The 288,358-nt window shown below is 38.8% G+C and overlaps 3 protein-coding genes across 6 annotated transcripts in view; 2 read left to right on the top strand and 1 right to left on the bottom strand.

The window, feature by feature from the left end:
- Positions 1–87,867, bottom strand: part of cadm2b (cell adhesion molecule 2b) — a 184,894-nt gene extending 97,027 nt beyond the window's left edge. For all 3 annotated transcript variants that reach the window (XM_053646612.1, XM_053646611.1, XM_053646613.1), the window contains exon 1: positions 86,458–87,867. In XM_053646612.1, coding sequence (XP_053502587.1) covers positions 86,458–86,518 — 61 coding nt within the window. In that variant the 5' untranslated portion in view covers positions 86,519–87,867. The remainder of the gene's footprint in view (positions 1–86,457) is intronic.
- A 34,361-nt stretch (positions 87,868–122,228) lies between these two features.
- On the top strand, positions 122,229–256,892 carry gbe1b (glucan (1,4-alpha-), branching enzyme 1b). Its single transcript, XM_053646610.1, has 16 exons — positions 122,229–122,732; positions 137,441–137,610; positions 139,305–139,420; positions 142,227–142,352; positions 149,222–149,357; positions 151,755–151,845; positions 155,558–155,767; positions 178,925–179,040; positions 179,351–179,478; positions 184,556–184,654; positions 197,522–197,632; positions 201,099–201,270; positions 213,642–213,826; positions 228,328–228,458; positions 238,658–238,775; positions 254,983–256,892. Exons 1-16 carry the CDS (start codon positions 122,635–122,637, stop codon positions 255,043–255,045), a joined length of 2,070 nt encoding a protein of 689 aa, XP_053502585.1. The 5' UTR covers positions 122,229–122,634; the 3' UTR covers positions 255,046–256,892.
- A 15,241-nt stretch (positions 256,893–272,133) lies between these two features.
- Positions 272,134–288,358, top strand: part of slc7a1b (solute carrier family 7 member 1b) — a 17,859-nt gene continuing 1,634 nt past the window's right edge. Inside the window, exons 1-12 of one of the 2 annotated variants that reach the window (XM_053646738.1) lie at positions 272,134–272,791; positions 274,778–274,849; positions 279,547–279,983; positions 281,619–281,777; positions 284,198–284,363; positions 284,454–284,587; positions 284,848–285,070; positions 285,856–285,995; positions 286,923–287,025; positions 287,169–287,377; positions 287,684–287,835; positions 288,024–288,132. In XM_053646738.1, the coding sequence (XP_053502713.1) occupies positions 279,614–279,983; positions 281,619–281,777; positions 284,198–284,363; positions 284,454–284,587; positions 284,848–285,070; positions 285,856–285,995; positions 286,923–287,025; positions 287,169–287,377; positions 287,684–287,835; positions 288,024–288,132 (1,765 nt within the window). In that variant the 5' untranslated portion in view covers positions 272,134–272,791; positions 274,778–274,849; positions 279,547–279,613. The remainder of the gene's footprint in view (positions 272,792–274,777; positions 274,850–279,546; positions 279,984–281,618; positions 281,778–284,197; positions 284,364–284,453; positions 284,588–284,847; positions 285,071–285,855; positions 285,996–286,922; positions 287,026–287,168; positions 287,378–287,683; positions 287,836–288,023; positions 288,133–288,358) is intronic. The other variant, XM_053646739.1, reaches the window with a different exon arrangement.

The following is a 288,358-nucleotide window of genomic DNA, read 5'->3' as shown; positions in this document are numbered from 1 at the left end:
CCCTGTCATTTCTGCTGTTCTCGTAGGCTGGCTATGCTGCTCTCCATGTGCAATTATTCCACTGATTTATTCATTACTTGCTTTTATTTAATGACTCAGATTTAATAAACCCTCACACAGATGGCTGTAAATATGATAATGGTAGAATACATATACAGTGCTGTGAAAAAGTATTTGCCCACATTCCGATTTCTTCTGTTTTTGTGTATATCTATACTAAATTGTTTCAGAAATTAAAATAAAATCTAAGATAAAACAAAGGCAACCTGAGTAAACACAATATACAGTTTTTAAATGATAATGTTATTTATGGAAGCAAAAACGTTATTCAGTACCAACTGGGCCTGTGTGAAAATGTATTTGCCCCCATAGTTACTAATTCCCCAAATCTATGAATCACACTATGCCAAAATTCTGCTCCCTACCAGAAAATCCTAAAGGAGAATGTCCGGGCTTCATCCCATAAGTTGAAACTCAAGCACAACTGGATTCTGTAGCAAGACAATGATCCAAAGCATAGGAGTAAATCCTAGAAGTAAGTGAAAGACTGATTTCCAGTTATCAGAAGCATTTGGCTACAGTTATTGCTGCTAAAGGTGGCACAACCAGGTTTTAAATTTACAGGGGCAATTAGTTTTTCACATTAGTGATAGGGGTTGGATAACGTTTTTTTTTTTTTTTTTGGTTTAATAGAAATTTTTTTAAATATAAACTATATTGTGTGTTTACTCAGGTTGCCTTTGTTTTATATTGTATTTCGTTTGAAGATCTACAACTATTTAGTATGAGATATACACAAAAACAGAAGAAATTAGGATGGGCAAAAACTTTTTTACAGCACTGTAGTCATCATTTCAATAATATGACCATATTTGCAAGAGTCCTCTTAAAACATAAAACTTAACTTAAAAGAGAGAAGGATTTCTTTCACTTCTGAGACTGATTGTCTATTTGAGTTGGCCATTGAAATATTAAGCATAATAGTTTTTATACAATACCTGAAAAGATCGTTGTAAGGCATTAGGCTGACATGTACACAAGTACACCTTTCAAAATAAATAAAAACTCCGAGCTTTAGAGGGAATAATCCTCCAAGAAATTTTCACTAACACCACATCTGACTACTGATTTGACATTCGAATCCATTTTTAGATTGTTTTTATCTTTTAATGTGGATTCTAACACTAATCTGAATAGGCAATGCTCCTAAACATGACGAAAAGTTAATATACTTGTTCATTATCTGATAAACAGTTAGCATAACTATCTAGCTAGCCTCATAACATTAACATAACAACTGCTTGAATAGCTGCTAATGCCACCATTTTTAACTGTTTCATCACCCTAACATTGTTTCTTTTCATTTTCAACTTTGAACTAGCAAACATTTCACATGAAATGCTAGTCACAAAAGGAGTTTTTTTCCCTAAGCTAACAATTACTGACTCCAGTCAATTTATAGAGATTTGAAAATTAAGACAAACAATGATTTTGATTAACATTAAGTCTGCGTTCACTTTTCAGGTTGATTTCAGATTCATCAGATTTTACACTTCAGAACCTGAAAGTGAAAATATCAGACTTTAGCTGTACCACTATAATAGTCTGCCTCACATACGTGGAAAAAAAAAAACCACACTTTTTCCTGCAGCGTGAACATAGCTGGTGTGTAGTTAGGTATACTGTATTGTATTTTTCGTATAGAACTGTTAAGTTTAGAAAAATAAATAGGAGAATAAAGTAAATAGAAGGATAAAAATGAGGACAAGTCTATTTTCATCAGAATCGATATCCTTTCAATAAACACTTATAAACACAAGGTAATATACTTTATTTTACGCAGTAGTATGTCTATTATTGTATTTTATATATGTATAATTCAGACTAGTCTTTAGTTCGAATTTTCATTTTCAAGTATTCTTCATAGGCAAAGTCCTATCCAACACATTTGGTATTTGCCTAAAACTAACCTGTCTCTGTCTCTAGTGGTCATTGGAGACATAAATAATGAGCAGATTGAGCATCTTGTTTAAGCTATACACACCCCATGCTGCAGCTACAGCAGAAAAGACGAATACACTTCATACATGAAGCAGAATCATCAACAGCTGAATCCCAATACAATCTCAATGCTCACCTGCAGTGCTTAAAAGTGCTTAAAAGCAGTCATAAGCTGACCATGTGCTATAATGGTCTATAATGCAGTTTATAATTGCTTTTATAATTTATAATTGCTAAACAGTGCTTTTATAATTTAAAAACAGTATTATAATTGCTTTTATAAATGATCATTGCTTTAACGGAGTAGTTAATAATCACACCTTTCATTTCTGCAGTCACTACTTACTGTGTGAGGGGTTCAGCATAAATTTGGATATATACAAATTTACAAAACAGTATATTTGATCATATGGTAAAGTGTTCTGTAAGGAACTAACTTGTCCTACAGACATTCCACAAAATTAAATGCAAACAGTCAAAAGCAATGCATCATTCATTAATTCATTTTTTTTTTTTTAATTGTCAAGTTGCTGTGGTATAAAAGGAAGTAAACAGACTGTTAAAGGAAATTAATGTATTCAGGGAGTACCAGTAACTCTGCTTTGCATCAAATCACATCACAACAACCTGCCATTGATTACTTCCTTTAACAGCATGCCCCATCATGTTAGGAATAAAACATGATACAAACAATACTTATTTTCTATTCTGATAAAAACTCAACAGCTGTTAATCAGGGACTCTGTGGCCTAACATGTGTATGAGCTAATAGATAGCTATGCTTGGTTAGCGCCACTCTAATTGGCTGAAGAGACAGAAATTCATACAAGTATTTGTACTGTCTAGTTATAATGTAGTTTGAAGATCATAACGTAATTGTTTTTAGCAAAATGTTTTTGGTGACATGAAATATACAGTGCACTATGAAGCTTTGTGCATTGAGGAGCTTAAGTGAAGGTTTGTGCATATGTTTTTATTTTCTAATGTAATGTAGTCAGCAGCCATAGTCTTTCTAGGGTTTTGGTCATCACTGCTTTGTCAATCATTAGATCATTGCTCCTTTGGTGATCAGGACTCTACAAATTAGTTTACTAATTAATGACTGGCTGAAATCTAGGATACTGTATATAGACTTTTGAGGATCAAAATAAATCATTCACTAAAAGAGAGCACCTTGTTCTACAAAACCAAAAGAAACCATAAATTCATAAAACTGTCTACCAGGTGTCCACTGCTCTTTATAATCTTTCTCCAAGCTTGGAATGTCATTATCCCAATCAAACATGGCATTTAAATTTTTACAATGTACAACAAAGAAGTTAGGTTACTTCCAGCCTGGTAAACACTATTTATCTTTCAAGAGGAAATACTGGGCCACTGTGTCTGCTGTGGTGATTAAAAAGAATAATTATACTGAATTATTCCAATGGCACTCCATAAGTTCAGAAAGAGCTGATTTGTTGACATGCTAAGCAACCATTCTAATCCAGGCTACCATTACCAACAGGCCTATTATATTTGATGATTATTTTCCATTTAGGAAATGGTAGGAGATTACTGTATATGAGTTAGGTAATAAGTAATAAGCAAAATAGCCCAAAGCAAACCTTACTTTTATAACATGGCTGATAGCTCCAAGACTGAAAATCTGTTTACTATGTCCTAGTTATACATGCAGTAAACAGGCTAGAACAGTCTCATTTGAAAGTGTTAAGTACAGGTACATGTACGCACTAAATGGGCATTACTTCCATTAAGCTTATATTACACCCCAAGTTCTGCCTTGCAATAAATCACTTGGAAATAGCTAGAAATACATGCCTCTTCTTCCCTTTCAAGTTTAGCTAACTCAAAAGCTTCTATCTATTTTCAGCTCAGACTTGGGGAGGATAATGTTCTCTAATAGCCTCGAAATATACAATTTCATCTACTGCTCAATAATCCTTCTTTCCCTAACATCTTTCCAAGTACCGGCTGCTTATTTGTACTAAATGAAAAAAAAAAGTGCAGTTTAAACTTCCCCAAACTCTGGGTATAGTTGGCAGGGCAGTATGCATAATGTCAAATTAGTCTTGACAACAGGAACGGCGCAAAACAATTTGTGTTCTTGGCTGTGGCAGACAGCAAGCACATCAGACACTGACAGGGGGGCACACCAAAATTATGGGTCCCATGGGAAACATGGACTATGTAGTTCATTATTCTGCTTGCGGTCCAAAGCGGGGAAAAATGCACTCTATGCACTTCTTTTTTCCTTGCACATACACCCACTATTATTTCTGACACCGCTGGGCTGACTAAAAGGCACCTCTGCAAACCAGATGACTGCTTGTGCATGCATACTGCAAAGAAAAGTAAGGAACATCACACCAACTCAGAGGAACTTTTTTATTAAAAAGGTGTGGGTGTTCGAAGGCTGTGGTATACGCTTTTTTCAAGGCTTGTAAGAAGACAATGTGTTAAAATCAGCCGCACATCCATTCCATCTAAATGTCGCAGCAACACGTGCAAAGTAAAAGAAAGTATTATTTGGGTGCATTTAGGGGATATTGGGGCTAAAAAAGCAGAATGTTCCTTGGATCTATTTTCATACTACGAACAAAGTAGTGTTTAATCTGACATGTTGAGTCATTCAATAAAACACCATTTATTTTTAACCTTCTCTTTGCTGATGGTTCAGGAAGACAGAACAAAATGTCATTTCCAGAATAGTTTTTAAGACCACTGTGAACAGGAAATTGGCTTACCTATGAACAGAGAAAAAAGGCAAATGGCTATAAAACAACAGCCAGGCCATGTGACAAATAACAAAATGAATTATATAAGAAATTAAATATGGTATCGGTTAAGTAAACAAACTAACATGTTAATATTAATTATAATTTTACTTTCATGTTTAGTAGCACTTTATAGGATCTAGTAAATTGTAACTTATTTTCATAAGACATCCTGAGGACAAGGCATTTGGAGACAAAGATAATGAATCTAGTATTAGTATGTTAATATTAATTACTGTTTTACTGTTATGTTTAATAACACGTCATAATAACAAGCCTCGACAGATAACATCTATTCAGCATAAAAATAAGCATAGCAACCTTTATGACAACAAACATTAAGAAAGTGCTCAGGGTTGCTACTGTATGTCTTTTTTCCAATAAACAGGAAATGTGATTAACTGCAGACGCTTTCCAAAAGCACCAATTCTGCAATCTGCGACACCTAAAATTGCAATTTGTTCATTTACCTCAAACTGCCTTTGATTTAAATCTTAAATTACTTCTTGATTGGAAGAGTGCAAAACAAGCCTTGCTCTTTAGCAAATTTATTGAGCTAGCAGTCATATCTCACCATGGCTTGCAGTCCCAAAACAGCTAAACCTGATTTCAAGTCATTTCTGCATTTCAACCCAAATGGAAAACCTTTACATTTCTGTGAATAAAATTGCCTGTGGTGACAGTTTGTTAGAGAATCATGTAAAATATGATGTTCTGTGTGCCAACTGAGTGAACAGACATTTCAGTGATACGAAAAGCTGATGATGAATTCTGTTACGTTTCCCACAGTAATGTGTAAGGTACATTTGTAGTACATTCGTAGTAGGAGACCTTGTCATTTTAGGACAAACATGATATACTATTGTACTTTTGTAAGTACTTTCTTAACACAATTTCATAACTCTTGACATGACAGTGAAGTCAAATCTGAGTTTTCACTTAATTAATCCACATATGGAGAAAAAACTTTTACAACAGCAGACAGATGTAGCTAACATTGAAAATTCCAAATAACACCACTAATGCTGACAAGAACGAGAGATTATTGTGTCTTGTGATGGAATGTGTGTTACATTTGGACACCAATATGTCTGCAAATTTTGGGTTTGGAGACACCTTATCCATATGGCATCTGCAATTATGATGAATATACACAACCAAATATGCTGTCTTAAAGCATCGCACTAATTAAGGCTTTACAATATGGACAAAATGTTATAGAAAGAATAAAACACACCATGGTTCGCTGTTATAGGAAATTAATCAACGATGGAGGCCTGACACAAAGTGATCATTGATTCCTGACACAAAGCGATGTGTAATCTCTTATACCCCAGAAATTTGCCAACATGTTTACATCAAACTTTATTATTCAGTTTAATGTTGTGGAATGTCCATGAAACAAGTTAGTTCTTGGTATCACTTGCATTGTAGCAGAAGCAGTTGTTCCATCACCAGCATCTTTTTTCCCTCTCTTTTGAAGTTAATAATACATCTTGTCATGCCACTGAGAAACCAGAAATCACAAAATCCTTTGTCCTCCTCACGTGTCTGTTACAAAGCACTGACACCTGAATCGCCTTCCATAAAATTTTAAATAAATGTTTAATTATAGCAAGCTTCTCTATAAATGATTATGTTGTTCTTTGTTAAATAATAACATGTTTTTGAAAATCTAGTTCATGTGGAGCTGTGAATGTGTTGTTACTATAAAAATTTTTCATATTAGAATGAGCAGGTTAATATAAATCTGTGATTACAGCTGGCCTGTATTAAAGCTGGCACTGTTGTAGGAGCTGCTATTATAGAACAATTAATCAACACCTTCTGACCAATCAGAATCAACAGTGCGTGGTATAAATTAAAATCATATAATAATATAATGTATAACATAATGTAATTGAGCTATGTCCTTTGCGAACCTTTGCTTTGATGTGGTTTAGGATTAGCTTGTGTTTAGTCCAAATGCCTTTATGCTTGTGTAATTATGTGAATGATGTGTTTCATCAAAACACCTACAGAAACAGAAACTTCGAGGACATAGCATTTAATCTTTTGTAACAGGACATTTGCATATTGTAACTTTCTGTGATATCAGCATTTCAAAGGCTGATTGCAAAAATAATTAACCAATGAATTATCGTGCAGTATTAATGCTAACACACACCATGTGCATGCACAATACTATGCAAAAGTGTACATTATGTTTATGTATTTGTGCGAGATCTGTGCCAGAATGACGAACGTAAACTTGCGGTGCGTAAATGAAAAGTTTGAAAGTGCAACGAAAACTCTGGCAGCGCATTCATAAACCATGATTAGCAAAAACGAAGCGTAGAAAACTGTGGTAAAAAATAGTAAACGCTTAAAGACAAACTGATATAGGATACTAATCCACTTTGGAATGGTAATGGATCACATCACCCTGTGGTAAGTGGTTAAAAAAGTAACATATTAAGTAACAGACCACTTTTAAGAGGAATAAAAATTGCATTATCAAGACTATCTACTGTAGGACCTGCAGAGACCAAAGCCAGTGAGGACCAAAGTCTCAAGCAGAACTGTGGCAGGTTCTCCAGGATGCTTTGAAAAACCTACCAGTAGATTTCCTCATAAAACTGAAGTGATGAGGTTTTAAAAGCAAAGGGTGGTCATAGCACATATCGATTACATAATATATTTTTTAAGGTTTACTGCCCTTTATAGTTTTTGACTTTTCATTAATTTTTTTTTTTAAAAGCACCTTTGCTTCACAGAATATCTTGACATGTGGTTAAAACCTTTGTACAGTGCTGCAGAAACACATGTATTAAAAAAAAATAAGAGAACCAAGATAATCGGATAACCTGTACACTTTAAATGAACTCTGAAGTATTATTCTATAATAGATGCCTAGAGATAATAAAGATGAGAACAAAAATGAAACTGCACTAAAAGTGCCTTTGAACTCAGTACTGTAGGTTTTCACCCTGTGACTTGATTACACACCTAAATCACATTTAATTAAGGCAATTATAGGATGGGCAGGGAAATTTTTGATCATACTGTGATCATTTGAATGTTGTTTTGAAAAGTACAGCCTTAAATAGAGTTCACTGAAAGGCTGAAATGACTCATTCATAAGTTAATGAAGCTTACCTTGTGCATCGAGTTCAATGGGCACTGGGAAAGCAGTGGGGTGAAACCCATTAGAACTGCCTCTTGCGCTCCAAACCTCAAGTTCTGACTCAAATAGTAGTAATCTGAGATTGCAGAGAGTGTGTGGTGCTTTATAATATGGGGGTAACAAACCACACTTTTGAATTACCTGGTCTACTGAAGGCCCAATTATCAAACATTGACCTGTGAAGGATGGGGATTATATTATGAGTGATTGCAGTGAAAGTGTAGTTTCTTAGTTTTGACAGTGTGTGGAAGTTAATTTGGCCTCTGTGTCTTTGGTTTCATTCTTTCTGTGAGAAGTCATGCGTCCACCGCTGGAGCTGATCCATGCCTGCTAGTGCCACATGCTAGCCCTGAAGACAGAGCCATTGTATGTATGGTAGAAGAGCTATGGAGTGAATAGTACAGAAGTATTGTGGGCACAAGTGCATGTGGATCAATCTGGGAAATTACAAAAGCAGAGAAACTAACAAGTGAACTAGAATAATGAGGTAATTCATCATAGCTTGTCACAGCCTTGCACTAAGGGATGGAAGGAAGGACACAGGAAAAGGAGACGCACTGAAGGGGGGAAACACTGTTTTCTCTTTTTCCTTTTCCTGCTACTATTCATGTACACCATGGGGAATAGATTGACTAGCAGGGGATTGGTGTTAAGTGAGGCAGGGAGATATAAAGTTAGGATTATTTATTTATTTTACATATGATCTTATAGGAAATGAACACAAAACAGTGAACTCAGTGGCAAAAACGTAACATGGTCTTCAAATAAACAGAACTCTTCGTTAACAGTTTCTAAGCTTACTTTTCACTAATCATGGTTTATGAATGCACTGCCAGAGTTTTTGTTTACATTTTCAAACTTTCAGTTTATGCTCCGCAAGTTTAAGTTTGCCATTCTGGCACAAACCTCTCGTGTGTGCAGGCTTAACAGCAATTTATTCTCATTGACTAGTGAGATTTGGTTCGACAGCTTGAGTGTCCGGATGAGGAGGAGGATGATGATGATGATGATGATGATGATGACGATGATGACGATGATCACAACGCTCCGTGCCGTCATATGGGTCTACCCAAACCTCAAATATTAATTACGAATTAATATACTGACTAAGTTAGGAAGTAATTTCCACTACAAAGTACAAACACTATAACTATACAGAGAACCATATCCAGAACGCTCTCCAAAATTGACGTCACTGAAGTCTCTACTTCCAGGTCAGGGAGCTGTCAATCCAAATCTCACTAGCCACTGACAGTAAATCACTGTTAGGCCCACCCACATGTGAGATCTGTGCCAGAATGGTGAGCGTAAATTTGCAGAGCAAATACAGTAAATGAAAACTCTGGAATTCATAAACCATGATTAGCGAAAAGAAATATGCAGATAGGAAAATAATCCACTTTGGGGTGGTAAAGGATCACACCACCCTGTCATGGATTATTTTCCTATAACAGCATGTTCCGTCATGTTTTCTGCTTTACTTTGGAAAGAGGTTTTCTTCCAGCTAATAAAATTGATTACCTAAGAGCTGCATGTAATCTTACATAACCTATCGATAACATATAGGTGTCCAGACAAATTCACACAAAAAATAAGATGTAGTTCACCCTCATGGCTGAATCACAAGAAAAACACACACTAGCTCAGCCTACGTTCCTCCTACATTTCTCATATCCTCTGACCTTATGAAGAGCTGGTTCAAATCTCCAGAGCCCTTTGCACGTCTTCATTATTAGTGTAGAAACACTTCCCGTCTCAGACAAAGCACTGGTCAGACAAAGCTTAGAGATTAACTCCAGACAAGTAAAGCATCCGTCTTCATAGAATGTTTTAGTATCTCTCCACGGACAGCTGCTTTATAAGTTGTGTTAAATGTTTCTTCATATAATGACCACACTAGAAATACATATAATCATCTTCATCTCTTCAAACGCTTTTGTAAATCCAGCATGCTATGAAGTAATCATGCTATGTTCGGTTTGTCTAGAGTCCCATGATCCACATCACTGTGATGTATCTGTAACTTTCAGAGGTGAGAAGTGGCACATGACATCTGTCTGTATGTCAATGAAACCAAACCTCCTGCTGCTGTAATGTCTCAGGCCCAGTGGCAATCTGCAGGTCATGAAGTCTAGCTGAAGAATGAGTTGCTATTAAAGCTATTGCCAACAGCCTGAAGCTTAATTGCACATTATTTTATTCTATTGTACAACATAACTCAGACTATACTCATTAAACTCAACCGTTCATGTGGTGTGGGGGTTCAGACGTTCTTTACTTTCATAAGGGCTTACCTTTTAATTTAGTTTCACTGTAGTTACTCAGCCATATGCGTTAAGAGGAATAACTGAATAATAATTCTTTAAAGGAGTTGAATGGAATTATATTGATTATCTGTTTGGTTGGGATGTAATGGATTTTCTTATGAAAGATTCTACATCAATGCATAAAATGTCAGAATCAAAGGAATATTTTGCCCAAATGGCTTCACATTCACTATAAATGCATTGGATATAATAAACTATGTAATGCACTATGCAATAGAAGTTTAAAGATAGAAACATAGAAACATTATCTCTGATAATGCATGAATTTGTTCTACACTACTGTAGTGTCGTGGACACAAATATTTTTTAAGCTTCATAATTATTTTAAACATATACTTAAAAATATATATAAATCTAAATAATGCACTGCACTGTGCACTGCGGCACAGAGGGTTGTGACAGATCCTGTATTCCCGTTTCCATCCTGAGCTCGGGTTATTATCTATGTGAAGTTTCATTTCCTCCTCATGTTCATGTGGGTTTCCTTTGGATTTGTGCCAACTCCCCCAAAAAAACATGCTGGTAGGTGGACTGGCAATATTAAAATCCCCATAGGTGTGAATGAGTGTGTGAATGTGTGTACTGTATGGTGCTCTGCAATAGACTGCTGTCCCATCCAGTCTGTATTCCTGCCATGCACAGTGGTCCCAGGATAGGGTCCCTGAACAGAAAAAACTGATGAATGAATTAAAAAATAAAATATTTGATAAATTATGTGCATATATATATATATATATATATATATATATATATATATATATATATATATATATATATATATACATGAAACCTTTATTTATTTATTTATTTACATCACACAACACTAAATTTAGTAGGCAGTAGTGAAATATAGAATATAAAATACACAATGTTTAGGTCATACTAAACAATGTGTACATTTACTTATCTGAGGAGATGCACTGAGAAACCCATTAAGCAACGGATTCCAATTATTAACTCTAGTCTCTGTGTCAGAGCACTTAATAAACAACAATTGCAAGCTCAGTCTGCTGTTTTAAATCTGCCACATTGTAATGTTCAGTCTTGTCAGTTATTTGACTGCCAGAGCTACCCAACATGACAAACATGACAGCACCACTGTCATTATCCTGAAAGCACTGGAGCCTCCTAAACCCAAAAAGGCAATAATGCTCCTCTGACTCAGAGCACTCCCTCTCCTCAGCTCATTCCACAGCAGAACTGTTGGTGTTCTTGAGCCTCATTGACCTTGTGCCTTCTGCATGGCTTCCTACTTTTAAAGCTCACCTCTGGCTGGCCTTGGCACACATAGATATCTGTCACTGTTCACTTCACTGATATCTAGAGTGAAGGAGAGAGACATGCATGACTGATGGAATCAGACGGTGGGCCATGAGGAGAGACAGGTGCCTTATGTTCATCCTTATATTGATATGGGCCAAGCTTTTGACACCATCTAACCTCACACTGCCAAATCAGTGAATGATAGAATTTTTACAAATGAATTTTTACTAGAATTTATAATGAACTATGTTGTAAAAACAACAACAACAACAAAAATAAATACTTTGGTCTTATGTATATAATGTCTACATATACATTAAGTATATGTAATTCTGAGAAACGTAACTCTGTTGGTTAAATAAATGTTACAAATAAATGTGAATATCACAAGAGTTTTGGTTGGTCAAATTTAAGTGGAGAATGTAATAACACTGTAGAATGTAATAAATCTTTAAGCCATTTTATTTTCTTCTCAAATATGTTCATGCATATTTTTTGTTTGAATTAATAAATAAATAAATTGAAGCTTTGCAATAACATCATTGCTTGGAAGTGTGTTTGAAATTATAATAGACTTGGACCCGAAGTCTAAAAGAATAAATGACTCATTAATTTGTTCATTAATTTATGCATTCATTCATTACTTTTTCCAATTTATTTGCCAACTTTGTCCAGTAAGACACTAATAGCACATACACACTAGAGATATAAAGAAAGAAAGAAAGAAAGAAAGAACAAACGAACGAACAAAAGAAAGAAAGAAAGAAAGAATCCTCCCAGTTTAGGCCACACTCACTTTGGGTTTAACTCCAAATATGGATACAAATACAAATACTAGGAGCACTAAACAGATACAGATACCAAATACACACAGTTTTCAGTGCTAAAATTGCAAATACAGAATTTCCCAAACCTACAATATTTTACTTTTAAGGACTACAGTGATACTCTTAGTCTCATATAGGAGAAATAACTTTAAGATAGATGACTTTAAAGTTTCTTTGCTAGTCTACAGGAATGGGGCCCCGGTGCCACCAGCTCTGTGAGTGATTTTTAATCAGGGAGTATGACAAATGCTAAACTCGACCCTCTTCTCCTCAGTCACCGATGGCTTGCAGGCTGCCTCATTTCCCCCCGGTGAGCCTCTGTAAAGGAGAGAAGCAGAGCCATTACAGCAAGCTCTGCAGCAGTCTTATCAACTCCCCTCAACTTCTTCTGCGTCTCTAACTCACCCACAGAGGGGCTACGTTATACAAAGCCTCTAGCCCAGAGAGAGAGTATATTAAAAAAAAAAAAAAAAAAAAAGCCATCTACTAGCTGTCTGAGCTGTCATCCGTCTTTATCATGGAAAGATCAGCAACTGACAGAGAGTGCTAATCTGTAGGAATGCCACTTTTTCAGCTTTTCTTGTTATGAACATTAATCAGTTATGCTACATTCATGGTGTCTTGTGAGTGGTAATTCTCAAGTTGTAATAAAGTTATTTCCCACCTCAGGATCATTCACATTGATGTGCGAAATGAAAAAACAAACAAACATGGATGCCTCCACAAAAGTGTCTTTTGTTTGCTCTGTTCATTTAAAAGTAGACTTTACACCATTAACAGTGTGCATGGCCATATAGATTTAGCATCACTCCATAAGCAGAGATGGAACTGGTGGTTGAAAAAAATAAAACACCAAGTTGAGGACTTGTGTGGCTTTTCTGGGGCTTTTACCTGTTGTAGTCAGGGAATTACAAGTTCACTTTGAATGCAGCATTAGTTAGTAAATGTTGCAGGAATATGTGTTTTTTCCCCCCCTAATAGCTCCATATCTGACTTGTTTATGAAATTAGAGAAGGTGAGATGTTGAAAAGAAATGGATGAAATCTTCCTCTATAATCCACCTTGTTGTTAGAACAGTGTTTGCTTTTTTAATGTACGGATCGTGGGAGGAGGAGGAGGGGGGGTATTACAATTGATTAAAATGTTGAACAGTTAGATTTATTTGCACACGGTGAAGGTCATGACCGTTCTTTTCCTCTCATAGCTTTCATTTTAGAGAATAAAATCTCTCTGTTCTTATTTCTGCATACTTTACTACATATGAATAAAGGTCTGATCCAAGCCATTCATGCAAATTCACAATTGCTTGTCCTAATACTCTGTGACAGCAAACTGAATAGTGGAGACACAGATGGCCCTAATCATTACTTGCCAAAATTGTGATGTGTTATTGTTAATGGACCATTACACTTTGTTGAGCAAAAAAAGAAATCAAATGCCATTCTCCATTAGAGCTTAATGGCCACCTTTTCATCTTGGCAATAGCAGGCATCTAAATACCGCAGGCTGTTCACTCCGAGGGTGTCAGGAGCAGCGGCGACTCTGTGAACTGCACAAAGCTAATGTCTTATGCATTTTTAAAGCCAGGCAAATGCAAGGGAAATAGATTATTTTTATGTACGCTGCCCAATCGCACTCAGTCAGTGCTAATGTTAAAAGCAGAACGTGAATGCAAATTATTCAGTAGAAGGAGCAGCATGTGTATGTGGGTATACTGCGAAGTGCAGCATTGCACAGGCAATAACTCAACCTCTATACAATCATGTCTCAGAGCCAAACTACGTGCTAATTTGCTAAGTTTCTCTAACTGTGAAGTCAGTTAAATCTAGCCAGGGATATCACAAGCTCCAGGGCAGCACTGGGACACTACTTGCCATATCTCTCCATAGGCTCGCTCTTTCTCACTTCACACCAAACATCATTATCTTATGCAGCCTACTGACATGACACAATTACAAGGAGAATAAGGTGTCCAATATTTCCCATTGCCCTTTGCTCCTAATTTCTCCTTTTGCACGGCTCTCTCCCTCTGCAAGTTTATACATACCAACTTGCCTCATGGGCACATTTAAACTTCTACTTCGAACGGTGAATTGAAAAAGCCTCCAGGTCAAAGGGGTTAGAACAGAAAGTAATTTATTTAATATTGGTTTGATATAGTGCAGGCATAACTTTTCAAATGTTCCACTTTATTATTCATATACGTGTATATACTACACTATATTTACTCAGAAATATCATGAGGAATAAATAGAACACGAATAGGTGTGGTGAGCTTCATGATTTAACCGCATGAACTTCTGATAATAATGAACTTCTGCTACCTTTACACAATATTCTTTTCAGTAACGTGTTAATGTGAACAAACTGACCTTGTCTGTGTGCAAGGGTGACTCACAAATACAAATATAGATGCTTAATATAAGACAGAACACATAAAAGTTGAACTTTATAACTCTTGTATTGTGCAGCTGAGTGCAAAGGTTTGTAACCCCCACAGTTTTTGAATGGAAAAGAAAGGAAATCATTCCTCTATTGTACAGTTTATCTACAATAATACTAATACTAATACTAATACTCATTATTCAACAGATTTTCCCCCATTTTTTATCCCTAATTTGGTCACCTGACAATTACCACCCACTAGCCAACTCTCCCCATCTTACAACAGCCACCAACTGGAGAGGGTGAAAGTTAACTCGTGCTTCCTCCGAGACACTTGAAGCCAGCCAACCACATCTTTATGAAATGCTGCTCACGCTTGATCACACGGCAGTGTATGACCTTTGGAGAAAGCTCTATCTGCCCTCTTCTGCATGCGTGAGCTCACAGATGCCAACGATTGGCTAGTGCTGCTGTGACTGGCAGTGGAGATAGAGTCTTACATCCCTCCCACCCAGAGAGCATGGCCAGTTTTCCTGCATTTTGCATAGAAGCTCCACATTTTAACACTGGAGTGTACTGCTACAATTCATCCCTCAAAAATACATCAAAAGAGTCTTCTACCCACACCCCACCAATAAAAACTCTTTCAACACTTATTTGTCCAAAAGATAGGCCTAGAACAAAGTGTCAAATCTAACACTACACATTTTTTTAATGATAAAGATATTTAGAAAGTTGTTTGCTCTCCTGTGCCAGTCAGTGCAGATGGGTTGAAAAACCAAACATGGTAAAAACCACTAGGTTTTTGATGTGTCGATCTAGACAACAGAAATGTTTACTTTCTGCATACTTTCTTATTAATTGCTGTATGTCTTTGTCCTAGAATAAGAAGAAAGTATGTCTACATTAATGGTTGGAAGGTCGGGGGTTCAAACCCCAGCGCTGCTAAGCTGCCACTATTGGGCTCTTGAGCAAGGCCCTTAACCCTCTCTGCCCCAGGGGAGCTGTATCATGGCTAACCCTGCGCTCTGACACCAAATTCCTGACATGCTGGGGTATGCCGAGAAAATAATTTCATTGCGCTGTAATGTATATGTGATTAATAAAGAAACACCTTTCTAGTGTTTATATCATAACTAGGGGGGCATGGGGGTATGGAGGCTTAGTGGTTAGCATGTTCATCTCGCACCTCTGGGGTTGGTGATTTGAATCCCACCTCCACCCTGTGTATGTGAAGTTTGCATGTTCTCCCCATGGGGGTTTCCTCCCCACTCCAAAGATATGCGTTGTAAGCTGACTGGCATTTCCAAATTGTCCATAGTGTGTGAATGTGTGTTCGATTGTCCCCTGCGATGGGTTGGCACCTCGTCCAGGGTGTCCCCTGCCTTGTGCCTCGAGTTCCCAGGGATAGGCTCCAGGCTCCCAGTGACCCTGTGTAGATAAGTGGTATGGAAAATGGATGGATGGATAGATATCACAGTTAAAACAGATGAGTTTCAGCTTTTTCCCCATTAAGGTGGTTACCTTAAAACCCTGTGTATATGCACACTGCACTTTCTACTCAGTGATCTGCGAAAGGACTGTACCTGCCCAACCCCTCTATTACAATCAGAAAGGGAGATGTAAACTTTTGAATTTATCTCATTCTGAATTTTTCACCAGTAATATCTTACTATACAGTATATACACTATTTGATCATTTTTGTAACAAAGACAGAACGTTTTTGGAATCCAACATATTAAATGTGATTTGGATATCAATGAAATGGCTTTGTCTTCACTTCAGTCTTCAAGCAGTCTAAGGAGTTTGAGTGTGACTAGTTTACATTCTATAATATGAAAATATACAGAACATAAAGTAAGCCATTTTAAATAAACAACCACTACTGTAAATATGCATGGCATGCTGTGTGCCCCATGTAATAATTTTCAGCATGTAAATAAATTCTAAAATCATATTCTGTCTTTCATTATGGACAAAGCATTAAGCACTTGTTAAAAGTCATGTGTGAAAATGAATGCAGTTTAATGACGGGTGGAAGGTTGAGTAGACAGAGCGAGCTGTGTGTGGTCATTCTTTCATGCTGAGGACAGAGTCTGTTCCCAGTCTAACGCTAATGTGTGGTTCGCTCAGTACTGCTGTTAATCTTCTATCCCTCTGATGTAGGCTGGCACCCCTGCCTGTGTCTTCATTTCCACCAGATTATGCTGTACCTTCTCTGCAGCATCCAGTGTTCACTTCTAAACTACAGTAATCATCATGCGGCCAAATGGGGCATTCAGAGAACTAATACACAGATTTCTGCCTACCCATCACCTCAGAGGTGTGTGTGTGTGTGTGTGTGTGTCTGTGTGCGTCTGTGTGCGTCTGTGTGTGTGTGTGTGTGTGTGTGTGTGTGTGTAGATGCACTTCTATCAGATCTCTACAACCTTTAGTGTCTTACCGTGCTGTATATTCTTGCTGAATCAGTCTTTCAAAGGAAAACAAAGCAGGTAACTTGCTGAACCTGAGATTGTAATCATTGCTTGAGAAAAAGAATTGAGTGAAGAAAAAAAAAATCAATTCCAAATCTTTGTGTCTTCAAATGTGGATGGTGTCTGAATATAATTGAAGCCAGTGTTTCTTGTCAGCTTCACCATGACTAAGACTGTGACTTATCAGCTAGCTGAAGTTAGTGGTAGAATTCTGAAGTGAACATCCCACTTTATATAATGGGAGTCTAACCCGACTGCAGAGAAAGCAACAGCCAGCACAGTGACCTTCACATCTCCTTCCACGCTACAGGCAGAGGGATGTGTTTGGCTAAGCTAATTGCTCATGGAAGATAAAGTCACCTAGTCAAAGCCCACATGCTCTGAACATGCTCAACGCCTTGGCTGCTCCGAGAATTGTGTGATCATCTCCTTTCACTTAATAACAGCACACAGTTATGTCTGTATACAAATGGTATATAATTCTTTTTTTTTTTTTTGATCATGCAACAATCTGCCTCATTATAAGGAACATTCTGCCTCATCATATTTAAAATTTATAGTACTTAATTAAGCTGTATAACATACACTCATGCAGCACATACACAAACCGGGTGTTAAGGGTGTTTTTTAAAAAAATGTAGTTTGCAATAAGCAATAAAATTCCCATAAACACCATTCATGTTTATCATTCAATGCAGTAAAAAAAAATCTATATATGACAGCAGGAAGCATTCATCAGACAACTAATTATACAGAAGGATTGTCTACACACTGCAATCTTCTCTACTTGCTCCCAAAAGAAAGCGACTGACCAATTTCGCTGTTGCGAATGTAGAGGAGTTAATTAGCCTCCTCTCACTAAATAGACATAGCATATTAAATAACGCATAAGACCAATCAACTCCTCCAGCATTTGTGCGGACTGAAAAACCTTTCTGATGTGACAAATCACCCTGATGATGAGTTTAAGGAGGTCAATTGGGAGGCAGTAGACTGCCTTACTTTCCGAGCATCAAATCATCCATATCTCCAAGGATCGTAGATGAAAAGCTCACTTTAATAAAGCAGTAACACATTCAAAGCTGCTATAGAAAAATAAAATGGCAATGATTGCATGCAATGCACTGGTTATGGATATTCAATGCTAGGCTTTTCAGGGTAGCTCAAAATACTCTTATGCACTACTGCAGTGGTTTCAAACTGCCATCTTGGAAACCAAGAAGATGAAGGACTTGTAGAGGGGACACACAACAAATGGATCAAATTCATACGTTTTATAAAATAGACATACATTTGCAATTAAAGCATTAAATTAAGAATTTCTATGAATTGCTCAGGCTGAATGTTTTCATTGTCAAGCTATTGATATATATTAGATTTTGACCCCTTTCATGTAATATCATTAGTAGTCAGCACTGATTGAAATATTTACTTGGAAACTAACCAGGAAACCCTGTGTTACTACATGCATGCATGCATTCATTCATTCATTCATTCATCTTCAGTAATCTTGGGACACTGTGTATAAGGTAGGAATATACCCTGGGTGCTTCATCAGTCCTTCGCACATTTGTACACATTTGTACACTCATCCACACCTAGGGGCAAATTAGCATAGCTAATCCACCTACCAGCATGTTTTTGGGAGGTGACAGGAAACCAGAGAACCTTGAGGAAACCCATGCAGACATGGGGAAAACATGCAGAGAAACTCCACACAGACAATAACCCAAGGTCAGGATTGAGCGCTAAAGGTTAGTTCACACTACACAACTTTCAAGGTTGGCAGATCGCTGTGCTGTTCACACTAAACGACTTGCTGTCTTGTAATCGGGAGTCTTGAAGTCATTGTGGTGTTCACACTATGTGATTGCTCGGTGACAGTGGGTCACACACTACACGATCTGACAATGACTCTGTCACCCAACAACTCTATATGGTGTCCAAACTACGTTTTGTCACGAAAACACACATAAGAAGTGACACGGATATATGAAAACAAAACCAAATGTGAAACAGGAGTTGTTTATTTGAAGATAGACGTAGGACGGAAACAAGCGGCGCGAGCTGTTTGCGCGATGATTTCTGCTGAAGAAACCCCAAAAAGGAAAAGACAAAGAAAGTGGGTGAAAGAATGGATTAGCATATGTGGGCAGCAGGGATTGTGTGTGCTACAGAGAGAGTTGGAGGTGAGTAAAAAATGTTTGTATAGCTTCTCCTATTTATGCTTCTGCCATGGTTTCGTGGGTTTCCGTTCCTCACGGTGGACTCACTCCATGCCTTGCTCTCTCATTGGCTGTAGCTTGTCGCCGCAATCACGGTCAGTGACGACAGTTTTCACACCACAGGATGTGGAGTCGCAGCTCCCGATATTTAGCATGCCAAATATCTGTCTGGCGTCGGTGATGCCTCTTTGATGCGTCATTGAGTAGTTCACAGATAACAATCGACTTCCCATTGGCGAGCGCCGATTGCTCGCCGATTTGCCTCCGATCAAAGGGGTTTTTTTTGGTGATCTCGGCGACTTGCAAATCAGGCTTAAAATCGTGTAGTGTGAACTAGGCTTAAGGTGGCAACTGTACAGTGTGTTACTACAGTTCTGCAAAAAGCAATAAAGTCTTACTGACCTGAAGAAGTAACGAAACTTTCCTGGGAGAATAATATATGCACATTTTCCACAAAAATAAATGTGAGTGGAGTCCTAGCACCCGCAGGGCTTCCTGAGATCCATAAATTGAATGTAGCACAAAGTAGTGCACAGCCAGTGACAGGCTTTCCCATAACTTGCTTGTGGAGCACTGAAGTATGTTGGGGAGCTGGAGAAAAGTTTGTGCTGAAAAAGCATATTTTGGCAGTTCCTGTCTCTGCAATGCAATATCTACCATCATCCAGTGATGTACTAGAATATCTGACACCATTTTTGGTGGGAAAGTTTAATTGTGTCTGTCATGGACTAGTGGAAAATGCCATCAAATTTAAATTTTGACTTTTAATGTATGACAGTTGCAGCTCAGTCTGGGTTTTACAGATTATGAATGAGTCGTTAGTAGTTATATTGGAAACAGAAGTGGTGTAGTAGAACTAGTGCTTCTACAAACTGTAGAAGTCTTTTGCTATGTAAAAATAGACCATGGTTTCTAATCTAATCGTGCAGGCTTTTTTGTGAAAACCCGAATCTGAGCATCAGGAATGTAATCTTACCAAAGTGCCCAACAAATCCTACAATCCTCTTTACACGTTCATGACCAAAGCCCGTTGCTGCATATCAAGTGGCTGATCTTGTGCCGGGTGACAGGGTAATAAGAGAGTTATGATGCAGCAGATGTGAAACATAGTCTAGAGAGATGGACATTTTAGTGGTGCATTGAACCATAAAAATGAACGCTGATTCTATAGACAGACAGAGCTTCGTTTTATTTTACTGCACTTTTCCAGTGCTCAGCTTGGCAACTAAATGTGGATGCACTGTACTGAAGAAAACATTCCTATATCAGGGAAGTGATCATTTAATCCATATATCACTAGCTTGGTTAGGGTCTGATTCTCCAATTCCCTATTCTCCAAGGAAGCTGACATTACAAGGAGCTATCTGCAGCTAGAAAGAAAGCTCTAATGAGTTATCAAAAAACAGTTACAAAGCTTCAATGAGATCAAGATTCCCTATTGGCCCAACGTACTGTTTAGTCAGGGGGCCATCGGGAGCTCTAATCCTGTCAGATTGATCTTTCTTCAGGTCTTAAGTTATTCCATCTCTTTAAGACTAAGTGACAAACAGGATATTATCATAATGACACACTGAAATCAACCCGACCCTGTGACGGTGGGATCAAAGTGACACTTTTCATAGTTCAGAAAGCTGTCACATAAGCTTCAAGACACATGACATTTAAGAAAAAAAAAGACATCTTAGCAAGTGAAAATATCTTGAATATAATGTATACAATAATCTAAAAACAAGGTTATTAAAGCTATTTCTAGAGAGAAGCACACTCATCTGCTAATAAGAAAATGTAAAGCTTTAAATGTGTAAAAGCATCAATAAACAGGCTGGGTAATGTTATATTTGATTTATTAGAATCTCATAATAAAAAATATTAGATAGATTTGCCAATATTTAAAGTATTTTCATTTGCTAATATATAATTGTTTGCACTGAATTGTCAAAATGATATTTCTGGTGTTTGCATGGCTGTTGTTTATTTCTGTCTACTTGTACTTTTTGTACTGAGCTATTTGTGTTATAATTTCCTTGCTGATTAGAAGCCAATTTATGTTAAGCTGTTCATTCCTAGTGACAGAACCAATGAATACTGTATGTGCAGTAAGCTACACAATTTAGTAAATGTCATGCTTCCTATCTACGTATGTCAAAACACACCTCAGGATATTTTGACAGGTAGATATAATTGACTATTATTGTTATCCTTCCATCCTGGCACCATAAACTCCTACTATCCATCAGCAGGTCCACATATATATTATATTCCTCACTCTTGTAACTGCATAGCTTAGTTGCACTGTACATTGTAGTTACTCAATGATATGCTCTAACATGAATTTTTTTTTTATAATAATAAGCTTTGAGATTATATGTATATGCATTGTATATATACAGGGATTTTTCAGCCAAAAACACCAAATAGCTGGACTTATTCATATATAACAGGTTCACCTAAATTGAAACTAAAACACCACTGTTTTTTTTTGTTTGCTTGTTTGTTGTTAATACACTTCAGTTTCAGTAAGTCTGTACCCAATGGAGTCTCAGATTCCTGTTTTTTTGTTTGTTTGTTTGTTTGTTTGTTTGTTGTTAATACAGTCCAGTCTCAGTAAGTCTGTACCCAATGTAGTCTCAGATTCCTGTTTTTTTGACTGACAGGTGGGGAACCTGATATGGTCTTCTTCTGTTGTAGCGCATGTGCCTCAAGGTTTGACATGTTGTGCATTTTGAGATGCTGTTCTGCTCACCATGCTTGTAAAGAGTACACATATAAGTTACTGTAGCCTTCCTGTGAGCTCTAACCAGTCTGGCCATTCTCCTCTGGTCTCTCTTACCAACAAGGTATTTCTGCTTGAGGAACTGCAGCTCACTGGGCGTTTTTTTTCACCATTCTGTGTAAACGCTATAGATTGTTGTATGTGCAAATCCTAGAGGGTCAGCAATTTCTGAAATACTCAAACATCTGGTACCAACAACCAGAGTTGGTTGTTGACTGTAGACCAGTCAAAGACTGTAACATGGTTTTCGGTATCATCTGAGACCATTGAGATTATACCTTTTCCTTATTATGATGTTTGGAGTGAACATTACCTGCAGCTCCTGGCCTGTATTTACATAACTATATTGCATACAGTGCTGCTGCCACATGATTGGCTGATTGGATAATTGCATGAATGTGCAGGTATACATGTTTTCCTAATAAAGTGGACGGTGAGTGAATATCAAGTCTTCTGCCTATTTAGGCTGCTTACACACTAGGACATTTATCAACAGTAAAAGTCTTGGCCTGGGCTCCTGTTTGTGCTGAAAAGCAGCAGCTCACTAACAAGAGTAATTCTACTAGCACTGTCCTCCATCTTGTTTTTTTCTCACTTACAGTACCCTCTGAGCTGCAACCTGATTGGTCAGGTAATGAAAAAGCTCTTGATGTTACTTTTTGAAGCATTCAGCTGTGAGAGAGAAAGAAAAAAAATGCAGACAACAGCATCTTTTAAAAACGGCTACATTCTATCTGCCATACGGTCACTTCCCACACAATTTAAAAAAACACTGGAGGTTGAGGGAAAAATGTCTAGTGTGAACTCAGTCTTAATCATGTCACAGGCATTTTAATGATAACTGACTGTGTATTAAAACACTCTATTAAATGAACTAACATGCTATAGTCATTGCTAATTTGCTTTGTTGTATTACAATAACAGTGTGCTTTGCAGTTTTCAATTCCATTACATAGTATAAATTTGATGTGCGAATAGCATGAATGACATGAATGTGAGTATCCATTTTCTGGATTTATTAAAAAAAGACACAATCTGTGTAAGCAAAAATATTATCTCATTTGACCCTATTTCTTTGATTGACAGGGTTAATGTTTTGCTGTGTGCTTAATACAGAAATATATTAACTTCAGTAGATTGGTGTGGGAGGGAGCAAACAAAAAAGTACCATCCGCCCCTCATGGCTATGAACACAGCCTCCGAGACTGAGAAGATTATTAATTAACACCCACACTACAGATATACCGAATAAAACGAAAAATCCACTTCAGCTTTTCTTTGAGTGTGCCTCCCACACACAAACACAGACGCACATACACATGGTTTTCTTACTACTGTATCCTTCTGAGGACTTTCTATTCAGGGCTGACTATATAATACTGAAATTGCGATACTGTTCTGTGATATTGCACAAATTGTGATCATTTTTTCAAAAAAAATTTTATAATTTCAAACTGAATGGAGATGATCTGATGGTAACATTTGTTCTGAATCTTTAAAATGTTAAAACTGTTACAGAAAATTTTTTTTTTGTTATTTTCACTGTTAAATTATTTACTTTTGCAGACATTACATAAATGTAGCATTTTTAAACAACACTACCGTTTTGCTGGAAGTTTATTAGCAAACACACACACACACACACACACGAAAACACACACACAGATATATATATATATATATATATATATATATATATATATATATATATATATATATATATATATATATTTTCATATGTATATATAAAATTACATTTACCCCTAACCTTATCATCAGTAACAAAAAAGGCACTTGCTCTTTTAGTGGTGTAAATAAAACCTGCGGTTTTTTTGTTTGTTTGTTTGTTTGTTTCTTTGTTTTTAAGCAGTTTTCCATATGGGGTCCAGCCAAATGTTATTCCGCAAGGTCAAAACCACCAAATATTCCTATCATTGTGGTGATATTTGGTCCCCTCCAAAATATCTTATTTCTCATCACTTCCTTATTCCTTAATCAGTATGTTTGGTTATGCTGCATAGTATTTTATTAAACAGGATTTCTCTGTTTAAATACAAATTAAAAAGCAATACATATTTCTCCATTAAATTAAAATCCTTCTCTAACTTTAGCTCTAGAAATGAGGTCCAACTCTGTAGCAACAGATGCTGGTAAATTTGCACTCAGTAAAACATGCACATTCAACACACACTCTCCCTGTGAGAAAACAGATGTTTTCCTGTTTCTGACTGTAACTTAGAGCCAGAGAAATATTTAGTATGAAACCACATCTTTCATTATTAATAGAAGTTATAAAGGCATAGTAAAAAGAGATTGTAACACAGACTATATATCAAAGTGTATAACTGCAAGTTTAAAAAAAAAAGGCAATGCTGAAATCTCAGGATCTGTCGAGTATTCTAAAAATTCTGTATAATTACATTCCTCAGTTGAGGAAGACTCCCTAATCTACAACATTTGGAGAACTCATGGTTGTAGCAGTGAAAGTGAGTAAGAAACAGCAATAAAACCTTACAGTATTTCATATGTGTCACAACTCTGAAAGTTTCAGAGTCCAACTGCTTCTGATCAGTGGCGAGGGTTTTTACATATTTCTTATGCCAGTTTATGTATGGAAAGCCACATAGACTACCATAGAGAAAAAGAGCATTTTGCTTCCATACATCTGGTCCAAAAGCATTCAGCGTGGATTACCATGCTCTGTACATAAGCACTCTAGGTTCCTCTCTCTATTTCTCCAACTGGAATTTCAGCCTTCGCAAAATATGTTCTTTCACACATAATTATTCAGAAAGCTGGCAACTGTACGATTGTGTTTGTCTAAACAGCAAAGTTTAAAGCCATGGTCTTATGTGAGCATTCAGAAAATCAGACAAGCATTGGCTGCAGCCCCAGAACAAGCATCTGTCAAAACAAATGGCCCTCATTTGGAAATAAATAAATAAATGTACTTAGTAATCCATGGACAATCATATCCATAAAGATAATTCACACAAAAAAGGCAGCGGTGAGGCCAAGATGAAAGTTATTCTCAATTTCATCTCTGAATTAATGTCTGGTGCCTGCATCATTTAATTTACAGCCGAGACGTGGAATAAAACAGTATGGATAGACGTGCAATTGTGTCAAATTTCAAACAGCTTCAAATCACTGCTGCCCACTTTTAATTCATGAGTGCATGCACGATGTGTCACTTCCCTTTCTGCAAGCTAATTTTTTTTATAATTATTTTTTTTGTTGGTGGACTTCTTGAATTGTTTATCAAAACACTGTAATGATACCACATTTAGTTTATCACATTTATTTTATTTTTTATTTTAAACTGAATTTTTTTTGGAATTTTGAAATATTTAAATCAAAGAAACTCACAGTAACCACTCTTTACAATCATCATTAAAAAAAAACACATCTCATAACGCACAAGACAACAATCCTTGAGGTGTATGGGCTACAACAGCAGAACACAACATCAGGTTCCACTCCTGTCAGCCAAGAACAGAAATCTAATTCTACACTGGGCACAGACTCGTAGAAACTGGACAGCTGAAGATTGGAAAAAGACCAGGAAAAGTTTTTTCTAGTTTTCAACATCTGTATTTATATACAAGTCTCTACTTCGTTCAGTACTGATGCACAGTATCTCTTATGCAAAATAGTATCATTTTGTTATATAAGATAGTAAAATACAGTCTTAAATTATCACCCAACTTCCTTTCATCTGCCAACCGTCCTACTTTTATATAAATTGGCAAATTATATGAAGTCCATTTTCCCTTAACACTTCATATTGGCAGTACTTACAATTTCCAACAACTGTTCAGCCTGACTTTGGCAATAAAGAAGGATACTGTCCCTTAATGCAGTTATTGTGCCTAACCGAACACTAACAATTGTAATTTGTTCATCTCTCACTCCTCACTGGCCTGAATTGAGCTAATTAGGTCACTTTCTCCATTAGAAACCTTGTTTGGAGATTGAAGAGCCCAGCCCATCTGGCTAATGAGTTGATAAGGTCTCAACTCCTATTAAAATATCCACCACTGAGGAGAATAAAATATATTGAATTCTATTATTGTCTCATTTAATCCAATTTACTTCAAATACCCAGATCAGGCTCTTCTGAGGGAGATTTTTTTTTATAAAGAAGGACTAATGCTTTCATTATTAACTACACCTCTCCTGCTATATTCACACAAACAGTTAACTGTAAAATGTTTGTATACACTTATGATAAAAAAAATAATGAAAACAGGGGGAATTATTTTGATGTGTTAGGTTTCACAGATTTTCACTCGTTATCACAAGTAACACAATTATGCAAATAGTGTATTAGTGTAAATAGTGCATTCTAAATTATTCAGAATCTATAACTCTACCAGATGTGCACATACACTACGTCTTCAAATCACATCTGCAAAGTGAGAGGGTAATGACAAAACCTTGACTAGTGCTTTTAGTTCTTCTTAGTACTGTTTTAGAGTTATATATTTTAGCCACAGCCTGTTTTCATGTTTTATGGTAAATGGTCTGCACTTATATAGCGCTTTTATCCAAATCGCTTTACACTGTGTCTCATTCACCCATTCACACACACACTCACACACCAATGTGTGCCATGCAAGGCGCTAGCTTGCCATCGGGAGCAGCTTGGGGTTCAGTGTCTTGCCCAAGGACACTTTGGCATGTGGAGTCATGTGGGCTGGGAATCGAACCGCCAACCCTACGATTAGTGGACAACCCGCTCTACCACCTGAGACACAGCCGCCCCACTTTTTTAGAATTACTCTTTTAATTGTAATTAAATTATTAAAGAGAGTTATTTTCCTCTTATTATTTCCTCTTTTCCTTTTATTCTTAAACCACAGGTTTTGCACTCATTTAAGTATGAACTTCCAGTTCAATTTATGTATGCAAAATAGGATCTCTTTTACTTGAAATAACAGACTTCTCTCTTCATTCCCAGACATGAAACTTTGCTGTTCACTAATGTCATAAACACATAAAGCTTTTTTCCATTCATGGATATATCAGAGACTGAAGTTCCCACTCAAGGTAAGACTAGCATCCTGACATGCAGTCCCTAATAACTTGTCCTTCTGAATTTGTTCACCTTTCAGTTTCAGCTGATAGAAATCTAGCGCTCCACCTCCTCTGAGTTGAAGCTGTCTGAACTAAATTGCCAGAGACCTTATCATTCTCTGTACGTGTGCCAGCACTGCACTAAGATGATTTTAGGTGAATGTGAAAGGCTTAATACAGACAAGTCTACAGGCCTCCGGGACTATCAATGCAGGTAGGAGGTTTACCAGAGCCATCTGTGATTGGCGAACAGGTCATATTCACATCGAGAGTCAAGAGCTTCACAGCTTTGAGTTTTTTTTTTGCTAAACTAACCTCACTGTTTCCTTAATTTATTAATTTATTTAATTGATTTCACATGTTGGGATGGTCCTTATAGCTTTGTATGAAAGCATATCAATAACATTCAGACAGCAATGACTAAGGTTGGCTAAAGGTCCCTCACCTGAACCTTAACCACAATGTAGATTTAAAATGACTCTGATCTGAGCAGTATGTTCTAGATATCTAGAAACACAAATGTATGAAAGCTTGCCTGTAGTAAAGGTGTGAGCTAAACCAAAAGAATCCAAGTGTAGTCATAACTTTGTCAGATGACAAATTAAAACAAAAACAAAACAAGTCACTTCCTGCGGCATTCATTCAGGCATGTTTGTGTGCTACAATGCCATTATGTTGTAACTCATATTGTGAACATATGCATATTGAATAATGTTACAGTCTACTTGGTAAGCAAACAAAGTGAATAGGATGAAGGTGGCTTTAACATGGTTTACAGATGGAAAAAAGGTGAAAAAAGAAAGAGATCATTAAAAAAAAATACAGTGGGTAAATATATAATTGTGTTTATCAACCATTAAATTGGATGACAAAATTCTGATATTGTGTCCTAAGACCTTCTGATCCAGAACATTTGAAAAGAGAAAGAAACTGTTACAAATAAATGTGCCAGAGAAGGATTTTGAGAGCAATGCCACAGAATAACAATTTTTTTTTTATTTCTTAAAGATTATTTCAGTTCATCTGTCTTTACCCATATTTTGCTGCTCCCATTCCAATGTTACCCCACAATAAACACCACAGTGATCTTTTTTATATGGCAACACTATGATGATGCTTTTCTGATTCCTTTGTAACAGTGATGTTCTGTATTGTTGCACAGATTATATCTGGCTGGCTTGTATTTATTTATTTATTTATTTGTTTGTTTATTTATTTATTAAATTTGACCAATCAATAACCTGCACTACCTATTGCCCTGACCATTGGGAACAAGCAAACAAACAGCGTGGCGGACAAGCTAACATAAATGCCAAGTTCAGCCATGAAACTATATCCATACACCGATTGGCTCCCTCGATGCCAGTACAGCAGCCTATCAGCCATGCTTCTCTGTCTACATAACATTTTATTACCCCAACTAACTCGCCGGCTATGCCCTCTGTGCATACTATGAGATTTCGCTTCCTACTCTCTTTCTCTCCAGCACTATCATATAGAGCTGCTTCTCTAGTTCTCTATGTCTGTACATGTCTATCAGAACATGTATTCACTATTTTGCTGCTCTACGTCTCTATGGCTGTACATAGAGCAAGTATTCGTACTGACTCTGCAGCAGCAGCAGCAACGTAGCAGATCTAAACCTATATATATATATATATATATATATATATATATATATATATATATATATATATATATATGTATATATATATATGTGTGTGTGTGTGTGTGTATACACACACATCCCTAAACCAGTGGGTAAAAATGTAAGAAAAATATCTGTCCCTCGTCCCCTACCTTTCTATGCAGTGGGCAGTATTTAAACAATACCGTAAGAGACTAAAGCTAGTAAATCAAAAAGCTCAGTTGGTTTGGCTTGGTCAGACAAAACTTCCTGTCTCCACTCTAGTGCTTTCTCTCACTACAGCATTTATAGGCTGACCAGTGATGATGCGCTATGCACAGCACCAGAGAAATAGAAACAAAAAATACAATGAAACCATATGAGCCCAGGGAGCTTTGGGACAGATGGTTGTAACACTGTTGATCAGCTTCAGATCAGACAGCATTAAGTCTATTCTTAACAATAACAAGCACTCTGGATAAATGAAAAAGAACATTGAGAATTTGACCAAATCTTTGTCTTCTTTGTCTTCTTTACTGAGTCCTTCTGTCACTTCCTCCTCTTGACTTCTCTCTCCTATTTTGCCTGTGGGCATTCCATAGTCTTTTAGTGTCTGTTTCTCTCAACCTACACCTCCAATGATGATGTACGATTCATATAGTATCCGCCGCACATAACACAGGCAACCTTTTAGAGAGCAGCACTCACAATGCATCGTGAAGAATGCATTGCTCACATGTAATGAGGGACAACAGCGAACAGAGCCTGTGCACTTCCTTTCCACTTACACCTACACACAAAACCCCTGAAGCTCTACAATGACAGTATGCATAGCTACACATCCTTCACACATCCGGAGACACCATGAGGATGCTTAACTGTATGTCTGCACGGCTAAATATAATATCCTTTACACTGTCTTGGTGCAGAGAAAGATCATAGCAGACTCGATGTCGGTAGTTCAAAGAACAGCAAATTGAGTCCTCCTCTAACATTGGCTTCCAATACTGCCATCTGCCCCATCTCGGCATCACACACACACACACACACACACACACACACATACGCACGCATGCACGCAGATCCTTTTGACAGTCTGAATTATGCCATCAGGGTTGATGGAGGCGGACTGACCAAATTGACCAGTAATTGTGATTGCTGATGGTTCAATCACCCTCACTCTAATTTCAGAGGTGGATTTCTCAGCAGAATATTATACTCCATATTGACCAGTTCCTGATCCACCATGTTACACATTCACAAATTACTAAATTGTACCAAATAGCAATTTTTGTGCAATTCTGTAATCTGTAAATTTGACTCAGTAACTCTTTAAATAGACACTAACTCCCTTTTTTTCCTTTTAAAAGCAAAAATAGACATATAGACAAGGACATCTGTCACCGAGGACTTCAAATGCTTTTATTCCTTTATTCTGAAGCTGCTCAGTGGATGAGCTGAAACATAAATGTGGCGTGGGTGTGTGTTCTTCTCATTACCTACCCAGGTTTTCTTATACCCACTGCACAGAGCTGGTCTATGAGAACACACTTAAAAAGCACACTTTTGCTTTAATACTGATCAAAATCAGATACTGTTAAATGATTCTCAGACGAGCGTAACATAAACATAAAGCAGCAGACTGCCAGTACTATGTGTTGTGTTACTCAGACTTGCTCAATCCATCCCTCCATTTTCCATACCACTTATCCGACACAGGGTCATAGGTGAGCCTGGACCCTATCCCAGGGAACCCGGGGTACAAGGCAGGGGACAGCCTGGAAGGGTTGCCAACCCATCGCAGGGCACAATTAACACACTATGGACAATTTGGAAATGCCGATCAGCATACAACGCATATCTTTGGACTGGGGGAGGAAACCCCCACGGGGAGAACATGCAAATTTCAGATACACAGGATGGAGGCGGGATTCAAATCACCAACCCCAGAGGTGTGAGGTGAACATGCTAACCACTAAGACTCCACACCCAGCCTACAGCGAATGTCTTTGGATTGGGATAGGAAATCTGTGGAAACCCCCAAAGCACAGGGAGAACATGCAAACTCCGCACACACAGAACGGAGGTTGGATTAGAACCCCCAACCCCGGTAGCATTTCTGCTACATGTATGTGAATTGCGAATTTAAAATACAAAATACTATTTTGTAACTTGTATTTAATTGTAGAAAGAAACCGGCATATAATTTGGACGAAATTCTTTTGTGTTCTGTATTTGGATATTTTCTAAATACAGAAAAGACTTTTTGTAGTAATATCATTCAAACTGACTGTCCTCATTGTGGGGAATTTTAGAGCACACACACACACACACACACACACACACCAAAGCTGCTGCTCTACTGCTAGAAATTCTCTCCAGTGCCAAAGACTTATTAAAGTCTAGCACCTTTGCCTAGTTTGTGAATCACAGAACAGCATCTTCCAAATGCCTGACTAACTCATAAGGAAGGAAATGGAGACTATTGACATGTTGACTGACTTGTTTCTTTCCAGCATAGAAAACTATTGTTACTGCATGTTTAATAATCATTAAAAGCTTTCAAATAATCTTTAATACCCTTTATTATTGATTATACTATATAATACCAAATATATACTATATAAATAAAAATGCATTTCCTTGTTAATTATTAGTCTTGGTTAACACCTTCATAACATGTTACAATGTATTTATAAGGCATCAGGCACATTTCTATATTTGCATATGGAAATCCAGCATCTTTATTACGCATTGTGAATTCTTAATATATAGCATTAAAAGTATAACATTATACCCCATTTGTAACACATTATATCACCAATACCAAACAAGGCTCACTATGTATAGTGTATTACATTTAATCATAGGAACTGTTCCCTGCATCCACATTTTATAAGCCAATCAAATCTGATGAATAAGACCAAAATCCCACCTACCTAAATATGTCACTTCATTCACAACTAACACCATGTTATACAAATACATCATGTTGTGGAAGAAAAAAAAAGTGTTTGAATTAGCATTTCATATTGTCTTTAGTTCTATGTTTTGCATGTATAGCAGCAGGTTAACATTCATTCTCTAGTAATATTTCAGAAACAATTTATTGACTTTTCATTATTTAGTGCAGCCCACTAGTTTGGTTTCTGAAGGATACCTAGTGTAAGCGTTATCATTGTTAAAATTGCCATTTTCAACCGAAGTGGCACTAAATATCTCATGTTCCTCTTGCTACATGTATATATAAAATATTACTTTTGGAATATGATTTCTGTACCAGTATTTTATAATCAAGGATGTTTAGCATTATGTTTTAAGATACATCACAATGTGGGAGGAAATAAGTATTTAGACATTATTGTTTTTATTATTTAACAAAGATTTTTGACTTCATACTTATACATATGAACAAAACGTAAGTATTCATAAGCATAAAAAAGATATGTTTAAAAAAGCTGATCTAAAAGCACTCTGACACTATATTAAATATATATGCAAAGGTTACGTAAAAATAAATTGGGTTCTAGCTATAAATGCTGAAAAAAAACTGTTCTTGGGCAAACTGAAATAGGTGTCATTATAAAAGATGTTGCTATTGGTTGTGAAGATTTAAATTTCAATAAAGTAGCAATCGTGGTGAAAGTGAAGGAGATTCCTAAAGTTCTCAGAGACAACATTATTAAACAACACTTGAATGGAAGGTACAGAACCATAGAAAAAAAACTGAAACATCTCTTTCAGTACTACTGGTTTGATCATATGCAGGTGGAAAGTTCACGAAATCACAACTAATCGTCTGGACAGGTGCACCATGCAAGAGTTATAACTGTTGTAAGATCAAAAGTTACACAGAGAACAAAATGCAATAAACTGTACTGCAATCATCTCCATTCCTACACCCCTCACAAAGTCCTCTGCTAAAAACATCTAGAAGTATTTAGATAAATCAGAACACTTTTCAGGTAAAACAGTGGTGGCTCAAACCACTTTAACAGTAGTTAAAGCTCTGGGTTAGTGCCCAGAAGGTTGGGGGTTCAAGCCCCAGCACCGCCAAGCTGCCACTGTTGGGCCCTTGAGCAATATCATGCCTGACCCTGACCCTGTACTCTGACCCTTACTTCCTAACAAGCTGGGATATGCAAAGAAAATTATTTCACTGTGCTGTAATGTATGTGTGACTTCTGCTTCTAGAAATAGAACGCGTCAACCATAATTCAGCTCGTCATGTTTGGAGAAAGAAGGGTTGCATGTATGATCCCAACAACACCATACTCACAGTGATGTACAGATGTGGGATCATCATGGTATGGGGCAGTTTCTCTGCAAATGGTTCTGGGGAATTACACATCCTTGAAGAAAACATGAATGGAGCTTAATCTCACTGGCCAAGAAACTGACCTTGGGGAGAGGGGTTTGTTGTCTTGTTGTTTCAACAAGACAATGACCGCAAAACATACAGCCAAATAGCTCAATAGGGGTTTTCATGGAATGGAACTTGAATCCCATTGAAAATTTATGAAAGATTCGGAAATTGCGAGAATTGAAAACGATTTGCCAAGATGAATGGGTTAAAAGCAAACCACGATGCTGCAAAAAGTGAATTACCATAGATGTCTTGAAGCTGTAATGGCCAAAAAAAGCTTTGCAGCAAAGTACTAATATTGTTAATTTCTGGTGCACAAATATTCTTTCCCTGTCATAAAAGATCTTTGTTTATGCTTATGAATACATGCTTTTGTTCATAGTTATAAGTGCAAAGTGCAAAGACATTATGTGTGTAAAATTGAAGTTCATATATTGTATGCACTGGAAGTATATAATATAACAAAAACAAAAGTGTCTAAATACTTATTTCCCCTCACTGTATTTTTGCCTCATAACTCCATCCTGAGCTCTGTCTGTGTTGAGTTTCGCATCATCTCACTGTGTCAGTTTGGGTTTCCATTGGGTTCTCTGGTGGACTAGCAATGCTTCACTGCTGCTAAATATGAGTGAGTGTGTGAATATGTGTGAATGACTGATTGCTATGTTCAGTGTGGGTTAACAAACCTTAAATAACCATTTAGGAAGTAGGAAAAAAAAAAGTATTTACACATTTCTTTAAAGAAAAAACCCCAGAACCATTGATAACCACCCTTTCTAGTGAACTGAAGGAAAACATCCTGGTGCTACATCCATGCTAAATTGGCTCAAATAGCATTACAGGTCCTCGCCAAGTAATCGGCAATCCAAAGGAGGAAATAGGAAATGGGCTCGGCCATTACCTGAGCCTGTAAATGAGTGAGCCTCATCAGTCTGGCGCATCCTGACACAGCCGTCTCTCATGCTCTCCCAGCCCTGCTCTGCCTCTAATGATAAACACCATTAGCCACTGTGCGTGACGCTAATGCGCCTATCTGGGGAGAGCAGGCCGCCACCAGGATAAACCTGACTGCCTCGCTAATCACACGACTTGTTCTTTCTCACCGCCATGGCACATACAGAGGATGTACACGGAGCAAAAGAGAGAAGGAGAGAGGCTGTTATGTGGGGTAGACAGGTAAGAGGTCATCATCATTTAAGTGAAGAGGAGACGCTAGGACATTGAATAACACTAAATGTTGTACAGACCTAAAACTTCTGTTTTTCAGTATGAAAACCACCACAAAAAAAACAAGATCCCAGTGACACACTCACCTGTTTTATAATATACGTTATCCAACCTTATGTGTTTAGATACTTAGTGGACAAGATACATAGTCATTATGCAGGGAATTATAATGGTGCCATTATGTTCTAACAATGTCAATGTTTTCTAATCCAAACTCCCATGGGCCTGTTTTAGAAAAAAAAATAAAAAATCAAATGGATTTGTCAAATGGATTTACAACTTATCAGCAACACACAGCACTGCTGGAACTCATAACTGCTGTAATGTTGTTTTGTTACCCTGGATAGAGTCATAAATCATTACAGCTCGCATAGGAGGCTTTTCAGACAATGCCATCCAGTCGCAAAAAATAAAAAGGACAACAAATCCTGTAATTTATCTGTTTTGTGCATACACTCATAAGTGAGGTCAAAAATAGAAAGCATACGGAACGTAAACAAGTCTCCAACTAATCAATAAACACAAATTTTGCGTAAATGGATCACATTAGTTGACTTAATGAGGATGAAGAGCAGCTCACAAATTACAGAGTAAATAACGGGCATTAAGCACTTGGTATTTCTCCACATTAACACAATATCTCTCATGAAATAACTACCGCTTCACCCGTTCTCACTCTTAAAACAGATCACATTTTGCATGTGTGTCTGGTTTTAAGCAAAGCAGTGTGAGTGATGTTACAAGACTAGCTAACATCTCACTCCATCTTTCCTTATCAGTCTGTCTGTGTGCCTCCCAAGCCTATCCATCGCTTCGTTCCACTGCTCGTCTTCCTCCTCATCATTTCCCCGCTTCCTCCTGAGCTTCCCTGCCGATTTCTGGAGCTCTGCCGGGTTGCTTCACAGGAAGCCACATAATCAGAATCAAGTCTTCTGTGAAGGAGACATTTGTCTTCGTTGAACCTCGCTCTCCGCCATAAGCTAATGTGCACTCATTGAAAAATTACTGGTATTTAGATTGTGCCAATCAAGGTAGATGAACGACAAGCTGCAGTATAAGGCATGGCAGTAAAGGGAGGATCTGGGTCTGTCTGCATGAAGTGTCGTGTGTTGTACTGGTTCCATAGTTTGCAGTGCGGACTATAGTGTTAAAGGTAAAGTTCTGAAAGGAAGCTGCATGTAACAAAAGCCGAGAATCAATATTACAGACTTGCTTATGAGTCAAGAGAATGATGAAATACATACTCTGAGTCTTTCACACACCACTCAATAGAGTTTTATAACAACCTTGGAAATCTCAGTCTATAGAAAAAGTAAACTAAAAGCTATAAACCAAAAACTGCTTAAAGCTTTTTATTTATTTATTTATTTATTATTTATTTATTTTACATTTCTTACACAGAGGGAAAGGGATTATTGTTCACAGTGTGACTTTCAAATCATTACATTTTAAAATAATGTACAGCAGAATCTCTCAGTATTTCAGTGGGTATCAAGATCTGCACAAAAACTTAAAAAATAAATAAATAAATAAATAAATAAATAAAAAACCGGTCCTGTATTCTGCATTGGGCTTGATCCCCGGTTCAATCCCCGGTTCAATCTGAACTTGCTGTATTTAAGTTGTATTTTGGAAGATTTGTACTTTCCTGAAGTATGAAATTGAATACTTGCACTCTTACTCACGTAAATTTCCAAAAGAAAAAAAGCATGCATTTTACTCCTTACATTTTCATTTTGACCTTTAAATTACTGTTTGCAAATTCCAAATGCCATAATGTATTTCTTTTTTAGTGAGATGTCTTGTGATCGAGTTACCAGCAAAAGACTTTCAGAATAAGATGTCTCATTTTCCTCAAATGTAAAAATGAAATAATGGACTTGAACAATTTACCATTAAATTTAAAGAAGTATGTTGGGTTAAGTTAAGTTTAAGTTTGTTAAATTAGCTAGTTAAGTTCTGTAATTTAACTAGTTAAATTAGCTAGCTATTTAATGTCACATCAGTGCTGGTTATGGTGACAAACTCTGATTCCCCAAATGCATCAAAGCCTCACAATTAGCTAGCTAGTCCGAAGAGGACTCCATTTCCCGTCAGACACATTCATTTCAACATTCAAGGTTACCAGACTTCTAATCACACACAGCTGTTCACAATCACACACACATACACACACACACACACACACACACACGTGCGGGCGCGCGGGCACGCGCACACACACGTGCACACCAGACATATTTTTTTACTCTATGCTACATGTTTAATTCGCTTCTAGTTTTGCTCTGTTTGCCCTGTTGGTAGATCAACTTAACTAGCTTATTATGTTTCTGGCTTTGGATTGTGTGCCTGTTGTGAATAAAGTTCATCTGTGCATGCATCCATTTCTGCCTCCTGACAGTTAAGTTTTATAAATTAGCTAGCTAGTTAAAATTTTAAATAAGCAAGTTAAATAAGCTATATACTTATGTAAATGAGCTTGCTAATTAGCTTTTTTATTTTTGCTGCTAACGCACCTTAGCATTCATTTCAGTGGGGTTATTAAACTTTAGCTAACCAGCAAGCTGAAGTCTAGCTTTGTCTGATTTAACATATTTTCCTTATGACTAGTAAATTAGCTAATCGCATATATAGAGATACACGATTTGAAATACTTGTTTAACAATTTTTAACTCCCTTAGACTTTCACATCAGTAGATTTTTGCCTCCATACTTTTAATTGACAATGTTTCAACTCAGTACAATTTTACTGTACTTTTTCCTCCCGTCTGGAGCGTGTACTCATAAACAACATGTCAGTAGGTGAGTATGTGAATGTGTGTGTGCATGGTGCTCTGCAATGGACTGGTGTCCCATTCCAAATGTGTTCCTGCCTCATACACTTCCGGGATAGCTTCCGGGTCCACCGCAACCCTGACCAGGATATAGTGGTTACTAAAGTCATTTTCATATAGCCAGTGAACATCTTGTCATAATTGACTGCAGATGAGATGGGCTTGGGACTGGTGATAATATTAATGGCAGTCAGTGCCAAAATCTTAGTCACTTTAAATACAAAACACAACACTAAAAAGATATTGTGTTATATAATAAGCATCCTGATCCAAGTCAGCTAAATGAACCATGCTAATAATGTGATTTGAATGATTGTATTTCATATTGCTAAGTAGTTACAGCTGTCAGTTAGCTCAAATATGCTTAAATTCACACTCTAATAAGTCAATACTCTAGTCAGTATTTCCTACCCTACCATACATTCTTTGGGACAAGATGTGCTCAATGTTTCAAAGCAAGCTGTTGAAATTGCAGCTTAGACAAGTGTGCCCTAAATTGACTGCACAATTTGCCTTCATTTGTTTACCAAGCACACAAAGGAGGGCAAAAAACACAAGAAGTCAGCAGTAATCAGCAGTAAACATGCCCACATGTTGTGATGGTGAGGCAGTTTGTGTTTGACAACTGTTTATTTGTGTGCTTGAGAGGCAACTGGTACATTTATCCGTGTGCTGAGAGAGCACCAGTATGATGGATGTGGCTCGTCTCGGTATGTCGCTTCTCCCACTCGGAGCAGCCTGCACTCCTGCGGTTTGGCCACGGAACAAATGTGTGTGTCTCCTAGCACTGCACACACACGCTGTTCTGAGTGTGGTCTAGCCCCGGGTTAACACAGCATTGGTGCGAGCTTAGCCGTGTCTCACCCCTCCGGACTGGCGTCGCCAGAGCAGGTGCTAATGCGTGTGACAGAAGGATACACACATCGTCCAGACTTCCTCAGCTGCGAGGCAGTGAAGAGATCTAATTGAGCCACGGGTTTCCATGGAGAGCAATATGTTCCCATGCTCTGCCTTGGATTTTCTGATTCACTGTGAACTCTGGTTAACCTCCGGACTTGATTTGGTAATTTCTTCGTTTTCTGCAGAACGTAATAAAAAGAGGAGTACCTGAGGCGCTAAGTGCAGAGGTCATGGACAGGAAATGTTTGCCAGCACCCACACGATGTATTTAGATGCATTAACGGTGTTTAAGTACGTTTCAGAGTTTAAATTAAAGGTGTGTGTCACGGGAAACGCAAATGGCATATTGCAGAGTAAATGAAAACTAGAATTAGTCATGTTGGAAGATTTCCTATAACTGAAGTCAGACTAGACATTTGAGATTATATAACATGAGGATTCAGCTAAAATTTGAGGGCCATTTTTATAAAAGTTGGTGACCTCTGATTTATAGGATTTAGACATCACTTCGTTATGTAGTGATAGAATTAGGTATGCATCAATAGAGTTTTTTTTTTATTATTGTTTGTTTGTTTTCCAGACCAAGTACATGCTTTTTGGTACTCAGAATGAAACCAATACTGATACTGAAATGAGTAACCAACTAAGTAACTGTTACTAAGTAACAATCAGAGGAATCATGGAACATTTTATTTAGTTTTGTGTATGTTTTCCTTGTTGAGTAGTCATTACTTGTGCAAACAATATGTGCATGTTCATGTACTTTAGACCACTAGGCTCATTCTTTAGCTTCTTTAAATTCTTTAAATGATGTGCATTAGCTAGCTAAATTAATTATGGTACACTTGTAAGTAAAATATATGATATATTTCATTGTTTTCATTGCTTGTTGTCAATGACCATCTGTAACAATATACAGACTCACCTTGTGATGTCTGTAGACATTTTTCTCACCTACAGTGTGCTGCTAACAATAAATTCATCATGCTGAATTTTTTCTTTTTATTTAATGTTTATGATGTTTTGTAGGAATATGTTGTAGTTCCTCCTCTTGATATTTTTGCAGAGCACAGTTTGCGGTTTGCTTTGCTTTGATTGCCATCATTAATAGTGAAATACTTCCAGATGGCACCCATTTTGTCAGTTCATTAGCATGACATTAGACTTGTGTCACATAGTATCACATGGTCTCACATGGTACACCCCATGGAAATTGTTGGTTTTTTTGACATATTTGGACAAGCAAACATTTGATCCTCTTTGAAACAGTGCCTATTAATAAAGTTTATACACACTATCAAATGACACATAAACCTGACATTTTGTAGTAATTTTCACAATTTAAATGAACAAAAAACAGATCAGTCGCAAGGAAAACGTAAGTACACCCCTACATTTATCACATCTTCAAATCCATAAAATTAGAATCGGGTGTTCAAAATTGGGTTCCAGTGATTAGAACCTGCTTAGGGAGTGCAGGTGGAACCTGTCTTATTTACTGTATATCCCTCTCATATCTCGTGTCTGGTGTTCCCTTTGCTATCGAGTTGCATGGTGTCATCATGCCAAGATCTAAAGAATTCTATAAGGCCTTCAGAAAAAAGGTTGCGGATGCCTGTGAGTCTGGCAAGGGATTTAAAAAGATCTCCAAATTATTTGAAATACATCATTCCACTGTAAGGAAAATAATCTACAAATGGTGTGGATTTGAAGATAAATGACTGCCAATTTGTCCAGGACTGGCCATTCGAGCAAATTCAGCCCAAGAGCAGACCATCTGATGCAAAAAAAGTCAGTCTTGCAACTGTTGGTGTCAAAGTGCATGCTTCTACAAACAGAAAGAGGTTGCACAAATTTTACATGGATGGGAGACGTGCCAGGAAAAAGCCTTTGCAAGACTACAGTTTTCCAATGAGCATAGAGGCAAGGAACAGGCCTTTTAGAATAATGTGCTCTGGACAGATGAATCAAAGATAGAGTTGTTTGGCCACAGTAACAGCAGACATGTTTGGTGCATGCCAAAGACAGCTTTTCAGGAGATGCACCTCATACTAACTGTGAAGCACAGTGGTGGAAATGTTATGGTTTGGGGTTGCTTCGCTCCCTCAGGGACTGGACAGCTTGCATACATTTATTCAACTATGAATTCTGCATCATATCAAAGAGTGCTTGGTGATAATGTGAGGCCATCTGACAGAAAGTTGAAAATGAACCAGAAGTGGACCTTTCAACAGGATAATGATTCTAAGCACTGTAGCAATTTCACCAAGGAATGTCTCAAAATTAAGAAATGGGGGGTTATGGAATGGCCTAGTCAAAGCCCAGATTTGAATCCCATTTGAATGTTGTGGGGGATTTGCAAGAAAAGTATATGCAAGTAAACTCTTGCATCAAAAACTCAAAAACATCAAAAATTCCAACAAGCCTGGGGACAATTATGCAAAATACCTACAAGAAGTTATTTCTGCTAAAGGGGGCAATACTAGCTTCTGAGGCCAAGGGTGTTCTTACTTTTACCACAGAAGAATATCACATCTATTGATATTTCTGTTGAATAAATGATCGAAAAAGCTAATTTTCCTTGTGGTTTTGTTCAAGTATATCAACTTTATTAATAGGCACTGTTTCAAAGAGGATCTTATGTTTGCTTGTCCAAATATGTCAAAAAAGCCAACAATTTCCATGGGGTGTACATGGGGTGTACAATTTCCATGGGGTGTTTTTTTTTATGACTGTAGACTATCTGTATCTATCTATCTATCTATCTATCTATCTATCTATATATATATATATATATATATATATATATATATATATATATATATATATATATATATATATATAAAATGTATCTACTTAGTGCTCCAAATATCTGTTTCTGTATATTGATTTAAATCTGAAGTGGGTGTAGCTTAAACCAGAAGGATTTTTCACCACTTTCCCTTAAATGCTGCAAAATACTGGAAAACCCCAGAGTTTCTGAACCTCATGTGACGCAAGAGATGTCCTGTGAACCTTTCTTTCAAACGTTCTAATAATAATAATAATAATAATAATAATAATAAAAGAACACATTATCCATACAAATAATGTATTCAGATTTGCGTACAGCCCTACAGTATTGGTATTGATGCAGCCCTAATCAGAAACAAGCACCTTCATGAAGCATATTCATTTAATGTCTGCAGCCAGTGTCTATGTGTATATACTCATCAAATCACTGCACTGGAGTCATGACAACTTGAGTGATCATCTCATTTCATGATCCTGTTAATGTGCCTGTCGATTAGTAGACGTCCCCTCCGGCAACATACCAATTTTCTCTTTCCTATCCTACCTGAACTTGTTAGAATGCCCTGAATACCACATTAATTTTTTATGACCTTCAAAGCATCTCCATATCCCCCAAAACACTCAAAAAGCTAAAAGTTTGACTGATACCTTGAAAAGCAGCTAAATCAGCACTAAGTTCCTCACAGAAGGCTTCCATTAGCCTTTTATTATTCTCCCATATATTTTGCTTTATTTATTTATTTTGCTTGCATGTTGACTGGAAGCTTTTTCTCTTTCTCACTTTCTCTGTTCTCTCTATCTCTCTGTCTGTGCAAGCCACAGGGTCTACAGTAATCAATGGTGATGAATGGAGGGGAAGGCTCTCTTTATTCTGCTCCTCACTGAATAGAAAGTTTCCATTATCTCTCACAATGTATTCACTCTATCAAAGTGACAGGGTTGAGGCGAGCCACACTCCATTGCCCTCCCCTTGTGCCCTACCTGCCTACGTAGGCCTGCTTCAAAAGCAAGAGAGAAGACCGAGGGGAGGTTTAAAGCAGAACGCCACTGAGTTTGGTGCTATGATCTTTAAGTCCAACCCAATTACAAACAATCATTCACAGCATTTCTTTTCATAAAGGATTTTCCAAAAATACAGTGTAATGAATCTATTTTTCTGTCAGTGACTGATATGAGAAACTCCAGAAGATGACGCAACATGATTAAAGGGTTCCCATTAAACAATTCCCATTAAACAAACAGCAAGGCAAGCAGGAAATGTAGTGAAACATTGCATATGGTTCAGTGCTGGTTCAGATATAGTTTAAACCACAGCTTAGGGTTGATTTTTTTATTTTATTTATTTATTTATTTTGTCTGCAGTTGAATATTGGGTATTTTTGCCTATATTACATTACATTACATAAATTATATCTAATAATATTCTCATGTGCTGTACATTACTGTATAATGTATTTCAATTCAATTTTATTTGTATAGCGCTTTTTACAATAGACATTGTCTCAAAGCAGCTTTACAGAAATATCAACACGGTATATAGATATTAAAGTTGTGAATTTATCCCAACTGAGCAAGCCACTGAGTGGGGACGGTGGCAAGGTATTTGTGTCAGTGAATAATCTACTCATTCACATAATTGTACTTTATTCATGAGTATAACCATATATTTAATAACAATATTTATATAATACAATCATTTTATGACCAGGGTAAATGAACTTGCCATCTGGGGAAATTACATGTTTAAATGCCCTTTAATACTGCTTGTTTTGGACTGTGTTTTTTTTTTTTTTTAAGATCTGGCAACCGTCTCAGTACATAGATACACTAGTTGAAACTAAATATAATTTCTGTTTTGTGTATATTGTAAGCAGCTGTCAGGTGGTGGAGATGGTTGCAGTTGCAGATACAGGCTTTATTATTAAAGCAGGCAGACCAATCCAAATCACCTGATTATACCTGACAGTATCGTGGTCAAAAGCAATACCAGAGTCAGGTTATTAGCAAACAGATTTGACAAGACAAAACCAAAATCTAAAATCCAAAGAGTAATAAACAAGATCATAAACCAGGCAAGCAAACACAAGATACAAGGCTTGGTATGTCAGTCTATGAGAAACACTGGACAACAATTCATCATTATTCTTATTATTACTTTTGTTGTTCTTGTTGTTACAATCATCATTATCATCATCCTTATGTTAAAAACTGCTGTTCAGATGGAGATATGAGGCTAATGGGCCCATCGATCTTTATTTATTTCAAGAAATCAAATCAAATCATTTTATATCCAAGCCAAGCATAAGTTGACTTTTTTGATGAAGTAAAGTCATGTCATGGAGGCCTTGCTGAAAGACATTAAACTGAGCATAAAGTGGTGGTCCTCTGGTAGAGGGGTCATACACTTAGCAGGGCAAAAGTTGACCCAGATCCTCCCTCTAACCGTGAGGGTAGGGAGGGACCCATTTTTCATGGTTGTAGCACTGCTTTCCATTCTATTTGCTATTAAGCAAAGTATAATAATCCCAGACTGCTGATTTTCGCTTCTCTCACCCTCATTACCTTTTAATGCTGTTGATCAAGGAAAATGACTTTGTACTTTCCTATACCTTTTTAATTTGCACCAAGGTCAATTACCCTCACTATTAAAGTTACATTTAGTGTGCTTGGCCTGAGCTGAAAAGAGTACCACCAGGCCGTCTCTAGCAAAAGCTGTGCCTCATAACCACGGTAAAAAATAGTGACAGAGTAGCAAGTAGTACTGATGTAGCTTCACATTCCATATGTTACATTACTTTAGGATAGGGTTATTTCTCGCTTGGCTTACATGCATTAGCTACAGAGTCCATGTCATTCTGCATAAACCTATTACAGAGCTAGACATTGAAAACTACCCATATGTCTACAAGCTTTTTCTCAAGGGTAATACACCCTGAAGGTAATAAGATGGCATAGCATGCAAAATACTGTTCCTGGAACCTAGGAAGGGTGGACTTTCGGATCATCTATTATAATTCTAAAGCATTAACAGCGCAAAATATGCTACCATAAGAATAGTAATAATAATAATAGGAACAGATGTGAAAGCTGGCAAACTGTGATGTAATGAAACAAACAGCCTCAGGATAGTTAATGTTATTATTAATATTAATACATGACCGAAGAGCTCATGAATAGCTTTTCAAATCATCACTTCAATTGAACTGACAAATCCAATCTTGTCCCTTTTTTATTATGTTCATGCTATTAATTAGTCAGAACAGTTCCACTATAGTGAGATCACTCTAACGGTATCAATACGAATGAGTCCTCATTTCTGTGCATTTTAATAGGCATATACGTTTAATTGTAAAAACATTAGTTTGGTATTGCACACGCTGTGTATAATATGGCACATCTGTTCTGCCAGGATAAAACTATCATGAAGGTTAAGATGAATAAGCCTGAAAATGTGAAGTGCACAGCTACAACCTTGGAGCAATTAAATGTTCTGAAGTGCTGCTTTTAGTTGCAAGCATTATGCTACCTGCATTTCACCATAGAAAAAGCTCTTAAACCAACTAAACCTACTGTTCCCTACAGACCACCGTGAGTTACTTGGATATAACTAATAATGAGTTGAAAAATGCCAATTATAGCACAGTGCTGTTGAATGCTTGATTCTGATTGGCCAGAGGGTGCTGATTCATTTTCTATAATAGAGGCTCTGATAATAGTTCCAGCTGCATATTATTGCACTAATACGATATTGGTTCTCTAGTCATTTATACAGGGATGTGTATGGCAGACATTTACACAAATGGATTCAAAAACATGTGCAATCATTGATATGGTGAAGTTTGTTGTAAGAAGACATTTTTGGTCTCTAGTGTAAACACTTTGTAACAGTCAGAGGTGGAGCTGTAACTTTAAGTTTTGCAACACAGGGAAATCTTCGGAGTAGAGGGCTTTGAGGTTTCTTGGTAACACAGTAAAGCTGTATTTTTTGTTTGTTTGTTTGTTTGTTTTATTAACTTCAAGACAGAAAAATATAGAGGCTGGTGAAGGAATGGCTGTTTATAGCTTTTATATGTGATAACAGGAACCTAATCATGATGCATTGTTCTTTAATAAGTAAACAAATGGTCATCTTTGGCAAATTGCTGTGGTAAAAATAGGAATAAAACACTGAAGGATGTGCTGTTATTAGAAAATAATCACTTTGCTTCATCACACCACTCCATCATTGATTTTTTTTTTTTTTTGTATAACAGCATGCCCCATCATGTTTTATTCCTTAGATATCATGGCACCTCTAAAGTGGATCCCATCCTAAGGCCTATGTGCTATACTATTGCCTTTTTCACATTTTACATTCATGGCATTTGGCAGACACCCTTATCCAGAGCGACTTACGTTTTTTTTCTAATTTTTATACAACTGCAGTTGAAAGTTAAGGGCCTTGCTCAAGGGCCCAGCCATGGCAGCTTGGTGGAATTTAAACTCATGACCTTAAAATCAGTAGTCCAATGTCTTAACCAGTGTCTGAGCTACTACTGCCTTTGCAAACAAGTTTCTAAAATACATTATAAAAAAATCAATAACACGGTTATTATCTCAGTATTAATTTGTTTGGAGAGCACAGAACTTGGGCGAGCAGTTTCCTCTCTCTATCATGACATAATAAAAAATAACAGAAAATTGCCTCTGCCTATTCCCTGAAAAAAAATCCAACCTCTGTGTAAATGTTGTATCAGTTTTCATTAGCTGTCTGTTTAGCCTAAGCTTCCTGCAAGCAACAATGAAGAAATAAAAAACAATTTTTTATACACTAATGTTAATCTTAATGTCAATGCTGCAATTTAACTATTCATTTAAATTATACAGAAAGAATGGCTGTATTTATATGTTACAGTGTGTGAAAGTGTAAAAAGGTCATTGCAGTAATGATGGACTGGTGGAAGGGAAACTATAAAGTTGGCTTATCTTTGATTTAAAAACTGTTAAGTGGCCATTGCATAAAAAGTGAGCTAATACGTGCTGAAATGTCCTAAAATCACATGATTCTGCTTTGTCTTGTAGTGTTTCTTTTCCTCCACTTTGTCCATAGTTTCGTGTCATTTTATAAACACTATTTACCTCCATGCGATGCAAAGAATATTTGATTGAGAAAAAAAAATCCCTAACTAAATTCATAAATCATTAACTTTGCACAAAGTACTGCTAAATGAGCACTTTGAGAATTTTATGCTTGATCAGAGATCCTCCACTCTCTCCACATCTCCAACGCAGGACTGAGATCATTGCTTCTAATCTGTGAGTTTTTTTGTAAGCCCCAACCCAGATTCAGATTCCTGCACACCAAGGTTTCTGTTTCAGACTCTTTCATCATAACCTTATCCTCTGCCTGTCTTACTTTCATTTCCCCTTGGATCACGAGGCTCAGATTTATGGGCCCTTCTCTTGTTACGTCTTTAAATAAAATGTGGGTTGGTGTCTTCGAGGTGGTTCCCAGCAGAGACGGTAGACACGAAAGTCTGTTGCCTGGTCCGCCCTCAAAGGCGTGTTCTCACAAACACAATATCAGCCAGCAAGTGTGAGAACAGCCTCAGTGTATTTATTTTAGTACGTCTCTTGTAATTAGACACCAGAACATTAACCTGCTGGATCTCATACTTTTAACACTTGGACCCTGGTGTGGACACAGTTTTTCTTTTTCAGTCGAGAGAGAGCAACAGGGTGGATGGGAAGGAACTGCATGAAGCAGTTATTGCTAGTCCGTTGGTTGAGAAATGAGGGAAGAAAAAGAAATCTACCCAGTTCTATGGAAAGCAATTACTGAGGAAATGAGAGATTTACAAATAAAGAGTGTTATCACCTCTAGCCATACAGACATGAGAACACAGGAACCCAATGGATGATGGAGGTGGCTATGAAGGTGGTCTGAAATAATTAACTAGGCAGAGGTGGATACAATGAAGAGAAGCCAATTGGAGTCGAGACTCAAGGTCACATATATTTAAATGCTAATAGTAAAAAAAAAAAAAGATCAATGTGCAGTTAAATGAACCCATGTAAATGTAACTGTCTGTTCCCAAACAGAGTCAGATAATGTGTAAAAACATTCACAATTATTGCCCAGCCCTAGTCATCATTCTTGAAAGCTGACTGTTCAGAATAGACTTGGAACTGAAACACGATTCGCAATCAACCAAATAGTAAGAGCCCTTATGAACAAGCAATCAGTAATACAGTTCGTAATATAAATGATATGATTAATTTCAATTACAAACAGCTGTTGAAACACACCCGAACTAAAATATAACTCTCAGGCATATTCTGCAGGGTCACGTTTGTCCTTGATACATTTTCGAACATTCCTTCGACATTTTTCTTCATCAGTTGATGGAAATTGTGTTGATAAGAGCGATATTTGTTCAGGCAGCTCAGCACAAGGTAAATTAATTTCACTGAAGCCCTCTCGGTCTGAGAGGATCATTCATTCTGCCAGTCACGTCACTAAACAACTATTAAATCAATTTTTAAAAGATCATGGTTTACACATGAGGACCAAATAACCACACAGTGTTTGCATTCAAGTGTGAATTGCAGGGATTTAATTAGAAGTTAATTTGAGTCATTCTGCTAATACAAACAGTATGGAAATGAGAGGCTGCATCTGTGTCGAGAGACACTTCTTCAGCATGTACTGGGTATGACAGACAGGAGAGGACAAAACTACAGGAGCAGGAACACACACTTGTTCCCCTATTCCCTTATGTAGCATCTATAAAGGCTGTACTCAAGTTAAAGACTGAATAACTGAACTTTGACTAATCAGCAGTGACAGCTGGTGATATTAGATGTGAGATGTGTCTAAAATGTAATATTTATCAGCTTTTTAAAAATGTCATTATTACATTATTATTAGGGGCACACGGTGGCTTAGTGGTTAGCATGTTCGCCTCACACCTCCAGGGTTCAATTCCCACTGTGGCCCTGTGTGTGCGGAGTTTGCATGTTCTCCCCGTGCTGCGGGGGTTTCCTCCGGATACTCCGGTTTCCTCCCCAGTCCAAAGACATGCATGGTAGGCTGATTGGCATGTCTAAAGTGTCCATAGTGTATGAATGGGTGTGTGAGTGTGTATGTATGTGATTGTGCCCTGCGATGGATTGGCACCCTGTCCAGGGTGTACCCCGCCTTGTGCCCGATGCTCCCTGGGATAGGCTCCAGATTTCCCCGTGACCCTGAAAAGGATCAGCGGTGTAGAAGATGGTTGGATGGATGGACATTATTATTAGGGTTTATTATTAAAGCTTCAATTATTAAGTATGAGCAATGCATTATATCGTGAGGATTCATCAATCAGTGGCGTAATAAGAGTAAGAAGAATGCAAACTATTTTACACACTCGCATACACACAGTGAAATATACATAGATGCATTTGTGACTTCTATTTTCTAAGTGTAACTTAGATGCACTTTGTTGGATCCACTTTGTAGGTTCATGAAAGTAGCTCCATTTTCCACAAAGAATTTGTGTTAAAGCTCCTCTAGCCTTTCATCGGTATCAGTTTCTGACTACAGTGACACTGATGTGGTTAAAATCCAAGGAATGCTGTTGTTACCAGTGTAACACCCCCTAACATGGTCAGTATGATCAACCACCTAAATACCATCTGGTCATTGATGGTCATATGATGGATCTTTACCTGTGATGGACAGGGTAATGTGGGACTGACAGTTTAGGCTACAATCAGAAATTGTACATCTACAAAGTGCACTCATGTGGTAGATATACCTGATAAAATGGCTACTCTGTGTCATTTCCAACAGCAACCTAGTGCACACACTCTTAAGCATCACCACCTTTAAATAAGGCTCCTTTTTCTTATATAATTCACACATAAAATGATTTACCATGTGTTCATGCCAAGGTCACAGATATATTTTACTCTAATGAATACGCTTTTGGTAGAGCCATGATGATATTAAGAAAATTTTCTGTTATAGCACGACAACTATAAAATGTACAAAAATGATTTGTACATTTGCATGATATATTGAATGGAGCCTTACATGAAAATCTCCCAGAAAAAAAGGTCCATTTAGATGCATTAAATCAAAATGCAAATGAAAGCTAATTATGTCACGATGCTGAGGTGTGAGCATTCCTGGTGTAATTATGCTGAGAGAGCTCACCTGAAAACTCAGATGACACTAGACTGCTCCACCGTGGAAAGCGGAGCATGTTAATGCTGAAAAGTGGCATGAATTAGATGTTCAAAGACACAAATCATACTGAATGGCAAGTGATGAAAAACATCACCAAAGAGGTGAAATGAATGGTAACTGTAAAAAAATAAATAAATAAATAAATAAATAAAAAATTTTAACAAACAACCTTGTGTTTAACCATTTCGTAGTCCTGATCAAAAACAAACAACAACAACAAAAAACATCATTGAAATGAGCTTGTTTTGTCTATATTTGTATCCTAATATATTCTGTTCTAATTAATGAAGCTGGTGTTATCTAATATATTATTCCCTTTTAAGGTATGGCAAAATATGCCATGCATAACACTAAATAAAATAGCACATATAAGAGGTTTATATATACCGATTAGCCATAACATTAAAACCACCTGCCTAATATTGTGTAGGTTTCCCTTGTGCCACCAAAGCAGCTCTGACCCAATGAGACATGGACTCCACAAGGTGTTCTGTGGTATCTGGCACTAAAAGGTTATCTACAGATCCTTTTAGTCCTGTAAGTTGCGTGATGGGGCCTCCATGGATTGGTCTTGGTTCCCACAGATGCTTGATTGGACTGAGATCTGGGGAATTTGGAGGTCAAGTCAACACCTTGAACTCTTTGTCATGTTCAACCCATTCCTGAACAATTTTAAGCATGAACTTTTTCAGCAATTTGTGCTACAGCAGCTCTTCTATGGGATCAGACCAGCTGGCCAGCCTTTGCTCCCCATGTGCAACACTGAGCCTTGGGCACCCATGACCCTGTCGCTGGTTCACCGGTTGTCCTTCTTTGGACCACTTTTGGTCGGTACTAACTCTACTGCATACCAGAAAATCCCAGGTTTTGGAGATGCTCTGTCCCAGTCGTCTAGCCATCATAATTTGACCCTTGTCAAAGTCAATCAGATCCTTACGCTTACCCATTTTTCCTGCTTCTAGAAGTGACTGTTCATTTGCTGCCTAATATATATCCCACCCCTTGACAGGTGCCATTGTAATGAGATAATGTTATTCACTTCACCTGTTAGCAGTTTTAATCTTTAACTTTATAAACCCCACACTGTCTCATGTCTTGGTAAACACTTTTCTTTCAGTGGTCTTCTGGCTGCCATTAAATGTTTCTGGGGCAGTAAGATCCCTTTATATAGCAATTCCATGTATGGAAAAGAGAGTCAGCAGGGAAACACTGCACACAGGTTATATTGGTGCCAACATATTAGTGTAGGTCAAAAACATCTGTATTAACTTGTTTCAAGTTGGAAAAATGGGGATAAGGCTAAAAGAACCGTTAGAGTGGCTACATTAAAATTCATAATGCACAGGATTAAAGATTTACCCATTACGTGGGATAACTTCAATAAATATTAGGAGCACAGACCAGGCAGCAGTGCGAATTGATTTAAGTAAAGCAGCAATTCAGCAGCACAGGTTAACTATAAGATCTCTTGTGGTCACAAGCTATGCAAAGATCAATTGCCTTTTTCACGAATGAATCCATGCCATCCCTGTAAAAAATGCACACACACACACACACACACACACACACACACACATACACAAGGGTTGAATTACAACTCTAGTGTAATGGGTGTATATATTTTTTTTTATCTGGCGCCAAGCATTTCTGTGAAATAAGGATTTAACTACATAAAATTCTGTCAAATGCAATCACATATTGTGTGTCAAGCTAACCAGTGGTGTGCCCTGAGGGATGCCACCTGTTTTCACTCATCAACTAATGACTAATTATTATCTGAAACTGAAAAATGTTAAACTACGCAGTGCTCTGAATCTCACACATGGAATTAGAGAAGCCTGTGGAATCTGCTGTGGATCGTTATGGAATATTTTAACAGCACACTGCCGTGCATTCATGTGAAGAACAATATGAATGCAAAAGAGGTTAGAGAAATCTCTACAGCCGCAGCATGATAATCTAAATATTCTTAACTTTCAACAAAAATTTTGAGCCATGGCTGCCCTAGCTAATTTCAAGCATGGCAAATAAAATAAAAAAGTTCTAATCAAAACGTTGAGCAAACCCTCCATTTTCATCAATGGACTGTTTCATCTTGTACTGAATACCAATGACATGGCACTGTGCTCCAGTCCCCTTGGGCCAGAAGTGAATGTGAGTCCCTCATACACAACCTCATCTGTATATCTCATTTCTCTTCTATTCTTTTCAATGCACATGTGGCTCTAACCAACACCAACTGTCAGAAAGATTTATTACAAGTTCTTATTGTAGGCATTGTACATGAATTACTGACTCTTTAAATTGATATTAATTTTGTATTTCAAACCTGCAACACAACCTAATTTAAACATGAAGAGCTGGCAGACAATTTGTGTGCTACAAACTACTATCTGATTAAGTAATCGATATATATATATATATGAAGGTCATCTGAATATCAAGTCAATGGCTGTAAGTAGATCTGGTGGTATTTTAAAATTCTTGAAACTGATCAATGTAAAACAATTCCCTGCAAATTTGTTGGCACAATTTATGGAAGGAAAAAAAAATCCCCCTCCCAAAAAAGTATTGGTACCCTTATTCAGTATTGGCACTAAGTCCCTTCCTGTAACATTTAACAAGGTTGGAGACACTTGGAGAGGAATCTTGGTCTGTGTACAACATTTTTTAATTCAGACCATTTAATTCACACACTTTATGGATAAAAGTTTCTGGACACCTGACCTCACACCCATATGTAGGTCTTCCCCAAACTGTATGTTGCAGCATTAAGATTTTCCTTCATTGAAACTAAGAGGCCCAAACCTGTTCCAGCATGACAATGCACCTGTGCACTAAGAGAGGCCCATAAAGACATAGTCTGCCGAGGTTAGGGTGGAAGCACTCAAATGTCCTCTACAGAGCCCTGACCTCAACCCAACTGAACACCTTTGAGATGAACTGGAACGCTGATAGCACGCCAGGCCTTTTTGCCCAAAACCATTGGCTGACCTCACTAATGCTCTTGTGGCTGAATGAACGCACATCCCCACAGCCACACTCCAAAATCTAGTGGAAAGCCTACATTGAAGATTGGAGGTTATTGTAACAGCAAAGGGGGACTAAATCTGGGATGGGAGTTTCATTCCAGATGAACATATGGGTGTGATGATTAAGGGTCCACAAACTTTTGGCCATATAGTGTGCAGTATATGAACACTGGTGTTCTCCTTTTTTGTAAAACACTTTGTTTACATTATTTTTTTTATATATTTATTAGCGGTTTTACATTTGTTTTTGAAAAAATAGTGTTTAGATATAATTAATATCAACTATTTTCTCTTATTATTTGCACATAGTTTTGAATGACAGATGTTTATTTTAAGCAAGCATTTTTGCTCATTTTTATGAAGAGTGGCAATAATTCTGGAGAGCACTGCAAGAAATGTAAGATGCTAGGACAATTATCAAACAGGACTCAAACACTTTTGCATGCTTTTATGCTACTTATAAAATGTTGTAAGTTTTAATGGAAAGATAGTCTAAAAATATATATATTGTTTAAATATGCCACCATTTGCATGAACTGTTTGGGGAAAAGCTAGAAACACGGAAATTCATTTATTTAGTCTTCTTGTACAAACAGTAAAATCATGATAATGATTCAAATGTTTGATGTAAAATACAAACTAACACATGTCTGTGTGTACAAAATTATATTAAAGTAAAAATAAAAAGAATAAATAAAATAATTTTTAAATAATAAATAAAATTAAATAAAATTAAATTAAATTAAATTAAAAACTGTCCACAAGTTTAAGCACAAGAATTAAAAGGTTAAAGAAATCAAATTAAGGCTATCCCATACTAAATTACTTTATATATTTGTTTAATTCTTGCTAATTTCCTGACCAATGATTTGTTGTTAAGACCAAATATGAAGCTAATAAATATTAATATTAAGCTTCATATTATATTAATAATGATAAATAGTGTAAATCAGCAACTTCACTTCAAGTCTAATGAACAGAATTCACCCAACTTCACAACCGTCACAATTGATTTTTGAAAGCAGCCATTTTAAATGAAAATAGTGCTGACATTAAGTGGATTGCTTTACATAAAAGTGTGCTTTGTTTATGTTATCTTAATTCCAGGCGTGCAAGTCTGCTAGCTCTTGAATCACAGCGTGTGGAGCAAAATCAATATTACAGCCTGCACTTGCTTATCAAACTTTGGTGATTTATGCGCCTTTGATTAATTTCTTTTCTTGAAAATGGGAGATATTTGCACAGCATAAATGTCACGTTGAGCAGCTCCCTGATTACTGAAAGAAAGGGCAGTCATTATCATGGAATGGAGACTGTGTCTTTTCATGGACAGTGCACTCTGGGCTTTGCCTACTATTTAATGTAGCTATGTGGAAAATTCTGCCCTTAAGTCCATGCCACTATACATGATAATTAAAGCAGGCATGTCTCTGGACTCTGGTCAAACTCATTTACAGCCTGGCTCCATCGTTTTTATTTGAAAAGTACCTACATTCTACCTTCATAACACATTCATAAGCACTGCATAAATAATTTATAAAGCAGTGTCAGAGGACTTATGTAAGGCTTATGTCAAAACTCATGAGGTGACATTGCAGATTTTATGAAATGTGACAATCTGCCTATAGGCATGTATTGGGAGGTGGGAGGAAAAAAGAGAAACCAGAGGAAACCCACTCAGATACAGGAGAACCCTCGAGCTGTGAGGCAGGAATGCTACCTATTGCACTACCATTCCACCTAATGTGGGAAGACTTCAATTTTGCAAAGCACTTTTTGCTTTAATAATAAAACGTATGGCACTTGAGTGGCACAACAGAAAAGTGTGCACCCTATCAGCAGGAGGTTGTAAGTTTGAATCCTGATGATGAAACACCCATACATGGGTGGGAGTCAAGGGAACAAAATTGTCCATGCATTCTGGGTGAGCTGGTATAGGCATGGCATACTCTCTTTTACAAGTCCTCATGTCCTGTTTTACAGCATGAACAACAACTATAAATATGTGGTTGGCTGGATTTGTATGTCTCAATGGAAGCATTTGTTAGTCTTCACCTCCTCGATTGGAAACATTCATATCACAGGGGAGAGCTAGCAAGTTGTTGGGAATTGGGGAATGACCAAACTGGGAAGAAAATGGGGGGGGGGGGGGGGGGGTATATATGCTAGTGTATTTATATATTACTTAATAAATGCCTAGCAAGCTAGCCATCTAGACTTCACTCAGGAGTCTGATAGGTTTCATGACAAATCATGGCCAAGGACAGACTACTTTTAAAGAAAGGGGTCATCTGTCTGAGATTGAAAACATTTATCTACCACTGTTTCAAACAAAACTCTTGAACACCCGTTACATTCAGGATTTAAAAATAAATCTAAGTCATGTTTATATCATGTAAAAAAAAAAAATGAAACTGATCACTGATCAGAAGTGCACAAAGCCATTCAGATTTCAACCTTCTAGATAATGAAGCCTGTATCCAAAAAAGTTTACAAAATACATCAGAGGCTCCGTAGTCTGTGGCTATGTCTGAGGACGGCATTAAAGGAGCTGACATCTCCTTGAATGAGTGAATACTCAATTTTATCAATTTTCAACTGAAAGCATTTATTATAAAGCAGTGTGAAACCAAATTATTGATCTAAATTATAATTATCTTTGCTTGCCTTTCACATAAGGTGGGTGATGTCCTCCAGGTAAACTTCTATGCATATTTTTCTTGACAAATTTACTATACTATAAACACATTAGCGGATGGAGTGCTGGACAGCAATCCACAAGTGAATTGTTTTCACACACCTCATCAAACACCCTCTTAAACCTGATTTCCATTTGAAGGCACTTTGGCAGTCAAGGCTCTTTTTCACACAGCAAACTTTGTCGCATATGTTTCCCAACTTTTCATCGCTGGCTGTAATTATCTGTAATATATTAGTGTTCACACACAGCAGCCCCATCTGTTCCACTCTTAGACAAGCTATTTCTCATTACTTGACTCACCACCCCCATTGTCAGTGTTGAAGGGTGGGTGACCTCTGGAACTGTATTTCTAACCCGGGAGCCTAATTACCGAAAGGCAAGTCATCCACCACACAATGTAAGCCACAGTTCATTTATTATGTTAATGAGAGCTCTGGCTTTTTAGTGTGCTGCCTGACAGGTGCACCGAAGTGTGCTTCTCAAGGGTTTGTGGAAGGCTCTGCTTCCAGCATGTGCTCATATAAGCCTGTTCTATTTGACAGCGAGAAATCAGACTGACAAGTAATAAGTAACAGGAGAGAAAGAACCTATTGAGTGTCTACCATGATCCACAGTGATGTTAGTGCGTGGCTTTACAAGGATCCTTGAACTTCATTAAAGTGCTGCTGTGTTGCATTTGTTGATTATTTGTGTCTGCAAATTAAACATGGTTTCAGGGTGTGCACGTGTAATGAAATTAGACTAGGATAAATGATATCCAAAGAACTGCTTATTGAATATGAATGCTGAGATACTGCATGATCATTAGTGCTTTCCAGTGTATGCGCTGGGTTAAAACAAGCACTATGCAACAATCTGGGGCTTGCTAAATGGCACAGCAGTGTTACTAAGCAGAAGCACTCTTGAAGCTAAAGCACTTGGGTAGTAAGTCAACATCCCCAGTGTCCACTTTGGATTTCAGCCAGCAACCCGGCAGCTCTACCATGTTCTGTTTGCTGGAATTGAGCCCTAACCCACGAAGCCATTGCCGCCCTTTGAAAAAAACATTGAGTTCATTGGGATGAAAATGTAGACAGGTATGGATTAGCTTGCTACACAATTCCCAGTAGTTTGCAATTTATGGAGCAACAAATCAACAGCTGACATGTAAACTAAACTGACGAAATTTCAAGTAAGGCATTTTAACAGGGTGCAGAATCATTCTTCCACTGATATGAGATGGTGTGAATTACAAGATAAAAATGTTTGGATATAATTTCGCACTCTGGAATTTTGTACTATACCTCATGTTCTAATATGACTCATTTTCTTGCTGATTAAGTGTTATTAGTTTTACACTATATCTCAGTTTTACATTTATTAAATGCACTGGAGTCTACAGTATATCGAGCAGTTGTCTTAAACAAGGATGTTTTGCTGATCTACATCAGTCTACCACTCTCAGCTCACAATCTCATCGCAGGATCTCCAGTCACACAAGCCACTCAATGTCACCTGATTACTAATAAAACTCACCCAACTACTCCACTTTAAATAACCCAGACTCTCAGTCTTACTTTGCGAAATCTTGCTCCAGTGTTGTGTCTGTGATGATTCAAAGCTTTTGTTATCTGCCTTACACAAGAAGGAGCAAAACTTTACACAAGGAGGAACAAAGAATTTACAGTGTTCCTGAATTTATTTTCGTTTGTTGCTTTTTTACCCTCATTTTGTTATTTATAATAGCTTAAAATAACATTAATTTATACTTATACTTTGAATTAAAATTGTACTGTGTGTTCAAAATACTTCTGAAATTAACAGTATTGCCTTCTTATACTGTCAAATATAACATAATGTAAAAGGTAAAATACAAATGTAGTATATATATATATATATATATATATATATATATATATATATATATATATATATAAAAGATTTAATAAGATATAAATATATAATTCAAAGCTCAAAAGCCTCTGTAGAATTTCTTTATGGCATCTCCAGCACATGCTTCAGGAAGCAATTCATTTGTTTCCACACGGGCAGCCCTGTAGGTAACCTGGATGACACGACATCGGAAATGACCACATTGGCTCAGTATGCACAATTATGGCACTGGGCTGATCTTCAAACAAGCTCCGGAGTCTCGGTAGCGATCTGGAACTGCACGGTAATGGAGATGACTGGCTCTGTGAGTCTCACGCTGGCCTCAGTCAGTCCAATGTTTGTAATTGCTGCATGTGTCACAGGGAGAAACGGGACGAGGCCACACGGAAGAAGAGCAAGGACAGATGGCTAGGGGATCAGGCCGATGCAGGAGATATGACAAGGCACAGCTCACCTCACCACAGGTGCCTGACAGTGTAGGAGGCTCCCGCCAAGAGTCCATAATCTCTCTCCGGCACAGTCCGCCAAGCTGCCATCACGAACATGTTCATGTGGTCTTACCCACAGGTTGACTGGTGTGTGTGTGCGTGTGTGTGTGTGTGTGTGTGTGTGCGTGTGTGTGTGTGTGTGTGTGTGCATGTGTGTGTGTGTGTGTGCGTGTGTGTGTGTGTGCTAGAGATGACAGAACAGGAAGTCTGGACATAAAAAGAACCAACTATACTTAACTCAGTGACTCATCGACTACATGGTACGGTGTGAACATTTATGCCATAGCGATAGTAACAACCTATCCCATTGTCTATACTTTATTAACAGTTAATTTCATTAGCTTTCCTGTTGAGTCATATTGCTGTTCTTTTGAGCAGCAGAATATGTATGAACAGTTTTCCTCTGCAAGAGGGTCATTTTAAATACCAGCAATCTAGCACCGGTCCCCTAATGGGTGGGATTCAAACTGGCATTAACATGCAAGTAGCACCAAGGTCTTAGGTCCTGCGCCTTCAGCGTATGGCACTTAGTCGATGCAAAACACTGAATTATTTATAGGAGAAAGAAATAAATTCAAGTCATGAGACACAAAAACCCAAGTGTCATGGCCAGGCTGGAGATTAACCCTGAGGTGACTGGGAAAGTTGATGATTGTTAATGAAGTATGAATCTTCATCAGTGCTCGGCACGTTCAGGCTCAATTACTGACTATCAGTTTTATTTGCAGACAAAATAGTCAGCTGTCAAAATGGTGAAGTATTACTGATTTAGTTTTGTAGAGATTCATTTGCTGTAATATTTGATGTAATTGAAAATATACATATACCAAGCTCATCATGACTCATGATTTTCTTTTATTTCCCCTATCTAACAATGCAATAATTGTTCTTTGTGCAGTTTATCTATATTTTTAAATCATATTTATATCCATGCCAGTTTGTATGGATACCGCAAACAATCATATTTGTCGTTTTTGACTATTAGTAGTAGTCATTCTCTTTACATTGAAGTTACTCTGAAAAAAAGGAGTTAGGGTTACTGTACAAATTCATACAAACAGAGGTGACTACATGTCATTCAAATGTGCCAGGAAAATGTGTGTATGGTACCCCTACCTTTAACCCAAACCTAAATCTTGAGAATTTTTTGTAAAAATAGTCGTATGAATAGTTACAAATTCACATAGTCCATAAAAAACATTTCTAATATTAGTTAATACAATTTACTTTTCACTATTAAATACATTACAGTACATTTAATTGTGGACACTTTTTAATTTTCACTCCCGTATCATTTTGACTAGCCACTTCCACTTTTAATTAAAAATTGGACACAGTACCCACACTTTCATTTAACTATAATTTTTCTACTTTTCCCCACTCCTGTCCATAAATGAGAAAATATTACATTCACTCCAGGTATTAGATATGGCCTTGTCAACTCATATAATAGTATTTCACCTTATGGATGTGTGATGTTATGATTCTTTTTTTTTTCCCCACAGTAGCCCAGCCTTCACATTGATGCATATGAAAGCTGACACATCATTGCTCTTCATGATTCTGATTACAGTATACATTCCGCTCTCCACCTTTCAACATTTATTTTCCATGATGCCACTATACAATACCGTCATTAACGCATTCTTTTTTTAATTATACTGTTTTATGAGTACTGTTAATGAGACTGAGTAAATGAACTCAGAGGATAATCAAATCAACATTCTCATCCTACATTATTGTTATTGTGTTCTGTCTTTACACTGAGAAAAAAAAAAAATCAGTGAACCTATGAACAGCAATGTTCTTGGTTTAAAAATGGTTTTTGCATTAGCTCAAAGCACAAACTCTTCTTGATGTAATTCTAGCTCTAATCCTTCTTAATTCACTCGCTGTAGATTTCTAAATGTCCTCAGAGGTGAACCAGTGTATATGACTATCAGGTCTATCATAATAGTTTGCATAAAAATCTGATGACACATACCTCCTGAGCCCATGAATGCATGAGCTTCTAATAGGATTATACAGGTATTAGGGAGAGATGCAAATACCTAAATCCAAACCAATCCCATTATATTCACTGACTACATTTCCAGATGCTTCTATGTATTGCTTTTCTCAATTACAGTCAATGAATCTGTTTTATGCAATGTTGGTGGTTACAGAGAGTATATTAAAAAACTCTCATATGAAGTATTTTTTGGAGCGCAATAATGACTTCATTAGCAATATAAGCCATTCCCAAGAGAGGGAGGGAAAAAAGGAATGAAAGAAATGGAAAAGAAATAATAAAATAATGGAAAATGGAAAATTAATAATAATAACAACAACAACAATAATAATAATAATAAAAATTGTTGTTGGTACCAGCTGAGCCGGTTTTCAGTAACTGCCAATCTCCTGGGATTCTCAGACACAATAATCTCTAAAGTTTACACAGAATGGTGCGAGACAACAACAACAAAAAAAAAAACAACCAGCGAGCGGCAGTTCTGTGGGTGGAAATGCCTTGTTGATAAGGATGCCAGAGTGCTTTGAGCTGACATGAAGACTATGGTAATTCAAATATCCACTCTTATCAACCATGCTGAGCAGAAAAGCATCCCAGAACACAACATGTCGAACACAGAGGTTCCAACTCCTGTGACAAGAACAGGACACTACTAGGATGTTTCAGTGGATAGCAGCACAGGTGATGTTTTTTTCGAATCTTCAACTGTCTAGTTTCAGTAAATGAGCAGAGATTCAGGTGTTCCTATGGCTGGTGAGCATTTATTCTGCTAAGATAGGCTAAGTTAGTAACAGGTGGCTAAATGCAGAATATTTCTAATACTCTTGTAAGTGTTCTAGTCATGCTAATATCCATGGAGGGTCAGTCTTGCTCATTTTGTACCCTCAATCCAGTTAGTTATAAATAAGCACAATGCTGCTTTAGTGAGTTTATTATTTATTCTCTATCTGACATGATGCTCAGGATGTCAGAAATTTCAAGGTGTTAATGAGAATCAGGTGCCAAGACCACAGAGAGCCAATTTTACTATATTTCAGAATAGGGCAGGAATACTGTTGGTTGGACAAGCTGCTAAAATGACATGTAACAAGCTCAATGAAAACCTCTGGTCCAAGGGGAACTCTGTCATAATATCATTAAACTTGAATGTAATGTGAGACCACACATTTCACACACTCACCAAGCGGTACTGAGAACTGAAAAAAGACTTTCGATATCCACTATTCATAATACTAACGTCACAATCTGTCTTCTTTCATGATTCAAAGCTCATCACAAATCACATCCAGCAAGAAATACTGAGGAAACTGTGAGAATGCACAGCTTATTTAACACTATAATGCATAGACACATAATAAAGCTTTACTCGCTTCGCTGTATGTGCTATTGGTACTATTATAAATGGCTATTAATTTTATACAGTTTTCTCTCAGTTTAGTCGTAACCATGGAGAAAGAAAGCACATGCGTCCTCCATCACAGGGCAGCTGAACACACTTGGAAGGAAATGTTAACTGCTGTATTTTTTTTGTACATGAGCTAACAGATGCCCATGATTGGCTAGCATGGCTCTGATCAACACAGGAGAGAGAAAGGCCATCCGTTCCACCCGAAAGCCAAAAAAAGAGGCTTATTTTGCGCTCTTGGATTAGATGGCTGTGGCGTTGTGGGGTTGTACCATTATGAGGGTCTTCCATCAATATGACTTCTATATCCAATTTTAACTGGGTTACTGTGATTTGGTTCTAGCCACACATTATTTTATTTTCCTCCATTCCTCCAATTTCTGTCAGGTCTCTTCTTAACACGTAATAATTTTTATTGTAAACCTTTTTTTTCTCTCAAAAAGAATGAGTTACTATAAATGCTGAAAGAGATAGAGTCTAGAAATATGTAAGTGAATTGCTATAATTTGCCTTGTATACCTTGCGGTTCGTTTGGTTTTTTTTAATTCCTCATTGAAGTTGCTTTCTAGTGGGATACTATTACACTGACTCAAACCTCAAATAATTTATTTATTAAAATAACTACTTTAGCTGGAGTATGAGTTTTCACTTTACTACTGAACATGTCTCTGCTATGAAGACAGGAGTCTTATTTTGATAGATGGCAGGAGTAAGAGTATAAAAGGTACAATAAAAGTAGTATCTCCTTGTGCTTTGTTTCATTTCAAAACAGCCTTAGACTTATATGTGACATGTATAGCATCACAAGAAGATGAAGTACTAAATGATTCGTGTTCACTCCAGCTCAGATTAGTTCTCCTACCCAGACAGGAAGAAGATACACATAAGACTATACCATGCCAGACAAATCACTGCTAAACATCATCTAATTTCTGAGCATTTAGCAATCTATACTTATTAAGCTCAGTCTGGCCTCTGAAATCTAAGAAAGGTGAGATTTGGGTTCAACATATTTGACTCCATTCCATATCATATGTGTTCTGATCAGTTTGGAAACAAACAAAACATAATTATTAGTGAGCCAATACACTAAGAATGGCCAAGAATGTTTGTGTTCAAACTTTAGATATATATTGTAATATAGAAATGTGTTCACATATTTTTTGTTACAGTATATGCACTATGATAAAAAGAGAGCTCAGGCCAGACAACATGAGCTTACCATTGTTCACTACGGCACTCGTATGTCACTATGTTAAGACATTAAAGGATGAAATGACAATCATGTCAATCATTCTTCATATTTGTAGATAAACTGCACATGCGCAGTATGTCTTCTCTTAAACATTAGTAATAAAAACAATTTTAAAAACAGAAAATGGGATTTAGCGGGATTTAGCATTGTTTTGAACAATGCGGGAACTACGACCCCAATTCTGAAAAAGTTGGGACAGTATGGAAAATACAAAAAAAAAAAAAAAAAAGTCATTTGAAAATTCAATTCACCCTGTACTTTATTAAAAACATGCACTTGTAATCCGGGCAGAATGTGTTTTGGGCACTGACACACCCTCATAGCGTTTGGACCTGACACTGATAACAGCTTGGATGGTCCTTTTCCTACTACCGATTTGTCTTTAGGGAATGTTCTTCTCAAAGTGTAGGATTATTCACTGACACATCTGTTGGTAGATTGGCGAGCCTCGACCTATCCATGCTCTTGGAGGACTAGGTCTATTTTGTAGGCTCCTTATATACTATGATTAGACGATTGCCTCACCTGTTTCACATCACCTTCTTATTTCAACTTGTCACATCGCTATTAGTCCTAAATTGCTCCTGTCCTTTTTTGGAACGTGTTGCATGCATCAATTTCAAAATAAACGTTTACCTTCAAATTAGACAAAACATCAAATAACTTGTCTTTATATGTTTTTTGTTTAAATACAAGTCAAAGTACATTTACAAATCACTCCTCTTTGTTTTTATTTAACATTTTCCATACTGTCCCAACTTTTCGGAATTGGGGTTGTACATGAATATACAACGATAGGATTTGCTGTTTACTTGGTATTCACTTAGAATACACAGGTACAGTGTATGTGTGGCTGAATAAAAAATATTAGTTATTTTCAATTAAAATAGCCAATGCACCAATGTGCAGAGTGTTTGTCTGACATGCAAGCCTACTATTTAAATTCTTTACGAAATGTTTTGACACAAAAATCTAAACAAATTAGGACATCTAACGATCTTCAAATTGCATGAAGCAAAATCCCACCATGGGGATATTTTAGCACCATTTATAAAATCCTTCATTATTTTTATTACATACATTTCTTTCAACAATGTGGCTTTTGGTGAGTTCATTTTCTAAGACCAAAGCATACTGTGAAAATCCAATTTTGTTTCTTCAGCTGATGTTATGAATGGTTATCTTCATCATCATCATCTCACATACAGTAGTTAACATCACTCTGCGTATATAGTATGTGTCAAATGTCAGAAGTATATAAGCAATTCTCCTGGACTGCAGCTGTTCACAGATCCAACATGTCAGGCCAATGCTTTCAGCAAAACGTTGAGGACAATGATATATGGCATATAGTGTGAGCTGTATGAGTCAAACAGAGAGGCTTTCTTGGTAGTCATTAAAAAAGGTATGGCTGTTCAAAGGCAGTTAACAGATGCTTGAAGCAAACTTCTCTTTAGGCATTCTTCTCCCATCTGTTCCTCTCTGGCAGTGCCATTATCAGTAGGGCTATTGGCTCTGCGCTAAAGCACTCCACAGGAAACGGTTTGCCCTGAGCTATGGGGAACTAAAAACGAGACCCCAAGAAGAGCTTTTAATTTTGTTTTCATTAATGAGTTGATGTCTTTATGCTGCATGGAGGATTAGTGCATCTGAAGGTCCAGATTTATCAGTGTCCACTCTAATACATTTTATAATCCCACTTCCGCTGTTTCTACAGATACCATGCACTGTTTGAGGGCAAAATTCCTGTGAAATGGCCCAAAATGAACTGTGATTACATAAGAACCAAATCTAAGAGACCTTTTCTAATCATCTCTAAACACTCAGACACAATTTGTTGTTCTTTGCCTGCAGTGGGATTGTTTACAGCAGCGTGAATATAGACTACTGTGACAGTTTTATGAACACAGCTCAATACTTCTTATGATTGATATTCAAATTCTAGCTCCTTAGCTCATGTTTTTGTTTGTTTATTCATTAGGATGGGAAAGGGATAATAGTTGCAGAAAGAAATGGTTCGATGAAAGCACAGAGCAATGCACTCGACATATTGCACCTATTGACATCACTCATGCACCTGCAGAAATTTAGCTGAAGCCTTCTTGCCTTATATATATGGCTGCATTCAGTTAATACCGAAAATTGCACACATCAGTATTTAGACCTCAGACATAACTACAGACTTGAATGCTATTCAAAACTTTGCACGAGAACTCATGTAAACTCGTGTCAAAGGCAGACTGCAAACAGCTGGAGTACTGTACAATAGCTAATAGTGCTTGCTATTTTGTATTATTTGATAATGTGCCTGTATGTCCATGTGTCTGTTAGTGTGCAGAAAACATTTGGCATACATGCACACACAACATACATAATTCACAGCTCCTTAAGAAACATCAAGAGATACATATAACTTAATATAATAAAATTAAATAATGGAATGATTCGCTGATTCAAACACTGAATGGAAGAGAGGATTCGCTGACTCAAGGGGTGTAGATCAAGTTCAGCATACATGCAGTGGTGTACACGACTTACACAATTCACAGATGTTTCAAAAACACCCACAAATAAACATATAACAAAATACTACATAAAATCTCGGTAACACTTTAGAATACAGGGCCATCATTAATGATTAACTACACAGGAAGAAATGAATAATGCAATATTAACATTCTTTTAACTACTATTAACTAACTAGAAAGTCTGATTAACGAATTAGTAAGTCATTGTGCACAGATGAATGTAGTAGTTCATTATTAGAGTCCAAGGAAGGCCTGCATCAAGACTCTTCTGTGTTCTGGCACCTAGTGGAATGAACGTCCCCTAGATGTCCAACTGGTGGTCTTCAAACCACGTCTAAAGACGTACCTCTTCCTAAAGTACTTAACTTAGCACTTTTCATTTAAAAAACTTGTCTTGATTTTCTTACTATATTTCTCCCCACCAGAATTTTAAGACTGGTGATACTTTTATCCATGACCTAATGAACCAGTATTGAGATGTATTTATTGATAGAGACTTCAAAGCAGTTCTGTAAGTTGCTCTGGATAAGGGTGTCTGCCAAATACCATAAATGTAAATGTACTAAGAAACTATATTAATAACTACTATTTCTTTCATGCCTTCTGGAGAAGTACTAAGAAACTACTATATACAGTTTCATAATTAATGAGAAACCACTACTGTTAACGAATAGACAAGATTGTTTACATAATCAGTAGGTAATAGCAGACTTATGATTTGGGTAAGCTGTTAATAATTAGTACATTTTATCATTCCTCCTAGAGAACTATTTACTAATTATGCATCATTGTAAAGAAATGGCTTGTTAAATGCACATTTCAGGACCTTACTCCTGTGGCCAATTTTCCATCAATTCTTTGAACTTATTTGGAATAACTTTTTCCACATTATTATTAATACTTAAATAAAGAGAAGACAGCTTAAGTCCACACTTCTCACTGAATTACTAGAGAGTCATGGAGACTACTGGAACATTTCAAGTCATCAGCCATATCCTAATTGCCAGACAAATTGTAACCTAGACAGTGATTTATTTATTTAACCTACCCGACAGAAATATATGGTTCTGCGTAAGTCTTCTTCCTCATGGTTCTGTTCAGTCCTCAGTTATTTGAGTTTAGTTCTGTTCAGTTTGTAGCAAATTGAATATGATGTGGCCTGTGTTATCAGGTGACCGCTTTTATAGGCCCAAATATTGATTTTGATTTATTTGTAAATAAATATTTGGATTCATTAAACTCTTTTTTTGGAAACTGTGTCCCTTGTGCCTTGACTGACTTTATCCTTCACAAACAGTTTAAGTCTGCTATCATCTATGGATTATGTAAACAATCTTGTCTATTCGTTAACAGACACTAGGCTTCTCTAATAGCATACTTACATTTGCTTCACATTCAATGTAAGAAAAACTGTTGTAATTTCAGACATTTTGCAATTGCGGCTTATTTTCTAAATTTTATGTTTTAAGAGAAAGAATTAAGAATTCAAGTGAAAGAATGAAAAAGATAGGCCATCCAAAACATGTCTGGATCAAGTTTGTGTATGTATTTTGAGTGAGTAAATCCATCCACATACTTTTTACAACTGTAATTCCTTTCTAGAAGGTAGAACTTTTACATGCTTACTAGGGGGCAGAAAACCTCTGCAATTTATAGTCTGGAATATGCATTAATTTGAATTGTAATCTCATTTGTTTGTTTGTTTGTTTACTATATGATGTTTTCCACCATTGGAAATTGTTGCAACAATTCACCAGGTAACCCCAAAAAAGTTTACCCCCCCCCCCCCAAATATATTCGTATTACTTGAAATAATTCAAGTACAAAAAATCCATATTTTTTATGTAAATAGAATCATTCATGCAGTAGAGGGCTAATAAAGCTGTAGTAATATTTTATAATCAATGCAAAATTTTTCTAGGAGCCTACGGTGGTTCTAGGGACTCTACAATCTGTAGTCTACATTAACCAGAGCTTGTTTATGCACATACTGGAACATCCAAGTGCAAAAGTATACAACATAACAATAACTTATACATCACCATTACTGTATTATACATTTGGCCAATTTTCCTCACTCTATGTTGTAGTTATAGATGTCCATATTCATGAATGTATTTTCTATGTAATGTATGAGGCTGATCTGTCACATACATGTGCATTTTCTCTCTCTACTTCCCGGAGAAGTGTGATTGTGAGTGTGTGTGTGTGTGTGTGTGTGTGTGTGTGTGTGCACGTGTGGTGGTCTCTAACTGATGAAATTAAAGAAAAATGTCACAAATTGAAAACTAATTAATAAGATAGAGCTCAGGGAACACTTGCAACAGGAAAGACTGATTGTTCCATTAGCACTCAAAAAATGATCGTTTAACCTTGTGGCTGAATTTTGCCCCCCTGTAACTCACTTTGGCTGCTAATAAGTCAAAGCTGATGTGAGCTGGTATAGATCAATAAGGCATTACATGGCCCTATACAATTCAGAGGTATTTCCAGGTAAAAGGCTTCAGGTTGAGAATTACATACAGATTAAAAGAAACAGCACAACTGGTCACCCTTGGTTTAGTCTGGAAGTTACTTCAATTTGTACAGGGAAACAATTTATAATGCATGCTGCATCTACAGACATAAAATATAGACAAGAACTTTTATTCATATCACCAGAAGGTTCAGAATGTTAATAACTCATGAAATAGCATAGTCTATTGTTTACCACTGGCTGCACCCATATCTTTAGATGTCAGTTCTATTCATCTGCACCCATCTGAACATAAAATATGGAACAAATCCCCAACCTTGGGGTTAACAGTAAACAAACCATGAAACAGGCTATATGATATAAGTTATGTTTTGTCACAAATCTGTTGTCCCAAACCTTTGGATGCCAGAGATACATCTTGGGGCTCTCACTCATTTTCATTAAAAAATTATAAATGCTAGCATATTAGAGACTCTGTGTACTTTGGTTTGGTGCAAAAATCTTGTATTTTCCTTTCTACCAAGTAAAATGCTGACATAATCTGTGTGAGATACTAGGTCATAGTATAGACTGTTATATATCATCTAGTAAATGATTTTGGCTTAACAAGGTTTATAAAAGCAGCTTGTCAGTTTAAGGAAATTTCTTAAAGTTTGCTATTATATTTGGCTAGTGTGGTGGATAAACAACATGAATTAATCAGATTCATTTCTAATAAAAGCTGCACTTATGAAAGTTATAGTATACTTTAGTGGCACAAACATACAAGGGCACTGTATGGATTTAGTTAAACATTTTTTAACTTAACTTTTAACAAAATACAGGTTTTAATCCAATTAGTAGCATATTTAAATGATTATTTTATGACCCTTGCCCTGGAGAGAATAACAGCACTGAAGGTATATTTTGTTGTTGTTTTTGTTCGAACAAAAACAAATTGTTTTTCCTATTGTTTGAATGTAAAAAAAAAAAGAAAGAAAGAAAGAATGTGTGCAATGTTTATTTTTATCAAATCGGTTTTATTCATTTTTATAAAGGGTGCCAATAATTTTGGTAGCACTATTTTTAAGTTAAATTAATTAATTTAAGCTCATGGCACATGAATCTCTTTTGTAAATACAAATTTAAATGATTGTTACAAATGTAATTTTATTTACATTTGTTTTATTATGTTTATTCTATATAATAGATTAAAACCTAGTCACATAAAAACCTAATAAACTATTTATTTACAAATGTGAACTTAATATTTACACCTGAATATTTAGTATACTCAGAAGTAATCTATAGAAATGTATTAGTAGTAGTAGTAGTAGTAGTAGTAGTAGTAAATCTAAAAGTACACCAATAAGCATCTAGTGTACTTCTCTTCAAGTATACTTACACAGTGAACTGTAAAGATACTTGGCACTTAATGTACTTCTTTATTACACTTGAAGTAAGCTTGTAGTAAGGGACATTAATCTATTAGAGTGGACCATGTTATAAATAACTGAATCAAATAATTTTCATTTGATTTTCAAAATTACATTTTGAAGATGTACATTTAAGGTATTAGATTATTAATGATATATTAATGATGTGAATAAATTCATTAAATGTAATATTGTTAGCACTATATACTCGTTTCTTCTAATATTTTTCATTTTGAATATAATATCACAAGTCAGATTAAAACCATAGGAAGATGTCGATTTTCTAATGACTGATTTTATAGTGAACCACCTCAGCCATTTTCCAAAATTGTTGTAAGTGAATTTCAGGAAGACAGTCACGTACGGCATAAATGTTCTGCAGTATGAACAACATGTTCTGAACAATCTGATGTTACAATTACTTTTCCCATTATAATGAAACAGAAAAAAATAACATGGTAATGACATGTTCCTTTCATTCTAAGAAAGTAAAATGACACGAATCCCTGCAAATGCCAAAGTTCCCAACTATACTTCACTGCCCTTAAACTGTCATCCCCACATTACCTTGGCTTGAGCTTACAGTTAGTGTAAGATGGCATCTGTGAAGCTGTCTTCTACAACAAAGAGAAATGTACTCTCTGGACTTTCTTCCAGTCTGCTGATCACAGAAAATTTTCAATTATTAGAGAACAAAGGCAGATTTAAGGAGTTTGGAAGCCGAAATGAATGGTTGTGTCAGAATGTCGCTTATTCAGGCTCTATTTGAAGCAGTTTAACTTATGCCCTTGAGACACAGTGATGGGAAGCATGGACATTAGATTGATGGTTTAAAAAAAATTGAAATTTAAAAAAAAAAAAATGGAAAGGACCAGGAAAAATGGACAATATAAGATATTAGTAGAATGGTTATCTATATGAAAAACAAAAGATTCTGATGTAATATGGTCCAGGATGGCATGGTGGTGCAGTAGGCAGTGGCTTGTGTGTACATTTAGATCTTGAGCTCAGGTTACTGTCTGGGTGGAGATTCAGATGTTCTCACTCTCTCTGTGTGGGTTTCATCTACATTCTTTGGTTTCGTCCCACCTCACCATAACTTGACACTAAGTGGATTGGCTACTCTCAATTTTCACTAGGTATAATATAGTGTGTGTGTGTGTGTGTGTGTGTGTGTGTGTGTGGTGTCCTACAATGGGCTGTTGTTCCATCTAGTGTGTTTTATCCAGGGATAGGCTCCAGATCCACTATGAGTCTAACAAGGATAAGGGGCTTACTGAAGATGAATGAATGAATGTAATATGTTCCCGTAAAATCAATTCTGTAGCATTTGAAATAAGCAAGAACTCTAAGTCAGATCCTTAAGATTCTAACATTTATTTGAACTTTTATTTCCCTCTCTCGTCCCTTTCTTCTCTACATGCATCTCTTACCCTCTGGGCAATCCTCCATCTGTGAGTACGGACACATTGACACTTCCCTGAACTTCCGACAGAGAAAGTCAAACTGTTAATCCCTGAATCTGATGCTTCAGCATTGCAGACACAATGCAGTCCTGCAGAGAACCTTTGATTTCATTTCTTTCTTTCCACCATCGCTTAGTTTCTCAGGCTTCAATATGTAAGCCCTCTGAAGAAGGTGCTAACTGCCAACTCTGCTCCTCTATCCTCCACGCGACAGCAGGAACAACACATCCATGCTTCAGAATTGCTGTCTTCAGTGAACTTTAACCACAGCAGCACACACTACCAGTGTTCATGCTAGTTCATGGCTGTGATACTTGACTCTTTTCCATCTACAGACTACTGCTGTTCATCCGTTTCCATGGTTCCTGTTCCATTCTGACCAGCTAAGTTAAGTAGTATTAAGAATCTATTTTCTAGTTGTTTTTCATGGTGAAAAAGCAAGCCATGATTATACTTAAACACCTCGACACAGTTGGAATGCACGGACAGGGTGTGGGAAAGTGTTTGTGCATGGGGAGAAATATCTCCAAATGGAAACATGTTTTCTGTTAGTCAGAATAATAACGAAAATGCGGAGTTACAGGAACACTTAGCGTACTATATCAGTATATCAAAGTACATGTATGATTGCTGTATTGTACTGTATATGGTGTTCAGCTACACCAGTGAAATGGAGGTCACAGCTATTGCATAATAGCCTTAACACAATTATTTAAGATCAGAACAGAAGGTTGTGAGTTTGAATCCCAGTATTGCAAAGTTGACCCTGTTGACCCACAATAACTCTGCTTAAACTGAAATTGCTTTGGGGAAAAAAGCATCTGCCAAAATGAGTAATGTAAATGTAATCATGATTAACTGTTATATTCCACAAACATACAGTACGTCTTCATACAAACATATGATGAACCAGATTCATCGATATAATAAAACTGCTGAAGTTTTATATTCACTACACGTTCCCAACTCTGATCCAGCATTTAAATAGGGCCTTTAAAAAAGTTTTTATTCACATTTATAACATAATACACACTCATGTCTACACTCCTTTACTCGTTTATTCATTCATATTGCATTTTGAAGTTTTTCAATGACTCACTGCCTTTAGTCATAATTTTCATGCAGAAATCTCATTTATACACTATTTCCTCCCTCGACTATGCATGTGGCCATATTCAAGTAGTTATTCTTTGTAACTCACCTGCAACATGGCCATTATTTGCGTGGGAAGTTTATCAAATTGTACACCCAAATTAGGACTAATTATTTTGGATGTTAGTAAATCAGGGCCTCCAATTGAGATGTTAATTGGCACAATATTTTAACCTGCAAACTGCAGTAGATACAATACAGGGACTGTTGTTCCTGTGCTTTAGCAATGTCTGTGCACTACAGCTTATAGGAATTACATAATCAAATTCTATGACCTTTTAACATTGACAGTATAGGTTTACCTAAAAACTATTTTAATCAGTGTTGGGTAAGCTACTCAAAAAATGTAATCCACTACAGATTACTAATTAACACTAATTACTGATTATGTTACTGATTACTGCATGTTAAAAGTAATCATATTACTAATTACTTTACCTTCAAGTTATTATCAAAACCTACAAAAATACACTAGAATGTGAAACTCATGGTTCTTTCAGTAGCACGCATGTATAACATGATCAGAAAAGGTTGGATTTATCATAATACTTGCCTCGGGTGTGGTCACTGTTTGTAGGACTACCAGACCGATAAAATATAAAACTTTTCTAAGTAGGCTAGTCTGGTGTCACTAGCCAAGAGGAGGCACAGCTAAGCTATGGGTTTAGCTGTTACAGTACCATGCAAAGTACTTTATCTTTCCTTATGCTCTACTAATATCATGTTCACGTAAACTGGAAATCATATAGATATTTACACACCTTGTTTTCCTGCTCAGAATGAGAGAATGTTACTGTTTCAGTTTCAACCCCTTTACTGGTTTATATATATATATATATATATATATACATATATATATATATATATATATATATATATATATATATATACATACATTTTTTCTCACACTGACTGTGTGCTAGTGTTTGTCAGAACCGAGAGCTGTCAGCCAATAAGACACGAGTATTTCCACCTATTTTCCTGTAACCCTGTCTGATCTCGCCTCTTCTTTTACTGATGTTCAGTTATGTAGTGACAAACCGCTCCAAGTGGAGAATTATTCGGGGCTAAAGAAAAAATCTTCGAGGCTACAGCCCCTAATGCCCAGGCCAGGTTACGCCTAAGCAGCCGCGCAAAATATGAGTTATTTTAAAAATGCATTTTATTTAATATTGTTTATATTGCAAGTAACAATTTTATTGACATCAGTAACTGTAATCAAATTATATACATTTAAAATGTAATGCATTATATTACTGTGTTATCAGTAAAAGTAATTAGAATACTTTTTTATTTGTATAGAATTATTTTGTAATGTGTTATACCCAATTCTGATTCTAATATAGAGTAGCAGGTGTTAAAGGCAGTCTTACCTGCTTTTTAAAACCTAGTTTGAAAGCATGTGCTGTGTCCCAATTTGCCTACCATCCGTCCTAAATAGTATCCAAGATTAGAAATTGTGTGTCCCAAATCGCAGTATGTTGAAATGAGTATCCGACAGATACCCGGATGGTGTACTATTTCTGGTAGATTTTTGAAGTGTTGATCCGTGGACACTTTTTCAGCTAATATTGCCCACAGCTCCTTGAGGAAATAAGGTTCTCTAACATGACATGTTAGTATGTTCCAGTACTTGCAAACTCTTTTTCAACACACTCAAAAGCATGTATTTGTCCTTCACAAAAAGAATACATAGTTTTAGTGCATAGTCTAAATAGGCAAATTGGGATGCAACAGTGGTTTTATCCACTAATGTGCAGCCCAATCCTATACTGAACTTGTTTACAAATACCAACCATCTACAGACCCCAATAATTATCTTTTAGTATTATCCACAAATTATCCCACAATGCACTGTAACGCTTATTCATTTCCATATGAGAACATAAGGACATGCACATTTTCAGAACAAAAGCTGAACAATTTCCAAAATAACTAATAATAAATATACTCTTAGGGGGGAAAAAATCATCAAGCATGCTTAATTGTTCTTTGTTTTGTCACTCTGAGGGGAACCACAAAAGCTGTGCAAAAATGCATTAACCATTCGAGAACCATGTGGAAGTGGAACCCATGCTGTAGCTTAATGCTTTAGCTATATTACATATTTATCACTGTCAGTGTCATTCGCTTGTCTGCTCCCAAATCCAAGTTTAAAGTAAAATACAAACATGAAATTTTAAAACGTCTTGTTGCTACCACACAAAATACTGTATACAGAGTAAAAAGTGTTCTACTGAATATTATTGATGACATAATATTATTGAGTCAAGTTGCAATCATGGACAGATCACACACTCTCTAATTACGTCCCAGTACTTCCATATTAGTTTGAATTAGGCCTATGTTCAAAAGGAAGTGCTCTTTGTATTTGTCTTGTCTTTCGATGTTTTTCTTTTCTGAAAATAACTACAGTAAAACAGGACACTATTGTGAGAGAAACCAACAGTATTAATTAAATAAACAGTATAAATAGACAGAAATAGAAAGGGTTGCTGTATGTCGCTGACTCATTCTCTTGCGTAAAACTGGGACCTGCTTTTCTTTTTTTGTTGCTACATTACATGACTTTCTGGGTTATATAAAATCCACAAAATGCTTTTTAGCTCCAGAAATAAATTTTAAGGTAATAAAGGTATGAAATGTCATCAATGTCAAAAGCTTTTCTTTTTAACAATGAATACCATTGGTTCCTGTGGGAGCTTTATAATCTATACTCTTAATACATTGCATATATTCCTTCAGAACATTCTCAATTCTTCATCTGTCATTTTCTCAGCAATGCTATGATATTGTTCTCATTCTCGCTTTCCTTCCCTTTCTGCCAATCTCTGTCTCACCTTTTCCCACTGTATTTTTTTTTTATGTGTGAAGCGTTACTAGCATACTGGGTATAAAATACAGCTCAAAACATTCAAATGATTCAAATTAACATTGATAGTAACAGAGCTATAAGCGGATGAACACAGAAAAGCTGAATCTCTCTCTTTCTCCCGCTCTCGCTGTCTGACTCTAAGCTTAGTGACTCTGAGGGCATTTTTTTTCCCCTAGCACATCTTGCTCCCTGGCCCAGGGCTTTGCCATCCTCACAATCAGTATGCAGCTTCCGTTCACAGTGCTGATCCGTCTTTACGAGGACATGGAGTTGCTGTGCTTTTATCCCCAGCCTCCACCCGCCCCCGGCTCCTTCACTGACACCTTCACTTGCAAATCCGCCAGCAATCTATCTCTCCTCCCAGGCCTCTCTCGCACCCGTGGGAACCTTTACAAAGATCAAATCAATACCAGGATATAAACATGCATCAACTGAAGTTTGTGTTTCTCATTCTCCAGGCCTTGGTGTGGAAAGTTAGGCTCCCGAACATAATGTTGCAGTTCACAGCATCTGAACGGACACGTGAAAGGACATCGAACGAATGAAAGAAATTTGTTTTTTAACAAATGACATAATACGGTTAAAAATTGGTAGGAATGTGCATAAGGATTACAAATTCACAATAATATATTAATGTGGATGCCAAATCAGTTGTATAGTCAATCACAGAGGAAATCAACACTAAGAAGCTGAATTTTGATTCTTTATTGATTTCAGTGTTTTTTTTTTATTGTTTTGATATATTTTTGTTTTTATATTGTTTTGTTATAAAGAATGATAAAAATCCAAATTATGATTTGACAAACCTATATTGAAGTCTCACCAGGAAAGAGTAAACGCACTGGGTCTCTTCCTGTAATGTGTAACAAGGTTAGAGAGCTCATAGTGGTGCTCATAAGGGCTCATAAGGTTCTCATAGTGGGGTCAGGGTATCCTCAAGGCTCTGTGAAGGAAGTATCTGTGACTTTCTGGGATTTTCTAATTTTGTTACAGTGGTGGAAACCACAACCCACCATTACCAAAGTTATTATGACTATAAATAATGTCAACTGGAACCTATTGACAATTTTAATTTCAGTTCAGAAAGTTTAGAAAGAAGTCGAACTTAATGCAGTGGAGGGATCCCTTTGCCAACAACAAATCTTGTCCTTCTTGTTGCTAATTTGTTTACCAGAGCTACCCTTAAAATACAGTTCAAACATGAAGGAAGCTATTGAAGGAAATTTCAGACTTTTTGACCTTGCTCTGACCTTGACCCTGTTTGGATCAATTCCAAAATCTAATCAGTGTATCTGATGGTTTCCATGATAATTCCATATTCCATACAAACACTGAACCCCTCATTCTGTAGATATCACACTAAAGAGAATCTTGGACCGACAACCAGAAAACTTAACGCCACTCCCACTCATTGGAGGAGGCATAAAAAATAGGCAAAATTCACTTGGGGTCTAAGGGAGACTGTTAATATATACAGTGCCCTCCATTAATATTTGCACCCTTGGTAAATATGAGCAAAAGAAGGCAGTGAAAATTTGTCTTTATTCTTTAACCTTTTGATCTATTGTTAAAAAAATTCACAAAAATGCTAAACACAGGTTTATAAAAATTTATATATATATATTTAAATATAGGTGTGCAACAATTATAGCACCCTTTTAATCTTTACTTTGTGTTACCTCCCTTTGCCAAGATAACAGCTCTCAGTCTTCTCCTATAATGCCTGACGATGTTGGAGAATACATGGCAAGGGATATGAGATCATTCCTCCATACAGAATCTCCCCAGATCCTTTAAATTTCGAGGTCAAATTTCACCCCACATGTGTTCTATGGGGTTTTCTATGGATTTTGTGGTCAGTAAACCATTTTTGTGTTGATTTTGATGCATGTTTTGGATCATTGTCCTGCTGGAAGATCCAACCACGGCCCATTTTAAGCTTTCTAGCAGAGGTAGTCAGGTTTTCATTTAATATCTGTTGATATTTGATAGAGTCCATGATGCCATGTATCCTAACAAAATATCCAGGTCCTCTAGGAGAAAAACAGCCCCAAAACATTAAAGAGCCACCACCATATTTAACCGTGGGCATGAGGTACTTTTCCATATGGCTACCTCTCTGTTTGCCCCAAAACCACCTCTGGTGTTTATTGCCAAAAAGCTCTATTTTGGATTCATCTGGCCATAGAACCCGATCCCATTTGAAGTTCCAGTAGTGTCTGGCAAACTGAAGATGCTTGAGTTTGTTTTTGGATGAGAGTAGAGTACCCTTCCAAACAACTTGTGGTGATGAAAGTGACTTCAGATTGTAGTTTTGGAGATTTTCTGACCCCAAGACGCAACTAACTTCTGCAGTTCTCCAGCTGTGACCTTTGGAAATTTTTTGGCCACTCGAACCATCTTCTTCACATCCTCTTCTCCTATTGTCGTGTGTTGAGACAATATAGACACACGTCCAATTCCAGGTTGATTCATAACATATCAAATTGATTGGAATTTCTTAATTATTGCCCTGATGGTGGAAATGGACATTTCCCATGCTTGTGCTATTTTCTTATAGCCACTTCCCATTTTGTGAAGCTCAACAACCTTTTGCCGCACATCACAGCTATATTCCTTGGTATTACCCATTGTTATGAATGACTAAGGGAATTTAGCCTATGTTTTACCTCATATTTATACCCCTGTGATACAGGAAGTATCATGGTTGAACAATTTCCTGTTCCTAGTCACCCAGGTGTACTAAAAAAAAAAATTAAATATCAATGGCAATATATGTCAAATATATTTTTTTATATTAATTCATAGGGCTGGCAATAATTGTTGTACACCTATATTTAACAAAGCAATTTTTTATAAACATATTCATGAGAGCAGAGTATCTTTGTGAATTTTTTTTTTTTTTTTACAAAAGATCAAAAGGTTAAATAAAGACAATTTTTCATAGCCTTCTTTGCTCATATTTACCAAGAGTGCCAATATAAGGGGATTGTCATCAGACCATTCAAATCAGACTACAGGCTTTCAATAGAGTTCAAATCCAGAGACTGCAAAACATTGATTTTTTGTTCCCAAAATCACTTCTGTGTGATTTTGATAAATGTTTGGTGCCATTATATTGTTTAATGATCTACAACCAATTCTTAACCTCTAACTATAGATATTGGCATGTTCTTGGGAAAAGTTCATGTTCTGAATGTTGTGAGACATTGAATGCTATGCTTGTTTTATGCAACCCTTCTAAACATTGATTTTGAAATAACCCCAGGAATCAACTAAACTCGACAACTTCAACACTGACTTTTTAGGACCCTTATTGTGCTCAATGGTACAGTATTTCACCTGGGTATGAATTTTTATATCAACTACCTGACTTGTACAAGTCAGCAAATATCACCTGTGAGATGGAATATGAGATGTATAACATCACAGTTACACACTATGGAAACAGGGCAAGGACACAGACAACAATGTAATTTCTGGAAATGAATTTCCAGAAAATTAAATTTAATTAATTAAAATAAAACATCATAAATATTTCCAAAGAAAATAAGTGGTTTAATTTATTTAAACTATATCTGCTTTTTTAAGTTTAATGATATCCATATATCGTTCTGAGAGAAAATACTATTATTAAAAATAATAATAATAATTATGAGAATAATTTATTTTACTGGATAAGTAAATGGTTTCTCCACTTATCTGGGTAGAAGATTTTGAGGACTTTGTTTATTGTGTATTTTAAAAACCCATGTGTACCTATTTGTGCCTAGAGTTGACTCTATCCAGCAGGACCCAAAATATAGTACATTTCTATTTTATTTCACGATTATGTCATCAGCAACACCCTTGTAAAGAAGCCTTTGCCACAACCCCCGCTCTCTCCATGATTACATTAAATTGTCTCGGCAGCTGATTTAAGAACAGAAATCAATTACTGCACTCCTCCATGTCTGTATCACAGTAATACACGCTGGATATGAAATGGCCCTCGCCTTTTCCTGTTTAATCTGTGATTACGCCTTCAATTTGTTCCAGTGTTATCTTCCTCCACTTTGTTGCCATACCATCATCATTGAGATGTATCACCTCACACGGTTTATATTACACTCGCTCCAAATCTCTTAATTGCTGTTTGACATAACAGATGAAGTCACAGCAAAATCCCCAGTGCTGAATTAACTTACCGTCTCACAGTGTTCATTCGTGTCCAACCAAGCTTAAATGATCACCGTAGGTGGTAATTCAACATAGTATTAATACAACCCTGGGGATTTTGCTCTGACCGCTAGGCTAGAGCACACATTGGGTCTTATTGGTCTGTTTGGATTATCTTAATGAGGCTATACCAGAAATAGCACTGGAAGAATAATACATTAGATGCACAGATAGGAAACAAATGCTGAGATACAGCAGGTCCATAATTGCCCAGTTGTAATAACTAATAAGAGTTATAATAACTAATACAAAGTCCAAGTCTAGTTCTCTTTTGAGTTGGCAGGATGGTGAAGCCGCTCATCCTTTATCGCGCTACATAACAACAGCTAGACCAGCGTCTGCATATTCGCATTGGCAGATTCAGGTGCTGATGGCTCTGCCGATGGAGAGAGACCACTCAAAGAGACACGTTGCGCTGAGGATGGCACAAAGTAAATGAGATTCATTGTCTGGCCACTGTCTATGCACTGAGAGAGCGCATTCAGCAAGGAGTGAGAGGAGTGAGAAAGACTGTTTAAAGGTCAGGACTGCAGACAGCTGATGAGCCAAGTGCCCAGCTTCATTCTGAGCCAAATATGATATTCTATAGACAAGAAAGAAGAAGAAAGAAACCCAAACACCTGAAAGAGATCCACTGAACTCCTCTTTGGTTACGATAATGCCTCTTGGCTGAGGTAGATGCTGTCCAGAAACATAATATGCACTGGTGTAGTCTCAGTGCGTGATAATCCATCTCTGCTGGCTTAATAATTCACTACAACAAAAAATAAACGCACTACAATGTTCATTCATTCATCTTCAATAACCGCTTTGTCCTGGTCAGAGTCATAGTCTGTACTACAATATATTATCTTTATTCATTCATTCTCACTGAGGTAAATTATTCCTAGATTCCTGAAGTGTTTTATTTATATGCAATGGATATACAGTAATCATTCAGATGTATCATTGTTAAAGGCCTTGTATCTTGCTACTTTACAAACAGCCAATTGATATAGAAAGAAGATTTTGGTGACACAGGAGCAAAGTCAATGGTAAGGCTGTGCACTACCCCTGAAAGTATGTCAATAGTTCAGTTTTGTTTGCCTTAGACAGGCATGTGGCTGGTATTTGTATGAATGACAGAAAATCTTAGAACTTCACTTTCTATAAGCAGTAGGGCTATCATAACATATTTCACTATTCAAACAGTATTTAAATGATAATATTTCACAATAAAAAGGCACAAAATAGTGTTTAAAAATGTGTGCACTCGCATGCCCTGTGAGCATTAAGATGTTTAATTAGTCCATACAGGATTTCACAGAGTTTGTGATTATTGTGGCCAAAAATGCTTGATCTTGCTGTGGCTTTTTTTCAAAATTTACAACGCAATTTGCGGGAAAACTTTTTTGCGGGAAACTACTTGAATTTCAAAGTGATGTTCGTTGGTAAATCACAACTCGCGTTGTGATGATGTCACATGGCGCATTGTGATGACACCACATGAAGCGTCTTGCTCCAGATCTGTGGAAAATCTGCAGTAATTTTTTTTAAATGGCAAGCTCCTGTGAATATTGCAGAGTTTCTGAGATCGCAAAATCACAAAATCCTGGAGGGAATGTTTAATATAAATGCGATGGCTGAGGGGGAGGGGGAGGGGGAGCTGGATTTGCTTGCGGATTTGCTGTCGATGCCATTTTCGAAGAGAGATTTTAATGAGGAATTTCATTAGACATTTTCAATAGTGACTATTCGTGCATGGCTGTTTTACGTCAATGTCCTCTTTTCATTTCAGGCTGGTTGTGTGTTAAGGCTGTGCATTGGATGATGTTCACGCTGTGATTTATTCAGCTGAAAAGGTTTTATTAGGAGAAAATAATAACACACTGCATTGAAGGTGTAGACATTGACGCTATGCGCTCAGAGTGAGAATAATATTCTGAATGTGTCCTTCAATATACACAGGCATGTAACGCATTATAGCATTAGATATGGAATAAATGACTGCCGGCCTTATTGGACAGGAGAATGTAAATAACTATCATGATGATGTAGGTGGTCCAGATGTCCCACATACGCATAAAGCAGATGGGTGTAGGTGTAGCGCCTATTCAAATCCATTTCATGTTTAGACGTCCACTGTTTTAAAGGAAATACTGCACACTTTATTTCTGACTATCAACAGTCTGAACAGCTTTTCATGCATTGAAAGTCTACCAAATGCTGAATGCAAATGGTTAATTGGATAGCTCTCTCTGAATAATCTCTGAACGTGTCTTTAAATACAATTCAGTGAGATACTAAGGAAAAAAGGCAGCACATCTTCTGGTCTGGTGGAGGAAGAGTTAAAAATGATGGTGGGAAGAAGAGTTAAAAATGATGGTGTTGTTCTGTTTACTAAATGAGTAGCAGATTCATAGGCTCACCCCAGTCTTTTTTCCCTGTGCTAACTATCAGATACGAGCGTGCAGCTTTGTGTAAACAGCCAATTAAATCCCTTGATATACCAGCAGACAGGAGAAGTCGTTTTTGTGCTATTTACTTATTTTTTCACCCTTGTTTTTCCCCAACACATTGAAGACTGCACGTTTTTAGAGAATCCCACATGAATGTATAGATAGTTTCCCAGAGCCACATGGATGGATAGACGGACAGACACGTTGAGAGGTAGATGGATACATTGCACGAATAAATGGATTTATAGGTGGATAGGTTTTTGGCCTGGCCTTGCAAAATCCATCTCGAATTCGAATGCATACTACTACACTCGATATTGATGTCCTACTGTGTCACCAAAGAAGGAAAACACTAGATGTGAAATGCTCTGTGGTGTTTACCAGTGACAACGTGTGCTCAAAGACGATACAAGAAACGACAATGACTGATGAGGTCTGCTAAAAGAATTCTGATTAGGATGCTGGTTACACAGCCAAGTTTAAAAATATTCAATAAAAACCCAGAAGAAAAACAGTGGACTATGGCGATGCATCAAATCACAGACTATGTCCTAAATAATGTCCTAAATCAGCCACCAATGTTTTCCCGTAAGTGGAAATGACAAATTGCCGCACAACACGTCATGTCATTTAGCCACAGGTGAACATTTAACAGCCACAGGAACAACTGCCAGTTTTAATATCCAAACTGTCCTCCCTAAACTTTCTGCTCTAAATACATTTTGAGCATCAGCTACTTAATAAAATCTGCAGTGGTATTTGATGGCTCTTTTGCTACATACAGCAAGCTGCAGAAATGGAACAGACACTTGAAGACACCGAACCCAATTCATACCAGTCTTTCTTGCGTGCCAGAAAACGCATAATGGCCTGCCATCACATAAGCATTCAGAATGTCAAACAAAATTAAACCATGACAATTCGGAAGTCTTCGATGAATTTAAGTATTAAACACAGAACAGATATCTGTCAGGTTTAGTGCTCAATGGTTGTTTTTTTTATTAAGTATATTGACCACTGGCATCCAATGCCATGATTGTCATTATTAAAGTGATATTGTGCAATAATAAATCAGAATTGCTATGAGAATGAGTAAACAAGTTCAAAAAGAAATTTAGAGGCACACTGGGTGTTTCCATGGCAATGCGTGAAATCAATGTGAATTATTTTGGGGTATCATTAATATAATATTTGGGCATTTGGCATACAACATACAGTCTGTACAGGATTTCACAGAGTTTTTTTTTTGTGATCGTTGCAGCCAAAAATGCTCGATTTTGCTGCGGCTTTTTTTCAAAATTTGCGACGCAACTTGCAGAGGTTTTCTTTTTGTGCTTTTTTTGCGAAAAGTACTTGAATTTGACAAAATTGCAATTGTCTTTTGCAGTGATGTTTGTTGGTTGGTAAATGAGACCTTTTAGCTTGGCCCAAATCTGTGTAAACTCTGCGGAAATTTGGAAAAACTGCAAGCTATATTGTGGAGTTTTCTTGATTTTGCGTTTTGAACATAATTCTATTGAATGTCAACATTTTGAGTAATAAATACATATAAAGTATGGTGTCACAGTGGGTATTGATGCCGCTGTACACCTCCAGGGACCCCGGTATGATCCTGAGCTCAGGTTACTCTCTGTTTGGAGTTTCATGTTTTCTCACGGTATTCCCGACATAGGCTCCGGATCCACTCAGATCCTGACCAGGTTAAAGCGGCTACTGAAGATATAATGTATGCAAAATGTTCAACCCTCAATTCAGCAGGTAAACCATCCACCTAGCAATACTGCTTGTGTCCCGTGCAGTACTACAGTATATATACCTTGTGCTCAAAGACACACACACAGGGCGATGCATTTCCAGCACATTTAAAGTTTTATACGTTAAACTGTCACTAAAAAAAAGATCTCAAGAGGACAGTCGTTATAAGACATTTAAAAAATAAAAAAAGAACAACCCACGATGAATTTTGAATATGAATATAATGAGCACGTTCTAATTTAAAACAACTCACTCTATCTCAATTAATGCAACAACTTTAATGTTAAACACCAAAAACCCCAAATATAATCGTTATCTCTTTTTCTGTCTTTTCTGTGTCTGCAGGCTTCAACGAGAAGCTAATTATCATGCCTGCATGCCCAGAGGTAGGTGATCTTATTAACTGACTGTGTCACAGAACCATTTATCAGTAGAGTTATTATGGCCTCCTCGAGCAAGCTATATATGTCTTTCATTAAGGAAGTCTTTCAAAGACCCACTACTTTTTCTGAATTTGCTGTGAACAGCCTCATTAAACCTGATGGAGAGAGAGAGAGCGAGAAAGAGAGAAAGAGAGAAAGAGAGAGAGAGAGACAGAGAGATGTCATTCGGGCCTGTGCCACGTAGTTATGTACAGCTGTGATAGCTGCAGCTTTAGCAGATTAATTGTGCTATTTCTAGATTAATCATTAATATAAACAGTAGAGAATGCTCTCGGGTGAGTTTCCAACAGACAGGGTAGACCTCTTGCTGCATCATCAGAATTCCAAGAAAGCATGTACTCATTTATATGTGTATATTCATTTGCAATGGGAATTAATGTAATCATTCAGATTTTCAGTTGTGAGCCAGAGGGAAAGAGAACAAGCTGGGGGCCAGCCATCTTTAGGTGACTGTAAGAGATTGCGATAAAAAATAAAAAAAAAATCCAATGCAAGTAAAATGCAAGCAGTCACAAGAATAAAAACAGACCAAAATGCTAGCTGTCAGCATAACAGCTCACGTCTGCTGCCCAGTGTGCCTCTTGGATGGTGGCATTTTTTTGGCTCTGCTCTCTGACTGATCCGTGTAGATGCAGATCTGTCAGCAAGCACAAAGCAGTGAGGCTCGGTGCCTGCGCACTCCCAGTCTCCTTCCTCCACTGGATTATTTATAGCGTAACTCCATGGCCAGCACTCACAAGCTTAAAGCCCATTCTTCCAGGATAAGCTAACTCTCTGGAGCAGCGGAGGGGGGCATCTTTAAGCGGCAAATAAAAACGCTTCCCTCTGATACACCTCGCACGTCAAAAATCCACCAATAAGCCAAAGCTAGCTGTGGTGGTCTAGTGGCACAGCATCTGTCCACATGTGTAGCTAGGCCCTCTGGTGTCTCTACAGTTATGTTTGAGGGGGATTTTTTTTGTCCCTCTGGTCCAATTTGTGTGTCACATTACATCTCCAGTACAAATGTCTTATTCTATGAGTCACTAACTAAGGTGGGAAAAAGGCTCCTCTTGTGGGGATTAGACAGGGGAGAGCCATAGAAAAGCAGATGAAACCCTGACCTAAATGTCTGGTCCCAAAAGAGATGTCAGGCCCTGAGCTTTTTATAGCAATTACACACAGAAAAGATTTGCAGACATGAAGAGTCCACGGGACAAAAGAGAACTTGCAAAGCAGTGGACATGAGAAATACAGCGGGTAAAATGTGACGCTTTATTAGGTCATTCCCGGAATTTGGTTGTTCTTTTAGCATTAAAGGAGCAGTTTGCTATTTCAGAGCCCTCTGCTGTTTGTGAGGTGAAGTGCAATTTCAGTCAAAACACCCCTTCTAAACAATTTACAACTCTGCCTGAGATCGTACCCTTATTCGGTCATTCACTATTCACTATACAGGCTATTAAACCGTATATGTAGAGTATGTAGAATATACAGGGCAGCAGTAAGGAAGGCCCTAAAAACATACAGAAATATAGCACTTTAGCGCTGTTTTCAAATATGCAACCTGAATCCAAGAACAAACAGAAGTTTTCAAATTAAATTTTCCGTTATAAATACACATAATTATTGTGTGTTACTTGTATTAACAATTGACTGTTGGTTTATACAATGTGTTTTAGCCATTACAGTGCCCTTCATTTAATTTCAAGCTGAAAGTAATTGCTATGCTGTTGTTAATGGTCCAGGGAATGCTATCATACACTGAGAATTCAGACAACACTGCAAAATGGCTGACACACAAAACAATGCACTATATGGTAAACAGGGAACAAATTCAGACATGGCACATATACGCCTCGTGTGTTATCTTGTATGGAAAAGGCACATAGAGCTAATTTCAGGGCCAGAAAAAGGCTGTATATACACAAACTATATATACATTCATATTATATATAACCTCTGATATTATACAAATTACAAATAGCCAAAATATAACTTCAGTGTATAATCTCGTGATTTGATTCAAGGGAAGCATACAAGTAAGCCAGATTTTTAAAATATTTTATAAAATAACATTTGAGCAATATTCCTTCTGTAGACTAAATAATGTAGGAAAGTGTTGCTTCTATGTACCTCTTCACACTATATAAACAGGTAACCATAATAAATAGCTGATTTTCGCACGTTTCCTACTTAGGAACAAAATGTATGTGTGTTGTAATTTTACTGGAGTATATAAAAGTCTGATCCCTATGCACATCCATTTAGTCTTTCTCATGATTGATGTCTAGTGACAGACAGTTCAGTCCATCTATATAGATTTTGAACTGTGAAAGCACCAGGGTTTTTTTATTTATTTATTTTTTAATTTGTGGGAGTTGGCTCAAGTCATTACAACCTTTTATGTATCTGCTGTGATGTTGGAATGCTCTCTATCACAGAGAGCCCATAGCTGGAGATCTACCAACATACTGAGTTTAGTTCCAACACACCTGGTTGTAATATTCAGATGCTACTAAAGCCCTTGATTAACTGGATCAGGTGTGCTAGATTAGACCTGGACTAAACTCTAAATACTAATCAGGAAGTACAGAACTCCAGAAACAGGCGTGTGCAGCTGATCTGTGTTGGGGTTCACTTGGTAATGAACTCAGGTTAATGAAAAAGCACTGATTCAGGGATGAAGAATGAACCGGGGGATAGTGAGCGCCTGCTGGCTCAGAGGTTCAGAGACAGAGAGAGAGGATGGAGGGTTATGTTCATACCTCTGTTTTAAGTTTGGACCTTATGTAGCATGGATTATTTTCTTTAGCTCAATACAGTGGGATTTATTTTTATTTTATTTTATTTATTTTTTTACATTCAAATCACGTACAATCCCATTCTATGAGCAATCCACACTATCCACGGATCCGGATGCATTAAGTCGCAGTTTCTCCTCCTGTCCTGGCCAAGCCCGCTTTATGCATGAAAATCTCTTATGCTTTATACTAGGACGACCCCAAGATGCAGACGGCTGCAAATACCGCAGTCTGAAGGGAGCGCAATACGCTCGCGCACTGACGCCGGAACCGTGTGCTACTACAGTGCGACAAAACAGATATCCATACCTCATGTACAGTAGTGTTCGGACAAACTATTTAAGCATGATAGTATGCGGTTTCTGATCCATCCCAACTTCAAGCACTGGTCCTGAATTAACCGGAGCACACCCGCCACTCCCTACTACTGGACTATGAATTAGACTAGAATTTCAGCTCGCTTATTTCCAAACAAACACATACGGAATGAAATGCCTCTAATACGCTAACTCAGCTTTACTGACAATTAATTATGAGCAAGACTCTTCACCCCACCCCCCAGTGCAATGCTTAGCCAGATCCGTTAATTGACCCTTGTAGTCTATGTATTTCTTTCTGAAAGTAGAAGTTATTAAAACGCATGCACAGCACAGCTCTTTCACCCTTCCTCTGAAGCTCTCCATCATCACTGCAACTTCTCACCCACCGGGGGGTGACGGTCTCAGTGTGGAAGAATGGGCGCTCACAAAACTTCTACCGCACGTTTATTCTCTAAATCTCCTCCTCAGGATAGCACTTGAGTAAGAGTGTGTATTTGCGCAAAGACAGCCAAAGCCAACTCCCTTCACCGCCGCAGGCAATAAACCGGCGCATCCTCGAGCGCTCACCTTTAACGACAGTCCCGCAGACGCTGCAGAGCACGAAGAGCAGGTGCTGCTTCAACATCATAATGGGGGGTTTTGTGGGTTTTTTTTTTTTTTTTTTTGGTGTTGTTGTTTTGTTTTGTTTTCTCTCTCTGTCTCTCTCTCGCTGTTTCCTCTCGGCCAAGTGAGCTGGCGTCCTTGGTGCGTCTTCTTCCCTGCAGATGACGGGCTTATCCGGCTGGGTGCGCACTTTTTTAACAGAGGGAGCACGCGGACTCCACGGATTTGCCGTGATGCGCCCGGAGCGGAGGCTGCGCTGTAGCCGGCCTGCAGAGACGCGCTCCCCGCCACAATGATGAGCAAAGTGCCGCTCCAGCTACCAGAGCCGTCAGCGCTACCGCCGAGCCCTCAGCCCCGCCCATTACAGTGTTGCCAGATTGGAAGAACTGTTTTAACCCGTCCAGGTTTAAAAACTCTCGAAATTTCGATACCAGCCTCAACAGCAACTTTACCACATTACCCGTATGTAGATTGAATCATATGCATATGAAACATATATTAGCATACTTTTTAAGAAAAATAAAAAAAATCAATATTAATGCAACATTAATTCTATAGGCTACCTCAGTGCAATTTTCACATCTCAAAAAAAAAAAATGTTAGACAGGAATACTCGGGATCTGGCAGCCCAGACCGACGCCCGTTTGACAGATAGAGACACCTGACCAGTACCTCAGCCTCCTGCAGTCACTTAAAAACAAGAGTTCATTTCTTCCTTTTCGATCGATAGACAGCATATATTCAGTAACTGATAAACTGATCCATAACCCTAAAAAAAAAAGAAGAAGAAGAAGAAAAAAAAAACACATTCCTAAATACAGTGTGTAGACTCTCAAAAGGAAGAGTTGATTTCTTCCCTCTGTAGTTCTCTATATGAAGACAGCATTCAGGAACTATTCAACTAATCTATAAGCTTTTTGAATTTTCCTTTTTAAAGCAAATTTCAACGTACAATTTGTAGACTGATTCAAACTGTGATAATGTCTCCGCTGTGATTTAGAAAATCTCATCAGAAAATATATTTTTAAATAATTTTTTTTTAAAAAATAAATAAAAACAGGCTTGCACAAGTCTGCTATGATGTTACTGAGTGATTTTAGTAAGTTATTACAAGTGGTCATCAGGTGTTTTGATTACGCCAATCACTCAGCAATAACACCATTGATGCGTATAATCAATGTCCCATTTCACAATCTTTATTTTGATGATGAGCCCTCTATGGTACTGTGTTACATTCTTCTTTTATAGCCCAGTCTGTTTTCTTCATATTCGAATACACCTCCTACCAGCGTTTCTTCAAACAACCACAGACAACTTTGCGTTTTCTGCTTATGACTCAAATTCCATAGCACTTATATACAGTTAATAAGCACTCTTTCAACCAATTACTCTTGTGGGCGTAGGGAAAGCTGATGCCACCTTCAGAACATTCAGAATACCTCTCACTCATAGATGTCGAGAGAAAGATACACATATTCAGACATGTCTTGAAGGTCAAATCCATCATCCTGTTGATGAAATGCTTTAAAGAAATGTCCACGAAAGGGCCTTGTACGGTCGGTTTTAAAGAATAATGAAAAAGTATTTTCTGACAAGAGCACAGCAGAAGCTTTCATGACCTCATTAGTGATGCTAGTGTCATTATGTTTGCTGTGGTTTCAGCCTCATTGAAGCTGATCTTGAGTTCTTATGATATACTATGAGATAAGCGGTTGGAGAATAAGCGAAATTCCCCAAAAATATGTCTTTAAGAATATGACTTTAATTTGCAACATGTCTCTGTATTTGCAACATGTATCTGAAACACAAGTTGTATTTTAAACATGTAATAGATAGATACACTGATCAGCAATAACATTAAACCACCTGCCTAATACGATGAAGGTCCCACTGTAGGCCGTCAAAACAGCTCTGACCCGTCGAGGCATGGACTCCACAAGATCTCTGAAGGTCTGCTGTGATATCAGCCACCAAAACCTTAGCAGCAGATCCTTTAAGTCCTTTAAGTTAAAGTGAGGTGCAAGGTAGGGCTTCCTTGGATCGGACTTGTTTATCCAGCGCATCCCACACATGCTTGATCAGATTGAGATCTGGGTTATTTGGAGGCCAAGTCAACACCTTGAACCCTTTTTCGTGTTCCTCTAACTATTCCTGCACAATTTTTGCAGTGTGGCAGGGCCCATTATGCTGCTCAAAAGGCCACTGCCTTTAGGGAATATATCATTGCCATTAACGGGTGTTCTTGGTCTGTAACAGTGTATAGGTAGGTGGTACATATCAAGGTAACATCCATATGAATGGCAGGTTTCCCAGCAGAACATTGCCCAGATCATCACACTGCCTCTGCCGGCTTGCCTTCTTCCAATAGTGCATCCTGGTGCCATCTCTTCCCCAGGTACGCAACGCACACGTACCTGGCCATCCACATGATGTAAAAGAAAACATGATTCATCAGACCAGGCCACCTTCTTCCACTGATCCATGGTCCAGTTCTGATGCTCACATGCCCATTGTAGGTGCTTCTGGCGGTGGACAGGGGTCAGTATGGGCACTCTGACCAGTCTGCTGCTATACAGCCCCATACCCAGCAAGCTGCGATGCACTGTGTGTTCTGGCTCCTTTCTATCATCGCCAGCATGCATCTTGCAGCCTCTTAAAAAAAAAGTTAATTTCTTCTTTGTAAAGTTATCGAGCTCAAGACAGCATGTTCAGCAACTAATAAACTGATCTAAAAAACCCTAAAATATTCAAATTCCTAAATATAGTGTGTGTACTCTCAATAAGAAGAGTTTATTTGTTTCCTTCATTGGGCAAGTTTTAGTAGGTATTAACCACTGTATACCAGGAACATCCCACAAGACCTGCTTTTTTGGAGATGTGCTGACCTAGTCGTCTAGTCATCACATTTTGACTCTTGTCAAAGACTGTTCATTTGCTGCCTAATATATCCCACCCCTTCACAGGTCCCACCCCTTGTAACAAGATAATCATTGTTATTCACTTCACCTGATTGGTGTAGCTAGATAGTCAAAGCCCCGATTCCTCACAAATTAGTCATTAAGCATAAGCACGTAGGGGATGTATATTCTCTCAATATCATTAAGTCTTTCCAGTGAAATTGGTGATGAATGTTCAAATAAAATGACTTTACAGCAGGATACTGGGTCAGTCTATTATGAGTGAAAAATGGGGCTTGACTTTAAGGACACCTTCAACACATTTAAATTATGTATACCATTAACAGTCATACACATGTTCTTATTTCACCTTCATGTTCTAAGCATTTACTGTGACAAATTAACTCAGCCTTGTTCTGTGTGTTGTACAAATTACAAATTGTTATGCTTTTGGATAAGTGCTGGTGCTGTATGAGAATCTGATCAAAGTGCATATCCACAGATCTCATAAAACACATCTCATGAATATGCAAGACCTCATTTAGATGATGTCGCATAGACAAACTATACTGCTCTCACTCTTTTTCCCTAAACTGAAATATGAGGAATAGTAAAAAAAAAAATATATAAATATATATATATATATATATATATATATATATATATATATATATATATAATAAAATGGTTTGATATGAATAATGAATAAAAACTATGAAACTGTGAATACAAACTATGAATCTTAATAAAATATAATAATCTGATCAACTCTGTGATCAAAGCATGGTAATCAAACCATGGTGATCATTTCATCAGTTAACCAAGCAATAATTCAATACATAGAAATGATGCCTTGTTTCTGATTTTCTCTTCTCTTCTGAACATTCATACTTCGTATTTCAAGTTATTTTGACTTCCATAAATCTTAGATAAATCTGACGTATGAGTCAATAGTAAGACATTCTGCATTTCTGAAATATCAAAATTCATATTCAGTATTCTAATGCTCTTGGGCACATAATTACTTTTGCCTCGTGAGGGTGAAATAACACTCATGTTTTCTGATTTTATATCCCGTGACCTTCGGAATACTTTTAAAATGTAGAATGCTTTTAAAATGCTGCAAGTAATAGGTTCCTGCTTGCAGATGCTGACAGCTGAGATATGCCCTGGACTGTTTCTATAAGAGCAATAAATGGATTCCCAGCTTTGCAGCATCTTCCTGTATGAATAATGATTCTTCGGTTGAAGCAAAGCATTGTGAATATCTTTTTTGATTCCTAAACATACCAAATTTACTTCAGTTCTGACATCAGGGAGGAAAAGATGCCAGTAATGCTGCTATAATGTGGCTTTTTAGAACCACTAAGGAGTAATACATCTGCTTGAGAATCAAGCTTAGCTTCAGTATAAGGGATACATTAAAAAAAATCAGTGCAAGCTGAGATGGGTGGTGAGACAGAGACAGAAAGAAGAATAAGGAGGGGGGCTAAGAAACAGAGAAATCTCGAGGGTTTTTCTGCGGTGAAAAGCTGTACCACGCTGACAACTGTGACAGTGGCTGGCTGAGAGGACGGGGTATAATGTAGCATGTTTGTCAGACACAACCGGACAGTACTCCAACAAACCCCACAGGCATTGCGGATTGACAGCATGCCATGTTTTCAGGCCAATGGAAGAAGGAAAGCTTCACACACTGCTTCCCAAAAGCTGAATTTGGAGAGCATTTGAATAGTTCGGATTTATATATAAATATATATATATATATAGAGAGAGAGAGAGAGAGAGAGAGAGAGAGAGAGAGATAGATAGATATGTATATGTGTATATATAGTGTGTATATATATATATAGAGTGGGTGTCATATGAGAGAAGGCTGAGACAGATGCAATTGCAGTTAAATGTTTTTAATGAAAGGCACGCAGACAAGTCCAAAACGTGAAGCAAATTTCAGGGTCAAACGCAAGCTTAGGTCAGGTGATTAGTAAACAGAGTAAACGGGACAGAGTCAGAACATGAAAACCAGAAAACTAGCGATGACAGAAATAGCAGGCTTGGTAAAGTCAGATGCACAAAACAAACTGAGCATTTACTTTGCAGCGTATGCATGCATGCCCAATATATAGTGCTAGTGGTGATTAGTGACAGGTGTGCATGATTAAAAGTTTGGTTACTGTGAATGTGACATGGTGCGTGTACTATGGGGAGTGTAGTCCAGGGTGGCCATGTTGTGTGTTTTGGGAAATCGAGTTTGCTGACTGAGTTGACCTGACCGTGGTCAGATATAAAACCATTTTCATTAACATGAACATGAACGATGCATTTACAGAGATTATTTCACAGTGTTCACTCATTCATCCTTGGTAACTGCTTAGTCAGGGCCATGTTAGTTTAAATTAGGCTACTAGTTTGTTTATATTTTGAGACAGAATCAACTAAATCAATTATATATATATATATATATATATATATATATATATATATATATATATATATATATATATATATATATATATATATATATGTATGTATATACAGTACTAACTGAACAAAAAAACAGTTACCAGCTGAATTTTTTTTTTTTTAGTTGAGACCAATTATGAACTCAACTGATGTAGCTGAGGTTGAGGAACTGTCAAAGCCAGAATTCATACAGCATGCATACACTACTGGCATGTCTACCCCTGGCTTTCCCAGTGTTTCCAGAAGCATCATAGCATTCATAAAAAAAGACCATGCCCACTTCGGATATAAATCCAAATACAGACATAGATATTTGGAGCATTAAACAGATACAAATGTAGTTGTGTCATTGTGTTACACCTCTATGTGTTTTGTTTGGTATATCTCTATCTTAGCATAGAACTTCTGCAGAAAAAAAAAAGACTATTGCACATATGAAGGATAAGATTCCAGACAGGAAATGGATCTTGTCATATCTGGCTTGGTGTTCTCAGTACAAGATTAAATATGAAGAGCTTTATCTTCACCCTGTTAAAATGAAAAAAAAAATGTTGTGTCATTAGTTAGCACGAACTGCACAGTCTGAATCTCTGAGATACCAACACTTTGAAAAATTTCATTTGAGATGTAGTTCCCTCAAGTGGTTAAATGTATCTAGTGAACTTGTCACCCATGTACTTCAGCATTCAGAGAGGAGTTTTATCTGGCCTCGCATATGAGCTTAAGGGGATTAATTTTACATGTATATCTAAAACTCTGACAGTTTCACTACTGGTTATGAGGTATAATGTGTTATCATATTTGCAATGCTAATCAGACAGATGAAAAAAAAGCATTAAAATAGCAGACAACAATAAAACATGAATTATGTTAATACTTTCAGTGTGAAAAATAGGCTAATCTAAAAAGCCTTCAAGCTTGGGGTGCAATTTTTTTCCTCCTTTTTATCAATACGACAGAAAATGTGAGATAGAGAAACAGACTTGAAGTCAATAGACTGGGACAGAATACAAAATCCAACACCCAGTACTAATTGGCTCCCCTGCCAATGTTCTAATCACACAATTTGAATCTCGAGATCTGCATTATCTGAAACAGAATCTCCCAGAATGCTCCTCAGATGGTCTGCCCTCCCCACTGGGTCAGTGAAAAGAAGGAGTATGGACAAAGTTACTGGCACTTTATGTGTGGAGAGATGATCACTTTGCGTTTGCTAGCATGCACTAGTGATAGCCCATGGCAGCTGGCTTTCTTACAGACCACTGCATGCAAAATGGACCGATTTCCTGATTTAATTATCCACAATGGATTTAATTCTCTCTCTCTGGCGCTCTCTCTCTCTCTCTCTCTCTCTCTCTCTCTCTCTCTCTCTCTCTCTCTCAGTTAGAACTGAACCGAGATAAGAGAAATGACAGAAGCATTGGTCCATACAAACTTTCACATGCATTTATGACTGGGGTCCATGTGCTTAATTTGTGCTGTGTCATTAGCATAGCTAACTATTTGCGTTTTGGAACAAAGACAGCTCATACTTTATCTGCAGCAGTTGTTTCATTTTTCCTTCTGCATTTAAAAAATGATGGCAAAATTTTACAATATGTCTGCATTCATAAACATAACACAGTAGTAAGCCTTATTCTAGTCTATTAACCGCTCACTAATAAAAGTAATGATAACTAACATTATATTCCACATGAATTCATTTTTTTAAAGTATGTGACTTAACTTAGAAACTAAGCACTGTCTAACAACTTACTGATGTATACTATGTTACTTAACAGCTATATGCTGCTAAATTACAGTTGAATACTGTCGCTGACTAAAAACAGTATCTAGCTGTTAATTTCGACATCAATGACACAACGTATTTTTATAGTACAATGTTGGCAACCACAGCTGCCAGTTATTTACTGTTTTTTTCTTTTCTTCTTTCTTTTTACAGTGTACGGATGTCAAACTTAAATTCTCCCAAGGCCACAACTCCATTTTTGTTTCATTATTATCTATTCAATCAACAAAGACTAGCAACCTAGGCTCTGAAAAGGAGTAGACCTGAACATTTCAAGATAAAAAGAAGGGCTAACAGAAACTATTAAATGTTATGCAGTAACATTTATTATAATTACTTATATATATATATATATATATATATATATATATATATATATATATATATATATATATATATATATATATATATATATATATATATATTGAAGATCTTTGTAGATCTTCTATGCTACAAGTCTCATGTGAATCCTAAATATTACTGGTCTAGTGTGAAAATGTTGAGTAGAATACATTATTATTTTTTGCAAGTTTGTTTGGGCCTTGTGTTTGACACCACTGATGTATACAGTACTTATTTGCAAATTGTGTTTATGTTAACTAAAATCTCAATTTACTATTTAGCAAATACTTTAAATACTACTTGGAAATTTGAATAAACAGAAAAAAAATTCTTTTAAATGTTAAAATAATTAAGTAACCATTAACTGGTGAGTTAGTGACATTTATTTTTCAAGTACATGTTTGCATTTTAATTCACCTCTGCCTTTTTCAATATAGGTATGCAACAATGAACCATAAATGTATTGCTAAACCATGATTAATGATGTTCTTTCTGACACAAATTCTTTTTCGGGATAATTTATGATTACTTGAGTGTTTGTCATTATTAGATAACAAGAATGTACTTCACAAAGGTAAGTGTTTATGCAATTAGCCTTTATGCAATTATCATTATATTAGTGTCTAGTAATAGAGTATTTAACCATATATCTACTTTAAGTGTTGCCATTTGTGTCCTTTATTATACAATATATCACAAATAAATGCATACAAATGCATTTGATTAATAAGCATTGTTTAACTACAACTACTTGCTAATTATTTCTGTATGTGATCCTCTTGTGTGATTGTTTTTTTGTATTTATCTTGTATTTATTTAGCATAACCTGTCCACATATATTAACACAACTTTTTACTAAAATATTAATTTTTGCTAGTATTTACTAATGAATAAATTAATGATTTTAGTTAACAGACTGTGAATACAATTTGCAAATAATAAGTTGTTAAACACTGCTTAGTTCTTATTACTTTCATTTTGAAGTCAGATTTAAGTCATACTTAAAAAACTGCCTAGATAGTATGGACAATAATATGTTACTTATCATTACTAGAATTGGCTATCAGTCTATTTATATATTTATTTTTTAACTGTTTAGTACAGCTTAATTCAATATTAATTAATGTGTATTAATGCACCCTAATAAATACATAAAATGCTTAGTAATGCAAAACATAATTGATATCAGCTAATGGTTAATAACCTTAGATAACCATTCCATTTAGTAATGCCAACTAATGTATTAAGTGTGCTCTTATTGCTTTACTAAAAATATTGTGGCACCTTCATTAAAACACATACAGTAATTGCAATCCTTATGCAGGTAATCAAATAGATCTAATGCCCGTTAGAATGTCATTTTATTGTTGCTATGCTCTGTTCAGTAACTGTCACATAAAGACTGGCGTATCTGCTGCAAACATATTTCCCAAATGATTTAGGGAAATGATGAGATGAAGATGAAGTAGATGTTACTATACGGTTCAAGTTACTAAAAGATCCTCTATGTTTGTATGAAATGCTTGGAATAATACATACATGTTTAAGTGTGTACAAACAGAAATCAGGTGCCATATTATACACATGTACACTAGAGTGAAGTGCTCACTGGTCTCGTCTGCCTTTTTATGCCTTTTTAAGGATTATATTTATATGTACATGAATTTGTATTTATTCTTTGTATTGTTTGTCATTACCCTTCTAATGTGGTTTCGGTTTTATCCACTCAGCCTTCTGCTGATGCTGAAGTGACAGCGTTAATGGACAAATGCTGCAACCTGTTTTGTTTTGATGATTAGTCCTATTGCCATCTGTGCTGTTTTAGAGGACTAGCCTTCCACAAGCGTCAGGATGAAATCCTTCATAGGAACAGATTTCTCACTGCAATATGCCACCAGCTAGAAAACTGGATCTCCCACGCTTCCTTACTTTACTGTAGAATTTAGAATTTTAATTGCTTAATTATTTAAAACTACTTGACTTGAAGGCAGATGTTATTAACAAATTTCTCCAATTTTTTAAATATATTATTTATTTATTTTTTTACCTGCATCAGCCTTTCTGAGATATGATGGCCTCACATAACTAACTAAAATGAGGGTTTCTGGCTGTATTAGGAACCAGGTTATTTTTCATTTGCTTCATGAATTTAATGTGAAATTCCTCCACTAAAAACTATTTTACATTCTACATTTTAATGTAATGCTGTTAACACTTATGGGGGGAAAAAAACTAATCTAGAATCGAAAGGGTTTTTTTGTTGTTGCTGTCAGTCTTTACATTTTTTTATGAATTCCTACAACATTTATATAACCATGCTGCTTTTTAAAAAAAAAAAATTAATGCATCTGAACTTTAATCATTAAAAGTTCATATCAGCTCATATTCACCATATTCTATATGAATAGCTAACTCTTGCTGTGGTCAAATTCACAATGTGTGACAATAGGAACCCTTATAGAATTTGTAATGGTTTTAATGGTTATCATGGGAAATGTATTGGTTTTAATGGAAACTGTAATGGTCACTGTGGGTCTCTACAGGTAATGTGTTGCCTTCTGTTGGTGGTATATTATGTCTAGCGGATACCATTAAGGACCAATACCGGTAATGACAATGCTTTTCATTTTTAGCTGATGGTTTGTAATGTTCATTTGTAGTGGAAACCATTAGAATTTCTGTGATAATTTCTATTGGGGGTTTTTTTCAGCAAGAATGGTAGATCAGTTAGCGATTGATGCTGAGTGCAAATACAGTGTATTTTTTTTAGTCTTAGCAATTTACCAACATATTTAGGCTATTGAATTGTCTAAAGACAATTGCAGTATGCCTGATGTTTTTGTCGTGTTTCCACTCTCATTTTGTCTATGCGCTGTTTCTTAAAAACGTGCAAAATGTACATGCTAGCTAAATCATCATTAGCTAATTTTCTTACACTTTAAGGATTTTTAGCCAAAAATGATGATTATTATAATATTTTCTAAATCATTGAATGGTATATCTTCTTTATTAAACTAACATATATACATATACATATACATACATATACATACATACATATATATACATATATATACATATATATATATATGTATATATGTATATATATATACATATATATATATGTATATATGTATATATGTATATATATGTATATATATATATACATATATACATATATATATATGTATATATATGTATATATATATACATATATACATATATATATGTATATATATACATATATATACATATACATATATATATATATATATATATATATATATATATATATATATATATATATATATATATATATATATATATATACACACACACACACACACACACACACACACACACAGTGGCAAGAAAAAGTATGTGAACCTTTTGGAATTTCATGGTTTTCTCCATAAATTTGACATAAAATGTGATCTGATCTTCATCTAAGTCAAGGGTATTGAAAAATATAATGTGTCTAAAATAATAACACAATATAAATTCTGATCCCTCATGTCTTTATTGAACACACTCATTCAACATTCAAAATGGCAGTGGAAAAAGTAAGTGAACCCTTAGAATTAATAAATGGTTGACCCCCTCTTGGCAGCAATAACCTCAACCAGGCGCTGCCTGTAGCTGTGGATCAGACCTGCACATCGTCCAGGAGGAATTTTAGCCCATTCATCCTGGCAGAACTGCTGTAACTCTGTCATGTTCTTTGGACGTCTCATGTGTATGGCCCTCTTCAAGTCATTCCATAGCATCTCTATTGGGTTGAGGTCTGGGCTCTGACTTGGCCACTCCAAAAGGCGGATTGTGTTTTTCTGAAGCCATTCTGCTGTGGACTTGCTCCGGTGTTTTGGGTCATTGTCCTGTTGCATCACCCAACTTCTACACAGTTTCAGCTGACGTACAGACATTCTCACATTATCCTGAAGAATTGTCTGATATACTTGGGAATTCATCTTCAGCTCAATGATTGCAAGCTGGCCAGGCCCTGATGCAGCAAAGCAGGCCCAAATCATGATGTTTCCTCCACCATACTTTACGGTTCGGATGATGTTTTCATGATGATATGCCGTGCCCTTTCTACGCCAGATGTAGTGCTGTGGTTTTTCCCAAATAGTTCAATCTTAGTTTCATCAGTCCACAAAACATTTTGCCAATACCGCTGTGGAGTGTCAATGTGAGAAGAAGTAAGAAGTGGCTTCCTTCGTGGTGTTCTGCCGTAGATACCCTGCTTGTTCAATGTTTTACGTATTGTACACTCATGAACAGAGATGTTAGCCAGTTCCAATGATGCCTTCAAATCTTCAGCTGTCATTCGGGGTTGTTTCTTTACCTCATTGATGAGTCTTTGTTGTGCTCTTGGTGTCATTTTGACTGGGCACCCACTTCTTGATAGAATAGAAACAGTCCCAAAGTGTCTCCATTTGTAAAATGTTTGCCTAACTGTTTCTAAAGTCTTTGAAATCACTTTGTAACCCTTGCCAGCTTTATTTAAATCAACAATTCTTGATCGTAGATCTTCTGAAAGCTCTTTTTTGCAAGGCATGGCTCACATAAGTGTGTGCTTCTTGTGCAGCGCAAACTCCAAAAGTTTGAGGGGTTTTTATGAGTCAAAGTAGCTGTAGTCCACACCTCCAAACTCATTTTCTCAACAAGACTCCAGGTGTGCTAAAACCTGACTCCAATTAACTTTTTTCAGGTCATTAACTCAAGGGTTCACATACTTTTTCCACAAGCACTATGAGGTTTTTTTTGGTTGTTCTCAATAAAGACATGAAAGATCAGAATTTTTTTGTGTTATTATTTTAGACACATTATATTTGTCAATACCCTTTACTTAATTGAAGATCAGATCACATTTTATGACAAATTTATGGGAAAAACCATGAAATTCCAAAAGGTCCACATACTGTTTCTTGCCACTGTGTATATATATAGGAGGTTACCAATGATCAGTGAAGCTTCCTTCAGAATAAATAAGGCTCCTTATAGTTTTTTTTTGTGCGTGTTAGTTTTTTGGTCTTTTTTTTTTTTTTTTGTAAATGTTAAAAAGACCAGCTCCTGTGCTGAATTCAGTGCTGAGCCTCATCAGTCCTCTTCTCTCAGTGCCATTCCTCTGTCCACGTCTCCTCCTCCTGGCCATCTGTTCTCGGCTGCCAATCTTCAGCTGTCCTGCTGTCATGAACCTTCTTTCTGCAGAGGTAGTGACAGAAAGGACACAATTCTCTCCAACCTTAGACATAATAATTCTTCCCAGCATTGGATTACAGCCATCCGTGTTAGTCATGTTTACAGCACACTGCATTTTGAGCCATTAGATGTCAAACACACATCTTTGGTGTATGTTTTATCGGGGTTAAATTAAAGCTAATGGGAGAAATTAGAACTCACGTGCTTATGACTGACAGCTTTGTCCAGTTTCTTCAACTGGATTTGATGAGTCGTTCCTCATCTTGCAACAATTGTGAATAGACCTTGCTCGCTCGTAGACTCTTGCAGCTGCTTGTGTGCATGCTGTTGTGAACACGTCCAGGTGGTCTATTGTGAGCAGATGACAGGCACAGCCTTGAACTGACTGAAGCAGCAACTCTGAAATAAATCCCGGGGAACAAAGCCTGAGAGAACTGGGGCCTTGCATTATGCAGTGAGGTAAACGTGCTTCTTTGTCGAATGACATGCTCTTGTACTGCTGACAATGACTGAGACAGCGTGGTCATGCGGTTTACATCAAAGAGACCATTCAAGGTCTCAAGCTTTCAAAGCCCATAATGTTATGATTTCATTTCCATTTTAATTCTCCATACGCTAATAGAGACACCACACACTCACTGCGTATCTCAGCGGTGCTTCCGTAACATCTTGCATCCTTGCAATACCGCTAGGGTTGTGGTTCAAACTACTGTAAGTCTGTAACCTCGAGTAATTATTTCCTATTTAATGACATGGAAAAAACATGCATTTTTTAAAGTTTCCACTTTCTCAAGAGCTTACACTTTGTTTGGGTTTTGGATTATGCATGATTAAATGTATTATTTATAGATGTGTAAAATTTTAATCAGGGAAATACGACTGTATGAGGTACATGCAATTACAGGCTTTGCTCTCATCAAAGTGAGATAAAATTATTTAAATAAGTAATGAAGAGACAAGTTTGTGGTGTAATGGTGCCCTAAAAAGCAGAAGAAAGAGAGAGAGAAAAAAACATTCTCAAATTGTACAAATTGCATTCCTGGTTATGTAGGAGGAAAAGTAAAAAATAAAATTTAAAAAAAGGCCAATGTCTGTCTTCTACTTTCATCATCTCTTTCAAAAAAAAGTGATTACTGTTTGCATGGGAAGAGTTTGTTTACTCAAATACATTAGTATGTATGTGAGGGTCCCCTGCCTTTCCCGCAGATCTTTAAGGCCAAGAAATCACCTTGTGCTTGATCTGGGAAAGTTACTGAGTCAGCAATTAAAGATAGGCTGCCTGTTTTCAAAGTCAACACCACAGTTTGTTTTATTCTTCTTATCTTGAAGGTTTTACAAGAATACTAAAAGAAGTAGAAGAAGCAGGGCAAAGGTAGTTATGAATTGAAAGTAGCATCTTTCTCCAGTATCTGATTAATAACTTCACCATCTGCATAGACACAATACATATTTTGCTAAATCTGGCCAAATGCCAATCACAGGATTTTTTTTTTTTTTTTTAATTTCAGCACCTAAACACTCAAGCCAGATGTGGTGATAATAAATCATCCTGGGGACATCACACCTTTTCTGTAGAGTGAGACTTTCAGCATGTTGTCCACTTTGGACTTAAAAGAACATGCTGCTCCCCTTAAAGAGTTGTCCCCTTTAGGAGTTGTACTCCCATGCCAGCCCCCCACCCCCCCCACCCCCACACACCACCAGCACTTCCCATCTATGGAGAACTGCCAGGGAACGGACTTGACTTTATATTCACACACACGCACACATGCACACACACACACACACACACACACACACACACACACACACACCCATACATATATTCTCTAATGTTCTGACATGCCTGTGTCATGACCTATCACTACCTGCCATTTTGATTGGTCAGCAGCTGGCACTTGTTATATAAGATGGAACATTATATTTTCTCACAGTTGCTCTGTGATGCAAATTAGTTGTTTGTTTGTTTTTTTTGCACAGCATGACACTTTTAAATTGCTTGTGCAAAGTCTGGTTTATTAATGGACATGTGTTTGGAAGTGTAATGTATAGTGTATAGAGAATCTGTAGCAGGAAGTAATCTCACTGTATAAAAAGTGATGTTCTAACTTAAAAACATGCTTCATTCCCACATAAGAAACTGGTCATTAATGTATTCTCAGCTTTATTGGTTCATCTCTAGCTATTATGTATCACATGAATGTTGTTGAGCATCCATCCATCCATTTTCCATACTGCTTATCCTACTCATTGTCACAGGGAGCCTGGAGCCTATCCCAGGAAACTCGGGGCACAAGGTAGGGGACACCTTGAATGGGGAGCCAACCCATCGGAGGGGACAATCACACACAAGTTCACACACTACAGGCAATTTAGAAATGCCAATCAACCTACAATGCATGTCTTTGGATTGGGGCACCTGGAGGAAACCCCCAAAACCCCCGAAGCAAACCCCTGAAACCCCCTAATCCTAACCCTCACCCTGGGAAACCCCCGAAGTACCCGGAGGAAACCCGAGAAGCAAACCCCCGAAACCCCCTAACCCTAACCCTAGGAAACCCCCGAAGTACCCGTAGGAAACCCCCAGAGGAAATCCCCGAAGGAAGCTCAGTGAATATTGTTGTGATTTCACTAATTAAAAAGTTCTATCAAGTATACCTCAAATTTATCCACATTTACTACAATCATACTAATAGATACTTGGAGAGAAGTGCATAAAGAGTGCAACACAGTGACACTATCTGTATCTTTATCTGTTTAGTACTACAAATATCCAACCAGACACTAAGGATACTATAAATGCAACAATTATGTGTCTTTCTTTGTTAGATAGGGTCCTGGGCTCAGGATACTGTATGTGTGGAGTTTTACATGTTCTTTACATGTAGGAGATTTCTCCTGGTTCTCCTTCTCCATTTCCTCCTCCAAAAACATACAAGTAGTTGGATTTGCTATGCTAAATTTCCCTGGTGTGTGAATGGGTGTGTGAATGTGTGTGAATGGGTGTGAATGGTTCCCTGCATTGGACTGAATTCTCCCGCCTTGTCCTAGTCTTAACTAGATTGCCTCTGCATCCATTGATGAGGCATATAAAGCAGTTAGTGAAGATGAATGAATGATGGATGTTTTTAATATGTGTATTATTAGTCTAAGATTATTTGGAGCGTCTGCCATGCAAGTCCTTGTAAATGAGCTGTTACTATAGAAATGATAACGTATTAGAATGAGCACATTAATATAAACCTGTGATTTGCCCTGCAGTCAGCACTAGTATCCAAGCTGCTGTTATCAGAAATTAATTAAACCCTTTCTGACAAATTGAACTAAAAAATTCATCGGCGCTGCAGTAAAATGAGCGCTTATACTAATCGACTTCAAATATGAGCTAAAGTATAGTATATTTGTGTAAGGTTTAAACTATCACAGTGTCACTTCTTACCACTCATCCTGCTGATGAGATTCAGTAAAACTTTAATGTGTAATTAAGTCTCGACTGATTGGTTGGACAATGCACATAATAAAAGAAACACTTGTCAATCCAGCCTTTAATCCCTCTTATGCTTATTTGACTCGCATAATGAAAATGACTCATTTATATCTGAAACATGTTCACACATCTCAGCCAGTACCATTACATTGTCACTGTCATTCCATGCTATATAATGACCTGGCAATCATGTCTAATCAGTGTCAGCTGTGAGAGTTGTTGATGTTGAATTACATATATAATAGTACATTATTGCCACACTCCGAACACCCACCTCAAGGCCACCAGAGCGGCAAATTACTTAGTAAGTCATTAAAAAAAGCAATGTTTTCAGCCTGTGGCTTATTTTGAACTGTTCCCCTGTAGATAATGTTCCCCATGTAGATAATGCAAGGTCAAACAGGAAGGATGATGCTGTTCTTTCTGGAATCCATTAGCTTTCAGGTCTGTATTGCCTTATTGTTGACAAGAGACATAAAAATGCATCCAAAATAAAACTGATGTCATACAACTCAGTCAACAGAGAGTATGTAGTAAAACTCCTAATAGGTATAAGCAATTTATTTACATAACTTCTTATTTAGTCATGTTTGGGAAATGGAATTTCAGCCATAATGGCTTGTCTCCATCCCAAATATGCAAATCTTGTTTCATTAAATGAAGCCACATACTATTGTTCTCACAGACCCATGATGTGTAGACCAACAAGCCTTTATTGTTGCCATTAGGTGTTGGGCTTAAGACCCTTCAACCAAGTATAACTCACTCTAAGCCCTGACATTTCAGAGATAACTCAGGCAAACCCTCTGCTCCCTGATCCCTCTGCTCCATGAAATACCATACACATTGGGCCATTGTGTCTGCTGGCTGATTGATACTTGCAGATAAAATGTCAGAGGTTAATTTCTGACAGCATCGCTTTCTTCAAGCTTAAAAATATTGGCTCGTAGATCAAAAGGCCGTCTCTCTTTTCGCACCTGCAGAATTTATAAGACCATTAGACAGGTTTGCAGGTTTGTTTCAGAAAGTTCAACAATGACTTTGGGCAGATGATTTAAGGTGAGAGTGGCCATACGAATTAGTTTCTCAACAATCTGCAGGATCTGCGAAGATAACAAAGTTAGGATTTAGGCATCGCTTAATTTTAATTTGAAAAGTTGAAGCTGACTTGGCTTTTCCCCCCAAGTGGCTTTCAGTACGCATTCAACAGCTTATTCAATTTGTAGCACAAGATGAAAACTAGCACTCTGATTAGTTTAATGGCCTCGGTTAGCCTGAGATATTTTTATCACCTCAAACAATGAGATAGATAAACCCCAATCTGATTGTGCCTCAACATCCCATTTTATCTAAGTATCAAAGCATGTCCCATTTTCCTGTGGCATTATCCAATTGAGAATGAATGGAATGTGAACCTCATCAGCAGCTGTAATCTTCTAATAGAGTCAATGTATTCCAGGATGGCTGCCATGCTACAGGATCAGCATCAGCTGGTATCTCTTAATCAGTTCAAAATTAAATCTATAAAATTGATTTTATTTTCTGTGATTGCTCATGTCGACAATAATTATAACCCCTGCCACGAAGCAGCACGCAGCAAACCTACTGACTCAAAGACGCCTCCTCAGATATAACACACTCGCTGTTTGTTGTGCATTACAAAGCCCAGGAGTCTTCAGGGAGTGGATTGGCTCGTCACCATCTGTGCTATGATTCCTAAAAACAAGTTTGTGCAGCGAGCTACTGGGGAAAAGAATGACAGGCCATCACCTTATCTGGAAAATAAACCATGCATAAATAATGTGATGTGTATGTCAAAAAAAAAAACTGGGTTCAGGCCTGTGTATGGACATTTTGGAGGCTAGGGGCACAATGAATAAAGAGAATAATCCCAACCCCTCCTACAGCTCTTACACCACATGCACACCATTGATAATCCTATCCATTATATGGCTTAGTTTCAAAGTTATTCCTTGAATAAAGCAGAGTTTTAACATGCTTCCTCTCAATACAGTCAGCATTCAGTATTCATTTACTAAAACGGGCGAGGGGTATTTCAATTTTAAATAGAATGAAATGTGCAGAATTTTATTATCTGTCAATCTTTTATGTTGTCAGGTCTCTAGGACTTCCCATTTAGTGGAAAATGTCTAGTTTATCACATGCCTGCTGCCAGACTGGTATTGCACCTGACCCCAGCCATTCATCTTACAGATGGTGAACTTGCCATTTTGGTCTACATCTGACCAGATTTTGTGGGTGGCCTGGTCACCAGGTACTCAGTGCAAACACTACCCTGGGCTGTAGGAGTAGGTTGTATAACCACTCATTTGAGCATGGTACACTTAGTCCTCTTTGTACCTTAACACATTGTATCTTATAGTTGGATTGGGAATATTTTGAGATCCTAGTGAGGAGCTGGAATCTGTGGCTTTATATAAAGAAGTCTGGATTGACCTTCTCAGCCTGTTGCCACTATGACCTCCATCAGGAGAAGTGGAAAGAAAATGAATGCAGAATAAATAAATGGAAATGTGTGCACATGTGCCATTATTAATTTGCTCTGACCACATCAATGTTGCCTTCACTGTGGTTGAGATTCATTAGCGTCCGGTCAGCTGCTAGAAAATTGTCAGAAGGAAATGATGCTTCTTCAAGGCCACTGCCATCTAAAGTCCTTTTCTCCAGTAAGTGACGAAGAAGGAAGTAAACTCGTCAGTTCTTTGGAAGAACATCAACTGCTCCATGCCATGCACCTGCTAGTTCACAAGCTGCCTTTTAATCAGAAACATGTCTTGCATTGACCATGATAATATGGTTGATTATGATTTGTTGGTGGAGGACTCATCCATCTGATTGCATGATGCTGTGTTGCGTCACCCATGAGCCAATGTGTGTGAAAAACAGGCAAGTGTGTATTTAGAAATATTAACATGTTGGTGTGTGACCAATCCTGGCATATGAGCTCAGTGGTTAAAGTGCGTCTTTATATGCAGCGTTTAGTCCATTTGAACTGAACCTTGGTGTGTATTTCCTCTTAGAGTAGCTTAGATTGATGAACTAATGTGTTTTGTGAGTGAACTAGTGTGGTTTCTTTGTAGTGAAAAAGTGTGTTTGACCATGAACCAGCACAACTGCAGGACATAAACCACACATGCTGTGTATTTTGGGTTGCAGGAAGCATTTTTGTAGATGACAGCTGCTAAACTGAGCTGTGAGGCACAAAATGAGCCAAAGGACAGAGATGTAATGGTCAATCCAGTAATTTATTGAGCAGTGGCTCTGTGTTCTACATGCTCGGGTGAGTTTTGTGATCTCTTCGCGCACTTGGTTTATTCACTGCAAAATCTGACATCTTAGCAAGTGAAAATATCTCGCACATAGTCACATCTATCTAGTATTTCCTATTATAAGAATGCAATAAACTAAATGTAAAATTAATAAACGTGTTTCAAGACATTTTTACTGATTTTAAGCTTTCAATTTTCCTATTCTATTGGCAGGTAAGTCTGTTCCTTTCTAGAAATAAATGCTTAAAAAGGAACAGTGCTGCCAATAGAACAAGTCTGTTTCAAGAATACATTAGTTTTTTCTTAAAAAGGAAAAAGTATAGAAATAGGTTTAATAAACATATATTTGGTTTACCCGATAAATGTGACTATATTCATGATATTTTCACTTTTTGATTACGATGTAATTTTTTGCAGTATTGTTTGTTTTTAATTGCTGCATTTCTGACCAATTAGTTACTATAAACAGTTTTACGAGTACGTTTTCAGCTCTATGCGCCCATCGATCAACATGTTTTTCCTTTTGGTTTGTTTAACTATGTGCAATGTGAAAGGAATCCAATCCAAATAGCAAACATTGTATTACAATGGTGTAGCATATGGATCTGTTTATGCTGGATATTGCAGCGCCTTTGCTTCCGTAATTAGTTCCAGGAACACGAATACATAGAAACCATTTCACTCATTACAAGCCTAGACTAGCAATTTGAAAAGACCTGTTTTGAAATGCCTGCTTCCTTAACTTTGAGGTATTCGAGAAATACACTACAATTATAGCTGCATGCTGTGGAAATAAAACTACATAGTTGGCCATGAGGTGTTCCACACATACCACCCACCTACACACTCATCTATTAAATGTTTACTATTTAGTATGCACATGCACATCCAGTGTGATGAGGAGTTGTCCATTTTCCAAAGTTTGGTCATTTATGCTGAGGGTATGTTTGGATATTATATTTCAGCAGTGTTCTTATTCGCTTCTTATTCAGCAGTACTTTTAGCTTTCAAGATTCAGCTGTAACCCTGAATGCTAAACTAAATGATGAACCTGTTGGACACTTAAGTGAACCTAACACTCTAGCTATATTTGAGACAGGACTGAGCCAATCATGCTTCGCTAAAGCGGATTTCAGACAATGGCACAGTCGGAATAGAAATCCCTACTCCGGGCGTGCATCATTGCTCTCGGAGCAACCCAGAGGTCATATAAAATACAATTATTACACATGCTGGCTAAAATGGCTACCTTATACAGTCTGAAGGTGACAAGGGTAGAGGACAAAAAAGGTCTTTCTGTGTATGTGCCTGATTGGGTTGTTGGAGTGCAGATATGATCCAAAAAAGGCAATAGTGAGACAGAGAGAGTAAGAGAGAGAGAGAGAGAGAGAGAGAGAGAGAGAGAGAGAGAGAGAGAGGAAAAAAGCAGGGTATGAGAGAGGGAGAATGAGCTCACTGTCACTATGTTTCAGGTTTTGTCTTCCAACTGCATTTTAATGCATCCACTTCTGAGCATTTTCAACAAACCCTTTAATTACTATCTGTAGCAGTGCAACATCACCGCTATGCATTCACCGCAAGACAGGTCATAGCAGGAAGAAGCGGGGCCCTTTTAATTAGTTGGTTTCGTCAACCTATAAATAGTCAGGTGTGTCAATGCTAAACAGAAAGCTTCCTGGGGCTCCATTCTGAGCTTCTCTTTAAGTGCCATTATTCAGAGTGAGGCACTGAAAATTTAAAGCTAAAACAGTTGTCCGGTTGAGCTACATCAGCAAGATGACCTATTTTCTCCTCTTTTGAAACATCTTGACTACTCAGAGTATGGATTGGTATGTAAATACTAATTATAGACGTGCAGATAATAATTTTGCAAAATATAAACCAACTTTGCCCCGATGGTTTTGCTAATAGCATGTAAGTGGCGAGTACACAGTGGTCAGAGAGACGTTGGTTGGTTTAGAAGCAATTTTGAGCTTGTAACTATAATTTACATTGAACCACTGCACTAAAACTAAAACTCTAGTGCACTGATAAGAAAAATAAGGCTCCATATTCAGGATTTGTGATAGTTGATTAGTTGATGAATAATTAATGAAGTGTGTGTTACCAGAAACACTCGTTTGTGTTTGACTGATAAAGCTAAATTGGATTTTTTCAAGCATTTGTTATTACTAATTGAAGACGTCATTAAATGAGTGAATGCCACTTGAGTTAATGTTGTTTAATGACTGTAATGCAATTTGTGTTTCATGCTTTTATTGGCCTGTAACTTTTTTCCACCCTCTTCTAATTCCCTGATGTTATTTACTAACTGTTTTTAGCAGCCTGACCTTCTCTACTATGCCGTCAGATCAGGAGACCTGATACAATGTTTCTCTATACAATACTCAGATTAAAAGCAAAACGAACAATTGAAAAATAAAAATGTGAGTGCGACCACGAAGTGAATGCAGTATTATCTTTTTTTTTCTTTCTTCATAGTGGGAAGTGTATTTTTTTTTTCTCTACCCATGCTGACTCTCATAATAGCCACATGGTATTAACACGTTCTAGCTTTCAGCCTTGACTGTGAGTTAAAGCCGTTCCCTAGAAACCAGTTTTGCCACCTCATCACAGGGTCAAATGTTAACAGTACCGTTTTGCTGTTGCAGCTTACCAGGCTGAAATGTGTAATTGTACAGTATTTTGTGAAAATCTTGCTGTACCTGCAAAAATGTTGTCTGGCACAGGCTGCCTCATTACAATGTTAATGACGCTGAGACTATGCATTAATCGTAGGCTTTACCTCTGAAAACGCAATGTCTTCAGAGTGGAAACAGACATCGTACAGATACAGCTAGCTTCCCCACCAGTGATTAGCTGAGCATTTTGAATGTAGATGTTCCACAAAGCGTACAGTAAGTGTGGCTCATTTTGGATGTTTCCATCCACATATTTGTATGCGAAGTTTGGGATTTTGAATGTTAAAAAAAACACTGCATGGAAACACCAGATGCGAATAAAATGTCCAAAATGCGCTTAAAGGTCTTGTGCGCTCAACTGAAGCAAATAATTATTTTATCTGCTAACAAGACATGCGCATACACTACGATGGAATCACATTCACCGAATAAATTCCTCCATATGCATCAAAAATTTCATGCGACTTTGGCTCAACCGATCATGTGATTGCAATAATTATTGCATGGTGTGATTAGATATTCAGCGCATGTTGCCAACTTATACGGCACAATTGCAATGCATTTTTCTGTTGGTTGCGCAGCATCTCAAATGTTGTTTTGTCATTGTGAAATGCCTGAGCCAAAGTCTGCCATCAAAATGATTTGGTAGAACTATCTCCCAGAACTGTCTCACACGATTCCGTTCCCAAATATCAGGTATCCGCCTCCAATCACAAGATAACATGAGGTTTGTGATAGCGCTTGGCCTGCACACTCCGAAGTGCAAGTCATTTATTATATTGGAAAAAAGAGCTATAGTGGCTTCCCCAGTTGCAACAGCTTCCATTTGTATACAGCTTATATTTGTATAACTACGATTTTGCTCTCTTGAACACATGGGATGGAAATGGTGGTTTAATCGCAAATCTTTTATGCAATATTCCACTTTTTTCACATAAGTTAAATTTGCAATTCGGATGGAAACATGGCTATTGAGACTTATGAGCTTTTTTATATGTATATATATATATATATATATATATAAACATTTTAAAGAGCCTTAAGTCATTTTGTCATTCTTATTGTTGTTCTTGTTGTTGGAGTTGTTGTACTGTAGAATGTCTCTGTTTCAGCACATTCAAATACTGATCTATTAACGTTTCATTCCAGAATTGTGTGCTTCAAGGAAAGCCCATAATATTCTGGTTCCCAGATAGGGCTGTAACAATTTTAAAAACAGCAAAATTATTCAATTATGACACTTTTACTGTTAAACCTCTAACATTCATTGAATACCTCATTGCCATACATTGTGTCTTGCCTTCTTGCGGTGTCTGTAAATTCTTTTCCTGTACGACACTCAAGTGTTTATCTTTTGTCCATAGATAAGTCAGTAAATCCTATTAAAAGCTTTAAACCAAATGATTATTCTACATGAAAGCATCCAAAGTTTGGGGATACTGTGACATTCAGTTGTAGTCTATCTATACAAACATGAATTAGCCTGACAACAGGACTTCCTTCAGTGAGCACCTGAAGAGGAAATATCCTGGAGATCGCCCTAGTAAATCTTAACTAAGTAAAAATACCATTCATATGCAAGGCCTTAATAATGGTCTAAGTAACAAATATTCTTTACTAATACAGTAAAAAGAAAAAACATGCAAATTAAATAAAAATGTCACCGAGTCTTTTTCCAGTCTTCAACTATCCAGAATTAGTGAGTCTGTGCCCAATATAGCTGCATATTCCTGTTCTTGGATGATAGGAGAGTAACCCGATGTGGTCTTCTGCTGTTGTAGCCCATCCACCACAATGTTTGATGTGTTGTGTGTTCTGAGATGATTTTCTGCTCACCATGTTCGGTATGTATGCGTATTTGAGTCACCATAGCCCTGCTCAAACCAGACTGGACATTCTTCTCTGCATTTCCACCTGCAGAATTGCTGCTTGCTGGATGAAATTTTTGTTTGTTTGTTTGTTTGTTTTTTTGCACCATTCTGTGTAAAATCTATTTGACAGAATAGTATTGTGCAGAATGACAGAATTGTTGTAGCCTTGATTCTATTTAATGTAAAAATATCAGTGAGTACAAGAGAAAAATAGAAAACAGTATGTTCACTTAAATGAGTTTGGTGTGATTTTAGAGTGTTACCTAGCTAAATCCTTTGGAGTTGCACTTTACCTCCATGAAATCCAGGAACATCACCTTTCTTCTTGCCAGTTAATGGCTTCTATTAGGTCCTCTACCCGTCCTCTCGTTCGCTCCCATCTGTCCTCGCAAAGCCAACTGTCTCTTCTACTCTTGAAATTGAGGTCTGGAATGAATCTTATCACCTCTCATTAGCCTCGTTCCCATTCTGCTCAGCTCTTTTCATTGCTCAAAGTTAACCTTCTCACATCGCACAAAAATGCTGTCGACTCTTACAAGGGAATTATGGGTAGGCAGTCGTATTTCACCAATGTCAATCCCTGACATCTCATTCCATTCCCAACAGCAGCCAGTTATCTGATGACACGTCCATGGTGTTTTAGCACCGTGAGCGAATTGAGTGTGTGTGGATACACGCCGGACGTTTATGTTTTCCATTATCCCGGCTTTGTAAAACGCTTTTAAAGTACCAGATCAATCAAATGGGTGCTATTATGAGGTTATTTTAATGAGAAAAATGGCAGTAAAAGTTCAGATGGAATTGGCTCCCTCTGAAACATCGGCTTCTTGGATTAAGCAATTATTGGAACGTTTAGTACAAGAGCAGCAGGTTTTGTGGAGTATTTAGAAAAAGTGAAAGGAACTGGGGTGTATTTTTATGGTTTTTCCTACGAGTCAGCCAGACATGCTGTTATAACACATCTAATAGAACCTGTTTTAAGGTCAAGTGACAAAGTGACTTGAGTAAAGCTATAGTTTGTGCTTTGTTACATTCTCTATCATCATGCGTAGGAACTGTCTCCACCTCAGAGCCTGCTAATCCACTCAAGTATTCTAGAAGAGAGGCCTCTTTCCTCCGAACTCACTACGGGCCTCTGTGCAAAGTGAACAGGACTCTGTAATCACAAAACATACCCACAGGTATTGCTACAGAGCCAAAAACCCTTTCACAATCATTCTTATAATGAATGCTCGATTCACCACAGAAAACATGCCTCAGTGCTTTCACCTTGTCTGTACCAGGTGTACATCCCAGGCCTACAGAAAAATGCCTTTGATTATGTGCATGTGATGGGATTCGCAGGCAGTGCTCTGAATGTGCTCGGACTGAAGATGAGCACTCAGCTCAGGCAATGGCAAAATGGAACACTCTGGGTGTGTGTGTGTGTGTGTGTGTGTGTGTGCGTGTGTGTGTGCGCGTGTGTGTATGTGTGCACGTGCATGCCTGGCAAATGAAGCCTACTTGCTTAGAATACTAGAACAATACATTCGGGCACATGGACTGAGCTTGAACCATAAAATCATGAATATGTTCAGGGTCTAGAATTTGATGACGGAAATTTAAAGACATGCTTGACTGATTTTTGGAGGTTAATGCCTGATATGAGTTTTTTTGAAGTGCCTGCCTCCCCCAAAAATTTTAATGCTGTGAAACGGAACAGCAAACAGCCCTTTATGTTCACTAAACCATCTTTGAAATGGGTTGGCTTAAGTTAACACCGTTGAATGCATCATTCGAAATATTGCAATTGTCATGAGAAAATCTTTCATATCAGTGTTTTTCTCTCTTTTTTTTCATTCATTTCCCCCTAGTCTGCGGGGAACTGATGGCTATTATATTCTGATAACCAAACAGGAAGCTTTTTTTTATTTCAAGCAAAAAAGCTTATAGTAGTCAATCCCATCAGGAGCAACAGCGTCTGTTTGAAAAGCTGTTGCTCTATAAAATGTTTTCTGCGTGAATAAACATAACATTTATAATGAGTCAGTCACCAAGATAAATTTGTTTGTGTGCTCATACACATGTTCCTCAGGCAACTAAAAAAACATGCAAACTGTGAAATATGAAGAACATGGTTTAACACCATTAACTCATTCTAGTGGTATGGCTACAGCAAGAGATAAAGAATAAGTCTATGTGTGTGGGGTTATTTGTTAACATGTATACAGTATATGAGTGAGATGTTAAAGAACTTAGAACAGATGCTTCCCTGGAGAGTTTCCCCTGTTTCCCTGGGGCATTTCTACAGCTCTTACATCATGAGAATCATGTGCATGAAACATTTGTCAGCTACCATTTGTCATATACAGTGCCCTCCACTATTATTGGCACCCTTGGTAAATATGAGCAAGGAAGGCTGTGAAAAATGGTCTTTATTGTTAAACCTTTTGAACTTTTGCTAAAAAAAATTCACAAAAATACTCTGCTCTCATGGATATCAAACAATTACAAACAGGTTTATCCAATATATATATATTTGTTAACTATAGGTGTAGAACAATTATTGGCACCTGTTTAGTCAATACTTTGTGCCCAGATGGTGAAATGGACATTTTCAATGCTTATGCTATTTCCTTATAGCCACTTCCCATTGTGTGAAGCTCAACAACCTTTTGCCACACATCATAGCTATATTCCGTGGTCTTACCCATATATATATATATATATATATATATATATATATATATATATAAACCTATGTTTTGTTTGCTATTGTTTGATATTCATGAGAGCAGAGTGTTGTTGTGAATTTTTTTTAACAAGATATCAAAGGTTAAACAATAAAACTATTTTTCACAGCCTTCTTTCCTCATATTTATCAAGGATGCCAATATTATTGGAGGACACTGTAGCTGCTGGGTGGTTAATCAATTATTTATTTAAATAAACATATTTAGCACGTTTATAACACCCAAGGTCACACCACAAATTAACATCAGCTAAATATCAGTTATGATTGGACTGAATCACTAGTTATCTATCTATGTATGTATTATTTGTGTTATATTCTTCTCATTTCTACATGGGTTTCCACATGGTTTAGCTGAGATGAATTGTGAGAATAAGTGTGTGTAGTGTGAATATGTGTGTGAATGATGCCCTGTGATGAACTCGCATCCCATCTGGAATGAATTTCCATCTCACACTCAGTGTAACCCGGGATAGTCTCCTGATCCACCTCAATCTGACCAGGATAAACCGGGTACTGAAAGTGAGTGAGTGACTTGGACCAGGGAGTTACTAAGAATGATGTGTCCTGTGAGCTTCACATCTGATACTTGCCCTTTTTTGTTGCGTCCCATGGGATCTAAGTCCCCAGTCCTGATCTTGTCCTTGTTTTATCTTACATTTTATTTTAATTTCTGAAACAAGTTAGTATGAGATATACACAAAAAAAGAAGAAATCAGGGCAAATACATTTTCACAGCACTGTATGTATGTATGTATGTATGTATGTATGTATGTATGAATGTACACTCACTGGCTAATAGGAACACCTCTACAGCCAATCATGTAGAAGTAGGGCATTGCATAAAATCATGCAAGTGTATGTTTCAGTTAACATACATATCAAACATTAAAATGGTGACAGCATGCGATATCAGTGACTTTGACTGTGGCATGATTGTTGGTGCCAGATTAGCTCGTTTGAGTATTTCAGATACTACAGATTTCCCAGGATTTTCATGTACAACAGTCTCTAGAGTTTACACAGAATTGTGTGTGTAGCAGGGGACATTCAATGAGTGACACGTATGTAGGCAAAAACACCTTGTTGATAGAAGAGGTCACAAAAAAGTGATCAGACTGGTTCGAGTCGACAGGAAGGCTATGCTACCTCAAACAGCCACTCTTTACAACCGTGGTGAGCAGAAGAGCATCTCAGAATGCACAACACATCAAAGCTTGAGGCAGATGAGCTACAACAGCAGAAGACTACATCAGGTTCTACTCCTGTCAGCCAAGAACAGGACTCTGAGGGTAATGTGGGCACAGACTCTCTGAAATTGGACAGTTGAAGATCATCACCTAATTTTTAATAATAACAACAAATATTATTTTAATGTATATTTGCAGCATATATCATTTTGTTTTAAATATTAATTTATTTCATTTTGTCTACTCTGCTCTTCTATACACTATAACATTATATTACAGTATGTTTTAAATTGTATATTTAATGGAAATGACACACAGACTTAACAGTAGAAGGTGAGTTGCTAGGATTACCGATCAATAAAGACTGACTTGTTGCTTTCTTAACCATTCAAATAGAACTGAAGGGTCATACTGCACAGAAGTGAATAGCTTTAACTTGACATCAGGAAGCATCAGCCAACTGATCCTTCACTCGTCTTATCAAAGCAACCTTCTCCAAAGCAAAGTGGATAAAAAAGAGCATAACTGATAAATCCTGTGTCCTTCTCAGCAGCACATCTTTGTCCCTGAGCTCTACAAGTTGTCATGGTTAGTTGGCTAGCAAATGTTGGCATAAATCAGCTAACGAGTCCATGTTAAATTGCTTATCCAGTGTCACAGCTGTTGTCTAGTGGGAGTCTACATGAGGACAGAGAACTGGATTCCTCCTTTTTGCTCACCTATAGCATACGGCCCATATGAATAATGGTTAATTGAATATGAACAGCTGAAGCCAATTTGCTATTTTAAAACTATAGATGTCATGACACTGAAATTAAAAATATAATGCTTTAAGAAATTAGGAGGTCACTGATGCTGGTTAAATCACACACACACATACACACACACACACACACACACACACACAGACAGAAATACAGTTTTACAAAGTCCAATTGCCTGAGGCATTAGATTCATAATGTGCTACAAGCGCTGTCTACTTTACAGTCTCAACAGAAGATTTCAGGTCACTTAGGTCCAATGAGACCCTGACCTTTATAAATCAGTTCCAGGACTAACCCACAGAGGGCCCTGTGTACTGTACCTCTGAACTATGGACACTGTGGGTCACTTTATTTTCTTTAGAGGTTAAAAATATTAAACAGTTCTCTAAATGTGAGGGTTAATGCCCCTTAGATAATTTTTAACCACAGTTCCTGGGTCACTGACATTCAGTCAACTCCAGGCGGCCAGCCAAGGTAATTTCAATAGAAAGTAGCCTTTTTACAAGGCTGTTTTTTCATCCTGTCCTGTCATGAAAATGAAAATCCTGAGTTATTTATTTTTAAGACCTTAGTTAGGGTGAATTCAGGTATATTGGGACAGTTTAACTTAGCAGCATTTATTTTCTATCCCGACAAGTAAAACTCAAAACTTACCAAACACTTGCAATAAAACAGCATGACAGAAAATACATGACTTAATTAATGTAACATCATATAAGGGGGCGTGGTCAGCATCAAACTGGACTATGACCCCAAAATTTTTGAGCTAGGATTGCCATGCTTTGTCTTTTTGTTTATAAGGCCCGGCTGAAGTTGTTGGCGATATCTGTTTCTGTCATTAACAGTTGTTGTTTTCCTTGATCTGTTCAATGTCTGGTTCTTAGTACACCAGTGGCTTCTTTCTTTTTCAGGACATTCCAAATTGTTGTATTGGCTATGCCCAATGATTGTACAATGGCTCTAATCGATTTTCCTTCATTTATCAGCTTCAAAATTGCTTGCTTTTCACCCATAGAGAGCTCTCTGGTATTCATGTTGGTTTATCCTTTTTAACAACAAATGCAGTCTTCACAGGTAAAATCCAGGGATCAGACCAAGATTAGACATTCAGAGCTATAAACTGATTAAACAATCAATCTAACAGGACACACCTGGGCAACAAGAAACACCTGTCAGACCCATGTTCCAATATTTTTGATCACTTGAAAAATGGGTGGGTATATATATATATATATATATATATATATATATATATATATATATATATATATATATATATATATATATATATATATATCCATCTATTTTCTATACCACTTATCCTACAGGGTCGCGGGGAACCTGGAACCTATCTCAGGGAGCATAGGAGGGGTACAGCCTGGACCAATCCATCGCATGGCACAATCACACACACACACCCATTCGTACACTACGGACACTTTGGACATGCCAATCAGCCTATCATTTGGACTGAGGGAGAAACCGGAGTACACGGAGGACACCCCCACAGCACGAGGAGAACAAGGAAACTCTGCACACATGGGGCCATGGCGGGAATCCCCAACCCTGGAGGTGTGAGGCGACACACTTACCACTAAGCCACCGTGCACCTGTTTGTGTGTGTGTGTGTGTGTAAATGCAGAATCTAATATTAGGCCTACTACTGATCCTGCAGAAATTTTTATTTAGGGTACCCAGGTTTTTCATATTATGAAATTATGATTTCAGAAATGTATATAGGATTTCATATCTGGGTATTTTGATTTATTAATGGCATGAAAGCTTAAACAATGTGGAAATTCCAAAACTGTCCCAATATATCTGAATTTGCTCTATTTAATATTTTAAAAAATGTCCTGAGTGTACAGTGCTGTGAAAAAGTATTTGCTGAAAAAGTAGCTGTCTTTCTTTTATCTTCAATGTTGTTTTCATTTCTGAAACTATTTAGTATATGATATACACAGAAACAGAAGGAATAATTTTTCACAGCACTGTATTCTTTAAAAAGTGAACAGACGGTTCAGGTAGAGTTCTTGTGTTTGTCTTGTGAATGTTTTAGTCATGATTCTTGTTCAGGCTCTCAAGACTGGTTATTTACTATTGTTTTAATGAATATGCTACCTAAAGGATTTTCTCTCTACTTTTTACACCTTGCCTATCATTTTGATCATGAAGTCACTTCACTGAACTTCCCTTTGGCCCAACGCAATAAGTCTTTGTTTACACAGACGTTCCCAACAGTTCCTTTATCACCAACTGCAAATTTAGATCTTTTCACTGTGTTCGTCTCTTTAACGTAGAGGATGTAAATGCCTACCCCCGAGAACAATGCACCCCTATATTATCTATTCATTTCTGCCTATCAGTGCTTTTTCAATCAGCAGCAATTAGAGGCAGGCAGAGTTAGGGAAAGTTCCACTGATTAGGCTTAATTAAACAAAACACAAATTGTAATTTGTAAACACAATAATTACCAGAGTGGCTCCCCCCTTTCAAAGTACATCACAATACAATATTCATCACAGTACACCAGTGAAATTTTGGAACTTGGTTAAAGCTTAATCGCTGTTATAGGAAAACAATCAATGACACAGAGTTACTCTTACCACCCTGAAAGTTAATTATTCTATAAAAGCATGTCCAAAAGTGTTTCATTTCTCTAATACCACAGCAATTTGCCACTGATTACAAATTGAAATATACTAATGAATGACACATTGTGCTCTTGGTCTGGATATATATACGTTTAATATTGTAGAACATCCTGGAGACAAGTTAGCTCCTGTTATCACTTACACTATAGTCGCTATAAACAGTTGTCCTCTGTCCTGAGGACAGACTTTCTGGCATGGTGGAAAATATACTGGTATTATAAAACTCTGGTGACTCTTTCCATGAATGTTGAAAAAAAAAATGTCTCCTTATAGAAAACTTCACCAAATCAAAAATTATTCATATTTATTTTTCTGTTATATAGCAATATGGTCAATTTCTTATTAAACTAAGGGTATGTAGTATGTAGCTGCTGTACAAGACCATGTGAATTAACTGTAATAATGTAAACGTGATTTTATTTTATTTTTTTTTATAACTGGCACTATTGTCAGAGCTGCTGTTATAGAAAATTCATCAACACCTTCTGACCAATAAGAATCAAGCATTTTATATTATCATTGTATCAAGCATTTTATATTATCAATGTATTATAATAATATAATAAATTATATTATTATTTATATAGTATATTGTTCCTCTGGGTACTCCAGTTTCCTTCCCCAGTCCAAAGACATGCACTGAAGGCTGATTGCCATTTCCAAATTGTCCATAGTGTGTGAATGGGTGCGAGAGTGTGTGTTAGATTGTGCCCTGCAATGAGTTGCAGTCTCCTGGGATAGGCTCCAGGCTCCCCGTGACCCTGTGTAGGATAAGCGGTACAGAGAATGGATGTATAGATACTGTTATATGCATTAACTATTAGTTGTAATGTCAGCTAAGGCGTTTGTCGACAAATGGTGGCCAATTAGATATTAAAAGTCATAGTGTTCTAGCAACATTTTTAAATGCGTGTATGAAAAACTAATGAGTAAAGAGATGAAACTATTGTATAGCACAAACGTAAGTTATATACTATAAGTTCTCTTTCTCACAGTGCTATTAAAAAGGATTTAAGGCTTGTCATGAATACAGACAGATAAATATTTCACCTCCAAGGCTAGCACATAGCAACAATCTGACAGACATACTGTAAAATAGTTATCGCCATGACCTCTTTTTCTAACCTCTTCCCATTCTATAAATATCTTATTCATCTCACTCATGAATCATACATACAATACCTTCCAAAGCAAATGAGGAATATATGTAGAATATTTAGCTTTTTGTGCACAGCTTTGACCTTCACTTTCCATATTCATGAATATTCCATCGCTAATATTTAAATGATTGCTCCTTTATAGGTCTAGATGACCCCAGCTGGCAATAATCAGACTGGCTTTTGATCACATTACCAGTGAGACATCATACGCTATGTGAGTAATAAATTTTTTATTACGCTGCCATTTCAGTGATTGAAGAAGGAATTTGCCGTTCATTCCATCGAGCTTTCCCAGGGAAGGTGACCGCTTCCATACAAAGCAAATGAATTCGATGAGCTTTTATTCAGCAAAAAGATGTTAAAAAAAAAAAAGTCACATGTCCAGACTTTACTCAATGAGAAACATGGTCAATTTAGAGTTCAGTCATACATTATTGTTAACATAAAGAATATTATACAATGGAATAAAAATACAATACTTTATTGATCTTCAAATGATGTCTGGGCTTGTATTCTCACTACAGGGTGTTCCAAAAGTCTCCACACAGGGGACTATGTACGCCAGCACCACATCGGTTGTGCCTTCGTCAGTGGATGTTTGTCGACTTCCACTTCTAGGTTGGTCCGCAACACCGCACACGTATTTTTGAATTTGTTAATACGTGGTGACAGTGTGGAGTGTGATGTGCTTGCCACGTTTCCTGTTAAAGTCCATCGCGACCTTCCCGATTCAGTCACAAGAATGATTTAAATACTTTCTTCTTTTGTCAAAGGCATTTTCAAAGGTTATCTGAAAAAAATATATATAATAAAAACTAAGTATGAAGAATTTTGGAAGACATTTATCTAAAAAGTGTTAATTTCCCCTATGTGTGGAGACTTTTGGAACACACTGTATTTATACTGTATATTATTCTCTTCACAATCTATTCCACTTGTTTCCAATTTGTTATTCTAAGAGCAGAAATGAGCGGCTTTCTAAAAGTTGACGAATATATATAACAACACATCTGCATATGTTAGATAATCAAATCAACATACTGTATATAGGTCCACCGACAGTCCATAGTGATAATTCTTGTGTAATTGGTATACACCTTCTTGTGATAAACTATGCTGTCTTCATGTAAAATATTTCACAAAATTAGCCAAAAAAGAATGCTAAAAGCATCTGGAATATAAGAAAAGAATACAATGATTTATTTAGTACTTTATTTCAACCTCTGTAGATAACAGCACAAACTGTGACCTGATCAGTGACCAGTGCCAAATGTTCAAAGAGCAATATCCTTATCTGCATATTTGTTCAGCTTTTGGTTGAGGACTGCATTCACATGCTCTCCAGATGTTAGATTTCATCTGGAACATTTTATTTTTCCTTATTCAATGCATATCACATGCCCTTAAAATCTATAGCGACATTTTAATTATGAAAATGTTTATATGATCTAAAGCATCATTCAATTTACACAGTTATTTTCTTTTCCCATTCGTTGCTGCTACTATCACAGGCACTGCGACATAAATAATAGCAGCCTGCTGGGGAAAATATACGCTGCACTGTTTCCCCACAGATAATAAATAATCTGTCTAAATTCTGAAGTAAATGCTTCCGCTGAAAATAACCAAACCATATGTGCTTTCTAAAAAGATTAGAGAAAAGGCTTGCAGGTATCTTACACCCTATTGCCATGGGGAAATCATAGTATGTGATTCAAGATTTGATTTTCGTTTATCATCCACCATACTTTTATGTACTTACAAATCTACCTAATTTTTCTCTTGTGATGTGTAATGATTTATATGGGAATACATTTATTTGAGATATTGAAGATATAATAGTTGAGATATAAGAACGATATACCTGTTGCATTTTGCATCCCATCTGGGATGAATTCTCCAGCTTTGTGCCCAGTGTTCCTGGTATAAGTCCCAGATCCACTGTGACCCTGATTGTGATAAAGCTGTTACAAATAATGAATGAATGAATGAATGAAGGAACAACAATTAACCCACTTAAGCCCATCTGACGCTGGAGGTGCTATAGCCTAATAATTGAATTTCACTGTATATAGATGCTTAAAGCACACTTTATGCACATGACAATAAACTTGAAACTATATACACTCCTATTTTCTATTTCAAATACTACTGCTACTACTACTAATAGTAATAATAATATTATTATAGTCTTAGATAAAATTGAGATAAAACTACAGATTACTACACATTATATATACACATATAAACACACCTTTTAATTTTTTTTACTGAATCTATGATTTGTTAAACATTCTGTTTTTTCTTGTATATTTTTAGATTTTCCATGTTTTCTTATTTTTAGATTTTCTATGTTTACATTAAAAGTAAATGTAAACATAGAAACACTTAAAGGACTGTGTGAAAATGGATGAACCTTTACCTTTGTTCAGAGAGGTCTCTGGGTCATTGGCATGAAAGTTAGCCATCTGATTCCAGCTATCTGCTAACAGAATTTCAACTGCTTAAGGATTTGACTAAAGTTTTTTTCTAACATTAATGAAAGTCCTTAAGCAGTTGGCTCTGACAAACCAACTCAGACTCATTAAATTTAATAAAACATTGTGATGACTTGTATTTTATTATTTCTCAACTATTTCTCATTTTGTAGACACGTTAACATGGGTGTTATTAAAGTTGTGGCATTTTACAGGTGTCTAACTAACCTACTAGTTTTGCAGGCAGATTAATGGCAGTGAGATGCTCGGATTTCAATATGAATGTAGAATAGAATTGTGTTCATGACTGTGTGATTTTTTTTTTTAGAGAATGTAAATCAAAATGTCTTATTATTATTATTATTATTATTATTGTTGTTGTTGTTGTTATTTTAAAGAATAGTTTAATATATACAGTATCTGCAGAATGTTATACGTAAGGTTTAGTATAATATGTAAGAAAGTGTAATGCCTGTTTTGACAAATTTAATATAATGCTTTTATTTATTTACAGAAATATATAACCCTTATGTACATTTTCAAATGATCATGAGTAACACAGCATTTATCGTGATGATTGTTTATTTAAAGCTATTTAACACTGGAAAAAGTATATTTAATGTTTTAAAAAATTAACATTTGACATTAAGTGCTGATTTATTTATTTATTTGGTCACCATTACATGTTAATATGCCAAATTTAGTATTTTTGAAATGCACGGTCACAATCTGATTACAAATGATTTATGCTGTCCCACAGATTAGGGCTTTTAAATCCTTCCAATCTCACTTCCTTAACTTTTGAGTATAATAAATGGCTGGTATAATACATTTTCTTGAGGTTAGTTCATTAAGAGCGATCAAATCCATGTGCAAGACCTGTGTACCTCATCAGCAAGTTTCATGAGAGTAAAAGTTACAAATGTTCATTATTTTTAAGGTACACTATTATCATTTAAGCGGTCTGATTTTTATTTCCTAGCGTCCATTTTATCCCCTATTAGTTGGAGTCACGTGATCCGCAGTTCACCAGAACAGTGATGAGTTCGAATAGCCCCGCCCACTTTGCTGTATCCAGACAGGAGATCAACCGCTCGCGCTGCTGGATCACTCGGCGCTCGATTGCTCTTGCCTGAAGCGAAAATGGCAGATATAGAAACGCAGTTTTCTATTCCCGACTTCAGCACCTATCTACAAATGGACCCTTACCTCAAACCATATGAAAAGGACTTTGAAAGGAGGTAAAGTGTGATTTTAAGCCATGTTTTCATTGCACTATGTATTTGTAACGGCCCTGTAACGGCGCATTCAGACCAGACTAAACGCACAGCAGCTTGTCTTTGACCGCTGGCACTGCCTCCTGTCTGATAGCTACTCCTTCAACATAGGCTTTATCACCCATAATCTAACGCATACGCAGGGAGACACTACTAACCCATTCACTGCTTTGAGGTCTGTAAACTCTGTAGTGGACTTCCTGTTAAGGTCAGTCTGTTGTCGCTTGAGAGTTTGTACATCCATAAGGTTAAATCCCAAATCTCTCCGTATCAGCCATGACACATGAACTATAATCCTATTAGTTCATACCCTATGTAGTGCACTTCAGTGAGGACTAGGGTGAATTTGGGATGTCTCTACTGCACTCACTCGTCTAACCAGGTTACATGTGTTTGAGTTAGTTAGCTAGCTGTGCTAACAGTGCTTCACCTTCAGCTTCACCTTCAGCGTACTACATACACTTAAAGAGAAACCAACATTAGCGTTCAGTCTGCTTACTTTAATCCATTTATAGATTTAGTGAGCTTCTCTCACATGCTGTGCTTCCTTGTAGTTTGATAGGTGTGACGTAACACTCAAGCCATGGCCTGTTTTAAAGGGCCAGCGCCGACGTTATGTGTAGCTCTGAGATTTTTTTTTTTTATCCATACATCCCATCCCTTTCTATCATATCCTATCCCATCCTATCCCATCCCATCATATATCATATCCTACCCCGTCCCATCCTATCCCCTCCTATCATATATCCTATCCTATCCCATCCCATCATATATCACATACTATCCCATCTCATCCTGTCATATCCCATCCCATCATATCCCATCCTATCATATCCCATCCCATCCCATCATATCTCATCCTATCCCATCCTATCCAGAGTCGTGAGGGAGCCAGTGCAGGGGTGTCAACCAGGGGCATTTCTAGAGTGTGATCTCTACTGGGGCACAGGCCCCCCAAAAATTTTACAAAAGTACTTCAAATATTCTAGGGGAAGAATTATTATTATTATTATTATTATCATTATTATTATTATTATTTTTATTTTTAGCAAAGCATTCAATTCTGGTGACTTTGGGAGTAGTATTTAGTTATTTGTTTAGTTAGTTAATTATTTATTTGTTTATTTTCTTTAATCATATTATGTAATGAACATTTAATGTATGTTCTGCAGATCGTTTCATTAGTTCAGTTTTACATTTTAACCTACTGTAAAGGGTTTTGCTAAAATTGCCACATAAGCTTTTTTTTTAGGTATCAAAACTGGTTACTGTTTGTTTGATGACAAGGACAAACTTCATATTTTTATACCATGGAACTCTGTTTTACCATGGTCATTCTTAAACAATTACTAACAACATTAACTTCATCAATTGTTTTTACATTTTATTTGTATACTTGACCATACATAATTCCTATTCAAATACTAAACCAAGGATGAGCAATTTTGGTCCTGGAGGGCTACTACACTGTCCTGCAGAGATTAGCTCCATCTCTAATCAAACACACCTGAAACATCTAACCGACGTCTTCAGGATTACTTGAAAATTACAGGCAGGTGTGTTTTGATTAGCATTTTTGTGAGTAAACTAACTAACTAGCCCTAAATGAACAAATCGCTTCAAAAAGCTTTCATGGATGATGACTAAATCGCATCGTCTGTGGCAGAATGCCAAATTAGAAGAGATAAGCAAGCATTCTTTTAGCAACTGACAAGCTAACTTTATCGATAAATTCTGTGCCAAGAATTTATCGATAAAGATAAATTCAACTGGCGTTACTATCAGCCTTCATGTTTTAAATCATTCATATGATGTAAATGATACCATCTAACGAATAGGAAAGCCTATTTTCAAAGTTATCTACTGTGATCTACCTCACCAGACAATGATTTATCATGAAAATTTTACTGGGGAATAGCAAACTTTTACTGGGGCTCATACCCCATTAAAAAGAGTCTTGCGATGCTCCTGGTGCCAAAACATAACAGGGCACAGTTGCGCACACACTTTCACACACTACGGACAATTTGGAAATGCCATCAGTCTGCGTCACTCGTCTTTAGACTTGGGAGGAAACCAGAGTACCCAGAGGAATCCCCCAAAACACAGGGAGAACATGCAAATCCACACACACAGGGCGGAAGTGGAATTCAAACCGATAAACCTGGAGGTGTGAGCGAAACGTGCTAACCACTAAGCCCCTAAGTCCCCTAAGTTTTCCCAGTGGAGTCTATTTTTACATTTTAATGCTATACTGTAAGAAAAAAACATGCCATACTAGATCTGTGCAACCACTAGTGAGAACAGTTCCTTAACAATATGTGGAACTATTTATTTACTCCCCCTGGAGGGATTGAGTCTAGCGCAGTTGTTTCCCCTGATAAAACACACTTCATTAGCAGGTTTAGTAGGTGTATTAGAGGAGCAAAATCACCAGACTGTCCTACACTCTCTGCTAAATAATGTGTTCAGTCACACTGCAGTGTCGCTGTATATTGTATACAGCGACATATATTGTATATATACTGTCTACAATGTATATACAATGTATATTGTGTATATATACTGTCTACACCCGTGTTCCTCAGAGTGGTGTCTGTGGACCCTTAGGGGTCTGTGAGGCACAGCGAGGGGGTCGGCAATTTATTTAAACTTTGTTACAGTGGTGGAAATCACAACCCACCATTTTCAAAGTTTTATTATGTTTATTAGGGATAGCACAATATCACTTTGTATGATACTTAAAGCAATACCGCAACCTTGACCACCAGCCAACATCAGTACTCATCTGATATTTTCATTCTTTAATAAACCATTTTAAAAACGAACTTAAAAATACAGGGGGAAAATATGTTTCTAAAACAATACTCGCACAAAACCGCAGCTTTTTTGTATTCACTAAAACATTTTCACATAAAAATCAATAGTTTTTTTCTCTGATATCAGAGCCACCCTTTGTTTTTTTTTTTTTTTTTTTTGTTTTTTTTGCTGTTTTCAGTCCAATACTGTGACCTGGGTATTGGATCAGTGACCTCTAATATTTGGTATTGAGTTCTTAATGTTATTAGCCTGTTGGATTGGTCACATAACGAATAGGTTTAATCAAGATGTCTAAAGAATATCAACTTGAATCTAATGACAATCATAACAAAACTGTGTTCTGAAAAAAGAAAGTTCAGGAATAACAAGCTGTATGGCTCCAATAAATAGCCAAGTGTTATTACACATTTAAATAATAAGATTTTGTTGAAAGAAAATCTGTTATGTTCTCAGGGGCCTGTGGAGCTTTTCCCCCTTAATTAATGAATTAATTGACTGATTCATTTTGATTAAAGCGCTACCTAGTTTGGCCCTTACAGAAGAGCCACACACGCATATTACTCAGGATGTAATACATTTTGTTCAGTAGCTCTCAGCATGCAGATTGTTCCACTTGAACCTAATGTACTGCCGTCTTTGAAGTGGTTGTAGATGTATGGACGACCTGTACTCATGGCTTTGCCTGTGAAATGCGGAAGAAAAAAAACACGCCTCTTAATTTTTAGATAAATAAATAAATGCAGAATTTTTATTTAAAAAAATGAGGAATAAATAATGAATAAAGGCTTAGCATTATGATAAATTCAGACAACAGAATACATACAGTGCTCTCTCACGCACCTCTAAAGCATTTCATCTAAGGCACTTCAAATATAATTAAGTGCAAAATAATTCATGTCTTTAATAATTAATATACTCTGTATGAAACAGTGAAGCAGCCATTATAAAATAAATCAGATTTGCTTAAAATTCTAGTACCCAGTGTAAAATGCCTTCCCACATGCCTGCACTGTCGAGCAGTTTTCTGGGGAATTTGTTCAGGTTTTTCCAGCTTTCTTGTAGAACATGTTAGTTAGTCCCAGACTGCTTTGATGATGCAATGATTTATTTATTTTACCAGAAACATAACATAATAATACGTAATAATACTTAATATAGTCAATTCCTTAAATAAATACAAAAATCTCTTTGTAACATTATACTTTATAAAGAAAATTGCATATTAAATGTCTTTTACACATTAAAAGTTCTGTACTGTATTCACAGTACTGTATCTACCCAAAATAAATGGTGCATATATCATTTGATTAATTTATATTTTATTAAGTTACTTCATGATTGAGTCAGTGATTTAATATTAATACTGCATTTACTCATACAAACTTAAAATACTTAAACCATACATGTTCTTATTCAAACAGTACGTATCAGTGCAGAAGGTGACCCACGTCAAAGCAACTACAATTTGCAGAACTCATTTTGACAGTTATAGTTGCAATCAATATTATTCAACTCCCATTGCAAATCAAGTTTATTGTCAAAATTTACAGACTTTCAGCTGTTTGCAATGAACAAATCAAGCAAAGCGATAATAAATGAGGAAATAGTTCAACACAACGAATCCTTCAAGTGGTTTCCCCAAATTCAACTGCAAATGCAACTTATAATGACTTCTCCAGTCTCAAAATTATTCAACCCTTTCATGGCAAGCATCTTTAGTACTTAGTGGAGCACCTTTTTGCTGTTATGACCTGCTGCAAACGAGATGCATAGCCAGACACAAGCTTCTTAGCTTATTCCTCATGAGCAATGGCCTCCAGTTCAGTAATATTCTTGGGTTTGCGTGCTGCAACCACCGCCTTCAAATCCCACCAGAGATTTTCTATGGGGTTCAAGTCAGGTGACTGTGATGGACCAGTAGAATCTTCCAGGACTTCTTCTGCAACCAAGCCTTGGTGGAATTTAAGGCATGCTTGGGATCACTGTCCTGTTGGAAGGACCAATGATGCCCAAGCTTCAGCTTCCTCTCAGATGGAATGACATTTTCTCCTAGGATTTCCTGATGCGTCAATGAATCCATCTTGCCTTCCACACGCTGCAGGTTTCCAGTGGCAGAGGATGCAAAGCAGCCCCAGAGCATCACCGAGCCACCACCACGCTTGACTGTGGACAGAGTGTTCTTTCTTCATTCTTCTTCCTCCAGACATACCACTGATCCATCGTGCCAAAAGGTTCCAGTTTTGTTTCATTGCTCCACAGAACAGAATCCCAAAACTTCTGTGGCTTATTTATATGATGTTGAGTCGACTTTTCTTGTGCTTTTGGGTCAGTAGTGGTGTACGTCTTGGAGTTCTGGCACAGAAATCTTCTGCGTTTAGTACACACCTTACTGTGCTCACTGAAACCTCAGTGCCTGTTGCCACCAAATCTTGCTGCAGGTCTTTTGCAGTCACTCGAGGGTTTTTCACAACCTGCCTTTCAGAAATCTGGTTGCAGCCCTTGATAGCTTCCTTTTTCTGCTCCGTCCAGGTGTTTTATGCATTTTCTACCCCTAGCCAGTTCAGGTATTTCATGTGTTTCAGCTCAAGCACACCTGGTGCAACTAATGAAGCTCTTGATTAGCTGTATCAAGTGTGCTTGAGACAACACCTGTTTTGCATATTTGTGGTGATGTGAGGGATTTTATTTGGGGGGTTTGAATGAATTTGAAATCGGAGAAATCATTATAAGCTGCATTTTCAGTTGACTTTGGGGAAACTACTTGAAGCATTCTTTGGGTTGATCTATTTCATTTGCTTTTGTTTGATTTGTTCATTATAAACAGCTGAAAGTCTAGACATTTTGACAATAAACCCGATTTTTACTGGCGGTTGTATAATTTTGATTGCAACTGTATGTGCAGTATTTTCTATGAGTCATGCCCCTGTGTCGCCTCTTATTATTATGACAACGATGTTGCATAACAGCATTTGACATGACCCGACTGAGTAAAAAACCTTTAATATTCATGGATGACAGAGTTATCGGTAATAATTTCTGAGCCTGTGACTGTTCCGCTGTTATTGCCACAGAGACCTGTGACAAGGTGAAATAGACTTGTTTAATTAACTTTGAAGGATCTAATGTTTCTCAAGGATCTAAAAATATTAAAGGTCATTAATTTCCCTTCTCTCTGGGTAACTGTTTTTAATAAAGCATTCCAAGTGAAATGTGTTTCTGAGGCACTCTAAGGAACATCGTCTTATTTACAGATGATATGCTATTCTTAAATAGGGTGAGTCATATTGGAGACCAGAGTGTGACCGGAGGGTCCCCCCTCCTCAGGTTAAATTGCTCTTCATTGACCTAATGCTAATTATTACTGGTATTACTGTAGCACAGATACAGCAGGCTCATGAGGACATCTGTAGGTCATTGCCCAAGAGCAAAGGCTGCATTTTTAGCCATTTCCCTGAATCTGTAGAATGTGCCGACCTGGCTGGCCAACTGCCAAACAAAACCAAAAGAGGCAAAAACAGTTTTTCCTCAATTGCTCTTTCATGCATATTTAATATAGAGGATTTCACTTGATGGAATAATTAAGGGAATGGAGTGTGAGTCAGGAGACATAATTGAGTGCAGTGTTCTTGTCTTTGCATTAAAATAAGTTAGAGGAAATAAGTAAAAAGATTTTTTTTTTTTTTTTTACACTTCATTATTAGATCTATGGGGGTGGGGAGATGCTGGGGTGGGGGTATGAGCGGTGAATTCTGCAAAACAGAAAAAAATATATTCTTTTATAATTATATTATATTATAATATACTTCTCTGCTTTCAGACAACATAAACATATTTCTGCCAAATAATGTGATGTGCTTAAAGATGTCTAAAATCTTGCAAGCTATGTGTAATTTCGTCACACGCTGAATTCCTTTGAGTCCAGTTGCTGGACATAAGCATAATAGATTTAGTATGTGATCAAAATGTCTACGATGATCCTGCACTGTCAAACTGTCATCGAAGCAGCAGCCTTTATTTTGTCACATATACAATACAGCACAGTGAAAATTATTTTCTTCACATATCCCAGCTTGGTAGGACGCTGGGGTCAGCGCACAGGGTCAGCTATGATACAGTGCCCCTGGAGCAGAGCGGCTTAAGGGCCCGGCTCAAGGGCCCAACAGTTACAGCTTGGTGGTGCTAGGGTTTAAGTGCTTACACATTCTGTTCAGAAGACAACAACGTTTTAAAATGTTTAAATGACCTCATAAAAAGACAAGTAATCCACCAGAACAGAACTCACTAGAGACGACCACGAGGCTCCTGTACAAATGTTAGTTGTGAAAGTTACCCATTGCAGTAAAGTGTACGTTGTTGCTTACGCAATTTCCTTTCCTTTTCCCCCACATTCACTCAAAGAAGCAAGCTTGAATTCGATCATTATGTGCAAACTACATGACTTTTTTTCTAGGCGGAGTAACTGTCTACATTTATTAAGGTGCTTAACCTTTAATTCTTTAACATTTGGTTTTAGATGCAGTTTTGCTAACAGTTGGACACATAGACATTGAGTGAACAGGATAGAAATTACATTTACATTTATTCATTGAGCAGACGCTTTTATCCAAAGTGACTTATAAATGAAAAAATACAAGCAAAGCGATATATCAAGCAGAGAACAATACAAGTAGTGCTACCATACAAGATCCATTAATTGAGTTCCAGAAGAAGCAAAGTGCGCAGAGTAGAGGTGTAAGTGCCAGAGTAAATTTTATTATTTTATTTTTTATGGGTTGGTTAGGTGTTCACGGAAGAGGTGGGTCTTTAGCTGTTTTTTGAAGATGGTGAGAGATTCTGCGGTCCAGATTGAGGTTGGAAGTTCATTCCACCACTGAGGAACAGTTAGTTTGAATGTTCTTGAAAGGGACCTTGAGCCACACTGAGTAGGTACTAAGTGTCGGTCATTGATTGATCGCAGATTGCGTGAGGGAACGTAAGCCTTCAGGAGAGAGTTGAGGAAGGAGGGTGCTGTTCCAGACAAGGTCTTGTAGGTGAGCATCAAGGCCTTGAATTTGATGTGGGCAGCTACAGGAAGCCAGTGGAGGGAGATGAAGAGGGGTGTGACATGGGTTCTCTTGGGCTGGTTGAAGACGAGGCGTGCTGCTGCATTCTGGATGATTTGAAGGGGTTTGATGGAGCTGGCCGGAAGACCCGAGAGTAGTGAGTTGAAGTAGTCCAGTTTTGAGATAACAAGAGCCTGGACTAGTATCAGTGTAGCCTAGTCCAGCTTTAAGGGTTAAAGCAGACTGAAGAGTTGTAGCTAATTCTGATTCGTACATGGTATTATCCAATGTCAACTCCATCCAACTAAACTTCAACAGAAGAGACGAATAGACTTTCAGAAATTGCTTAATTGTAAAGACCAACATCTGTCATTTCTTTCTTTTGCATTCAATAGTGAAGTCGCCACAGAAGCTGTAGATTACTGTAAGAAGCTAAGCATTAAGTAAGGAATAAAACATATAATAAAACAGCGGGGACATATGATGTGACCTAACGCAAAGTTCATAATTATCCAATAATAGCATGTTCTGAAGGGTTGTATTCCTCTTATATATACCACAGCAGTTTAACAATGCTAACTTTTTTTTTTTTTAAATTCAGGAATGACACATACATTTTATCTGTTTGTATCAATAGAGATCTTCAAAACACTGGAGTCTCCTTCCAAAAATAAATGTCTCCTCACAGAAAACATCATATCAACAATTTTTAAATCCATATCAACGTTTTCATTTTTTTAATCCGTTTACGTGAAGCGTCTGCCATACAAGTCCCAGTGTTTGTTGTTACTATAGAATTATTACATATTGCATAGTATCATTGCATATTAGTATGTTCACATAAATACAGGGTGTCCCAAAAGTCTCAATACACAGAGGAATATGTATGCAAGCCCCACATCAGTTGTGCCTTCGTCAGTGGATGTCCATGGACCTCTGCAACACTTGTAGTCTTTTTGAATTTGTTTGGCAAAAGTGTTGTGTGTGATGTGTTTGCCATGTTAAAGTCCATCGCAACCTTGCAACAGCTTCCCGAGCCAGCCATGAGAATGATTTCAGTACATTCTTCTTCTGTCAAAGGCATTATTAAAGGCTCCCCCCCCCTCGATTATATATTTTATATACACACACACACAACTATAAACTAAGTATGAAAAAGTTTAGCTAAAAAGTGTTAATTTCCTCTACATATGGAGACTTTTGGGACGCCAGGTATAATTCGTCCAGCTGTAGCTATTGTCAGAGCTGCTATCATAGAAAATTAATCAACACCTTCTGCCCAATCAGATGATGATGTTGACATTAGGGGGAGGGTCATTGTGGGGAGGGAAATAGGGGGATATAGCTGTTATAGCTTTTCTTATGACATAATATATAAAATTTCTCATTGCCACTCATGATTTTGGTGAGAAAGTGGGTTGTTCTGACCGATTCTGATAACAGCGTATGAAAAGTGGGTCCTGAGGACTACAGCAATAAAAAAAGTAAGTTGTTAATCAAGCCATGTGTGACGGGCCCCCAGAGGACAAGTAGGACTTGCTATTAATGTCAGCATCCTAATCTACATGCATGTGCAGCCAGGATAAGACAAACTCTCTGCAGTACCGAGGGTTCATATGAGCATCTCAAAAATGTTCACTCTTAATAAGTGAGGCGCTGATGAAGCTGTAGATCTGTGGAACAAGTGTCTCTTATCAACTTCCTGCTCAAATGCTGCCTGAAAAGCTTTTCTCCCAGCTGTGTGAATTTCGAGAGCGCAAGGTGTGATGTGCATCTTAAACAAATGGGTTTCACGTTATAGAAATGATGCTTTCTTTAGTCTGGATTTTTTTGACCTAATTGTGTTGCAAGGACTTTGTTTTCTGTCATGATTGTCAACCTAGATACTTTGTTGATGTCTTCCTGGCAACATGTCCTTTATATTTAAGATCGGTTGGCCTTACTGAGATACACTGTTCCTCAGTGTTCTGTCCAAGAACAAAATTGAACACCTCTGCTGTCCTCTAATCCCACCGTGTTGACTGGACTAAAATGTTGGCCGTGTCAGCCTGGCTGTGTTCTCTGTGGTGAGCTCACACTTGCTCCAGCTGTTCTCTTCACTCAGGCTTGCATTGAACACCTGTGCACATTATAGAGAGAAGATGATCTGAATATTTAAAGACTGCTGGCGAACACTCAAGCTTTTTTTTTTTTTCTTTTGCATTTATTCAGCCTGGATTTTGACTAAGTCTTTTCTTTTAACTGGCCACATTCTGAGAAGTTTTCTTCCACATTAACATTTTTTTTCTCTGAGTGTGTTTAGCTGAGACTGGAGATATACACCAGTAATTGCCAATTATCTATAATTCCTATCACTGTCCTGTACATTTTCATGCTTTCCTTGAATGAACACTTCTTATTCAACTCCTAATAAACAGAATAAGAGGCATTACAGTGCCCTCCACTAATATTGGCACCCTTGGTCAATGTGAGGAAAGAAGGCTATGAAAAATTGTCTTTATTGTTTAACCTTTTGATCTTATGTTCAAAAAGTTCAAAAGGTCTTATCTTGGCAAAGGGAGGTAGCACAAAGTATTTACTAAAATTGGCAAAAATGGCAAAAATTGTTGCACACCTATATTTAACAGTTTATATATATATATATATATATATATATATATATATATATATATATATATATATATATATATATATATATATATATATATATAATGTATATGTATATGTATGTATGTATGTATGTATGTATGTATGTGTGTGTGTGTGTGTGTGTGTGTGTGTGTGTGTGTGTGTGTGTGTCGTTTGTAAGTGTTTGATATCCATGAGAGCAGAGTATTTCTGTGAATTTTTTTTTAAACAAATGATCAAAAAGGTTAAACAATAAAGACAATTCTTCACAGCCTTCTTTGCTCATATTTACCAAGGGTGTCAATATTCGTGGAGGGCACTGTATGTTGAATTGTAACATCATTAAGAATCTGCTGGCAACACTAGATTTCAGTAAGGGTCGTATTCATCCAGGTTTCAGCCACAGAATAAAGGGCAAAAAATATATTGTCAGTATTAATTTTGCTCAGTATTGGAATCCTGATTATTAATCATTTCTTGTAGTTAAGTGTGTTTTTCACTTCATCATTTCAAATCTACAGAAAATGCAGTTTTCGTTTGAATCGTACATTATAAGCCTACATTAGTTCACCTTTCACTCATCTATTTTCTACATTATAACACCTTTGCTCGTTGTATATACTTCGGTTCGATCCTAAGCTTGAGTTTCTGTCTGTGTGGAGTTTCACTCAGACCTCGTATCCATCTGGGTTTTCTCTGGATTCTGTGGATTGCTCCACCCTCCCAAAAATATGCATGTAGATAGCTTGACTCAGTTGCCCCTAGGTTCCATCCAGGGTGTATTTCACTCCTCACACAATTGCCCAATATTTAGGGAATTATAAAACCCTGCATGGGAAAAGCAAAAAAGTTAGCAGAGCATAATGCATTCTGTGAAAAATCTAGGTGTTGAAATAACTTTGCCTATAACAAGCATTATAGTTCTTTTGCCTCAGAGAAAAAGTAAGGTAAGCTAATGTTGGTTTAGTTTGTAGGAAGTGACATATACGAAACGCACTGAAGAGGACATCAAGGACAACAACAGTGTATACCAATTGTGCTCTCATTATTACTAATAATAAGGTTGGCCAAGTTTTGATTCTGCAGCAGTTCAGTAATGACTAGGTTGGAAATCAGCTTCCTATGAATTCTCCTTGACAGGCTGATTGAGATGCAGTTTTGGATGTCTTCTCCAGGCTCTAATCAGCTGAGACATGAGCCGGGGTACATGCCAAGAATATCAGCACTTTATTGGGCGCCACTAAGCCAGTCCTCCACCCAATTCACAGCGTCTGGGTTATTATAATAGCAGAGGCTTTCAGGAGCATGAGTTCAGACAGAACTGAAAGGAACAGGTTCATTATTTTCTATACCTTTTCGTGGCTTTCGTGTCACAACAAACATATATCAATTTGGAATAAGCGATATAAAATATTTTTTTATTTTTCTAGCTGCTAATTATAGTAAATTATTAGAGGTAATTCATTACACTTTTAAACCCCTTCTTTCCTTTACAGCCTTTAGTTATGATATTAAAGAGTAAGGAAATGCACTACATCAGCTATATGGATCGATCTGTTTATAATAAAAAAAGCTATTTAATTAATATAAAATGTAAAAGATGTAGTCTTGGTAATAATGCAACCTATAAGACTGTTAAAGAAAGTTTTAAACATAGAAATCGGATTTATAACTGCTGGCACTGGGGATGGAAAGTGTGAGATTTATTTGTGATAGCTTTATTAGTCTATTTAATTATGCATGCACTTCTAAAGTACTGGGAATTAATTAAAAAGACTCCCCATCAATGAATTGAGAGTGTTTGTGGTTGGAAAGCTCCTCCAACATGAAGTTATTCTCCTGTCAGAAATAATTGTACAAAAATATGACGCGGTCTGGAAAAAATGTTGGATGATGCTATGGCTATTTGTTTATATACTCACACACATACAGTGCCCTCCACTAATAATGGCACCCTTGGTAAATTAAACAATAAATAAATAAATAAATAAATATATATATATATATATATATATATATATATATATATATATATATATATATAAGTTAAATAGGTGTGCAACAATTATTGGCACCCTTTTAGTCAATACTTTGTGCTACCTCCCTTTGCTAAGATAACAACTCTGAGTGTTCTATAATGCCTGATGAGGTTGGAGAATACATGCCGAGGGATCTGAGATCATTCCTCCATACAGAATCTCTCCAGATCCTTCAAATTTCAAGGTCCATGCTGGTGGACTCTCCTCTTCAGTTCACCCCACAGGTTTTCTATGGGGTTCAGGTCAGGGGACTGGGATGACCATTGCAGGACCTTGATTTTGTGGTCAGTAAACCATTTTTGTGTTGATTTTGATGTTTTGGATCATTGTCCTGCTGGAAGATCCAACCACGGCCCATTTTAAGGCCATTTTTCTGGCAGAAGCAGTCAGGTTTTCGTCTGTTGATATTTGATAGTCCATGATGCCATGTATTCTAACAAAATGTCCAGATCCTCTGGCAGAAAAACAGCCCCAAAACATTAAAGAGCCACCACCATATTTAACTGTGGGCATGAGGTACTTTTCCATATGGCTACCTCTCTGTGTGTGCCAAAATCAACTCTGGTGTTTATTGCCAAAAAGCTCTATTTTGGTTTCATCTGACCATAGAACCCGATCCCATTTGAAGTTCCAGTAGTGTCTGGCAAACTGAAGATGCTTGAGTTTGTTTTTGGATGAGAGTAGAGGCTTTTTTCTGGAAACCCTTCCAAACAACTTGTGGTGATGTAGGAGGCTTCAGATTGTAGTTTTGGAGACTTTCTAACCCCAAGACGCAACTAACTTCTGCAATTCTCCAGCTGTGATCCTTAGAGATTTTTTGGCCACTCGAACCATCCTCTTTACAGTGCGTTGAGACAATATAGACAAACGTCCAGGTTGATTTATAACGTGTGTGTGTGTGTAAGAGTAAGATAAGATGAAAATGTCCTTTTGTCAAAATATATTTATGCTTTCTTAAAACTGGGGTGTCAGTGTGTCAGAGTATATTATAGGCAGAAAAAAGAAACCCATACAGTATATATCAGTCAGTCTGCCTAAAGATGTCTAAATCTTAAATGTTAAATGAGATTTCATCACAAAGTAAAGTAAAAAAAATACAACCTTGGTGAATTGACTTAATTCAAATGCGTACATTGGTTCCGTGTGACTGAATTGAGTTACATTAACACGGTTTGTTTCTGAACTTTCCACATGATCTGAACATGATCATGAATAAAATCGAACTATGTGTTCTCACCCTGACTGAGGATCAAACGCAGGTCACTGGCATTCTGCAACAGCCATGTTACCTCTGCACTATTCTACTACTCTATATTTTTAGTTGTTTTAGCATAATACCCTAGTTATAGTCCCTGTCAGTGCCTACACCCTCATGAGATTTCATAATGTAATTGCTTTGCTTTAATACTGTGTGACTTGTTCGTCCTCACTCTGCATAATTCAATCTTGTAATTAGAAACTAAGTTTAGTATAAGCAATAAAATTATGGGAAACTTAATGTTTTTATGTAAACTTTACATCATATATTCTCTTGAATCTGACCGAACACAAGATTTTACCAGTTCGTAACCGTCAAAATGTCCATGATGCTTCTGTGCCGCAGTTGGCATGAAGTCTTTAAATGCAATTTTCTCCATTTTCACTCTGGGGTAACCAGAATTTAAAGTTCTTGAGATCCATGCAAAAGAGAAACATGTTTCTTAGAGTTTAGTGTTGTGTATAGTTTTATCCATATATCATTTTTCACATGCAGCCACAAAAATGTGTACACATTGTACTGCTGTGCTGTAAAAGGAAAAAAAAAAGCGTTCTTTGCTTCATTGGTTTGCCACAGGCATGGTTCATACAGTACTATAAAAGTACCCAGTTAGATTATTCATTATTCAGCTTGAACTTTTGTAAGCTCCCTGCAGAAACAAGCAACATGCTCTGGAACAGATTTTCTTTATGTCCTTGAATTCTATAATCTGTACAGTCTTTCTCTGATGTGTTTCACTGTTTGAAGCCTGGGGGCCATCAGCCCTGTTAATTTTTCACAATATTTGCTTGGCCCTTCATGTGTTCAAGGTGGGAATGCTGAGGTTATGTCCTAGTCGATTCTTGTTTATCAATGTGTATCTCCCCTTGTGTCTGCGTTTGGCAGATATGGTTTATTTCAGAAGCAGTTGATGCTCCTGGAGGAGGCTGAAGGAGGCTTTGATCAGTTCACACGCAGCTATAAGACCTTCGGAGCACATCGCCTGCCGGACAACAGCCTCGTCTTTAAAGAGTGGGCTCCAGCTGCTGAGGCTCTGTTCCTCACTGGAGACTTCAGTATGTATACGTTGAATATTTATTTTACCTAAAGGTTTGTAAATGAGCATTTTTATCAGTGCTGAATCATTCAGTCGATTGTGTCATTCAGTAACTGTTACTGCCTCAATTAAAAGATCTTCAGTTTACATCCTTATTCCTTGCCACTGGTTTCCAGTTTCTGTGTCGTGCTATTCATATAGCAGCCCAAATATATACATTTATATTCCTTTTAGAGCAGTTGAAACGAAGCTAGTGCAACGCCACTAAACAAAAACAACCAAAAAGCCTTGGCTAGTATATTGTTTAGGTGATTATTTCGTTGAAATATAAATGAATACTTTAGAAATCACAAAATGTGTTGAATAGCTTTGTGAAAATGAAGCCTATGAGCTGTTCTCTACATTCCAAGTAAATTCCCATCTAACATTAGGATATTTGCAATTCTGGAAAACAAGAATAAAAGGGATTTGTGTACTGCCGTAGATGGAGGAAAAAAGGTACTTCAGTCATCTCTTAAATGATCATATGTAAAATATATTATTCTGGAATGACAGAGGAGCTTTTGTTTTTAAACCTTTTTTTTTTTTTAATTCAGAACAGTGTTTCTTTTTCTTTTCTCCTTTAAATCTGATGCCTGAATTTTGAATCTGTTACACAGAAGGACAGTGCCCTCCACTAATATTGGCACCCTTGGTAAATATGAGCAAAGAAGGCTGTGAAAAATTGTCTTTATTGTTTAACCTTTTGAGCATTTTGTTTAGAAAATAGAAAATACTCTGAAATACTCTGCTCTCATGGATATCAAACAATTGCAAACACAACACAGGTTTATAAAAAAAACTATATATATATCTCTTTGTTTAAATATAGGTCCTCAACAATTATTGGCACCCTTTTAGTAAATACTTTGTGATATCTATCCAATATTAGTGGAGGGCACTGTAATTCATATTTTCTGATTTGGCGCTTAAGACAAAAAAAGTCACTGTCTATTTAGAGTTTATGGGTTTGTTTTTTTTTAGTGATGAAAAACACACCAACGTTTACACCAGATCTGGTTGACAAAAACAAATTATACTGTTCTTATAATATCTTTGTTTAAGAACTACAAAGCATAGCATCTGCTTCACACCAAATATGCCAGACTACAGAACCAATCTAACCTTAACACTCAACTATACAGCATGTAAACATTATTAGTGACCATCATGGGTATCAGTCTCTCACCTCACAGATATTTGATTAACTTTCATTTACATTTTGGTCTGCTTTAGAGATTGTTTTAAATTATTTGTTTATTTATTTATTTATTTCATTTAATAAATACTCCGAATATGCCAATGTGACTGGAGGGACCAACCAGAGCCGAAAACAAACAAACCCTTGTCTTAAGCAGTATTAAATCTCACAGTTTTTTATCACATCCTCATGCTGAATCAACACTATGTATGCAAAAAAGCAATAAACCAGGATGTAGAACAAATTTTTATTATTTGATTTTATTTTTGTTCTACAAATTTACACAGTAGTTTGATAATGGAATGGAGCAGTCCACTTTGACAAACCAACACATGCTAATTAGCCAGGTATTTTTACTTTGAAATGAATTTTGTCCCCCGGGAAGGGGCTGGATGGCCAGTTTGATTAATCCACAATGTTTTGATTTTATTTGTTTAATTTGTTACTTTTTTTTCTTCCTTTGATTCAAATAGATGGCTGGGATAAATTTTCTCACCCATATAAAAAGATGGACTTTGGGAAATGGGAGCTGCATATACCACCTAAGGAGGACAAAACACCAGCTGTTGCTCACAATTCCAAGCTAAAGGTAAGACTTGATGTCTTGTGGGTAATATCTTCTATATTACAATAGGACACTTAATTGACCTCACCATGATTCTGTACATTAAAACCTTGTAATTGGAATAGTCCAGTTGAATCGCTTTAAAACCAGCAGGTACTATTAGCAGTGAGTTACCCCTTTATTTACTTTTCTGCACTGGCATCAGTTTGGAATTTCGCCTAGCAATGGGATCAAGGTGACACTAGCACCAAAGACTTTATTAAGTCTGCAGTGTGATGAGTCATGGTGGAAGACATGAGGTGATTGGATGGTGTTCATCAGGTCTGAGCCTGCATTCTGGCTTGTGGGTTGCAATTGTCAGCTAGAGTCAGGCAGCAAGCGATAAGAAGCAGATTCAGACCCTGGCACTTGCTTCTTCCTCAGGTTGGCCGTTGGGCTGAGGCTTGGCTGAAGGAACCTCCAGGAGAATAGGCCCAGGCCCAGTCCCAGTCTTTTCCAGGTTCCTGGATCTTAATGGGGAAACTTTATGCAATTAGTATTGTTTTACATTGTAATTTAGATTCTAAAATGCTACAAAGATTTTTTTCAGGCCTCAGATAGAAGGTCGGTGACTTCCGGTTATTTTAGCATGCTACATTTATTACATTTACATTTATAGGATTTGGCAGACGCCCATATCCAGGGCATTACAGTTATTTTTTTTTTATATATATATACATACACACACACACACACACACACACAAGGGTTGAGGGTTAAGGGTCTCGCTCAAGGGCCCAGCAGTGACAGATTGGTAGTGCTGGGATTTGAACTCATGATCAGGAGTCCACTGTCTTAATCATGGAGCTACCATTGACCTACAACAAACACTTTATACAGCATATGACCAAATTGCTTATATTTGGATTTTATACAGCAGCAAGATTTGTGTTTACACCCTTTTACATTTGTTTTATGTTTGTGAGTACATGTCATTCACGCTCACTCATTGTTATTCTGTCTGTCATGCCATCTTGCGCTGTGTTCCTTGATTCAACCAGTGGTTTGGCTGTAATTGTGAAAAGTACAATTGGTGAGTGAGTACTTGGCGTGTTCTCCAGAGAGATGCTGCTAATGACCGAGGCGCGGTGGGATGCTGCTCTGCGGGTCACCTGCAGGGGCCAATGGGCTAGTCATTACCTCTCCGTGGTAGTTGAGAGAAGGCGGCGTCAAATGAACCATCCTCATAGAGCAAGAGAGAAAAAGACAGCGCCTTGGGGTGTGTTCATGCTGGGAGAAATGCTCCAGCATCGATCTGTGGTACCATGCTGACTGTGCCGTGACACTGCATCTCCACAGGAAGAGAAGAGAAGAGCGAAGACTTTACATATGTTAGATTAGATTGCAGACTGCACAGCCAAACAAATACCCTCGGCTTTTTTTCTGTTTAGAGAGTGTGATCAACACTGAGGCTCAAATAATGACTAACAATTAACACCTTTCTCTCTCTCCCTCACTCTCTCTCCCTGTGTGTGTGTGTGTGTGTGTGTGTGTGTGTGTGTGTGTATGTATGTATGTATGTATGTATGTATGTGTGTATATGTGTGTGCGTATATATATATATATATATATATATATATATATATATATATATATATATATATATATATATATATATATATATATATTAGTGTATATATGTATGTACGTATGTGTTGTCTCCTATATTGCACATTATTTTTAGATTTAAAATGAACTTTCAAGTTGCACTGGTGTTTTTACTCAAATGCGGGACATTTGATCACATCCTCCCCTCCAGAGATGAATAAATTTAGTCTGGTTATAAATAACTTTCTGCAAATGATGCGCCAAGGATCAAATGACTCTTATCTTTCCCTGACAAAATGCTTTGTCTTCCTCGCATTGCCAAACAGCTTCCCAGGCGTGGGTCAGATTGCACAAAGGAAATCGCAAGATTTCAACACTTTCAGTAAATGTTTCTTTAAACGACTCTGATCAGAAGAAGCATTAGACCAAAATTTTTTCTGTATAGAATTAATCATATTTAGTCACATTGAAAGGTCAGTGTGTCACCGTACTGAATTATAACACACACATATATACTCACATACATTCCTTCTTTCCTTCTAGACATACAGTATACTGTATGCCCTGCCAAGATGTGAAAACGTGTTCCTATGCATCCTGGGAAACATGTAAATTTATACACTTGTTTTTCAGGCTTGGAAATAGAAAGTGGATAAAATGTCAAGGAAATAATGAGGTGCTGGGGAAGTATACAACTGAGTTATTTAGCCACTGAGATCTGTATGTGCATCCTGTATTTTCACCTGAGGAAAAAAAAATTGGGTAAAATTGTTTGGGTTCGCTTTCCCTTTTTATATCAATACAAAGAGCTTCTGACTGATTGAGTTTATTCTGTGAGGAATCATTTTTGCCCTGATGGGATGGTATAATGCAACCCCAATTCTGAAAAAGTTGGGACAGTATGGAAAATACAAAAAAAAAAAAAAGAGTCATTTGATAATTCAATTCACCCTGTACTATATTGAAAACACATTATTAACGCATTATTTGATGGTTTACTTTGTGAATTTAATTTATTTTTGAAAATATATAATCTGTAGAATTGTCATGAGTTAATCATGACTTGGGCAGTATACTGCACTTGTACTTTTCAAACAAACTAAACAGAAGAGACTCTTCCACACTCTTGAACTCCCAGACCAAAACATCCATGCATCCAGCTGTTGTATCGAGAGTCTTTTACCTGCTGCGGCATTTGTGATTGCACTTGGCGTAACTTCTCATCATTTGTCACGCTCTCTAGGTGGTGCTTCACACGAAAGAAGGAGAGCGACTGTACCGCATTTCACCTTGGGCGACGTATGTTACCAAACCTGACTTGTTGGTTGTGTACGACTGGGTGTACTGGGATCCTCCTCATCCTTATGTGGTAAGTGCTTACAGTGTATTAAAACAAGGTTGATTTTTACATTTTTTCTTGGTTTTGGTGAAAAGACTTTAAAATTGACATTAAAAGACATTAAAATTGCAATTGCATGATGTATGAGGTTGATCCGTCAGCTAGGGTCCCACTGAGAATACATTTACAAATATTTATTTAAAGTAAATGTGAAAGACATTTGAACAAATGTAAAATGTCCTTCACAGCTACATTAATTAAACCTATCTACAGCTCTTAGAAAACAGGTGGTGGTTGTTGTTGTTCTTGTTGTTGTTTTTTTTTTTTGTGTCCCAGCACATGACTCATCCATTATAGATCTACTGAAAGTATATGATTAATTTGGATAGATCATTAAAGTGTTCTTAATACCCTCAAGCCATTGGTATGGATGCTAGTTATTCACATTTTGTGTATTTACTAATTGTATGCTTAAAAAAAATGAACCTTGTACCTTTCAACCCTGTTACTCATTCACTAATTTTCAGCAAAGGAACCTTTCAATAAATGAACCTGAGATGGGTCTAAGATGGATTAATGCATTTTTGTGAATGATTAAATGCATGTTTTCTTAGATTCATTGTTGGAAAAAAATATATATATTGTGAGGAATTAGCCCGGGGAAGGGCGGCATACAGACCCACAGGAGGCAGAAGAACGTTCACAAACGGTGGTTTATTGGGGCAAGGGTGAAGTGAGTGGGTTGTGAGGGGATGAGTGCGGGGCTTGTGGAGGCGTGACTGCCGGTGTAGCCTACTCGTGGCGGAGGCGGGATTCCCGAGACGGGGGCGAGGGTTTTCCCGGGCCGGCGTCCTCCGTAGGTGGGACTCTCACCACCCGGCGAGCTCGTCCGCGCTTGCACCTTTGTGGAGAGAGAGGGAGAGAGAGGGAGAGAGATTAGCATGGGGCGTGAGGTTACCGTCGTGCTTGGTGATTGCGAGTCGCTATGTCGCTGGAAAACACGCACGGAGTCCGTCTTGTCGCTACGGTATTCTCTTCTCCCGTATGGCCAGAAGCGCGCCCTTTTATCCTCCTCCGCCGTCGCCTGAGTGGTGGAATTTCTCCGTTGGGTCCGCCAATCGCTGGCCGGTGTCGCATCAGTCCCGCCCCGCCGCGGCGGTCCTTCCGGCTGGCGGAATGTTCGGCACGAAGCTGCCCACGTCGTGCCGGTGCGGCAGTTGGTGAAGGAGCGATTTCCTTCTTGTGTGCGCTGGCTCTCTGCCCGTCGCGACAGTACCCCCCCCCTCAGCTCCGAGCCTACTGCCGCTCGGTGGTGGGCCCAGTGGGTGTCTCGTCGTGAGAGCCCATCCGCGTTACCATGCTGGGCCCCCGCCCGGTGCTTAACCTGAAAGGAGAAGTCTTGTAAGGCGAGGAACCAGCGGGTTACCCGGGCGTTGGTGTCCTTCGCCTTGGCCATCCACTGCAGGGGGGCGTGGTCCGTTATGACGAAGAAGTGCCAGCCTGCCAGGTAGTATCTCAGCTCCTCGATGGCCCATTTTATCGCCAGTGCCTCCCGCTTGACCGCCGCATACTTCCTCTCGGCTGGGGACAGCTTCCGGCTGATGTAGAGGACCGGGTATTCTTCCCCGTCGAAGGTCTGGGAGAGGACGGCGCCCAGCCCGGTCTTGGATGCATCAGTATGTACGGTGAACGGGAGGTCAAAGTCCGGGTTGCGGAGTACCGGCGCGCTGGTGAGGGCCCCTTTTAGGGCCTGGAAGGCCCTTTCTGCGTCGGCTGTCCACCTGACCTGGTCTGGCTGGCCCTTCTTTGTAAGGTCTGAGAGGGGAGAGGCTACAGCAGAAAAATTAGGCACGAACCTGCGGTAGTAGCCCGCCAATCCCAAGAAGGCACGTACCTGCTTTTTCGATATCGGACGCGGGTAGCCCTTCACAGCCTCGATCTTCTTTAGCTGGGGCTTCAGCATTCCCCATCCGATGCGGTATCCCAGGTACTGGGCATCTGTCAGCCCTAGGTGGCACTTCTTTGGGTTGGCGGTCAGGCCAGCCCCCCGGAGTGCTTTCAGGACCTCCCTGAGGTGGAACAGGTGGTCGGCCCAGGTGGAGGAGTGGATGACCACGTCGTCCAGGTAGGCCGCTGCAAACTGCCGGTGGGGCCGCAGGAGGATGTCCATTAGCTGCAGGAACGTGGCGGGCGCCCCGTGCAGCCCAAAGGGGAGAACCCGATACTGCCAGTGGCCGGTGGCCGTGCTAAAGGCCGTCTTGGGCCTTGCCTCCGGTGCGAGCGCCACTTGCCAGTAGCCTTTGGTGAGGTCCAGGGTCGATATGAATCGGGCTCTCCCCAGCCTCTTGACCAGGTCGTCCACTCTGGGGAGGGGGTAGCTGTCGAACTCTGACACCTGGTTCAGCCTCCGGAAGTCGTTGCATAGCCTCATGCTCCCATCCGGCTTCGGCACGACGACGATGGGGCTGGACCAGGGGCTGCTGGACTCCTCGATGACGTGGTCCCGCAGCATGCGACTGACTTCCTCCTCGATGGCCTGGCGCCGGGCCTCGGGGACACGGTAGGGCCTTTGTCTCACCACTACACCGGGAGGAGTCTTGATTTCATGCTGGACCAGCTGGGTCATCCCCGGGGTAGCCGAAAACACATCTGCGAACTGGTCGATCAGCTCGGTAAGCTCCTGTCTTTGGGCGGGGGTGAGGTCCTCCCCTAAGCCGACCAAGGTACCCTTGCCCCGGTCCGAGTCCTGAGCTGCGAACGCCGACACCACCGGGGCTGGTTCCACCCACTTTTTCAGCAGGTTTACATGGTATAGCTTCTCGTCCGCCCGCTTACCGGGCTGCTGCAGGCGGTAGTTGACCGGGCCCCGGCGCTCGAGGACGGTATATGGACCTTGCCACCGGGCGAGGAACTTGCAGGCGCTGCTGGGCACTAACAGGAGGACCCGGTCCCCCGGCTGGAATTCCCGGGGCTGTGCGGGGCGGTTGTATACCTTCTTCTGCTCCTCCTGCGCCGCGTGCCTGTGCTCCCGGACGATGGGGCCCACCCTGTCAATCCTTGCTTGCATGTCCTGCACGTACTCGACGACGGAGCGGAAGGGGGATGGTTGCTCCTCCCAGGCTTCGCGGGCCACGTCCAACAATCCCCGCGGGCACCGCCCGAACAGGAGCTCGAAGGGCGTGAAGCCCGTGGACGCCTGGGGGCACTCCCGAACGGCGAAAAGTACGTAGGGGAGGAGGAGGTCCCAGTTCCTCCCCTCCTCGTCCACCACCCGGCGCAGCATCCGCTTGAGGGTCTGATTGAACCTCTCGACCAGCCCGTCGGTTTGGGGGTGGTAGACCGACGTCCGGAGGTGCTTCACCTGCAACAGACGACACAAATCCGCCATTAACTTCGAGACAAAAGGCGTACCTTGGTCGGTCAGAACATCCTTGGGGATCCCCACTCGACTGAAGAGGAGTACCAGCTCCCTGGCGATGTTTTGCAAGGTGGCCTTGCGGAGCGGCACCGCCTCGGGGTACCGCGTGGCGTAGTCGACGAGGACCAGGATGTATTCATGGCCCCGGGCAGACTTGGGTAGGGGCCCCACGAGATCCATGCCCACTCGCTCAAACGGGACGCCGATAATGGGCAGGGGGATCAGGGGTGCCGGCGGGGGCCTCCGCGGGGCCGTGCGCTGGTACTGCGGGCACTGTTGGCAAAAGGCCCGGACCTCCGTGTCCATCCCGGGCCACACGAAGCGGTCCCGCAGCTTCTCCAGGGTATTTCGGGCCCCCAGGTGGCCGCCAAGTGGATGGGTGTGGGCTAGGTGCAATAAGACGGCCGTCTTGGGTCGGGGCACCACCAGTAGGTCCACCTGCTCCCCGCGGCGGCAGGCCCGTTGGTAGAGGAGCCCCCCTCGGACGAGGAAGTACGATGTGGGGAGCCTCAGGTCTGGACTCTGGTCGACCCCCTCTATCACCCGTACCTGAGCCCAGCAGTGCTTCAGCCGGTCGTCCTCCTTCTGCTCCCGGCCGAACTTCCCCTCTCGGTTCACCTGGGGAAAGACAGACGACAGAGGGTTAGTAGTTTGGGGGGTCTTACCTTCTGTGGTGGCCTCTCCGTCGTCCTGGGCCAGGTAGGCCAGCCGGGCCAGGGTCCCCTTCGTACGTCGCCGCAATCTCCGGGGCTCGGCTCTCGGTGCCACCAGGAATCCTGGCCAGTCTCGTCCCAGGAGGAGGGGCACGGGGAGTTCGGGGATGATTCCGACCTGGAGGGGCCAGGTGCCGGCTTCGCCCCGGATCTGGACCTCGGCTGAGGGGACTTCCCGGGGGTCCCCATGGACGCAGGTCACGGTGAGCGTCCCCCTTGGGCGGCACTCCTCAGGCAGGATGGAGGGCCGGGCGAGGGTCACCGTGCTCCCGGTGTCCAGCAGGGCGGTTACCAGTCTCCCTTCGACCCACACCGTCAAGGAGGGCGCCTCCGGCGGTTGCTGCTGATGGAGGGCGCAGCCTGCCAGCCATGGTTTTGTAAGCAGCCGGGCGGCTTCCCTCTCCGGCTCTCTAGGCATGGGCTCGTCTCGGGGGTGTTCACAAGTGGGCGCCCTCTGGGGGTTCCTCCAGGTGCGGGGCCGGATCTGGCGGTCGGACCGGGGGCCCGGGGCACCGAGGGGCCGATCAAGGTGCTGCTGCTCCCCAGGGTCGAGCTCCAGGGCGGCCAAGGTTCGCTCCAGGACAGTTAGGAGTTCCTGGTGCGTAGTTGTGGCGTGTGCCCCCACGGCCTGTCTCTCTGCCCGGGGTAGCGCCCTCAGGAAACGGTCGACCGCCACTTTCTCCGCCACCTCCGAGGCGGTATGCCGATCCGGCCGGAGTCATTGTTTGGTGGTCCGGATGAGGGCGTTCATCTGGCAACGTGGTCGGGCCCCTGGTCGATAAACCCAGCGATGGAATTCAGTAGCAGCCTGGCCAGGGGTTCGGCCACACCATGCCAGGACTCCCTCCTTCATCGCCAGGTAGTCCGCGGCCTCCTCCGGCTCGAGGGCATAGTAGGCTGTTCGGGCCTCTCCCGTGAGCAGTGGACCAAGGGCGCGTGGCCAGTCGTCACGGTCCCACCCCTCCCGGCGGGCGATACTCTCGAAGACTTCGAAGTACGCCTCGAGGTCCTCTTCGGGGCCGAGGGGGGGTAGCAGGCGGCGGGTCTCGCTGCTTGCGTCGGGGAGAGGCACGGAGGCGGCGGGGGTCTCAGTCCTCATGGCGATCAGTGTCTGTGTGGCGACCTGAAGGCTCTCGGCGAGCTGCTGCGTCACAGCGTGCTGCTGGAGGCTTGTCTCCAGCAGGTGTCGCAGGGTGTGGTCCATTTTGTGGGGGGGGTTTTTTCCTTTTTTTTTTCTTTTTCCTTTTTTTTCTTTCTCTCGTTTTTTTTTTTTGTTTTGTTTGTGGTAGGCGAGTCTGTACTATGCCCGCATCCTCCACCAGTGTGAGGAATTAGCCCGGGGAAGGGCGGCGTACAGACCCACAGGAGGCAGAAGAACGTTCACAAATGGTGGTTTATTGGTGCAAGGGTGAAGTGAGTGGGTTGTGAGGGGATGAGTGCGGGGCTTGTGGAGGCGTGACTGCCGGTGTAGCATACTCGTGGCGGAGGCGGGATTCCCGAGACGGGGGCGAGGGTTTTCCCGGGCCGGCGTCCTCCGTAGGTGGGACTCTCACCACCCGGCGATCTCGTCCGCGCTTGCACCTTTTATGGAGAGAGAGGGAGAGCGAGAGAGAGAGATTAGCGTGGGGCGTGAGGTTACCGTCGTGCTCGGTGATTGCGAGTCGCTATGTCGCTGGAAAACACGCACGGAGTCCGTCTTGTCGCTACGGTATTCTCTTCTCCCGTACGGCCGGAAGCGCGCCCTTTTATCCTCCTCCGCCATCGCCTGAGTGGTGGAATTTCTCCGTTGGGTCCGCCAATCGCTGGCCAGTGTCGCGTCAGTCCCGCCCCGCCGCGGCGGTCCTTCCGGCTGGCGGAATGTTCGGCACGAAGCTGCCCACGTCGTGCCGGTGCGGCAGTTGGAGAAGGAGCGATTTCCTTCTTGTGTGCGCCGGCTCTCTGCCCGTCGCAACAATATATATAATCAAGTCTGATTTTTAAGGTTACAAGGACTAAATGTCACCCTGGTCGTGCAATCACAATTTTTTACTGAGCTTATATGACCGTGTTTAGATAAAAGGTCCTATGTTTGTGTTGCTTATTATATAAAATGTTGATCCACATCGGTCCATTTTATCTGTACTAAATCAGTGATATTTGTATGTGAGTATGTGTGGGGGGAAAAGCCTTGAAGTTGTCAAATTTGATATTGGCATATATAATATATATATTCAGCTTTCCTGAACTGAAATGTTTCTCTTTTACATCTGTCTAAACCATAAGTAAAGGTCTAGCATGCTGAAGTCTGCTTATCCTCAAAGTGAAAAGGGAGAAAACTGCTTAAAGATTACATTCCGACTCCAGTGTAAAACGCCAACACACTGATTTAAATCAATTTAACATGCGATGAATATAAAATATAAAACAACGTATATGCCCATTAAAACGATCTATATTTATACCCACTTTTATAAATTGTTAATAACCTATAGACGTTTTTGCATGTCTACACTGTTTTAGGGAAATGTATTTACAGTTTCTTCAAGTAGACGTGTCCGCATATGTTATAGCCCAGTTTTGGTCGAAAGCTGATTTTCACAATGTTTTGGTTCTTTAACAGATTTTAGACGCAGGAACATCTGATGATAGTTTTTTCCAGACCACATGCATTTTTAAGGTCAATTTGATGTTTACTGAACCTAGTCCGAGATTCTTAGTTTTGCACATGCTGTATTTATTGGGAAACTGAGCCAAACATGGAACATTTCACCCTTTATCCTGTGCTTTAGCATAAACATCCTCGGCCACGGAAGCCCCGCAGTTTACGGATTTATGAGTCACACGTTGGCATCGCATCCCCCGAGGGCAAAGTGGCATCTTACAGCAACTTCACACACAACGTGCTGCCTCGAATAAAAGACCTCGGTAAGACGTTTCCTTGTAAACTCTGACCACTAAATCTGTGCATTGAATAACCTTACATCACACTAACAAGCTCAGTGTCCAGGCCTCATTAGAACTTCCTGCTAATGATATTAGAGCAGCTGCTGTTTCCTCTGTGTGTTTTGAATTATCGTTCAGTATTCTCGGTCAACTCTGTGCCTCCTCCAGAGAAAGTTAAGTCTGGCTTTCTATGCTCGTTTTTCTGTATGCCAGGGAGGTTATTTTCTATTTGTCCAGGTCCCTCCTTGATCACACAGGTCCTGAGTGGCAGCGGTGCTTAACCCAACAACCCTGACATGCGGAGGATGAGCCACTGTTCTATGCATTATAATGCTGGACCGACTCTTCACTCAGGACTCTATGAGCCTCTTCTCCAGGCCCTTCTGCGGGTCAAAAAGGCACTTGTAGGCTCCTGCTGGCATGTAAAGTGGTCATTAGCGTCTCTTATGTACAGTTATGCTTGTTGTGTGTAGATTTGTTTGTGTATGTGGGTTTTCAGATGGTGCTCTTGTGATTGAACAGATAAAGTGACTTTTTTTTTTTATCATTTTAGTTGCAGATTGTTTTTTTTTTTTTTTTTTTTTTTAATGGTTCCTGGCTTTGTTTTCAGTTTGCATGCAGTGTTCCAGGGTATCCACATGTCCTTAAATGTACTGTAAGGCCTGATGTACTGTGCCTGATCTATTTATCTATAATTTATTTAGCCAGAAAAAGACAGCATTGCCTCTTAAAGCTAGTTAGAACCAGCGTGATGACTGTGGTGCATAAATTGAAAACTTTTTCTCCCTGGTTTTGCCTGCTTTTGTAAGAAAATAATGATCTGCAAATTCATTTCAAGTTTGCCAGTCACCAAGTTTGCCACGATGGAATCCCATATGCAAGATGGCAAGTATCAAATAGCAAGTAAATGCCACCAGCAGCCACAATGTCGTACATGACACTGGCGGCCCTAGCAAGTCTTCTGTAATGTGACACAGCCTTATGAATCAGGCTTGTTTCTTTTCATGATAGTTAGTGGTGGGGAAAGGGCAAGGTCAAACATGTTCTCAATCTGTAATGTTATTGGTTATTATATTTCCCTGTCTGGGTGTGTGGTGAGGTAGTCAAAAATCAAATATTACTCATTGTAATAATGCTATTGTGTCCACCACGAATATTGGCACCCTTGGTAAATACTCTGCTCTCATGGATATCAAACAAGTGCAACTACAACATGGGTTTATAATAAAAAAATTAATAAATTAAAAAAAACTTTATTAAATGTGTGCCACAATTATTGGCACCCCTATGAATTCATAGGAGAAAAGTATATTCTCATTGATATTTTACAAAAACAAAATGAACTTTTTTAAAAAAAAAATGTTTAAAAAGCATAATATGACCCCTTTAATTGTGTTATGTCTGTAGCAAGGGGTGGTGAAGTTGTTTCTATGTGAACGAGTGCATTTTTGAGCCACTTCCAAGTCTGTGTTCTGTCTCGCTGCATTTTAAAACCAGACCATACAGGAATATATATTTAAAAAAAATGTACTAAAATAATGACCAGTTTCTGTCTTTGCTTGTTGAATATTTAGTCTGTATTAATTATTTCAGTTGAGAACTGATTTCACCTGCTGGCTGTGAATACTGTACTAGTGGGTCTCCAGAGTTAACGTTTTGCTTGTCTCAGAAAGCTATAAAAGATGCCTGCGCTTCCCAGAAGCATAGAAACGTGTTTAAGAGAGAGAATGAGACGAAGAATGAGGGAGTGCCTGCATATGTATATCTGTGAGCCAAGTGAGGCTTCCTCAGAGGCTGCAGCGCTGTCATCATTTCAAAAAAAAAAAAAGAAACTTTTCTGAAGCAGCACAAAGAAACTAAGTAAAAATAAATAAATAAATAAAGCACTCTGCTCTGAAAAACAACCGTACGAGACTCTTCGATTCTGCCTCCTGAGTCTTTTACCATACAGTTTCAAAGACCTGTCAGTGAGAAAGCAATGTGACTAGAGACTGTATTCATGTTTCTGTACTAAACCAGGCCAAGAGGGCTCTACATGACCCCATAAGTCATCCCTTTACTGTGTCCCAGAGGCCACAGCCTGTCTATTGCGTCTCCAGATGTAGTAAGTTTATCTGTCAGGGAGCTGCGTGGGATTGAGAATATTCAGTGGAGGATGTTTTCTGACTAAAAGTGCGCCTATATGGCCAGTGCCTCAAAAATGGTTCTGCTATCATTCTACTTTACAGCAAACCACTAACCTTCACATTAACATTTGTACCGTTTGTAATGTAATGAAATTGCTACAATTTGATCCATTTTATCCATTGTAATCTTAAAAAAATGTCCTATTTGTATTATCTCAAGCATGTTTGTGTCTCTTTATTTTCCTTTTTGCAGGTTATAACTGTATTCAGCTGATGGCTATCATGGAACACGCCTATTATGCTAGCTTTGGTTACCAAGTCACAAGTTTCTTCGCAGCATCCAGGTAAACATTATGTATTGCAGTGCTTTTTGCTTTCTTTTTTTTTTTTTTTACAAGATGGTGTAGCCCCTATATGCTCATGCTGAATTTAGTTATGTTTCTTGCCCAGATGCCATGCAAAGTGAGTCAGGACATAAGTTTGGAGCTCAAAATGATGCAGACCATTAACTGGTCAAGCACAATCGTCACAGACTCTCCCTGATAATGTCTTTGGCTAGAAACACTGTTCTACCAGGGCAGCACTCTTCTGAAAGACTGTGTAGGTTTCAGATGAGCTTTTTTCAAGCAGATTTAAAATCAGACATGGCAATTATATTATACAATTGGTTTCAGATGTTTTCTTCACAGTAACACAGAATTGTGCTGCTGTTGCTATTTAGCTTCACTTTACATTTTGTTCCCTATTATCCATATAAAGTCTTCCATTGTCAAATAGGCAGTGAACTTTGCCGGCATAGGATACCGAGTCATGCTATGCTATTTAATTCTAGATCAGGGTCATCAGTTAGATTTGATATTTGCCTCACACCTCACACAAATAATAAAGTATTTATAATGGGTACCAACATTCATTGCATGATTATTACATAACATACTTGCCCTGTACACCCTACATGTCATGCATGCCATTTGATATTCATTCATTCTTTCGTCTTCAGTAACCACCTTATCTTGTTCAGGGACTTGGTGGATCTGGAGCATATCCTGGAAATAGTGGGCATGAGGCAGGGACACACCATGAATTGGGCACAGGGCACTCTGTACAGAAACATTCATTCATACCTACAGTCCTGTGAAAATTTATTATTATTATTATTATTTTATAATTTTTTTTTTTTTTTTACATATTTGGACAGGCAAACATTTAATCCTTTTTTTCAAACAGTGCTTATTAATAAAGTTGATACTTTGTAGTAATTTTTACAATTGAAACTAACAACAACAACAACAAAAAAAACAGATCAGTCACATGGAAAAAGTAAGTATACCACTACATTTATCACACCTTCAAATACATGAAATTAGAATCAGGTATTCAAGATTGGGTGCCAGTGATCAGAACCTGCTTAGGAAGTGCAGGTGGAAACGTGTCTTATTTATACCGCTCTCGTGTCTGGTGTTCCCTTTGCTATTGAGGTGTGAGGTGTCATCATGCCAAGATCTAAAGAGTTCTGTACGGCCTTCAGAAAAAAGGTTGTGGATGCCTATGAGTCTGGCAAGGGATTTAAAAAGATCTCCAAATTATTTGAAATACATCATTCGACTGTAAGGAAAATCATCTACAAATGGTGCAGACTTCAAACGACTGCCAATGTGTCCAGGACTGGCCGTCCCAGCAAATTCAGCCTGTCTGATGCAAAAAGAAGTCTCAACAAGAACCCCAAAATTTCATCACAGGATCTGTTAGTAAGTCTTGCAACTGTTGGAGTCAAAGTTGTAGAGTTGGAGAGATTGCACAAATTTAACCTGCATGCGAGGCATGCCAGGAAGAAGCCTTTGCAAAACTACAGTTTGTCAATGAGCATAGAGGCAAAGACCAGGCTTCTTGGAATAATGTGCTCTGGACAGATGAATGAAAGATAGAGTTGTTTGGTCACAGTAACAGCAGACATGTTTGACACAGACAGAAGACCGCTTTTCAGGAGAAGCACCTTATACCAACTGTTAAGCACGGTGGTGGAAATGTTGTGGTTTGGGGTTGTTTTGCTGCCTCAGGGACTGGACAGCTTGTGGATTTGAATCCTATTGAAATGTTATGAGGGAATTTGAAATGGGCAGTATATACAAGAAAACCCAAGAAAAAGAGTGGTCAAAAATTCCAGCAAGCTGTTGTCAGAGGCTGGTGGACGATTATGCAAAACACCTACAAGAAGTTCTTGACAATACTAGCTTCTGAGGCCAAGAGTGCACTTACTTTTTCCACAGACAAATATTGTACCTGATATTTCTGTTGAATTTGTTCAAGTATATCAACTTCCTTAATAGGCACTGTTTCAAAGATGATCAAATGTTTGCTTGTCCAAATATGTCAAAAAAGGCAACAATCTCCATGGGGTGTATTTATTTTTTCACATGACTTTATGTGGAATTTAGTGTTCCCATTCCACCTACCAGCATGCTTTTGGGAGGTGCAAGGAAACCCACATGGAAAAACTGTATGTAATGCAAAAATACTGGAGTAAGATTAAAACTTAATCCCCATTAAAGCTACTCTTACAAATAAAATGTATTTAAAAAGCCACTGCTGACTTGCATGTTCACGCCACAATGTGGGACTGAGATGGACATGATGTTTGATGGTTAAAATAGTTCAGCCCTAAGGATGTACCTTTTGCTTTTCAGTACTACTGACAGTCTCTCCTCACAGTTTTTCCAGATAATCGACCTAACAGCACTCATCATTTTCCATCTAAAAGCTTTCTTTTTGTCCTCACTGCAGGAAGTATTACCTATACATAGTCTACATTTCAGTAGACCCTGCCAATATTCAGTACTTTACATTTGATTACTTTTACCTAATTGTAGTGGAAAAATATGTTGGAACATGGCTTCGGCTGCCATATGCTGATGCCAGTTTTGGATGCTTACCAATAAATCTGGCCAGTATTGGAATTCAGAAGTTCTAGATCCAGAGTATTTAGACTATTGTTTAGCTCCTTTGTCCAAGAGCTAGGAGTGCTAAAACAGCAGAGCCTTTGTGTAAAATCACTTCTTCTGCCAAGAGTAGCTCTGCATAATTTGTCATGTACTGCTAATGGCATCCCGTAACACACATATTCCAATTTCACTATTCTTCCTCCATTGAGACTCTTCATTTTTCACTTCCTTTATGCTTTTCACATATTCATTATCGATAATCATGAGTATATTTCTCCTACGAACTGTGTCTTAGGTCCTACAACTGTGCCTTAAACAGTCCTGGGAGACTCTGACGGGATCCGTTAATCTACCTGTAAATACATTTGGCGTTAATCCCAGAGAGTGGAGCACGGCTTAGATAAAGGAAGATCAAGCAGGGATGCTTCATTTACACCCACGAATTCGCCAGTCATCTCAGCTAGAGGAGAGAGCTTAAAGCCAGAGTGTAATATATACAGAGTAATTTCACCCATGATTGATCTCTCATGGCCATTTAAAAAGTGCGCCGGCTGGATGCTGGGAAGCGAGGGCAATGTCACTGTGCGTGGCTTTTTGCCGGTGGTGGGGGAGGAGGGGAGCGATGCGATGATAGCCCAAAGGACGGTTAAGCCTTCAAGGAGCAATTACACAAGTGGGATGCATAAGGAAGTGTCAAGTGCACTCCATCTTGCACTTTCCTCTGCAAAGAGCATCACACTTGAATAAAAAATGCGACCTCCAGTCTGTCATTGTAAACGGCCTGATGTGGTTTTTATTGCTGGTGGATTTGTTTTGGGTTCCGAAATGTTAAGGATACAGTTTGAGATGGGAAATAATTTACACAATTGAGTCAAATATTATATATTACGTACCAAACATGTAGACACGTGCAAGTGTCTTTGCATAGCCACAATGTTTTAGGGAAATGGTTACTGTCCTCGAGGCTTTATATTTATGGTTACAGTTCCATGCTCATCATTTAATAACTCCCTATTTATTGTGGGCTACTTATTACATTGCCTTATTACCGTAGAGTCTTATCACAGCTTTGCCTGATGAGCACTCTAGTCTTAATCTGAACTGTCTGTTCCTCTAGTCGATTCGGCACTCCGGACGAGCTGAAGGAGCTTATCGATGTGGCTCACTCTATGGGCATCATGGTGCTTTTAGATGTGGTCCATAGCCACGCCTCCAAGAACACAGAGGATGGCCTGAACCGCTTTGATGGCTCTGATTCATGCTTTTTCCACAGCGGAGAACGAGGAGATCATCCTCTCTGGGACAGCCGACTGTTCAACTATTCCAGGTAGGTTGTTTTTGTACTGAAGGCTATGGTCCAGAAACACACACTTTGTGAATAGTGCTCTCATATTGGTTGTTTTGAATTGACTGACACATACAGTACATACTTACCTACACACAAACACACACACACACACACACACACACACAACAGCACTTTGTAGATGTTGCTGGGGAAACAATGTATATTTGCATAATGCAACTCCAGAATTAATGGCACCCTTCATAAAATTTAATAAAAAATGCAATACTTGTGGAGGATAACGTATAGTTTTATTTTATGGGGCCTTCATGGATCGCACTTGTCTGTCCAGCGCATCCCACAGATATTTGATCAGTTTGAGATCTGGGGAATTTGGAGGCCAAGTCAACACCTTGACCTCTTTTTCATGTTCCTCAAACTATTCCTGCACAATTTTTGCAGTGTGGCAGGGCGCATTATCCCGCTGAAAGATGTCACTGCCATTAGGGAATACCATTGCTATGAAGGGGTGTACTTGGTCTGTAGGTGGCACGTGTCAAAGTAACATCCATATGAATGCCAGGAGACTCAAGGTTTCCCAGCAGAACATTACCCAGAGCATCACACTGTCTCCGTCGGCTTGCTTTCTTCCCATATAGCATCCTGGTGCCATCTCTTCCCCAGGAAAGTGATGCACATGCACCCGGCTGTCCACATGATGTAAAACGTGATTCATCAGACCAGACCACCTTCTTACATTGCTCCAGGGTCCAGGTCTGATGCTCACATGCCCATTGTAGGCACGTTTGTTGGTGGACAGGGGTCAGCGTAGACACTGACCGGTCTGTGGCTCATCGCCAGCATGAACCTTTTCAGCAGTTTGTGCTACAGTAGCTCTTCTGTGGGATCGTACCAGACGGGCTAGCCTTCACTTCCCGTGCACATCAGTGAACGTCAGATGCCTTTGACCCTATAGCTGGTTCACCGTTTGTCCTTCTTTGGGACACTTTTGGTATGTATTAACCACTACATACTGGGAACACCCGACAAAACCTGCCTTTGGAGATGTTCTGACCCAGTTGCCATCACAATTTTACCTTTGTGACAGTCGCTCAGTTCCTTACACTTGCCCATTTTTCCTGCTTCCAACACATCGACTTCGAGAACTGATTGTTCACTTACTGTCTAACATCCTCACCCCTTGATAGGTGCCATTGTAACAAGATAATCAATGTTATTTCCTTCACCTGTCAGTTTTAATGTTATGGCTAAATGTAGCTTAGTATGAACTTTTGCTTTGTCTAGTACTTGCTTGTTTGTTCACTTTGTTCACTCTCTTTTATTTATATTGTGAATGATGTTATGGATCCTCATATTAGCTTAAAGGCCCTTGGCACACTACATGGGGAAAAGGTTGTGATGGAGTTTGATGGTGTTTTTATAATAGACTAGCATTGTGTTTTCCTTTCCGCTTTCATTGTTCAGTTACGTAACCACAGTTAGCCATGCATCTTTTCTACTTCTTAAACTCCCACAGCCCTCTGTACGTGTATGAGCTGTGCTTCCAGGTCGTGTGTGTGTGTAATTAATAATGCTGTATGGAATTATGCCGGCATAATTAATTCTCCTCATCAGCATTTTTGTTTGCTTATGATCACATTTATTTCTGCTTATCTGAAGCAGTGCAATGTTCATGTAGATTGTTTGAAATGTTTAAGAATTTGTTTTGTTTATGCACAATCATATGAGTCTTCTTCTGGTTTGAGAGTCATTTTTCTTAAAAAACAGAAACAAAGGAACACCGGGACGATGCTGAAAAGTGCAGCACTGGCGGCGTAGATGCTTGTACTCTTCTGTTATTGGAGTCCATTAGTTTAAAATTCTCTGATATTACATAATTCTATAGTCCATTTCCACATGAACGGTAGTGTTGTTAATAATTGGCTATTTTAAATTAGGAGGTATCTCAAAAGTTTGCTTATACCTTTTAAGTAGAGCTTTCAATCAGGTTTCGATCATCTTGCATATCATCTTGCTGGCTTTTAGGCGAGTTCAGCCTGAAATGTTCTTTTACCATTTGAATTTCATTACCAAATGTCATAGCATATAAAAATATATAAATTATTGAGTAATTGAGCATATAGTACATACTACGTACATACTCTGCATCTTTAACTGCAAAGTTAATTCCATGGGCCACCACAGAACATGATTAAACTATTAAAATCTTAGGCTTCAGTGTGTACAGTGATATTTTGCCTATTTATTGGAGCCATACAACTTTTTATTTGTGGACCTTCGACCAACCGAACACATTTTTAATAAAATTGTTATTAGCTCCAAGTTGATGCACTATTTGGTCAAAAGTGTGTGAACACCTGACCATCTCTTTGTACTTTTTGAACATCCCATTCCAAAGTAGCTGTTATAATAACCTCCACACTTCTAGGAATGATTTCCACTAGATTTTGGAGTGTGGCTGTGGTGATTTGTGCTCATTCAGCCACAAGAGCACTTGCGTTCTTTCACTCCAGCCTTGGAAAACCATGTCTTCATGGAGCTTGCTTTGTGCTAAGGGGCATTGTCATGCTGGAACAGGGTTTGGGTCTCTTAGTTCCAGTGAAGGGACATTGTAATTCTACATCATACAAAGACATCCTATACAATTGTGTGCTTCCAACTTTGTGGCTCACGGCCAAATATTGGTGTGATGGTCAGGAGTCCACAAACTTTTGGCCATATAGAGTATTATTTGTAGACCTGTTTGGAGTTTAGGTTTGGATTAAACCGGTCAAACGCTAAAAACTAAACAGTAAATATAGTCCCTTCTGAAACTATTGGAATGGTAAGGGCAATTCAATTGTTCTTGCTATAGACTGTAGACATTTGGGTTTGAAATCAAAAGACGAATATGAGAAGAGAGTTAAGAATTACATCTTTTATTTTCTGGTATTTATATGTATATGTGTTAAACGACAGAACATTTTGAACCACCCAATTTGTAGGTGAGCAAAAATATTGGAACATGTGACTGACAAGTGTTTTTGTTACCCAGATGTGTACTGTTAGACTGATTTGTTTAAACAATAAATAGCTAAAATAAATAAATAAATAAGATCTACTCTTGATTTTAGCCTTCGGTTTCATGTGTGAAGGCTGCATCTCTTGCTAAAAATTAAAAAGCCAACATGAAGATCAGAGAGCTGTCTATGGGAGAAAAGCAGGTTTGTTTGAAGTTGAGAAAAGAGAGAAAATCAATCTGAGCTGTTGCAGAAACATTGGGCATAGCCAATACAACAATTTGTAATGTCCTGAAAAGAAAAACACCACTGGTGTACTGAATAACAGACACTGAATTTGTTGGGCCAGGAAAAACAAGAACAGCCGATGATGGAACCATTGTGAGAGCTGTGAAGAAAAAACTGAAAACAACAGTCAGTGATCTCACCAACAACCTCCACGGGGCAGGGGTGAAGGTATCATAATCCACCATTCGAAGAAGACTTCAAGAGCAGAAATATAGAGGCCATACCACAAGATGCAAACCACTCATGAGCAGTAAGAACAGAAAGCCAGATTGGAATTTGCAAAGAAATACAGAGATGAGCCACAAAAGTTCTGGAACCAAAATGAACCTCTACCAAAGTGATGGAAAGGCCAAAGTGTGGAGAAAGAATCGATCTGCTCATGATCCAAAACATACAAGCTCAGCTGTGAAACATGGTGGAGGTAGTGTCATGGTTTGGGGCTGCATGGCTGCTTCTGGAACAGGCTCATTAATCTTTAGCCACTAATACCCCCCCACCCCCCACCCCCCGCCGCACACACAAAGAACTGAAAAAGTCTGCAGTAAAAGCCTGTAAAAGCATCAAAAAAGAACAAACCAACAATTTTGTGATGTCAGTGAGTGTCAGGCTTGATGCAGTGTTATTGCAAGCAAGGGATATGCAACCAAATATTAAGTGTTACTTACTTTAATTTACTTCAATACTTATGTTACTATACTTTTGCTTGCCTAAAAATGAGGTGTTCTGATACAAAATGTTCTATGTTTTATGCTGTTTAACACCAGATCTAAGCACCAGGAAATAAAAGCTGAAATCCTAACCTTTCGTTTCATATCCATCTTTTGATATCAAACCCAAATGTCTTTCGGTGTATAACACAAACAGATGAATTGGCCTTGCTATAGTTTCAGATAGGACTGTATAATAGCTGTGATAATGCAGGGTTGTGATTTCCAGCACTATAGCAAAATTATAAAATCACGGACTCCTTGACTATGTTTCACATATCCCTGGGGGTCTCCAGATCACTGATTTACAACATATACAACAACAACTAAAAAAAAAACCCAAATCTTGATTTTGAGCAGCTGCACTTAAACTGATCAGTGATGTACGTTAGACGAGCGTGAACAGTCCAGGCCTTGCAAATTTAGTTATAGTTTCCTTTTTAATTGGCAGTTTTTTAAATCATAAATTTGTCTAGACTTCTACCACTCAGCATACTAAGAAATTAGTTTTTTTTTGTTGTACTCGTCTCATTTCCACTTCTTGTCCCATAAGACTGAGGTGATCAACTCATAAAAGTTGTTTTGCTGTCAGCTCGGATCCCATGCTTAATTAAGATGGGTTTCAAAACAAAACCTGAATGCATCTTCAAGTGTTAAGAGGTGTGTGTGTGTGTGTGTGTGTGTGTGTGTGTGTGTGTGTGTGTGTGAGAGAGAGAGAGAGAGAGAGAGAGAGTGAGTGTGAGTGTGTGTATAATTGAATAATTGGATTCACAACTACTAGGTGACAGTTTTGTATATTGTTGCTTAATTTAATGGTTGCTGGTTTTTTTTTTTGTTGTTTTTTTTTTTTTAAAAAAAACAACAACCTCTGTTTCAGTTAACATTAAGGGATACAATGGCGTCAAACATTCCACATACAGTGATGGTTTAAATTAGAGACACAAACTTAATTGTGCTATAATGTATTGAACATTTCCGTGGTAAAAAGATACAACATATTTAAAGATTTTAATATTGTGTATATAAAAGTCAAAAACAAGATGTATATAGTATGTAATCTAAAATAATGCAGTTCTTCAATGCTTGCGTGGTTTGTGTTGCACGTGAAGATTTGCAGGTTTTTTTTTTATGAAGATTTTCCATAAGAGTGGAATGCGAATTTATTCTGAAATCAACAATGGTCAGTCGCTTGGTAACACCATACATTTTAAAATGGGTATTTTCAAAAATGTGGAAAGTCTGTGTAGACTTTAATACATGTAAATACATGCTTTAACACCATAAACTGTACGCATGAAGTGGGCAAGGCTCAATATGTTTAAAAAAAGAGGTAAAATTATTTATTGCATATTGATCTTATTCAGGGGCATGGTGGCTTAGTGGTTAGCATGTTTGCCTGGAATCCCGCCTCTGCCCTGTGTGCACGGAGTTTGCATGTTCTACCTCTGCTTCAGGGGGTTTCCACCACGTACTCCAGTTTCCTCCCCCAGTCCAAAGACATGCGTTGTAGGTTGATTAGCATTTCCACAGTGTGTGACTGTGTGTGAGATTGTGCCTTGCGATGGTTTGGCTCCCCGTCCAGGGTGTCCCCTGTCTTGTGCCCAGAGTTCCCTGGGATAGGCTCCAAGCTCCCCCATGACCCTGTGTCAGATAAGCAGTATGGAAAATGGATAGATGGTCTTATTCAAATAGTGTAGCAGTAGAGGTTAGCTTGCTTAAAATATGTTGGTGCAGAATGTCTTCTAAAGAGTATTCGAGTGAAAGATTTATACATATGTTGCTATGAAACATATGCTTGTGCCAGTGATATTCAGGTGTTGCAAATAGGTAGCATGTGAATGTTTGTTTTTCTGTGAAACTGGGTTGATGGGTTATTGTTTACAGGTTGATCCACAATGATTAGCCTCCTGATTAAGAGACTAGCATACAATGGATATAAAAAGTCTACACACTCCTGTTAAAATGGCAGGTTTTTGTGATTAAAAAAAAAAATGAAACCAAGCTAAATAATGTTGATACGTTTCCTTCAGTCAACGTATAAAAATTGAAGTGAAAAACAAATGGAAACATTTAACAGTTACATTTATATGGTATTGGGGGGTGTTTGGATTTGAAATCTCCTCAACCATGGTGTGTAGCATCCGCCTGGATGATGTGACGGCAGCCATAGTGAATAGGCACTACTAAGCGTCGGTCATTAATCGATCGCAGATCATGCTTTAGGGTTGCTTTTCTTCAGCCAGAACTTGAGTTTTTTTCAAGGTGGAAGGAATCATGAATAACTACAAATACCAGGCAATTTTAGTGCAGAACCTTCAGGTGTCTGGTAGTAAGCTGAAGATGAAAAGGTAGTTGCCATTTCAGCATGACAGTGAAAGCATACATTGAAATCATCATAGGAATGGCTTAACCAAAAGAAGATCAATGTTTTTGAATGACCTAGCCAGAGCCCAGACCTGAATCCAACTAAGAATCTGTGGGTGACCTGAAGCAGGCTTTGCACCGGAGACGTCTTTACAATTTGATGGATCTAGAAAGTTTTTTTGCAAGAAAGAGTGTGAAAATATTACAAGATAGTCAAGATCTGCCATGCTGATAGTCAAGATCTGCCATGCTGATAGGCTCTTACCCAAAAAGACTGAGAGTTGTAATAAAATAAAAAGGTGCTTCAACAGAGTATTAGTTTAGGGGTGTACACTCGTGCAACTAGATTATTATAAGTTTCTTATTATTATTATTTCCATATTTTCCCAAAAACGTTTCTGATTGTATTTCACTTTATTCATATACTTTACAATTTCACATTAAAGGTGGGAAAAGTTCTGACATGATTTATCTTGCTTTCTTCTTTTCACAAAACGCTGCCATTTTAACAGGGGTGTGTAGACTTTTTATATCCACTGTAACTCAAACATTTCGAACTGTTAACTCTGTCTGTGAGTAAGTCATTTGTTAGATAACTAGTCGTGTATTGCCATGTTCACTGTTATATTAATTTGCTTCATCCACCAGGGGCTGGACTGTTAATCATCCGGGTCTGAGCCCAGATTCTTCTCCATCAAAAAATGTTTAAAAACTTACTTCTAAATAGACTGCTTCCATGCATTTTTTTTTCCATCTCAGCTAGTAGTGTATGGTTTTGTTTTATGGAAGCTGAGGTAACTTACCTGTCACTGTATGATATGAAGAGAAAAAAGTTGGATTTATCATAAAACTTGCCTTGGGTGTATCATTGTATGGGTTTAGCTGTTACAGTGCCATGCAAAGTACATTCTTTCCTTATGCTCTGATCATGTTCACGTAAACTGGAATTCATATAGACATTTACACACCTTGTTTTCCTGCTCAGCATGAGAGGATGTTAGTGTTTCAGTTTCAACCCTTTTATTGGTTAAAATGAATAAATAAATAAAAATATCGGCGTTTATCAATTTTCTCCCTCACTCTGACTGAGCTAGCGTTTGGCAGAATTGAGAGGCGTCAGCCAATAAGACACGAGTCTGATTGGTCTGGCCTCCATTCACTGAAGATATCTTCAGGGCTACAACCCTTAATGCCCAGGCCAGGTTGCGCGCCTGTCATCCACCCCAGTTGTTGCATTAATAGCAAATTATATGGGCCCTAAAATGGCACTGCCGACACTATGATCTCCATTAAAACTCTTGTGCACACTTCTTTTAACAGTAAGACATCATTCAGTCTGTGGGGTCATACTGGTGTGCTGTCTGCCCTATCTCAAATATACTGTAACCAACTGAAACTAGACTGTCAGTGAGAGAAGGTGTCCAGCTCTTGCTGGAAAGTAAACAAACCAACGGTCATTTGTACAAATCAACATAACTGTTCTACTTTCATGTCAAACTAAGAATTTTAGTGACAGGCAATGGAAAGAAATTGATTTTACATACTAAAATATTTATCATGACCCACCCATAGAACACACACACACACATAGAAACAAATTTGCACCACTGACTGCCGTTGTTTTTTTTAAAAAAAAGTTCTTATAGATTATAGTAGTGAAAAATGTATATGCCCTACTGTAAAATTTCTAAACATCACTATATAACCTTTGCTGAACAATGATTATATATATTCAGTTATCCCCCAGTGATTGAATGGGAACTAAACATAGGAAAGAAAAAGGGTTCTTCAAGAATTCTTTAAGGATTCGTTGAATAATTCACCAGGAATCAATGGGGCAAAAAAGCACAGTCGACTGCTGGGTAGGCATGGTCCAAGCCTTAAAAGGTCTATGTTAAGACGTGTATGTAATGTTCAATAACCGAATAATCTGCTGCCATGATTAAAATTTCCACTGTTTTTTATTTTATTTTTTATTTATTTATACTTTCTACGATTGACTTCTGTCACTGACATCTCTATTATGCTTTTTCTTTTTTCTATATGGGTGTTTCGTGTTTTGTACGCAATAAGAATTCAAAATATCACCAGAAAGGATTCGTTGAATAATTAAGGGTTCTTAGCCTCCTAAAAGGGTACCACGTGGAATCTTTTATGATAATGAAACACACTGTTATAGGGTTCTATATTGAATCTTTAAGGCTTTCCCCAGGGCGCTATGGAATTGGTCACAGGAATTCAGTGAAGCGTGTCGTTAGGATATGCTTTACCACATCATACCTAATTTGCATAGAACTGAGGAAATCTCAATTTAAACATTGCTTGCTGCTGTCTCCACAATCACAGCTCTGTGCTGTGCACTTGCATAGCAAATTAATGGTTTCCTTCCTTTGTCACTTGCTAGTGTGACACCGAGTTAAGCACATTGACTGATGCTGGGTTAGACGGCTCAGCAATGTGTCAATCAGATTTGCAAAGCTGCAGGCTGTTGTGTTGATGTTATTGATAGGTGGTTATTCACTCTTCTAGCACCATCATCACAACACTGAGGACACGGCTCACGTTATTCTGTAGGATGCGAGCTAGTGATGTCATTTATAGCGTTTCAATGCATAATCATTTCATTATTTCAATGCATTTCTTGGTGTGACCAAGCAGTAATAATAATGAGCTTTGTAGATTCATTTTGAACTCGTGTATTATCTTCAGAAGCAGCACTGTCAGTCTGTAAGTCTGCTGGCTATGAATAAAGGCTGACATAAAGACAGATCAGTTTCTTGGTCATTATAAAATAATTGTATCGGTTATTTAGTATGTATTAGGAGTTTGCAGGGTTTCCTCTGGGTACTCTGGTGCCCTCTCCCAGTCCAAAGACATGCATTGTAGGCTGATTGGCATCTCTAAATTGTCCATTTTGTGTGTGTGTGTGTGTGTGTGTGTAAGTGTGTTCCCATGCGATGGGTTGGCACCCCCTCCACAGCAAATCCAAATACCAAGAAAGTCTGAAATGTATCTAAAAATTTCTAGGCTTGTACTCCTCACTCATGTTATTACTGATAATATAATTCCTAATGAGAAATTTTTTGTATTCAGTTAGACAAGAATGCGAAATGGAAGGCTTTTATACTTTTGGACCGTATTGTATATGAATTATCTTTATTGTGCAGACGGTTAAGGTGAGGACATTGCGCTCTGTGTGCATCCTTAGATGCTGTAGCAACTCTATTCACTGATCGAAAGATGCATGTATGCTGTGGACTCAAGGTCTGTCATGTACCTGCAGGTAGCCAAGGATTAGAAATATTAGACCGCAGCACGCTGTACTGGAAATGCATTTACTTCTCTTCATGAATTGATAGAACACACTCTTAGTTTGTGAGTGTGTGTGTGTATTTTCTTGTGTGTGTTGCTCTGTAGCTTGACCTTGAGTGAATGCATGGGGATCCATTAATAAGAGAGCCTAGCTGGAGATTCTTTACTTATCGAGCCTGTACTGTTATCAGAGGGACTCATTGAACGGGCTGTAGACATTTGCCACGACCGCCAGTGATCTGAAGAGTCATTTCGCCGCTTCATAGCAAAAATTTTTATTTATTTTTTTTCAAGCTGATGGTTGTTTGGATGCGATTTGGGGTCAGACTCTTGTGTTATGTTCCCCTTTCTGAGGAGATGATTTGTGATCTGCGGCCAGAAGCTGGTAGTGAGCGAGTATGTGGCGCTGCTTAATCGGGAGACTTAAATATTGATGATGAGAAGGAACTGGCAGCAGTCCGGTTGGCGGAAGAGACACGGGCGATCGACTGAGATTTTGTCAGCCTTCTTGTAAGCTCGACGTAAATGTCTGATGCTGTTCGCTGACACGTGAGACCGGGGAAGAATTGGGGTTCAGTGCACATACAATATACAACAGTTTCCCCTGAGCTGAGATTCTAAGAAAGTTATCCTCCTTACAACACTGGATAAAATTAAGCATGTTCCTGTGTGCATTGGTCTGCATCTTGACCTTGAATGGATGTGTATGTCCTGTCTTCTAATAGAAATATGTAAAAACTATGGAAAAAGAATATGTCTCTTCTGCTTCTGGATGGTGTATAATTAAGCAGGATAAAGAGGCTCCTTCAGTGTACTTTGGAGCTGCATAGATCATCTCTCGGTCAATGGTTTCAGTAGCACCCCGACCCCCCCCCCCCTCAAAGTGACAGTCCAATAGTACGCCAAAGTGGTAAAAAAAAAAAAAAATCAAATAATGTACCATTATTTCCAAAAAGGCTTTTCAGGCATGCCTATATATCCAGCACTTTTAAATGCTTGTGGGCCACATCAGACATCAGCTCCAGTATTGAATCCTATAACAATGTGAATAATAGATGCCATTCAACAGAAATGTGTCTAGGGCTTATTTTTCACATCATTATAGGTTCCATAAGTATTGTGCATATCTATCTTTAGCATATCCTAATCTTAATGACCCTGAAATCTTATTTTCACTTCTGCGCCTGTTCATTAACGGTCTCGCTCATTTCCCAACATCAGCAAGGATCTGTGTCACCCTCATGGAGTCAATCAAATGTTGTTTTGAACCGGAGTTTAATAAGTGGGTGCCAACAGCTACAGCACCAAAACGTTACCCTGTTTAGTGTCCGACAGCACGGGGATCAGTTAATAAGAGAGCCTATTTGGAGTTTCATTACTTATTGAGCCTGTACCGTTATCAGAGGGACTCATTAAGCGGGCTGCAGACATATGCCACGACCGCCAGTGATCTGAAGAGTCATTTGTAAAACCCCAAAGGATGGCCCTGGTGTTATCGGCGCTTCATAGCAAATATTTATATATATATTTTTTTAGCTGATGGTTGTTTGGATGTGATTTGGGGACAAAATCTCGTTATGTTCCTCTTTCTGAGGAGATGAATTGGGATCTGCGGCCAGAAGCTGGGAGTGAGCGAGTATGTGGCGCCGCTTAATCAGGAGACTTTGATATTGATGATGAGAAGGAGCTGGCAGCAGTCCCATTAGCGGAAGAGACACGGGAGATTGACTGAGATTTTGTCAGCCTTCTTGTAAACTCGACGTAAATGTCTGATGCTGTTCGCCGACACGTGAGACCGGGGAAGAATTGGGGTTCGGTGCACCGTAGTTAACATGCAACAGTTTCCCCTGAGCTGAGATTCTAAGAAATGTATTCTACTTGCATCACTGGATAAGCATAAGCATGATTTAGTAAATTAGGTAATAAGGAAAATAGTAAATGGACAAGGTTGTGCTTTGAAAGGCCTCTGAGGGTGATTTTTAAATTAGCAGTTGGATGGGAGTACAAAGAGTGTTGTACAAGGGCATATACTGTGCATTATAAGAATGGCTAAATGGTATTGCGTCACTGTTTATAATTATTAACTACTTATTTATTCATAGCTGAATAGTTATGCTTTGAATAACACCATCCATTATTATAAACTCACAGACTCTCGTTTATAGACTCTCTTTACAAACTCTGTTTATAGTGTATTTCTTTTCATCTACACAAATTCCATTTAATCGCCTTTGCAGCAAGAATATGTGCTTATTTTCTTAGAAACAATAATAATAATAATAATAATAATAATAATAATAATAATTCCTTAGATTTATATAGCGCTTTTCTTTTATAACGCGCTTTACATTGTATGGGGGGAAATCTTCCCAAACCACCACTAGTGTGGAGCATCCACCTGGATGGTGCGACGGCAGCCATAGTGCGCCAGAACGCCCACCAGAGAGGAGAGGAGAGGAGAGTGATGTAGCCAATTCAGTTATGGGGTTTATTAGGGGGCCGTGATGGATAAGGGCCAATGGGGGAATTTCACCAGGACACCGGGATTTTTAATGAGCAGGGAGAGTCAGGACCTCGGTTTAACGTCTCATCCGAAAGACAGTGCTGTTTATAGAGTATAGTGTCCCTGACACTATATTAGGGCATTAGGACACCACACAGACCACAGGGTGAGCGCCCCCTGCTGGCCTCTATCCAGGCACTGGCTAGGCTCAACCCTGCTTAGCTTCAATGGGAACCAGGCGTGAGCAGCAGGGTGATATGACTCTGGCATAATTAAATGGCCAGCTTTCAACATATTAAGAGAACAGATGCACTGGATTTAACATGGAGACATCTGCTTTAGTGCTCACTTATCCTTCTTATAAAACAGGCATTAAAATGACTTCTAAAAATATTTTTCAAATCCACCAGGGTTGAGTCTGTTTGCATGCGGTGTCCTTAAATTGAATTGAATTGGATCGAAATTAAGGAATATGTACTAATCTTCTGCAGATGGGACAAGGAAAAAAACACAAACATCTGAAACAATTGAAAGTGATAAAAAAAAAAATCTGTCATAATAACTGTTACTGTAGCAGCCAACTGTTGCAAGTGATGTATTAAAAAGTCACAAAATTCACAAGCTCAACTCAAAGAATGTGTTTTTGTCATCAGTTTGTGGTGTGGAGTTAGTTGTCTCTTCTGCAAGAGAGTGCAAAAAAAAAAAAAAACCAAAGTGAGAGAGAATATCTACCGGATTTCCAGCAAGACATTTTAAGTTAATGACATCATTTTTAGCATTGGTGCTTGTTGCTATGGTGGCAGTGATGTGAAGAAACTTGAGAAGAACTCAACTGCACTCTCTGAACTTTCGAACCTCATACGTTGAGGAGGATTTCACCTCCTTCAGCACCAAAGCAGTTTTTGGTAACACGTTCCATGATTTCTGTGTTTGTAAATCATTATAACTGTGTTTAGAAGTTGGTAATGATTCCTTGTAAGCATTTTTCCCACATGTTAATAATACCCCATAAAGTTCCAATAATGTGCCAATCATGTTGTAATACAAGTGTCATTATTCATTATAATGCCATGTAGTGTACTGCATAACCTTTATAGCTAAATAATTGACTCATGATTAATTATAAAGCAACTGGAATATTAATTAGCAATTGTAAGAATATTCATGGTCATTGTCATGAATATTTAAATGTCATTGTTCAGTTCATGCAGTAATTTAATATGTTAAATTGTTCCTCATTAGAGGTAAATTCTAAGACACCATCCAGTATATAAATTTATGTACTTTATGAACTATATATTTGTAATGTAATATAGAAACTCTTTATTCCAGATTAATAGCAGAATAAAAATGCAGTCTTTTTTTGTATATTCCTTTCATGTACCCATTTTACATGTTATAGAACATAGATCGATTAACAGCACACATCATTACGTCACCGCGCCACACCGTCCGACGTTCCCTCCAGAATTTCATGCATCAACATACAGTTCGTCTTCGTTATGGTACCATATACAGTTTTGGGTGTTTTTATTTTTTAATTTTCACGAACACTTCAAGTCCAGTTAATTATTTGTCATGCTGTACGTGCAAATAGATGACTGCTTGAAGCCGTGGGCTGCGTCCCAAGCCGCGTACTTACCTACTATATAGTAGCTAAGATACATGTATTTCGCCTGCTATATAGTGGGCAAGTTTGCAGTTTCGGACGCAGCCGTGCTCTCTTATTTGCCGTAAAACGGTTGAGCACTGCCGTGTGTGTATATGTCCTGTCACAAAATGCGGTGAAAACTCTCACACGACATTAATAGCGTGATTAAGGTGTGTACATGTCTGTAATGCTCTCCGATAATGCGACTAAAACAGGAATACTCCACATGTCTTAATTTGATTTGTGTTTACTTCGAGTATGACTTTAATCGGATTAAGGTAATTTAAAATTGCTGTTTACATGGTAGTTTCTTAATCAGAGTATTGTCTTAATCAGGTTAATATTGGATTATTGTTGTCCGTGTAAACGTACTGACCGTAGCACATCTGTTGCTACATACAATATCCTAGTCCCTTTGTGTCCTACCAATGAATGGACCAGGACCACCACTGATCAGATACCTTATTAGTCCAACTTAAATGCCACTATTGTGTCTGACATTGTTGATCTGAGAAAGATCCATCATGCAAATGATATCTGGTAGTTGTGCTTCTGTGGTGGTTGCTTTCCATTGATGGGCGGGGTACATGAAGGATTCTTATTGGATTCAAATATTGGATTCTTCTCGTATATGCACATAAGTTCTTACAGAGACTACATTTACATTTATGACATTTGGTAGACGCCCTTATCCAGAGTGACTTTCATTTATCTCATTTATACAACTGAGCTTGAGGGTTAAGGGCCTTGCTCAAGGACCCAGCAGTGGCAGCTTAGTGGTAATGGGATTTTAACTCATGACCTTCTGTCTTCTGTTCCCAAATTCCAACCCACTACCTAGCACTCCCCTATCACACGACCGTTATGTAAAAGCTAATGTGCTTCTGCTCATGCTATGCAGCTGAATACACTAACTGAGTGAGAAGTGGTAGCTCGTTGGTTAGGGCATTGGACGTCTGATCGGAAGGTCATGAGTTCAAATCCCAGTACCGCCTAGCTGCCACTGCTGAGCCCTTGACCCTTAACCCTCAACTGCTCAGTTGTATAATTAATATATATACCCTGGATAAGGGTGTCTGCCAAAAGTCGTACATGTAAATGTAATCCCACACTAACTGACCTCTTCCACATGCATGAGCTTACAAACACCCACTAGTGTTGATTGGATTGAGGGGGAGAAAGAGTAATGCCAACCCTCCCACCCAGAGATCTATTTTGCTTTCTTGGACTTCCAGCCACGGACAGCTATGGCGTCTTTGGGATAGGGCAAATCTTTTTATGTTGTGCCACTCAGGAGCCTGAAGGCTTACTGTTGCTTCTGTAAAATACACATAAACCAAAAATATAGTCTGAGTACTCAACTGTCTGTTCAATAACAAATACATAACATGTGTTTATTGCAGAACATCTGCGTTAGAGGTTTACAAGAACCTTACTCTGTCCTGATTAGAATTAGTTAGTTATTTTAAACAGCGCATTGCTTTGAAACTTTAATGGCTGATGGATAGGTTCTGCTCTGGCTAATGTTAAACCGTTATTGAAAGTCAGTGCAGCAAGTAGGTCATTGCCGCATTCCTCAGGCTGATGGGTTAGCACATGGACTTAACCCCAGGAGTGTTAGAAAGTGGAAAATGCAAAGCATCCACAACACCGCCACCCCTGCTTATCAGCATTTGTATGAAAATGCATTTATATGAATGCTTCAGAAATTCCTCCTTTTAATGATGAGGTAACTAGCCCACAGGCATCAGAGTAGTTGCTGTGCTTCTTGTAATAGGCTTTCTCAAAGCAGTGCAGGAACACTACGTGAAAGCCAGTAAATTAGAGCTCCAGGCCCATTTTGTTTTCACCCTCTTGGCTAGCACGGTGGCCTGTGCCCTGTATGTCCAGCGGAACGAAGTCCACTTCTAATGTGTGATTTCAGACCGCTGTCTCTCTTGGTTCATTTGCATTTTTTCTCCTTTCTGTTGGTTTCATTTGCATTTTTTTTTTTTGCAGACATTTCTTTGAATTCTGCATTGCTTTTACTGCTGTGTTTAGTTTGTTTATGAATAGACAATAAGGTGCCATTATAATAGCACCATGGTGATGCCTGATGTCTTTAACAAGTAATATTGGATCATATGGCAACATTGTGAATGATTTCCAATAGCAAGACTGGGGAAGCTTCAGGCAGAGTCTCTTTGTGTATTATAACATGCCCAAGACGCCCTTCTCATTAAACGAATTTTTTTTTTGCTCAGAACATTTATTATATTAACACGCATTGCACATTTCCCCCCACCCCATGCCTCTCTGTGTGACTTAATAAACTTTCTATTGAGACAAATGTCTGAAATCAGCAGGAGACACATCTGGGTGTCAATAGAGAATGCTAATTTAGACAGTTTTGCACTGTTTCCAGAAATCTCTTTATGACACAAAAATGACACTGGGATGGCACATGTCACATCGTTTTGCCCGAGCGTGATTCATCCTTTAAGCAATAAACATTAATCCGCCATGCCTGTCTCTTATTGAATGAGCAAGAAAGCCGTTTTGCCAGCACTCCAGGAGCGCCGTGTGAGAAGCGTGAAATGAGACGCCTCAGTCATCGTTTCCCACAAGGCCCGGCTGTTCGCCATCCCTCAGCCTGTCAAGTGCTGTTGTTTCGCCGTTACGCCTCTTGTGAAATGACCTGTCAAGGTGGTAAATTTATTTGTTCTTATCTGCTGGTTGACTGTAATGTTGAGGCTCTGGGGATTTCAATCAGTTCTCACTCAGACTCAGGCTGGCTTAGCCAGGGTGGAGTCACCACTTCAGGGATGCAGGATGCAAATAAGGCCCTGCTGCTGCCGTTAATGAAGTCTGTGTTTTTAGCTTTTATTCATTGTGGTTTGTCTTCTCTGTGTAAATGAAACTGGCCTTAGAAGTTGTTCTGTGAAGTGACAGGCATGATTTATTATTTTTTTTAGTCTGTAGAAATTTAATAATGATGATCATTTCAATTTACGTAATGTAATGTCTTTCTTACACTCGATGATACTTTACAGTATTCAAAAAAAGAGAGGTAGCAGAAGAAAATAAGCTAAGAGGAAGAGAAGTATAAAAGTTATTACTGGATGATGATGATGATGATACTTGATATGTCCTGCATTTTACATCAATTATCCTTTACATTATGTACATTAATTCTATATTTTTAGAAGGGAACTATAAAACATGAAGTGTCCAGTATACTGGACATTTGTAGTAGGAAGCATGAAATCTGCAAGATTTTGAGGGTTATTATTAGAGATGCACCGACAATAAATTTCTCAGCAGATACCGATAACCGATTATTCAGAGTGATATCGACCGATACCGATAGTTCTGCCTTTTATGACTTCTTATAAATTAATAATTAATTCCACAATTCTGAAAGAAATACAAATAAAAACTTTATTCTCTCCATTTCAGCAGGTTGTTTCACAGTAACTGTTCTCATAAACAGAAAACACATTACTCTAATTAACATTAACACATGAACTAAATTCTGAAGATTAAAGTAAGATTTCTTAAGTTATCGAATGTTCATTCATATTAACATTGACTGAATTCTGTAAAACCTCCTGTTTGTCTCACATTCACTCACCACAAACAAAAGCATTTCTCCATCATTGAACAACAAATTGGTAATATATAATATCAACTTTTTTATATATTAACATTAACTGGATATGAAATATACTACTCTACAAATATATTTTTCTGTGCAATATATACTTTTTTGTCAACTCATCTTCATTTAGATCTTTCAACAGTGTACTGGCGCTTTAATTCAGCTCGAGCAGTGTAGTAAAAAAAACCTTTTGACTCAACGCCGAAACTCCCGCTTCACTGCTGCTCACTTCCGGTGTAAAATTTTATCAGTGCACAGATTACAAACTGCAGTTTGTATTCCACACAAGACATCATTTTTACACACAGCATGCAATCTGGGATTTCCTGCCCTCTTTTTATTGACAGGATATGATCGGCCCTGATCACCGGATGTTTTTAAACTATCGGCCGATGGCCCATAGCATAATAAATAGCCTTTTTCGGCCGATACGATTATTGGCCGATACATTGGTGCACCTCTAGTTATTATCATTATTATTATTATTATTATTATTATTATCATTATTATTGTTATGTACCATTCAACAGAAACAAAAGCTACAACTGCATTTTTGCAATATTTACTGTATATACTGTACTGTATGTACTGTATTTACTGTACAGTCAAAAAGATGGCACGGTGGTACAGCAGGTAGCATTACTGCCTTACAGCTCCAGGGTCCTTGGTTTGATCCTGAGCACAGGTTACGGTCTCTGTGTGTTGCATGTTCTCCACATGGGGATCCTCAGGGTTTTCCGGTTTTCTACCACCTCTGAAAAATGTGCCAGTATAAATTGCCCTTAGGTATGAATGAGTGTGTGAATGTGTGTGTGCGTGCGCATGGTGCTCTGTGATGGACTGATGTCCCATCCAGAATGAATTCCCGCCTCACGCCCAACGTAGGCTCTAGATTAACCAACTGAATGAGAGACTGAGTCAGTGAGTCAGTCGTGGCCTCAATGTCCATGCTGCAATCAATCTACCACAACGATTTGCTTAAGTAATAATGCTACTCACGTCTCTTATTATGCCTCCCTTATCAACCCGAGGCAGGATGAGCTTAGAAGCTTTTTTGCCACTATACGCTCTAACTGGCCTCTCACTCATTGATCTGCTGTGAAGCTTTTTCTGTTATTCCTTTAATGATAAAATTAGTGCAGTCTACTAACGTTTGTTCCCTCATTTCCTGTTTACTCTGATGCTCTGAATGGCCCTTGAATCACTTTGCACCCACTGATTCAGACTCATTACTCAATCTAATTCCTCCGCCAGACAGCATCATCTTGACCCAACCTCCGTCATTAAGACCTGCTCATCTATTATTAGATCTCATCAGTAAGTTCCTTAAATCTGGTTCTGTACCTCTGCCCCTAAAATTGTGGTGGTGACAGTAATTCCGAAGGTTTTTGAACACTCAAAGTATAAACGTATTTCTAACCTCCATTTTGAGAAAATAAAGAGAGAGAGAGAGGCGGCCACCCAACTATAGAATTACCTTGCCTCTAACAACCTCTTTGAGCCTTTCCAATCTGATTTCCAGCTCCTCTATAGCATTGAGACAGCTTCTGTCACTAATGATCTGCTCTCGACTGACTCTGGTGCACTCAGTATCCTCATTTTGTTAAACATTAGTATAGCCTTTTGACACAGCAAAATCATGTAAAACTTTTTTCAAAACAATTTCTCTTTGACTTCTAAGGGCATAAAATGGTGAAAGACAAGACTATGTATTACTTATTTCTTTTCAAGCTTCAGAGGGATTGCCAGAGAAAATATTTACCCCCATGAGGAAAGAGTTCGTTACATCTATCGGCCTCAGATTATTCAGCTTAATCAGCAGTCAGTAAGTTTTTTACAAGGGAATTTCCATTGTTTCACTTATAAAGTCTTTGCAATGCTTCCCTTGGCATTGTGTAAGTAACCAATATAGTAAATCTAGAAGTCCGGCTTATGAGATGAACAATTATCACATACTTTCACAAGAGGCCTTTTGACTAACAGGAACTAGTCATGTTGGCTTGCCTCTCTTTTCAAATACTTTTTGAACACATGAGGCTATGAACTTTTTACACTCCAGTGATTTATATCTTGATCCAAAAAGCTCATTGTGTCACAATGTTCAAAAGTTAGATTTTCTTTTGGTGTACAGACGTGCACACATGGAAGAGCGGAGAGCCAATCGGACTGCAACTTTAAAGATTCTGAAGCCGCTGGCCAGTTAAGCGCACAAAGGCGGTCAGGCACTTTGTAGGCCATGGACAGTGTCTGAGGCTCAGACAGCCTGGAGGATTTCTATCAACAGAACATCCAGGCAAGCTACAGAAAACATGAAAAGAAAAAATATCTAAAAGATTGTGGCTTGTCTCAACATCTGAACAGGAAGGTCTTTGCTACTGTACATAAAGCTTTTTCTAACACACTGACTACTTTTTCTACCTTTGTAAGTTTTGTAGGAGGGGGAGAGAATGTGCTGATGAATGGATTTAATGTCTTTTGAAATTCACAAATATGCTAAACAGAAAAGTTGTAACTTTCATTTGGGAAAAAAAAAAAAAAACGAAACGTACCGTTCAGTTGTCCATTCTTTTGTGTACGTTGATCTCCTTGTCTATCTACTTTTAGTTTCTCCTCGAAAGTCATGAAAAATATCCAGTGAAATAAGATGAAAAATATTAGCACCATCCGTACATTTTCTGTATCGCTTATCCTACACAGGGTCACAGGCAGTCTGGAGCTTATCCCAGGTGCACAAGGCGGAGGACACCCTGGATGGGGTGCCAACCCATCGCAGGGCACAATCATGCACAAACGCTCACACACTATGAACAATTTAGAGATGCCAATGACATGTCAAAACACAGTCCTCCAAGTCTTTGGACTGGGGGAGGAAACTGGAGGACCCGGAGGAGAACATGCGGGAATTGAACCCCCAACCCTGGAGGTACGAGGTAAACATGCTAACCACTAAGCCACCAGGCACAACAGTCATAACTGTCGCTGATAGGCTGCATGAATTTCGCTCTGGGCTAGGAAGAAATCAGCCGCTGTCTTGCTTCTTCTCACTTCTGTGTATTCTTCTCCTATTTGTTGATCTTGTTGTTGATCTTGGTTCCACAAAAATCTTAAATAATCCAAGGATTATTGAGAATCCTGAGATTCAACAACCCGAGATTTTATAAAAAAAATTTTCTTGTTGTAAAAATAGAGGCACTTAATGCCAATCAATTTTTGGAAGTAAAATAATGCCATTGAATGTTTCTCAGCCTTTAAGAGGGCCACTTGCTCGCCACAGAAAGCTGCTCTATTGATTAATAGCCGTGCTTTAGGCTGTAATGCAGTGGTGTGGTTTTGTAGCGGGTCCACTGCTCACCATAGCCATTCCCTCAGTCTCTTGAGAACAAGGTGTGCGCCGGCTCTTTGTGTGGTGTCAGACAGAGGCTAATCTATTCATCACACACCGGCCGGTGGCCGCTTCAGCTCCACGCTTATCGGATCACTTCAGGCCCCTCGCTGGGGGAATAGGAACTCGCTGTTCACACCTTCTTTTATAAAAGCGCACCAGGGATATCTACATCAGCAGTTTCAGCAAACGGCAATCTCTCCCGGCACCACTCTACCCCCAGAGCAGGACCAATTGTGGAAAGCACAACTGCAATGAGAGGTGTGTGTGTGTGTGTGTGTGTGTGTGTGTGTGTGTGTGTGTGTGTGTGTGTGTGTGTGTGTAGACGGGTGGAGGAAAGGATTTGTGCCTTCCCAGTATACTTGTATCCATATATTTGATTTAGCATACATGAATGTACCTGACTAGCTCAGCAAGTGTGCTGAGTGTGCTGTGCGCTGAAGCGACGATGCATCACGTGACTCTAGATGATGGTTTGGGGCACCTGATATTGTATTAATATTATCTGATCCCTGACAATAGCTCTGCAGACTTGCAGGTGGGATGGTGAGTGTCAGATAATTGAAAAGATGCTGCATTGTTATATTTTATCACTTTCTGGTACCTGGCACTTTTGTCGAATTTTTGAAAGGGGTTTGAGATCACACAGCATTGAATACATTTGAGGAGATGCAGAAACAGAGTTAATATTTCTAGAGCTAAATCCTGGCTGTCACGCTTTAAAACAGTCAAGGACAGCGTTTAGACTCAAAGTGGTCACAATTTATAGGCGAGATACATTTTAAGGACCTCTTAATTTTCTATGCTTATAAGGATGAGATACTTTAACTTATTTTACGTGCATCATGCATAACAGTCAAGGACCCTGGCCATCAAATTTCAGCAGTGTTTCTATGGCAACATGGCCATTACTCAGGGATTACTCATGGAGAGTGAAGGTGTGGAGGATTCTCAAAATGGATAGTCACAAGTACCTAAAGACAGGATCCAACCACCACAGGATATGGTGCTTCTATATAGACTGTTTTCCTCTCCTTCGTTTTTCATTCATGTGCTAAACCTCATGATTTTGGTGCTTGATGGAAGTTGCTTAGCTCACCAGAATATACATTTCTGCATTTACTGATTGGACTAAAGATGCGGCAATAGAACACTCTCGTTTTTTTTCCACTGATGACATTAGAGTATGCTCAGAATATAAAAGTGTTGTAAGCCATTGATTGGTGACTATACCAGATTCTCAAGCCATGAGATCAAAGAGATCCCCAAGAGAGGACTATGTTGTTTCTAGAGAAGGTTACCAAAGATTTGGCCAGCTTTGAAAGTCCCAAAGAATATAGTTGTTTCCATTATTCTTAACTGATGGTCAGAGCCTTACAGACTGCCTAGGGCTGGCCAACCAGCCAAGCTGTGCAAATGGTAGAAAGCCTTTAACTCATTGGTTATTTTCATCATCCTGGCTATTCCAGCAGAACTCTAGAAGCACCACAATTTCAGTGGCACTGCACCGATCAGGTCTTTATGGTAGAGTGACGAGATGGAAGTCACTCCTCAGTAAAAGGGTCATGAGTGCTCACTTGGATTTTGCCAAAAGGCATCTAAATGACTCTCAGGCCAGTTGAAATCTTAGCTATTCATTCATTCTCCATGGTGAAGCATGGTCGTAGTAGCATCATGCTGTGGGGATGTTTTTCAGCAGCAGGTAGGCCTGTTTGGATTAAGAGATGGATGAACACAATAAAATGGAAACCCTGTTAAAGTGCTCAGGACCTCAGTTTGCAGTGAAGGCTCAGCTTCCATCATGACAATGGCCTGAAATCCATATTCAAAACAAAGCAAGAGTGATTTTTAGACCCGTGTATGAATGTAGGTACAACATTTTTATTTATTTATTTATTTATTTTTACATTGAAGGGGTTTCAGAATCTACTGTATGCCGAGTATGCAGTGTTTCTCTTTGAACACACCATAGTCATAAATATGCAAGAAATGTTTACATTGCATCAGATAATGATATCAGCTCTATTGATTGTATTGCCAGAAAATCTAGGACCATAGTGCCTGTTCTCTTCACTCAAAATATGAGCTCTCCATGACATGCTAAAAATCTTTTTCAGCAGGTCTCAAAAGGGAGAAATGTTGCTGGACTTACAGTGCCAATCATTTTGAGAGTCAATTCTGCAATTGCTCATACAAAAAACAAGAGTTAGGAATTCTCAGGCACATAGGTTCCCTTATCCCCCCCCCCCCCCCCCCCCCCCCCCCAAAAAAAAAAGAAAAAGAAAATGGTGCCTTTTATAACTAGAAGTGTGTGTGTCTGTGTGTCTTCTAGCTGGGAGGTGCTGCGATTTCTCTTGTCCAACCTGCGCTGGTGGATGGAGGAGTATCGTTTTGATGGCTTTAGGTTCGATGGTATTACCTCCATGCTCTATCACCATCATGGTGTCAGTAAGTCAGTAAAAAAAAAAAGAACTTTAATCCATACAGAATAATATTGTGTACCTGTGCCAATCATGCAACAAAAAAAAGTATTTTATAAACTACATTGAAATGGCTAGAGATGAGGAACAATCTCTCAAGCAAAGTTCATTTACAAACAAGAACAAAATTAAAGAAGATACAAGTGAAATTGGTGTTAGTTTATGTCAAATAAAATCTGTAAATGAGAACTATAAGTATAATCAGTATATGAGGTATACTAAACTAAATGTACTTGACACTTTATTTGTGTCTCATTTTTAAATTCTTTTATACTCAGGTTCAGGATTTTCAGGCTCGTATTCAGAGTACTTTGGGCTCCAAGTTGACGAGGACTCGCTAGTCTACCTCATGCTAGCCAACCATATTCTACACACCCTGTATGAGGACTGCATAACTGTAGCTGAGGTAAGGTGGATTTTTGTATGTAATCTGTAACTAAACGAATACATATTACATAGAGGTGACTCATCTTACTTCAGAAAGTGTGACCATCTTAATGTTTCGATTATATCTGAAAACAGAACTTTATTACAGTGTATATACTGTATGCGGTAAACCTGTATTATTCTTATTTGCACAGTGTATACCCCAGTACCAAAGCTTGTGTAGTGCAGTGGTGGTGTTTCTTGCTTCTCATTACTCCTCACAGAAAACACTGCTATCATCCTAAATCCCAACAATGCTTCTCTTCTCGGTTCACTAACCTTCTTGTCAGCAGAGCTATTTTTCTCTGTTTCTGCAAAGAAGGAATTAACCTACGGAGTCAAACTAGCAGAGCACATTAAATTAGTGCTCAGTGGCAGTGTCCTACTATCTAAGAAAACACTTGCTCGTTTGACTCATTTCTCCATTTTCTTTTTTTAAATAGTCAACAATACCTTGTTGAGAGAGTAGCTCGGCTTAGTTTATGAACTCAACTAAATTAGGTTTGTCTTTTTGTGTGTGTGTGTGTGTGTGTGTGTGTGTGTGTGTGTGTGTGTGTGTTTTTAAGGTGGTTCCCACTATTTTATCATGTACATACAAAAATTTTAGTGCTTTAGAAAATACCAGCTGATTTATGGGCTAGTTTGAAAAAAATATCAAGTAAAATAGCCTGTTTTTCATAATTTTTCAGTCTCCCATATAAAAATACTACTACTAACAACAACAACAATAATAATAATAATAATAACACATTTACGATGATGATGATTGTTGTTGTTGTTGTTGTACACTTTATTAGGAAGACTTGTACAAATACTCATTCATGCAGTTTTGCAATGCATAACATCATTCAGATGTAAGCCAGCAGCTTCAGGTTCACATCAACCATCAGAATGGCAAATAAAATTTCGATCTCAGTGATTTTGAGCGTGGCATGACTGTTTGTGCCAGACAGGCTGGTTTGAGTATTTCTATAACTGCTGATCTCCTGGGATTTTCATGCACAACAGTCTCTAGAGTTTACTCAGAACGGTGCAATAAAGAAAAAACATCCAGTGAGCAGTAGTTCTGTGGACAGAAACACCTCGTTGACGAGCGAGGTCCGCAGAGAATGGCCATACTGGTTTCCAGCTGACAGAAAGGCTACAGTAACGCAGATAACCACTTTGTACAATTGTGGTGAGCAGAAAAGCATCTCAGAATTCACATGGAACTTTGAGGCGGATGGATTTAACAGCAGAAGACCATGTCGGGTTCCACTTGTGTCAGCCGAGAACAGAAAGCCGGGGCTGCAGTGGGCACAGGCTCACTGAAAATGGACAGTTGAAGACTGGACAAATGTAGCCTGGTCTGATGAATCTGGATTTCTGCTGAGCCTCACAAATGGTAGGGTCAGAATTTGGCACCAACAAAATTAATCCATGGACTCAACAGTCCTGGCTGGTAGAGGCGGTGTACTGGTGTGGGGAATGTTTTCTTGGCACACTCTGGGCCTGTTAATACCAATCAATCATTGCTTGAATGCCACAGCCTATTGAGTTTTGTTGCTGACCATGTGCATCCCTTCATGGCCACAATTCCTCCATCTTCTAATGGCTACGTCCAGCCTGATAATGCAGCATATCACAAAGCAAAAGTCATTGCAAACTCGTTCCATTAACAAAACAGTGAGTTCAGTGTTCTTCAGTGGCCTTCCCAATCATTGGATCTGAATCCAGTAGAACACATTTGGGATGTGGTAGAACAGGAGATCCACAGCATGAAAGTGCAACTGCAAGAATTGCATGATGCAATCATGTCAACATGGACCAGAATGTCAAAAGAATGTTTTCAACAACTGTTGGAAAAGTGATGTTAAGAAAACTACGAAAAATACAGAAACAATAAAGCTGAAGAGGTCACCGAAGGCCCATTAAAGTGTTGTCTTCATGGTGTGAAGTATACAAAACCCTGTTGAAATGGTTCATAAAGATTGTTATCGATTAAGAAAGATTACAGTTGAGAGGCTGCAGACATTTTCAACAATTTGTCTGTGAAGAAGAGGTAGGAAATAGGTCGATAATGTTCCACGATTGGCACTTTTTAAGTGGTAGGAACAGAACCATAACCAAGTGGATTGATTATGAGTTGACATATAAGCAGAGATGACTGAAAATATTTCCTAATAGGCAAGGGAGAAGCAAGATCAAACAGGCAGACAGATGAATTAGATTTGTGTCTAACCTAGGAATGAGATCAGCATCGATGGGGGGAATAATACTGACAGAGGTTTGTTTAGAAGGATATTTTAATCAAGAGCTGAGTGGACCAAGGGGAACTGCTTATATTCTTTGTTACTTTTGTCTTTGAAAAAAATCTAAGCTGGAAGAATTGATAGAGGGGTGATGAAAAAGTTAAGAGGGGTGAAAAAGTTTTCCAATAGTAAAAAAAAAAAAAAAAAAAAAAAGGTTACATCCAGTAGTATCCAGAAGAAATGTATAATGAACAGGCATTGTTTTAAAGCTGCTCAGAATAAGCTACCGAGGCCAGGTTTCTTGTAAAGGCGTTCAAGATGCCTATCAATTATTTTAAAAGCACAGACTTTTTCAAAGTCAGAAGGAGCAGGTCTCATTTTTGATGGGACCACCTGGTTAAGTACAGTATATCAGAGATACAGATCAAGACTGAGTTGAGATGGAGACATAAGGGGAAACAAAAAGATTAGGAAAGAAAGAGGCTTGACAGCACTGATATTACAGCGGGTGGTTTAAGGATTCATACAAGGTTAAGGAACGGGAAAGCAAGCAATAGCTTTGATGAGACTATCCTCGGATACACTGATTAAAGTTTCAGAAGCAGGTTCAAAATGCTTTACATTTATGGATATTTTTTTTTCATAATGGACAGAGCAGTGAAGAGGATGAAAGACACTGTAATTAATTCCCTGTATATTGCTAGGAGCAATGATTTGCTAATCCTGTCCATTTGTACAGATGACTGGGATTGTAGAATATGAGCAGTAAGCTAATATCTGGTGGAGCAGTGGATGTAAAAAATGCATCAGCTAATGCCAAGTGATCAGCATGTCATAAAGGTAGACAGAAAGTAAGGACTACGACATCAGCTGAGGAGTTGTTCAGATGTGTATGAACTCTTTTTACTTTTTTTCACATTCCAGAAGGAATTTTCACCCGTCCTGCGAGTTTCTGTAGAACATTTCACAAATCGAGTTTGCTCGTGCAGTTATTTTTGTCTGTATCTGCTCCAAATATTTTCTAATATGTTTCAACAACTTAGTTGTTTCTGTCTCCCAAAATATAACCAAATTATTAACTTAACCCACAGCAGCACTAATCAGGATAATACCGTTACTAAGGATGAATGGATGAATGAGCATTGTAAATGCATCACACAGCACCACTCAAGCACTCAATACACTCTTATGTTAATGAACATGGCCGTTTTGGCCTGCCAGCTTCTTATCTGACTGGCACTCCAGCCTGCATGAAAGTAAAAACTGCCCACTCCTGTGACTTTGTTTGTTCCTGGTGTACACCATTGGCAGGTCGGCCAATTACAACTACTCCAAAGTAAAAGGGGGACAAAGAAGAAAGAGTAGGCATCCAGTAGAAACCGTGAGAAGCCTCATATATTAAAAAGGAGCCTCTCACCATGCTATTTTAGCCAATCCACTTAGCCATACACCAACCAGTCAAGTGAACAGTAGGGAAACAACAAAGAGCAGGGATCAACAATATGCAGAAATGAAAAGATGAAATGAAAGCTAATGAAAGATGGGATGAATATTAGAACAAACAAAAGCTAAGAGCCCAATCAAAGTCCTTACAACCTGGTCTCAGCTGGAAGCTAAATATTTTAGATGGAATCCTTTTGAAAAACAGGAGAGGTAAATCGAAAATTAGCCTAAAACGCCTAGCCAAGGCATACCCAGAGTCAAATTAAATCTGTTCTTGAACCATTTGGAGTACATGCGTGGTTTTGGTCTCTTTTGACACCCTGACGTTTTTCCCCCCAGAAGTTAGAGTCACCATAAGTGCTACTAGTATTGAGTAAAAGAAGTTTGAACACACTGAATCACATATCCAGCAATCTACAAAATGTATATTTATATGCATATTAATTTGTATTGTAATATGTATATTCATAATTGAAACGTTTTTGCACTTTTATGTGCTGTTGTGCCATTGTTTACAGAGCTTTACTCAGGGACTTTTAAAGTGAAGTTTTGAAACAAACCCATGAAGCAAAATTATCATTCTTTTCAGCAGTTCAGTGGCTATATGATCGACCAGTCATCGACACAGCCGGCAACATTCAGCTCTCTCAATTCACAAAGGAAAAAAGGAGGAAGGAGTTTCTCTTCAACACAGACTCTCGTTGTTTTTTGAAGCCTATAGACAGGACATGGAAGCTCCTGTTGCTTCAAATAAGGTGTCATTCGATAGGTCACAGCCCAGGGGGTATTTAGGAATTTACAGATAAAGGATTTTCACTCGCGCATTGAACCAATAAGGAGAAAATGACTCTGCAGCAGTGCATGGGGATTTACTGATGTAAAATGTGTTTTGGACTAAATATCTTTACATAATTGTAGTGTTTGGACCTTTGCCAGTGTAACAAGATTGTTTTTGTCGGGATGTTATGGCTCAGTGGACTGCTTTGAGGCTTCAAGTGTGAGTTACCTCCTTTTGTGTTTGTTTGTTTGTATGTTGGTGGTCTGACAAAGACATTGATGGTAGCTGCTGTTGTGATTGTATCTTTAAATGGTTTAGATCACAAGATTTTTAGCTTTCCACGGTACATCGCCTGAGTACATATGTACTACGTACAGCTGTGTAAATGGCAAAGATCTCCTAATAACAAAAAAGTGTTAAAATTCCGACAGCGGGCCGCTGGAACGCTAGGAGGCTACGAACCCAAATCGAAGTCCTTACAACCTGCTCTCAGCTGGAAGCTAAATATTCCCTTGACTATTTTAGATGGAATCCACTGAAAACAGGAGAGGTAAATCTGTGAAATCATATAGCAAATGAAAATTTGTTTTTCTGTTTATTTTAAGGACGTGTCCGGTATGCCCATGCTATGTCGACCTGTGCAGGAGGGAGGATGTGGCTTTGACTACAGGTTGGCCATGGCTATTCCTGACAAGTGGATCCAGGTGAGTTTGATTTCGTTTAAAATCGTATATGATATAACAGGGGGCATGGTGGCTTTGTGGTTAACATGTTTGCCTCACACCTCCAGGGTTGGGGGTTTGAATCCCTCCTCCGCCCTTTGTGTGTAGAACTTGCATGTTCTCCCCATGCTTCGGGGGTTTCCTCCGGGTACTCCGGTTTCTTCCCCCAGTCTAAAGACATAAGCTGTAGGCTAACTGGCATTTCCAAATTGCCCGTAGTGTGTGAATGGGTGTGCGATTTTGACCTGCAATGTGACCTCCAATTTGTGCCCCGAGTTCCCTGAGATTAGCTCCAGTCTCCTTGCGACCCCGTGCAGGATAATCACGGTGGTACAGCAGTGGTTAAGACGGTGAACTCCTGATCGGAAGGTTGTGAGGAGGCCCTCAACTGCTCAGTTGTATAAAAGAGATAAATGGAAGTCACTCTGGATAAGGCCGTCTGCCAAATGCCATAAACGTAAATGTATGTAAGCGGTATGGAAAATGGATGGATGTGACATAACAATAAACGCTTACCTTCCTGAATGCTTTATTAGACTGCTTAACTGGTCTTCATCATAATATTTATCTGGCATACTACCAACCAACTAATGCATTTTTGTTGTTTAAATATCATTGCATTTAAGAATCTTAGTAAATTTTATTAACAGAATGCTCAGAACCAGACCAGCCCACTGTCATTAAGTTACATGTATTATTTTTTATGTGTAATGATTATAGCATTTTCTTCAGTGAGGCAACTTAACTTTGTACAAAATAAAACTAAAATGATTGAAAATGTTCAAAAAGATTGATGAAAATGTAGGTATAAAACAATGGGAAACAAAACACAACCACATAAGTAAGCAACACCTTCTGAAAAAGGTCGTATATAAGTGATCAAACTAAAAATAGATCATACAAAGGCACTTGTTTTGGAGGCCAGAGCTGAGTATTTCTGCCAAATACAGTACATATGCTGGATTCTTCATGCCGTACATGAGTAGTGAATTCTGAAACAAAAGAACCTCATTTCCCATCAGCCTCCAATCCATGGGAGAGTCATTGACCATGTTGCATGTGGCACTCATCATGTAGACATTTTAGTCTCAGGATGGAGGGGTTGGTGCAAGTTTTTCAAGCCTACTTGCACGAAGTATCTAATTTCTCAAATGTTTATCATGGTTGTGACTCGGAAAGGAAGGTGCAATCTTGTACTTCTGCATAAATGTTGATCAGACTGCATGTTTTATTTTTATATGGACTTTTTATAGACTTTTTTTTATAAATTCAACCCTCATTTTTTTGGTTGTTTTAATTTGTTATTCATATTTTGATATGTTGCTGAAATATGTCCTGTATGTTTGGTCTGTCTGTCTGTCTGTAAATATGCAGCTTTATATTTTCATGCATATCCAGGATGACTTGCCTGACCACTAACATAAATTAGCAATTTCTTGTCCGTGTCTTCACCCTTTTGAATACATTGCCCTTGATCAGAAAACCTGAATTTTTTAACCACAGTTAGTTTGAGACTAGCTGTTCCATAAACACACAGTTAATATGTAAATAATTTACGACCATGTCCTGACATTCCTGTGACAACTCCCTGAATTTATTTAAGTACAGAATGATGAGTTATCCGAGTGTCAGTGTTTGACAGTAATAAGTAGATACTTGCACTTCTCCCTCATCCTTTACAGAGAATCCATGGCTAATTAAAAGACAGGGGGGAAAAAAACAACGACGACGATTCAATTAACAGCCGTGTCACGTTTCCGGTACTTTTTTCTTCTTCACTTCAAGGATCTTTTTGGGTAGACTGGTAATTAGAAAAACTCAATATGTCCAAAAGCAAACTTTAAAAGATTTGTATGTAATTACCGTCAAATGATGACCTTCCATTTTCTTCCAAATGTCAAGGACATATAGTGCATATTTACAAGGCCCTGTCATTCGAATCAATAGTTCTTTGCATAATGTGCTCACGGTATAAATTTGTGCAAAGCTTATTAACAAACCAAAAACACAACAGTAAAACCACAAACACAGCAGCAAAACTACAAATACAACAACAAATCAGAAAAAAAATGACTGCAACACCAAAATAGCACTTTATGATTTGCCAGAGTTTTGTTGAGTTAGTTTTATTTGTTTTTATTTGCTGTTGTGGTTTGTTAATGTGTTTTGCATGTACTGACCATCACACCTTCACCAAGACAATACTATCAGAGTTCAAATTTGAGCTTTTCTTGCTTTATATACCTCTCTGCTCTATGATTGACCCAGATTTGCATCATGCATAATTTTTCTTCACAACGTTTGTTTGAAATGCTGATGATGATGATGATGGGAATTGATTCTGTACTATTTTGGTCGCACCCCATGGCCTAATACAATGTCATCTTCATCTGGTTTTCAACATTTTGCAACGTACTGGCTTTGTGCAAATACGTTGGAAATGGAAAAACTACTGGGTTTGTACAATAGTACTTGGTGGATACTAGGACATTTAACACTGATTATGTACAGTATGTGCATAGTTTAACTAATGTGAAAAATATTACATATAAGTGTTATCTAAATGCTTCAATAAATGCATGTAATTGTGGCTAAAAAGAGTAAGTAAATGCAGGTAAAATTATATAATTATTCTATATTCACCTTTAATGAAAGTGCTGCATCCAGACAAACTAACGTTACCATAGTTACCATACTGTACAATAAAGTGTTATTAGCAACAATGTGGGCTTGAGTCATGCAACTTGAACTCAAGTGTTTTAGTTCTTCATTGATAGGCTAACCTAGTCCTTTTCTCTATAAACTTATATAAACTCGTAATTGTAGTCTTGTTTATTATATATATATATATATATATATATATATATATATATATATATATATATATATATATATATATAAAGTAGATGTAATGCGTATAGACCAGGGTTTCTCTCTTCAGAGCATGAGTCTTAATGGAGCACAGACATGCATTACTAACCAAGCCTACTCAAAGTACAAGACTTTTTTCCCCCTGGATGAAACAACTGGTAGATCTCTTTCATTCCAGATGACCTCTTCCTGGGCTGCGCTCTGCTAGCCCATCTCCAGCACATCCGCTCCACTGACTCACTCCAAGAGCCTGGTCTAGCCCCCATTTTTAACCCCCCCCCCCCCTTCTCTACATTTACTTCTTCATACAAAGTTGTCCAGCATGCAATATTTATTTAAGGCCTTTCATCCGACACTGCTATTGATTTTATTCTGTTTCGGTACCTAAGAGACATTGCGGGCCAGTGCACTAAGACGGCCAAAGTTTTCATCTGTGTGTGTGTATGTGTGAACGTTCTCTTGTGAGGTTGTGTGTGTTTTGACATTGTTTGGAAAGGTTTAAGTTGTAGAAGCCCAGTAAACTTGCCTCTGTCTGAAGTGAGCAAAAAAGCGTTCAAAGTTTCTGAAATGCCTATGTTAACAATGTTCCATTAATTTCCTGAAGACAGAACAAAATCATTAAAGACACTGAAAAAATTGATCCGTTATATGAATATAGAGTGCCTTTCTTAAATATTCATCCTCCTCGAACATTTTGTGTTGTTACAACCTGAAACTAAAATGGAATTAATTGGGATTATATCAGTATCAGTGCTCAAAGCGGGCCAGTACTCCCCAGTACGCAGTACCAGCACTTCTACAGCTTACTCTTTGGCGTACCATGACTTTTTCTTGCATACCACCACTTCTCAAAAGCTGCCTTTACTCTCTTCTGCCTTCTCCATATCAGGTTCTGGGTGATTTCATAATTACCCTATATAAACTACGTTACCCAGGGGGCACTACGTGATGCTCGCCTGTTCCTGTTCTCTCTACAAGTCTTGAGATGATATATTTTTTAAAAAAACATTAATGCCAGTCTATCGTTATGCAATGTAAAGTTAATGCTAATCTAAGTAACGTTTTTGACAATAATTTTGGCCTGGCTCCAAAAGGGCACAAAGAGAACTCCAGTCAGACAATGACTATGTTTATATACACATCAAATTCTATTTAAGGTCTGTATTCAGGTTGCAGCCATATTCAGAATACGATGTTCATATGCATACAGGCATCGGAATATTGCTGTATACATGGTTGTTGTAAGTATGCCTGAGTTCCCATTCCTAAACACCTAGCCAAAAGCTAAGCATGTTGACACCCACAATTCCTTGCAAAAGGAGCATGTAACATATTTCCGATTAACACGTACATAATATAATAATACAACTAACAGTGTATATAGTATCCTACAGATATTGTGTTATTATATTATATATTTTTATTCTATTTATAAAATTAATAGTTTGACAAGTGGTTGTCCCTTTGAGTAAATAAATTTATGTTGTGAGCATCAGCAATATCTCCTAGTATCTCTTATTTGCTGTAGAAATTCAGAATGCAATACTCCATGATTAGCCGATTCACACGCCAGCATGTGATAAGGGGAGTACTGGGACTTTTTTCCACTTCAAGCACTGGATTATATGCCATGAAAAGTATTGACAACATAAGTATTCACCTTCCGTGTTGCTATTAGTTGCTATAAGTCACATGATTTGAATGGAGCATACCTGTGTGCAATTAAAGTGTCACGTGATCTCAGTATAATGACACCTCTTCCTGCAAGGCCAAGTTTGTTAGAGAACAAATCTAAGTGAACAGTATCACGAAGAACAAGGAGCTATGAAAATTAGTCCAGGACAGACTACTGCAAAGTGTCAGTCAGGGTTTAGTAATAAAAATATCCCAAACTTTTCACGTCCCTCGGAGCACAAATAAATCCATTATTAAACATGGAAAGAATATGCCACAAATGTGACTCTGCCTAGTTCAGGCCATCCATAATAAGTTAGTGACCAGGGAAAGAGGGGATTAGCCAGAGAAGCAGCCAAGATACCAAATAGTGCAATGATTGAAGGCGCAGTGATACAGATATATACATCTAGCATATATGCAAAGATTCATAGCCTGAAAAAGACACCAGTTGGTTAAGTTTAGCAAGTGGAATTTTCCCCCATTCATGCATTATGCATTGCTTCAGCTGTGCAACTGTACGGGGCCTTCGTTGCTTTATTTTGCGCTTCATAATGCGCCACACATTCTCAATCGGAGAGGTCAGGACTGCAGGCAGGCCATGCTAGCTCCCACACTCTCTGCTTACACAACCATGCGCTTGTAATACGGGAAGAATGGGGTTTGGCGTTGTCCTGCTCTGGATGACAGCATATGTTGCTCCAAAATGTGTACATGTCTTTCTGCATTAATGGTGCCCTCACAGATGTGCAAGTTCCCCATACCATGACAGACGCTGGCTTTTGGACCTGACACTGATAACAGTTTGGATGGTCCTTTTCCTCTTTGGCCCAGAGAACACGACGGCTGTTTTTTCCACAAACACGATTCCATGGTGCTACGGTCCATCTCAGATGAGACCAAGCCCAGAGAAGCCAACAGCACTTCTGGACTGTGTTGATGTATGGTTTCTGCCTTAACTTGCATCTGTGGATGCAGCGGCGAATGGTGTTGACTGACAAAGGTTTACCAAAGTATTCCCGAGTCCATGTCAGGATATCTATTACAGACTCGTGATGGTTTTTAAGTGTGAGGGATCAGAGATCACACGCATTCAGAAGTGGTTTTGCCCTTTGCCCTTGCCCTTTACTAACTGAGATTTGACTGGATTCCTTGAATCTCTAATTATATTGTGCACTGTAGAAGGTGAAATGCCCAAAATCCTACTGATTTGTCTTTGGGGAATGCTGTTTTCAAAGTGTTGGATTATTCGACCCATTAGTCGACCCATGCTTGCTCTTGAAGGACTAGACCTTTTTTGTAGGCTCCTTGTATACTGTGATTAGACGATTTTCGCCTGTTTCACATGACCTTCTTATTTCAACTTGCCACATGGCTATTAGTCCTAAATCGCCCCTGTCCTGACTTTTTTGGAATGTGTTGCATGCATCAATTTCATAATAAATGTTTATCTTCAAAAACTATGCAGTTGATTTAGGTAAAATATCAAATACTTTGTCCTTATATATTAGGCAAATAATTACAAAGTAATTGCACGGAAAACGAGGATGGCCTTTAGACCCTCACGAAAGAGATAGACACAGGTCAGTTTGGAGTGGAGGGTGAAACACTTTTCACCACTGATCCCGGACACGTGGTGAGATTCTGCAATACAAAGGCACTCAGACAACAGAGAAGAATGTGCAGGTGCTCTGAAGTTCAAGACCTAAGTTAGCATGCAGGTGTGTGGTTTTGAACCAGGGTGTGCAGATAATGTGTTGTAAAGCCCTTTGAGGTCCCAAATGCAAAGACAAGTGTGTTGAATTTGATTCTTGCTTTGGGAGGTTATGAACCTGAAAGCATTCTGAATGCTCTGTAGAGGAGCTACTGCATATTAATGGCGTCAGCCCTAGGAATAACTACAGCTTGTATAAGAAGTTGAGCAGATTCTGTAGCAAGAAATGGTCATAATGTTTCGTTGTGGAGAAGAAATCTGTAGGATCTGGTGATATTGTTAAACCTTTAATAATAACCATAATACATTTTCTTTCTAACATGCTTTTCAATGACCTAATTATGCTTACAAAAGTTCCTGCGTCCCAATTTGCATACTATCCACACTAAATAGTATCTGAGATGAGAATAAATGTGTCCTAAATCGTAGTATGTTGAAATAAGGATCCCAAAGGTCTACTATTTCTGGTAGATTTTTGAAGTGTGGATCTGTGAACACTTTTTCAGCTAATTTTGCCTGCAACTCCTTGCGCGAGGGAGGAGAATTTTTGTCACAGTTTGATTCGACAAATTCAAGGATGCATTTTAGAGAGGTGTAAATGAAATGTGGAAAAATAATCCAAGATAATGATGAATTAAATTATATCGTATCAATTATAAAGAATAATTAATGAAGAAAAGCTGAAATGCAGCGAGGAGTTTGTTTACAGTGACACTGACTACATTTACATGGACAGCAGTAATTTAATTATTGACCTTATTCTGAGTAAGACAATACTGTGATTAAGGTGTTTACATGAGTCGCTTTTAGAATACTCCTTTCATGTTCCTGTTTTACATGTTATAGAACATAGATCGATTAACAGCACGTCATTACGTCACCGCGCCACACCGTCCGACGTTCCCTCCAGAATTTCAAGCATCAACATACAGTTCGTGTTCGTTATGGTACCGTATACAGTTTGGGTATTTCATTTTTAATTTTACGAACACTTCAAGTGCGGTTAATTATTTGTCATGCTGTACGTGCAAATAGACGACTGCTTGAAGCCGTGGACTGCGTCTGAAACCGCATACTTACCTACTATATAGTAGCCTAAATATAGGTATTTCTCGTACTATATAGTAGGTAAGTATGCGGTTTCGGACGCAGCTGTGCTCTCTTGTTTGCCGTCAAACGGTTGAGCACTGCCGTGTGTGTACGTGTCCTGTCGCAAAATGCAGTGAAAACTCCCACACGACATTAATAGTGTGATTAAGGTGTGTACATGTCTGTAACGCACGTCGATAATGTGACTAAAACAGGAATACTCCACATGTCTTAATTCGATTTGTGTTTACTCCGAGTATGACTTTAATCGGATTAAGGTGATGAATAATCGCTGTTTACATGCTAGTTTCTTAATCAGAGTATCGTCTTAATCGGTTAATAATGGATTATTTTTGTCCAAGTAAACATACCGAGTGTTCTCTTCTGGGAAACAATCTTCTGTTACATGACTTGGTAGTATGTTACAATATTTGCATACTCTTTTTTTTTTTTTTAATACACACTCAAAAGTATCTCGTTTTTCTTCCCAAAAAGAGCATGTACTTTTAGTACATAGTATAAGTTTGCCTATTGGGACACAGGGTTAGTGTTCCATTTGAGACAATACTACCCTTCTAAATACATACACTAGACTGTAGAGTGCATAGTGCCTTTTGGGATATGTCATTTGGGACACGACTAGAGTAAAACAATTAACAACCAACCAGAATGAGCTAAGTTGCAGAAATATTGAAAGCTTGGGAGATTGGTTGGTCTTGAGGCAAGATTTAAACAAGGAGTGTGTTTGAGTGCAATTGGGATTGTCTTTGTCTAAAATTACACCAAGATTCTTAGCCATGTGTGCTGCATGGCTTTGAGGGGTGTCAGTATTGATCGACAGGTCCGGCAAAGGAGAGTTTCCACTGGTAAATCAGTATTGTCCAGTTTGAGTTTCTCATGTCACACACTCCTTGAATTTAAAGTAGACTGTTCATCTAAACGCATGTTTTTTGGGGGGAGGAAACCAGAAAACCCTGAGTAAACCAGTGTGGACCTGAGAACATGTGAAACTCCACACTGACAGTAGCCTGAGGTCATGATTCATGCCATCCAGGAATGATTTGATCTTCAGAAAATATCTGCCGTGAGCAGCAGCAACCCTTGCGGTTGTGAAAAATGTATTTAAAATGATACCAGTTCTGACGAAGCTGCACACACTCTCCCCCTAACCCTTCTTGATTAATCAGACTTCTGTCACTGCCAGAGTAATGCTTGTTCCCCTCACCCTGCGCGAAATTAAGTTGTCCTATTAGGAAAAGCCGATCAGGCATGCAGCACAAGTTTGGCCAGATTGTATCTGATTACCACTCCGAAATTCTATTGCTTCTAATGGATAATGTTACAAAAGCCCTCTAATTTAGCAAGCGCCCTTCCCTGCAGCTTTGCTAGATTGAAATGTAATAGAAATAATTAGCTGAATCCTGGAATGAGGTGTATCAACAAGGATGAGAAGAAGGGAAGCGGTGTCTCTTGGTCCTGCAGAGCAGCTTTGTATATAAGTCACCTCTGTCTACATCACCGTCTCTGTCTAATCAATTTTAATATTATTATAAATTACAGTACGTCTCTATTTTATGTCAATAGGATAGGATTCCCACACCACAGGAAGTGTAATTCAATCTGGGTGTTATGTTAACTGGTGGAGATGAGGGTGGTATATAACAGCAGGAGATAAAGACATAGATGCTTCTCCCATTCAGCCTTTTCTCTGCTAGTCATCAGGGGTCCTGATTCTCGAACTGAAACTCTTTGGACTTTGTCCCATTTTTGTGTTTTCAAACTAATTGCTCTCAGTGGGCTTCTGCATGAGTGAAGAGTCTGAAGTGCAACGTGATTTTTTTTTTTTTTTTTTTTTTTTAAAGTTTGGAAAGCGGAAGTAAAAGGGAAACTCTTGGCGTGTGTTTTTATTAAGAGGCGAAAGAGCTGCAGATGGACTTTGTGTTCACCGTGTGCATATACTGTATAAAGTCAAGTGTTTATTTCTCTTCACTGGTTGCGAGCATGTATATTTTATCTGAGTCAAGCTTAAATGTCTTTTTAAAAATGCTTGATTTCAGGATTTGGAAAGTGCTCAATATTCAATAGAAAATCTGTGTTTTTTCCCTTATAAGTTACCGGATAACGTTCCAACTAGTGAAGTTTGTTTATGCGCACCAAGGCTGTAGTACTGAATAAATTTACTTGACGAAGTGAGATGTCAGGTCTGATCTTATCATTGAGTGTTGAGGGTATAAGCATCAGATTCTTACCTGCTCTCTGACACTACATTCTTTCCCTCAGCTGCCAGTCTAGCTTAAATTGGCCAGAAATGGAAAGTTCTAGGTTATGGTGCTTACAGAATGGGCCAGATAAGTTCACTTCACCCGTGAAGTGCCTTGAAACGCGTAGCATTTATTCACTGTGTTGACGTATTTTCCACTGAAACAGGAAGTAAGGGCTGGACATATGGAGTGGTTCCTCCCCCTTTCTAAAACAGCCAATAGGGTTTAGCTTACCTCACCGCCGGGAAACTTGCAACTGCTGGGGGCGGGACACTTCAGATTCTAGAGAGCATTTGATTGGACAGAAAGTCTGACGCGAAGCCGTGGTGCAGAATGATGTCATCAAAATTGTTGATCCGTATTGGTGGTAGCGAGAGAAGGTAAATGTTGAGTGCATATATCTTCTACATGTGAATTCAGTCATTGTTTTGGAGCACACTAGATTATTGATGTACTTAATGCTACCATATTCATACTAAAAGCCACAAAACAAAACTTTGAATTCATGGGGACTTTTAAGAATATAAGAATGCTAAGAATAACTAGCTAGCATTGTTTCAAGAATAGATTTCTTCTAAATGTAGTTATATCTTTTCAAAATCATGTACAATGAGCCTAAATGTTGGTTTGTCTTATAATTGGGGAAATAATCTAAATATCCACCTGCAAAGTGCTGTAAAAATATCAATTTTATTCTAGAAAATTCGGAATCTAGTAATGTTGCTAAATGAGCATGCATATTGTTTGCTAATTTTCTTTTCCCACCTCTATCCAGGCGTTACACCCCCAAAAATAAAAGCTGTATTTTAAATAGTCAAGTCAGCAAATAGCCATTCAGCATGTTTAAGACTTGAGTATATGTATGTGCATGTCCCTCAGAACTCTCCCTAAGCCTCAGGCATGCAGTAGCTGTACGATGCAGACATGGCCGCCTCCTAGTTCTTTTGTTGTCAGAAGTGATTGTTTGCGATTCACCTGCTGTCTGTTTCTCTATCATGCCCCTATCGATTGTGCATCTGTGTGGTAATAAAAAGGTTTCCCTGTGTGTCACTCTCCTGTCCATCCCTTGTCACGGTGAACAAGACACGTTGTCAGGCTGACAGGGTGTGCAGACCTAACCACTAATCCTGATAACCCTGAGTTAAACTATGAAGTCAGTAAAAGTTTATCCCTATTGTAAAAAGTATAGTTTGGGCGGAAAGCAGTTTGGCTGTCTTGAAAATCCAAACAAATACATTGCTTCTTCTCTGATCCCTATAAACCATATCCCCAAATTCACACAGTGCTGCATAGAATGTCTGAATGCTAGATGGGGTGCTTTCTGAACATGATTGACAGCAAGTAGAGACACCTCATTTTCCTCATAAGATATTAATGCTCCACACGAATTGTTTTTCGCTCATACGAACAGCCTGGGGCTGCCACTGAGACCGAACTGTTTCATTTGAGCGGATATTTTATTGACTTATAAATGTGAGGAGAGCTTATGCTACACTCAAATCCGGTTGTTTTTCCATGTTTACAAGATCATTCTATATAAACAGCTCTCTCTTGAGGTATTTACCACCCTGGAAGTCGAAATTTGCTAATCGTTTACAAGTTTATGAAATGCGATGCAGGGTTGGTGTTTAACAATATGGTGTCAGCTATGAAAGTTTGCTTTGCTAAGCGTTTGCTCGATGATAAGTGTAATTACTGGGTCATTTTAACTGTATGTTGTTTTTCTTAGTAATTTATCAGCATATCTGAGGGAAATGTTGACATCGCCAGTGTCTTTCTGATTGATATTTTTCATGTAAAGGACCTGCTAACTAGCTGAATTGTAAGCTACAGTCATTCGCTAGTTTATGCACCACGTAGCATACAGTATATATTTCCCAGCTGGTAACTAGAGTCATTTCTAGGGCTTTATCACTTGAACAGTAAATATATCGTCTGTTCACTTTCCTTCGTCGAATTCACGATGTCCATCTGAACCCTCTGTTATTACAACAGTCTTCAGACCATGCTTTTAGCTTAGCGTGAAGTAAGTCTTTGAAAGTGAAGCATCTGGTTTTGTTCTGGCTTTTAAACAACCCTGATCATGTTAAGCAAGGCTGTGCCATAACTAATTAATGTAAATGCTGAATAGTTATTAAATATAATTACTAGATTCATCTGTATTTCAAGCCTTTCAGTTCTGTATAATGTATTGCCTGTTGCATATGAATAAGGAAGCTACACATACAGATGGCAGATTTATAAGATCGTAGTAAGATTTTCTGGTAAATGGTCTGCACGTATATAGCGCTTTTTTTTTAACCTTGGCTGGTCTACAAAGCGCTCTCATTCACCCGTTCACACACCAATGGTAGCAGAGGCGCTAACTTGCCATCAGGAGCAACTTGGGGTTCAGTGTCTTGCCCAAGGACACTTCGGCATGTGGAGTCATGTGGGCCGGGAATCGAACCACCAACCCTACGCTTAGTGGACAACCCGCTCTACCGCCTGAGTCACAGCTGCTCGTTACAGCCGATTTTAGTCGTACAGATGTTTGTTGCTCCTGGGAGTCTTGTTTCTGGTAGTCATAATCCCAATTTTCATGAGTTCAGCAGTGTGGAATTTGCATTTTGGAATCTCCGGCATCAGGCAGGTATAAAATTCATGACTGACAGTGCTGCAGTGTTTGTGTGTGTGTGTGTGTGTTTTTAAAGGGAAATAATAGATCTTTGAAACATTTCTTGAATTCTCGATTCCAGGGACGTGAGTAATTGTGTCCAGACAGTAATACTGGAATTCCACGCAGACACATAAACAAATACTAGGGAGTTGTTTTGAACAAATGCATCTAGTAGCAGTTCGTGGACCACATTTGGATGGTACATTGCTGTTCAATAAGGGAGCAGTGTACATTCATCATTTGCAGAGAAGATTTTATTACTTTCCGCCATCTCCTCTACTCCACTGTAATCCTGACCTTGAGGCACATTATCGTTCAGTGGAGCTGCAGTAAGACTGCCGAGCAGGGGACCGCAGCAGGGAGATGAAAGCTAGCTCTACTGAAATCAAAGACTCAGCCAGATGCCTGGGTGTATTAGACCTTAGAACGAGCGCATGGAAAGAATGGGAAGTAAGCATGAGGAGCGTACATCCACGAAGCAGTGTGGGACTCCAAATCTCCAGTCAGAATATGAAATATTGTTTTGCTTCCTCCACAAAAACGGTGATGTGTGTTCTTTCTCTCGCCTGTTTTCCCAACAGATCTTGAAGGAATTCAAGGATGAAGACTGGAACATGGGCACCATCGTGCACACCCTGACCAACAGGCGCTATGGAGAGAAATGCATTGCGTATGCCGAGAGCCATGACCAGGTAGTGCCTCCGTAACCCCCATTCCCCAGACAGGGCAGAGAGGACCAAATGTAATCCAATGTGTTATTTGGGATGGAAATTGGTGTCACCATAGGTTGAGGGACTCTAGGGGAGCGGGCCGAATTAGAAACCAACGTCTGCTTCATTTGTGCACTCACACGCTCCACAACTTTAAAAAAATAATAAAATAAAAATAATAATTCTTTCTTTTCTTCGCCATCATCATCGTCATCATCATGAGGCAATGGCTACAGGTGCTTAAATCCTATATGACCAGTTTAGCACACAAATACATGTTTTTACTGAAACCATCACTAGTTACTTATTCCACTCATATGGTATTACATGGAACATGAACTCCAGTGCAAGAGTGTGAGATCAATATTTTTTTATAATATGCTAAAGCTCTGTGAAGCAGGTGATGAGGTAGAAAGGCACCTTGTACACTGCAAAAATGCCTTTCTTGAAATAAGCAAGACACAGGTAAATCTATTTAAAATGTAAATCAAGCAATAAAAATAAATCTGCCAATGGGGTAAGCAAAACTGACTTGGTAAGAACTCTTGAAAATAACAAATATCTAGTCACTAAAAAAATTCTGTTGGGGTTTTAAAACTAGATCAAAATGCCAAAGTTTAAGCAAGTTGTGCTTATTACAAGCAATGAAAACTCGTTTATTCAAGATAGACTTATTTAAAATGAGTATTTGGGTCTCTTGATTGAGTTGACTTTAAGAATTTATGCCTGAGTCTAAGATTAATAATTATCAACAAAAGAAAACGCTTACAGTAAATCACAATTTCTTCACAGAGCATGGTCATGTGACATGCTGGGGCTGATGGGTAATGTAGTTCAATGTGGATTTTCAGTATAACCATGTCACATAGCTGTTCATTGAAAAATAAGGAAAACTATCTTGTTCCTCTGCTGGGATATTATGCAAACAATTGTTGTAGCTTGTTACTTGTTAAATCTAACTCGATAGTAGATGGAATGTTTTTCTTAAGACAAAGGTAGATATATTTTCTTAAAATGAGATTCATTTTCTAATGCAAAACATGCTTGACAAGATTATTTTTCCTTTTACACTTAAAATAAGACTAATTTCCCAGAAACAAGGTGCTTTTTTTTTCTTTTTCTTTTTTTTTCTTTTTTTTTTTTTTTTTATAAACTTTCTTGAAATTCCTTCTTTGCAGTGTATGGGAACTTTAAAGACACAAGCATCCCAATAAGTAACCACAAACTAAAATAAATAAAGCTCAGTTTCAGTATATTATGAGTACATATTATTATACTATAGTCTGTCTGAATAATTGGTTCTGATTGGCTGTAAGATGTTTGTTAAAACTAATGTACAGGTAGTTCCAGTCAGTTTAATCACTGTTCTGAATTAATGTGCTGCCTATAAACAACTGTAACCATAGTAACACACAGTTACAGCTGCATACAGTAGTTAAAGTCACAGCTTCATTATTTTTAGAGACGAGGCACAGATGCAGGTCATTCACACACGCACAATCGCTCTCTCTCTGTCTCGTGCTCTCTCTCTAATATCTATTATAATTCATTCAAAGAAATGTAATCTTATTGCACTACTTCATCTCTGTGTATGATTTAGAGCGGGCAGAATTTGAAGATCTAACGACCCATATACAAAATAACGGAACTTTACCATTAATTTATCCATTCATTCAGATTGTGCACTGCAAACATCAATAACAGCTTTAACCGCTTCTGAGATAAGCGGATGCAACCATGTAGGTGGATGCGGTTCTTTGCCTCCACGTCCTGCATTAAAAATGTGTAATGCACACGTAGCTGTGGATTATCCCTTAAATATATATTAGCAATGTTTTTGAGCAATCGTGCGTTCTAGCGTAGAGGTGCGAATTTGTAATAATCAGAATTCTCAATATATATTGTAATCCCTGAAAGTGTTCTTCTTGCAGCTGTGTTTCACTCTTGTTTATTTGCAAAGCCTGATAATACTGATTGCTGCTGCTCAATATGCATTACCTCAGTGAATATGAGCTAAAACTTGCATTAGTGAAGCACTCATCAAATTTGCATTTCCAACTTATATTTTATGTGTTTGCTTCTTAGTTAATTACCTCTTCATTTCTTTTCTTCCATTTTTGTAAGTTCCCCAGCTTACTGCATGCCAGGTGAACTGGGAAAGTGAAGGCTTTATCTTTCCTGCGTAGTGAATAGGAAGGTCTCCTGCCATGTCTTTTTAAGCCGCCAGTCTCACGGCGTTGAGGAGTGTCTCAGAGGAGGGCACTATCTTCTCAGCTAGCTTCATGAGTACATGACCACCTGAGCTTAGTGTAGGAACACACATGCTCCCCAAGGCTCAGAGCCAATCAGAGTTGTGCTTTGTGCTGACCGTAACCTTTGTATCCTCAAGTCTCAGAGCACATCACTGCTTTGTAGTCAGTGTTTTTTCACAAGTGTGCCACACAGGGACCCACTGCCTCTTGTTTTAAGTTATCATCTTCAGACATTTTGAAGGCTTAAACTAAACGTGGATTTCCCCCCTCCCCCCCAACACTCATTTTTAGTGCTGATCGCTGTCAAATTCACTGTCAAAAGCTTCCGATGTAACTGAATCAACATCCTTGTTAATATGTCAAGCTTAGAGGTACATTGAGAAATAGTAGTAGAGCTTGTAAATTTGCAAATTAACATGACATTATGCGAATGAACACATGCCAGCAGTATGGGGGATCAGGATTGGGGGCCAGTGGTGGCTTAGTGGTTAAGGTTATGGGTTACTGATTGGAAGGTCAGGGGCTCAAGCCCTCGTTTGTACATTTGTACATTCAGACTGTACCTTTCAGATAAATGCCAATAAAATCAAGACATTTGAGAGGAGTTAGCAGGATGCACTTCACCTTGGACAAAGTGTAATGTGGCCCATTACCTAAAATGAGTCTGACACTCCTGACACAGTGGTTCTATAAAAAATAAAAAATTTTAAAAAACCCATTAGACAACACACCAAGGCATAGAAACATCAACTTCACCACGAAATACAGATTATGTGAATAAGCGAATTCTATATGTTCCCAACCCTACACACACAAACAATTCCACTGAAAGGACTTGATTATAATGAAATGTTTTATCAAGCGTTTTATTCAGTTGGCTTGAAATATCAAGCTACAATAACTGGTTCATATGTTTTCCCACCTGTAGCAAGACATCGACTGATTTACTGAGCTGCTCTGAGGCTATGACTCCTTCCACTGAGCAACTTGTCATGTGTTTACGCTTACACATGATCTAATCCTTTTTATCAGATTTTATCCAACCCCATCTGACTGCTTCGCTTGACAGCAGGTTCAGTGCAAACTTTGTATCCTAGAATCCTTCAGTGACAGGTGACACCGATAAGCCGGTTTCATAATCATACAACTAATGTACCACATGTGTTCAGTTCTCATCATCCGGTGCTTTCTGACAGGCTCTGGTAGGAGACAAGACCCTGGCCTTCTGGCTGATGGATAAAGACATGTACACCAACATGAGCACCTTAATTCCCATGAACCCCGTCATTGACCGGGGCATTCAACTGCATAAAATGATCCGGCTCCTGACACATGCCCTGGGAGGGGAGGGCTACCTTAACTTCATGGGTGAGTCTCTCTATAGACACATTCAGAAACTGTGGTTTTCATTTTTGTTGTTGTTGCTGCTGTTGTTGTATAAAATCTGATTATTAAGGCTAATTTTTGGATTGATGCAGGATGTAATGAATATGATCCTTCTCCATCACGATCATGTTTTTAGCATTAGGGGATCTTCCAAGCAAAGTAGTGCTACTGACTTCTATCAGTTCGATAAACCTGAGCACCTACAATAGAGATGTTAAAAGTCTACACACCCCTGTTAAAATGGCAAGTTTTTCTGAAGTAAAAGAATGACACTGAGGTAAATCATGTCAGATCATTTTCTACCTTTAATGTGCAATTGCAAAGTATGCAAATAAAGTAGAAAATCAATCAAAATTTTTTAGAAGGGTTGGGGAGAAAGAATTTAATAATAACAATAATGTAGTTTCATAAGTATGCACACCTCTAAAATTATACTTTGTTGAAGCACCTTTTGATTTTATTACAACTCTGTCTTTTTGGGTAAGAGCCTATCAGCATGGCGCATCTTGACTTGGCAATATTTTCCCACTTTTTCTTGCAAAAACATTCTAGATCTGTCAAATTGTAAAGGCATCTCCGGTGTACAGCCTGCTTCAGGTCACCCACAGACTCTTAAGTGGATTCAGGTCTGGGCTCTGGTTAGGTCATTCAAAAACATTGATCTTCTTTTGGTTAAGCCATTCCTTTGTTGATTTGGATGTATGCTTTTGGGTCACTGTCATACTGAAAGGTGAACTACCTTTTCGTCTCCAGCTTACTAGCAGAGACCTGAAGGTTTTGCACTAAAATTGTCTGGTATTTGTAGCTATTCATGATTCCTTCTACCTTGATAAAAGCCCCAGTTCTGGCTGGGAAAAAAGCAGCCCTAAAGCATGATGCTGCCACCACCATGCTTCAACGTGCATATGGTGTACTTTTGGTGGTGCTTTTTTGGCATTAAACATACCTTTAGGAATTGGTCACATTAGACAATAACACATTTTGCCACATGGTTTGGGGTGATTTAGTTGGGCTTTGATGTTTTTTTTTGTGAGAAAGGGCTTCCATCTAGCCACGCTATACTATATCAGAAGCATGTGAGGAATATGAGAGATTGTTGTCACATGTCCAGTAATCAGCACTTGTCAGATATTCCTGCACCTCCTTTAATGTTGCCGTAGGTCTCTTGGCAGCCTCCCTGGTCAGTTTTTGTCTTGTCCTCTTGTAAATTTTGGCGGGTGCTCCATTTTTCCCACTTGTTGATGATTGCCTTCATGGTGTACCATGGTACACCTATCGTTTTGGAATTTATTTTATACCCCTCTCCTGATCGATTCATTTCAACAGTGAGATCCTGTACAGGCTTTGTCAGCTCTTTGCAGACCATGGCTTCGGCAGTCAGATGAAACCAAGAAGATGGATATGAAATCCTACAGAAACAGCTGGTCTTTATTTGGGTTTAATCAGAATAATTTCATTGATGACAGCTGTTTGATAATTACTTTTAAACATGAGATTAATTGTGATCGGTTCATTCTGAACAGTAATTATTAAAGGGTGTGCACACTTGCGCAACAAGGTTATTGTAACTTTTTGATTTTTTTTTCTATTTTTTCCCCTACAATGTTTGTGATTGTTTTTTGTTTTGTTTTTTTTTTTCAGTTATTTGTTATGCTTTGTAATTTATGGGAAAAGGCTGGGTAAATCCATCACAAAAACTTGGCATTTAAACAGGGGTGTGTAGACTTTTTATATCCAGTGTAACTGTAATGTGCGTAGATATTGAAGTCCACTAGTAGCAACCCGATTAGCTCATTACACATATATTCACTGGATAGTTTAACACAGCATTTGTAAGATTAGTCATTTTCTTTTTATCTGAAATTTGTTCAGTATCATTTCCATGATAACAGAAAGTCACTGTCTTGCTGCATACCAGAGAGTACCAATGCCTACTAATTACAAGTTTCACAGATTCTCCTCTTTACATTTCAGTATCAATTTCAGCATGTAAAGAACTCAAATGCTGTGTTTTAAGATTTGTTTTCCCATTATCAGTATGCATTAAAGCATTGCTTAGAATCTTATACTGCATATATGTTTTGCATGAGCGTGCATGAGATGGCACTGCTAGGTGCTGTTTGAACTTTGCATTATAATGACCACCATGCTTATTGTTATGATACAGAAACCTCCGCTGAGAATGGATGACTGTCTTTCTACTATCTCCTCACATAGGAATTAGACATATTCTATACGTTCTTGCATGGTGTTCTAGCCCCACCTACTGATCAGGTGAATGGCCCAACGTTCAGCCAGTTTGGCAATATTGCTCTTCCTTTTGCCTCTCAATAGTTTTACTGATGATCACTTCATAATCAGGAGGCTACAAAACATCTGAAATCGGGCTGAATTTTTACAACATTTAGACAAAGGATCATCTGAATTTCCTGAAGTTATGACAAACATGCTGTATGAATTACAATGTGGAAACAGTTACATGTAGAAACATATCTATATTCCCATGAATCTTGTTTATTTATTCACTGTTTTTGCCAAGAGTTTGGATGTCTTTATTTACCAGCTGTTTGTTAGTTTTCAAGGCACGCTTGTTCAAGGTGTATGAGGATGCATGCCCTTGAAGGAGAAAAAGTGAAAGAGTTTCAGGATAGAATAATGAAAACATATCAGATCAAAGGATTTTCCAAGTTAGGGATACAAATCTTAATATCGGTATTGAGCTGATATCACTCTTGTTAGACATTAGATATGAACACTGGATAAATGTGGGTTAAACTTGAAATTAAAATGTGGTAATAGACTATTTTATAAGCAAGTAGTAATTAGTTATTTGAAGTGATACTGAACTGAATTGATGCGCTGATCATGTACAGTGGCGCTCGAAAGTATGTGAATCTTTTAGAAATTTGTGTACAGTATATCTGCATGGATATGACCTAATCCATCATCAAATTTTCACACATGTCCTAAAAGTAGATAAAGAGACTGCATTTAAACAAATGAGGAAAAAATATTATACTTGGTCATTTATTTATTGAGGAAAATGATCCAATATTACATATCTGTGAGTGGAAAACTATGCTACTTTATTTTTCCCAATTTAGTCATTGCAACCTTTTACCCACTATCAAGGTCTCCCACATGTGGGGAGCCAACAATCAAGCAGTTCAGTGGCTCCAGCTATAAAACAGGAGGAGTTTACTTCTGGTGAGGGAAACTTTTCAGATCATCTTTATTGTCAGAGTGGTGAACAACTTTGCTGTGCTACCCAGTACAAGCAGGAGTTTTTGTCAGATGAATGTTTCCTCATTCCCTCTGGAAATTCTTTTTTTTCTTCTTCTTTTTACCAAAAACTTTTTTTTTTCTGGCAATAATGTACATCTGTTCTGTAAGACAACATTATATTATCTTAAGCTTATAGCTTATGTTCTAAATGTAGAGGTGGGCGAAGCATCTTTTTAGTGGAATTAGAATCCATTTTTAAATGTGCTTTTCTTGTGATTGACTTTTTACTTCTGCTTGTGATTGAGATATGTGCAAATAAGACACAAATTTTGCTTCTGGAAATCCTGTAGTTCTCTGAACTATGTATATTGCAATAAAATAAAAAATAAAATCTAAATTTGACCATGTACAGTAAAAAGGTTTTCCAGGCTGCCACAGAGACACAGGAGATTGGCTGGTCAGTGGTAAAGCTGTCACTAGTTAAAATCCTGCAATTGCCAGAAAGCCACTGTTGATCTTAAGCAAGATTCTTATATACATTATGTACACTCACTGTTCACTTTATTACACTTGTACAACTGCACATTCATGCTAATCAGCCAATCATGTGGCAGCAGCGCAATACAACAAAAGGAAAAATCATGCAGATACAGGTCAAGTGCTTCAGCATCAAACATCAGAATGAAAGAAAAGTGTGATCTCTGTGACTGTAACCGTTGCATGGTCAGATGGTCTGGTTTGAGTATTTCAGAAACTGCTTATCTCCTGGGATTTTCACGCACAAGAGTCTCTAGAGTTTATTAGGAACACCTGAACATTTTGTGTAAAGTGGACAGTGAGTGCATAGTGTAGAAGTGAGGAGGCCAAAGCATTCCAATTCATCCCAAAGGTGTTCATTGGGGTTGCGGTGAGGGTTCGGGCCACTTGAGTTTTTCCACTCCAGGCTTGGCAAGCCACGTCTTCATGGAGCTCGCTTTGAGCACGGGGCATTGTCATGCACAGCTTTGGGCCTCTTTAGTTTCAGTGAAGGGGAAATCTTATGTGCACTGTTGTGTACAAAGACATTATATACAATTGTATGCTTCCAATTTTGTGGCAACAGTTTAAGGAAGACCCACATATGGGTGTGATGCTCAGGTGTCTACATACGTATGGCCATATAGAGTATGTGCTTGCATCTGACTCTGGCAGTTGGACAAATAAATGTCAGTGCAGTTCTATTTGTATGATGGTATATAATCACCGTGAACAGTAGTGGAAATAATGTGAATTGCTTTTGCATGGCTTTTTTTCTATTTAATTTGTATGTTGTTGCATCAGAAAAGTTTCAGAATAAGGCTTTCAGGTTAAAGAAGAAGCATTTCTTAATGTATACTCTCTCTCACTTTAGATTAAATATTTATTCATGACCAGTAGGTGGATATCACTATGCATCTATAAAGGCTTCTTTTTCCAGCAAACAATCACTGGCTTATTCTAATATGCATAGTGCTGGCACATACTGGCATTTTTTATTCTAGATCCTTTCTTGGACATTTTAGTCTGTGGAGATCTTGTGGTTGGGTTTCTCAGTCATATGCATATCTTTGATTCTCTCCTATCAGGATGTGTTAAAGTGCAGTTTTTGGGCTGTTTTAGTGTTCTTATTTGCACTCAAAAATAAGTTCTTCTTGATGTGTTTATTGCCCTTATGTGTGCTTTTTTGTGCAACAATTTTGTTATTAACTACAACCTTTTTCACAAATACTAACTGTTTCATAAGGAAATTACTTTACAGTTGCTGTATAACGTTTGGTTAGGTATCATCGAGTATGTCATTTCTAGCTACCTAGTATTATATTAGACTAACAAAGTGTACACTACAGAAAACGCTAGGGGATAAAATAAAAACTTTAATGTTGCCAAACGAGTACGACAGCAACTACAAAGCTTTAGCAAATGCACTCAGATTAAAGGCAACACTAGCACTGTGCACACCAGCACCCCCTCATCTCTCCTCCTGCCGAGCACACACCCATCTGCACAGCATGCGGTGCATCTTAATTAATTGGTATCTATTGAATAATCATATTTGCAACATGTGCAAATATGAGAGGGAAAAGTTTCATCTTTGTCCACTCTACCAGTAGTTTTTGACGGGTGATTATTTTTAATTTAGTTGCCATCGTTTAGTTTTGGTCAGTGAAAATAGGTCATTTCTTTTTTTTTTTCATGAAGAAATTGACATTAGATATATCTGTTCAAGTTTATTGGGCTGGTTGCAAGTTCAGACTGTAGAGTGTCAACTGTGATATATTTTATGAATAAGATCAAATTTGGGCAGAATGTAGCATATTTTGATCCAGTATGCTTTTGTTACATTTACAGGTGCATCTCAAAGTAACTTTTTCCAGTAATGTAATTTAAAAAGTGGAACTTTCATATATTCTACATTCATTACACATAAAGTGAAATATTTTTTTTGTTTTAGTCTCGATGATTACGGCTTACAGCTCATGGAAATCAAAAACCCGGTATCTCAAAATATTCGAATAAAGAATTTATAATACAGAAATGTCGACCTTCAGAAAAGTATGTTCATTTATGCATTCAATACTTGGTCAGGGGCTCCTTTTGTACGAATTACTGCATCAGTGCGGTGTGGCATGGAGGCAGTCAGCCTGTGGCACTGCTGTTATAGAAGCCCAGGTTGCTTTGATAGCAGCCTTCAGCTCATCTGTATTGTTGGGTCTGGTGTCTCTCATAGATTCTCTATGGGGTTCGGGTCAGGCGAGTTGGCTGGTCAATCAAGCGCAGTAATACCACGGTCAGCAAACCAGTTACTAGTAGTTTTGGCAACGTGGGCAGGTGCCAAGTCCTGCTGGAAAAGGAAATCAGCATCTCCATAAAGCATCAGCAACTCCATAAAGCTTGTCAGCAGGTGGAAGCATGAATTGATCTAAAATCTCCTGGTAGACGCTGCATTGACTCTTGACTTGAGAAAGCACAGTGGACCAACACCAGCAGATGACATGGCACATCAAATCATCACTGACTGTGGAAACTTCACACTGGACTTCAAGCAACTTGGATTCTGTTCCTCTCCACTCTTCCTCCAGACTCCGGGACCCTGATTTCCAAATCTTCCCCATGATTGTAGTTGTGTGTACTGAACCAGACTGAGAGATTAAAGGCTCAGGAAACCTTTGCAGGTGTTTTGAGTTAATTCGCTGATTAGAGCTCTTCTCAGGCTGACATTTCTGTATTATAAATTCTTTATTTGAATATTTTGAGATACTGGATTTTTATTTCCGTGAGCTGTAAGCCGTAATCATCAAGATTAAAACAAAAACGGTTTGAAATATTTCACTTTAAATATAATGAATCTAGAATATATGAAAGTTCCACTTTTTGAATTAAACTATGGGAAAAATGAACTTTTCCACGATATTCTAATTTTTTGAGATGCACTTGTACATTTACAGTTATTTATTTAGCAGTAACATTCATTAAAATCAACTTACAAATTGTACAAATACAAGCAAAGCGATATGTAAAGCAGAGAGCAATACAAGTGGTACCATACAAAACTTTTCATTGAGTGCTAAAGGAGCAAAGTGCACAGAGTAGAGGCTTAATTGGGAGCAAGTTAGGGGTTAGTTAAGTGTTCACCGAAGATTCTGCCGTCCAGACGGAGGTTGGAAGTTCATTCCACCACTGAGGGATAATCAGTTTGCAGGTTCTGGAAAGGGACCTCATGCCTCGCTTAGTAGGCACTGCCAGGCATAGGTCGTTAACTGATCTCAGGTTGTGGGAGGGAACATAAACCTCAAGGAGAGTGTTGAGGTAGTGGGGTGCCATTCCAGACAAGCTCGTGAATTTGAATCGGGCGCGGTTACAGGAAGCCAGTGGAGAGAGACCAAGAGGGGTGTGACGTGGGTCCTTTTGGGCTGGTTTTCAACAAGGCGTGCTGCTGCATTCTGAATAATCTGAAGGGATTTAATTAAGCTGGCTGGGAGGCCTGGGATTAGTGCATTGCAGTAGTCCAGTTTGAGATCACAAGAGCCTGGACTGGTAGCTGTGTGTCATGATCAGTAAGATAGGGTCTGATTTTCTTGATGTTATACAGAATAAACCTACCGGACCATGCAGTTGTTGAAATGTGGTCTGCAAAGTTCAAGTGGTTCATGTTGACATCGTTAAACTCCAAATTAGGGATGTAAAGCCTGATTTATGCTTCCTGGAAGAAAACAAATAATAATAATAATGGACTACTGGAGCCTACTGAATCTCAGAAATCACTGCAGTAAAAGTCACTCTCCGAATCTGAAGTGTTGTGTCTGGAGGCAAACCTCAGCAGTGATGCGCGAATAATGGAAGCTGGCGTTACAGACCTTCTCAATCACAGAAATGTCCTGACGGAGTAGCAGAGATAAATACTACATTGTTTCGTTTTCTGTGAGCTCTATATCGTTTTCATTCCTAAAGGGATAAAGGCGCACTGTAGATGTAGTGTTCATCTTCCACACTGTTGGGCTGATAAAATAATTTACATTTTTTAATAAAAATGGTCTATAGTCTTTTAAACTAGTTTAAATTGTAGAATGGGACAAAGAATAAGAAAAATCACACAAGCATTCTGCTTTTAACTGCGTCTTAGCTTTGTTTCATTGACAGCTAGTTTCCTCCTACTTCTCTAAGAAACCGTGAACGCTCAAAACTTTCAGAAGCTTTTTTTTTCCGAGGCACTTCTCAGAACTACTTCAGGCGAAGCATAAACCAGACATAAGAGTGAGTATTCATATGAGGCTGAAACTCTGGCTCAGTAATGGATTTGAAAACGGACTCAATACAGATCTTGCACTTGCATACAGAAAATAAATGGTCTTAAGCCAGGCCGCCTTCATGTCTGTGATGTCTCAAACAACCAGCAATTTGTCACCTTATTTAGAGATGTCAGCGAGCTGTCGGCTGATATTCAGCACTCTGATGAGTATCAGACTAAAAATCAGTAGCATGCAACCCTATTATAAACCTTTACATCTAGGAATATTTTTAAACACGGTATAATTATGAAACATGTAAGCGCGAATAATCCGAGGGATCTTAGATAAAAAATAAAAGCTGTGACATTGCAGGTTTTGTCTCTGATAGCTTTCTGTCTGTCAAATCCAAAAAGAACAGATGCATGCTGGAAGATTTTTTTATTGTTTATTTATTTATTTTTTTAGACCTGCTTTGACTTTCAAGTCGTTCACCTTCACTAAGCAAACACTGGCCTCTAACCATGCTTTCTGCCTCTGAGAGAAGACTACATTACTGCAGTTTCTAACCTCGCTCAGAGTTTCTCTGTGGGATTTATGGGGATCTTGGCAGACTTTTTGCTACATCACAAAATAGCATGTTAAAGGTTTTTCTGTGCTTTGAAGCAGGATTGTCGATTAAGTCCTGGAATAATTTTTAGATTTGAATGTCTTAAAGTGTAGCCAGTGTGACCCATGCATCTATACAACATCTGAAATTTTGGATTTGGAATTAAGAACTGAAAATGCATAATATAATCAAATATAAAGCAGACAGCTAAAGGAAGATTGGAAGTGGGTGTGACTTAAACCATCAACAAAATCCTAAAAGTAGATAGCGAGAACGCAGTTAAACAAATGAGAAAAATATATTATACTTGGTCATTTATTTATTGAGGAAAATGATCCAATATTACATATCTGTGAGGGGCAAACTATGCTAATTTATTTAAATAGGTTTATTTATTTTAATTTTTTCCATTAAATATGATCCATAGAATCACTAGAAAACACAGGGGAGGGGGGAGGAGGCGGGTGGGAGGAGGAGGAGGACAGAGGTAGAAATGCTGGCACTGTCAGCATGTCATAAATATACGCTGTAAATGCTTCACACAACGTGGTCTTTGTTTGTCCCGCGAGCTTGGTATACGAGTGCTCGCTCACATCCGTATGAAAGTAAAAACCTCCTGCATGCACGAGTTTATTATTGCGTTCTACAGGATTCCGGTCCCAGTGCACACCTCCAGTCTCAACTGGATTCCCTGTGAACCTTTCTGGCAAGCGTTAAAAAAAAAAAAAGAAACAGAACAGTGCACTTTCTATGTGTATCTGAATTTGTGTCCGTTTAGACACATTATCTGTTCATTCCAAATAACGTATTCGTATTGAGTTACATCCCTAGTGTGCATGGTGATGGACCGGCATCCCATCCGGGTCCCATCCAGTCTCATGTCCAGTGTCCCCGGGATAGACTACAGCGCCACCATGACCCTTACCAGGATAAAGCAGAAAGAAGTGTTCGCATTTACTTACTGCACAAGTGTCGTGTCTCTTCCTTTTGCACACTGAAGAAAGGAAGTTTTTGAACAAAAATGTGAGAAGTTGTTATTCCCAGGATACATCATGTAATCGGATGGAGGGAACAGAGAGCCAAGAACGTAGTTGTCTAAGCAAGGTTTACATTCTGCTTTGGGAAGTTGGCGTTTTCCTCATCCTCTGAGGTTTTGTGAGACTACACTGCCTGCTGCAACTGTTATTGTTAATATTCCCTGCTTATCTCATCTTCATTTCCATATTTTTGTTAGGATTTTTCAAATCATGTCTGTATCCTGGGATTAAGAATTGTCTATCTTGTAGTCAAAGACACTTGTTTTTCTTTCTTAGTTCTTGCCCCCTGACTCTCTTCCATATTCTCTCCAACTCTCTTCCTTTTTTGTTTTTCTGTCTCTCTGTTGCTTATTCGCTCTCGCTTTGTTGCGTTCTATCGCTCTATGGTGACAGATTTTTGACTTGCTAATTCATAAGCATGCGTAACAATGCATGCGTAATGCACAGTTCGCTTATTGTTTGATGCTTCTTTAACAGCTCGCTAATGTGTTTCATTAGAAAGCTCTGTCACTTCCCTGTCCGTTCTGCTCCGTCTGGTCACTCACTTTCATTCCTTCTCTCCTTCTCCCACTGCTCTCTATCGCTCTGAATAAACAGCACACTTCATCACCATTGTTTTGCTCCCATTCTCTCGCTCGTCAGAGCTCCTCCTCGCCCCCTCAGAATTCAATTATCCGACTGTTGTTTTATGATGTTGTCTTGTCAGCTGATGACGGATTCATTATCTCATCACACCGCTCAACGAGCCTGTCGTCTCACGCTTTCTCTTTCGCTTTTATTCCTCTGTTCACGCTCCGGCTGAAAATGTATTCCTGTCCTCCTCTGCAGCCCTCCCCGGTGATCTCCTCCCTGCTCTCCACTGTCATCGTCTCCGAGGCCAGCACTAGAAAGTTCTCTATCCCACAGCAGTACAGCCAGGATTACAGTGTAAATGCTGTTGGGTTATGTTCAGCTAATATAAATTATACAGCGTTCGAAACTCTAATGAAAAGAATCAGTTTGCACATACAGCTATGACCGAGAGTTTAAATTGACCAGACAAAATAAAGGCAGTGATGGATTAAATTCCAAATTCACACCTTTATAAGATGATGTTATATCTTTAAAATGGCGTTTGAAAACTCCAGCATTAGTAGCTGTTATTGCACTTATACTTTTTGCGATAGGAGACTCAAGTGTCTCAGAAGACAAGCTTTTTTATTGTATTTCTAAACCTCCCTCCCCTTCCCCTTCAAGGTCACTTTTCATAATCCAGTATCATTCTTTCATACTTTTCTCTTTTTTTGTATTGCGCTCCTGTGCTGTTTCTGACACCCACCTCCCTCCCCAAAACCCCTCCCCATCTTTTTTTCTCTGCTCTTTTTGTCCCTAAAATATTTGAAACAGAAATCACTGAATTAATTAAGTATTAATTTTTTTTTGTATGAAAACTAATTGCATAACGCTAAAAGAACAGATTCAGATGATACACACGTCCATCTCCTTTGATTTATAATGTAAGCATCCTGAGTCAGCAGGTTTGAGATTGTTGTTTAGAAAAAGGCTGTTTTCTGGTGAGGTGCTGTGAGTCACGTTTTCTAAACTGTCGCATTATGTGCATGGGTAAGCCTTTTTACAGGAAAGTCAGCTTGGGTTTTAAGTCTAGTAGCTTATAGCTTTATTCATATTTTAGTTTGGAAATTGTTAGTTTGAGTTTGGGTTTAGATAACAACTGATGACAAAAGATTAGTTTTCCCACTCATACTTTTCGAAGTCTTGCCTTCAGTCCTGCTGGATTGCTTGGTATTTGGAATCTTGGACTGGTTTTATATTTTAACTGTGTATGGTCTATGCATTTGTTCACTGTGTTCAGGCCGTTTCGTGGATTTGACCTGGACTGTTATATAGATTACAATCTGTTCTTGTCATCCATAATAAAACTCCTGCACTTAGCCCATATGCTTTCACTGAGTTTGTTTTACACTGAAAAATTACAGTATTATTTTTTGTCAGCAAAAGCTAAACAGTCAATGCATACTCAAGGTTATAATCTTTTCCCCATGTTTTAATTCCTTTTATACCACAGCACTGTTGAATTCTTGATTCTGATTGGTCAGAAGGTGTGGATTGATTTTCTGTACCATGAGCTAGAGGTAGACAGATAGATAGATAGTATTAATTAATTAATTAGGACAGAGGACTCTGTGTCGAGGACAGAGGGCTTTGATTTAATTTTTTTTGTTTGTTTCTTTTGTTGTTGTTTTCTTTCTTTTTTTTGGCAAGCTGCCTCTTTTGTCTTATTAACTATGAACTATGACTGATATAATGATAGCAGGAACATTCAAAGTAACTATAAACAAATAAAAATACAATGTCGTTCTGTAATAAATGTAATAATTGGCTAATCATTCTGGTTATGTGACTCTGGTCATAACGTTATGACTGCTCTTAAATGCTGCTGCTCCTTCCTTTGGAAGTGAGCACATTTATTACTTTGCATACACCTACTTTCAGTGACTTTGGTGTGGTGTCATCTGGCATACTAGTTCTAGCTAGTGCATATTATACTAGCCTAATAAAACAGACCCTACAATATGCATTTTGTTTCTAGAGGAGAGAAAGCAATCATAGATTTTTAGTAACAAAATTAACACTGCCAAGTGATCTGTCTATTTGAATAGTCTTTACAGTGAACGAAACGTGCGATTTGTACTTTTAATGTGAACTTCTCCTGACTTCAACATCTCCTGCTGTTTATAGGTAATGAATTTGGTCATCCGGAGTGGTTGGACTTCCCACGTGTTGGGAATAATGAGAGCTACCACTATGCACGTCGGCAGTTTAACCTGGTGGACACAGATCACCTGCGCTACTGCCAACTGTACATCTTCGACCGGGACATGAACCGCACAGAGGACAAGTATGGCTGGCTCGCTGCACCACCGGTGAGAGGCACATTTCCCTCTAAAACTCTGTCTGAGAAGTATCATTTTTATCTTTTTCCTTCCTTTTTATTGTGGGGTAAAAATATTCGTGCAGAAAATACAATATATTAAACAGTATAACAATATGTTCCATTTATATTTAGCAATGTATCTGCAACATATTCCAATATATTCTGTTTTCATATGATACAATGCAATAATTTCTCTCACGCTGTTCATAAATCCCAGGTGTTCCTGGATCTCCTGTTCTCTCCCACTTGCTCGCTTTCTCACCATATCATTTTTTTTCTCTCTCACTGTATCACACTCAGTCATTGACACCAGTGCACATGATACTTCATTCACTTCTCTCAACAAAATCAATTTCATGGCCCAAACAAACCAGATGGCCTTTTAATCGTTTTATTTATTTCACTTCCACATTCCCAACCCACCAAAACTCGGTAGCTTTTAGAGTCGTAACCCGGCACTGCATACAGAGAGTCACATTAAGTGATCAGCATTGCCAGATACACCGATTCAGGTCTCGTCCCGTATTTCACCCCGGTGACTCGTTTTAGAGCAGTGCAGAGACGTGAAGACGAGAAAGAGGAAAAAGCGTGTCTTTCAGCTGTCTGTGGCTCACTCACTCAGTCAGTCTTCAGTAATGGGATCATCCAAACGGAGAGCATGGCACTGAATAGGCGAGATTTAAGAGCAAGACCATGGAATTGATTCAGTACTGTATCCCTGTATGATCCATGATACAGATATGACCTTGGGGCCTTGGTGGAGTGTGGATCGCAACTGCTGCTCAATGCATCAGCAAGAAAATATGCTCTTTTTTTCATTTTCAGATTTATAAACAAGACAGGTTCTTGTCATAGACAACATAGGCAACTGCTTTATCGCACCATCTAAACGGCCATTTCATGAAACCTTTGTATAATCTATGGAATAAAACCAGAACTACATGAAGCTAAGCCCCTCTCCAGCTACAGACATCAGTTCTACCATCCACATCTTTGATCATCACTTGGTATCATTCACCATCACCCTCCCTGACCTGCCTAACATCAGCTATCAATACCTCTCTCCCACTCGCAAAACCTGCACTCTGTCTCCCCTTCCTCTGTAACTTCCTACACCCTATAATCCTTTCCCGACCCTGACTCCTGTTCCTCTCTACCACTGGAATTATCCACCCACACTCTCCTCTCTTCACTTTCCTCATCTATGGACCTCCTCTGAACTGTTGGGTGTGTTGCACAGCAATCAGAGAAAATTAAGAGCAGCAGAGAGAAATTGGAGGAAATGACAATTTGATCCTCATCTCGTCTCATACCGCACTCACTCGCATCAGATGTGACTTCTGCTAAGACCACCTTTTTACAAGGAATCTTCTGCACAAGATCCTCACAACATCTTTTTCTTCACTTTTTAACCCTCCAACTCCCCCTTCATCATCCTCCCTGACTGATGATTCTGCCACCCTTTTGTTAAGAAGATTGAAAAAATTCTGCCAATCCTCCACTCCTACCCGAACTCCCACACTGCACATTCAGGATTCCCCTTCTCTTTCTCTCACACATTTTTCTTCTCTGAGAAACTCCATGCTACTAGACAGTCAAACTGTCATCAGTCCTCATTTTTGTCGACCACTGAGCAACATTTGTCACAGTCACAACAAGACTCCTATCCATCCAAATGATACTTGGAATTTGTGGCACAGCATGGCAGTGGTTTGCTTCCTACCTGGAGGCCTGTCATATCAGGTGACATGGAAGGGATCTACATCTGCTCCTTACAGACTCTCCACTGGTGTCCCACAAGGCTTAGTACTTGGCCATCTTCTGTTCTCCCTCTGTATTTGATCTCTTGAGGAAGTCATATCCTCACATGGGTTTTCATACCACTGCTATGCTGATGACACTCAACTCATCCTCTCCTTTCCTCCCGAAGACACTCATGTTTCTGTGTGGATCTCAGCGTGTATAGCAGACATCTCATCATGGATGGCAGCTCATCAGCTGAAACTTAATGCCAGGAAAACTGAACTGCTGTTCATCCCAGGAGATGTCCAGGAAGATGACAAGATCCTGAACAACTCTCAGACCACACCATCTGTCACTGCATGCAAATTTGGGGTACCCATGGACAATCAACTGTCCTTTTCCTGTCACACTGCTAAACTGTCATGACCATGCCAATTTATCCTTTGCAACATCAGAGGAAATCGTCTATTTGTATCTTGTGGCTTATAAAGCCACTCAGGTGCTTGTTCAGTCCCTTGTCATTTCGAGACTGGATTACTGCAACTCGCTCCTGGCAGGTCTGCCTCTGCTTGTCGTTTAACCTCGGCAACTGATCTAAAATGCAGCCACATGACTTGTTTTCAACCTTTCAAATTTCTCCCACACCACCCATCTCTACGCTCACTCCACTGGCTTCCTGTAGCTGCCTGCATCAGATTTAAAACATTGATGCTTGCCTACAAAGCCAGAAATGGACCAGCACCCACCTACCCTAAAGCACTTATCACATCCTGCACTGCACCATGCTCACTCCAATCCTCTAGCACTGCTCAAATGGTCCCACCATCCCTCAGGGTACAAGGAAAGCAAGGATCAAAACTCTTTTCTGTTCTGGTACCTAGGTTGTTGAATTAACCTAGATGTCTGAACAGCTGAGTCACTGGCAGTCTTCAAACAATGACTAAAGACCTACCTCTTCATTAATTCTTGTGTGGTCTTGTGTGTTTTCATACAATACTAACCTCCCCAACAGCATTTTAAGACTGATAGTACGCTTAGTCCCTGACCTAGTGAACCAGTTTGAAGATGTACTTATTGATAGTGACTTCAAAGCACTTCTGTAAGTTGCCCTGGTTAAGGGTATTTGCCAAATGCAAGAAATGTGAATGTAAATAAGCGTCCCATTGAAATGCATACAACTGCATTTATATAACAAGATGAGTAAAAGCAAATCAGTAGCAAATACCCTGCCGTCAACACGAACCAGCTTAGCTAGCAAGTTAGCCACGATGGCTAGCACAGGAAAGTCGGAAGAAACCTCCTCACACATGGATGTTGTTTCTGTGAGTCAGCTAAATAGGAATATATTTCTGCTCTGACCAAAGACTTTATTGTTCCACTTCAATCGTCCGTGAATGCATTAACGGAGACGGTACCGGGTTTCCAGTCTCGCTTGTGTGCAATGGACTCGCTGGCAGGTGATAATTTCAGCACACTGGCTGCTGCCGAAACTAGGATCAAAACTCTGCAGGCACGAAATGCGACACTCTTAGATTGAGTTGACGACTTGGAAAACTGGTGAGAGCTCAGTATCTTGAATGTTCCAGAGAACTGTGAGAGAGGCCAACCTATAACTAAGTTTGTGTCCGAGATGCTAATGGAAGTTATGAGTCAAGAAGTTTTTTAAAAAAAACCTCCTGAACTGGAACACGAACATCGAGCTCTGGGCAAGACACCACAGGAAGGACAACTTCCTCGTCCATTATTTGTATGTTTCCACAGATTCCAGGAGAAGGAAAGTACACTAAGGTGGGCCAGACAACATGAGGCAAAATACAATGGATCTGCTTTGAGGTTTTATCCAGACATCTCTGCCAATCTCGCCACAAAACACGCTGCCTTTAAAAACGTCAAACAGTTGCTTTACCAGAAGGGAATTAGTTTCTAGTTGCTTCACCAAGCACGGCTCCGAGTTTGTTGTGATGTTGAAACACTTCTCTTCAACACACCCAATGAAGCTCAGCAGTTTTAAGATAAATTAGTTGCTACATGTGAATGACTCTTTGTATGGCAACAATGTGAACTTCAGAAAAGCCATGACCTGTAGTGGAGTTTATATTTTCTGCCTGGCCATACCTGTTTAAATATTTCGGGTGGGCCTGTGGAAAAAGAAAACAAGGTCATGGACCATCGGAAGCTGTGTGATAGTTGGGAGCTTCGGTTTGTCTTTGTTCAACAGACAGATCTAGAGTGTATTATAGTTTCTATCTGTTGTAGGGTTTTACCGTCTCCAAGGGTTTCTTTTTTTTTATCTCTCCTTCTACTTCCTCCTTTTCTTCCCCCTCCATTTATCTATTTATGGGACTTTATTGGGGGACACATTATGGACAAATTATTTACAATGAAGAATAATGGTAGGTACTGGTAATAAAATAAGAGTAAGTAAATAAATTTTATTTATATAGCACATTTCACACAGCAAAGCTGACCAAAGTGCTGAACAGAGTAAGGAAAGTAAAAATAGAAAACAGAATAAAGCCAAATAAAAACAGACAATAGACAATAGTAAAAATTAGATTAAAACGCCTGGGAGAAGAGATATGTTTTAAGCCTCTTTTTAAAAGTAGTAATAGAAGAAAAAAGAGGTACGGGAGGGTCAGCAGTACGCTTTGTTAGTTGGAACGTCAGAGGTTTAAATGGACCAATGAGAACTGAGAACTGTCATATTTACCCATTTAAAAAGATTAAACACAGAAATAGCCTTTTTACAAGAAACACTCTTGCGCACAGACGATCATAGCCGTCTTAGAAAATCTTGGGAGGGGCAGGACTACCATTCTAATTTTAACCATAGGTTATCGGTGCAGTTATAACAATCCATTTAAAAAAATGCTTTTTACGACATCTGGAACAATTTCAGATCCCCAAGGACGGTATGTTATTGTATCAGGTCAACTTTTCAATACTCCAGTAGTATTAGTCAGTGTGTATGCTCCCAATTGGGATGATGTTAACTTTGTTAAAAAGATATTCTCCTTGCTACCAGACTTCAACATTTATCACCTTATATTTGGTGGGGATCTGAACTGTATGCTAGATACAACCATGGATCATTCAAACCCCAAAACTGTCCCTCTCTTGAAAATGTCTCGAACTCTTGCAGGCTGTATGACTCAGATTGGCTGTGTGGATCCATGGAGATTTTTATTTAAAATTCCAGATAAAATAAGAATTCTCTTCTTTTTCACATGTTCCCCAGACTCAATCAAAAATGTAGAATATTCAGCTATTGTTGAATCAGACCACGCCCCCTTAATTCTCTATGTTTTTCATATAATTATCCAGGGTGGCCTGTTTGGAGGCTAAACACAACTTTTGTGGTTCACTCCTTCATTAACATTCAGAAATTGAAATTCAGAAATTTTCCTTCTTCTGAAAGTAGTCCTTAGGCAATCATTTCTCTAGACATGGAGAAAGCATTTGATAGAACTGAATGGAATTACTTATTTGCAGTATTGAACAAATTTGGATTTGGCCCAAAATGTATCTCCTGGATTCGCTTGCTTTCATCCTACTCAAAAGCGTCTGTAGTCACAAATTAGATATTTTCATAATATTTTTCTCTTTCCAGGGGTACATGGCAAGGTCCCCTCAGCCCTTTGCTATTTATTTTGGCTGTAGAGCCGCTGTCTTCAAGACTTGGATCTTCACAGTCCATCGAGTATAAAGTTTCCTTACATGCCGATGATCTCTTACTATATTTATCTGACCCATTATCATGTGTCCCTGATGTTGTGAAAATACTAAAAGATTATGGGTATTTATTTATTCATTGATTCCCTGTTAATTATAAAGCAGATCAGATAAAGGAGACAGACCTGCCCTTTTGCATATCAAAAGCGGGATTCAGATACTTAGGAATTAATATCACTCATTCTTATTCAGGTCTGTTGAAAGCCAATTACAGTCCTATAATTAAAAAACTTGAATCCGATTTCCAACGATGGAGTGCTATACATTTATCTCTAGCTGAAAAAATCTATTCTGTTAATCAATAGGGCTTCCCAGACTGTTATGTTTGTTTCAGTCTTCCAGTCTTTTCGTAAAAGGCCTTTTTTAAATAAATTAATAGTTTGCTGTCTTTTATATTGTGGGGAGCGAAAAGCCAAGAATAAGAGTTTCTTGAGAGTCAAAAAAAAGGGAGGGTTGGCATGCCCAAATTAATAAACTACTACTGGGCAGCAAACTTACAAAAAATTGTTTATTGGTTCCAATATCCAAATACAGACTGTTGTGTGTAGCAAAGGATAAATCGTGTAAGACATCTCTTTCTGTACTGATCTCAATGAAATCACCATTCTCGCCATCACAGTTCCCCACAAGTCCAGTAGTAATTTTGACTCTCAAAATACACAATCAGTTCAGACCAGCATTTCAGCTTACTGACTTTTCTTTACTAAATCCCATATGCAACAATCATCTTTTTCCAGTCACTAAACTAGACTCCACTTTTAAGCCATGGCAAGGCCTAGGCTTGGTTAAATGTAGTGGGTTTTTTTTATTGATAATGTCTTTGCTGGTTACAGTGATGTTGCCAAAACACCCAATCCAAAATCCATTTTTTTCCCCCTATCTTCAAGTCTGTCACTTCATCCAAGCTCGGTGCTCTGTATTCCCTCAGTTGCCCCCAGAATCACGATTGGATTCCATTTTACAGGTCCCTCTACACCTTAAGGGCCTCATTTCAAATATATACAACCTAATTATGTCGCTCCAAGATATATCAATAGAAATGATAAAAGCAGAATGGGTAGGAGAGCTAGGAATTGACATATCTGAGGACACTTGGAATAAAGCTATTAACAGCGTGAATGGAACCTCATGTTGTGCATGACTCAATCTGATTCAGTTGAAAATTCTCTATCGTATCCATTACAGTAAGATTAAATTGGTTGACCTTTACCCCAATATTGGTGAAACATGTGATCGTTGTAGTGCTGATAAGGCAGATTTAACCCACGTGTTCTGGTCATGTTCTGAACTGAAAGGATTTTGGTTCTCAGTTTTTGATTGTTTAAATGTAGTTTTTGACTTAAGAATCCAACCTAGAAATGTTCAGCAGAAATGTTCAGCAGAAATGTACAGCAGAAATGTTCAATAAAAATGAAATTGGAAAAAAAAAAGAATCCAACCTAACCCAATAATGGCAGTGTTCAGTGTTCAGGGATCAAGCAAAAAATTTCACAAAGTATGGGACCCTTTAATAATTCATTTTCAGAAGAATACAGGTGCATCTCAGAAAATGTTAATATCGTGGAAAAGTTATTTTTTTTCTGTAATTTAATTCAAAAAGTGGAACTTTCATATATTCTAGTCATTAAGTAAAATATTCCAAGTCATTTTTTGTTTTAATCTTGATTATTACGGCTTACAGCGCATGGCAATCAAAAATCCAGTATCTCAAAATATTAGATTATAGAATTTATAATACAGAAATGTCAACCTGAGAAGAGCTCTAAAGAGCTCTTGGAGGCACAGAATCCAAGTTGCTTGAAGTCCAGTGTGAAGTTTCCACAGTCACTGATGATTTGAGGTGCCATGTCATCTGCTGGTGTTGGTCCACTGTGTTTTCTCAAGTTGAGAGTCAATGTAGCGTCTACCAGGAGATTTTAGAGCATTTCATGCTTCCATCTGCTGACAAGCTTTATGGAGATGCTGATTTCCTTTTCCAGCAGGACTTGGGCACCTGCCCACAGTGCCAAAACTACTAGTAACTGGTTTGCTGACCATGGTATTACTGCGCTTGATTGGCCAGCCAACTCACCTGACCCGAACCCCATAGAGAATCTATGAGAGACACCAGACCCAACAATACAGATGAGCTGAAGGCCGCTATCAAAGCAACCTGGGCTTCCATAACACCTCAGCAGTGCCACAGGCTGATTGTCTCCATGCCACACCGCACTGATACAGTAATTCGTGCAAAAGGAGCCCCTGACCAAGTATTGAGTGGATAAATGAACATACTTTTCTCAAGGTTGAATATTTTGAGATACTGGATTTTTTATTTCCATGAGCTGTAAGCCATAATCATCGAGACTAAAACAAAAAAAAGGCTTGAAATATTTCACTTTATGTGTAATGAATGTAGAATATATGAAAGTTCCACTTTTTGAATTAATTTACAGGGGGAAAAAATGAACTTTTTCACAGTATTCAAATTTTTTGAGATGTACCTGTACATCTTTCCCTCTCTGAATTCACCTAAGACATAAGGGAAGTACTGGAACATATTTAATCCTATAGGTAACCTCACAAGTCTGTACATGACGTTATGTATGTATTTGTTTGTTTATTTTTTATACATTCTCCTAATTTCTTGAATTCATTAACCTCCAACCCCCTTTCTTTTCCTCCCCCTGTTGGACTGTTATGTCGGGTTGGGGTATGGGACTGTTATTTTGGGGTATGGGACTGTTATGTCGGATTGGGGTATGGGACTGTTATATCAGGTTGGGGTATGGGACGGTATGGGACTGTTATGTCAGATTGCGGTATGGGACTGTTATATCAGGTTGGGGTATGGGATGGTATGGACTGTTATGTCGGGTTCGGGTATGGGACGGTATGGGACTGTTATGTTGGGGTATGGGACTGTTATGCCGGGTTGGGGTATGGGACGGTATGGGACTGTTATGTTGGGTCGGGGTATGGGACTGTTATGTCGGGGTATGGGACTGTTATGTCGGGTTGGGGTATGGGACTGTTATATCGGGTTGGGGTATGGGACGGTATGGGACTGTTATGTCGGATTGCGGTATGGGACTTTTATATCAGGTTGGGGTATGGGATGGTATGGACTGTTATGTCGGGTTCGGGTATGGGACGGTATGGGACTGTTATGTTGGGGTATGGGACTGTTATGCCGGGTTGGGGTATGGGACGGTATGGGACTGTTATGTTGGGTCGGGGTATGGGACTGTTATGTCGGGGTATGGGACTGTTATGTCGGGTTGGGGTATGGGACTGTTATGTCGGGGTATGGGACTGTTATGTCGGGGTATGGGACTGTTATGTCGGGTTGGGGTATGGGACTGTTATGTCGGGTTGGGGTATGGGACTGTTATGTCGGGTTTGGGTATGGGACTGTTATGTTGGGGTTTGGGACTGTTATGTCGGGTTTGGGTATGGGACTGTTCTGTCGGGTTGGGGTATGGGACTGTATGGGACTGTTCTGTCGGGTTGGGGTATGGGACGGTATGGGACTGTTCTGTCGGGTTGGGGTATGGGACGGTATGGGACTGTTCTGTCGGGTTGGGGTATGGGACGGTATGGGACTGTTAAGTTGGGTTGGGGTATGGGACTGTTATGTCGGGGTATGGGACTGTTATGCCGGGTTGGAGTGTGGGACTGTTATGTTGACGTATGGGACTGTTATATTGGGGTATGGGTCTGTTATGTCGGGTTGGGGTTTGGGACTGTTATGTTGGGGTATGGGACTGTTATGTCAGGTTGGGGTATGGGACCGTTATGTTGGGGTATGGGACTGTTATGTCAGGTTGGGGTATGGGACCGTTATGCTGGGGTGTGGGACTGTTATGTCGGGTTGGTGTGTGGGACTGTTCTGTCGGGTTGGGGTATGGGACTGTTATGTCGGGGTATGGAACTGTTATGTTGGGTTGGAATGGGAATTAACTTTATTTAAAAAATGGAGTGAAAACGGAATGTCTTTGGATCTGTGTCACTAAACAGTTTCTTTTTTGTAACTTGCTCAGATGATAAATTTTAAAAAAATAATTTATTAAATGTTTAATTGCCCCATTTTGAAGCTCCCAAAAAAATATACATTATGACCTGTCGGTGGTCTTAATCCCATTTTTCCTGTGCAGTATTCAATTATGCGAGGAGTAGCTTAATTTATCCAACAATATTCAACACTGAAAAGTATGTTTTAGGCTGTAAATACACTTAATAAAACTATGGAATGCCAGTTGAGGCAAAGTAATGAGGGTGGAAGATGCAGCAAGTTACATCACATTACATTTGACAGCAAGGGGGAAAAGCACTATTTCCTACTTATGTCAGCATTTGTTATCCCTGATTTTTTTGGTCTTAAAGGCAAGTGCTGTGTGTTTAAAGGTGTTGGGTGAAAAACCCCATCTTGGACACCACTTCTCAAGAATAATCTGGCAACCTCAGGGGCAGGTGTTTTGCATAATCTGAAATCAGAGCCCAGAAAATTGACTGCGTAACCAAACACTGAATACTTTTCATGTGTAAATATGGATGTAACTTTTGGTCTTTAGGTCACTAACTCTGAATAAGAATCATAATGAATATTTTAGTGGACTTATTGACATATCCCCAACAACGCTGCAGCCAAAAGTGTTGTGAATAATTAGTGAAACAGGAAGCGGCTCTGAGCATAAATAAGCATGAAACATCTGCACTAGACAGGTTGTTGTGTTCCTCAAGCAGAGCATTCTGGGTAACAAAGTAGAAGTTTGTCATTTTAATCCTTTACTGACTGCAAGGCAAATTGCACTTTCAGTGTAAAAAAAAAAAAAATTAAATAAAAAATTTTTAATATATACATTAGATGTATTTTAAAAGTCTCTCATGCAGACTTGGTAGTATCATGAAGTGATAATCTAATAGTGGAGGGTTTAAATGTATTAATGGAGATCTAAAGTTGTAATAGTTTAGCTAACGTTGCCACAGTTTCTATGCGGGGCTTTAGGGACGTGCTTCTAAAAGATTAAATCTTTTAACGAAAGTGCCAAGCAGGCTAAGTCATTAAGTCCGCTTAATCTTGAAAAAACAAGAGAACTTACCTCCTGAATTAAATTTGGACATTAAGGCCTAAGCTGTTAACTTATTTTCATAGTGATGGAAAAAGGTCCGTAGAGACATTTAAAGCTCAAGTGAATGTTCATTTCTGCGAGCCATTTTGTGCCAAACCTTATCAAACAACTAATAAACATCTGATTTAATTTTATGAGTGTTAGGCACTTGGGTGACCTATATGATATAATTCTGATTATATTATAATAATTATATAATATAATATCTACTCTATGATTATGAAACCTTCCCTGGTGCAATAGATAGGAATAAACAGTAGTAAAGTAAGTGAGCCACTGCTGATCAGATATAATCACTTCCCCTGCACCAGTTCTCTGTCCCTGTGCTAGATCTTCACACAGCGTTTGCACACAGGGTTTAACAGGTTGCTCCATCTTTTGTGTATACAGACTACATTCTTAATTCATTCCCCGCTCCGCCTCCCTCGTTTTGGCTGGATATTGATGGAAGTACCTGGAGTCTTTATTTCAGAATCTGAAAAAGTACTATTGGGCTGAATGGAGGGATGGGATGCTTATCTGAAGTTCTGAAAGGAAGGGCAGACATCCAAGGGACTTTGGTTTGAAAAGGGCTGTTTGCTGGACACTTTGAAGATGACAGAAGACTTGAAAAGGCCAGAGCACTGTTGCTAGGTCTTATTCATGCCTCGATGGAATCAAACACGCACTCCCACCACGATGTAAACAGGGCAACTGGACTGTGACTCAGCCTCTCTCTCTCTCTCTCTCTCTCTCTCTCTCTCTCTCTCTATCTCTCTCTCTCACATCCCTGGCTGCACACGACACACCAGAATAACCTTTAAGAATTTAAGAAACATTCCATTTTTTCAGCACTTCTTCACTTCACACAAACCTGGTGGTTTTCATTTCTAGGGAAGAGATGCAAAACAAAGTAAACTTTTTTTTTATTTTATTTTACAGATAAGGTACGTTAGAAAAGCGATCATGGTTTCATTACTACAGCAGGAGAAGTGGTTAATAATTAATGGTACTTCCAGTGTTACAGAATGGTCCACTAATAATTCACTGAATCACTGAACATCATGGTTGTTCTTCCAAAAACCAGGTATTTTCCATGCCGCTTATCCGACACATAGTTGCGGGTGAGCCTGGACTATCCCAGGGAACTTGAGGCAGATGGTGCAGGACACCCTAGAGGGGTGCCAACCCATGATAGGACACAACTGCACACCCATTCACACACTGTGGACAATTTGGAAATGCCAATTAGCCCTCAACACGTCTTTGGACTGGTGGGGGGAAACCGGAGTACCTGGAGGAATCCCCTGAAGCACAGGGAGAACATGCAAACTCGGCACACACAGGGTGGAGGTGGGATTCAAACACCCAACCCCGATGTGTGAGGCAAACATGCTCACCACTTAGCCACCATGCCCCCCTCTTCCAAAATCAGATATTGATTTTTTCAAATCTGCTTTTGTGAAGTGAAAACAATCCTGATGCATTTTATTTTGTTTATTTTAACAAGGGAAAAATCCCACTGAGAGTCCAAACATCTAAGTACATACTTTTTCACTTTCCTGGTGTTATCGATAAGGACACAGCAAGAAAACCAAGGGGAAAAAATCATATTGGGTGTTTTAACCTGCAAAAAAACTATGGCTTAAATTGTGAGTTTACCAAAACTCAAACAGTAAGTTTGCAAAAGTTTATCAAAGCATGGCATTCTCTGTGTGAGGAAAGCATATTTAGATTGCAAGGTTTTAGACATCTTTAGGCAGACTGACTGTTTCTACCACTGTTTGTTAAACTGGCACCTTATACAACATGATTTTTGCAGGAAGACAGCCAAGGCAAGGTTAGAAGGTTAAATAAAAATAACAATGAAATAAAATCATTTCCACATCTTTTCGGTGAAATATATTTATGGTTTCTTAAAGTCAAGGTGCCAAACTGTGTTATAGGCAGAAAAACCACAACAACAAGGTTTTTTTTTTCAGATTTCAGCCATAGTTTATGTTTATTTATATATATATATATATATATATATATATATATATATATATATATATATATATATATATATATATATATATAATATATATAATATTATGTGTGTGTGTGTGTGTAAAATGTATGTATATGTTATAGTTAATAACTATATAAGTTTATACAGTGAGGGGGGAAAAAAGTATTTGATCCCCTGCTGATTTTGTACGTTTGCCCACTGACAAAGAAATGATCAGTCTATAATTTTAATGATAGATTTATTTGAAGTGTGAGAGACAGAATAACAACAAAAAAAATCCAGAAAAACACGTCAAAAATGTTATAAATTGATTTGCATTTTAATGAGGGAAATATGTATTTGACCCCTCTGCAAAACATGACTTAGTACTTGGTGGCAAAACCCTTGTTGGCAATCACAGAGGTCAGACATTTCTTGTAGTTGGCCACCAGGTTTGCACACATCTCAGGAGGGATTTTGTCCCACTCCTCTTTGGAGATCTTCTCCAAGTCATTAAGGTTTCGAGGCTGACGTTTGGCAACTCAAACCTTCAGCTCCCTCCACAGATTTTGTATGGGATTAAGGTCTGGAGACTGGCTAGGCCACTCCAGGACCTTAATGTGCTTCTTCTTGAGCCACTCCTTTGTTGCCTTGGCCGTGTGTTTTGGGTCATTGTCATGCTGGAATACCCATCCACGACCCATTTTCAATGCCCTGGCTGAGGGAAGGAGGTTCTCACCCAAGATTTGACGGTACATGGCCCCGTCCATCGTCCCTTTGATGCAGTGAAGTTGTCCTGTCCCCTTAGCAGAAAAACACCCCCAAAGCATAATGTTTCCACCTCCATGTTTGACGGTGGGGATGGTGTTCTTGGGGTCATAGGCAGCATTCCTCCTCCTCCAAACACGGCGAGTTGAGTTGATGCCAAAGAGCTCCATTTTGGTCTCATCTGACCACAACACTTTCACCCAGTTGTCCTCTGAATCATTCAGATGTTCATTGGCAAACTTCAGATGGGCATGTATATGTGCTTTCTTAAGCAGGGGGACCTTGCGGGCGCTGCAGGATTTCAGTCCTTCACGGCGTAGTGTGTTACCCATTGTTTTCTTGGTGACTATGGTCCCAGCTGCCTTGAGATCATTGACAAGATCCTCCCGTGTAGTTCTGGGCTGATTCCTCACTGTTCTCATGATCATTGCAACTCCACGAGGTGAGATCTTGCATGGAGCCCCAGGCCGAGGGAGATTGACAGTTCTTTTGTGTTTCTTCCATTTGCAAATAATCGCACCAACTGTTGTCACCTTCTCACCAAGCTGCTTGGCAATGGTCTTGTAGCCCATTCCAGACTTGTGTAGGTCTACAGTCTTGTCCCTGACATCCTTTGAGAGCTCTTTGGTCTTGGCCATGGTGGAGAGTTTGGAATCTGATTGATTGCTTCTGTGGACAGGTGTCTTTTATACAGGTAACAAGCTGAGATTAGGAGCACTCCCTTTAAGAGTGTGCTCCTAATCTCAGCTCGTTACCTGTATAAAAGACACCTGGGAGCCAGAAATCTTTCTGATTGAGAGGGGGTCAAATACTTATTTCCCTCATTAAAATGCAAATCAATTTATAACATTTTTGACATGCGTTTTTCTGGATTTTCTTGTTGTTATTCTGTCTCTCACTGTTCAAATAAATCTACCATTAAAATTATAGACTGATCATTTCTTTGTCAGTGGGCAAACATACAAAATCAGCAGGGGATCAAATACTTTTTTCCCTCACTGTGTGTATATGTGTGTGTGTGTGTGTGTGTATATATACTATATAAAATAAGTTCTTCTACATTAATTAGCTGCTTTAGTGTTTTACCACTGCACTGCTACTTGTTAAGTGTGTACTGTACTCCCCAGTGTGTATGATTTTATGATTCTATTTTCTCCATTTCTCTAGGCACATGTCAGCACAAAGCATGAGGGTGACAAGGTGATCGTCTTTGAGAGATCCAATGTCATTTTCATCTTCAACTTCCACCCCACTAACAGCTACAGCGACTACAGAGTGGGAGCGGGAGCACCGGGAAAGTATCCTTTACCAGCTTTCAATGTAGTCATTCCCAGTCGTAGACACAGCAGAATCTAGAACCTTTTTCAGCTTGTTCATCTGGGGGCCCATTAAAGGTACTGTTTAGAACAGCATTTCTCTGTCTGTCTGGTTCCATGTAGAGCTCCTTTAGGAAGTGAAGACCCTTCCCAAAGAAGCCATGAGGACCTTTTTTTTTTTTTAAAGAATATCCAACCATCCATCCATTTTCTGTACCGCTTATCCTAGATACTGTACAGACGGATACTGTACCACCTATCCTATATAGGGTCGTGGGGAAGCCTGGAGCCTATCCCAGGGAACTTTGAGCCCAAGGAGGGGGACACCCTGGGCGGGGTGCCAACTCATCACAGGGTACACACATTCATACACTAGACAATTTGGAAATGCCAGTCAGCTTACAACGCATGACTCAGGGAGGAAACTAGAGTGCCTGGAGGAAACCCCTGAAGCATAGAGAGAGCATGCAGACTCCGTGCACACAGGGCAGAGGTGGGATCCTTAACCCCGGAGGTGCAAGGCAAACATTCTAACCACTGTGCCCGTGAAGTATATCTAAAATACAATACATTATTTATTGTTATTTACCCTTAAAGGTAAAAAAAAAAAAACCTCCCAACTCTTGAATTGCAGATCTCTACAAAAATCTTAAAACTTTGGATCAGGAAAAAACTTCCTAAGCCCTTCTGTGTTCTGTCTAAGAATGCTGTAGATTTGCATTTAGCATGAGTGGCAGAGACTCTTAGTGCCTCCGCTAGCTGTCGGAGCTTAAAGGAGATGCTGGTACTAGAAATGACATGGAAGAAATGCAAAGAGTGCAGAGGCCATAGTCAATAGCTGTAATTATAGCAGCAAGAGGAAAATACACATATGCACACACACATACAAATACAGATAGATGCTGGGAACTTCACAGAGCCTTGCAGTGTTTACACACATATGTGCTAGGTAACGCACGCTGCCGTGAGCTTGGTGACACAGTGCTGTAAAGGTGAGCAAGTACAGAGGATCCAATTAGAGCAGAAGACAGATGAAAGTGTCACTCTGACTCGGAGGAGGTAAACAAGGCCAGCCCAACAAGTGCAGAGTGCTTTTTCATTAAACTTCAGCCTACACACACACACACACACACATACACATATATTAGAGAGTGCCAAGCAGAGTCATGTAGTTTTGTATCTCTGGATTGATTTCAAAAGTGCATGTGTAGGCGGAAAGGCCCATTGGTGTTGCCACAAAAAAGGAAGAAGTGCTAGATAGATGGCATCTGCTGATATTGGCCCACACACACACTCTACAGAACCCAGGGTCATGACTCAAGTGTCAGTTTGGACCATGGAGTAAGTGTTGTCATTGAGAGCTATGATTTTTGAGGGTGGGATGCAATAATATAATATAATATATAATAATATAGTATAATTTAGCGTGGTGAGTGAAGCAGGATGCAAATCATGTAGCAAACTTTTGTTGTAAATGTCTCAGAAGATATGAAATTGTTGAAGTATACCTTTTTGTATTTATTGAACAGTCCATACCAGATTTTGTGAAGTTGTATTGGATTGTTGCAGCTAAAAATTAATGATTTTGCTGCAGGTTTTTTTCAAAATTTACGATTCAGTTTGTTGTTTTTTGTTTTTGCAGAAAACTACTTGCATTGGTGAAATTGCAATAGCACGAGCTTGTCTTGCAGTGATGTTTGTTGGTAAATGTGACCTTTTAGATGTACTCCTGTTCGACTCACGTGAATCGAAAGGGGCTTTTGCTGAATGTGGGTTGTGATGATGTCACATGGTGCATTGTGATAATGTCACATGACACATCTTGGCCCAAATCTGTGGAAAATCTGCAGTAATTTTTGAAAACTTGCAAGCCCCTGTGAGTATTGTGGAGTTTCCTTGAGTTTGCGTTCAATTCTGCGATCACAAAATCCTGGAGGGACTGAAAAATACTGAATGATTTAATGGCAGCTAGTTAAACCTTAACAAACCCTAAGAACAGTAACAAAACATTAACATTCTTTGGCTTCATACATTTATTTATAGACAGATGAAGGATACATATCAAGGGTGCAAATGACAAACCCTTAAGGGTATCACTCTAGTAATGAGCAGAGGTACTGTTGTAGTATTACTGACTAACATTTTCCAACCAACCCTAAGAGTATTCACTTCCACCATGCAATCTCATGTAACTCCTCCTGGTACCTTCTAGTGAGATAAACACCGTTCTTGGCTGTCAAACATATAAATAAATAAGTAAGATGGTTTGAGATGAAACGTATGTGAGGTCCTTCCCCCCCACCCCGGAGTTAAGCTCACCAATATAAAGAGTCGCCATTAAAATTCTGTCAACATCAGCATTTGACAGGCACTCAAACTCCTGTGCTTATTTTTTTTTTGGTCTTCATCTCATTCTTTTCTTTTTTTTTTCTTTTCTCTCGCCTTCTCTCAATGGGCGCATTCTTGATGTCTTAAATCCATCCACCTGATTGGAGACTCATAATTCCCAGTTGGGTTTTGTCATGAAAGCGCTACCTGTCAAGATTGTTGTGCTTTTGATAGGCCAGCAGGATGCAGCACTGGTGTCGGGTCATTCTTCTTTTATTATCTGTCAGGCACGTTTACCTATATACTGCTCCAAATAATTCAGCCATATCAGCTACCAGGCCCCCGGGCAAAAAATCAGCAACATGGCTCACATCAGGAAACGGTTGTCTGACTGTTTTATGGACAATGTATTACATTTGATTAACGTCAGTATTCTGTGTGTGTGTGTGTGTGTGTGTGTGTGTTTGTGTGTTAGGAAGCAGTTGAGAGTAATGTTATTGTTTGAGTTCATAAGCTTGTATGAAGATACACTTTATTTGGAGGTTATCTACATTGGGTCTTCATAACACATTCACAAGCATTGTATAAATCTGCCATGAAGCAGTGCTGGAGGATTTGTGGGAGGTGACATTCACTTCAAGTTCACTTTGTCTTTATATGAAAAAAGAGAATGCATAAACTGTTTTAAACTGTAATTTGTTTCTTTTTATCATGTAGAATATATTAATAATGATTTGTCTTTACTAGAATGGTAAATGGTCTGCACTTATCTAGCGCTTTTTTAACCTCAGCAGTTCCAAAGCGCTTTACACTGGTTCTCATTCACCCATTCACACACATACGCACACCAATGGAGGCAGAGCTGCCATGCATACTAGAAGCACATTCAGGAAGCTTTGAGGCATCTATGAAGTATGACCTGTGATCTTACCTTTTGAGAAGTGGACAGAATATACACTATATGGCTAAGAGTTTGTGGACACCTGACAATCACATTCAGTATGTGGTTCTTCCCCAAACTGTTGGCACAAAGTTGTTAGCACACAGTTGTTTAGGAAGTCTTTGTATTATGTAGCATTACAATTTCTGTTCATTGGAACTAAGCAGCCCAAACCTGTTCCAGCATGACCATGCCCCTGTGCACAAAGCAAGGTCCATGAAGACATGGTTTGCCAAGGCTGGAGTGGTAGCACTCGAGAGCCCTGACCTCAACCCCACCAAACACCTTTGGAATGAACTGGAACACTGATTGAATGCCAGGCCTCCTCACCCAACATCAGTGCCTGACCTCACTAATGCTCTTGTGGCTGAATGAACACAAATCCCCACTTTCCAAACTCTAGTGGAAAGCCTTCCCAGAATGGAGGTTATTTTAACAGACATGTAATGGGATGTTCAACAAGCTCATAGGGGTGTGACTGCTCAGTTGTTTTGGCCATATAGTATGTTCTGTAGTATATAGCATTTCAGTGTGGTGCATAGCTTCAGCTAATTCACTTATATAAGTCCATATGTCCGCATTATTTCCCCATGGATATGAAGCAATAATGTACACGTTCTACAGCTTCACTTCATCCTGAAGCCCGTATGTCAGCTGAACGATTGGAATGGGAATGGAAATATGTAACATTCATCGTAATGCTTCATGTATGTGTTTATAGGAAAAATAAGGATAAAAAGTTACAGTAACAATACGTGACAGTCTAAATACAACAATATCTGAAAGATATCTGAACTCACTCTTCTATGTAAAGTCATATACTACATATAGCATACAGGTTTTGACAATTTTTTGCTTATGAATGTTTTACAAAGGCCCGATATTACCAATGCTGCATATATAACGTCAAGAAACGGTTATGTTTAGATACAGGTCATCGTTTATAGTCTATCAGACAAGTGAAGATTATGGTGGTTACAGGTAGAATTCTTGAGATCCCCCTATGAAAGCTAATTTGATTGGAGGAGCAGCTTTCAGAGAGTGCACTGGGACATTTCACTGTTTGTATCAATCCACTTATCTGTGTTTGCTGCTTAAAATTCCAATCCTAGCAATAGTTTGTTACACTGAAACCATTACTTTACTTCCTATGGTATGTCAGTCAGTGTGTGTTGCATGGCAACAGGCAATGTTCTATCCAGCTGTTGTTTCTTTGGAAATCTTTTAGCTGGTGGAGCAAAAATACACAAAATATTTGGCCATATTGTGTCTGAAATACCAGTTATTCAATATTAATTTCTTGTTTCTGGCACTGTCATGTAATATAAAAGCAATATCACACTTGCAGTTGTATATACTTTTATGTATAGTATATGTTGTGTATATATCATACTACATGATGTATATCTCAGTACACCATGCTGTTGTATGAGCAGAATATTGTCTGCGACTGCACCCTGCCTATGGTCATATCACAGCTGTGCTGATATTCAGTGTAACAGCACTCTTGCTTTTGTGATATTGCTTTCTTATACACAGAGCTGTTGAATTCTTGGATCTGATTGGTCGGAAGATGTCTCAGCTCTCAATGTAAGATATTAAGTTTATATTATGTGTTGGTTCTAATACATTATCAATTCTATAGTAACAGCTTATACAGGGACTTGAATGTTTTTTTATAAATGTGAGTATTTGTTGATATGGTGACTTTTTTTAGCATTTGTGGTCACCACTGTCAGTGCTTTGTACCAGTCAGAGATAAGATTGTAACTTTAAGCATTATGACTTCATGTCAATGTATCAGATCACCCTACCATTGATTATTCTCCTATGACAGCACACATCATCATTTTTTTTTTTCTTCATATTACTTGCTGAGGCATCTGAATAAAACGTTATATTTTGGCAGAATATGACCAGCACTTCATTGCTGAGTGTTTTGCGGTGTTCAATTGATGGATGATAACCAAGTAGAATTAGAGATGAGTGCACATTTTCACACTTTTCACACTAGAGGTTATCACACATCTGCTTGCTTCCCCTTCATTCCACAGACAAAATTGGTTTTTGTGGAATTCAAGATGTCGGCAACTCAATACCTGTTCATCGCGCTACACATGTGCAGAGAATTCTAGTCTCATCTGCAGTCATTATTATCAGTGGCCTTTTTTCAGTTGGTCAGAATCAGGATCCTTGAAACCTTCTTCGACTATTTTTTTCCCCCAGACCAATTAGACTGTGCAGTCATTGCATTCTTCAGTAAGCCTCTATAAATTACAGTAATTCAGAGGTGGCTGGGTCTGGCTGTAGAGCTCGGCATCTCTACGATCAAATACAAACATAATTACTAAAACCCTTGGACTGCCTGAACAACTCTGTGTTGTACACTACTGCACCAGCAGCACAGATTTGTTTACCTGGAAACACTGAATTTCTAGTTGGAATGCTTTCTTTTATGGAGATACTCAAGCCATGCACTCTCTCACACACAGTGACTTTTTCCATGCAGACTGCAGGTGCTTTGGACCTTGATGGTTTCATGCAAATAAGATACCGAACAGTGCATGAATCTTTTCTTTTCTTTTCTTTTTATATATCCCAAGGTTTCATCACTCTCTCACTGTATTTTTCTCAGCGGAGTTGTCTTTAGGTCTCAGCAGGCATTTCTGGAAGAATCGCAGAGAGCAGTGCTGTTCTGCAAGCCAGCATTTTCCTTTTTGTTGCCTCCCCATCTGACTCTCTCCTCTGTAGCTTCAACATCAAATACTCTTAACAGCCTTCAATAATACTATTAACTGCCTGAAGAAGCTAATATTGCAGTCTGGTGCTTCTTGAGTGAAGGTTAAAACGAAGACCGAGAGGTTGGCCACTTGCTTTGGATACGGTTCATTAATTTGGTGTAATAAGCAATATCAGTATCAGTAGAACTAATACAGTTTCACATTTATAGGCAGCAGTTAGTAAAGCCTCTGTCAATTTTATTTTTTTTAATGATTATGATTTACTATTATCAATAGCTTCTGCGGTAAAATGCAAAAGATAGCCATGTTGGGTTTTTTTTTTTGCCAGTGCAGCAGCAGAACACTGCAAAATTATTCAACCTCAGTAGTGCCATGATCCTTCCATGGCTCAGGGATACTTAAGAGGGTGTCTGTAAGGGATTTACAGATGAGGATTCATAATCAGGCCTTTCAGAGGCAGTAGGAACCTCAGCACTTAATTTTAACATTCTAACACCAATGGAATGTGGAGGAATATTGCATGCAAAAAAATCAAAGAGAGATCAGTGACAGTAGGGGGAATCAAATGTATGGATTATAATGATCGATTGTGAAGATATTAGTCAGCTCAAGGGGGGCACGGTGGCTTAGTGGCTAGCATGTTTGCCTCGCATCTCCAGGGTGGGGGATTCAGTTCCTGCCTTCGGATCTGTGCTTCAAGGGTTTCCTCCAAGTACTCCAGTTTCTTCCCCAAGACCAAAGACATGCATTGTAGGCTGATTGGCATTTCCAAATTGTCCATAGTGTGTGTGTGCGATTGTGCCCTGTGATGGTACTGTGTAGGATAAGCAGTATAGAAAATGGATGGATGGATGGATGGATGGATGGATGGACAGTCAACTCAAATAAGAAAGAACTGATGCTATTTTGGGGATCCAAGAACTCTCATTAATTCAGCATTAGCTATAAAATACAGTGCAACATGGGGGTTTGGAGAGATGTAATGAGGCATGATTCATCCCATATTAGTTTTGATATTGATATTTGACTTAAAAAATCAAAGGAAGTGTCAAATTTTTAATCCCCAAAAAAGTTATTGCAGTGTATTGAGCTGCTGCTACTCTCCCTCCCATCTTTCTCTTTCTCTCCCTGACAATATACCCAAAATATCCAATCAAAGAGTGTTTGCTCTTTCAGGGAGATAATTCAGAGCAAACAGGAGCTTGATGGGATCGGGAGGAGAGGGAGAGGAAGGGCACATCATCTCTCGTCCTCTGTTGCCGAAACCACGCACAGAGCAGTACTTCGCTTTTAATCATCGCTATCAAAGCCTACAAGCAGACAGTAAAAGGCGAGCGCTCTCCAGCTCTGGGGCAGAGTGGGAGACGGGGTCTTTAAGGATCACACCACGACCCTGTATGCTCGCCTGTAGGGAAAGGAGGTGATTATTCAAGCTGCTGTCTGTGCGTTTGTTACAACGGGGAGATAAAGCAAGAAAGAGAGGGAAACAAACTCATCCAAGCAGATGCACTTATTTTATTTGCCTCTGTGAGTTCCAGGAGTTGAGTTGTTTATGCTCATCTATCCAAATCAAGTTGATGATAGAACCTTTTTTTGGTCTATTTTATTTTATATCACAGCACTATTAAACACTTGTTTCTGACTGTACGATTCAAAATCACAGGTTTATCTTAATGCATCTTAATTCTAATACATTAGCGTTTCTATGATAACAACTTACACGTGGACTTGTAAGTATGTTGGACTTTTCACATAAACAGATTATGTATAATATGGTGAGGGGCATGGTGGCTTAGTGGTTAGAATGTTTGTCTCGTACATCCAGGGTTGTTCTCCCCATGGGTTTCCTCTGTGTACTCTGGTTTCCTCCCCATTCCAAAGACATGCGTTGTAGGCAAATTTGGCATTTCCAGATTGTCCATAGTGTATCAGTGGGTGTGCAGTTGTGCCCTTCATTGGGTTGGCACCCCATCCAGTGTGTCCCACGCCTTGTGCCCAGAGTTCCCTGGGATAGGCTCTAGGTGACCATGTGTAGGATAAGCACTATGAATGGTGACTGGATGGATGGTGATGTTTTCTGTAAGGAAACGTTTATTGAGCATTTTTGGAAGGAATCTTCAGTGTCAGCACTTTGTTCCAGTTAAAGATAAGACTGTTCTGTCCAACACAAAGTTTTCATGACAGACAGCTTTGTAGTGTCTCAGTAACATGACGTTTGTCTTATTAACATGAAGAGAGAGGAAGAAGAGAGGCTGGTGTGGGAACAACTGTTTTAGCTGCTATAACTTAAGTGATAACACTTGTTCCATGGACATTCCTCAATATTAAATGTAACTGGCAAGTTGCTGTAGTATAAGATAAATAAAACAGTTCGAGACATGCAGTTACAGGACAATAATGAAATTTTGTATCCTAAAAACATCATGCTACCCAGTCATTGATTATTTGATTCTAACAGCATGCCCCATCATCTTTTATTTCCTGTTTAAAACAAAGTGCAACTTTCAGATGTATTAATCTGACAGTATTCAAAAATGACAAGAAATAAATAGCATATCATTTTTTGATTAATTTAATATCTAGCATGCAAGCTTTACTCAGCAAACTTTGAACTGAAGACTTGTCAAGTGTAGTGCTGCACAGTTATGGCTTCATCATTTGCAATACTGAGATCACAGATAGATACGTTAAACAAGAAATCTCCAGCCATTTTTTTTTTTTTTTTAATTGAGTCTCTTACCCATTCTGATGGTAATTTATTTAATTATAGCATTCACATCCAACATAATTTTGATCAAAAATAATACAGGCCAGTCTCATCCAGGGTGTATTTCTGCCTCCCGCCCAGTATTCCCAGAATAGGCTACAGATTCACCGCAGCTCTGACCAGGATAAAGCAGTTCCTGGCGATGAATAACTGAAAGAATGAATAATCCATGTTGCTGCCATTGTTTAGGTCTACCAAGGTCTACCAATGTGATTTATTATATTTTAATGTGCATCTCAATCATAATGGAGGAAAACCTAGTTTAGAGTGCAAAAGTTTGCACACCCTTTGGACAAATTAAACAACATAAAGAAATGTAACTTATAAGAACAAAACATTTCATTTGCTTCTTTATTACATCAAAATATAACAAATAATAATGATAATAATGCTGGACAAAATTGCACATTTTTCCCACCACACAATATTTGTTATAACTTCTTCATATCTAGGGGTGATTTTTTTTTTTTTTTTTTTTTTTGTTCTTCTCTCTTTATATTGATGATTTTGGATTGATGTCTTTATACAAGATGCATGACCATTTTACTTTTAATAATTTGGACTTTTTGTAATTTAATTGTAAACTGTAGTTTTGGTTTTTCTTTCGATTCAGAACCCATGAGGGATGAACTGTAATTATCTGTCTCTTTCTACCTCTTTATCTCTCTCCATGCAGTCCGGTCCTCACAGCTTAGTGTACAAGGCTAGAAAAAGTTCTTCAGATTTTCCCATTGAAGCTCATTTCTTTCTTTCTTTTTTTTCTTTTTTATTAACTCAAAGCATCATGTTATTCTTTTATAGTCTATTTTCCTGTGCCTAACATGTATATATTTTTTTATTCTGGTCATGAGTCTAAGCAATTACTTTTTTTAATATTTAATTTAGTGAGTGTAGCACAGACAGTGAGCGAGATGGTGTTTGCGGGTTTAGTGTTGTTTGAAACAGTTTTTGATGCAATACATTATTAATATATTGAAATGGATAAATAATTCTGCCTGGAATTGGCTGGCTGGTGGCTCATCGGGTTTGAAGCGTGTGTTTATGTGGAGCGGCTGTGTCATCGCCTCCCAGGAGCTCCAAGCAATCAGCACTGATGTGCGGCACAGCTCTGCATTCTAAGGAGAAATGTGGACTTCTCCTGAGAGTAGGCAATTAGTGCACATCTCAAAAGCTCCAAAGCAAATGTTCAGTTTTTAAAGATGTTTATTTATTTATTTCAATATTTAGTTGGCTGTGACTCAGTTTTTTTTTTTCTATGACCTTTAGCACAAGTAGTTGTGATTTCCAGCTTGAAGCTATTTTATACCTATATGGAAACACTCGTTTATTCAAATAGGAGAAGATTCCTGAGTTTCTGCGTTTGTCTAAACTCTTGTTTGAGCTCCTTAACCCAGCTCTGCTCCAGATATAAGATCAAGCTGGACTCTGATGAGGTTCAGTATGGAGGCCATGGCCGACTGGACCACAACACGGAATTCTTCACTGAGCCTGTTCCTTATAATGAGCGTCCAAACTCTATGCAGGTACTCACACACACACATACACACACACACACACACACACACACACACACACACACCATCTGTCTGTCTATTTGTGTTCTCATCTACTTAGCTCTATTTATCTCTGACTTATTTATTTAGAGTGATCGAGATTAGAGGAGAGCGCTGGAGTTAAAACGTGTAAAAGCTCTTTTTCTTAATGTAATATTCATCCGGTATAGTTTTATGCAAACAACATGACAGGATTCTTCATTTCCTGCACCAGACCGATTATATAAACTGCACAACTATCCGAGGACACAAAGCCATAGAGAATTTCTAATTTTAGCTCATGTACTGATGGTGGCTCATTTTGTATGCAAACTGGCTAAAACTTGACAACTCGGCGCAAGTTTTTCACCACAAGCTGGAAACATTAGTATAAATGCAGGAAAAAGCAATTCCTTATTATAATGCCTTTATGTCTTATTATAATGTATCTATTACAGTACTGATGAATGGGACTCAGTTATGTGGGTAACTTGGTGATTAATACTAAGCCAGATAGAGAACTCCCTCGCCCCCCCGTTCTAACTCTCGCTCTGTCTGTCTCGCTCTCCCTCCCTCTCTCTCACTCTCTCTCTTTCACTCTATCGCTCTCTCTCCCACTCTCACTCTAACTCTCTCTGTCTGTCTCGCTCTCCCTCTCTCTCTCTCTCACTCTATCGCTCTCTCTCCCACTCCCACTCTAACTCTCACTCTGTCTGTCTCGCTCTCCCTCTCTCTCTCCCACTCTCTCTCTTTCACTCTATCGCTCTCTCTCCCACTCCCACTCTAACTCTCACTCTGTCTGTCTCGCTCTCCCTCTCTCTCTTTCACTCTGTCGCTCTCTCTCCCACTCTAACTCTCACTCTGTCTGTCTCGCTCTCTCTCTCTCTCTCTCTCTCTCTCTCTCTCTCTCTCTCTCTTTCACTCTGTCGCTCTCTCTCCCACTCCCACTCTAACTCTCACTCTGTCTGTCTCGCACTGCCTCTCTCTCTCTCTCTCTCTCACTCTCTCTCTTTCACTCTGTTGCTCTCTCTCCCACTCCCACTCTAACTCTCATTCTCTGTCTCACTCTCCCTCTCTCTCTCTCACTCTGTCTCTCTCTCCCCTGCTCTAACTCTCACTCTGTCTGTTTCGCTCTCCCTCTCTCTCTCCCTCCCCCCACTCCCGCTCTAACTCTGTCTCACTCACTCACTCACTCACTCTGTGTGTCTCTTTCTCACCCCTTCTCCCAATTGTGTCTCTCTCCATGTCTCTCTGTTTCTCTCTGTCTCTATCTGTTTGTTTCTCATTCTCTTTCTGTCTTTCTCCCCTTCCCTCTCTGTCTTTCAGTCTGTGTCCCTCTTTCTGTCTCACTATCTCTCTCTCACTCTGTCTGTCATGCTATCTTTCTCCTTATTCTCTCTGTCTGTCTGTCTCTCTCTCTGTGTCTCTGTCTGTTTGTCTCTCTTTCTTGCTGTCTCATTCTGTCTCTCATTTTCTTTGTCTATCTCTCTCTCCTCCTTCTCTCTCTGTCTTTCTCAGTCTGTGTCCCTCTCTCTGTCTCACCATCTCTCTCTCCCTCCCTCCCTCTCTCCCTCTCTCTCTGCATCCTGATTGAAATTAAGCACATGGTGTGAAATTTAAAAACCACTTGTTTCCAGCCGGTGACTTTTGATGTATGAACCCAACCCCCCCCACCCCAAACTACCACTTCACAAGCGCTCCTTCTTTTTTTTCTTCCTCTGCTATTTTCCCCTTTTTTAACATGGAAACGAGTGTGGAAAAGCTTTACTTGTAGTTATAAAACTGTAGCCAATCACTTCTACGTTGCTGATTTAAGAGAGTCGGGTTTTCATTGATGCTTTAGTTTGTACAGTTTTCTGTACTTCATTGGAGAGTCTTGCTGGAAGTGAGAGACTGTGTGCTAGGAGGTTTATTTGTGTGATTACAGTTGTACAATAACTAGTGCAGTTCCTTGTAGGTAGTGGAATGATGGTGCTGAATGAGAAATCCTGGGTGAGTTTGTATCGAGCATATACTGACAGTAAAAACCTCCACGTACAGCTGCAGAAGATGATGGCTGTTCAAAAGTCTGCAGAAAAGCCATGCACCAGGCAACACTGCCTAAAGCTCAGAGAAACACACATAGCGCTAATTTACACCTTATTGGGAAGCAGACAAAACAGTATGCAAAACGCTAGTTGCCCAAAGTTTAGTACATCAAGCAGCATTTATAATCAGCCACATTTCCCATGTTACAAGCCGTTTTTGTGCTGACTTCCCACTTCTCAGATCCAAAAATAGGGGCAGGGAGGGGGGTATTTTGTATGTTACCATATGCATGGTGCTTCGAGTGTGTTTTTATGCTTGTATGCCAGTTTTGTACATAACATGCAAGTTTTTTTCACGCAGACTGTGGCCTAAATATGCCAAAAAAAATAAAATAACCAACAGCATACAATTTAGTACATCTGGCCCTGGGTTTTGAAGATTTTATTTGGATCTGAACAGTTAAGACGATTTTGTATCCAAGAGCCACATAAAATATTGAGATAGTAGAGCAGGTCATTTCCCAATGCTGTTTCAGTTAGCATGCTTAGTTGAAAATACAACATAGGCTCATTAGTTCAATGTGAACAATAACCTGAAAGAAATACACTATTCGGGGGAAGAAAAAAAAAAAGGTTATTGACAAGACTTGCAGAGACAGCTGCAGTTTAAACATCTTCACCAACTTGTAACACAACAAACAGTCCACAATTACAGCCCAGGCAGTGTCCAGAACCCAGGTGAGAATAAGCAGAAAACTGGAGAACTGGAGCAAGTTTTCAGAGAATTTTCCCAATTCCCCAAATATACTGCAGCAGACAATCTTGTAGATCAAATGGAGGGAAGTTTATTCTTCCCCTGCAGGGAGATCGCACTACAGCAGTACGGTAGTAGTGAGCCCCAGATCAGAGGAGGTTTACCTCTTTTATAGGGAAGTGAGAACAATAGAACAATTTCTTATAGGTTACAAATGAATGAATATTCATATGTGTGGAAAAGAAAGCATACTTGAGTTTCTAAATCTCTTTATTAGGTACTAAAAGCATTAGAAGGTGATATATCATCATATACATCATATAAAAACAGTGATTACAGAGATAACAATCATAACAACAAATATTAACAAACTTCATAATAAGAAAATTCCACAACACGAGTAAGAGTGCAGGAAAGCACGGATAGGGGTGTGGCTACGAACAGGGGATTTGGCAGTTCCCAGAGTTCCCAGAGATTGGTGTACTTGTGACAATTACTTATTAAGCTCAATAAAATTCTCCATTTTTAAAAGCCAAGCTCAAAATCCAAGCCTTCAGTGATTACCTTGCCTTGACACCTGTTTTGCAAGATAAATGCATTTTCTTCAATTTCCACATGCCTTCTTACTAAGATGATGTGTCTTTTTTTTTTTGTCATATACCCCTTCAAACACTCCTCTTCGGAGAACAGTTTGCTGTGTTTACCGATAGTGTATTTTTGTGCTGTGTAGCCACTGGGTGAAGGACATTACGTTTCGCTGAGCCTGTAAACTAGCAACGCGTTTGGAAGCTCTATTCGCCTGCTTCTAATGTGACAGATTACTGTCATAGATGGCATGCTTAGTAGAAACTTCTTCAAATGTTGCAATACTTTTTCTTACAGTTAAACCGTATAGTCTTTGTTCTTAAAGCTCTGGGTGTTCTGTGGAAAAAGTGTTTTATGGTCCATTCTTTGTTGAGTAGTGCAGTGACTAACATCCTGCTACTTCATCCCACTCAATTTGGTGTCAGTTCCATCACAACTGAGAGAAATTCCTCGCACCTGGTTATCTGGTGACTGAAATTGATATTGATATGAGAAAATAGAAGCATGCAAAGTGGGAAATGATAAATATTCATAAATGGCAGGTAGAATGTGCTGCATGGGCTGTAGTTTCCCTTATCCTGCTTTTGACACTTGCCAGACAAGTGATCCATAAAGACAAGTGATCCATTTCCACTGGCTCCTTTACATGATCATGTCACCATGTTTCACAGACAAGCTGCAGATGTGGTTTGGTATCACTCTAGTATACATCAATCTGCCTTTCACTTGCTGGTCTTTTCCATGTGGTTCCCTTTAGCACCTCTCCAGCAGGCATAATCTCTCTTGACCTGTTCAACCATTTTTCGACATGATGGTAATTTTATTTATTTATTTATTTATTTTATATACAGTCTACAGTCACCCCCTACTGTGGTTATCGGTGGTCTGCCAGACTGTTTGCTATCAGTAAGCCCACCAGATGCATAGCTACAGGCTGCAAGCCAGGAAAGGCAGGCAATTGCCTCAGGTCTTAAGCATGAAAGGGTCTTTAGAAGGACAAATTAAAAGTTCTTAAGATCTTAAATCCATGGAAATGCCAAATCATAAATTATAGAATCCTTTGATGCGCAGTGTGGCCAAGGTTAGTTAGCACAGATGTGACTTGGGCAAGTTTGTTTAAATAAAGTTGCGTGGTTTTGTTAAAGCTGAGATTACATAACGCTGTATGTTTAAATTAGGCTTAGTAGTAAAATTGTCTCAATAGCCTGAGAGAAATGTTCTCATGCAGAAGAATTTCTTTTAAGATAGCGTAAGTGGTGCAGAAAATGGGAACCGTATCTGAGGTTTTTCCACCTATCCCAGTGTGTATTAAGAGCTGCCAGAGATGGAGTTAGAATCAATGTGCAGAAGGTTTATTTTCCAAAATACAACGTCAAAAAACGGTCCGCGTGAATCCCAACAGCAATATGATTCTAAATTGTGATCAATAAACATAGTCAAACAACAAGACAGGGTTCAACTACCAAAAATCAGAATCGGCATCAAAGTTAAAGGGCAAGACAGAGACGTAGCAAGGCAAGCAAGCTAGGGTCAAACACAGAAAATCTATCCGGAGTAAATGCAGCACAGATCTTACAAGGATGGCTAGGAAACAGCAAAGTCTTCACACTTGCTTGAAAGGCCATGCGCTTGTTATACCATTCAGACAGGAAATGCATGAAATAATTGAAGAAGTGTCTTATTTAGTTTATACAGCATGGTGGTAGAAGTGAAAATTTAAACAGTAATGGTATAACAAGTTGATGGACATCTTTCTTACTCAGTCTCTACCTTCCAAGGTTGAAGAACACGACACATTTTTCAAGCAGTTATAGTAAATGGCTTATTAGATTGTTTTAAAGCCTACTGTAACCTACAGTCCTTATTAACTTACAGTATTTATTAGGGAAGTTGGCTTTTTTTATCTAATAAATTATTTAACTAGCCTTGATTAGAGAGAAATTAAATGTATTTGTAACGAATGGAGTCTTGGGGCGGATGCAAGTGCAGATGAGAGATTATTAAGATCATGTAATCCAAAGGGCAAGGCTAAAAAGCATAAACAAAGATAGGCAAAGGTCAGGCGATTGGCAAACGGGCATAAAACAGGCAAGACAAAGCACAAAACGAGAAACTAGAAACAAGATCAAAAAACTAGAAATGAGAACACAGGACAAAGGTTTGGTACGGTGCAAACACTCAATACTTCGTGTCTGAACAATAACACACGAGGGGTTTAAATACCAAACATAATCAACAGAATTCAGAACAGCCGAAGGCAATGATAACACGTGAGGGAGACATCCAATAATATCACAGGGGTGGAGACAGGACATAAATCATAACAAATACATGTGTGTCAGGTAAACAAAATCAATGTCAAATGCAAACCCAGAAGTGCACCGTCGCGCTTCGGGCTTCAGAGCGCTTTGCACGAGGGGAAATCCTAACAATATTATTGTTATTATTGTCAACTAATTATAATATAAAAAGTTTATTAGGGGTAACCAGTAAAAAGAAAATGGATGACTTATTTGGAAAAGTCAAGAGAAGAAGTAAAAGCATGAATGGACGTGGAGAAAGACTGAGCATCAACAGCTTTTAAGTTGCTTTAGGATATTTTAGTTTGCTTTAGAGTAGGAGAATTAAACTAAATTCAATAAACATTTGGTCTGAATTGTTATTGTGACAATTCTAAACAATTATAATTGAGGCATTACTGTTTAAAATGGAAATATTTGAGAAGATAAATAAATTCATAGGTAGTAACACAGTCAATGGCAGTATGCGTAACAAGTCCCCTAACAATATTACAGCAGAGGACATAATACAAAATAACATTCAGTGCTGGTGTACACTTTATTAACTAGGGGGCACAAATGAGTTTTCATAAACCCGAGGTAGTGGTGATCATTTTTAGGTTGTTATGATAAACAACAGCCAGGCCATCTCTTTTTCCCCTTAGTCATGGTTTTGATAGGTTTGGGGGTGAACAGGTACAGTTCTAGGAAGTAATTTTGCTGTTTGCCGGGTTTCAGTAAAAGCTTTTCAAGAGCACTGCGAGTGATTCCATTAAGCAGATTAGCTTTACAGAGAACTGCTATTTAACACTGCAATTTTTTTAGTAGGGGAGTCAGAGGGTTAGTCCTTGGAATTATATGGTTTAATTTGTTATTGGAAAAAGGCCTAAGATTAGTAAGTTTTGCTGTGGAATGATGTGTCCAACTGAACAGACCAGAGAGAGAATGGTGGAGGGCACTGAGTGTCACACATTCATATAGTGTTTTAGACAAAGATGGGTGTAAAGAGGGTTAATCTGATGGCTGAAAAGAGGGCGGGTTAACCTATCTTGCGAAGTGCATAGGATGTAGGGTTGAAACAAGAATAAAACAGTAAAAAAAATAAAAAGATGATGAATGGTGTGATCTGCACTTATATAGTGCTTTATTTTAACCTTAGCAGTTGCAAAGCACTTTACACTGGTTCTCATTTACCCACACACACACACACATTCACACACCAATGGTAGCAGAGCTGCCATGCAAGGCGCTAACTTGCCATCGGGAGCAACTTGTTGTTGTGTCTTGCCCAAGATACTTGATTACCATGTTGGAAATGCAGGTGATACAAGTCCAAGAGCCAGAAGTTTAAGTATTTTGTAGTCCAAAAAAATACTATTCCAAGCACCAATTCATCATACTTTGCAGGTTCATAAGAGTGTGAAGAGAGCAGCTTAGCTACTTTACATTACACTAAACTGATAAACAGCAAAAGGGTAAAGGCTCACTCACTACAGGTACAGGGAAGGAGGGAGAGGGAAGAAGAAGAAGTCACCTATATTTGTCACATATACATTATAGCACAGTGAAATTCTTTTTTCACATATCCTAGCTTGTTAGCCATGATACAACACCTGGAGCAGATATTGTTAAGGGCCTGGCTCAAGGGCCCAACAGTGGAAGATTGGCAGTGCTGAGGCTTGAACCTCTGTCCTTCTGGCCAGTAACCCAGAGCCAGATTGGAACTCCGGTCCAATCCTGAGCTTGGGTTACTGTATTTGTGGCATTTCACATGTTTTCCCTGCGTTTTCTTCCCTCAGCTCAAAAACATGTCAGTAGGTGGACTGGCTATGCTAAATTTCCCCTTGTGTTTGTGTTTGTGCATGATGCACTGTGATGGACTTGAGTCCCATCAAAAGTGTATTAATGCGTTGAATCCAGTGTTCCCAGCATAAGCTCTGGATCCACCTTTACCCTGATCAAGATAAAGCAGTTACTGAAGATGAGTCTATTAAAGTTGGCCATGAGGGCCCAGGCTTCAGTTGATTGAAATGCATAATGACAAACATCATTTTTCCTGTCTCATAATTTGAGGCATTGACTGGTATCAACATGCCTTCTTTGAGAAACACCTAAATGTTTCCTAAAGGAGAGGCAAATGTAATATATAAAATAAACTCCAAACATTTAGTGATGATTTTTTTTTGGCCATGTACAAATGATGCAACGATACACAGCAGGAGTGGAAGGTTTTTATATTCGTGTGGTATCACGTTAATGTCCAGCACAGCATGATGCATCCTAAGTAACTGCCTGGTCACGATCATGGTGGTTTGAATTATTAAGTGTTGGCTGGATTAAAAAAAAAAAAAAAAAAAACAGTCTGTACACATCTCTAATTGAAATCAAATATGAACTTGAGTGATTAGAATTTACAGACCATAATGACATTGCTAGCATAGTGGTAGGCTTATTTCATTTTAAAAAAAAAAACCTTCAGTTTAGGTCATACCCATTTTATAACACCCCTAAAGCTGACATTCTGTAATTGTCCTCATATTTGTTTTATTTCAGATTCACTGTGCTCAAGTACAGAGCCTCAAGGTCAAGCCCAGTATTTGTCTGATCTCTTGAAGATCCTTTTTTTTCTCCAATGTTCTGGAGGTCATGAACATGTATTACTAGCATTATGTATTAGATGACCAGGGCCAATAAAGTCCACAGAATAATTGTAGTCATATTATTTCTAGTTGAAACTGATAGTGCCTCACTAGACGGTGATGATCAGTAGTATCGATCTACAGTCTAAGCTCGATATAGTGCACCTTCAAATGCCCTTACTACTAATGTGCCACCGGATCTTCATTTCAGTGTCAGTTCTATTTTAGTTTCCCCACAAAAGGCCAGGAAAACATTGTCATTATTAGCTCTGGGTTTCCTAATAGAGAGCCTGGTATGTGGTAAATACACTGCTGCATTTTCACTGGGGAGGTCTTGTATTCCAAAGGCTTGTGTTTGTCATGGAAGGAATTCCTAACCATGACTTCAATATGCTAATGTGCTCAAAATACTTTTTCCCCCTTCTAAAATGCCCTACCAAAATGAAAGCTCTTTAGTTGTCTGATTATATAAGACAGATCAACAAATAAACATTTCCCTTCTGAAATTGAATTAATTTGGCAAGAAATTGCTCGGTAAATGTTCGAACGCGTTCTTGCGCTTACTTGAAGTGTGTTAGGTCAGGACTCTTTCCGCTCAAGCTGCAGCCCTACTTTTATCTTGCCAGCAATTCTCAACTGTATTAAGACAGCTTTCATCATTTTAACCCCCCCCCCCCTTCCCACTGCCCAAAAATTATGCATTCTCTCTTTTCTTTCTTCCCAACTTTTTATTAATTCAAACACCACAATCTTTCACCAAGCAGTTTCAGCTAAATGCGAAGTATAGTTTAACAAGCCCAGCTAATATGAATCCCATGAGTGAGCCGCAGGAGCGAGACACAGGCAGCGTGGAATTCCTGTCAGATACTGAATCTCCCATCGACGTGTCTCTGGCATGCCTCAGTATGATGGGAATTAATCATTCTGTCTGTTGACAGGTACTGACAAGATGTCCCTTTTATATTCACACAATTTTTCTCCATGATTTATTTAAGGGCCACAGCTTCGAAGTCGGCGCAAGTCTGCATAGAACTTTTTCTGTCCCTTTTTGCTTTCTTTCTCATTTAATGGGCCCATCAGCTCCCCTACCCCCTTCTCACTGAGTGACAATAGATTCTCATTTACCATCTGTAGGCGTTGAGGAGGCTGATGCATCGTATGCTTAAACTGACGGGATCTAGCTGAATGAGCAATGCACAGCGAAAGCAGGAGACAAACTCTTTCCCTTTAAAAAGCTCACAAAGAGACTGTCTGAATCCCAGTGTCTGATCTGAGGTATAGTTTAGTTAATTGCTGCATAGTTGCAAATATATGGATTAGGATTTTATACCACAGTGCTGTTGGATTCTCAGTTCTGATTGGTCATTGATTGGTGTTGATTCATTTCTAAACAAATAGCAGCAAGGTTTACGTCTTTGAGCTCCTTCTAATATGTTATCATTTCTATAGTAACATCACCGGGACCTTGCTATTGTGAAGGTTTCTGCGATGAGATGCACATTTATCCGTTTTGGAAGGAGACTTCAGTGACTGTTTATAGCTGGTATAATGTAAGTCATAACAGGAACTCATTTGGATTATAAGCTATAATACGTTTATGTAACTTTAATCAATTAAACTTGCAATAATTGGCACATTGCTGTGATATGAGAGGAATAAAAGACTGTTATTGCTGGGACACTGGGACATGCCGTCATTGGAAAAGGAAGAACTTCAGGGTGTCGTAGTAACTTCGCATTGGGCCGCATCACACTACCACATCGTTGATTATTTTCCTATGACAGCAAGCCCTGCCGTGTTTTCTTTCTTACACATTACAGAATCCATGGCATTTTGCCGTGAAGAAATTGTGACTGTTATGTATTTCTATGCATCAAAAATATTTCACTACATCACTTTATTAACGACTGCTTTTCCAACAGCTGTGTGTGTCTGTTGTGCTTTGAACTTGTGTGTAGATTAACTTTTTCTAGCCTTGACCTAAAAAACAGCTCATACAGTAGAGCCGATCTCTTGGCCTAATGAAGCCGCAAAGCTCACAGTGTATAATACTCCCACTTTCTCTCTGTCCTCTGACAAGTTTTTGTAGGCATTCCCATTCCTGTTCATTCGATAGCTAATATATGGCTAGATTTGTTAAATATCCAAACTGTTTTTAAGATTCAAGCTTCCCTTAAAGAATCTTTGCATAATTTAGTTGCGGCTTTTGAACCCGTTTAGGTCCTTATTCGCATTTATTCTCATGCCTTCACTTTTCTCCGTTCTGAAAATGCGCATATTCAAATGTATATTCATTTTTTAATCACAAAAGTTTCTTTGAGAAGTTTGTCTTTACTGACACTGTGTGGAAATCCATATAAAGCGTATCTGGCTTCACGGAACGAGGGATGGATAGAGGGATAAATTGTGTAACAATGTGAATGGTTAGTGCTCCGAGCCAGGAAAAGCTTATTTTAACTCGGCTAGCGTTGCAGGTCCGTGCACTGATTCATCTCACTGCAGCAGTACATCTCAAAGCTTTAATGCCTCTCCTCCAGAAGCAAACATTTCACAGAATTCGAGTCAGAGAGATTCCAAAAGCAGAATCAAAGAGCTACAGAGATGCCATGAGACATGAACTGAATTTCCTCCTTGAGTTTTTTTTTTTTTTTTTTCCCCCTACCTTTTTGTGTGACTTTAAAAGGCTTGTAATGTGTTCGGAATGAGACAGTAAAGATGCTTTCTGATGCTTTACTCTCGTTGGTGCAGTATACAGCGCAGTTTTTTTGTTGTTGTTGTTGAATATTTGCGTGCCAAAGTGAATTCTAAAGATCAGTAAGGTGTCCGAGCACCTCATACACAATCCTTGTCAGATAATACATGCTCCAGGCCATGTTAGGTCTTAGAAAAGGCTTTCTGAAGGGAAAAACTGTTAGACCATATCTCATAGTCGAGTTAAAGCTGTTAATATATGAGATGACCTTTTTAAAGAGTGAAAAGTGAAGGAAAAAGTCAAGCAGCACCCTTTCCTTCTCTCCTTCTCTTTGGATGACAGATTTTACTTGTCTTACGTAAGAGTACTTTAAATTGTGAAGGGTTTTGGGGTACTTTAAACTCCCAGAAGAAAGAGTTATTGGATAGTCACTTGGAACCCTTTCTGACAGGAAAACTCCTAAAAACAAAAGAGCAAGAGCTTCTTCTTTCACTTACCATTTTCCAGCAATGTTCCTTGTCATATTAATGAGATCAGAATTAATGGCGTTACAGCGAAGACTCAGCTGAGCTAGCTAGCGATCTATGAGATGACAAGCACGATGGTGTTGACAGCAGTATTAGTATGATTAGTGTGAAAGTTGAGGCTTTGGAAGCTGATCTGTTTGAGCAGAGTGTACGGATGAGGAAGTGAGAGAACTGAATGGACTAAACAACTAAAGCACTGCTGCATTGCTCTGTTTAGGTAGAGATAAAGCAAGGGTTAAATCCTAGTGGCACCACTATCAGCAGGTAGTCAAACAGCATTGTGGGTAATGTAGGAAATCAGTAACCAAAGTAAAAACAGAATTTGTCGGTGAGAGTCGACTGAATGGATTTTTTTTCTCCTTTTAAGGGTTCTAGACATTTTAACATTCACACTACAAATCAAGATCTTGTAATTATAAGACTCTGTCACTTCTGACGTATATTCAGCAGTACGTAAATAACACGGTTTTAACATTGACTCACGTTTTTCCAAAATAGTCAGATAGAACCATGTAAATTTCAAAGTCTTACGAGTCTCTTCCCACCTCTGAAAGTGCTTTCAATGAATTGATTTCTGAATGTGGGCCAGTAATGCCAATGGCTTATACGTAAAAAGTGTTTCAATCTGAATGGAGTCATGGATGTGACGTTGCTGAAGTTGTGGCAGATATGAATTTCTAAACTTCTGCCAATATGAAGAGCTCGTTTTGAGATTCCCCAGCCTGACAATTCCATAACATGGGAAACATTCATCAACATTTGTATGACACTGCACAGTAATAACATTTAGGGATACGTGTTCTTTGTTTGCCAATTAATTTGCTATTTGTCACCATTGTTTTGTTCCGCCCTGGAAAATAAATGTTGTTGACATTGTATACTTCCTGCACAGTGGTAGTTTTTTTCTCACCAGGTGTAATAATTCTTCCTATCTTTCTTTCTCTCTCTCGTACTCTCTCTCTCTCTCTCACACACTCACTCTCACTCTCTGAACAGCCATGCTCCAGCTTCCCATCTCCCTGCTGAATCAGTTTAATTAGTCACCACTGTCTGTTGTCAGTGTTGCAGTGCTGGCTCGTTCAGCTCCCGTGGCGCCTTGCCTGTGCCAGAATTCTGAGCCCAGCGAACACTCTCAGAAGCATCGGGGGGAACCAGCAAGCATTCAGTGGGGGAGAGAAGCACTGAAACGTGCCTCTGGCCTCTGTGGAGTCAACTTTGTGTGTTTGCCAGTGTTTGCTCTTGGTTAACTTAGGTGTCATAAAGAGGGAAAGCTCACGGGTGGGCAAGATGGGAATGTGTGATATGCAGCATCGTGTTAGTGTGTTACGGCTGTAACTCCAGCGGGAGATGCTCTACCAAACTGGCTTCATTTTTTAGCATGTTAAGTGGATTCTGGCTAGGAAGGTGCATGCGACTCTCTTGGAATAGCATTAAAGGAGAATTACAGGGTGTCAGACCCCAAGTGACTCATCCAGCTGAGGCAGAACCTATTTTTGGACTGAACTTCAGATGTCATTGTAGTACATGCAGTGTGGAATAGGTGAGAAGCTCCCCAAATGTCCTCCCTCATCAATATGAAAGAAAAATGGGAAATCAGTCAGATAGGTCATGTAGACTGAGTCAGAAAATTACTGTTCTTCTGCAAACACATGATGTGTTTGACAGTGCTGATCGGCCTGTGGACGTACTAGCAGGGCATACAGGAATAGTGGTAAAATCTGCAGCTTAGGTAACAGGCCGCTATTAAAGCATAGATGAATTTGATTTAAATGAATAGGTATTGATTGGGAACATTTGCACATTGTCAGAAAAACTGAAACAGCTGTTCTCATGCAAAGCAAACAGTAATTTTCCACATCAAACCTTGCATATGTAGAACACTGGAAATGAAATTCACAAGACCAATGAACGTGAAATGAAATTCCTGCAGGGTGAGAAAGAAAGCTGATCTTAAACTGTTAACATGAGCTACGAGGCATTTTCGCTCATTTTCTCTTATTCTTTTTTTGAAAGAGAAGTCATATTGAGGCAATACCAACAATCTCCACATTGCTGGAGGCTCAAGATGTTTTTCTGTCCAGCAGTTGGCAGTTTTCTCCAAAAATACAGCACCGCTGTAATGATTGATGGAATAGCCAACAGAAGCAACTCACATCATGTTTCTATTTTTTCCCATCCTGCTGTTCAAGACCTGTTTTTTTACATATCAGTTATACCTCATGTTGTGTCTTGAGTGTTATGTTATATCGTTCATTGAATAAAAAAAAAAAAAGGAAGGAAGGAATAAAACACGATGGAGCACACTGTTATGGGAAAATAATCTCCAACAGAGTGACGTGATTTTGCCTGACATGAAGCGGAATCACTGTTTCCACCCCGAAGTGGATTGTTATGCTAGAACTATAATCTTGTCCTACAGCAATTTGCCAACAATTGTGATTTTTTTATTAATTAAAGCACTATTAACCACTTATAAGTATGTTTTATATGCACATTTAATGTTGTGGCACATACACAAAACAAGTTTCACTTATGTTCTAACAACTATGAACAGTCGTTCCCTCTCGAGTCTCTCTTTTTTTTTTCTCGCATTTGAAGTTAATAAGGCGAAGAAAAAAAAAATTAATAATAAAAATAATTTTTTTAAAAAATAGCGAATGTTACCAAACTATCAGGAAGCACAAAGTGAAGACTCTCCCATCACAGAAAGTTTATTGACCATGATAATGGGCTGACACTGGAGACTCCTTCCTTAAACGTTAAATAAACATATGGTGAATGTATCTGTAAGGATATCAATGATATATTTTTTCTTTGTTACATCGCATTTTTATCTATTTATTGTTAGCCTTAGTCCGGGGTGTTAAACTCAAAAGTCAGCCCGGGCGAGATTAGTCTTTTTGTGACACCCAGAATGAAACATCTATAATCAAAAGCTTTTGTTTTGTTTTGTTTTTACTTATTTGACATATTCTTTCAACTAGCACCATAAACCCATGAACTGAAATTAGAATGGGATATTTCCAGGAAAAAAGAAGAGCTAACAAAAACTATTAAAGTGTATGCACTATTAGATAATAACATTTACTATACTGATTATAATATGTTTGTTTTTTTTTTAATGAACAGATTCCTTTGTTTAATCACATTTCAATGAATACCAGCTGCTGTGATGCGAAACAAACAGGATTACTTAATTGGGATGAAGGATGTTTCCAGTTTCTGTTTAAAAGCTACTAACCAGATAGTTCTACTATAAGCACAGAGATATGGAGCTGAGAACTGGTGAAGTAGCCTACTGGAGTTTACTGCAAAAGAAAAATAGTTCAGGATTTATCATATCAGGTGTTGTTTTCCCCTATTATTAACTTATTTTAATCTTTTACAGTGGAACTGTCGTAAAGATGTTTTATGGCAACATTATTAATAGGGAACGATTGTTTGACAGTAAATTGTGCCTTAAATGATTGAATAACTCATTTCTGTCATCACTGCTGTCTGACATTCACATGAAATGCATGAGCATGTGACACTTACCAGTTTAATTGTACAGATCAGGGAAACAATTGTGATTTAAGATTATGTATTTCTTCATCTCACTAAAATTAATGTATGGTTATGTCACTGCCAGCACAACACACAAATCCTTTTGTATATGCGAGTGCGACTTGCATCAAGCACAGCACGCAGCCTGCATTCAGACCACAGTCAGACCAGCTGCGGTACAAAACGGAATGTGCGTATATATGGTGGTTTATGGTAACTACCCTTTGGATGGTGGGAAAAAGGCTCCTGTTTGTTGCTTTTAGTTGAGCGCTGTGAGAGGTGAGCTTGTGTGTGCTGTACAATGGCGCTCGCTACACTGCTGTGCTGGATAGTGTGTAAATGTTGAGCAATAATAAATTACAGGTCATTTCAGGATTGTTTTTTTTCAAACCAAATGGTAGCCAAAATCGTAAGCCGGGTTCACACTGTACGGTTTTGGCCATGATTTGGTCGTCTGAGACGAATTTTGAGAATCCCAAAAGATTCCTATAATCCGAGGCCAAAACCTGTAGTCTTTGATGTCTAGTGTGACGTGTTCCCCGACAGCTGATTAATGGCTGTTGCGATCAAGTTTTTCCTCCGATTAAATTCTGGCAGTGTCAGAAGATCTGAGTCACAGTCCTGTAGTGTGGCTTCTCCTACTCTGTAGATGTCTTCTTGCATGTGTCCGTTTTTCACGTCTTGACTGTCGTACACTCTGACATTAATGACAACTGATATCCTACAGTGTGACGTGGTTTACAGCAGGGGTCAAGTCCTTACAGTCTGACAAGCAACAGTCGCAAAGGACTATTAAAAATCACACAGTGTGCACCCGGCTTTAGACTATGTAGAGTATCCTCAATCCAAGTCCCTGTAAATGAGTTGTAACAGTGTAACAAATAACGTATTAGAACAAGTGCATTAATATAAACCTATGATTTGAATTATAACCTTCTCTATTGCCCATGCTGCAGCTGTAGAAAATTAACCAACAACTTGTGACCAATCAGATTCAAGAATTCAACAGCACTGCGCTGTAAAGGAGCCTGAATTGCTAAATCCTCTATAGCACCAGTGGCACATTTTTAACTGCAGTATTTTGTCTCAGAGGTGCTTAAATTCCTGCCTTTGAGTCTTACTCTGTATTCCTCCCTGTTTCTTTCACAGGTTTACATTCCCTGCAGAACGGCTGTTGTTCTAGCCAATGAAGAAATCGATTACTGCTACTGAAACACAGTGATTCACTGAGAGATTGATACTCAACAAATGTGTCTCTCCACTGATTTTCCATCTAAGATTTGTGTGTGATACACCATAACAGCCGCGCTCTGTTTCTTCACCTTTCCCACTCACAATTTCCAAACCAGACCTGGTTTGTTTTCAGCAAAGCACATTGGAATTAATGTGCCATATAACATGTAATTGGGAACAAATTGTAGATTGTAGTGCATCCCATGGTTGCTGTTACATTGTGGTACATTAATAGCAAGTTTTTTTCTGAAACTGTACGTAAACGCCATCTGGCCTTTAGTATATTGTATCTGTTTGCTATAGCTTCTGATACTGCTATTAATCCCTGTCTGGGGAAATAAAACAACAATTATATATGTGTGGTAGCACTTCACCTGAGCCTTGTGTTCATAGGACTACGTGATGTCAACATAAACCCTTCAAGACAACTGACATAAACCTATATAAATGTTTATAAAAGCTTATTGCAATAAGTGTAAGTTCTCAGCTTTTGGTGATTTAGTTGTTAAGTATACATAAAACCTAGTATAACCTAGACATGTTGTTGACATTAGGTTGGATTATAACACTTTCAGGGCTGACTTACTTTCAAACAGCATGAATTTATAAATCACTGCACTTCAGATATTCCACTGTAACAACACTATAACAGAGGTATGTATATTTTTGGACCCTTACATGAGTTTAATTTTATGGTTTATAAGATTTTTATGAATATATACTGTTTATTACCATAAATTAGTGTTTGGTTCTGATTTTACATTGTCATCCTTATATACAAGTATACACAGAGCTATGAAGTCAGTTATAATGATGCTCTAATGTAAACCAGCCTAGAAAATGTCACAACGCAACCATATGTCAACAAATTTCTCTGTCACATGACTTGTGTAATGTCAACTTGACATCCAAATGAGCTAAATTAGTTTTTAAGACAGCTGACACCATTGGAATAAGCCGTTATAAGTGTTTATATACTGTAATCGATTGGTGTCCTTTTGAGGGTGTATTCCAACTTTGTGCCAAGTGTTCCTTGGAGTTCCTGTAACCCTGACCAGGATAAAGAAGTTAGTGTAGATGAAGGAATTAATTACGTTTATCAGTTGTCATGATGAGTTTATGAAGGTGTTATGTTATCATGTGAACACGATTAAGCAAAGTCTTACTACATACTGTATGTCACCACTTTTCTGGTGACACTGATATTATGGTACATATTGAACAAAACTCTTCCTTATATTTGTTGGATCTACGCTGAGACTCTAAACATGTGAATTAAGATATATTGCATGTGTGCGCTGATCTGGGGCTGAATATACACTTTTGAGTAATTTCCAGGTCTGGTTTGTGATGAGATTAAGGTTGTGATAGGCTGAATTTATTCATTTGGTGTGCCTTGCAATGTTGTTATTTTTTTTCAACCACTAGACTAATGGACGGTAGGAAGATGGACTACTGGATGGTAATATGGTGATTTGATGAGTATTTAATCTTAGTGGGAAGAAATGAACTAAAATTTTGGATCTTCAGAAAGACATAAAAAACACTTCTGTGTATTTCTTGAATAAGAAAAAAAAAAAACATATCTTCTCTTAGTACATTGTAGTAATTAATTTTTTTAACTGTTCTTCGAAACACCAGCTGAATATTCAGTCCATCTGTGTTTATAAAGTCTGAGTGATTGTGAATGGAATGACCGCAGATACTGTGCTAATGGGGTTCCATTTTATTTAGAGAAATTCTAACAAGGATTCGAGTTGTGCTGATTGTTTCAATTGGGCCTAGAGTTAGTTTATATATATATATATATATATATATATATATATATATATATATATATATATATATATATATATATATATATATATAATATTTATTAAGCTGAATGTTGGTTAAGGAACCATTTACCCGTTTAAGTCAATTGTAAATGAAGTGTTGGCACAAATGCTCCTTCTGTGTTTTGGTCTCACAGTATTATAATGGGTAAATGGGCAGCACATTGTCCCATTATAATTTTCGTCTGTTATGAACTTTCCATTTCCTGCCTTCCCTCTTCAGCAACAGTGTTCCTCATTAATGTCGAGTAGCTACTTGAAGATAATGCTGGCCTGCTTTTGAATCCTCTATAGAGAAAGCAGAATGAATCTGTGTGTAAATACATTAGGAGTTATTATCCTGAACCTGCCCTGCTGAATAAATAAAGAGCCTTTTTCCTTTGCCTTCTGTGTTTAAAGAGACATGCCTCTCGATCTGCTTTGTGTTTCAATCAAGCAGAGTGGTCCTGTGAAAAAATACGATGCTCGTATTGAAATAATGAGGCTGTAGACGTCTCTCTGACAACAGAAGTTAATAGAGGAATTGTGTGTATGTGGTAGTTGGGGTTTTTTGTTTGTTTGTTTGTTTTTTCTTCATAGCTTTAAGTCAAATCTGTTTTGGGACAACAAGAAAAATGCTGCAGCTATTTTCACATTTTAAAGCCGTGTTTTTGTGAAATGAGGAAAAGTGTGATCATTAAAAGTAAGTGGATGTAATCATGTAGAAATTTCTGTGGAAATGTAATGTTTTTGAATTTCAGTTTTCTCCTTAGGATCAACACAGTTCTCCACGGTTATCAGTTTTGTTTGAAAATAAATATAATATACATACACTGCAAACTGATGTGCTGTCATGGTTATTATGAACAGATGGGTGACGAATGAAAGAAAAAAATGGATTAAAAAAAAATAAAAAAAACACTGCTCTGTTACACTGTAGGAAGCATTTTTCTATCACGGTTTGGGTCCAGTTGTCCTCTTAGATGGAACGATCACTGAAAAATCAATACAAGGTTCTTTTGATCACCTTTATCCTATGATGAACCCTTTCTATCCTGATGAGAGTGGTCTCTTCCTGGAAGACTCTGCTCCTACCCACAATGCACAAGGTCACTGAATGTTTCGATACGGATGAAAATGTTGTAAATCGTATGCTATGGCTTTCATAGTCACTGGCTCTCAACCCAACTGCACACCTGTCTCCTGTAGGTAAACCTTGCATGCTTCTGCCATCATCACAGCACCAGTGGAGGGAATAACTTTTGGAAGAATGGTGTTCATCCCTCCAGTATAGTTCTAGACACTTGTAGAATCTGTGCTAATCCACGTTGAAGCTGTTCTTAGATCTTGTGGTGGTCTAAAACCTTACTTGGACTACCTCACCTTTCTATATGTATTGTGTTTCGTGTTCTTCTATATTAAGATGATATAAAACTTGGTGACTGGAATATCATCTAGGATGTATTCCTGCTTGATGTCCAGTGTTCCTGGATCCACCTTGACCCTGACCAAAGCACTTACTGAAAGTGACTGAGAGGACTGTCCGTAGTGGAGATAAGATCATTTACGTGCTACAGTAGCATACAAATAATACAAAAGTAAAAACATAGGAATTAATTAAGATATTAATATAAATTATATATTATAGTTGTGTAGATAAATAGATACACAAAGCTGTGAAAATATAGTTATGTACACCCTAACAGTACCCGAGGACCTATTTGTGCAAGATTAATGGTGCAATTATGCTGATGTATAAGAATAATGCAAAGGTTCAGTAAACACTAAACAGAAATCTGTGCTGCTGTATTATAAAACAGTGCCGTAGCACTTCAGGTTAAGGAAAAGTACAAACGTTAAGTTCAGGCAAGTGAGCTGATGATGCTTTGAGCAGTCTAATGACGGTAAAGAGGAGAACCTGAGAAAACGTATCCCTATAGTAAATGTATTAAAGACCTTTGAATGATTGTAAAAATCCGTGAAACTTACACCACTCTAAATATCAGTACTGCTGCTACCTGTGTAAAAAAAGTGTGCTCAGCAAACGTTTCATTGATGCACTAATGTCTCTGGTGTATCATTCTTATGCCTTTTTTGTACAGCGTTTTTGTGCTTGCAGGAATTTTGTTTAATCACTGAGCCGTGCAACAGATCCTAAACTGTTTTAACTGATTTACCATATGCTCAGTTTGATCTCCTTTTCCTACCAAAAAAAAAGAATTTGCATTTATATTCTGACACCATCTCTCTAATGGTTCTTCACAAGCGCTCCAAATCCCTGTTTCTCTTTATGCAACACCAAAAGCATTTTTTTTTTTATAACATCTCCCTTTTCAGTTCTCCAAAAGCTTGAGAGCGCCACTCTGCATAAATATCCGCCTCATGAACGAGCCGCATTGTGAGCCTGAAGGAGGTACCTCTTGCTTAATCATACCTTTCATGCTGTCCAGAGGCATGTTCATTAGTGTTCTGAAATGAAGTGTGTTAACAGAAAGAGAAGAGTCTGTAGGAGAGCGGGCCTACTTTGTTACAGCTGGTCTCTTTTCATGCTAATCAAGTTTGCTCTTTGTCATTAATCATCGCTGTGAGTGTGAGAAAACAGGTATGGAAATCAAGACTGAGCGAGGTGCTCCAACACCTCCACAAGGGCACATGTGTGGGACAGATGCATTTTCATTTCTCTTCTTCAGTTCTTCTTTCATTTGCTCACTTCTTCAAGGGTGTGAAGAAGAGACTCCATTCAAGTGTACATGTATGGTACAGTACAATGGGAGTTTTGTTTTGGTTTGGTTTGTTTATTTGATGTTTCTTTTCTTTTTTATGTGAAGAGAATCCTCAGTTCATTTTTCAGTCCTGGATTGTTAATTTGGAAGGATAAATCATAAAAATGTGAAAATTTAAATTTGTTTGTTTTTGCATTGCCTTCACCACTCATCTTTCTTTATTTTCATTACATACAATAAAAATGTTCACAAACACCATAAACCTGCAGAACAAACTACAGACTAACTATCAAGAAGAACTGTGATCATTTTGTAATACATTTGTATTATCAAACACATTGCTTTCCATATTAAAGCCACTTATTGTGGACATGCCCCAGGTGTTGTGGTGTTGCCTCTGTGTTGCATTTTCGGTGCTGGCTCTGTCTGAAAGGTCTTTCTAGGACACACTGACTTCAGTTTGTCCTCATTTTCATGAAGCGTGTTGTGAAGTTCACTCAGCAGAAAATAAGTAGATACCGTGATATAATGCTGCCCTCTATGGGTAGCTCCATAGACCCCTGTTTCACTTCGTTATGAAGTACAGGACCCGCATGTGTCAAACACAGTCATTCATAATATTCAAATTGATTTATGCTCTTTAACATTAATTAATCGTGCTTTTAGTGGAAAAAGCAGCATTGAAGCCAAGCTGTTCTATTTCAGGTTTCTGAAAATTCACAGCTCCAAGATCTGATCCTGAGCTCTGGTTACTGTCTTGCATGTTCTCACCAAGTCTGTGTTGAGTCCTCAAGTTTCCTCACACTTTCTCAAAAACAAGTTAACTGTAAACCTTGTGAATTTTTATATATTATTTTACTTCTTATTTACTACATATATATAATTAACTTTTTCCTTGTCCAGTTTGGAGAGCATGGTATTTGATTTTAAGATATACAGTACATTTGACAATTTTTTTTACATAAAATTTACATTTATGGCATTTGGCCTTATCCAGAGCAACCTACTCTAATTTATACAACTGAGCAGTTGAGGGTTAAGGGCAGGGGTGGGCAATCTTATCCGGAAAGGGCCAGTGTGGGTGCAGGTTTTCATTCCAAACAAGCAGAAGCCACACCTAAGCTAAGGTCAACTGATTAAACAAGTGGAATCAGGTGTGCCTCCTGCTTGGTTGGAATGAAAACCTGCACCTACACTGGCCCTACCCGCATAAGATTGCCCACCCCTGGTTCAGGGCCTTGCTCAAGGGCCCAGCAGTGGCAGCTTGTCAGCAGTTCCACACAGTCGTCCAACATCTTAACCACTGAGTTACCACTGCTTGCTCAAAGTTGCCATTAGGCTGTTGTGGTGTCCCAACAGTAGCCTATGCCAAAGAAAGCATCCATCCACTTATACCACTTATCCTTCTCAGGGTCATAGCCTATCCCAGGGAGCATCGGGCACAAGGTGGGGTACACCCTGGACAGGGTGCCAATCCATCACAGGGCACAATCACATACACACTCCGGACACGCCAATCAGCCTACCACGCATGTCTTTGGACTGGGGGAGGAAACCCCCACAGCATGGGGAGAATATGCAAACTCCACACACAAGGCCACAGTGGGAATTGAACCCCCGACCCTGGAGGTGTGAGGCGAACTTGCTAACCACTAAGCCACCGTGTGCCCCCAAAGAAAACATGACACACAATATTTTAGAAAATAACTTTCAGTCTGAATGTGTCACATTATTATTAGTGGTGGTTGCGAAGCAAAGCATTCTTCAGTACCTTACTAGTCCCAAATTAGTTATGCTTCAACAAATACATACACCGATGTAGCTCCCCCTACTGACCAGCATGTGCAGCTGCATGTCGGTGGCAAATTTTGCATGGGCAAGCACAATGCAAGCTGGAGTTGACAGTGACAAAGCAAAACTCCCTGAGATGACATGAGGAAGAAACTTTGAGAAGAACCATCTTCTTCTGGGTGATACCAGATAGTGAGGTTGTAAACCATTAGAGTATACAGATATAGAAGTGTTAAGATAAACAGCACTGCGTGTGTTGAAAGGATGTTCAGTATGAACATGTGAATAAGTGTCCTAGGATAACTCATTAATTAATTTCATTATTTTAATAGCTATACAATACAAATTAAACTAATAACGAAAAATGCTGTTTATCAAGTGTGTATTCTACGGTGAGAAATAAACACAATGTATAAATGAATAAATCTAGTATTCATTTAATATAAACAAAGTTTATATGTGATAATTCGAACATAGGAAGGTTGCTGTGTTTATTCTAATAATTCTCATTATTTAGCAACAATCCATATGTGCCCCACCTTATGGGTGGGTCAAATTTCCTTCTTCTCAGTAGTAGTAATAGCCAATCAGATTTTTTGGCAGATCTGGTTGCTGAGTGAAAAACAGGGATAAATTGGCCTCTGAGGGATATTAGTTTTGTTTCATTTAGATCTGTAATTATTGAGCTGTAGATGTTAAGGCTGTTGTAAGGCACTATTGGAGACATAAACATTTCAAGGATATCTCAAGGATTCTCATATATACATACATACATACATATATATATATATATATATATATATATATATATATATATATATATATATATATATATATATATATATATATGAGAATTTAAGACCATTATATACATATAATGGTCTTAAATATAATGGGTAACAATGGTCTTAAATTTCCTCCATTTGTACACAATCTGCCTGACTGTGGATTGGTGGAGTCCAAACTCTTTTCGAAGTGGTTTTGTAACCTTTCCCAGCCTGATGAGCAACAACTTTTTATGAGGTTCTCAAAAATCTCGTTTATTTATGCCATGGTACGCACAGAAATATAGAAAATTCTAAAGGGTTTACAAATTTTCAAGCACCACCGTAGTACACAGTAAAATCCCTAGTGTTGAATTAACACCCAGAGAGTCCAATGGACTTATATAAACACTGTAGGGTGTGACTTCAACACTGTGGGTGTTAAATCAACACTGGTGATTTTGCTGTGTACACACAGTGAGTGTCACACTACACACACTGATAAAGTTGTTGGGTAGCTACGTGCTGTAGAGAAATGGATATGCCTAATCAAGTCAGTTTATAATCCGATACTGACTGTCCAAATCAGTTGCATAACTCCAGCATTATTTAATGCTATAGAGAATGGTATTGTCAGTAATGAACAGAAAACATACATAAAACATGTAATATGAACACCGTAGAGGAAATTAGGATATGAAGAGATGAAGAACATGCACAAACTATTCAGCATTGATTTTTCTGTCTTTTAGTTTTACTATTGATTACTCCAGATTGATTACTATTAATTATTCCAGAACAGGATCTGCTCATTTGGAAACAGAAGCAAAAGAAACTACAGGAGAAAAAGAAACAGTGTGAGAAGCAGAGAGAACTGAAGCAAGTGGAAAAGTTGAAAATGCAGCTCCAGCAGTTCGGCAAGTCGGGAGGAAAAAGTAGAGCTAGACATGATCAGAGAGATGAACAGGATGTATCTACAAAAAGCACAAGCCGTGGAGATGTAAATGCAAGAGGGGAAATGGAGGCAGAACTGAAGAGGCAAAGTAATGTTTAAATAATTGATGTTAATGAAGTGAGAGATGAGAGAGAAAAATATATCATAGCCTACATTTAAATGGTGCAGAAGGATTTCAACATATTATTGCTATTTACCATTATTAGTATTACTCATAACTAGAAAACTAACATAACTAACAATGAAAGCCAAAGAGGTCCAGCAATATAATTCTAACTGGATTTCTAAAGCATTCAAACTATATTATCAATGCTTACATTTTTTTCTTTTTTTTTTTAGATGACTTGTTAGTTAACCGATTTGTATTGTTTTATAGAAAAATGAGCTGAGGTACTTCATGCAGAATATTGTGAGAGAGTATGAAAAACTGAGAAAGACTTGCCTTGGTGTGACAGAAACACTACAATGTCCATACTGCAGACAGTACAGACAGGAAATGAACCCAACCATGTATGGACACTGGGAACACCAAGACTATTGGAGTCAGATGTATAAAAAGAGTGTCAGAGTGGATAGTTTAAGATAAATTAATCGAGAAGAGAGCTGGATTAGCTGAAAGAATTAATGCAACAAGTCGGAGAAACAGCATGATATTAACAAATAAAAAATGATGGTCATACTGAAAGACATGACCTGAAAAAACTGAGATGGAGAGAGCTGAGCACAAAGAAAGAAAGGAGACATTGAAGTATACGCTGTAAAATCTGAGAAAAGTAGTGGCAGGAAAACTGGGGGTGAAGGATGAGGAGGAGGAATATTTGGAACAAATGCAGGATGTGACAAGAAAAAGTGAGACAGTGAGTAAGGAAAGGGAGGTGGAGGAATTCAGAGAGAGAATTACACATGAAAAGGAAATCCAAGAGCTGAACAACAAAGCGTAGTCTGAGAGGAAGAAGGCGAAAGAGAGAGACAGGCATGTGATGAATAAAATGGAGCAACACAAAGAGATGGAAATGCCTTTGGAGGAGAAGAGACTGGAGATAGAATTACAGACTGAGAATCTCACAGCTCTCAATAGACAAAATGAAAAACAAGGGGAGATGGAAAATGAAATCAAAGCAACAGACGAGGAGAAGGCCATGTGTCTGAAAAGTATAAAGAACTGGTTAAAAGAAGAAGAGAATGAATGTGCAATTGCAAAGCAGCAGGAAGAGATGGAGAGAGAGGCAGACAGAAAGAGGCAGGAGGAAATGAAAAAACAGTTAGACTTGCAGAGGAAGATGGAGGCAGAGAGACAAATTGAAGCAGACAGAGTAAAAATGGAGAAAGAGTCTAAAAAAGACAAGCATACATATGCACAGAAATGGAAAGCAAGAAGAGAGAGACAGAGCAAAACAATAAACAGAAAGAGACGGATGTCAATGATAGAGAATTACAAAACCAGCGTGAAGATCATTTTATTGACTTTTCCTTTGTTATTTAAAGGAAAAGAAAGTTGTGGCAAAAAAGAAAACTACTTGGGAACAAGTGGACGCTGAGCAGCTGGTCACAATGAAAAAGAGGAAAAAGAGAAGACTCTAAACAGCAAGAAAAAGAGTTTGTTTAATATATTAGTAATGTTAGAGGAAAAGCACAAGACTGAGGAGCAAACAACGGACAATCTTATAGACAACAAAAGGACAATCTTATAGAGCAGCTGGCAGCAAGAAGAGCGCAAAGAACATATAATACACTTCTGAAAGAAGGAATAGCAGGAGGATGAAAACCCAAATCAATCAGATACTTCCAATAATCAGTACAGAGCAGAGAGAGGGATGGAGAAGAGAGAGAGAGAGAGGTGATGTGAGGAAACAGCAGGATGATTATTTGTTTGAAATGTTCAGAGTCTAGGGGGGGAAAGGCAAGGATGAATGAAGAGATTAAAAATCAAACAGAAACTGAGAATGTGATTGAGCAGCTAGCTGTGAGATAGAAACAGAAACAAATCTGAGCGTTAGATAGAAATAAGGGCCAGCAGTGAGCTTCATATTATTCAAGCAGAGACAGGTGCAAAGGAGAAGAAAAGACGAACCCAAAAGAGGGAAATGGACATCTTGGAGATGTTACAAGAGAAATAGAAAAGGATAAAATGTCAACAACAAACTGATAATAGCACTGACAGCTGGCTGCAGGGAGAGGACTCTTATCTGTACTGTAAAGGTGGAAGAATGAACTTCCCCTGAGTCTCTGACTTAATAAAAAGGACCCACCTTTTGACTCAGGGGAAGTTCATTGCGCTAGAGCTTGGAAATGCATTTATAGTAAACCTTACATTCAAACATTACATTTCTATGATTTGAAAACGAAAGGAACATTGGGGTAATCAAGAAAATAGCTATGATGCTAAAAAATGTGATGCTCTCTTATTTTTGATGCTACTGTTTGGCAGATGTTCTTATCTTTATAGTCAGAGATTCAGGTCTAGCTCAGCAACTGATGTAAAGGTGGTTGAATGAACTTCAATGATTTTCTGACTGCCTTCCCACAAAGACTGAAAAGGAACCTCTTGAGTCAGTATGTAAAACGTCACTAAAAAGAGAATTGTACTGCACTAGTGGGCCTCAGAAACATGTTGGCTTCATTTTTTAATCCTGCTACAATGCCCAACCACACATACAGTCACTGGGTGCTTCTCAATATTCAAATTGATGCTTCCTCGTTTCCTCGCTCCTCCGTCTTCCAGTCCGTGAACACGGAAATCGATCGAAGTTCGCCATCTTGAAGGACATATCAATTCAGGAGTGAGGAAGCTTCCAGAAGAGCTAAGAGTGAAGATACACAAGTGTATCCTATGCGAAAGTGTTTCTTATCGAAAAACCTGACATATGTATAAACTCCCCTCCTCCTTTACATTTGCCACAATCTCAAACAAAAAGCCCTTTGATCATTTGATAGGATTTTGTGTGAAATATGATACATGATAATATGCTTACAATGAGTATTGTAATTGATTGATCCTTACATGTTTGGTTAGGCAAAGCTGCACAAAAGATCATCCACCTGAGCACAGTCATCATTAATTGACATCGCTTGGAAGCGATGCTTGAGAGAGCGAGGATATTCCATTTTATTTATTTAGTTATCCTTTATTTAACCAGGAGGATCCCATTGAGATATCACTGTCATATCTCAGCCCAGCCATGACTCAGTTTCCCAAGAAGCAGCACCCACTTCTAACATGGCCGCTGAGGACTACACTTCCCACACACGCATGTGCTCACCTTCCCCGGAATTCTGATCACACACACCTGCAGCCAATCACTTTGCCCTCTCACCATAGCTTTTTAGAGACTTTGGATGCAGACATACCTTGCGAAGTAAACGTTCAGCAGACTAGCTTCTCTGTCGTTCTCCAAGCCTTATCTACAGTTTATTCAAAAAGTGATTTTGACCTTTGCTTACGTTCTGCCTTGCCCCGTTTTGTTTTGTTTGCATGATCGCCTGACCCTTGCCTGTTTCTCGACTACGAACTTTGATTACTCCTCTGGATTATACTGCCCGAACCTGCCGCCCGCTTCTGCTTCTGTATTCCCCAACGGTACGTGACAGATTACTTCGCTTTCCAAATGGAAGCAGCAGGTGATCTGCGGTGGCATCAAGGCGTTGAAGGCCACGGTCGGATTATTAGCGACCAGAGACAACAGCTGGCCAACCTAACTGAGCAGGTAGCTAGGTTAGCTCAAGCCGCGCCGGTCGCTACACCGGCGACTGCGCATTTTCCTCCCATACCGGCGCCGGAGAAATACGATGGTGATCCGGCACGCTGCCAGGGTTTCCTCCTCCAGTGCTCCCTGTTTTTCTCCAGCTACCCAGACATGCCGGAGAGTCGGAAAATGATCCATTTCATGGAGCTCTGCTCTGGGCCACGGCGGAATGGGAACAGGGAGATAGCACCATCACTACCATGGATCAACTGAAAGAGCAATTTCGGATCGTCTTTGATCACTCTCCAGACAACAGGGAGACTGGGGAGGAATTACTGACCCTGAAGTAAGGGACACACTGCGTTGCGGATTATGCTTTAGAGTTTCGAACTGTAGCGGCCAGGAGCGGATGGAACCAACCTGCCCTCAAGACTATGTTTCTCCAGGAATTGAATCTGGACATAGTGACAAAACTGGCATGTCGCGATGATCAGCTAACTCGACTCACTCATTAGCCTGGCTATTCACCTAGACCGCCTGCTACAGAGTCGCCGCCCAGTACGCAGCAAGGCGGATGTTGCGGTGCAAGGTCTCACTGCTGAACCCATGCAGCTGGGCCTGGCGCGGGTTAACACGGAGGAGAGAGAGAGACGGCGTTGCGAGCTTCGTTGTTTCTACTGCGGTGAAGAGAAGCACTTTGTCCGACAATGTGCAACGCTGTTGACATAGGAGACAACGGAGCGGCTAAGCTACATCAGCCAGGGGTGAGTTGGGTCCTTTAACCCAGAGCGCATTTCAATCTGCATTCTTGCTGCCTGTCATAGTAGAATACTCAGGACTATGCTGTACTTTAGAAGAGCTGATTGACTCAGGAGCGGCGGGGAATTTCACCAGACCACCATACAGCAGCACAACATCCCCGTTCGTCCACTAATCACACCACACCGGATCCAAGCCATCGATGGGGCCCTCATTGGGGGGGGGGGGGGGTAGTTCATCACACATTGCACTGAACCACTCAACCTCCGGACCAGCGCACTCCATCAGGAGGGCATGATTTTCTACGTCACAGTGTCCGCCAGACATCCAGTGGTCCTAGGCCTCCCCTGGTTAGAACACCACAACCCGGGCATTTCCTGGACCCACAAGGAGATCACGCACTGGTCCCCCCATTGCATCAAACATTGTCTTCAGACACCTGTGATCATGCTAGCGACCACCTCCATCGAGAGCCCAAACAAGACTACCACAGTCCACATTCCCACTGAATACCAGGACCTCAGCGAGTGGATTAGCACCTCATCGGCCCTACGACTGCACCATCGATCTGCTCCCGGGCACTACGCCACCCCGAGGAAAAGTTTATACACTATCACAGACGGAACAGAGAGCTATGGAGGAATACATCCAAGAGGCACTACAACAGGGCTACAAAAGACCCTCTACGTCCCCAGCATCCGCCAGATTCTTCTTTGTGGAGAAAAAGGGAGGAGAGCTACGACCATGCATAGACTACAGGGGTCTAAACCAATGCTGCATCAAGTATCGCTACTCTCTTCCGTTAGTACCAGTCGCTCTAGAACAACTTTGCGTGCTACCATCTTCACAAAGCTGGACCTCCGCAGTGCTAACAACCTGGTCCAGATCAGAGAGGGGGACGAGTGGAAGACAGGGTTTAGCACCACCACCGGACACTATGAATATCTGGTAATGCCGTATGGGCTTTCTAGCGCTCCCTCTGTCTTCCAGTGTCTAATAAACGACGTCTTAAGGGACATGCTGGGATGTAAGGTAATCACGTACATTGATGATATATTGATCTATTCCGGTTCCAAGGAGGAGCATGTTCACCATGTCCGTAAAGTCCTGCAACGATTACTCCATCACCGGCTGTACGTCAAAGCCGAAAAGTGTGAGTTCCATAAGGACAACATTTCATTTCTGGGGTACATCATCAGCCCTGAGGGGGTTACCATGGACCAGGTAAAAGTAAAAGCAGTGGTAGACTGGCTCAAGCCTGTAACAGTTAAGGAGCTACAGAGATTCCTGGGTTTCGCCAATTTCTACAGAAGGTTCATCCGAAATTTCAGCTCCATAGCAAACCCACTGACGTCCTTGTTGAAAGGAAAGCCCAAACGCCTGCCATAGAACTCAGCTGCCCAAGCAGCACTGGAGCAGCTCAAGAAGGCCTTCACAACTGCTCCCATTATAAAGCACCCAGACCCATCCAAACCATTCGTGGTGGAGGTCGACACTTCAGACACAGGCGTAGGAGCTGTTCTCTCACAACGTTTCGGAGAGAGGCCCAGACTCCATCCTGTAGCATTCTTCTCAGAAAAACTATCACCTGCCAAAAGAAACTACGATGTGGGCAATAGAGAACTCTTGGCCGTTAAGCTAGCCCTGGAAGAATGGCGACACTGGCTGGAGGGAGCTACACACCCTTTCGTCATATTCACTGATCACAAAAACTTAGAATATCTTCATACTGCTAAGAGGTTGTCACCCCATCAAGCCCGATGGTCACTGTTTTTCACCAGATTCCAGTTCACCCTGTCATACCAACCCAGATCCAAGAATACAAAGGCTAACGCCCTGTCTCGTCTGCACAACACTGAGGTTCTGAGGAACAAGGCACTATTTGTGCCTGAACGATACCGACAGGAACTCATCATCTGGGCCCACACGTTGGTTGGCACAGATCACCCAGGGGCACAACACACTTACTATCTGTTACGGGAGAAGTACTGGTGGTCTAATATGGAGAGGGAGATACACAGAGTGGTGAAGTCATGTTCATCGTGTGCACAGAGTAAAGTACCACGGACACTTCCTGCTGGCAAGCTCAAACCTCTGCCTGTACCAGAACGCCCATGGTCACATATCTCTATTGACTTTGTTACAGATCTACCCAAGTCCCAAGATAACACAACCATTCTGGTAATGGTGGACCGATTTTCTAAATCAGTAAGGCTCGTTCCACTGCACGCCCTGCCTACCGCATTCATGACAGCCGAATCACTATTTCAGCATGTATTCAGGTACTTCGGCATTCTGGAGGAAATCGTCAGTGATCGAGGACCTCAATTCACGTCCAGGGTATGGTCCAGTTTTATGGAAAAGATGGGGATCATTGTCAATCTTACCTCTGGTTATCACCCACAAGCTAACGGCCAAATGGAACGGGTCAACCAGGAATTAGGCCGGTTCCTCAGGACATTCTGTGCCTCCAACCCAGAGGATTGGAGCAGATTCCTCCCGTGGGCTGAATATGTACAAAATTCACTACGTCACTCAGCCCAGGCCTCACACCGTTTCAGTGCGTACTAGGTTACCAACCCCCACTGTTTCCCTGGAATGCAAACCCCACAGAATCACCAGCAGTGGATCAGTGGTTCCAGAGGAGCGAACAGGTTTGGTCCGACACACACCAGCACCTGAGACAGACGGCACACGCATACAAACATAAAGCGGATCGCCGCCACAGTGAGCATCCGCATTACCATCCCGGCGATAGGGTTTGGTTATCCACAAGGGATTTGAGACAACCACATGGCTGCAAAAAGCTCATCCCAAGATACACTGGGCCATTCAAGATCCTCAAACAAGTCAATGAGGTTACCTACCATCTGGAATTACCTCGACACAGCCGCATAGCCCCCTCCTTCCACGTGTCAGGACTTAAGCCCGTCGTCACAGGACCTCTGGCCACGGACGTGCTCTCCGAAACCCCGCCTGTACCACTGGAGATCGATGGGCAACCTGCATACCTGATCAAGAATATCCTCAACTCTAGGCGCAGGAGGGCTAAGCTGGGATATTTAGTTGAGTGGGAGGGCTACGGACCAGAAGAACAATGCTGGATTCCGACACAAGACATACTGGATCCACAGCTCAGTAAGGACTTCCATGCAGCTCACCCTGACCTTCTGGGTCCACGACCCTGGGGGATACCCAGAAAGAACTCTGCTCCCGGAGTTAGCCCTTGGGGGGGGGGTATTCTGTCATATCTCAGCCCATCCATGACTCTGTTTCCCGAGAAGCAACACCCACTTCTAACATGGCCGCTGAGGACTACACTTCCCACACATGCATGCGCTCACCTTCTCCGGAGTTCTTCACCTGCAGCCAATCACTTTGCCCTCTCACCACAGCTTTTTAGAGACTTAGGATGCAGACATACTTTGTGAAGTAAACGTTCAGCAGACTAGCTTCCCTGTCGTTCTCCAAGCCAGGGACCAGGGAGACCTGGTCAAGACAGCAGCACACAGAGTTTCACACAGAGGTAATCACAGAAAACAATACCCATAGAAAACAATTAATAAGAGTAAAATCAAGAAAAGCACTTACAAGACTCCTTTAACACCGTTTGCAAAAGCCATTTAAAAGTACTCAGAGGTGGCAATATCTCTAGTTTAACTACATTTTGCAGATCGTTCAAGGCCCAGGGAGCTTAAAAAGAAAAGGCATGTTTGCCAAATTCTGAGTATACCTTTTGGGACTTTTAACCGAATCTGTGATTGAGATCTAGTAATATGAAGTAATAATGAAGTAATAACTATTTGTATAAAAAGTTAAGAGATTAGAAATATAAGAGGGCAATTTACCTAGCAGTGCCCTAGCAATGATTCATATAGTGTCCGTGCCAATGATGTTCATGCCAATGATTCATATAGTGCCAATGATTCATATAGTGCCAGTGATTCATACAGTGATGAGTACGTGAATCTGCACCATAAACAAAGCGTAACGCTGCATGATAGACAGAATCCAGTTTCCTTAATAACGATGAAGCCGCATGCATATAAACAAGGTCACCATAATCAATTATAGATAATAAAAAAAGTACTCTCCACTATTTTCTTTCTAGCCTCATAAGGAAAGCGGTTTTTTAAACAATAAAAGAACCCCAATTTTAGCTTAAGCTTTTTCAATAGATTATCAATGAGTAACAGTAAAAGCTAGTTTTTCATCCAAACATATACCTAAGTATTTATGAAAGCTAACTCTTTCAGTGGTTGTTCCATCTAAAGTTGAAATTACCACATCTGTTACCTTAGAATAAGTACGACTAAAAATCATATATTTTGTCTTTTTTGAATTTAAAATCAATTTCAGCTGTGACGAAGAATATTGTTTAACATTGAATGCATTCTGTAAGTTCAGTAGAACATGATTTAAAGATGACGTTGAAGTATAAATGATTGTCTTCAGCATACAGATGTATATTAGAGCAATCCACTCCGAAGCCTGAATCATTGATGAAAATAGAAAACAAAAGGGGAGCTAAAACAGATCCTTGAGGAACTCCTTTTTTTTTTTTACTTGATGGAAAGGTGAAGTATAATTTTCTAAACATACACGTTGAGTGTGCTTAAAAAAAACAGTTTTCAAACCATTTTAGAGCAGCTTCACTAAAACCTATAGACCTAAGTTTCTGTAACAATAGATTATGCTCGACAGAATCAGAATCTTTGAAAGGTCAACAAATAACGCTGCACAGAACTTTTTGCTATCTAGAAAGTTTATGATTTCATTCGACTCCTCTCTCCTCACATCTCATCCTTGCATCCTTCTCTCACATCCCAAGTGGGGGGGGGGGGGCGCTAAGACGCAATAAAAGGAAGTGCGGAAAGAAAACGAGGATGCACAAATAAGAAATGAGAAGCACCCATTGAATGGGACATATGGAGTTTTCACTTCCCATTTCCGGCCTCAGTCGAACATAGCACGAGCCTCGCCAAAGCCTCGCCCCACCAATGAATACATGAATTCTGGGCGTGCTTTAGGACCTTCCCGGTGACGCTTCTACAGTTGGTAAGGAGTTGTAGACTTCGCGGAAAGTGGTTTGTTTTGAGGTCCGTGTACTGACCTCCTACTGAGTACACGCGGCTTTCAGCATCTACTTCTTCTTCTTCTTCCGAGTAGTCTTTCGAGGAAAGAAAAAAACAAACACTTTGAGCACAGAGTCTCCAGAATATACGGAATTAGCAAGGTAAGAGCTAAATCAGTCCGTTAAATTATTTATGGGTTTTATTCAGTACCAGTCGTTGTAGTCTTTGTGTTCTTAAAAGGTTTTTTATTTTTTTGCTGGACGGAAGTCGCGCGCTGCCTTTATCCATCTGTTCATGTAGCTTGAGCGCTGCCTTTATTCATCTGTTCAAGTAGCTCGCGCGTATAGTCGGTGACCATTTTAGGAGCTGATGCAACACGCGCCGCGTCATTATGTGATCTGCTGTAGTTACACACCCTAATACACATCGGTTCATTTAAACGGATGTTTAACCATATGGTTGAGTAAATAAATGCTATGTCTTTATGGAATAATAGCGTGCACTTTTCGCATATAAGACTCGTTTTGTTTTCTCAGTGTGCATTTATATACTGGAGACCATGTGCACCATGGAGACCATGCTTAGGCGAGATAATAGATAGCAAGCTGAGTAATCATTTACAGTAGACTATCCAGGAATACGTACAAAGTGGAAAATACACCGAAAATAAAATAACCACGTTTGTGAAATCCAAAGGTAGTGTTATTTCTCCTTGGCGCACGTGGGCTGAGTGTGTGTTAATGATAATGGAGAAACTCACTTACAAGGTGTGTGGAAATGGCGCGCGCTCAGCGAGGTGAATTTGCGAAACTTAAATCAAAAGTGTCTACCAGCCTAAATAATTTGAATACTATATATTACATTAAAAGGCCACGTAGGCCTCATGCTAAGAACAGAGGCAACAAAATGTGAAATATAGAAGTCAGCTAGGTTTAAGTGGCCCTTAAATGTTGTTTTTTAGGGTTTTTTTTTTTTTTCTTCAAAATTGGTGTGTCAGTATCAATCAAAAACTACTGCTATGTTTTTGGTTGTGTGTGTTGTTTTTTTGGGGGGGGGGGGGGGGGTGCAGTCCATTAGTGATTTGGACACCAATACGATTGTATATCTAGAAGAAAAATGCACAAAAATATTTTTGGAGATGTTCTAACTTTAATTTGACCGTTTGTTACTTTTGGAGAACGTTCTATACTAGTCTTGTTTAACCAATTAAATGCTCTCTATTGCTCTCTATAGGTCTTGCTCTACAGTAGCGGCTTGTTAGAAAAAAATATATTTTGATAATGCATTTTTGTGTGCATCTTTTCTCCCACTTTTCCTCTTGCCAACCATCCCTTAGCTGGGGAAAAAATTATGGTTGGAGTTTATCCATTTTGTGTAAACCAGTCAAGCATTTCAGCACAAAAAGAGGAAAAGCGCTCACATACAGAACCATAGCTCTCAAGCCATTTCACATCTAAACAGTTATCGCTTCTGTTGGGACACCAGTCTTGCACGTTTCTGTCAGTAGCTGAATTTCCTATCTTCACCTTCTTATCTTGTGACAGTTTATTACCAGTATGTTGGAATTAACCGAGATTCTTTAGAGCCTTAAAGAGTACAATGTGGTACAAGGGCATGTGATTTGTAACCTAATGTTGGTTTTCACGTCTGGGCTGATGTAATAGCATAATAATGCTTCTTCTGTTTGTCTTCTGTACTTTTATATGTATCATTTCTGCTTGGGTGAATAGAATCTTTCTTCTCATTAAGTCTGTGTAAAAACAGATGTACTAATGTTGGTCCTGCCCACAATAATTATTGTGTTTGAGAAACCTGGCTAAAGTAAGACCTCTACTAACTCTACATCCTTCTAACCTCTAAATTGAACTATTTTTTTTCTTCTTTATGTGTACCCTGTTTTGTCAACACGTGCAGCTTTGCCACTCTGCTGCACTTGAAATGTTACAGGGTAGCTGAACACATTTAGAGGAACTGCCATCTTCTCTATACATGACCTCACAGACACTTGTGATTGTTTAGTATCACCAAGGGAGAGAGCATTGCCATCCTTCCAACCCAGAGAGCACAGTTAGACATTTTTATGTATGTATGTATTTATTTATTTATTATTTTAATAAATATTCTCTTATGCCACTTTTCCACTGCAGAAACTTTCCCCCAGGAACTAGGGACCTTTGGAGGTATTCGGTGTGTTTCTACCGCAGGGAACAGGGTCTAAAGTAAGTTCTGGGTAAAATATTTAGCCCTTGCAAAGTCCCTACTTGAGAGGTGGTACTTTTTCAAAGTTCAGGAACTTTGGGGGGTGGGACTTGGGAGCTGAACTTGCTGATTGTTTGAGTGCATGCAGCATTTAAAAAAAAATTATGTATGTATATATACATGACTTGTCCCTGACATCCTTGGAGAGCTCTTTGGTCTTGGCCATGGTGGAGAGTTTGGAATCTGATTGATTGATTGCTTCTGTGGACAGGTGTCTTTTATACAGGTAACAAGCTGAGATTAGGAGCACTCCCTTTAAGAGTGTGCTCCTAATCTCAGCTCGTTACCTGTATAAAAGACACCTGGGAGCCAGAAAGCTTTCTGATTGAGAGGGGGTCAAATACTTATTTCCCTCATTAAAATGCAAATCAATTTATAACATTTTTGACATGCGTTTTTCTGGATTTTCTTGTTGTTATTCTGTCTCTCACTGTTCAAATAAATCTACCATTAAAATTATAGACTGATCATTTCTTTGTCAGTGGGCAAACGTACAAAATCAGCAAGGGATCAAATACTTTTTTCCCCTCACTATAATGGGAGACCTCCCCCCCCCCATTATGTTATACTTTGACTCTAATGTCTTGCTAAATGGTTTAGCTCCATGTGTATTTCTAGACTTCTGAAGCAGTATAGTCCATCCCAAACACTTTGCTCAGCTGAGGCAGACCTACTGTTAAGACCCAAGAAAACTCACTGATCAGCCAGTGAAAGATTTCTTTTTTGATATATCAGCCCTGAACTCTGGAGTAGTATTTCAGAGAATATTTGAAGTGCAAGCCATATAGGTGTCTTTTAAGCACATCGGAGTATTTAACGCTTCAGTTAATGATCAGGATTAATAGGGTATTGCGAGTCTGCGGTATTGCACAATTTTGTGAACCGTTCAGGATACCATATATACAGGAACAGTAGACTGTAAGTAATAATACGTGTCTTGCATTTTTTATTATACATATTTAAGCATGCAGTGTTGACTGAAAAAATATATCTCGTATCATAATAACATCTATTTCAGCTAATTAATGCATCTTTATAGCATCACAAAATATTAAAATCCACCAGCTGAAACCGTTATTCTGATTTACGTAAGTTTACATACATGGAGCATGTTTTCCAATTGTGATTGTGTATCACTGTCTTGTATACATGTGTGGACTGGCCCAAGCATATGTTGCTTGGCATTACTTTAGCAAATTTGGGTTTGTGGAACATAAAAATTGTGATCGGAAGCAACTGTTGGAAGAAAAATCAAAAATATTCTAGCAGACAAGGCTTTTCACCTAGTCAGTCGTTCTTTTAAAAACAAATGCTTCCTGAGTGAAAGTGCCTGTGACATTCATATCCACTCTATCGTACATCAGTGTTTGTTTTACAGGTTGTGTGACCAGGGTGTCATGACATTTGTCAATTAGGTCAGTGAGTTTAAGTTTGTCTTCTCGGTGTTATTTCAACCGTGTGATGGAGAGGCAGTTCACTGACCTGCCCTGTATCCTTCAGTATTCAATATTAGACACCGTGACTGTTTCTCAGGATTGTTTTGAATCCTAGCAGCATGGTAATTTTAGCCCATGATAATCATGACCATGATGAGTAATGCCAATGTCAATTCTGCCGTCTTGCTTTGCATAAACCAAACGTCTGCTTCAGTTTCCAAGACTTGATTTTATACAGTAGCTATAAATCCTTAATAAATAATCAGGGTGTGGCTAGTGACTATGGGTTCTATTAATTGCAATATTTCTAAAAGTTCCTGGCAGCTCTGCCCTTCTCTGAGAAGGACAAATGATTAAGGGTTCCTGCTTATTTTGGACAGATTTGAAAAAGAATTGTGTGTGTTCTTCTGAGAGAATACAATCTCTCAGTCCTGTTAATCAGATAAGAGCTCTGTTGGAAGTTTCTGTCAGGTGTTATTTAGCAATTTTACACTTCACCACATGTCTAGTGATCACAGACATGTAATATAAATATCAAGCTGATGTCCTCTCCATGTGACTGGCATTCCTGACTTGTCTCTTGTTCCTGTCGAGCCTCTGTGCTGTGATTGGTAGACATTGGGGTTGGGTCCCAACCCTGCCCATTAAAAAAAAAAAAAAAAAATTATCTGCTTTTGACAGAGGCACGATGCATGCATAAAAGTGATTAACAGAAGGCCGGAATAGCACAAGCTGTTCTTGTCATGCTTAAAACGTAAAGGACAATAAAAAACTTTGTATTGTGTTTTGTGCAACTACCTGTTCTATAACAACACCTGTTTTTTTTCATAGTGATTTCCATTGACGTCTGAATAGGCCCCTAATGGATGGCCGTTAAAGAGGACATTCACGTGATACAGTAATGACCTCACCCGTCCTTCTTCCTGAATGTTTCCTCCTTCCTGAAAAAGACTTTGTATATGTGGCTAGTCTTTTTATATATGGTTGGAAAATACAGTTGAATGTGAACTGGATACTTGTTAGATAACATAATAGAATGAATGAGAAAACATTACTGTAAAAGGTGTGACTGGTTCATGTGAACTCTTGTCCAAAGAGCAAACGATCCTAGGTCTGAATACATTCCTTTCTGCGTGCTAATCTCATTCTTCTGATTCAGCTAGAAAGGGTGAATTATTTAATTTATATATATATATATATATATATATATATATATATATATATATATACATAATATTCCATTGCTTACTTCCAATGCAGGCATCATAGCAGTTATAATAAGAAGATTAGCATGTTATTAGTCTTGCATTTGTAAATGGATCGTGACACATGGTTGGAAACAAGCTGTGCATATTTTCATCATTCACTCTCAACACTTTACACATTTAAACATTTATTTATGTAAACCTGGTTACTTTGGGCATTGTCTTTTGTTTACACTAGACATACCAGCATTTCAATATCCAAAAATGATCACATGGCTAAGAATTGAAAATTGCAAAAACAAATTATCACTAGCAGAGCCAGGCAATATTTAAAAATAATACTGTGTTAAAAAATACATTAGAAACAATTGAACAATTATGGAAAATTAAATTTTTTTATATAAATAAACTCTTGTAAGGGTTGTTTTTTTCCATAAGATATATATATTTTTTTCAAAAAATAATGAAAGAAATTTGATTGTGAATGAGGAAACAGAAGCAGTTGTCAGTGAGCAGAAAATCATTTTCAGTTTTAATTCAACAACTCCATTTAAGTGAAGGTGTCTGGTATTAATTTTCAGAAATAGTTGATGAAGTAATGAAATCTATTTTAAATATATATATATAAATTCAGATTAGCCACAAGTTCATTCTAAACCGTATACATGATCTCTCTACAACATATAAAGTCGTGGTGGCATTTGATGTAGTCCTTTAATCTCTTGTAATAGTGGCATGTGATGTCAAGAGGCAGTCACAGACATTGCTGAGAGTGTATTAAAAAAATGGACAAGGGGGCATTGGCACAGTCAGCTGCTGGAGTCACCTGGCCATGTGACCCCACTTTGTTCTATTTCTGGACCTGATTGGGTTGGTGCTCATAAAGGCATCTGAGTTGTGTTTGGATCACTGAGCAGCACAAAGTCGAAACACCTCTCCTTGCATATAATGGGCTGTATACATTTATTAGCTTGGTGATTTACTCATTTGCGATTGTCACTGTTTATGTGGGGAAGCTGTTGCAGTTGACAACAAAACGACAGTTTCTTTAGTGTATTCTGGGTTTCTCAGTGGGTGTTGGTAAGTCAAAGTTTCTGTTCCTTTTTAAAGGCAGTGCTTTTTTTGTTTGTTTGTTTAGTTTTATTGTTAATTATTAGAGGTCCAGTATTTGTTCCAAGTATTCTTTCAAGAAATGAAGTGACCTACCCTTCATTTCCTTTTTGAATTGTCAAAAGTATTGAAAGAGCTAGCATTTCTAAGCATTAGTGCTTTGTTCAAATGTTTGGTGTAAATGTCAGCCACTTGTCAAAGCAAGCATGATCCTGTTTCAACACACTACATGAGCATGATGCGTGAAAGAGCCACCATGTAATTTAAGAATTTGGCATGTTTTCAAAGAGTTTCAATTGAATTTGCTTGATCAGGTTGGAAACCTGTATATGTAGACTCATGGACTAGGACTTGTTAAATAAGCTCTGAGATCTAAGATCAGCATTTATGTGCTACAAATTACAGCCCATCCACTAATGTTAATCCTTTGGCCTCTTATTATTATTATTATTAGATAGCTAACCATGCTGTCAACTGGATAGCATCCTTGGATCTTCCTTATCAAACTTGTCAATACATTAAAAGTAGAGAGATATTATGGCTGATCATGGATGTTTTCATTGATGTGTAAATGCTCAGCTGAATCTTCATATCTATCAGCAGACTTTCAGGGAATGGTTTGGCCCAGTGACATGCAAAATGTTGTTTTTCTGACCTGTTATCTTGGAAATTGGATTTTTTTCTTTTGGCCTCAAGATAAGGACACAAAACAGTCCTCTCTTGACATTTATTAAATTGAATGGCATTACAAATGTTAGATATTTAAGAATGACCCAAACTAACAATTCTAACGTCCTAACAACTTGGTGATTCTTAAGTGCACAGGTTATCACGTTTAGATAAAGTTTCTTCAGTAGTGTCATTTTATCTCAATGTTTGTCTGCTTTGTTTGTTTTTGTTTTTCAGGTTATAGACCCTGCATTGGAGAACTGTGTGGTGTGAATGGTTGTGTGTTTTTGTGTAAAGCTTCGTCATGGTTCTGACTATGCTCCAAGGCTTTGGGAAAAAACTGCTGCGTGTGAAAGCGGTTGATTGCAGCACTGAGGAGTCACGCCTGTCACGATGTCTCAACACGTTTGACTTGGTGGCGTTGGGCGTGGGCAGTACACTCGGTGCTGGCGTGTATGTACTGGCAGGTGCCGTAGCACGGGAAAATGCCGGTCCTGCCATTGTGCTCTCATTCCTGATCGCTGCTCTGGCCTCAGTCATGGCGGGTCTGTGTTATGCCGAGTTTGGAGCCCGGGTGCCCAGGACAGGCTCTGCGTATCTGTACAGCTACGTGACAGTGGGAGAGTTGTGGGCCTTCATTACCGGTTGGAACCTCATCCTGTCATATGTCATAGGTGAGCTAATTGTGATCCTGTAAGAGGAAAGCAAGTCTCTTTAATAGGGCTTGTTTGTGAAACATGGTTATGCTGATGTTCTAAAAACCAAGGGTAGCATGGACAAAGCTATCTCTCAGGGTCACATACACTGTCAGGCTGAGGTTAAAAAAATAACAAAAGCATGATTAGTGGAAATAGAAAGTAACCGTTAGAAACGAGAACTAGAAGTAACACTGGCACAAAACATGCAAAAATGGTGAGACTGAGAATCAAGAGTGAGGCAGAAAGCAAAAATGTAAGTTAGTTATTATAGGTGGAAAAATATGTACTGTATAATATAAGCAGTATGAAATGTAAGTGTGAAAAGATGGATCTCAACATCATCATATAGTCACTGTTGGAAAGGTCAGATATGCAGAAGATGCTGGAAAAGCAATGCTCAGGACAAACAAGGGACTCATAAACAACTATCACAAAACATAAACATATTTGTTGATCATCCAGGTAATGACACACAGTATTAAGAATCAAGTGTATGTAAACTTTTGAACTGGTTAATTTGTGTAAATTCAGTTATCATTGTCTCTCGTGGACTATATGTAAACATCTATTATGTGAAGTAGCTTATTCAGGGCAGAACTAAATAAAAAACAAAATGCAATTTTTAAAAACATAGTACCATTTTGCAGATCCTGCAAGGCGTATGTAAACTTGTGACCTCAACTGTAATAGAAGCTGTGTAACCTTGTATAATATTGACTGTATAATAATAATGCCATTCCACTGGAAGAACTAAAAGAACAGTTCCATTAAATTTCAAGAAAACTATTAACCAAAGTACAATTGTAAACAATATTATTTTTTATCTTGATTACATCAGAGTTAAAACAAACAAGTAAAATGTGAAAAAAAAGCAATATAGGAATACTAAAAAATAGTAAAAGTAAATATATATATATATATATATATATATATATATATATATATATATATATATAACACATACTTACTTTTCCAAGTAATTTTTTTCTTAAAATGGTATAATATTTACTCACTTTAAACATTTGAAATGTTTTCTATGTTCTATTGTGAATAACTTGGGTTTATGAGAATTGCAAATCATTGCATTCTGTTTTTATTTTACATTTTACACAGCGTCCCAACTTTTTTGTATATTCATATAGCACTTTTAAAAGTAGGCGTTGTCACAAAGCAGCTTCTCAGAAATCCGGATATAGGTTTAGATTCCTAATGAGGGAGCTGGAGGAGAGAGTGGAAAGGATAAACTCCCAGAAACGACAAGAGGAAGTGACCTTGATAGAACTAGAGTCAATAGGGAACCTGTCCTCTTTCCTTCTGAGTGACACTGGATAGTGGGATTATAAACCATTACAATATATCAGACACTAACTGTTCAGGCCTCAGGAAGTGTCACGCCTCACAGGTCTCTCAAATATGTATTTTGTTTACTGAGTAGGCTGCTTCATCATTCTGCCAGCAAATAAGTACCATGCTGGAGTTGCTGGGATATTTCTGCATAATTATCTGTTCCATCTCTGTCTATACTGTGATACTTGAAATTTGTCATTTTTGGCTCTGTGGCTTCCTGGAAGTCAACATGACTTGTTTTTTGTCTTCAAATCTCTCTCTTAGGGACATCCAGTGTAGCTCGAGCCTGGAGTGCCACATTCGATGAGCTCATAGGGAAACAAATCGAATTCTTCTGCAGGCAGCACATGAGAATAAACGCACCTGGGGTTTTAGCCGAGTACCCAGACATATTCGCTGTGCTCATCATCCTCATTCTAACTGGTAAGGCCCTTCTACAAAGGCTTCCAATCAGCTGAACGCTAAATTGCTGCAAAAGGGATAGTTCACCCAAAAATGAAAATTCTGTTGTCATCAGTTACTCACCCTCAAGTCGTTCCAAACCCATAAGACTTTCGTTCATCTTTGGAACACACACGAAGCGATACAAATGCTTTGTGTGTGCAAAAAAAAACTAAAATGAAGTCTTTCTTCACAAATATCTTCACTTGTGCATAGATCTCCAAAGCGCGTTCACAGGAGAACCGCAACGCATGCGTGTTGTGATGAAGTGCAAACATGCAAGTCCTCCTCTATGTCGAAATCTGCAGGCATCTTTGTTACAAAGATAGTGTTACGTGACTCAGTTTGTGTACAGCGTCCCTCTTCCTCTGCTCTAAACAGTGCAGCGCTTCCGGGTCCGGTTGTATCGTGAGAATGCGAGAGCGGACGTTTTGGATATGTGGACTGTAAATGGAGGGACGGAAATCTCACAGGTTTCGTTAAAAATGCCTTCATTTGTGTTCCAAAGATGAACGAAAGTATTTTGGGTTTGGAACGACATGAGGGTGAGTAATTAATGACAACAGAATTTTCATTTTTGGGTGAACTATCCCTTAAAGTCATAGAAAATGCTTAAAAGCCATGTTTTTATTTTAATATTGAATACTAAATTGATATTTATCATCTTCCCTCTGGGGAACCAGGGCTGTATGCGCATGTAAAATATAAATATTTAACTGAACATTAACATGTTACATACGTACCTGTTCATAGATAACATAATTAGAATTAGGGTTGTCAAAAGTACCGGTACTTCGGTACCAAGTTTGTACAAAAAAGAAAAAAGTTGACTTTACCAAATTTTCATAAGTACCGGTAGTACCTGACGCGCTGCCTGACAGGTGGTCAGTCGGGAACTTTTCATGGGTGCACCGTGCAACAAGAAGACTTTGGAGCCAAAGCAGCAGCAGCTCCACCGGTCACCATGGCTGCGTCCGAAACCGGGTTCTTACCTACTGTATAGGAGACTAGATACATGTATTTCTCTTGGATGCTCGTTTTCCACATTCGGTGCCGTTACCGCTAAGTGTGTAAAAGCCGCGTCTCTAAAATTTATGTGCAGGTAGATTAACCGTGCTTTCATGAAGAGCGGCTGCTTAAATAAAGTATTTATTCAAGCAGTTCAAATTTAAAATGATGGTAGAGGTTGCATTATGAATGTTGTAGCATAGTTAATTGGAGTGTATTGTTGCAAGAAAACATTATGGTTTTTGCCTACTTAATGGTTAGCATACACTCGTTTAATGCTAATACAGTCAGGAGTCTTTATTAATCATTTAATGCTTTAACTTTTATGGGGTAAAATAAATGGGAGGACATGATGGAGTTTGCTAATTTTACACACCAGAGGCTTTTTGATGACCGATATATCTGAAATTTATCTGTTAGAAAATAATATCTGTGGCTAGCACTGTTTATGTCTTTAATATCAGTCAGTCAGAAACACATTTCTACTCTAGTCTGGATAACTCTAGTATCTTTAATAATGAAATACTTGAAGTATACAGAATGGCACTTTTAAAAATACGTTTTATATTGATATTTAACTTTGTTAATAAAATAGTGTGTTGTTCAATTAGCATGTTTTTGTGTTTTGCTTTGGTACCGAAATTGGTACAGAGTACTGTGGAATTTTACTGGTATTGGTACCGACTACTGAAACAGAGCAATAAGACAACAGAGAAATAAGAGCGTAATCATATATTTTTGTGTATACATTTCTGTAAAACAAATATCCTTTAAGGGGAAAAAAAAAACAGACACATTTCATCTTTGTCCCATATGTCATATCACAGCAAACCAGTGACTACATTTCCCATCCTGCACTGTGGCCTACAAACATGGCTGCCATGGACTGCAACTCCCAGAACACTCACATTCATTCTAATCATGCACACCTGCATCCAATCTCAAACACTCACTCCTCAGTATAAAGAGACTGTTTTCAAACAATGACTTTGTGAAGTATTACGCTCATTTACCATAGTTTCTGTCGTGTATCAAGCTTTTATTCATAACTTTATGTTTCATGGTCTTGATCTGGTTCTTGTCCTCGTTTTTTGAGTCTTGTCTTTGTCTAGTTTATCCTGTTTGCTGATCGCCTGACCATTTGCCTATTTTGACCATGCTATTGTTTCATGATTTGGATTTGTCTGCCTATATCTCCTTTTAATAAAACTCTTATCTGCATTTGCATCCGACTTCATTCTCCATTACGTGACACCATACACATACTGTATCACTAATGCTAATATGCTCTTGCACGTAGTGTAAATAGTATCTTATCTCTTCCCTTGGTGCAAGTAGATCCTACCTTTTTTTTATGCCTTGCAGACCTCCATGAAGTGCTGTATTGTTTTCAGGGTTGCTGGCGTTTGGAGTGAAGGAGTCTGCTATGGTGAATAAAGTGTTCACGTGTGTCAACGTGCTGGTGTTGCTGTTTGTCGTGATCGCGGGTCTGATCAAAGGATCCCTCAAAAATTGGAACTTGAATCCAGAAGAGATCCTTAACAGAAGCTTGAGTGGAAAGTGAGTTTCAACCTAGTCGTGTATAAAATAATTTTGTTAATCATCTAGGTTAATATACTTTGTTTTGTTTTTTTTTGTAAATCTTTTTAGTGAAACAGAGCTATTGCCTTCACCTGACAGTCTGGGCAAGGGAGGGTTTATGCCATTTGGCATCAGCGGAGTTCTCTCAGGCGCTGCTACCTGCTTTTACGCTTTTGTTGGGTTTGACTGCATAGCTACCACAGGTGAGAGACAGAATATCACATATGGGAAACATAGTCAATTGTATTACACTTGTTCTATACGCATATCAGCAGCCTGGCTTTGATCCTCTTTCCAGTCTGTCTTATGCTGTAATATAAACATTAGAGCTGTAAAGAAGTATGACCGAATTGTTATTCAAATGTGCTTTAGTCTTGCCAAACCTCAGAGTACAGAGCTATAAAAGGCTTCAGAACTAGGTTTGCTGTGTGTGTTTATGGAACCTGCTGCTCTCGTTCTGTAGGAGAGGAGGTGAAGAACCCACAGAGGGCCATTCCTATCGGCATTGTGGCCTCGCTGCTCATCTGCTTCGTGGCCTATTTCGGTGTGTCTGCAGCTCTTACCGTGATGATGCCCTATTACATGTTGGATAAAAACAGCCCGCTGCCCGTGGCCTTTAAATACGTGGGCTGGGACGGAGCTACGTACGCAGTGGCAGTCGGATCACTGTGTGCCCTCTCCACCAGGTAAACACACCCTACACTTGAGCTTTAATGTTTAATGAATATAGTTGTATAGGCAAGAAGCTTCTCGGTAGTGAACACTTATGGGTCACTGATGAGGAAATGTACATTTTATATGGCTTGTGCTCTAAAGATTTTCACGGAAATTAATGTTTTCTTAATGATTATTTGAAATAGTACTATATTTAAATGGCATCTGTTAGATGGTGTTTCCATGAAGCCTTACCTCATGTTGATTTTAAGTTAAGATTTGCTTTTTGATTGGTCTCTTTCTTTCCCCATTGCTATGTACAAAATTATAAGAAGTAAAAAGATGTCAAAACAGGTCATGGTTAAATGATTAACTAAATAATTAGTTCTCCACAAGCCAGAGGTGTGTACAGGACTGCTTAATTATTTCCCAGTACCTCTGGCCTGCTCCTGTAAATTAGTTTTTTTTTTTTCTTTGTACTGGCTCACAATATTTAAAAAAAAAAAATCACTTTTTTTTTTTTTAGTTTTGTCTCACAGGATTCCAGTCCCAATGCACATCTTTATCATAAGCTAACGTCTTTCACCTGTGTTTAACGAACCCCCACACAAACCTGATAATGTGAATAACAATGAATTGTTAGTAGGAAACAGTGAGCATGTTATTATTTACATTACGCTAATATGTTCTCCACAGTACTTTCTTCAGTATTAATAATATTTTCATTGTGTATTCATTGTATGCATTTACTTACTTGCATGTCTCTCTCTCTCTCTCTCTCTCTCTCTCTCTCTCTCTCTCTCTCTCCTTCCACTAGTCTACTAGGCTCCATGTTTCCAATGCCCAGAGTTATATGGGCCATGGCTGAGGACGGGCTGCTCTTTAAGTTCTTGGCAAAGATCAACGACAAATCCAAAACCCCTATAATAGCCACTCTAACCTCGGGTGTTGTGGCAGGTGAGAAGACTAAATTATAACCACTAATAGACTGGTTTACTTCAAGGGTCTTTCTGGAATTGTCTTCCAGCATGCACTTTCTTCCACACTTTCCCACTAAACAGTTGCACAAGAATCAGACCTTTCCAATAGTAACTTTAGATCTTTTCCTCTGGGCTAAATACTACAATTTTACCAGTTCTGCAAATGGCAGCATTGCCTTTGTGAATGAAGTCAAATTAGTTAATATTGGCCACAGATCCAAGCGCTAGAAGGAGACCACTCATTTTGGCACAGGCTTCAGTTTGTATTTCCAGTCCTCCCCATTCTCTCCCTTATTTACTCATTCCATCCATTCTGTGCCTCAGTTTGCTGGGCTCCATGTTTCCCCTGCCACGCATAATCTTTTCCATGGTGCACAACGGCCTGCTCTTCTCCTTCCTGTCTCGCCTCAGTGAACGGAAGACGCCCATTGTCTCCACCATGGTGGCAGGGCTCTTGTCCGGTAAGCTCGAAGGAGAAGAGGACCAACCTGAGTGTTCGATTTTATGCAGGGTTTACCTTGATAAAGCTTTACTAGTATTTTTATTGCATAATTTCCATACTCGTTAAACCATTCAGTGAGCCCTCATGTCATGTGAATGGGAGCATTGTCATCCTGGAAAAGGCCACTCCCGACTGCATAGAAATATTTCATCAAAGGAAAACATAACTTTGTATTGAGTGGTAGTGCCCTTTCACTTTGAGCGGACAAGTGGACCCAAACCGTGCCAACACAGTGCTAAAGAATAACATTACTGACCTGACTTTGAGCTTTGCTAGTTCATAATATAGATCATAATGTTAATATTACTGATATAATTGTTTTAATCAGTTTATTGCTGCTATTGCCACATGACCTTTTAATAAAAACAATCAAATCTTAAGCATTTTGTCTCCCCTTTGCAGCTGTAATGGCTTTCCTGTTTGACCTAAAGGATTTGGTGGATCTCATGTCCATTGGGACACTGCTGGCGTATACCCTAGTGGCTGCCTGTGTCTTGGTTTTGAGGTATTTCATCAGCTTGAATAGTTTTTGCCTGTGATAGACCACAGACTAGTGTAACAGTGAATTTGAGTTTGCAAATTTTTTAAAGTCAGAACTATGCACCAAACATTTTTTTCCCCCCACATCTCTTCCTGGCTTGTGTTCAGGTACCAGCCGGAGCAGCCCAGTGTGAATGTGCAGTATCAGATTGCCAGGTCTCAGGATGATGCCGAGCCTGACTCTATAAGTGAGAGCAGTTCAAATTACCTGACTAAAGCTCAAGACGACTGCTCGCTCAGCAACCTGCTTTCCCCTAAAAACACCGAGCCCTCACGGCTGTCTGGCTTTACCGTCAACATCTGCACCAGTGTAATAGGTCAGACAAACTCACGAAACACGGACAAATTCAGAATGTTCAAATGTAAACCTGCATGTATATAATTTGTGAAAAGTATGGCAGCACAATTCTTTTTAAATTGTGATCATGATTACAGTTAATTAAATATGATTAATGGCAATATTTGGTGAGTTTAGATAATTGATAACAATAAATTATTTTTGTATTGACTATAGTGCATTGTATCAGAGTCTCCTTAACTGGAAGGCATGTACCTTCAGAGCGCACGAACAGTACATGGACACGCGTTTCTAATGTTTTATTGTCTCTCATCACTCTCTGCAGGTCTGCTGGTGTGTGTTTTCTGTATTGTAGCAGTACAGGGTGCGTTTCAGGTCTGGTCTCTGGCTATGTTGGGAGTCCTAGCTGTAGTATGTCTCCTCGTCACTCTGTTAATCTGGCGGCAGCCTGAGAGCAAAACCAAGCTATCTTTTAAGGTGAGACATGATGAAACATAGTGCATAAATATGTCGAAATTAACTGGAACATATGTGAACATGTGAGCATGCAAGATAATAATAATGGCAGCAGATCTATTTAAGATGTTGCTTTCTAAGAATGGTAACATGTAAGAAGATGATTAATATAGTAGGTGTAAGAAAGAGGTGTGTGTTTCCTCTTTCAGGTTCCTCTGCTCCCTTTCCTGCCTGTGCTGAGTATGTTTATTAATGTCTACCTGATGATGCAGCTGGACAGAGGAACCTGGCTGCGTTTTGCCATCTGGATGGCAATCGGTAAGTCTTACCCTTTTAGTAAAACAACAACAAAAAAGAAAGTCATCGTTACGTGTGTAATAAGTAACGTTATAATGCTGTAATGTAGCACTAATGTTACCCAGGCACATGATTTAGTTCCAACCACAGAGTTTAATTTCATGCAACACCGATTATAGATGGAAATAAAGTTTGAGGCACTCCGAGAGCCAGGTTTAAAATACCCCTAAACAGCTTCTTGAACCCG

This window comes from Ictalurus furcatus, chromosome 17 (assembly GCF_023375685.1).
Source record: "Ictalurus furcatus strain D&B chromosome 17, Billie_1.0, whole genome shotgun sequence".
In the NCBI taxonomy this organism is placed as follows: Eukaryota; Metazoa; Chordata; class Actinopteri; order Siluriformes; family Ictaluridae; genus Ictalurus; species Ictalurus furcatus.
Note: the sequence above shows the minus strand (reverse complement) of the source record. Positions and strands in the feature narration are given on the sequence as shown.

Coding starts and splice junctions, on each gene's coding strand:
- gbe1b (XM_053646610.1), top strand. CDS start 122,635: ATGGCAGATATAGAAACGCAGTTTTCTATTCCCGACTTCAGCACCTAT. Junction 151,846..155,557: donor AGTTTCTTCGCAGCATCCAG/GTAAACATTATG, acceptor CTGTTCCTCTAG/TCGATTCGGCACTCCGGACG. Junction 179,041..179,350: donor CTATCACCATCATGGTGTCA/GTAAGTCAGTAA, acceptor TTTTATACTCAG/GTTCAGGATTTTCAGGCTCG.